At 38.5% G+C, this 243,529-nt stretch overlaps 7 protein-coding genes and 1 pseudogene across 8 annotated transcripts; 5 read left to right on the top strand and 3 right to left on the bottom strand.

Moving 5' to 3' along the window:
* Nucleotides 1–1,003: 1,003 nt before the first annotated feature.
* LOC140236688 (uncharacterized) lies at nucleotides 1,004–2,548 on the top strand. Its single transcript, XM_072316607.1, has one exon. It carries the CDS (start codon nucleotides 1,018–1,020, stop codon nucleotides 2,470–2,472), a length of 1,455 nt encoding a protein of 484 aa, XP_072172708.1. The 5' UTR covers nucleotides 1,004–1,017; the 3' UTR covers nucleotides 2,473–2,548.
* Nucleotides 2,549–11,992: 9,444 nt separating this feature from the next.
* On the bottom strand, nucleotides 11,993–25,422 carry LOC140236838 (ribosome biogenesis protein BRX1 homolog). Its single transcript, XM_072316774.1, has 9 exons — nucleotides 25,264–25,422; nucleotides 22,877–22,988; nucleotides 21,678–21,721; nucleotides 21,004–21,074; nucleotides 20,270–20,319; nucleotides 19,453–19,577; nucleotides 15,880–15,981; nucleotides 14,795–14,923; nucleotides 11,993–13,654 (listed from the first exon to the last, which is right to left on the bottom strand). The coding sequence occupies exons 1-9, from the start codon at nucleotides 25,372–25,374 to the stop codon at nucleotides 13,472–13,474; spliced, it is 927 nt and encodes a 308-aa protein (XP_072172875.1). The 5' UTR covers nucleotides 25,375–25,422; the 3' UTR covers nucleotides 11,993–13,471.
* A 21,732-nt stretch (nucleotides 25,423–47,154) lies between these two features.
* Nucleotides 47,155–89,873, top strand: LOC140237272 (trafficking protein particle complex subunit 13-like). Of its 2 annotated transcripts, XM_072317216.1 has the most exons (13): nucleotides 47,155–47,246; nucleotides 59,499–59,573; nucleotides 59,954–60,050; nucleotides 71,164–71,233; nucleotides 71,547–71,692; nucleotides 72,984–73,056; nucleotides 76,886–76,930; nucleotides 80,086–80,121; nucleotides 86,337–86,470; nucleotides 86,850–87,051; nucleotides 87,624–87,724; nucleotides 88,918–89,065; nucleotides 89,529–89,873. In XM_072317216.1, the coding sequence occupies exons 1-13, from the start codon at nucleotides 47,204–47,206 to the stop codon at nucleotides 89,631–89,633; spliced, it is 1,275 nt and encodes a 424-aa protein (XP_072173317.1). In that variant the 5' UTR covers nucleotides 47,155–47,203; the 3' UTR covers nucleotides 89,634–89,873. The 2 variants fall into 2 exon arrangements, with proteins under 2 accessions (XP_072173317.1, XP_072173318.1); XM_072317217.1 differs by lacking the exon at nucleotides 80,086–80,121.
* Nucleotides 67,591–68,847, bottom strand: LOC140237280 (uncharacterized; annotated as a pseudogene).
* Nucleotides 89,874–97,083: 7,210 nt separating the features above from the next.
* LOC140237101 (leucine-rich repeat-containing protein 40-like) lies at nucleotides 97,084–128,956 on the top strand. The gene is made up of 13 exons (XM_072317040.1): nucleotides 97,084–97,256; nucleotides 108,641–108,822; nucleotides 109,867–109,940; nucleotides 113,468–113,597; nucleotides 115,003–115,126; nucleotides 116,409–116,551; nucleotides 117,109–117,281; nucleotides 121,269–121,359; nucleotides 122,113–122,261; nucleotides 122,529–122,636; nucleotides 123,187–123,297; nucleotides 124,305–124,568; nucleotides 125,038–128,956. The coding sequence occupies exons 1-13, from the start codon at nucleotides 97,103–97,105 to the stop codon at nucleotides 125,141–125,143; spliced, it is 1,809 nt and encodes a 602-aa protein (XP_072173141.1). The 5' UTR covers nucleotides 97,084–97,102; the 3' UTR covers nucleotides 125,144–128,956.
* Nucleotides 128,957–129,036: 80 nt separating this feature from the next.
* On the bottom strand, nucleotides 129,037–138,173 carry LOC140237102 (ATP-dependent Clp protease proteolytic subunit-like; the record flags this gene model as incomplete). Its single annotated transcript, XM_072317041.1, has 6 exons — nucleotides 129,037–132,613; nucleotides 134,091–134,196; nucleotides 134,977–135,164; nucleotides 135,878–135,974; nucleotides 137,504–137,575; nucleotides 138,045–138,173. Coding segments are annotated over 6 exons (720 nt in total), but the record flags the coding sequence as incomplete, so codon positions are not given.
* Nucleotides 138,174–145,726: 7,553 nt separating this feature from the next.
* LOC140236649 (small glutamine-rich tetratricopeptide repeat-containing protein alpha-like) lies at nucleotides 145,727–170,839 on the top strand. The gene is made up of 11 exons (XM_072316569.1): nucleotides 145,727–145,786; nucleotides 148,878–149,047; nucleotides 149,808–149,929; nucleotides 151,015–151,141; nucleotides 155,051–155,255; nucleotides 156,264–156,402; nucleotides 159,917–160,024; nucleotides 161,459–161,496; nucleotides 163,013–163,093; nucleotides 165,613–165,788; nucleotides 169,166–170,839. Exons 2-10 carry the CDS (start codon nucleotides 148,948–148,950, stop codon nucleotides 165,767–165,769), a joined length of 1,077 nt encoding a protein of 358 aa, XP_072172670.1. The 5' UTR covers nucleotides 145,727–145,786; nucleotides 148,878–148,947; the 3' UTR covers nucleotides 165,770–165,788; nucleotides 169,166–170,839.
* A 22,255-nt stretch (nucleotides 170,840–193,094) lies between these two features.
* LOC140237304 (E3 ubiquitin-protein ligase TRIM23-like) lies at nucleotides 193,095–206,584 on the top strand. Its single transcript, XM_072317242.1, has 10 exons — nucleotides 193,095–193,256; nucleotides 194,856–195,143; nucleotides 200,918–201,199; nucleotides 201,516–201,698; nucleotides 201,901–202,116; nucleotides 203,044–203,178; nucleotides 203,844–203,973; nucleotides 204,466–204,576; nucleotides 205,533–205,657; nucleotides 206,093–206,584. Exons 1-10 carry the CDS (start codon nucleotides 193,188–193,190, stop codon nucleotides 206,270–206,272), a joined length of 1,719 nt encoding a protein of 572 aa, XP_072173343.1. The 5' UTR covers nucleotides 193,095–193,187; the 3' UTR covers nucleotides 206,273–206,584.
* Nucleotides 206,585–243,529: the final 36,945 nt, after the last annotated feature.

Genomic DNA, 243,529 nt, shown 5'->3' with positions numbered 1-243,529 from the left:
ATGTTTATTCCACAATTTTAATTCTCATTTCTCTGAAAATGAAGGTGAATGTATGTCAAGTGCAGACTGAACACACAATTTCCAGAACGTTGCCTCAATGAACACCAGGCAGCCCCAATGTGACAAAGTAGTGTGTTATTATAGTCCAGTCAGCAGAAATTGTGTAGAGACCAATGTTTATACGTGTAAAGTCACATGTGAGTTGCAACATTGCATAAATGGGATTATTTTGATGACATGCCTGGTTGGAAGATACAATACTGCAGCTTTAGATCCGTAGCATGTCAGCACAACACATTATCATTCTGACCAAGCTACATATATGTACAAATGAGGCAAAAAACCCAACAAACAACAACACCCCCCCCCAAAAAAAAAAAAAACAGTTGAGGATTCATCAAATTCAATTCCAGTTGTAGCGAATTATTTTGATTGTCCATGTATCAACCTTTTGATGATAATTTCAAGTTTTTGCTATTGTTTTTCTGTTCATACAAATTCATTGAATATCATTAGAGTAAAACTCGTTTTTGTATGTTGTACATTGAATTCTTTCCACATTTCAGTGGTTACGTGTACCAACCAGCTCAGATCTAGGTCTGACATCATTTTTAAGTTGAATGTAACGCTTTAAAGTCAGTGAAGTTTTGAGTTGACGATGTTTGAGCTGACTTTGATCAATTAATGAATGAAGTAGACAAAATTGTAGAAGTAGAATGCAATTTGGGGCTCAACATAAAGATTTAGGACTATTGCTTGATTTTATATCGTAATTTCGTGAGAGATTACGTCATATATGAGATCCCGCTAGTGCGCGCGCCACTCAATTCGTTAGTCGCCGCCATCTTGCTTACACGCGAATTTCTGTGCATCGGAAAATTCGCCGGAATTGCACTTGAAAATTCAAGTTTCGTTCGAGTTGGATTGACATAATAGCTAAAGTTACCTCAACGGGAGGTTTTGCCAGGTTTTTTATGGTTTTAACGATCATTCTTCAGCCGAACAACAACGGTATTTATGTCTTCAACCAACGTTCCAAACGTGGGCGGCGCAGCCGCACCACCGCTGCTGACAGCAGTTGCGTCCCCGGCAGCCACCGGCGGGGGTCGCGGAGACCAACACGCACAAGAGTGCAAGCAGAAAACTGCGACAGCCAAAGGTAAAACGCCTACTAGAGCCGGCAAGGTAGGTACTAGTAATAGTACTACTGCAACTACAAGCAGTGCTAACCCTAGTGGTAGTACCGGTGCAAACAAAACAGTGAAACCACCTGCCAAACTGGCTTCTAAAGTTTCAACTTTGGAAGATAGACTCGGCAAGCTTGAAGGCCAGTTAGCTGTAGTTGTTCAATTTGTGGAGGCACAGTCGGCAAAGCAGACACCAGCCCGTGAAGGCGGTGGCAATGGAAAGAGTATCAGGACTCGTTCTGAATACTCCCCTTCAGACTCGGCAGATACTGACTGCCATTATGATGATGAATATGCGGCACCATTTTTGGGCCGAGATATGGATGAAAACTCAGTGATTATCCAACCAGGTCAAGGGGATCGTTGTCAGGATGACAAATTTGATATTGAAGAAGGCGAAGTTCCCCCTCCTGTAGTGGAAAAAGTTCCAAACATTGCAGCCAAATTTGCTGTGGCTGAGGAAGTTGGTCCCCCCATTGACCCAGAAATTGCTAAGTCTACAGCCTACCTGCTGACCCACCAGCTTGAGCCCAAAGTGGTAGATGATACGATCACTAAATACCCCATTCCCAGCAACTGTGAGCTGGTGGATGTGCCGAAAGTCAACCAAAGAATCTGGAATGGGCTCCCTGCCTTTTCAAAGACACGAGACCTCAAATTTCAGAGACTCCAAAAGAATCTCACGAGAGGCATCAATGCCTACGTACATACAGTGTCGGCACAGAATATTACTGAACAGCAGCAAGATGCACTAGCACTTCTGTGCAGTGCGAACTTTGAGCTAAATTCCTTACGTAAGGAATTCATGAAACCAGACATTGGTTATCAATTCCAACATCTCTGCAAGCCCTCTACACCGGTCTCCAAATTCCTTTTCGGTGACGACCTGGGAAAGCAAATGAAAGACATTAGAGATGAACAAAAAGCAACTGAGGGTGTCCTCAGGAGTGAGCATAGCAGACAGTACAAAAAGCAGCGTTTCAGCCCATATGACTATGGCAGGAGTGCATATGGCAAGGGCAGGAGCAAGATTACATCAGGAAGCTCGAATTTGCCCCAACAGTACCGCGACGCGGGCTGGACTACATCTCGTGCAAGCACAAGTGATGTGACTAGGCCTACAGGTGCAAAAGGACCGTGGACTGGAGCTACCAGCCATGCTTTTTTGGGCCAGCGCCCCAAGGGGAGGGGGAAGCCGCCAGCTCCCCACACCTTCACACATCCCAGCCAGCACCAACCGCACTGCGGCAGCAAGCAAGGCTCAGGGATGAAGAGAGCACGATAACCTCCAGTTCAACTGACGAGGTAAATATAACATCCTTTTCTAGTGATCATGCAAAGCTATGTCATCATGATAATGTAGAACCTGTGGTAGGAGGTCGACTGAAGCAATTCTTCCCAAAGTGGCGCAAAATTACTTCAGACCCACATGTGCTAAATGCTGTAAGTGGTTACAGGCTTGAATTCAGTAAAGAGATGGGTGCACCATCTAGAACTAAACCCCCTTACATTTTTCGATGTGATAAAGCCGAAGAGGCTGATATTGATCTTGAAATTTCTAAACTCCGTGACAAGGGAGTAATTGAACAGTGCCAGAGGGAAACTGGAGAATACGTGTCTAATATTTTTACACGGCCTAAAAAAGATGGGGGTACACGCGTTATCCTAGACCTGTCTGATCTCAACAAATATCTCCAGTACCAGCATTTTAAGATGGAAAATATCCATACTGCTATTGAACTCATTTCAGAAAATAGTTTCTTAGCTTCAGTCGACCTTCGGGACGCGTACTATACAGTACCTGTGCACCCAGCACACAGGAAGTTCTTAAAGTTCTCCTGGAAAAATCAACTTTGGCAATTCAAAGTACTGCCTAATGGCCTGAGCACGGCGCCAAGGTTGTTCACTAAACTACTGAAACCTGCATTCACATTACTGAGAGAGCAAGGGCATGTAGTAATTGGATACCTTGACGATATCCTCATTATTGGAGAAAGTGAGAATCAAACTTTGCAAACGGTTTTGGAAACCACTAGCATCCTTGCACAACTTGGGTTCTTGGTGCACCCAGATAAATCAGTACTATGCCCCACTCAAGAAATACAATTTCTTGGTTTCATTCTCAACACTCAGACCATGACAATTCGACTGCCTGATAACAAATCAGAGGAAATACAGTCCTTGTGCACTGAACTTATGCAAATAGCAAACCCCAGTGTCAGGCAGGTGGCTAGAATTATCGGGAAAATGGTAGCATCATTTCCCGCAGTCCAGTATGGACAGCTCTATTACAGGGCTTTAGAAAGGGACAAAATCAAAGCACTCAAAATGAATAAGGGGCATTTTGACAGAAAAATGAGCCTATCTTTGGAAGCAAAAGAAGAGCTGCAATGGTGGATAGACAATGTGCAGTCTGCTTTCTCACACTTACGACACCCTAAACCTATGCTCGAATTGTGCACGGATGCCAGTGGCAAAGGCTGGGGGGCATCTGATCATACCACCCATACAGGGGGTAGATGGAATGAAGACGAGCTGCAAAAAGCCAGGGAGAATAAGATTAATTATCTGGAGACCCTGGCTGCTGGCATGGGACTCAAGTCCTTCTGTTCTAATTCACAAAACATTCATGTCTTGTTACGGCTAGATAACAGTACTGCTGTTGCGTACATTAATAACATGGGAGGCATTAAATCCCTTGACTGTGATCGGGCAGCCCGAGAGATTTGGCAGTGGTGCGAAACTCATAAAATTTGGGTCACAGCAGCACACTTGCCAGGAAAGCTGAATGTGGAGGCAGACCGCATGTCTAGAAAATTCAATGACCGCACAGAATGGATGCTTGACCGCACAGTTTTCCAAGAAATAACCTCACGTTTTGGGACACCAGAAATAGACCTATTTGCCTCCAGACTTAACAAGCAGGTAGAGAACTATGTCACATGGCTGCCCGACCCACATGCCAAGGCTGTTGATGCCTTTACTCTCGATTGGGGAAAGTGGTACTTTTATGCATTTCCTCCTTTCTGCTTAGTTGCTAAGTGCATTCAAAAAATCAAATCTGATAATGCAGCTGGGATACTAGTAGTCCCAAAATGGCCAAGCCAGCCATGGTTTCCTCTCCTAAACAGGATGATGAATGAGGAACCACTTGTTATTCATAGGAGTGAATCCTTACTAACATTGCCAGTTTCTAACACTCCTCACCCACTTCACACTCAGATTGATCTTCTTGCTTGCAGGTTCTGTGCAACCCCTTCAGAGATGCGGGATTGAATGCACGGATAATTGCTGTAATGGCCTCTTCTTGGAGAAAAGGGACTAAAAAACAGTATGCAGTGTACATAAACAAATGGAAAGCATTTTGTGACAAGAAATGCAGCAACTACTTGTATTCAGATGTTCAAGCTGTCCTGGAATTCCTGAGTGACATTTTCTTCGAAAAAGGGGCAGGTTACAGTGTCATAAACTTAGCACGGAGTGCTCTATCTTCATTTGTGATACTTCGAGATACTATGTTTACAGTTGGAAACCATCCCTTTATCCAGAGGTTTATGAAGGGAGTTTTTCAGCTACGCCCACCCAAGCCTAGATACATGGAAACGTGGGACGTTAACCTTGTTTTCAATTTTCTTCGTTCTTGGTCCCCAGCGCACGTATTGGACCTGAAAAAATTGACGCTTAAATTGTGTGTGATTATTGCATTAATCTCAGCACAAAGGATTCAATCATTACACTACCTAAGCTTGGATGATATGGTGTTAAGAGAGAATGCAGCCACCTTTCACCTTCATGATCTCCTAAAACAGAGCAAGCCTGGAAATTACTCACACAGTGTCAAGCTCCAGGCATACCCACCAGACAGGAGACTTTGTGTGGTCAGGTACTTGCAGGAATACATCAGAAGGACCCACAGGATCAGAGCTAGTGAGCGGTACCTTTTTGTTAGCTACAAGAAACCGTATCACAGGGTATCCTCTCAAACAATCGCTCGCTGGATTAAGGAGGTTTTGGAGGCTGCGGGTATTGATACAGGGATCTACAAGGCGCATTCTACTCGGGCAGCGTCTACCTCCGCAGCCAATAAAGGAAATTTCCCAGTATCTAAGATACTTGCGCAAGCCGGTTGGGCCAACGAAAGAACCTTTCGCAAGTACTACAACAAGCCCTGTCCTGCTGAGAAAAATTTTGTAGAAACAATTATCAAAAAATAGACTGTAAAGCCCTAAGATTTGAGCAGACATGTCTTGAACTGCCTGAACTTGTGAACTCTTGGAGACACAATATCTATGCAGCATTCAGCCTGAATGAGAATGGCAATGGAACCTCTATCTAAGGTATGCTCCCTACCCCTTTTCGGGGGGGTTGCCTCGAGAATGTAACCACTGGCTTCGAAATCTCATATATGACGTAATCTCTCACGAAATTACGATATAAAATGGAAGATTAAACGAGAACTTACCGTTTGAAGTTTAATATTAATTTTATGAGTAATTGGAGGGTGAGATTACGTCCCACCTCACCCTCCCTCAATTTCAAACGGTAACTTAATCTCTCGTTATCTTCCTACATCAGTGGTCACATTCTTGCTTCTAATATTGAGTGGCGCGCGCACTAGCGGGATCTCATATATGACGTAATCTCACCCTCCAATTACTCATAAAATTAATATTAAACTTCAAACGGTAAGTTCTCGTTTAATCTTCCATTAAACAGGAGTTATGTGTAATAGTAAAAAAAAAAAAAAAAAAAAAAAAAAAAAACACACACACACTTGCAACTTTGATGAGATGATGCCAGAAACTCAAAAGAATCTGATTTGCATGCCTACAAATAATAACTTTCAGGGAGAAGAGACTTTAGTTACTAAACTCATCAACCAGAAACATGAGTTGTTTTTTTCGTAAACACTTCAATGTAAAACCCAATTAAAGAGTTAGACCCCTACGAGGTGATGGCGGCATCGTCATCTCTTTGAATTCGTACATTCTTTTTTTTTGTGAGACTGATATCACTGGTGCTTGAAAAAATGTAAAGTTAAAGAAAAAAATATCCTAAGCTGTATCACACTAGGATGTCCAATGTTAATGAAACATCCACCTTTCTGTTTGTCCGATATTTCTCTATGCATTAGAGTCAATGTCAACATGAACTGCATTGCTGCTTCATTGCATATGGTGAAATGCTAGGCATGTGATGTGAAATATGTATTCCTGTACAAGCTTACATAACAATGAAAGACGAGTAACTGTGCACAGAAAAAAAGAAAATCAAATGACATATGTATGTGTGATAAGGTAGTGCAGTGGCACAAGATGATTGTCATTTGGGCTTCTGTAGATTAAAGTGATACAGGTTTTTACTTCACTACATGTTTGTTACCGGTACTTAGCTGTCAAGAAGTACACAACCTGGGTTCATCTTTATTAATGTTGCCAAATGGAAATGTGCTCATTGAATGAGTATTGATTATTGTTGGGAGAAGTTTCCTGTGTCAGAGGTTGATCAGTAGCAATGCAGATACATGCAAACAGATTATGCATTGGTAGAGTCGGATATGATATTGTGAGCTCGTGATATTGTGAAATGTACTTACTGTGAAATCTGTTCAAATGCTACTTGCCTGTACTCAAGAAATGAAGAAAATTGTACTGCATTTTCAGGAGAATAATGTGTTTCTTCCAAAGATAAGGTTCTTCATTTCTGTGCTGATGAGAGAACTTGCTTCACAGTCAAAAGTTGTTTTGGAATATTCAGTGATTGTGACACAAAAGACAGCATGTCTTTGTGAATTTGAGGGAATCTTGACAATGAATATGCCAGGCCTCTTTGTTTCTTTGTCAGCAGTAAGCTTTCTAAGGGCTACTAAGAATGGCTGCCTCTGTCACATGTCTTCATTGTCCCATGCACAACACTTTTATTATCAAACTAGTTCTTTAAGAAGACCAGTGTATGTTACAATTCTTGTGATAACTTGTGTAAATGGATTTGTATTTGATACATCATACATAGCATAATACTATGTAGTCCTAGGAACGCTCCCTCCAAAAAAAACAAACAAACAAACAAACAAACAAACAAACAAAACAACAAAACAACAAAACAAAAAAACCCAAAACAAACCCAGAAGGATCTATACTGACATTCTTGTAGGGAACAGAATAGACACTATGATAAGCAACCTAATAATCACATGACCTAGGAACTCTTGTGGTTCCCAGGACATACAGTCTGCTATCCCACTGATATTCACATAATGTTCATAACTGAGCTCTATCTATAATTGATGTTTACCTATCGTGTGATTCATTCGCTTTCAGTCAACTAACTGTCTCCCTTCATTACAAGGTTATGTCACTCCTTGGACGTAAATTGTCTGAGGGTATTGAAACTCGATATGTAGGTTATCATAATGAACAGAAAATCTTGTCATACTCGGATGATACGGCCTTGTGATAGGTACCAGCTGTATATATGCATATGTGAATTTCAGGTTTAATGTGTGGTAAGAATGATACTTGTACATTTTACTGCAAGTTCCTTGATCTATCAGCTAATATTGACCACATGGGTTGTGATCGATGTTAATCAGATTTATTGTCATATTGTATGTGCAGTGGTGTCCCATTAATGATACAGGTGAATGTAACCCTTCCTTTCACCTGAATTGAAGTAGTGGTGGTATTTTTGTTCTTTTATATTACACAGGATTTCTCTGTGCTTGTTTGTGTTACCATTTATTATTCTCAGTTGATATGAGGTACACTTGTATTTTTTCAAGGACCCACATATGACTTTAACCTATTGCACCAGTACATTTCCGTGCATCCTACAAAGTCACATGATAGTTGACATCACCTGAAATTTGGAATGACTGTGTCTGTCTCATGATGTAATATTTAGAAGACTTGTATATCGTGAGCTGTGAAAAAGAAAATATTAATACATCATAGAAATATGATATTATATATACACTTGTCTCAAGCAGGACTGTCAATTGAGGCTTTGTACATTGTTCGAATTGAGGTATGTATTCTTCATTTGAGACTACAATATTTGTAGTGATGAAAAGAAATTAGATGGTGTCATAAATTTGTATAGATTGTCAATGTACTTTAGAATTAACATAGAATAAAGATCTTCAAGGTTCCTGTTCACAGCCACTCCTGCTAATCAATTTCCATGACATGGTCTTTGTCATTTACCGTGTCAAAAGGCTTAAAAGTTAACGCGTGCAATCACGCACTATTTAGTGTCTGTTTTGCTTTAATGCATAAATATTTCCCAACTTTCATTTCCTCTTGTGCGTTTCAACTAAACATAAGAATTATGCATCAGGAAAGGAGATTTCTCCATTTGTTTTATTTTGTGTGGGTCTTTTGCTCCCAAAGGTGGCCCCAGGCATTGGGCACCAGAAACTAATAAGCCAATGGTCTAGATACCAGTGGAGGCAAATTTTGATGGTGTACAAGTGCCTTAGTGGATCAGGAATGGTTTGCAAGGGCAGGTACCCAATGGCAAAACATGGCTTTTCAGTTGGAAGGGGATGACTTTTATAGAGACATCCACCATGGGTAGTCATCTTTGGATGCCAGTCTTTCTTATATCCAGGCTCGGGACATATACTGTAAAGGTGGAAATTTTTACAATGTTGAAATTTTTTTTGCGCATTTCATGCAACCAGAAACAGGAGCGAAAATAAAAGCATGCAAATTTTTTTGCTTGCCATATGTTTCAATAGTTGATTTCTTGATTCCACAGAATTACAAATATGCGAAACTCTTCTTACCCGGCCGAGAGTGAAAAAATTAGTCGCGTGAAAGTATCCACTTTTACAGTAGCCGATGTAACTAGTAAGGTGAATTTTGTGTCAGTCAAAGTAAATACATTGTATTCAGACCAAAATACGATCAGTTGACATTGCTTCTTGAAAGTCATATATTTGTATATTGCCTGAAGTGGAAGCTTGTTTCCTTCAGTTTCATTCGGTTCGAACCGTACAATAAAAGCTGACTGGAAATTATCTTCCATGAAACTGTGATAGGCCTACCTGTACTTGTATACGTTGTACTAGTATAGTTCACATGTGGTAACTGTATTATAGTGCTTAAGAAGTGATATTGTGCTGCTCAGGTTAGCATTGGATCCTCTGGGCCTCGTGCACTCTGTTGAAAGGGATACACTAGATACTTTGTGAAAAGCATTCGCCCCCTATAAATCACTTCAATTGGATAAATTTACCTTCCCATGACATATTAATTCAAACTTATATTAAATGGGGTCCTCGAAAGGCACTTGCCACAGAGAGCATATTTACTTTCATCACTACTGTGTGTGAAGATGTAGCTTAAATATGTTTGGGTGGTGTTTTTATATCATCATTATTTCACCCCTACTACATGTCCTGGTGACCAAAGTACAAACATGTACTAGTAACACGTTTTGCAGTATGTACTGTACAATACCATTGTGACTGTACGCCTGTTTTACATTCCTATAGCTGTGAAGAGAAGTTTCTTACAAATGGGTTTATGTTAAAGCTTTCTTCTGTTTTTCTTCTTTTTTCCTTATTTAGTTTGGATAGAACACTTTTAGTGCATGTGTGAAACAAGTGTTTAAAACATCAGCCCTTTGTATCGGTATCAAGAAAGGGTATTGAAAGTCATACTTGGCAACAGGAATACATGCATTGTTATATTTTGCCACAGCCCAGCATTGATGCAAGAGGAATATATAGACTTTGGGATATAAAGTTAGGAGAAAATCTTGAGAGAAACATTGATTGCTTTTTCCTGCTACATGTTTTGGCATAAGAGAAATGCTCTGTTCCCCCAGTTTTGGGTTTTTTTTTTTTTCTCCAATTCACCGTTATGGGTTGATCAGTGAAATGATGTTTATGTCAAGGTTCATAGTTTGTACTGACTGAAAGCTCCCACAAAAAAAAACAACACATGTAGCAACTCTGGGTATTAAGCCTTGCCAGTATCAGAATATTCAAAATGGTTACATTTTGGCACGATCTGATTTTTTTTTTTTTTGAATAATTGTTTGGATTGCATTTATACCTTTAAAGGGATGGTACAGTTTTGGTCAAGATGGGAATTCAGGTTCTAACATTTTGTGAGAGAATTAGAAACCACTTAATATATGAACCTTTAAAGAGCATACAATTCTAAGAGGAATTTAAATTTTATTTGATGAAAATTGGTTTTGAAATGGCTGAGATATCCAAAAAGAAAGTGAAACAAAGTGGTCCTAATAAAAGGCAGAAACCACCTTTCATTAGGAACTCTGTTTTTTGGGATATCTCAGCTTTTTTCAAAACTGATTTTCATCATATAAATATCAAGTTCCTCTAACATTTCATAACATGGTTTCTAATTACACGTGGATCTCACAAAAAGTTAAGAGCTGAATCCCCATCTCGACCAAAACTGAACCATCCCTTTAATGCATAATTATGTAAGTCACAGTGCTGCATCAAAATATATGTACATTGTAGTATGATGTACAATACATGTAGTTGATTAAGTCTCTGCCTTCCCCTATTGCTACCGAATGTAGTACACATACATGTACAATATAAAGTGAATTTTTTTTTTATTTTTTTTATTTTTATTTTATTTTTTTTTTTTGGGGGGGGGGGCAATTTCTGTTGTATGGTCCTGCACATGGATTACTAAATTGAGTTGTGGTTATTGTTCATGTTTGCTAATTGTAGCTCGTCGACTGGACGATGATAGAAACTAGCACATTATGTTGTATTTGTATGGTTTAAAATGATGACAGATGTACTTGTAGCATTGGCATTCACCTGTGTTTTAAAAAGCTGTATAATAATTACTTTCATCACATGTGATTGACCTGTATGAATGTTCGTAAATTTCTTCTCGTGGAAAAAAAAAAGATGAATAAACATGAATAGTTAAAAATGAAACATTGTGCTTCATGTGTTGTCCATGAAAATCTATTGGTATCTGTATCTTTGTGCTACAATGTGTGTCTCAATTGCAGTAAGTTATGGGAATGATTACTGGTATACAGGTATTGCAGTTCCATACGCGTAACATATGCAATGCAAACTCACAGCACACCCTTGTGTTAAAAAAAAAAAAAAAAAAAAAAAAAATCAATTCAAGTCTATCTGACAAAATAAACCTTAGGATGTTTTTACATATTTAACATAGAATATTTGGCATTGTGGACAATTCTGCAAGCTCAACTATGTACAGTCAACCTTGCCTATAAAGTCGAATCTATTTTGACAAGAAATAGCTTGGACTAAGAAAAAAATTAGACATGAGGAATTAAAATCAATAGAATATAAAAAGAAGAGGACCTGAAAGATCTTCGACTAAGCGATTATTCAACTTATGTGAGGTTGACTTAATGCTAAGGTTGTCTGTATTTTATCAACAATTAAACAACTACGAAAAAGAGAACATATAAAAGTTATTGGAGGTATAATCAAGATAACTTCATTGAGATTGATCCATGACAAAAAAAAAAAAAATAACAATTTTAATACTAGGTTTCCACTTGTACAGTAAACCATGTACATATATATTAATGCATCATTTCTGTTTTTCCCCTTCACATGAACATCCACACACTACCAGGATAAAAATTATTGTTAAGCCTTCTCCAGTATGGCAACTCAAGAACTACCACTCATCATGACAGAAATATCATCATTCTATCCTCCATGCAGACACACTAACTAACACCACAAATGCTTGGATTTACTTAGCTTACCACTTCTGTTTTCAGTACAGTAGAATGAATAATATGCACTTGCCAATATATCTGTGCACAAGATACACATTTTTATTGAAACATCCTTCCCAAAGCTGAGAACAAGCTGTATACAAATGATGCACAGGACAGTGTGGATCAGTGAGAATTGAATGCCCAAGTTTAACTTTGGAACTGTTTAAAACTGTTTTGGACAGTTTTCTTAAGTTCAACGAGAGTATCCAGTTCTCATTGATCTACACGAAACAGGCCTTTGCATAATTTGTTTTATAAAATGGGCCCATAAATACATGGACATGAAATAAAAGTTTTTGCCTCATCATCTGTACAAGGCTTGAGCCATGTGTTTGGATTTTACTGGACGCATGGCTTAGTGTGGATCAGTAAAAATTGATGCATGAGAATTGACCAATCAGATTGCAGAGATTCTAAATCCCATTTTATAACAGGGTATAATGAGTGGCAGACCCAAACACTGCCTCATACTAATAACTTGAAGCCGAGTCATGATCTTCATGTGGCCCAAGACATTGTGCATGAAACGAAATAATGTATTCACTTTGGGAAAGCTTTTAAACATGTGAAGTCAAGCCATTCATAGTATACCACCTCTTCCAAACCACGCCTAGACTTGTCTTTGGAGCCATTACATGTGTTTCCATATACATTTATGTTGTAATTGGTGGAAATTTTGGATAGACATTTTATTGTAAGTTGCAGAATTAAGCAGCTCATTGCAGGTAATAGGACAAGGTGGGGGCATAGAGTAACACATTCTAAGCTGGCTTTATACATGAGAATGACTACATCACAGGCACCATGCACAAATATGATTTTCTCTTCAGTGAGAATTATGGTTAAAATTCACTCTATGTATGCATACATATATGTACACACACTAATGCATATACAGGGATGATCTTGCAGAAGTGATGAACTTGTCATATACTTACATGTGATGTCATTTAGCTACCATCCCAGACAGTCTACAGGTGGTAAAATATCTTAGATTGATGTATGAGGGATTTTTAAGAGCTGAGTGGCTTGTTGAGCACTAGGGAAGATAATTTAGAAATTACGCTGAGCTTTGGTCCATATTAAGTTCTCATTGACACTCACAGGATTTCCTGTGCACACATCGTCCACTACAGACTTCAAAAAAAAAAAAAAAGTGACTTGTCTTGCTCAAACATTAGCCTATATGAGTGATTCCTGGATGAGGAAAAAAAATTACAAGGTGTATGTCTTATGTCCTATGTGACATGCCCTATCAGGGTAGTAACAGGTCTCAAGTACTTTATACAGGAGAGACTCTCTGATGTCCACAGTCCAGAGGGTAGAGTTGTCTCACTGGTGGGTATGCGACTGTGCCTTCATCCTCATAAGAGGACGAGCTAAGACCACACAACGCTGAATGCCGACTTCACATCCCCCTTCACGCAGTCCTATGATTGTTGACACTGTCCCTTTGAGAATGCAATCGGTCCTTTTCCACAAGCAGCAGGCGAATACGGCTGCATGCTCTTGATTCATTTCCTGAAGAAGGTCATCTTCTCAGCCCCTTGTGCATCTTCTGGTCTGATTGTGTGGAAGACTTCCTCCAGGGTGTCCATCTTGTAGGTCTCTGTCTCACGCCTCTCCTCTCTACCCATCCTGGCCTCCACCCTGTTCTGGTACTTCAGTGATGCTTGCTTCTTCAACAGACTCCGATGCTGTCATTTGTAGACAAATCGCAAAGAGGGACGTGAATGGTGCATCCTTAGAATTGATAGGCATATTACCAAATATGCATAGCTGCATATGCCAAAAAGTAGTAAATAGTCTGAAAGGAAAATTCTATATGATTTTCAGATTTTTGCAATTGAACATCTTTAAATTGTTATACAGTGCACTCCCGTTCTAACCAACATGGTTGTGACGAAGTTCCAGTTACAACGAAGTAAAAATTTAGGCCGCAACATTATCCATTCTATGTATTTTCATTGTTTATTTGTTTGGTTGTAACAAAATTTTGATATAACGAAAAAAGAACTGCCAGTCCCAAAGACTTCGTTATAACGAGAGTTCACTTTACTTGGAACAGAGTTACAAATTTTATAGTGATCAGGATAAGCAATAAGTATGTTGTCAAAATTCATAACAAATCACAGCGATCAATGATGACGACATAGCTTCTCATAAGAATGCATGATTGGGTGCTCACTGAAACAGAACAAGAGGAGAAAGCATGCATAAATTCTACAAAGGTGAACTTGTTACGCAGGTGGTATTGTGATGGAACTACATTGCTACTATACTGGAATATATGAGCCTCCCAAGTCATCCTTGTTCAAAGTCATCTGTTCAAAAACCACAGTAAATCTCACAAATCTATATAATGGCACTATCGATCTATGTACTGCATGATGTGAAATTATGAAAATTGTCTGGGATTCCCCTTTAATTTGCAAAACCCTGTGAGGGAGAATCTTTGACACAAATGATTTAATGCCGCAGTAAAGCACCCATTATTTATTTTGAAGATAACATGACAATAAATTTTTGTTTGACAATCTAATTGTGCATAATGCTATCCTGCCATACACTGAAACAAATTTAGTGAAGATTTGTGTGACTAGCAATGGGAGGCTTGTAATACAATGGCACAATCACGTTCTCTAATTTGTACATGATATGACTGGATGACTGAACCTATACTGCTGTTTTGCAACCAATACAGCTTTACAGCTTTACAGTTTTACCTAATGCTTCATTCCAATAAAATTTCAAGGCTCCCTTTGCCTGATGTGCTCTATTTCCTTAAGTTATACTGAACATGGACTGGTAGATCACTGTAAAATTCTTTATCATACCTGATTGGGTGAGACGTAGTGAGGATTTTCATAGAGTGTAGGACCTACAAAGCTGCCACCAAAGACCTTGATGAGATTGAGAACAAGACGAGGACCAATCTCAGCCAGAGAGCCATCTTCTTCCACTATCTGTAAAACCACAAGCAACAGTAGCAAATAAGCCACATTATCTTCAGAAAAAAGTATTGAGATTATTGGTACAGTTGACTCCTGCTATAATGAAGTCCTCAGGATCAGCAGTTTTCTTTCATTATATCAAAATGTCATTATAACTGAACAAATAAACAATCCAAAAAAAAAAAAAAAAAATAGAGAGGATAATGTTGGGGCCTGAACTTTTACTTTGTTGTAAGTAGAATTTTGTTATAACCGTGTTCATTATAAGGCGAGTGCGCTGTATATGCAATTCTTCAGATACATTGTGCTATACAGGGCTGCACAATAACCCATTTTTTTTTTACTGGTCCAACCTGTCCCTGTCGAACCATTAGATACCCAATTTTTCCTTTCTTTACTGGTCTAAACCTAAAATTTATTGGTCTTGGTTCTTTTTTTTTTGGATTGGCCCCAACAATGCATTTTTTTATTTTTTATTTTTTATTTATTTTTTTTTTTTTACCGGTCATGTCAACCAGTAAATTTGGCAATTCCTAAAAAGTTACTGGCTGGACAGTTATTTTTCCTAGTCAGGGACCGTTGGACCTGCACCAGTTTTAAAAAGCATTGCCTTACAAAACTCAAATCTTTTGATCTATTCAGCTATGTGTGTATCAATGTTGGTATGCAGTCATGCATGACAAAAGCAATGACACAAGTACCATTCCCAATTACCTTAGAAATCTTCTGATGAAAGATGATAGATGAATCCATTGTGGAATCAAGACTTCTGAGGGAAAAACCTAAACAGATTTATTGTGATTGAATGTGCTTTTTTTTGGCTGTCTTCATCATCACATATCAAAGCTTTTGATGTGATGCAACATGAATGCTTTATCATATCTGCTATGATTCAACCAGAACTCTTACTAACTTAGAGTGGCATGATGAAAAAAGGAATACTTCAGCATGAGCTGTCCCATACTTACCTGGTAATTTCTAAACCATATTCTGTTGTCTAGAATGGTGAAGGTGTACACATTGTCAGTGAAGGGTTGGCTCTTTGGGTGTAGGTGAGGTGTGCTGAAAATCTGCAACAAGAGAAACACGAAGCCCCCATTTATTGTCATCTAATCTACATGAAGCTGTCACCTCCATCAAGATTGTCTCTTTGTATACAAATATCTACTGCAGATTGAACTAGAAATATCATTGATGATGATTAATGAACCACCAGCATCATCATATCACATTGTACACTATATGAAGAACAACTAGCATTGCTGATATGACAATGCCTTGCACTACACACATGAAAAGTATGTCTTCCACCACCCACTCGGTGTGTATTACGTTCAATCTCAACTGCTAAAAATAGAAACAAAAGAGAAAAAAAGTTGGAGTAAATTGATCAATAAGATTTAAAGGGAAGGTAAACCCAAAGAGCAATGTGGATTGAGTGAAAGCAGCAACATTAGTAGAACACATCAGTGAAAGTTTGAGAAAAATCGGACAATCGATGCAAAAGTTATGAATTTTTAAAGTTTTGGTGTTGGAACCGCTGGATGAGGAGACTACTAGAGGATATGACGTATGAGTGGACAACAATACAAAGAAAATATAAAGGATATTCAACAAAAATTCACTTTTCTAGAATTATGAAAGAGCAGTGGACCAACCGCTTTCAGAAAGCAGGGGGAATAATTGCTACCCTTAACATATGTCAATATCAAGTTGATGGAATTTGTAATTTTCATGAAAAATGGATTTTTGTAGTATTTTCTTTATATTTTCTTGATATTGTAGTCCACTCATACGTCATAACCTCTAGTAGTCTCCTCATCCAGCGGTTCCAATACCAAAACTTTAAAAATTCATAACTTTTGCATCGATTTTCCGATTTTCTTCAAACTTTCACTGATGTGTTCTACTAATGTTGCTGCTTTCACTCAATCCACATTGCTCTTGGGGTTTATCTTCCCTTTAAAGCAACAAATCATGGTTGACATGGCAAACATCATGTCTAACTTTGATGGAAAATATATTTTGCCAAATCTATACCGCAATGTCATTTTATAAAACCAAGTTCAATCTTGTAAGTAACTGAAAATAAGCTGCCGAAGTAGTTTGTTCTACAAGATTTTTGTAACAAAACATAGAGCAACCAACTAGCCCTACACTGACTCTTACATAAAACTGTACACCCCTTCATTTTTTTGCATGGTGGGAATGCAATATCTAGATGAACAGAACAGATAACAAGGCAAGTGCCATAATGTTTCTCGCCCATTTGCGTACAAGAAATTGTACGCGAATGGGATATAACAGATTAAAAAAGAGAGATGTAAGAGATAACGAGAAATGTCGCTATGGCAACTGATGCCTCTGCCATAATGCATGATTCTCCCAATAGGTGTATAGTATAATGTCTTCACAATGTGTGATGACATTTTCACATAACTGGCAAAATATTGAAATGACAGGTTTGTCAGAAATATCTTTAATGTTCACTTTCCTTGAACTAGGTTTGCTATAATTGTCTATTAAAGAGTTCAGGTACATGTATTTGGGGAATTGAGGATTTTTACTTAACTTCTGACTGACCCTTTTATAAGTTTATGCATTGAGTAATTTTAGAGGTATGAAGAAAGAGGGTAATAACAGTGCAAAATAGATTTTTTTTTTTTGCATTTAAACCTTGCCTTGACCCTTAACCTTTGACCTTTGACCTTCTGGCAGGAAATTTCCAAGAGAATCTCCATTAGGTAATACATGTACATATTGTATATTGAATTTTAAAAATAACAATGCAAGCATTGCATATAGGTATATACTAGTATATGAGGGAAATAGTAAAATATTGAGTTGACCTTGACCTTTGAACCCCCTGACTATTGACCCATGACCCCTAAATTCCCTAGATAATCCCTGCCAGTCAGTACGTGCGTATGTACCAAGTTCCATGAAGATACATTAAACCATTTGCGAGAAAAATGAAATTGTAACATTTTCACCTAACCTTTGACCTTTTGACCTTTGACCTTATGACATGGAAACTCTCTCTGGAGAATCTTAATGCAGTAGTACATGTCTACACTAAGTTTCAAGAAAATACCTTTGGGCATGGCATGGATATGGGGGAAATAGCAACATTTTTAGCATTTGACCTTGACCTTTTGACCTTTGACCGCTTGCAAATGTCACTAAATCTACTCAACAAATTGCCTCATCATACATCATCCTTGGACCAAGTTTGGGGAAAGCTGCCCCATCCAGTTTTGAGTTAAACACATAAACAGATAAATTTTAGGATTTGACCTTGATCTTTGACCTTTGACCTCTGTCCGATTTCACTCAAAAATAAATGAAGTAATTGTCTTACCATACATCATCCTCGGACAAAGTTTGGTGAAATTTGCTTGATCAAGTCTCGAGTTATCGCGTAAAAAGATACAATATCATGATTTCACCTTGACCTTTGGCCTTTGGCCGATTTCACCCAAAATCTATTCAAGTAATTGCCCCATCATACTTCATACTTGGACCAAGTTTGGTAAAATTCTATAATATTATTCAAGTTATCACGTAAACGAATGCTTACGGACGTACGTACGGACAGACGGACAACCCGAAAACATAATGTCTCCGGCACCACTTTGTGGTGGAGGCATAAAAAGAGATATAAAAGGGTAAAAATTTATGGCAAAAAAGAAACGTGCCATATAAACTTAACATTGGGCCCTTAAAGTTTGTTGACCCCTGCCTGTGACATTTGACCTTGTGGTGATCATCCACTCCCCAAGGGACATCTACCATCCAAGTTTCGTCACAAACAGATCTATGGATCAAAAGTTATGACCCATAATAGAAATGCGCCATAAAAACTTAACATTGGGCTCTAAAAGTTCGTTGACCCATGCTTGTGACCATTGACCTTGTTGTGACCATCTACTCCCCAAGGGACATCTACCATCCAAGTTTGGTCACAAATGGAGTTATGGATCAAAAGTTATAACCCATAATAGAAACGCACCATAAAAACTTAACATTGGGCCCTAAAGTTAATTGACCCCTGCCTGTGAGCTTTGACCTTGAGGTGACCTTCATATATGGTAAAATGTGAAACTTTGTATGACCCCTCTTCCCTCGAAGTTTGATTGCAATTGAAGCCCAGAGTAAAGAGTTATTGAAGTTTTTGTAGCGTTACGGACAGACGACGGACGGACGGACGACGGACGGACAGACGCCGCAGGCGATCCTTTTGTCTCCCCTCACCTCCAGTGGGCTCGACAATAAAAGCAGTCACATCTGTTAAGATACATTGTAAGTTTATCCCTTTGGGTACAAAAATGAATACACATGTGTACATAAATACATACTGTAGGTAAATTGATCTAATTCAAAACATACATATTTCTTTCTAAATTTTCACAAAATTGAAGAAAAAGGCAATTCAAGGACTATGGTGTATTGATAACTAAGTAATTATCATAAATGTGATCTCTTTATGTTCTGTAAAACACTTGCTACTTCTATATTATTGTGAGTAAAGCATCACCAACCTGTGTGAAGAGCTCCTTCAAGAGTCTGTGATGAGCTGTCTCATCAAACTTTGGATCAAAGGAGAGAAGGGGTCGTGACCCCTTCAGACAGTTTCCTGTCAGCTTCAGTTCTGCCATGGTGTGAACTATATGCAAGGGGGTGAGAAGAGAGAAAAGTGTAGGACATTGGAAAGCTCTTTGGATGAGGAAAGAGCATCATTCACACATCACTTCATCTTTCATACCCTGTGCAGGAAGCTGAACGGCTGAAGTTGTAGTCAACGCTGGCCAAAGCATTGACATTGCCTGGTTTTCAATATCATATGGTTCTGCTGATGGCAAGCATAAGTGACTTTTTCTTTCTTCTTAAAATCAGAAAGGCCTGATGGCTGGACAAATGAACAAATGCCCAACCAGAGAATCCCAATGCCTCAAGCACATAAGCAGTGGTGGCATAGAACAGTAAAAACAGTGAGTACTTTACCCTGTTGAATTCGCTGTAACACCCATTTTCCATAGACACCTGCCCAAGTATACTCTGGACTCGTCCTCAACGGGTTGAATTCTCAGAAAGGGGGAAAACACTTAAGGAAATCTACTGCCAATGAAATTCACAAATGCCTTTGAAAATCTTACATGGACTTTGAACAGAGAGCAAGGGAAAATCTACATACACGTATAGGGGAGAATGAAATTTATGAAAGTATACATATAACAATTCTATGAAATTTGCAGGTGAAGGTCAACAGAAGACAGTAGCACATTAAGTGATAATTAATATGATCAGAGTTTCCTTGGCAAGAATCAAAGAAGTATAGACAAAATTAATGAAACTTACTGTTTTCTACCAGAAACTTTGCTGATGGTCCATGTGGTATATTTGCAAACCTGTTTGAAAGAAACATGAAGGATCACTTCATTGTAACATAATACACAGAAGATGAGAGATGGCAAGCACCAATACACTAGTGTTTACAACATTTACTCTGACATTTCTTTCCTGAATGGAAAAAAAAAAACATCCCCGGCAAATAGTCTTGCATCATCTTTCATAACTGAAATAAATGCTATTCAATGGGATGAATCAAGCCTTTCTCTTTTTTGCTACCTTACAGAAACTATTTCTCTCATGAGATTAGTATTAAATCTATGCCTGATCATGATAATATATCAACTCCTCTCATGTATAAAATCTTACAGTATTTGACCTATCCAAAGAAAAGAAAGCAATGAAGAATACAGCTGTATTTGTACATTAGCATAAAGCTGTTGGTCAACATCAGGCAAATCATACCACATTGTTTATAGGACCAACGATACATGAACTCTCACAGTGCTGTGCCGAGGTACACACCATCACTACATCCTCATAGTCAACGCTCATTCAAATTGTAAAGGCAAGGCTAAAACTCCCTTGTAGTCACAGGGTACAGCAAATGCAAGATACTCTGTTTATATCACTGATGAAGTTTTTGCTTGCCTGAAATAATAATAACTAATAATAGTAAGGCTTAAAGGTATCCTGCAGTAGGCCCCATCTCACTATCAAAAATGATGAACAATATAACTTACCAGAGATACAGGTCCATCTTCTTCCTTGCTTCAAAGAAGATGCACTTATTGCAGTTCCTCATCTCACAGATCTATTGCAGTAGAGACATTAAAAAGCCTTTTGAAAGAATACGAGAGCATACCACAGGCAGGGGGCTCATAGCCGTCATCTAAAAGATGTTTAATTTGTCTATGTGTCTGAGTTTAGAGGACTATTGCTGCTGAAGTGTTGAACCTAAAGTTGAGCAGAACTATGCTACTCACAGTAAAGAGAGAGAGAGAACAGAGAAAGGACAAAGAAAACATTTTTTTTTTAATATAATGACTGCACAACTGTAGCATTTACACATACAGAAAAAAAAAACTACACCTCAAACATTGTGGAAAAGACTTAAGGACTAATACTGAATTCTGCACAAGTTGTGTCTGAATCAAAAGAGCTACAGAAGAAAACTCAAACCCTTGTTTCACCCTTTATAACAGGAGACATCTTTGAGACTCTAATAGACAATTACACATTGTACTTGTGCTGCAAAAGTTGGTGCCAATCATATCATGATCAGTCTTCTGTTGTTATCAGAGCTATGTCAAGATGACAGTTAGCATTGTCTCATTCATTTTCATGATATCAGTTTATAAAGGGCTACTCATGAGATTACAGAGAAAGAAAGAGAAGCTATAGCAACTTCACTTACCTCATTTATAAGAAAGAAATTGTCTTTCCTATCCATCTTGGAATCTGTAAAAAACAAAAGAATCAATCAGGGTTCGAAATTGGCGATGGTCCGCTGGCCATTGGCCACCCAAAATCACGTCGGACTAGCTAAAAATCATAAAATTCTGAAGTTACTAGTCCGTCTGGCTACCCAAAATATTGCTTCAGTGTTAAGATTGATTCTAAGTAGTCCGCCTGGCTAGTTAAAAAAAAAAGTTAAGTGCGACCCCTGTTCAATTGTATCTGTACATGAAATGAGAAGGGTAGCAAAGTGATTCCTAAATGCTATGATATGTGAGCACTCTTTACACATAAAACTTAATATATTAAAAAGTCAATCATATCTTATGATATGGGCAAATTGATTCTAGGTCATCTAGTACACATGACCAATTTGAGGCACATACTGCCAATATGCAAAGCACCATTATACAGCCCTGTCAAAAATGTGCTCCAAGTTAGCACAGTAGCATAATGTGGTTGCCTAGCCTATAGATGTCTTTGCCCACATATGATGTAATGTAATCAAAGCACTCATTTCATTTATTACTACTCTTTACCCCAGATTGATTTTGGCCTAAAGAAGAGTCAGTACAGTCATGGGTTACCACTGATTGCTGCAATATGCTTGTAACACGATGACAAAGAAATCTTTGAAAATACCCCTGGATGAAAGATGTGACTTGGGTTGGTTGGTTGGCAAGCTTTATCACATGCGCAGAGCTCCTTTCCCAACTCACACCAGTCAAAGGGCTAATTAATGCTGTACTAGCATGTTTCAGCTGCTTTCACAACCAGTGATATATTAAGATCACACTTGTGTACACAAGTTACAAATGGAATCATAGAAATCAAAACAAGCACTGGCAGACAAAACAAATGTTTAAGAAAATGCTATTTGTATTAATATGGTAGCTTACATATTTTGTACATTGCAATCATGACACATGCATAAATACATTTACACCAGACCCAAAGTTCTGCATCAGCATGGTGCTACAGGAGACTGTAGGTAGTATTCAACTGTTCAGTTGTTAGGGTTTGGTGGTAGAGGTGATACAACTGTTCAGTTGTTAAGGTTTGGTGGTAGAGGTGGAAATTAGAAGTTGGAGGTAGTAGGAGTGGAAATAAAGGTTACTTACAAGTAACATAAAATGAGTACAAATGTGGTCCACTTACCTGCTCTTGAATGTGGCATTAGTGTTCGGAGGTCATTCATCAGATGTCGCCCCCTGTATGACACCCCCCTTGAAGCAAATACCAATACCCTCTCCTTGTTGGTCCATTTTGCCTGAAAGAAACAACATCATTCATGAGTTTATTGCCAAGGCCAGAGAGAACAAAACAAATGTGAGGCATAATTGGGTATTTGTTCCAAGTTCATCATATCACTAAATTTACTAAACAATGACTGCAATTTATTCTGTACTGTCCCTCTGCCCAACAGCCCCAAGGCATATTAGAAACCATATAACTGCAATACTGTATGTCCCGAGGTAGCAGGTTAAATCAAAGCTGGTTCTTTCTTTTTGACCTGACCTGTAAGAACATGCAATCTTAAATGTTAGTGAGCATCAAATAAAAAACACCTCATTGCCTAAAATCTCTCTGCATATAGACTATAGGTTCTACATCATAGTCAATACAGTAGTCTACATGGTCTATTGACTTGTAAAGTTGTAGTTGTAATGTCTCAATTGTTTCTGCTGATCAGATCCTCAGATGTGTCTCAAATGGCAATGCTATAGGCCCTAGATCTACTGTTTACTATCCACTAGATTACCCTACTAGTATTCTCGTAACTATACACAGCCCAGTTGCTGTATTGAGCTTCGCATGGCGTCTGGTCAGGCTAGTAAACTAGTAACCGCAGCAGCGACCCCAACATGTACCGAGTAGGGGTCGCATGGAAGCCCTTAACCCGTGATATGGCTTAGCATTTTGGTGACCAGAGACCAAAATACAGGGTTTTACACCGAAAATCATAGTCGTACTGTTAGATAAGATACACTTACAATCAGAGCCGCCGAAATCAATTTACAATACGATCTGTTTTAAGAGCCCGGCCCAGTGAAAGATTTTATCCGAGGTTTTAGTCCTTCCGCACTTCGTATCGCAGTACAACTTACACAGCGCATGCGCCAACAGCCTTGCTCTCGATCGGGTATGGATAAAACATAGCACATATTATAATACACAATGTATGCGTATAGACATGGAAAAAAAAAACAGGATGGCTTGCTGAGAACTGAAATGAATATATTCATTTGCGCATGCGCAGATCATTTTATTTACGTGATATGTTCAAAATGGCGATTCGCATGATGGTCTCAAAGATGATGACGATTAATCTTGTTTTTGGAAGTAAATGGTGAGTGATACATAGTTGCCTAACGACAACGTTACATTTAGGGTAAGGGCACCAGTATTCGGTCAGGCACCGGTATTCGTTCACTTATCACTAGTCACCAGCCAGTAAGTTCAACTGTCACAACACACGCAAATCACACTAATTCACATACTTGCACACTCATTCACAACAGGAAACTCCCTTAACCCCCTCCAAAAATCCATCCAAAATCCCAAATTTTACCGTCAAAAGTGCAGAATCGGCGCTACTTTCCAAAAGCGCGCGCGGATAAGGCCCAGTTTTAAGAGTACAGGTCGCCGAAAAAGCGCTAAAAATCGAGAAATATGCCGTTCTCTCGCGGGATTTTTCGCTTATCGCAAGCTTGGAGTGTAATGGTATCCTCAAAAACGCAAAAGAAAAACAAAATGTCCGTACGTGCCGATACAGTGTCCCAATGTACAAGGGTTGAATGCAAGTGCCGAGGCCCCAGTATTCGGTCACCAACGGTCGCCGCAACATCCCCGATGCAATTTTGCGCCAACAAGGTAGCGCGCGTGCGCGTTTTTCAGCTGCCTTGAACACGCATTGACTTTGAACGCACACATCGCGTGACCGAATACTGGAGACGATGACCGTATACTGGGGAATTTTCAAGGTGAAATATTTCGCGATTTTGTGCAATTCTGTGAGATATTTAACGAAATGAAAGTTGAGATTAAAGAAATTTGATATATTTCACATACATTGCTGTAGATATGATGTATGTATTATTTTAGTTTGAAAAATATTGCAAAAAAGCTTAAGTGACCGAATACTGGGGATGTTACCCTAGACAGTAAATTTACAATATTCAACGATTGCAACATGTGGCTTTTCGCTGCGATTCCAAGTGTCGTTTTGAACAATGGGTTGATTACTGCGATTACTGAATTGCAAGCATCGCAGTGCACTCAATTACTTCACTATTCCCCCGAAAATTGCACACAAGTCTTCGGGGCGCTGTTACTGGCTACAGCTACAGCGCCCCGCGGCCCCGCGCGCCGGGGTTAGTAAACTAACTGTTAGCATTAGCAAGAGTAGCAGGCTATATGCTATGCCACGCTATGGCCAACCCCCTCAACAACATCATTATCAGCCTATGGGACTAGCTAAAAATCAAATAACGTCCGTCTATCTGCCTACACTACAAAGGAAAAATATCAGCAAAGCGTTTTACCGGAACTTTCTTATTCGAGATGTCACCCTCACAGGGTTCATTTCCTTCAGAATCCGCTTCCTTTTTCCTCTTGTTCTCCAAAATTTGTTGCAAGTATTTCCTTTTCCCCATTTTCTTTTCTGTTCGGTGCTCCTCCGGGGCCGACGACTCAAACTTGCAAGTAGGATTTACTCCCCACTGCTGATATGTACTACACGTGGTGTATACGGCCGCGCGCTGTTACGTGCATGCATCAGCATGCACGTGCACGCTCTAGAGCCAACCTCGTACCAAAGAGATTTTCGGGAGGAGAAAAATCTCTTTGCCTCGTACCTACACAGCCACCGATCGGTCCTACTAATTGACGCAAACTAATGCAATACTGTAACTGATGCAAACTGACGCAAACTAACGCAAACTCAATGCAAACTCTATGCAAACTCAATGCAAACTACCAATTAATGCAAACTAACGCAAATTACTAATTAATGCAAACTAATGCAAACCGCTAGCGGTGAAAATTAGGGTTATAATTACAGCACCTGGGGCCCGTTGCATAAAAGTTACAATTATGGTAACTTTGCCATCCAATGGTAACTACCATGGCAACAATACTCTACAGCCAATCAAAATTAAGAATTCCATGGAAGTTACCATTGGATGGCAAAGTTACCGTAATTGTAACTTTTATGCAACGGGCCCCTGTGGCCCGTTGCATAAAAGTTACTATTATGGTAACTTTGCCATACAATGGTAACTTCCATGAAATTCTTGATTTTGATTGGCTGTTGAGTATTGTTGCCATGGTAGTTACCATTGGATAGCAAAGTTGCCATAATGGTAACTTTTATGCAACGGCCCCCTGGACCACGCTCTTCCCAGGCCACTCTAGCCCTCTCGAAACAGATATTGATCAAGTAAATCCATCCTGGCTATATGCATCGAAAAATGTATTATGTTACATCACGTTTACTTCAGTATAAGTATATCAAGCATCTCACCTCAACAGTAAACAATAACTCGAAAAAAAAATTGTATTGAAAAATCATCAAATTCATATCTTTTGACCAAACAGATAGATGTCGTTTAGATTTTAGTTTGCTTTCAAAATTCAGAAAATGTAGAACAGAATGAAGCGTAGAAATACGGACTAGCTGTAATGATCGATCATGGATGGTCGGTCCTACAGTTGACGCAAACTAATGCAAACTGACGCAAACTAATGCAAACTCAATGCAAACTAATAATCAATGCAAACCAACGCAAATTACTAATAATGCAAACTAATACAAACCGCTAGCGGTGAAAATTAGGGTTAATTACAGCACCTGGACCTGGCTCTTCCCAGGCCACTCTAGCCCTAGCTCTCTCGAAATAGATATTGATCAAGTAAATCCATCCTATCGAAGAATGACTAACGTCGATCACGTTTACTTCGGTACCGGTATATCAAGCACTAGTATCACCTCAACAGCGGTCAACAATAACTAAAAAAAAAAAAAAAAAATGTATTGAAAAATCATCAAATTCATATTTTTTTACCAAACAGATGTTGTTTAGATTTTAATTTGATTTCAAAATTCAGAAAATGTAGAACAGAATGAAGCGTAGAAATACGGACTGTAATGATCGATCATTGATGGCCGAACTACTAATTAATGCAAACTCAACGCAAACTCCAAGCATGCAGGAAGGTCTCACCCATAGCTCCCCTGCTCCAAGACACAACGCTATCCTAGGGTCTATCCTATGTGAAAACCAAGTAATATCGATTACAAATATCGGAAAATGACACCCGAAATACTAATTAATGCAAACTCAACGCAAACTGCAAGACACAGCGCTATCCTATGAGAAAACCACATAAATCGATTCTAAATTTCGGAAAATGACACCCCGAAATACTGGCGTAATAAATGCAAACTCCAAGACCCAACAATATCCTATGTGAAACTGACCTAAATCGATTACAAATATCGGAAAATGACACCCCGAAATCTTAATTAGTGCAAGCTCAAAGACACAATGTCACCCTGTGTAAAAACGACCTAATTCGATTACAAATATCAGAGAATAACACCCAAAAATATAAAATAAATGTAGATTATTGACAACCTAGGTCTCACAGAAAGTTGGAACAATCAATTAAAGCATCAAATCTCACTTTAGCAGAAGCAAAAGTTTAGTTAGCGGCAGATTAAATTACATTTATAAGGAAGAGTGGCGCGTAGATGTAGAAGAAATCTTAATTCTCAATGTTTGCACTATCGAATTTTGAACCAGCAGCTTCATTTTATGAAATACCTCAAGCACTTGAATGTTTCGCAAGGACATTTTCATGCAAAGTCCGTTGTGCTAATCACAAATCCCAACTGTTTCTGGAAGATATTTATAATCAATTCACTTCAATTCAATTCAATTCATTTTAATCGTTCAATAAAAATCAAACAAACAAAAACATTACAGGAAATTTAGTGCGGGATTTTAACATATATATAAATACGAAGCATAACATATATATATATATATATACATATATATAGTTGAGACAATGTAGATAACAGAAGATGTCGCATGAAACCGGCAGAGTAGTGAAGCTTTCGACCGTGGTCTTCCTCAGCTTTAATATCTGTTTGTGAAACGAAATATATGTTTTTGAGCATAACAAATCTGAAGTCATAAACACAATGTATTAAATATAAGTTGAGCATGAGTTAATAGTTACATGACATACTTGGCAATATTCTTTGGCACTTTGCAACACATTCAACAATGTATACTGTAGATGAGTGTATAGTAAGTATATGTAGCATACAAACATATCATACAATAAAAATTATCAGACATATATCATAAATAAATAGCAGGTAATTATATTATTCAGTTTATTTATGATATATGTTTGATAATTTTTATTGTATGATATGTTTGTATGCTACATATACTCACTATACACTACAGTTGGCCCCCCCCCCCCCCCCCCCGGCTCTCTCATCTACCAAAATAGCCCGGCCTAGTTAGGGTTAAACCAACTCGCCCTAAAATACAACACAAGCAAATTAACACATACGAAAACAATATCAGTGATTATATCATCATCTACATTTCTTTCTACATTCCACCATTGTATTGCACATAATCACTTTACAATACTGAGATATACAAGATAACAAATATATTGTAATTATACGTCAATTTACACAAAAAAAAATTATAAAGGGAGGATTAACGGTAGAGAAAAGAAAGAAAAATAAGAATGGAAAAGGAAGCGGAGGTATAGCAGCTCAAAAATAACAATCTATATCAAACATCATCAGCTATTACATCATAAATCTAAAAACTGTAAAATCCCAAGATGGTGATCCCAGGTGATGATGATAATGACCCGTCTGTGGCAATGACTGTAAAAATGACAATGATTATGATGGTGAAGCTGATAATGAAGGTGGCAATAATGTTGTGGTTGAGATGATAATGATGGTGATTAAAAACAAGCAAACATGGGATCTTCAGTGCAGTTTCACTGTTTTATAGTCAACGGCATAAATCCGTATTGAGGAGTGGGGGGGGGGGGGGAATGATCGGCGATAGTCACCATCACCACGATTACAAGCCCATTACCGGACCGGCGCAGCCCTGGGGGGGGGGGGGGGGGAGGGGAGAAGCTTGCCCCCCCCCTTACACACGCACACACACTTTACAGGGATCAAAATGTCCCACTCTTTTCCATGCAAAGTGGGAGGGAAGTGGCAGCAAAAATAGGAAGACTTCTTGTTCTTTCTTGTTTTTTTTTTGTTTGTTAGTTTGTTTTTGGGTGTCAGCCGACTTTCGGCGGAAAATCAGACTCTAAAAGTATGAAGACTTTTTTTGTTGTTGATTCTGTTGTCTTTTGATGTTCTTTCTTCTTGACTGACAGGCGATTTTGACACCCGCCCCCCTTTCAAAAACGTAGCGCAGTCTTGAATAATGGCCAAATAAATTCAATAAAATGCTAATATGGATATCCATTTCTTTGTATGTAATAACGTAGTAGATATTTTCCTGTAGCTATTATTGTATTCTTCAATTTTCTTGATTTAAGTCAATAAAGCAATTATCCCAGGGACATCGTTCCGTTTTGATAATGGGGTGGGGGTGGGGGAGGGACTTTTGAGTCTGAATATCTGTGCGAGGGAGCGGAGCGGCCTAGCGGGGGGAGGAAAATTTGGCATTTTCAGACCTGAAATTCAGCGATATGGTGCACACTTTTGGTGAAATTTGGATTTTTTTTTTCCTGTCAAAAAAACAAGTAAGAAAAAGAAAATATTCATAGCTAATTGAATGACTACTACATCGTATTTCAGCTCTTGCTCCGCCTGTGCGACATCACTGTGAAGGCCTACAAAATAGTGGGGCCTATCACCGGCGTAGCCAGGATTTGATCTTAGGGGGAGCGGTTAGATGAGAGGGAGCGATGCGAGCGAGGGGGGAGGGTGTGGGAGGGGGGTTTCTCCCTCCAACAGTGAGAACTTTTTGCATATTGATGTTGTAAATGGTGCAATTTGATGCATTTTTTTTTGCGTGTTTTATTGACTTGAAACAGTCCAACATGTTTAAGGTAGCAGTAAATTTCATGTAGATTATTATTGAACAATTTTACCTGTAATCATTTAGATAAACTTCTTGTATTAATTGATATTTGTGTAAATTCTTCGCTTACACTGAAAATCATGAGCGCGATCATGAATTCTGACATTGCATGTACAGTCCAAAAAAGGCCGTTGGTAGCTATATTTTTTCGCTTAGGAAATTAAGGGGGTGGGGCGCACCGGGCGCAACTGCTGGAAAATGGCTGGCAGCAACATCAGGAGAATGACATAACGATTATGCGAGCGAGCGAAGCGAGGAAGCGAGCTTTCACTAATTTTAACATTTTACGGGTTAAAAACTGCAGTTTGTTGCTTTAATTTTTCGCTTTGAAAATTAAGGGGGGGGGGGGGGGCACCGGGCACAACTGCTGGCAATTATTGGCAGCAACATCAGGGGGGCGTTTCATCAACGAGTTCGTCGGAGGTTTTCACCGACGAATTTGCTATCAGCCAATCAGACGCAAGGATTTACACTGACAACTGTTAAAAGCTAATGAAATCCTTGGTCTGATTGGCTGATAGCAAATTTGTCGGTGAAATCTCCGACGAACTCGTTGATGAAACGCCCCCCAGGAGAATGGCGTGACGATTAAATTATAGTATACCAGCCAAACATCAAAAAAGGCTCTAGAAAAGGATTCGACGGCATTTTTTGTTAATGCTCAGTTCTCATGCTGAAAGTCTTGCAAAAATACTGAGGAATAGCGTACGGCCTGATGTCAGGCGCGTTTTTGCCGAAAATGTCATTTTAGCACAAAATTCAGAAGCATATGTGAAAAATCACGATTTTTATTTTTTGCTTGCATTTAATTGACATTTGAAAGATCATGAGTTTCAATTGTCCCTTTTAATGAAATTGCAATTTTAAATGTGTTTCCTTAGCATTTTAAAAAAGTCATTTTGTACAGCCGTATATGGGGCTCTCAAATGTTTGGGTGTTGTTTTCTCGAAATAATATTCACAGATTAATTAACGTTCTGCAAAGTTTGTTTTTCCAAGCTACTGAGATTATCTTTCAAAAGTAATTTAACGTTTTATAAAACTAGACATGCTTCTTTAATTGAATGTGTCAATATTATTTCTAGTTTTCTTGAAGAAATTTTTACTTTTAATCAAAATTCTGAACATGCAGAAACTCAAAATGACTGACAAAAGTCATTTTGTACAGCCGTATATGGGGCTCTCAAATGTTTGGGTGTTGTTTTCTCGGAGTAATATTCACAGATTGATTAACGTTCTGCAAAGTTTGTTTTTCCAAGCTAATGAGATTATCTTTCAAAAGTAATTTAACGTTTTATAAAACTAGACATGCTTCTTTAATTGAATGTGTCAATATTATTTCTAGTTTTCTTGAAGAAATTTTTACTTTTAATCAAAATTCTGAACATGCAGAAACTCAGAAAATGCATTTTCGAGCATTTTCCAGCAGCCCCGCGCTGCTTGTGTGCGCGCGAATACGTGTGCGTACGTATACAGCACAGGTAAAATCTCTCGAGAGCTGTTTCGGTCGTTGAGTTGGAAACGTAGTGACTGAAATAAGGATGATTTCCATCATAATGTAAGTAAATTAGTAAATAAATATATAATTCTTTATTGCACTGCATAAGGGAACTTTGATATCTGTTTTGATCTAACAGTTTGATATCTAACTTTTGTTATGTTGTCATCCTTGACACAAAGAATCATATTCCTTGAGAGCTTGGCGTGATTCAGCAGTTATGAGACATTTATTTAGGAGCAATACTTGACGTAGCTCTGTGCCTATGAGTGTCTCTGAGCCTCTCCACTCAGTATTACAATTTGGTGTACATCCGAGTATATGTCAATTTAGTACATGACATAACATCCCCTCTCTCAACAAAGAAGATGAGGTCTTTAACCGAGTCAGAAAAACCGCTCAACTTTAGAAAACACATTCTATTCAACGAACGCCAAATTGGTATCTTGATCATATCACCGTGTAACATTTATACAGTATATGCCACTGAATGTGACACATAATGCAAGTTCAATATATTTATACGGAATAGCAACTTGCATGTTGTAAGCAATTTATCTGTGACCAGTTGTTCAAGCAAATATCCTCAGTAATGTAACAATTCCACATTGTCTGAGGTAAATTAATTGCCTAAAATGAATAAACTTGCATGCACATATATCATTAGTATTGTTCTTGTGACTAATACATAGAGATTGATTAAAGACTATATTAATTTTGACTAATTCCAAAATGTGTAGACTGAAAAGCTTTTACTCATTTCTAGTATGTTATAGCATGCCAAAAGTTCAATCAATAACTATTTACGGGTGAAGCTAGAGTGAACTATATATGGTAATTTCATACATTGTACATACATAGCTCATTATCACAATTGAATGCTAATAAGAATTAGCTTTCATAAATTTTGTTAAGTCATGAAGTCAATATGCACTTCTATCAACAGGTCTGACTAAACATGCATATCTCAGCATTGGGTGTTGTATTGTCACGTTATGTCAGTAAGTTTCAAAGTTTACACCACATAACTTCTCCCTTTTTCCATAAATATGAATAATTTGAAGTGCTTTGCCTCATGCATCTCAAAATAAATAATTTTCAATCAAAAATGGAATAGTCACAAGGGCTATTCTTACACATAAAACAGTATTTACAAAGCAGAGTATGTGTTTGCTACTCTGTGATTTGTATAAGCCTCTTTGGTGGTCTTACAGTGCGACCACTTCTAGTGGTGTATACACCTGGTTTGTCAGGGGTGTTCTTACACTGGCTTTTCTAGGGTGTCAAAATTTCAGGGGTGGGAGCAAAGTGGACCCGCATTTTTGTGGTACCGAGATCTCTCAGGTCACTACGGTTTCTGCGCAGTGTGTGCCCATTGGGGGTCTGTACCAGGTAGGAGTTTGGTTCGGCACATACGTCCTTCACGACCACCGGTGTCCAGAGTCCTGTTCTGCTGTCCCTCATAGTAGCTCGTTGCCCTATCTCTAGGCTCTGCAGCTTCCTTGTACCGCGTACGTCATGGTTTTCTTTCTGCTTGGATTGACGGTCACAAAGCATCTGGCGGATCTCATCGTTGTCTGGTATGTTACCACGGTTCAGAGTGTCTTTCACAGGAAGTGCACTGACTTCCTCCTGTACAGTATTTCTGCAGGTGGCGGAAGCCTGCTATCTATGGGGGTATTGCGGATGGTGTTTGATTGTGTCGCTTGAATTCTATGTTAATATGTTTTTGCCTACACGCTGTACTATCCCCAAACTGGGAATTGTTTGTGCTTCATTTACGTCCACATATATCATTCTTTTGCAACCTTGCCAATTGACATGCCTTCATATACTTTATGTTCTGCGTTATGGCTAATCGACTCAACGCAGCATTTGACTCCCTTGATGACGATGAACTCTTTGATTTGTTAAGACGCTCGCCTACAGAATCAAGAAGTCAGATCAATTCACGTTCTTCCGCACTTTTTGAAAACCTCGTTGCCAATAATGTTAATTTTTCTTCTAATGATTTGTTTAATGGATTTGACTTTGAACATGATTCCACTTTAATCTCCTCCAAATATGTTACGGTTGATCAATTTAAAGATTTTGTGAAAGATTTTTCAGAAAGTATATTTTCTATAGTACATTTGAATATTAGGAGTATGAATAAGCATTTTGATGAATTACAGGTATTGTTAGATAATCAAAACAAACAACAAATATCTGTTATAGGTTTAACAGAAACATGGTTATCATCTGATATTAATTTACCGTATGCATTGAATGGTTATGATTTGATTGTAAATAATAGAGTGAATAGGACCGGCGGCGGGGTTGCGATTTATTTATCTAATGAATTTGATTTTGATACTTGTGATGATTTAAATATAATGAATGATATAATAGAGTCTTTGTTTGTTGAAATTTCCATCCCTCAAAGTAAAAATATTATAGTTGGTGTTGTTTATAGAACCCCAAATTCCAGTTCTAAAGATTTCTTAGATAGTATTACAAATTTATTAAAAAGCCCTCGTTTTGTTAATAAATGCATTTATATAATGGGTGACTTTAATATTGATTTGATTAAGAGTGATGATAATACGTCACAAGAATTTCTTGAATTATTTTTGTCATCCTCTTTTTTGCCATTAATTTCCAAACCTACACGTGTTACAAATCATTCTGCCACCCTCCTTGATAATATTTTTACTAATTCTTTACAAGTTTTGAGTTCTTCTATAATTTTGTCCGATATGACCGATCACTTTCCAATTGTAACATGCTGTGATCTTAAACATTCGGTTAATAAGTCTTATTTTCCTTCATTTAGACGTAGAGCCACACCAGAAAATTTAGCTAGTCTTGATGCTTGTTTAGATAGGGTTGATTGGTCAAGTGTTTGTGATACTGATGATGTTAATGTATCATTTGATAATTTTATGGAGATAATCAATAAGCATTTAGATGATTATATTCCTAAATTAAAAGATAAGTCAGTAAATTATAAAACAACACCTAAACTTCCATGGATTTCGAAATCTCTCCTCCGTTCAATTAACAGGAAAAATAGGTTGTATTATAGATTCAAAATGAAAAAAACTGAGGAGTCAAAAAATAAATATACATCATATAAGAATATTTTGATTAAGGTCATACGATCTGAAAAGCGGAAATATTATACCATTCAGATAGAAAAATATAAACATGACGTGAAGAATACATGGAAGATATTAAAGCAGGCCATGAATATATCAAAAAAGAAATATGATATTACAAAAATAAGATTTGATAATAAAATTGTTGAAGATCCTGGTGATATAGCAAATATTTTTAATTCTTATTTTTCAATGATTGGAGAGAATCTGGCAAAAAAAGTACCGCAGTCCGATACGCATTTTGCAAAATTTTTAGGTCAATCCAATCCCAGTTCTATTTTCTTAGCTCCAACTACGAAATATGAAATAATAGACATTGTTACTGCAATGAATGATAAACGAAGTGCCGGTTATGATGATATAAGTAATTTTATCATAAAGGGAATCATATTTTCTATTGCTGATCCACTTTCTCATATTTTTAATAAATCCATAATACATGGTGTTTTTCCTGATTGTATGAAAATTGCTAAGGTGTGTCCTTTATTCAAAAAAGGAGACAGTTTTGATATAAGTAATTATAGACCTATTTCTCTACTTTCATCCCTATCTAAGGTTTTGGAAAAATTGATATTTACAAGAACCATTAAATTTCTTAATTATTATAATGTTTTTACGAATTCTCAATTTGGGTTTCGTCAAAAACATAGCACCATTCATGCTCTTTTGAAGTTTATTGATAACGCCGCACATACTATAGATGACCATTCCCATCTTGTTGGTATCTTCCTGGACTTCTCCAAGGCCTTCGATACAATTAATCACGAAATTTTACTTCATAAATTGTCTCATTATGGTATACGAGGGAAGGCCTTGGAGTGGTTCAGGAGTTACCTGCAAAACCGAAAACAATATGTATCTTTGAACGAGCACAGCTCTAGTCTTGAAGTTATTAAATGTGGCGTCCCTCAGGGTAGTATATTAGGACCTTTACTTTTCATCATTTACATAAATGATTTTTGTAGATCATCTGATATACTTTCTTTTATACTTTTTGCCGATGATACAAATATTTTTTTCTCCCACCAAAATCCAATTACTCTTGTCGATACTGTTAATTCTGAATTAAAAAAAGTGACTCAATGGATAAGAGCCAATAAGCTATCACTGAATCTTCAGAAAACTAACTATATGTTATTCAGTAAGTCTATAGAAGTTTTACGCACAGATATCATCTTTGATGACGTTCACTTAGAGCGTGTATCTCATACAAAGTTTCTCGGTATTACAGTGGACGATAAACTTTCGTGGAAGCCTCATATTATTAATATTAGTAAAATAATTTCGCGTAATATTGGTATTATTAATAGACTTAAATCTCATATCCCGTTGTCTTCTTTGCTGACGTTGTATTTTTCATTAATATTACCTTATTTAAATTATGGAATCTTAGCATGGGGTAGTGCCCATCAAACTTTATTAGATAGATTATTGTTATTACAAAAAAAAGCACTTCGTATCATTTGTGGCGTTTCTCCATGTTCCCATGCAGATCCATTATTTGTTAGATATAAGATATTAAAAATCAAAGATTTGTTTTTCTTTCAGCTGGGACAGTTTATGTTTAATTATAACACAAATGCACTTCCCAGCATTTTTGATTCAATGTTTCCACGGAATCAATCTTTTCATAATTATCCCACCAGGCGATCAAATGAGTTTCATTTACCCCTTCTGAGAACATTATTGGCTCAAAATACATTTATATACACTGGCCCTAGATTTTGGAATTCTTTAAGTTGTGATATAAAAAATTCTTTATCTTTGAATTCGTTTAAGCGTAAGTTAAAATTTTTTTTGTTGAATTCATATTAAGATATATACGATTTATTACTTAGCTGGTCTTTACAGCCTAAGGGTTCATCGTCAATCATTGATTTCATCATTGTGTATTTTTACATTATCTTATTTGTATAAACATTGCTCGGCTGATCGAGCTGAAACACCTCAATTCCTTCTTCTGATCCCGATGTTCAGCGTGTTGGCTTTTCCTTTCATTTCCTTTTTCTTTCTCTCCTTTCTTTCCATTATTCTTTTGTGTTTTATTACTGTCATGGTATACCCTACTGTAAAGTCATGTAATGTCTTGTGTTTCTACTGTCTTGTTCTCTCCTGTCTTTGTTAAAAAAAAAAAAGTTTAATGTATTCACAAGAATCCTTTGAGTGGTTCACAATTTACAAGCATGCTTTTCAGTGAACCTCTCAGTTCTTTCTCTTTTTTTTCCTCCAAACATAACTTTGTATTTTGCCGGTATGCATGTATAATTTCGTATTTGTTAACCATTATCTACCATGTAAAGTCGAATACATGCCTATGTTATATCTTCTGATACATTTCGTGTTATGTTTGACGAAAAAGAAAGAAGGAATGAAATAAATGAAATGAAATGAAATGAAATGGAGAGCATGGCTAGAAACTCGTCTTGGCCGCCTTCTCTAGCTTTGGTCAGGGTTGCTTTCACAGTTTGTAATGCTCTCTCCACTTGACCATTACTTCTGGGATAGTGTGGGCTAGAGGTGACATGTGTGAATCCCCAGGATTGGCTGATCTCTTGTATTCCTCACTAGAGAATCGTGGCACATTGTCACTTATCACTTTCTCTGGGATTCCATGCTCACTGAATATTGCCTTTGTCAGGCGGATTACAGCCACACTTAATTAAGTACCGGGCAGGTAATTTCCTAACGAACGGCATCTTAGAGAAGTAGTCCACGATGATCAAGTATTCGTCGTTACGGAAGTGAAACAGGTCAGTACCGACAACTTTCCAAGGGCCTTGGGGAACCTCATGGTTTGTGAGTGGTTCCGCAGACTGTCTTCTTTGGTGTGCTTGGCATTGAGTGCAGGAGCGAGTCATATTCTCCACATCTTTGTCTATGCCAGGCCAGAATACACACGAACGTGCATATGCCTGCGACTTGACTATGCCTTGATGTCCAATGTGGATTTTCTCTAGGACCTCCTTCCTCATCCGTGGGGGTATGAAGATCCGGTCTCCCTTCATGAGAATGCCATCTTCGAAAGAGAAGGAGTCTCTGCACTTAAAGACCAAAAATTCCTGATCTCCTTGGGTAGATCCCGTGCGTGTTCAGGCCATCCTTCTATCACTTTTGTGACAAGCAAACTCATGGTCTTGTCTTGCAGGATCTGCTCTTTGATTTCTTGGAGCCTTGTGTCAGAGCAGTGTATGACATGGATTGTCTCCTCTATGTCCAGGGTCTGTCCTGAGATTGGGCTCAATCTCGAAAGTGCATCAGCAAGTAGCATCGTGCTTCCTAGTGGACATCATACGGTTGAAGCCATAGCATCATCCTTTGGAGTCTTGGTGGGGTGTCAGCAAGATTCTTGTGTTGGATGTTCTCCAAAGGTTTATGATCTGACTCGACAGTAAACCTAGATCCAAACACATATGTGTGGAAACGTGTGCATCCGAAGACTACTGCTAGTAGTTCACGTTCAATGTTGGCGTACCGTTGCTCGGTGGGGGACAATGCTTTGCTCGTGAAGGCAACAGGCATGTTGTCCTGAAGGAGGGCAGCTCCTAGGCCTTTCTGTGATGCGTCTACTTGGATGACTGTCGGCTTCAATGGGTCGAAGTATGTCAGTTGTAAGCTCTTCAACTTTCTTTTTGAGAGTCTCGAAGGCCATCTGGTGCGAACTTGACCACTGCCATTCTCTGTCTTTGCGGGTGAGATCCCGAAGGTCTGCTGTCAGATCTGCTAAGTGGGGAAAGAATGGTGAAAGGTACTGTACCATTCCGAGGAATTGTTGTAGCTCCTTCACATTCTGAGGGGGAGACAGTGCCTTGATGCTGGCCACTTTCTCAGGATCAGGGTGGATGCCATTTGCATCATAGTAGCACCCAAAGAACTTGACAGAGGCGATCTTGATGTCACACTTGTCACGGTTGAACACTAGTCCGTATTCGCGTGCTCTCTGCATGAGTCTATGCAGGTTGTTGTCGTGCTCCACTTCGGAGGAGCCAAAGACTACACAATGCCATCAGCGATTCCTATGACATCAGGACATCCTTCCAAGATCACGTCCATCTTTGCCTGGAATATATATTGCGTCACATTCAGCCCGAAGGGAAGTCTCTTGAAACAGTATCGTCCAAGTGGAGAGTTGAATGTGGTTAGGAGACTGGATTCATTGTCCAGGACGATACTTCAGTACCCATGACGGGCGTCAAGTTTGCTGAAGACCCTTGCTCCGCTCATCTTGAAGGTGATCTCTTCAAGTGTAGGTGTCTTGTGATGGGTCCTTCTGCATGCCCTGTTTAAGTCATTGGGGTCAAGACAAACACGAAGCTTTCCGTTGGATTTACGGCTCAGGGCTATTGAGGATACCCAATCAGTAGGCTCTGTGACTTTTCTGATAACTCCAAGTTCCTCCATCCTGTTGAGTTCTCCTTGGAGTTCCTCCTTCAAGTGGATGGAGAGTCTTCTTGGGGAGTGAATGACCGGCTGTGCATCGTCTTGTAGATCAATGTGAAATTCACCAGGGAATTTGCTGATGCCTTCAAACCTGTCTGGATACCTTGTCTGTAGGTCCTTGGTATTCCTTACAGGTGCCTGTGTTGATGCCTACACAGCGCAATTTAGTGTTACCAGTTCCATCTCCCTTGAACTGGGTAGACCAAGGAGTGCTGGTCCCGTAGTATCAACCACAAAGAATGTAGTTTTGTGCCACTTCCCATTCTTGTATCTACACGATAGGTTCACTGTCCCGTGCTGGGGAATCTCTGCACCATTGTACGCTAAGAGCAGCGGCGTACCGACGGGGGTGTTTTGGGTGTTCAAACACCCCCCTTTGCCAAAATGGGGGTGTTTGACGTGTTCAAACACCTCCCTTGGGCAAAAGGCTCCCCCTGGGCGTGGCACACTCTAGCTCTGCACCCCACCCCCTGGGCGTGGCACACCTAGTTGATGGGTTGTAAACAAGAGTATCTTGTTTAAACTCCACCCCCTGGATGTGGCACATGATGCTGTGTCTTGTCCTGTCGAGTGTTTGTGTGTTTTAAGAAATCAATATTTTTCAATATCATTTTGTACAGTCTTGTTTACTATGTGATATATATGGGACACGCCACGCAGTCACACCAACACACACTATTTTGATATCATTTTGTATACTGTGATGTATACAGATTGAATTGGATGTCACATTTCACACCTTCACAACACTCCCGAAATTACAAGACTGAATAAATGAATTCTATTTTCCATTTCATTTCGTATGCCAGAGTATATAAGATTAATATGTCAAAAAGTGCAGAGTGTACAGACCCCAGGGGGTGTGCTGTTACAGTGCTGACTGCGTCGGCACTGTGACAGCACACCCCCTGTGGTCTGTACACTCTGCACTTTTGACATTTATCTTACATACTCTGCCTACAAAATGAGATGGATGTCACATTTTAATCTGGGCACTCTGAAAACAAAGACAAAACAGGTTCTGGAAGTAACTTTATTTTCATTTCGTAACTTTATTTCATCTTTATTGCAATCAACTGTACAATATATCTAAAAGAAGTCCATAAAGCAAAATGCATTTCCACTAAAGATTTGATGCTTGACCAGGTCTTGATATCGAGCGATTTTCAAGTCTTTTAAGATGAAGCTGTCGTTATTAGAGGGTAAGTCATGTTATTCAGCTAAATGTCTCGAGGCAATGGGGAATACTGTTATAGGACATGCATCACAAAGCACGCCGCCAGCTATTTTGTTGGTTTCTTGGTAAGAGAATTAAAACCAAAAGAAGGGTCTAAATTCATTTATTGGAGAGCCTCCATTCAGTCTTATGGTTTTAGATATTAGTAGATTTATATCGTCTGTCAGGAAATACCAAAATGGATTGTGTATCTATCTAAATATTATCTAACCTTACTTGATGTACAAATGATTTCAACAGCAGTTCCACCCGAAAGTATATACAATTAAAAGCGAAACTTGTTCGCAGTCATTTCACTTCTAAGATCATTCAGATTTTATCATAAAGGAGTAAAGTTATCTGGGATGAAGCAAAGAAACAGCCAGTCCCCAAAAAGACAGCCAAGTCACTTAATAAAAACTTTAGATGCATTACCCGGGATCGCAAAAGTCGTCCTTACTGTGCTGACCAGTGTGAAGTATATACAGGAGGGAAGACCCCGGCCGTCGAAGATGGCTCTATGGTCAGCTCTAGTAATGGGTTGTTTGACTCTTGAGCGTGGATTAGTCTCGTTGATCGTAGGCCCCACTAAGGCAGTGGGATGCTCGGCATTCTGGGTCGTAGACTGGACAAGTAACCTGTAGAAGTCTTAACTGGAGACATAAAAGCATGATATCGATCATAAACTTTTCCGCAATCTACATCTCACTACACTGATCAAAATCGGTACAGTGTGTATTACTTTTAACTTTTTTTTTTTTAGTTTTAGTTTTTCAAATAAAAAGAAAACCAAACGGAAGTCGAGGATATAGATGATATGGTGGCACATGGCATGTAGTAGCAGCGCAATTTTCTATATTTTCTGTCCCAAATTTGGAATTAAAAAACCAAAGGCAATGAGAGATTAGAGCCAATATATTATCACCGTTTAAAACCGTATTCTGCTATTTAATGTCCACTTGAGCTAACTGCTAAATTCTATAAATGGTTACGGAACCTGTACAAGAGATAAAAGAGATAAAGTGGCATATTGGACACGCCCTTTACCGTAACACAAGACAGTGACACAATACATATTTCAAGCATAGATTTAAAAGGTACAGACTAAACTACTTATGGCCCATTCGTGGCGGGTACGGGTGGACTTGTCTGCTGCCGGGGATGGCTCCGTGGTCGGTCCAGCAGGTGTCCGAGCTTGGATTGGTCTCACTGGCTGCACGTCCCCCGCCATAAAGGCTGTTGGGACACTCGGCATGTTGGGCTTGTCGACTAGCATTCACCTTTGATACGACAGGCATAGAGATATGAGTAACCAGTTAATACAGTTTCCACACAAACAATATTACGTAACATGACAAGTTGTAAACATAAAAAAGCATTGGATGCACGCATTGTGTGTAGTTTTTTCCTCACTAAGACCATAGATCTATAATTATAGTCTACAGATATTTCGTGAAGCAAATAAATAGATAGATAAATAAATAAAGGGCTAAATGTGTTTTACTTATATTTGCTTTGAATACCGGTACAAAGGAGCCAAAGTAGACAGCTGCCCAACTCCCGGGAGAGATGATGTCCACGAAACGGCCGTGTGGTCCTCCCCGCTCTTCACCGGCATGATGTCGGATGCCTTGCTGCAGGGAAAAATGACTCGTTCCTCAGCATGCACGACTCCTCCATGAAGCAAAGACTCTCCTCCAGTGATGATACAGGCTGGTCTCTATCCACGCTGTCCCCTTTAATACTTTTCACCAGAGAGGTGTTCCCACCTTCCTGTTTTCACTGAATCTACCCCCTAGGCCAATGACAGGAGTAAAAACTCTCTTCAACGCCCGTATGAGAAAATCCCTTGTTTTCATTGGTTCTCACAAAATCAGCAGTTTCTCAATATATCATGTCACGCGACCCAAAGTGGGTGCGGTTAACATTCCTAGTCAAGGGATTCCAATCATAAGTCTAATTTTATCCAAATGCATGCGGTTCCTTGCCAACTGATGTTATGTGGGGCAAACTATACTAGGAACAATACAAAAGGAGCAAAATGTCCACTGACTGCCCTATTGACAAAATACCGTGTCTTCATTGGTGCTGCGAACAAAATCAGCTGTTTCTTAGGCTGGGTTCACTTAGAAGTATACGGTATACGGTATTCGCTATTCGTTATTCGCTATTCGCTATACGGTACGCTATTCGAGCATGGCTGGTCACATCTAGGTAGCACGCGTGTCCTACTTTAAAGGGGATGGCTATATAGTAACTGATCAGTGGGAATCAGCGGGAATGATGGGGGGTGATTGTTCCAGTCCTTGTGGGATTCATTTAAGATTACATTATATATCTATTGTTGTGTGAACGTTTGCTTCAGAATGGTCTCATATTCAAGTAATGTGCAGTTTAATGTTAACGGCCAGTTCACGATCGCCCCGTCACTGTACAGGCATGCTAACCTGGAAACATTAAACTGCACATTTTTTTTTTTTTTTGTTATATGAGACCATTCTGAAGCAAACAATTTTCACACAACAATAGATATATAATGTACTCTTAAATGAATCCCACAAGGATAGGAACAATCATCCCCCAGCATTCCCACTGATTCCCACTGATCAGTTACTAGCCATCCGCTTTAATATTCTTTTGGCCCCGTCACGTCGACCCAGTGCACCATCACCCGCAGCATCAACTCCCTATCCCATGCAGAGAGGATTTCTTCCTCCTATAATACACAACCATCCCAGCAATCTTATTAACAGTTTCTAAACTGAGATTACATTGGAACGTACCAGTTTTGTTACAAGAAAGCTATAAATTGAGTATATGAGTAAAAAAAAAAATTATTTTTTAATTTATTTAATAACATTATATTTAATCATGATACACAACACTGCATCAGAATATCAGTCTACATGCTCATCTTTGCTAAAGGGCAAATCCCGACCAAAATTTTCATCATTTCATAAACGAGAGATGGTATACGCTGCACGAAAATCGAACAAGCACGATTCCCACTATACTATACTATACGCAGCTGTGTTTATCAGTTGATGAACAGAGTTTATCGGAAAAACTGTGTTTATCAGTTGATAAACAGAGTTTTTCCGATAAACTCTGTTTTTCTCTGATAAACAGTTTTTCTTGAAAAACAATGTTTATCAGTCGATAAACACAGTTTTTCTTATTAACTGTGTTTATCACTTGATAAACTCAGTTTCAACTGATAAACACAGTTTTTCTGATAAACTCTGTTTATCACTTGATAAACTGAGTTTATCAACTGACAAGCACAGTTTTTCTGATAAACTCTGTTTATCACTTGATAAACTCAGTTTTTCTTGAAAAACAATGTTTATCAGTTGATAAACACAGTTTTTCTGATAAACTGTGTTTATCAGTGAAAAACAGAGTTTATCGACTTTTTACACAAACGGCTTGCCATAGGTGTCATTTTCCAATATTTGTATCAAATCGATATACGTGGTTTTTACATAGGATAGCGTTGTGTCTTGGAGTTTGCGTTAAGTTTGCATTAATTAGTATTTCGGCTTTGAATGATCGATCATCAAAATCCGTATTTCTGTGCCTCATTCTGTTCTACATTTTCTGAATTTTGAAAGCAAAATAAGATACAAACGACATTTGTTTGGTAACATAAAAAAAATGAATTTACCTATTTAATGATATTTACATAAAATGATTTTTCCAAGTTTTTGTTGACTGTTGAGGTGAGATGCTTGAAGTACTAGATACTGAAATAAACGTGATGTTAGTCATTCTTCGATAGGATTTTTTTTTTTTGTTTCAAACAATATTTTATTTCGATTCCATCATCCATCCTTGATTACAATTGAACATTCAGTTGTTGTTGCTAGCTGCGTGACATTTCAAACATATTACAAAATATTACAAAGTAATTCTTAGGACTGTCATTGTGTCAATTTCTGATTATTCTACTATACACAAATAATACACAGTAACTGCTTCACAAATATAATTATCCCCGCAATAATTACAAAGTCAATTTTTGATAATGGGTCAGCAAAACCAATATGTATTTACAATACACAATACAAAATATACTCACGTAACTGCGTTCATATACTAGTACCCGTCAAAGCAGTAATTATTAGATAATGATATGAATTATCGGGTCAACAAAAAGCCTTACATAACCTATGTACACATGGATACATACAAAAGCTTTACAAATGTATACATGATCAATGTCTGTATATAATCCATACCTCTAAAACATTACCCCCTCCATCTTCGCTCACCCGAATCACCTCATCAAAACTTCCTCCTCCAGGCATACTCCAGGTATACCTCACTCCAGCATAAATATTTAAGCACACACACACACGCACACACGCACACACAAACACAGAACCTGTTCACCAATCAACCACACAACAAACATGCAACAAAAAGAGAGAGAGAAAAAACACACACACAAACGGTAGCAATATAATAGGCTAGATGTGGAGTATTAAAGAAGGATGGATTTACTTGATCGCCTCAGTCTGTTTCGAGACGACTACTCGCAAGTGGCCTAGGAAGAGCCAGGTCCAGGTGATGCTGTAATTCAGCCTAATTTTCACCGCTAGCGATTAGTATTAGTTTGCACAAATTAGTAATTTGCGTTGGTTTGCATTAATCAGTCCCACAGTCTTTTTTATGAATACTTAAAGCCAAGTAGTGATAATTCATCCTTGTTTTTTGACCAACTTCTGTATTTGAAATCACTAAATTTGTATCCTCGCTTAAGTCATCGAAGTCAAGTGGGTCGGATGATATTGCCCCTCGGGTTGTCAAGGAATGCATTCATTTTTTTTTTTTTTTTTTTTTTTTGCTGAGCCATTGTGATATTTTCAACAAATCATTGTCGCAAGGAACTGTGCCTAACAAGCCTAAGGTAGCTAAAATAGTTCCTGTGTATAAAAAAGATAATAATAAGAATCTGATTAATTACAGACCTATAGCGCTTTTACCAATTTTTTCTAAGATTTTGGAGAAAATAGTCTACAAGCGTTTAAACGATTTTCTATTGAAAAGAGATGTTCTGATTCCACAACAGTTTGGTTTTCGTACACATTTTTCTACTAGCATGGGCCTTTTCAACTTGTTGGATACTATCATAAAATCATTTGATGATGGACATTATTGCCTTGGAATTTTTCTAGATTTGTCAAAGGCATTTGACACCATAGACCACAACATCCTTTTGAGTATACTTGAACACTATGGAGTACGAGGAACAGCATTATTATGGTTTAAAAGCTACTTGCTTAACCACTCACAACATGTAGTGATTGATGGTGTCAAATCGCAATCTGGTTCCATTCAGTATGGTGTGCCACAGGGGTCAGTGCTTGATCCTTTTTTAATTATTTTTAATATATATATATATATATATATATATATATATATATATATAATTATTTTTAATATATATCAATGATATCATTAACTCATCAAAAATATTTTCATATTCACTATTTGCTGACGACACTAGTTTACTACTCTCTAATAAAAACATTGCTACTCTGATGACGGTTACAAATGCTGAAATGTAAAAATTATTTGCTTGGTTTTGTTGTAATAAGCTATTGCTAAATGTTCAAAAGACTAAATGTATTGTATTTCAATCTAGAGGTAAAATTATTCCGAATGATATTGATACTTTAAACATCGGGGGACACAATGTTGTCCTTAGCGAACATGTTCAATTCCTAATTGGAGTTGTATTATCGATGAGCATCTGACTTGGAAACCCCATCTAGAATCTGTTTGCACCAAGGTTTCTCGAAGTGTTGGTGTGGTATATTGCCAGAGAGGATTTTAAGAACTTTATACAATAGCATTGTTCTTCCTTACCTGACTTATTGCAATGTTGCATGGGGCAATGCGTTTAAGACCCACATTGATAAATTGAAAGTATTACAAAAGAAAGTAATAAGGCTTGTCACCAATTCCAACTTCCGACAGCCGAGTAAGCCATTATTCCTTCAGTTGAAGTTACTACCAAATGATGAATTAGTATCGTTTCATTGTTTGGTTTTTGTGTTTAAACTTCAGTCTTGTCCACAATTCTGCCAGTTGAAAGGATTATTTGCCCTTAACTCACGGATTCATAATTGCAACACACGTCAAGGAAACCTCTTCCATTGTCCTCATGTAAGGACTACTTTGTTTCCTTCTTTCCGGACTATAGATATTGGAACTAACTACCTGTTGACATTAGGAACAGTACAACATTTTCTAGGTTCAAAGTTCAGTGTAAAAAATATCTATTAGACAACATGAAATGAATTTGTTAAACTACATGTTAAACATTTACCGGTATTTGATATGAGATTGGCCAGCCTACTTTAGTTTTGAGTGCTCTGTGTGGTGTGGTTGTGTATGGGGGTGTGAGGGTGTGGGTGTGTGTGTATGTGTTAGTGTGTTTATGGTCTCCTTTATGTAGGTTTATTTGTTGCCATTGTATAATATACATTATGATTGTTCTGATATACATCGTATACTTGCCATGTCGTAGTGTTAGTGTATGTGTGAACTCCCGTGGTACCTTGGTCTGTTGTCGGTGGTTTCAATGACTGATCTGAATGTTCACTCAACTGATTTGGAATGTCACTTAACGTGCTGCTGAGTCCCAACTTATTTGTACCTTGCATAGGGCCCCACTCACAAGCCTTGCTTCTTTCGGGGTCCTAAAAAACCATGTAAATTTTTGTATCAGCCATTTGTGTTATCTTGTTATTTATGTTTGGTTTTTGAATAAAATTGAATTGAATTGAATACTAGTTTGCATGAGTTTGCGTCAGTTTGCACAGTTTGCATTAGTTTGCGTCAATTCACAGTACTAAGTAGGACTGTGACGTCGCTAGTCATTCTAAATACATGGTTCGATAGGATGGATTTACTTGATCGATATCGTTCTACTAGTAGTGCATAATGGGTAGAGACTGGAATTCGAGACATGCTACACAAGCTAGCTGTTACGTACGCTCCGTTACGGTCTTCTGCATGCTGACGAGGAAAAATGGATGTTGCAAGGGAAAAAGAGCAGCTTCTTTCAATTAAAGGTTGGTTAACGTACTGTAACGCAAATGAGTCGTGGCCGAATTGTCATGATTCGAGGGAATCTAAAGAGTGAAGTTGATGCTACGCGCCCCTCGAACCATGTCATGTATGACGTGTGCTGTGCAATGTCTGTGCATGTGCTGTGGGTGGGTGTGTGCGCGCGTCATATGTAACACTACAGTAGTCCCATTCATCTCATTACGCGTTTGTCATTTTGACCATTTTGTATTTCTGAAATACCACACTAAATAAGTGACTAACTTCTTAGACGCACTAGAACGTACACTGTATAGACAAGAATAATTGTAATGTTTTAAAAAGGCTTGTAAAAAAGGCTTGTTAAAGGTAAATTACCCCCTTTTTATATTAAATTTACCCCATGAACATAGAGTCGCTAGTCGGGGCACCAGTTAGCAGTTAGCTTAACTATAGTCGATAGTAATAGCCCGACCAGACACTGTTACGCTATGCGAAAACAGCTTCTGACGAGCACGGCATGCAGCCTCGAAGTGAGGAACCTCAACACAACTACAAAACTTAGGAACATGTATACTTTTCTCCTTTAAACAGAATACTTTACTCACGTTAAATGCATGTTTCTATTGCAGAAGAATAGTTCGCCACACTGGGTCCATGGATATGGAGACGAGACCACTTGCGATAAGTCCGTGGAACAAATAAATGACACTTTCTGGCGCAATTCCTGACCGTCAGGCTTCGTCGTTGCAGGATTCAAAATGGCGCCTTGACTTATGCGCATGCGTGACCGGATGTGCTCCAGAGCGAGCGCGTGTGCGTTGAAAGTGTCGAACAAACCTTGGCGTCTGCTACACAATAACCGTTAACCGTGGTATGGAGCTCAATGTTCCTCGCCCGACCAGACGCCAGCCGCCGCCAAGCCCAGTACAGTTTATAGCTGTATACTAGTAACCGTGCGTACGCTGCTTGAGTGTAGCAGCACGGTCGACAGCGCGACCTTTTGAAAGGGCATTCACATCACGTGACCACCCGATATCTAAGCTTGGCCTGGCGTGAAAGATTGTGTACGGTGTGGACATGCTGGATATGATGATCAATTTGGGTAAGTTTCATTACGTACATTTGAATATATATAGCATCAGATGTAGAGTAAATATTGAAGAGTATACTCGATGAGTTTGAGGTGACAAAAATGATCGTAAGTATCAAAAGTCAAAGATATCGTGATACGATTACGTTGCTCTCCTAGTGTTTGGTGGTCGCGCGCGTACAGCCCTGTCGCGACATACCATGTACAGCGACTGGGCTGTGTATAGTTAAACTATACACAGCCCAGTCGCTGTACATGGTACGTCGCGACAGGGCTGTACGAGTGCGACCACCAACCACTAGGAGAGCGACGTAATCGTATCACGATAGCTTTGACTTTTGATACTTACGATCATTTTTGTCACCTCAAACTCATCGAGTATACTCTTCAATATTTACTCTACATCTGATGCTATCAGTATTCAAATGTACGTAATGAAACTTACCGAAATTGATCATCATATCCAGCATGTCCACACCGTACACAATCTTTCACGCCAGGCCAAGTTTAGATATCGGGTGGTCACGTGATGTGAATGCCCTTTCAAAAGGTCGCGCTGTCGACCGTGCTGCTACACTCAAGCAGCGTACGCACGGTTACTAGTATACAAATGATGCACAGGATAGAGTGTGTTAGTGAAGGTGCGGCGCGCTCGAGAGTATTGACAATGGTGCGACATGCACGAGGCGCAGCCGAGTGCATGTTTACAACCGTTGTCAATACTCGAGAGTGCGCCGCACCTTCACTAACGCCACGAAATAATCCTGTGCATCATTTGTTTTATAAAATGGGTCGAAAACTAACAGCATTATTCACGTACCTTTGTGGGTCAATACCAGTCAGCTACATGTAGCACTCGCTCAAAAGTCAAGATGTCCGAAGATGTTCGTCCCAAACATTTACGCACGTCGCACTCGGAAATCCCGCACATAAGTAATGTACGTACGTATAGAGTTTATACGTACGCCACGTACTGTTATGCACAAGAAAGGCCGCCAGCTGTTGTGGCGGCCCGCGGCCCGAACTAGAAGTTGTTTACAGGATTGACAGCGCGTATAGTAGCGCGTGACGCACTTGTAACAACTGATTGAGTGCGCACTGCTAGTGTAAACATTGTGACGTACGTCAGGCCAGGGAGGTGGAAGAGAGACTCTTCTTAGTGCATACCTGAAGAAATTAATGCACGCACACGTGACTCATCTCAGCGCTTCCAATTGGCTACATTCTTGAACCCATTTTATAATATACAGCTATAAACTGTACTGGGCTTGGCGGCGGCTGGCGTCTGGTCGGGCGAGGAACATTGAGCTCCCTCCATACCACGGTTATTGTGTACCAGACGCCAAGGTTTGTTCGACACTTTCAACGCACACGCGCTCGCTCTGGAGCACATCCGGTCACGCATGCGCATAAGTCAAGGCGCCATTTTGAATCCTGCAACGACGAAGCCCGACGGTCAGGAATTGCGCCAGAAAGTGTCATTTATTTGTTCCACGGATTTATCGCAAGTGGTCTCCATGGACCCAGTGTGGCGAACTATTCTTCTGTAATAGAAACATGCATTTAACGTGAGTAAAGTATTCTGTTTAAAGGAGAAAAGTATACATAATCCTAAGTTTTGTAGTTGTGTTGAGGTTCCTCACTTCGAGGCTGCATGCCGTGCTCGTCAGACGCTGTTTTCGCATAGCGTAACAGTGTCTGGTCGGGCTACAGTTAGCTGAGTGACAGTGTTTGCTGCAGGGGTCCAGTTTGCGGCACCCCTAGGAATATCTAACCATATCTTCAAAAGTAGAAGGTTTTTTTTTTTTTTTTTTCTAAATTGTTTTATTTGAAGAGCAACTGAAGAGCTTTCTTTTGATACCAGAATCATGAAATAACTCGGATGGTGGCCTTCATAATTCTAATTTAAACTGTCTGTGTCACACTGTCTTTAAAAAAGTATGACTTTCAACGTGTCGTTAAGATTTTGTTCTGTTGCTAGGCAACCACCATCATCCCTTGGTTGTATCTTTATACTAAATCTTACTATGAAAAGAGGCCTGGCATGGTAAGGATTCCTCGTGTAACTGTGTGAAATATTCTAAAGTTCATTTCCTTTGTCAGTTGATTTTGAGGATTGCAACAGTGACCAAAATGTCAGGGATGGGTCTGGTTTGCGGCACCCTATGGGATTTACACACATAGCGCTATTTTACATGTCAAAATGGGTGAAAATTGATGAAATACATGTGGTCTTGAAAAACTATGAAATCATGAAGGATAGAGATAACGAATCCAAATAAAGTGTTCTAACAAGCTGAAAACTAGTGGATCATCAAAAATATTTGGGTTTTGCAAAATTTTAATGTTTGAAGAAATCAGGGGACATTTTTGTGTGGGGTGCTGTAACTGGACCCCCCTGCCACAAACCGGGTCCTCTTGGTGGTTGCAAATTTTCTGCATAAAATTGATTATTATGACAAGGCCTACAAGGGTAAATGTCCACCATACAAAATTGTGATGCAGTGTCAATGTCAAGAGGCCTTTGGTACCTCTTCCAATAAAAAAAATAAAAAAAAATTAAAAAAAAAATAATTTCTGTTGCCCGTTTCACCAGAATAATTATACTAAATACACTTTAAAAGGCCTTAACCTGCCGCAAACTGGGTCTGCTACTCTATACTGTATTCGGTCACCTACCGGAATTCGGTCACTTATCACTAATCACCAGCCAGTAAGTTCTTCTGTCACAACACATGCAAATCACATCAATTCACATACTTGCACTCATTCATAACAGGAAAGTCCCTTAGTCCCCTCCGAAAATCCGATTCAAAATCCCAAATTTCACCATCAAAAGTGCAGAATCGGCGTGACTTTCCCAAAGCTCGCACGGATTAAGCCCAGTGTTAAGAGTACAGGTCGCCGAAAAAGCACTAAAAATCAAGAAATACGCCATTCTCTTGTGGGATTTTTTGCTTATTGCAAGCTCAGAGTGTGATGGTATCCTCAAAAACGCAAAAGAAAAACAAAATTTCCGTACGTGCCAATGCAGTGACTCCAAAGTACAAAGGTTGAATGCAAGTGCAGATTCCCCAGACCAGTATCCGGTCACCAACGGGCGCCGCAACGTCGCCAATGCAATTTTGCCCAACAAGGTAGTGCGCAGCGCATTTTTCAGCTGCCTTCAACACGCATTGACTTTGAAAGCGCATATTGTGCGACCGAATTCTGATCGCGGTGACCGTATTCTGGGGGATTTTCAAGGTGATATATTTTGGGATTTTGTGAAATTCTGTGAGATATTTGACGACATGAAAATTGAGATTGAAGAAATTTGATATATTTCACATACATTGCTGTAGCTATGATGTACGTACATGTATTATTTTGTTTAACTCTTTATGTGCCATGGTGGTAACCCCTCTGTGCCACGTTATTCTGAGACACGAAAATAGTCATGCTTTGAGAAGGAATCCTGTTTTTCCAATTTGTATAACTTCTAGAAATTTCTGTTAAGCTGGACATATAGTGTGCAACGTTCAAGATGAATGCCAAAATTTGCTTCAAAATAAATTGTATGACAAATCTATTTTTGATTTTTCTTTTGAATGACCAGTTACTATATTACTGTAAAGGCATGACTTTTTCACATAAAACCGTGAGAGAAACTTACACGTAAATCTTGTTGGGAACACCGCTGGATAGTCAAATACCACATAGAATGCAAGCCGTGTGTGAGAGGAACAAAAGCACGAAAAACGCTTTCATCGTACTGTGGGATTAAGCGATTTATCGATCGGTTTGGCGGCTTTGTGTGTTTGAGCAGAATATGCGTAGTTGGCACGCCGTCGACTGAGTCGGACGTGCAAACATGGCACATAAAGAGTTAAACTAGAAATGTCGCTATGGCGACTGGTATGCCTATGCCATCATGCATGATTCTCCTAATAGGTCTAGATAGTACATGTGGACAATGTGTGATTACATTAATTCACAAAATTGGCAAAATATTAAAATGACAAGTTTGTCACGAATGTGTTGAATGTTCACCTTCCTTGACCTACAATGTAGGTTTAATTGGATGAATAGGAGAGCATGTATTTGGGTATTTAAGGACTTTAACTTGACTTTGACCCATTCATATGTTTATGCATTGAATGATTTTCAAGGTATGGAGAAAAAGGTGCAATTTCTGTATTGAATAGTAAATTGTTACCATTTTCATCTGGCCTTTGACCCGAAAATTCATAAGATAATCAGTGTCAGGCAGAACATGCATAAATATGTAGTAAGTTTCAAGATAACTTGAGCCACTTCCGAGATATGGAGGAAAAAGTTAGTTCAGCACTTTCACTTGATCTTTGACCTTTTGACCTTTGAGGCAAAAAAAAAAAAAAAAAAAAAAAAAACTTTCCAGAGAATCTCTATTAGGTTGTACATGCATATACCAAGTGTAAAAAGAAAAATGATCCTGCTGGCATTGCATAAACATGAGGGAAAGAGTAAAATTTTGAAGCGTTGCCCTTGACCTTTGACCCCTGACCTTTGACCCCATGAACCCTAAATTGTCTAGATAATCACTGCCAGTCAGTACATGTATATGTTCCATGAAGATACCTTGAACAATTTCCAAGGTACGGAGAAAAAAAGTGAAGTTTAAATATTTTTACTTGACCTTTGACCTTTGACTTCATGACCCTAAACTTTCACCAGAGAATCTTAATTGGGTAATACATGTATACACTAAGTTTCAAGAAAATATCTTCAGGCGTTGCATAGATAGGTGGAAATAGTGAAATTTTATGTATTTGACCTTGACCTTTTGACCTTTGACCTTGAGTATGTGCACCCAAAAGTTGATAGGCACAACTTCACCCCCTATAAATACACATACATGCCAAGTTTCATTAGAATACCTCAAAATTCATTACGGACGGATGGAAGGGCGGACGGACAACCCGAAAACATAACGCCTCTGGCACCACTTCGTGGCGGAGGCATAAAAATATTGCAGAAAAGCTTAAATGACCGAATACTGGGGGTTTTACCCTAACTGTAACGAACTTGGTCTCTAACTCAGTTCTAACTCTAACCTCTTAACGTCAATTACTGTATATATTAGACCCTGGAACTAGTTGCCACTTGTGTGTATTTCCTATGCACTCCTGGGTTGGTTAACATGATAGGCACTGAATTACTCCTGGGTTGGCGAATTAATGATGGGCACTGAATTAGTTTGGTAAAATACATTTGAATTTTACAAATATATGTGTTTTAATGGAGGAAAAAGGTGAATTAGGAATGTCTTGAGAGCGATGAAAATCCATCGCCCCAGCTGATCTCTGATCGCAGTGTGCGTTTATTTATATGCGATGTGACTGTCTGGCGACTTTAGGTAGTGGTGACTTAATGGTAATCGACGTCACGTTAGTCTAATAAAAAAGCAGTGTATACACCCACATGCGTGTGTCTTTACCACCAAGCCACACGAGTGTGGTTGTAGCCATGGCCCGAGTCGCTGGATACAGCCACACTCGTGTGTTAAACATACATAATTCCACACATACGGAGCAGAGAAGCTGGATATCGCTGTGCGTGTCAAGCACGTGATCAACCACCACACAACCAGCTTGCTCGCAAGGCGACGGAAGTAACCTCATTTTCATACCTTCTAATATTACATGTATTTTCTTACAAATTTTTTTTTTTTTTGCACCATTCTCATCTTATTTGCTTGATACGATGGGTTTAAAATCAATAGCAAAGTTACAGCTGCTGCTAAATTGGGGGACTTCAGAATCAGATTGACATTGCTAGACTGCTATGGTAGGCTTTGGGTGTGAGTGATCACTCAAGCATGTGCCGCTCTGGAAATAACAGGCCTTATTTTCTTTAACTTCTGAATAGCTTAATTTTCTCTAAATGGTTTTAGAATCATTCTTTTTGTCTTTTCTTGTCATTTTTTCGGTCTTGTCACAAATATTAATCTGTTTTATTTTAAGTTTTTCTCTCAAAGATCTTACCGGTACTTCCATTCTGACTCCACAATCGATGTCCAGCAGTGCAGTTTTGCCTCCTGCCCCAGTGTGGCCCTGCTCGCCGGCTGCCTGTGTACGCGCCAGAGAAAATGCACATGTTGCATGTGCTCTGAGCGCAAGGCTCGCGGAGTAAAAAAAAAAAATCAATTGTAGCTTTGCTATTGATTTTAAATCCATCTTATCAAATAAAGAAAATGGGAATAGAGTTTAAAAATGAAAAATAAAGTTTTCTAGGTGATGAGATAATATTAAATGAGGTTAAAGCCCCCGTTCCACTATCACGATTTGGACCCCGATCTGTCCCGATCTAGCAGATCGGGAGAGAGCGGCAAAAGCGTACGGGGATCGGAAGCATCGTAGCAGCAGCGTGTGGAGGTCGGGGTAGGAGCGGGCAGTTTTTCAGATCGGGAAGAAATTTTGAACCGGTTCAAAATTTCTTCCCGATCTCCCCGATCAAAATTGACATATTTTCAATCGTACGGCAAGCGGGGAGAGCGTAGTGACAGCGTAAACGCAGCGGGGAGAGCGTAATGACGGCGTAAACGCAGCGGGATGAGCGTAACAAGGTCTTTCTGAGCGTAGTAACATCGGCACAAGAACGGGAAGTGATTTTAGCTGTAATTTTCGAAGGAGAAGAAGAGATGAAGAAAAGGAAGAGAAGAAAGCAGCGAAGCAGCTACCCAAAAGGCGAAGAAAGAGAGACTGCACGTGATGCTGAAAGAGGAGGAAGAGGACATAGCAGAATTTTGAAGAATATGAAATCATCTACAACTGGAGGAAGACGGACTATAAAAGCAAGGACATCAAGAAAAATCCTTTGAAAAATCAGCACGTCTTTGTTTATACAATGCATTGCTGCAAAAAAAAACGTCAGTTGAGGAGGCTCTTCAAGTTCAAGTTCAAGTTGATTTATTTCACTTCCAACAAACAAATAATAAAAAATACAAAGAAACGCTCATATACACAGACGTCATGAAATCAGTACCACAATGCGATGAACAGAATAACATTGTAAAAGAGATACAGGCAAATTATCAACAGAGATACAAATAGCAGTTACGTCACTGTGGTAAATGCATACAAAATATTGCTGGAAATGGAGGGGACTGCTAAAAAGCAGAGCTTGTAGTATTAGAATGCAGTCCCCTCATAGAGAAAAATATATAATTGCAAAAAACAACAACAACAAATTTCCCTAAGCGGTAGCAAAAAAAAAAAAAAAAAGATAGACAGAGTAATACACACATACATGCACACATACGGACACACATTAACAAACACATGGCGGCTCTCTTATAAGGAAAAAATTGATGAGAGGATAGAAAGATATAGTAATGAAGAAGGTAGTAAGTCCGAGGTGGACAAGGGGGGGGGGGGGGGGAGGAGGGGAGAGGAGAGGGAAATGGTGGGTCATAACCAGGGCACTGGAGGCACAGAAGCACGGGCTCGCTGATGAAGAAAGAGTAGTGAGAATAACGAAGCAACAACAACTTTGAAAATCAAAAGTAAAAAAAGAAGAATGAATCTTCGAGGTCCACAGTATATTTCTTCGGTTCTGCATGCTAATAAGTTGACTGACTGCTGACCCACAGTCGAATCGGGGTACATCGGGGCACATCGGGTACTTTTCAGCTCTCTGAACGGGGTAACAGCGTGATAAGATCGTATAGATCGTTCAGAGCGTAGATACACCGTGCATTGATCGGATAACATCGGCAACATCGCACTAACAGCGTAGCTACATTGTTCTAAAGCGTACCGGCAGCGGCAGAGATCGCAATGACTAATTCCCGATCATCGTAGTAAGAGCGTAGTAAGCACTTGGTAGTCGTAACTGCAGCGTACTGAGAGCGTTCTAACATCGTACTGTGTCCAGATCGGCTCAGGTTTTACCCGATCCTTCCCGACCTGAGAAAATTGTCAAATCGTAGCGAGAACGGCAAAGTGGAACGGGGGCTTAATCTAGGTTCTTAGGGATTTCAATGGCTTTGCTGTGGTACATGGCGTGTTGATGTGGCCACACACAGCATGTTCCCCATATCTAAAGACCCTTGGCGATATCCAGCTTCTCCGTGTGTGTGGATATGTATATTTACACACAAGTGTGGTTGTATCCAGCTACTCGGGCCATGGCTACAACCACACTCGTGTGGCTGGATGGTAAAGACACATGCATGTGGTTGCATATACACTGCCAATAAAAAAAGATCTAACATTAGGTAAAATACTAATGTAAATTGAGGCCTAACCTAACCCCAGGGCGCACCTTCACAGTTTTACTGTTCGGGCTGGTCGCTGTTAGGCCTAACCGTACTAACTTTAGACAGTTAGAGTATTCAACTCGGTTTGCGGCAGGAGTGCCAGGCCAGGGTGCCTATCTCTGGCAGCTGGGCACTTTCATTCATCAATAAAACAGCTAATAATGAATATCATGTGTGCTTTGTCACACTTTAGAACACAAGCAGGGGTTACTCACAAGTGTTATGGAAAGTGACAACTGATTTGGCCTTTTCATCAATGAATGAAATGGCCTCTGCCGCAAATAGGCATCCTGTACATAACCTGCTGCAAAAAGGGTATTTTACTCAATTGTTTTTTATAAAACTCTTGATTGGGCTCATGAAAAAATCATGGTAACCTCAACACATTGATGTCACTATTCTTGTCAGGCTGTTACTAGTGTTAGTGTTACTGGTTACAGGCTACAGCAGTACCCCAGGTTTCCATTAATTGTTCCTTCTTACTGTAACTTATGCATGGATACATGCAGGCACATTTTGCAAGTGTTAGTGAGGGGACACCGTACATCAGTGCATATACTGTACGAGCTGAAATTTTCGCGGTGGTTTTATTTTCGCGAATTTCGCGAATCGCCTTTGAACCGCGAAAATAACAACATGCGAACAGATAAGCACAGTTAGACCTCGCAACCGCGAAATTAACAACACGTGAAAATGTTCTCCTAGTAGCAATTCGCGAAAATATATGTACGCGAAAATTTCAGCTCGTACAGTAGTAAAGTTAACTAAGAGTATGGTGGTCTAGCTAAGTGTAGAGCACTTGTTTGTATTGCAAAATTAGTTGGGGAAGACATGAGGAAGTCTTTCCGATTTCACTTGTCATAGAGAACGTACAAATTGTAGCTGTTGGTGTCAAGGCTCCAAAATATAGTTCTTGTAATATGTGTGCATGAACTGTTGATTATTGCTCCAACATGTATAAGTATGCATAAGAAATGTTTAAAGGGAAGGTAAACCCAAAGAGCAATGTGGATTGAGTGAAAGCAACAACATTAGCAAAGCACATCAGTGAAAGTTTGAGGAAAATCGGACAATCGATACAAAAGTTATGAATTTTTAAAGTTTTGGTGTTTGAACCGCTGGATGAGGAGACTACTAGAGGTTATGACGTATGAGTGGACAGCAATATAAAGAAAATATAAAGGAAAATCAACAAAAATTCACTTTTCTAGCATCATGAAAAGGCACTTGCCTAACCGCTTTCAGAAAGCAGGGGGAATAATTGCTACCCTTAACATATGTCAGCATCAAGTTGATGGAATTTGTGGTTTTCATGAAAAATGAATTTTTGTGAAAATTTCTTTATATAGCCTTTATATTGTTGTCCTCTCATACGTCATAACCTCTAGTAGTCTCCTCATCCAGCAGTTCCAACACCAAAACTTTAAAAATTCATAACTTTTGCATCGATTGTCCGATTTTCTTCAAACTTTCACTGATGTGTTCTACTGATGTTGCTGCTTTCATTCAATCCACATTGCTCTTTGGGTTTACCTTCCCTTTAATATAATTTCAGTTGTGCAACAACAAAAATGTGAAATATTAACCAAAAAGTCCACAATCTCAGACTTTACGCGATCATGGTTGATACAGCATGTATGTAATTTTTCATAATCGATTATCAATAATCAGCAAATCAGGCCACAGTAGTATCCATCAGTCTTCTGTGCTAGCATGAATTGCATGCATGCAGATTACGATTGCCTGGCAAGATCAATCATCATGTAATATTCTACCTCCCCACGATGCTGAATGGGGATGGCCTGGCCTTCTGGTATAAAAGCTGTTATACTACGATCAAATTATTCTACACTTTTGATCTAAAAAATAATCCAAAACAACTCATTGTCTTTACGCATCGTGCCATCTAGGTTTCTTAGACCCCGTTTACAGTGCGGGGCTGGGCCGCGGCCAAGCCCGCCTTCATTTCAGTGTAAACGCGCAAAAGGCCAAATGCGGGGCCAAAATTGGCCGCGCATTTGGCCACGCTCTGGAGGTGGTCTCGGCCGCGGCCAAGCCCAGCCTTTTCTCAGTGTAAATGCAAACTGGGCCAAATGCGCGGCCAATTTTAGTCTGGCTTCCAGACCCTCTGCCCGTACTATTTCGCTATTCAGGATATTAACCCCCTCAACGTCGAAAACTAGTATAGTTTAATGTGGTTTTGTACTGCAAAGGATTTTTCCTTCGGCAAAGGCCTTTGTCGCCACGGAATCCAGTTGGCAAAGGGTCTGAAAACCAGACTATACCAAACTGCGTTTGTTTACAAGCAGAGCGCCACTACGACAAAATATTGAAAGGTTTGAATTAAAAGCGGGGCCGAGTCCAGCAGTGTAAACGGACAAAATTGCGGGGCTCAACCCCGCAATTGAGGCTGGGCTCGGCCGCGGCTTGGCCGTGGCTCGGCCCAGTCCCGCACTGTAAACGGGGTCTTAGTGGACACTTTCGAGATCCTGTTGGTGGAAATTAAAGTTTGAGGCCTTGGGAGAACTACGTATGTTTTAGCTTTAACAATAAACAGAACTTCCGGTTTCATTCAGAAAGTTGTGTATGTACATTCGTGTACATAAATATACATGTAAACTGTAAGTGACATCCATATTTCTTTTCTCCTTCAAATGGTAGATTTACCAGTCGGTGTTTTTTTTTTTTCTTCTACTTTCCTTGTATTAAAGGGAGAATTAATCTATCATTGAGTAATAGAATTAATCATACACACACACACACACACACAAACATATCCACATACATGTTACCCACAGTATATGTAGGGGTTGTGGTGTACATTCAGTCAGAAAACAAAGATTTGATGAAGATCCAGTATTTATGTACATTTTATAAACAATTTGAGTCCTGTTGTGATTTCAGTGATGAGGCTGACGAAGCCCTCCTTTGTCTCCAATATCCCGATTCTGAGTGAGAGCAAAGATTTGCCTGGAAATGGTGAGTTCCTTCATTTTTCAGTTTCTTACCCAACGTGGCATCATCAACATTTCTGGCTACCAAGTCTGTTAACTGAAGAATTAAATGCCTTCCTTTGAAAGATTTTACCACGTGAGAATAGAATGAATGTTTTACCTTGTTCTTACAACATTTCGCTGTGGAGCTCAGGATTTTGCAAAAGTTGGAAAACGTGGCAAAGTATTGTATCATCTATAAGCCAGCAATGTCTGATGAACTCTTTTTTTTTCCCCTCATGAAGGCATTACTTTGTTACTAACTTTCATGTAATTGATTATCAACATCAAGTAAGAAGGCAGGGATAAAGACATGAGATGCTGAACAGGTCTGATAAAAAAATATATTCTCAAATTATTGAACAGGAGGCAAGCTGAGTGACTTCTACCCCAGTCTAGGAGTTGCACCAAATTTGACTGGCTTCACCATGGGGGAACTGTTGACCCTTCCCCAAAATTTTGGGTAAGTTACTCCGCCTTTATGAACTGTGCAACATCACTTGATTTTCCCATTCATCTGTATGATGAATGGTACATATGATACTCGCCAGGGTATTAGCTTCTCTTTGTATATGTGTGTGTGTGTGTCAGTGTGTTTTCCTTGTTTACTTTTCATTAAATGCATCTACAGTATGTTGGTTAGTGGCATTGAGAAAAAAAAAAGAGAAACAAATTGTTAAAGGGGCTGTGAAATCCACAAATTTGAACTCTGAGAGGGTTAAGATGTGTTAATTCTTTGATAATCTTTCACCAGTTGTTTGTAAAAAGCACCTGTAAGAGATAAAATCCAATTTTGCTGCCCTGATTTTGTATATGTCCAAGTTCCTAAGCTCCGCCCCTTAAAAAAGTGAAATTTCGACAAATGTGAGTCACGTGACCGAATACGTCATCTCAAGAACCGAAGCTTTCGTAGCAGACGACACTGCTACACGTTAATACGCACACGGCCCATACCTACCCACGTATCGCGTATGTGTACCCCGCTGTTGTGTGTTGATTATTCGCAAGACGTCGGGTTGTTAAACGTTTGATTGCAAAAATATAGTTTGAAGAGATCTTAGCTACACCCTGTAAACGAAGCATTCACACCTTTCCCAACGATCAAAATCTACGAAGAATCTGGACCACACGAGTAAAACTGACAAGGGCCGATTGGGACGGGCCCAGCAGCTCAAGTTTGGTGCGGTGTACGTGTGCAGCGCCCACTTCCCCGGTCCCGAGGATGCATTCGAAGAGGGGCTGCATAACCAATTTCAGAAGGCTGAAGCCCGATGCTTTGCCTGTAATTAAACTGCCACTGCAGCATGGCGAATCGTCCGAGTTGAAGAGGAGTGGCAACAACAACCAGCCGCTGAGAAGAGGAGGAAAATGAGAGTGAGTACCATAATGACTATCGGTTACGACTACGTTCGTTCGGCATTACCGTGAAATACTGTAGTCCACCACTGCAATGTGCACTCCATTCACCGCCATTCATTTCGTCATAGCCGGTGACTGCTTTCAACCTCCATAGACTTTGCACATACCAGTAGACCACGTCTAGATCTAGTGAAGACGCACACGCAGAACAAGAGGGGACCGATATTGCGTTTTTGTAGGTTCGGCATTTACTTAAAGAATTAGAAATTCGGTAAAAATGTGGGGTCTTTCTTTGTGTTTTCATTCGTGAATCGAATATGTCACGGTAGCTGGCTATGCTCTGTGACTGTGTGAGTGTGAGTGTGATGTGACTGCAGTCATAAATCAATACACGACACTAGTTGCAGTGACAAATGAAATACCATGGGTACTCAATAGCAATGACAATGATATAGATATACAAATGACAGGGTGGTTAGTACATAATGACAGGCTCAGTTTTTTTTTTTTTTTTTTTCCCCCCAAAAAATAAGAGCATACTGGTTTGGGGTACCTACCTGTATGGTTGTAACTCAAGTCAAAGAAAGCCTTATAGGTCACCTATGTTCTAAAGTCAAGACAAAGTTCAAATTCAAAGTCAAAGTTGTATGGACAAAGAACTTGCTCGTCCTAATTGTGAAGAAAGGCAGTGACATAAACTGTAGTCGCAACTCAGTCGCATCAAGGCAGAAGGGCCAGGACTATAAATGCAGACACATCCATGGGTCAATATCAGTAGGTTTGTGTCTACGTGTAATTTTTTTATATATAATTCAGATGCAGACTTCATTTGCAATTTATCCATATGGGCAATTCCACAGTACCGGTACTGTAACTGATGTTTACTATACAGTGCTTTTACAACATTCTGTTGTCTGTAGTACTGGTAAAATGCAAATAAAATACCTTTGAATTGTAATTGATATAGCTATAGTTTATAGGTACCGGTAGGGTCCTATACAAGGTTTGTAGCCTTACTGTGGCTAAAGGAATTAGAATGATAAATTTTGCACCAAATCTGCATTTCTAAAGAACTGCAAGAAAAAAATGCATCAGTAAACTGATGTTACTGACAATTTTGTCAGTGATCCACTGCCGGGTTTCAAGTTGTACAAGTCCAGGGAGCTTATGGGGGAGGGGGAGGGGGGAGCTACATAATGCATGACACAAAATTTTGGAGGATGAAATTGGGTGGGTAGCTTTGCATAGTCCATGTTCTCCCTCCCATATCGAATATCAGCTGAGAAGCAGAAAAAAAAAATCCTTGTAAAATCGTAGGGGGCAGAAGTGCACAATGCCCCCCCCCCCCCCCAGGTACGGTACAGTTGTGAATGCTTCTACCCACGATCAAGATTGCGTGAGAGTGTTAGATGAGGCATAGCTATTTTGTTAAATGCATAATCTGACATTTTATCGAGCTAAAAAAATTTTAGCTGCATAATATTTTGTCAGGATATATACGGTACCACTGTACGATAGTGTGGAAAATGTGAACCTGTGATTGAATGCTTAAAGGTGCAGATTTAGTGCTTGAGAGAGATAAAACCTACACATTTCATTCCATAGTTTCTTGGCTGTTTAAGTTTATTCATCTGAATATATTATCAGGTGCTTGTCAGTCAGCTTGACAAATAAGAATTTCTTATTATGATTATAGATCATTGCTCAACCACGCTGTGAAACTGCAGGTTGTGAGAATTACAAACATTTTGTAAGGAACTGATTTGACATGTATCCTATGGATTTTTTTTTTTTTTAATGAAGTTGACCATATATTCTATGAATATGCTTTCTTATTACATTTGTGTTTCTTATTTACTAGTATTTGTCAATTTTGAGCATTCATGGCATATGCCATTGACCAAATCAAAGGCACAATCATGAACTTTTCTTGTTTCACATTACAGATGCTGGATGAGCTTCTTGCTAGCCATGAGCATGATTCCCCTCAGGAATCTCTAGAGCCTCAGGAATTCAATACTATATAAGGATTTGTTCAAACCAGAGACTTTTAAAATTGATTTATTGGTTTCATATTCTACTTCAGACTCCAACTAGCTGCACTCCACTACAATGCCAATAGCAACTGTCCGCAGGCAACTACCAAGAGTGGGAAAAAGCGGTACAAAGTCATCAAGCCCAAGTATAAGCCTGAGAAAGCATCAGTTAAGGTATGCAAAGGAAAGGTCTCATTCTGTAAGTGAATATAATTTTGTCATTACCCTCTCTACAGGAAAAAAAATGATCACAGACCAGAAATAATAATGTACACGGATAAAGAAAGTATGGAAATTAAATTTAGATTACTTGAAATTATAACTCTGCCATGTTGTGATGTATCTTTTTGTTCATTTGTTGCAATACAAATTCAACACATTTCTTCAAAATCTGAAAGTTCTTTGTCCTTCAATGGCCTGCTTTTTGTCTATTTATGTGTTTTAATATGCAGGCATGGTTCTTTGGGGTTCTGAGTCACCCTTCCCTCCCCCTCCCCCCCCCCCCCCAAAAAAAAAAGAAAAGAAAAGAAATACGTAATATTTCATATCTAGCTTGTCAACTTCAGTGGGATCACTTGTTGGTTATCACCTACTTTTACCTCTCACTTTAATGTTATTGTTTCTTCTGCTATGCTGAAAGAATCACACCATGTCCCTCCACCAGCCCTACCCCCAACCATAAAAAAAGAAAAAAAAAATCCCACTTTTATTGATATAAGTAATAGCTGAATAGTCTACAGTTTAGTTGAGGTGATTTGAATATGAGAGCATGAATCAGTTGCGTTAAATCAGAGATTAGTTTTAAAGTAAATATCCAGGCTTTGGTCAATTTTAACCCTTTGTACAAAATTGAACTTTACACACAAGAGCCATGTGTATGTGAGTGTGTGCTTTCAATGACCCTGAACAATAGACATGAATACCACGAATACCACCTTTTCAGAGCTCTGCTCACTAGGCTTCCCGACTATTGCTCCAAGGCACATGAATGCTTTATTAATAATTCATGATGGATTGCCCTAGGCACTGTTACTGTTAGTTTGAATTCATGGTAAAGAGTAACATGCATGCACGGATGAACAAAATCAGCACATGTTTTCATGTGCTTGCATACACTACATTTCAGGATGAATAAAGACTACCGGTAGCTGTGAAAGTGGAATTTCTCATGAATATGTAATAGACCATTTCAATCCTGACCATTGTTCAGGACCATTGTCAGGGTGTTAACCACACACTCCCATACACATCTGACCCCTGTGCAAAATTTAAATTTTGTACAGAGGGTTGGAAACAGAGCAGAATCTGAAATCTAACTTCAAAATGAATCTTGAATTTACTGAATCTGATTTATGCTATCATTTCTAAAGCACCTGTAAAAAAATTGTACATTAATCAGCTATTGCACATATCAATGTCAGTGTTATCTGATACATACTTTTGAACTATTAAGGATCCAAAATAGGAAATGCTTTTTTGTAACACCTAGTGTGTGTATATATATATATATATATATATATATATATATATATATATATATATATATATCATATGTGTGTGTATATGTATTTTTTTTTCCTTTTTTAATAGAACCATGCTTGTTGATATGTATTTCTAAAACAAATATATACACATTTTTTATGATATTTTCTTTTCTTATGGCAGCCTATGTTCATGACCTCATGGAAGAGGTATCCCGTTGGAGTGTCAACTACAGCGCAAGTGAACTGGAAAAGAAAGATGCCCCACCATTCCTTAGCAGCCAGTACACATACCAGGCCAAGGATGAGCTCATTCGCCAGCATACTAGCCACTTCTGTCTGGACACCTGATTATCCATCCTATAGGCTTTCTTCCTAGTCCTTTCATCCATATGCAAGAAGTATGCTAGACACATAGTTATAGACGAAGGTATCATGAAAACATGAACACTTTTTCATGGTTTCACTCTGGACCTTGTTTTCTGTGATACATGTACATTTACTGTATCATGTTCATAATCATGTTGTATGCTTTGGGAGGCTGTTCTAGCAATAACTTAGCTTATGACACACATATTATCATCTATATATATATATCATATGGATGTCAAGATTATATACAGTGTATGTCATATGATGTAAAATGCACTCCCGTTAGAACAAACACGGTTATAACGAAATTCCAGTTATAACCAAGTAAAAATTTGGGCCGTAACGTTATCCACTTTATGTGTTTTTATTGTTTATTTGTTCGGTTATAACAAAATTTCAATATAACGAAAGAAAACTGCGGGTCCCAAGTACTTTGATATAATGGGAGTCCACTATGCAGTCATTCAAGCATGAAAGAGGTTAACTTGTGGCTTGGATTGCATAATCTTACATTATTATCATAAAAGTACTCGTAGGTGTACTCAGTTCCTGCCTCTTGCAGATTATCATACACCCGCCAGACATAGTGTGAAGGGGTATGTGATAGGTATCAGTGTGACGTTAGTCGGGCAGGTGATTGACAATTGACATGAAAATTGGTGTTTGTGATGAAATGAAGGTGCAGGTGTGCAGACTTATTTTTTGTGTGTTTTTCAGACAAAGTGATGCCATGTTAACCAAAGTTTTATCAAAACGTTGTACAGCAATAACTTCCACAGCATTTTAGTAGTTAAGGTCAAAGTTGGTGTTTGTGATGGTCTGTAGCTATTTGTGCAAGACACCCTTTGTGTTTGTACCTGACCAAGCATTAGCCATATAGTTTTCTTTTTTATATTTTATTTCAGTTGAGCCAATTACCACACAGTCAAGAGATGATGTATATTGAAGTACTGTGCAGATATCTAATCACCTTCAACTTTTACAACCTTGCACTTTTTGTGGTCACCAAAAAGAATAGCGGTACAATAAAACAAGGAGTACTCCGTATACAAGCTGTATAAAGAGATTTAACAAAGACAATAATGCAGTTAATGCCAATAACATGTAAATGGGAGTTATATTTAGGCAAGGTCAACTGCGATACTGTAAGTCAAAGTCACAGAGAAGCATACTGTCAAACTTCATCAGTGGCGAATCCAGAGGGGGCGCAACACCCCTCTTTATTCTTTTTTTTTTTTTTTAACAAAGGAAATATAACAAAAAGGGGAGGGGGTTAATTTAGAATGGCGCCTCCCCTTTATGGAATTCATGGATCCGCTCCTGTACATTCACATCTATTTCTATTTTTACTTTCATGTAAATTGTGCACAAAGTTCTTGTTAGTATTGGGCACTAATTTCTCAACATTTTATGAAAGCTTCATTGCAAAGAGATCATGTCAGAGAATGTTGCATTTAAGGTAATAGCATTTAGTTGAGTGCTTTAGATAAAACATGTACAGTGTACATGAAAGAATACCAAGCACAGTTTGTGTTATGAAAGTTTTCTTGACCATGAGTTTGTTTTTTGTCCTTTTCAGATACTATATTTGTTTGATATGATTTCTTTAATTACATAAAGTAGCTTTTTTCTTTTTGGATTATTTTTCATATAAATTTCCTTTTGACGTGTTATATGATGAGTACCAACTGTTCTTTGATCATGCAGCTTTTTGAATAATGGAGAAGCTCTTGCCAAACTATGAAGTTGTGTTGTGATTTTTTTTTCCCACTGTTGAATGCACAAAATGAAACTTTTTTGTTGTTGTGTAATATGTGTGTGTGTGTGTGTGTCTATTGGTTGTGCATAATTTTGTTTCATGGAACATGTACTCTCTAAAAAAATAACAAGCAAGAAATATGCACTCTTGGAGGATTGAATAAAAAAAAAATGAATTTACAGTGAAATTTGAGTGACAATTTGTATTTCCACTTTTGTGGAGTGACCTCAGAGATAACTCCGATTTGACTCTAATTTCACTCAGAATTCACTCTTTTCTCATATTCATTCCTTCAAAAGTGAACATTTTCACTTGTTATTTTTAGAAACTATGTTCTATTATGGTGCTATGGATTTTTTTTTTTCAACACAGAAACATATATAAAAATCAAACAGAGGGCTTCAGTTGGGGATAAGATTGTGTGCTTGGGGTAATCACACATTTTATTTATCTTGATTGATTGATGTTTATGCCTCTGCCACGAAGTAGTGCGGAAGCATTGTGTGTTTTCAAGTTGTCCGTTCGTCAGTTCACGTGTCCGTCCGTCTGTAATGAATTTTGTGGACAGCGTAACTAACAGTTTAAGGTATAAATCCTAATGAAACTTGGAATGTATAACTGAGTGCATGGGCAAAGTTTTGCCTATCAACATTCAGGTGCACATGCTCAAGGTCAAACGGTCAAGGTCAAATGTTCAAAATTTCTCTATCCCCCCCCCCCCCCCCCATATCTATGCAATGCCTGGAGGTATTTTCTTGAAACTTAGTGTATGCATGTACTGCCAAATAAAGATTCTCAACAGACAACATGGGTCATGAGATTAAAAGTCAAAGGTCAAGTTGAAATGTAGAAATTTCTAGTTTTTCTCTATTTCTTGCAAATGCTTCAATTAAGGTATCTTCATTGAAGTTAGTATATGTGAATGTATACTGACTGGCAGTGATTATAGAAACTTTGGGGGTCAGTGGTCAAAAGTCAGCAGTCAAAGGTCAAGGTCAAAATCTGTCAATGTCAGTCTCTTTATGGGTTTTACAGCTTAAATCCCTTGTACTCCTTAGATGGAAATGTTTTGCTGATCATGTTAACCGCAGATGAAGGCAGTGGTACCCGCACAGATCTTCCAAGGAATCTCCAACGCCATCTCGCTAGCTGTCGGTAGGCAACATGGCGGTTTCTCCTGTACAGAAAGGAAAGAAAGAGTACATGTACTTAATTTGAAATTTAGAATGGAGAGAATTAAAAAATCAAAGAAGTTAAATTTTCTTTGATAAATGGCTTCCTTTTCTTTCCCAATGTTTCCTTAATATGCATAAGATATTGATTAGCAATAGTGTGAAATATGCCTTTATGTGATTCTAGATGACTGTAGAGATATATAGTGCATGAACATATTACATGTACACCAGGCTTTCATATTGCCACTGTGGTGAATTTTCAACTGGGGTGGGGGTGGGGGGGTTGGGGGCCAAGGCGACCGAGTGGGAGAGGGTGTGAGGGGGGTACACCCCCTATGGTAGGGAGAGTTTTGAATATCAGTTCATGAAATGGCATGCACTGAAAGTCCATATTAGAGGTTTTGTTTGTTTGTTTTTTTCTCCCCGATCAAGGGGGAGGGGGGCACGGTCCTGTGACCCCAGCTATGCCAGTGCAAATTACTCATATGTGTACTCGTGCATACATTTAATCCACACATGTATACTCAGTAGTGAACGTACGCTAGATAATGGCCTAACAACTTCCCCTTAATTCAATAATTTTTTAATTGTTCACATGTTAAGCAAGACACCAATGCTAGATCTGTGTACAGTGTATCCATGAAAATATCAGTCAAAGGCTGCATATGTAACATAGGGCTTATATACACTATGTCTTGTGAATGGGTTTTAAAAGTTTGGCACAAAAAAACACGCACACACACAAACAAACTTGGGTATATGCAAGCGTATTTCAAATCTAAATTACAGTATAACTAAAATTCTTAGAAAACACAAAAAATAATAACAAAAACATAAAAACACTTGTTGTCTGTGGCATCACCTCTGGCATCTTCATCATATTGTTGTTCGTATACAAAATAGTACGCAGTCTCTAAGTGTAGTACATATTCATCCAGGCAAAAATGGTCTTGAACCCTAGGTGCATGGTGATGCAATCCAAGTCGTCGCCAGCAAAAGAGTCCATCTTTTCCACCACTCGTGTGATTTCTTTGCAGCACACAGACTCCTTGACCGTCGGCATGGCAACACATCCTCCACTGCATGAGCACCTGAACAAAGGACAGATATGGGGGATCAAGGAAATGAGGATTATTGCTTGCTTTCTGAAATAAAAAATGTGTGACAAAAATAACTTTTTTGATTCAAAATAACCGTTTTTAGGAACACTTCCAATATCATATTACATATGACCTCTTTCCTGAGTTCCCATCTGCTATTATGCAAGGTTGAAAAAAGTGTGTATAGCTACTGAGTATCCCTCTTGTGTGATATTGTACACGAGATATTATGTCATTGAGGCATGGTTTGCAATATATTACAAGTTTGCCAAAATTCGTTATCATGCACCACGGGCCAGTATTTGCAATCCTCCCCCCCCCCCCCCCATGTATAAATACACTAGTATCAAATACTCGTAGAAGAAAAAGATGTATGTAAATCAATGAATTTAAATGAAGTAAAAACAAAATCATAATACTAGATGATACTAGATGAAACAAAAAATTAACACTTTGCTCTGAAATTGGAATGATCAGAGTTTGTCTCTTTAGTTGACGTAAACATTGATAAAAAAAATATTACAATTGCTGAAGAAAAAGAAAAGAATTTCCACATAGGGGGCCTAGCCCTATGTGAGGTCTAAACTCTAATAACGTTATAGATAGATCTAACAATGTTAGAACCTAGGTAGCCTACATGCAGCTACATGTAGGGCCTATTCTGCTGTAAGATTTTCAGGACAAGCAATAAAATGCAGGGTTGCCAACACTGGAAACTTATCTAGTTGAGAGTGAGACTCCCATAGGCCCATGCTATAATTCAGGAGTCAAAATGAGTGAGATCAATAGAAATGCATGCAAATGAAATAAGAGTGAGAAAGGACCAAAATGAGTGAGTCTATCAAACGGCTCAACGCTCAGTGCATGAGAGTTGGCAGCCCTAAAATGCCTGATCAAAATTCTGTTCATTGTAAGAATGCACATAAATTTCAGATTTAGGTTTTATGATCAGATAAAGAGCATGGATAATTAATGAAATGAAACATCATCATTCATCAGCATGAGCCCAGTGCAGTCACTGCATGTGCAGTCACTGCAGTCACGTCTTGCACGTTGCAAGATTAGGCGCAGCTGTTGTTTGTACATGCATCAGCATCGGGAAACCGCCGGGGCTGAGCTGGTGGGAGCCCGATCAATACATAATTCCCTATATTGGCTATAATGATTAGTCCACAATAAAAAATGTTTTGTTGTTGTTGTTTATTTTTTATACAGAGTCCAGCCCATTACCATAAATCAACATCATAGCTTATGCAAATGTGATTGCTGAGCGAAACAAATCTCAATTCTGCTCATTCAGTTACGAGTTCCTAGGCCAGCTCATGAAAAAAAAAAAAACAGCAACGATAAATCTACGCCAACGCTAAACCCGGTACCCCGAATACATCGATAGTACGGCCATGCATGGCGCGGCCAGCTTGCCGAGCGGCCAGGCTCGGCTGACAGTGACTGTGCACGGCTATGGCAAGCGCGCACAGCTCCCCAGGCCGATTGGGTAATGCAAGTCGAAGCCGCAAAAGTACGGGTAAGGGGCAAATTGGTAACTAGGGAACTACAGAAAAAACAGTAGAATTTCAATTAAATGAAAATCAACAGTTTGACTTACCAATCTCTGTTGCCAAGCCTCCTCTCAATGTCTTCTGGCTCATTCTCGTCTTCACCTCCGACTGCACCTTCATCTTCCACTTCATTTTCGAGCTCGCGGGCTCAAACTGTAGCCGTATAGGGCCTTATTTCTGCACGTTGAGTAGGCAGAATAACTGGAATTTGGTCATAAAATTCAGCAAGACTGTCATGTTCGGAATCTGAACTGGAAGAGTGACTTGCGCTCTCTTCCATACTACTGTCGATTTAAAGCCTCAAGGGTTATTCATAAGAAGAATAGCTAAACAAGTTAGAGGTCTCACTAGTTGTGTTGCTATCCGCTAACAGAACTACGTGCTATAATATAGCTGAGTAGCGTCTGCTCGGCTAGCGCTCGAACTCGCATCGTTCTTGAGATGACGTATGAGGACTTACGCGCGCCGTGGGCGTGTTTTTGACATTTTTTCAGGGGGCGTTCCCAGAGCTGTATCTTCTCTCAAAATAACTCTTTTATTCATCAGAATCATCAAAAAGTAGTTGTAAATGCGAAATCAGCACAAAACATTACATAAAGTTGGCCTAAACCTGAAAAATAGGTTGATTTGGGCTTCACGGCCCCTTTAAGTATTTTCATTTACCTCCAGAACAAAGAACTAAATGTTTCTGAATGTTAAATTGCGTTCTTTTGTTCTTGTTTATCTCTCTTTCAGGAGTATTTATTTAGGAGAAACATTTTCTTGCTTTGTCAGCGTCCACAATGACAGTATTCACAATACACAGGTAATACACTGTTTTTCATTCATTCATTCTTTCATTCACACTGGTTTTCATTTCATGCAATGCAAACCCCGTCTGAATTGTTTCTTGTGAATATTATGCTAAATTAGTTACTTATGATTACAGAAGGTCTGTTTCAAGATCGCTGTGGCACAAAAGAATGTTGAATTTGTGGAATTCAATGTGATGTTCAACAATTTTATTGCTATGATGTTCCTAATATTCATCATGAAACTTTTGCTGTGACTGAACCATTACAGTATGCACAGTGAAGAGAGATTTGAAGTGTGTGTGATGACTGTTTGCTGCCCTCTAGGATATTCATGTGAAGACAGACCTCCAAACCAGCTCTCAGAGGCTGACACTGTCAGGAGGCACCACCCCGCCCTCACCATCCCTTGCCCCTGGGGCATGCATTGACCAGGTCATCCACCATGAGGTCAAGGAGCTAGGCACACACATGTAAGTGATTGGACTCTATCAAGGCAGTATGGTGCTTTCACTTAAATAAGCCAGTTCGGGGTTAGCTCATGGGCACATCGGTACAAATGACCTTTCTTCTTTCTCAGTTGATTAGGCACTCCACGAGTTTTCAAGCGAGAGAAGGTATTTCAGCTTACGCGACGTAACAATTTATGGAATTCATCAGTCATGTTCAAAGAAAGAATGAACTTGCGTAGACCAGGTGACCAGAATGATCCATCAATTAGCACTTTGGAAAGCATCCATTTCATTATTTCGCATTGAATGTATTAACAATCTTTTTCTATTGATATTGTCAAATACCGCATTTGCTGTCAGGTGGATGTGCTAGCAAGCACCACTCATAATGATCACTTGAATAATCATTACATCACAGATGCTTATCTCAGTGAATCTAAAAACCAACATGCTCTGCCGGTACTGATGACCTTTTTCTGCTCATGCTCAAAGTGGAACCCCGAACTGGCTTATTAGTCTGGAGACAAGTGAAGTAACATATGCCATAGATTGACAAGTGGCTGCATTCAGCCTGATGAGGGACATATTTGGAAGGGTCTTACATCTTCTCTGATAATTGGAGGATTGTTTTAGTACAGTTGAACCTCTCGTATCCGGACAAGTCGGGACCGGGGCTCATCCGGATAAGGGATTTGGCCGGATACGGGAGACTCAATGCTTTATACATGTACATGTATACACATGTACTGATGTACTGTAGCCCATTGTAGTACCACATGTAGTAATGTGTACACTGCAACCTTTTCATTGTTACACTCAGTAACAGACCCCAAAATAGAGGTGTATGTTAATGTTGGAAGTAATATGTAATTCATGTGTGTTTGTGTAGGAGTTCTCAAGGAGTTGGGAATCCCACTTTCCTCCCGTATTTATTAAAAAAAAAAAAAAAAAATCACGGCGAGATTGCGTCCGTATAATAGAGAGATCCGGATAAAGGGAGGCCGGATAAGAGAGGTTCAACTGTATTTCTGTTTCTAAAGTGATTTGAATATTCATGAGCAGTCCATGTATTACCTGGGTTTTGATTGCTCAGGACTCAAAAATTCTTCATGTTAATCAGGGCACAGAACAGTTTTGCTGATTTACACAGCACCAGACGACGTTCTTGACATAATACTATTAATAGTTTGTGGAAAAGAAGATATAATGTCCATATTGTGCCAACACTGTACTATTCTATCACTGTCTAATATGCCAAATGTTCCCAATTGCACTGTCATGAATTACACATACAGCCACTCTTCTATTGCAGATTGGTGTGTGCTGTGAGCTACACAACTCCATCAGGAGAGAATTTGAGCTTCAGAAAGTTTTACAAGTTTCAGGTATGTCTGGAAAAGATTCAGACAAAAGAACTGTATGCCCAAACATTTGATGTATACATGTTATATGCTTATAAGTTGTTTTTTTCTCCCAATGAGTATGGCTTGTCTGGGGGGCATTTTGGCCCCTCTTGATGTTTCGCGTGATTATTCTGCAATGCGTGATGCTCTCGCTGCGACATTTTGACTTTTTTATGCCTCCGCCACGAAGTGGTGCCGGAGGCATTATGTTTTCGGGTTGTCCGTCCGTCCGTCCGTCCTTCCGTATGTCCGTCCTTCCGTCCGTCCGTAATGAATTTTGTGGACAACGTAACTAAAAAACCTTTTGAGGTATCCTAATAAAACTTGGCATGTATGTGTATTGGGGGTGAAGTTGTGCTTATCAACTTTTGGGTGCACATGCTCAAGGTCAAAGGTCAAAAGGTCAAGTTCAAATACGTAAAATTTCACTATTTCCACCATATCTATGCAATGCCTAAAGATATTTTCTTGAAACTTAGTGTGTACATGGATTACCCAATTATGATTCTCTGGTGAAAGTTTTGGGTCATGAGGTCAAAGGTCAGAAGGTCAAGTAAGAATATTAAAACTTCACTCTTTTCTCCGTACCTTGGAAATTGTTCAAGGTATCACTGAGTGGCAGTGATTATCTAGAGAATTTAGGGTTCATGGGGTCAAAGGTCAAGGGCAACAATTCAAAATTCCCCTCATATTTATGCAATGCCAGCAGGATTTTTTTTTTTTTTTTTTACACTTGGTGCATGCATGTATAACCTAACAGAGATTCTCTGGAAACTTTCTTCTTTTTTTGCCTCAAAGGTCAAAAGGTCAAAGAAAGAGGGAAAGTGCTGAACTAACTTTTTCCTCCATATCTCGGAAGTGGCTCAAGTTGTCTTGAAACTTACTACAAATTTAAATGCATGTTCTGCCTGACAGTGATTATCCTATGAATTTTAGGGTCAAAGGCCGGATGAAAATGGTAGCAATGTACTTTTCAATACAGAAATTGCACTTTTTCTCCATACCTTGAAAATTACTCAATGCATAAACTTATGAATGGGTCAAAGTCAAGTTAAAGTCCTTAAATCCCCAAATACATGCTCTCCTATTCATCCAATTAAACCTAGGTCAAGGAAGGTGAACATTCAACACATTTGTGACAAACTTGTCATTTTAATACTTTGCCAATTTTGTGAAAATGTAATCACACATTGTCCACATGTACTATAGACCTATTAGGAGAATCATGCATTATGGCGGAGGCATACCAGTCGCCTTAGCAACATTTCTAGTTACTTTCATGTATCGCGCAACTTTTGAAACCAAATTTGTCACTCCCGGGCATACCGTTTTGAAGCCATTCCCCTTTGAAAAAAATTCGTCGACCCAAAAATTGCTCAAAAACTTGATTTTGTGTACAAATCCAATGTAAATTTGTTTTTGCAATCAATTCATATAGAAATAAACATTTTTACTTTCAATGGCTGATAATGATTTATTTTAGCCTGATTATGCTTTAAAAAGTTTCTGTGACAAATTTTGATGAAAAAACAACAAAAACAAGTAAAAAAACAAAGAAATACATAAGGCATTCAATAAACAATAAAATACATAAGAAATAATTATGAAGCCGAATTTTTGCTTCGATATTATTGTTGAAGATATTGAAAAGAATATTGTAGCTGGTAGATGGTCACATCCACCTCAACTGCACTGCATTTCTCCAATCATTCAAGCCAGGCACCAATATGTTGACACCGAGTCGACCACGCAGTATAGCTCACATCAGCAAACTAGTACGCCTGCAATTGGTAACAAGCAGCAACAAGCTGCTAGTGGCAATCCAAGCCGACTGGCAAGAGGTTCAACCTTGATTTAATGACAAAAGAATACAAGGTTCAATGAGTATCATGAACAGTGTACAACAGAATTACTGTTTAAAAACTCAGTAAATTATCACTGGACAACCATCTGACTGTACACTGTATTGTATTCAGATACCCCCATATGTCTATACTTGATGTGTACCTTCACTATATGATTACACATGTACAGTTCGACCTCGATTATCCGGCCTCCTTTTATCCGGAAATCACTATTATCCGGACGCGTTCAAGCAGTGAAGGACTTCTTTTTTTTTATCCAAAAATTGAGAAAAAAAACAGTGACTTTCATGGATCTATTTTACTAATTTCATAAGATGTGCATGATAGGTTTCTCAATATCTAATGAGGTAAAACATGCATGATTGTCACATAAAGATATACTTTATTTTTGTGAAGAAGGGACTACAATTTTGCGCAGGCTAGCATAGATTACACCACCGTTACGGGGTACGCTACCTGCCTAGATGCCAGTGCACTGGGACGGCAGCTTGGACGGCAGCTATATACATAAACATTGTGTCTCCTATATCCGGCCAATTCGCTTATCCGGATGAGCACCAGTCCGACATGGCCGGATAATCGAGGTCGAACTGTACTCTCTACGGATACCTACATGTACATCTGTATATCAGCAATCATTGTTTGCCTGCATGAGCACACCACTGTCTCTTGTGACTCAACTATGCATGTGAATAAACCACTTCTTTCTTACACAACATGACTGTGCTGCTTATTATGTGTCTGGACTCTATATAAACATCTAAACTGTAATGAGACTGACTACTGTAATGACCCTGCGACCTACTTTCATACACAAGGCCTCTACATATTCGATCACTACCCATTGTGCACTGTAAGCGCAACTTCTCTCACTATCAGTCATCTATAACTGTAGCTAAGACCAAAACACTCATTATAGACCTTCTGACCATTAAACTACCGTACATATACGTATTTGTAACTTCTTTCATTACAATGTATCTACAGCTTATTCATGTGTGACTACGAATACGTTGCTTCATTCGACCACTACCATATAACGTGCGTACAATGCAATACACCAACCACGCAATCTTCATACGCATCAACTGATTTTCCAACACAAATTTCTCACTCACGCATAGCTGTCATTTAATGTGCTTTGGCATATCGGATCAGGAATACTTGAATTTCTGGTAATTTACATCATTGGGTTACTTACGACATTGGGCTTGTTGAAACTATTGAGAAACACAGCTGGATGTACGACAAGAAGTCATCTCCAACGACATGTGAATGTAAGCAGTAAAATTACAAAGCCCTCTACGTGTGAAATTATGGAATGCACCTAGGCCCTCGCTTCTGACGTCACTTACAAATATGTTCACCAAAAATTAGAAGTCTTGGAGCTTTATTTTTTGTTTTTAGGCAAAAAAAATGTTTTGCATAAATCAGCATAAATTAATTAATATAAAATACATAAATTAAAATTTGAAAAATCTAACTGTACAGTCTTGTAGATTACATTGGCCTCTACGTTAGCGCAAATTTTCGTGAGGATCGCGCGACGCACGACCGAGATCTGAAGTGGGGGGGGGGGGGGGTGGGCCAAAAAGCCCCGCCGGTGGTTTTAAGTCCCTCAAAAAACCCGGTGGGATTAGGGTTAAAGTGTCTTGTTAAACCGATATAAAATCCATGATATACACATATCAAAATCAATATCGCTTTCAGGTAATGGAAAATCATAGAAATAATGAAAATTACAGTAGAAGTGAACTCAACAGAATACAGAAATTATTCACAAAACAAGAACAAACATTTAACAGGACATTGTATATGCACATATCTGGCTCTGCTTTAGGGGACTTTAAGCATTCACACAATGTGTATGTATTGCAAAGAATTCAATTGATATAATTGGAACTTGTATTTTGTATAAATAGTCATTCTGTCTGTCTTTTCACCAGGTTTTAAAGCCGTTGGATGTCAAGACAAAGTTCTACAATGCTGAGGTGTGTAAGTTATACTCTATGGTTATGCAGTCATGTTTTATTGGAGAATTTCCTTGTCTTTCTATGTCAAATATGTTAAATATTTCTTGTAAAAGTTTTACTCAAGGAATGACACTCTTCATAATGGGTAAGGTTTGCAAGGAATTTTTCCCTTACCTGAACTGTTGTGATACATGAAAGAATTCCACTATTGGATGTGGCTGGATGTCAAGCAGTAAATGTAGCATAAGGTCATACAGTGAAACCCCGTTATAACGAGGTCCGTGGGACCGGCGATATTACCTCGTTATAACCGGTACCTCGTTATAACCGTACGCATCAAAAACAAAGAAAAACATAAGCACGACGTCATAATATACCCAACAATGAAAGTTAAGAACATCCTTTGCGTTGTTATTACACAATTATGGATCATTATCGAGAGAATAAAGGGAAATTATTTGTGAATTAGGCGAAAATGTTGGGGTTGAAATAGGATATTTCTTCCGAAAATCTCTTCGCATAATAGTGCACGTTATGTTCTTGAGAAGAATAGGCCTATATTATATTAAAATCACATTGTATAAAATGCGTTGTTTACCGTAACTTGCGAGGTATTTTTACGCTGTTGGTGTCAAGCGGGAATGCGATAATTTCATGAATCATTTCGGCTGTATTCTTATATGTTATGATCGTTGCGCCCGAAAGGATTAGAATGCGTTGTTTATTTTCTTCCGAAAATCTCTTCGCGTTTTGTACATCCGTTCTTGAAAAATAAGCGACAGGATTGAAGTTAGAAGGTTGCAATCCTTTTTACGCAGATCTGTTCCTCATAGACCATTCTGAAAGAAAGAAAATCTTCATTGTGAAATGCGTTGTTAAAATTGTGATAATGAACAAACCCAGATCTATTCAAATTGTTAAATGCGTTTGTTTCTTTTTCTGAACACCAACTAAGTAGCTTAACATGCGTTATTCAACTATTTTTACGCTACTGTCAACCGGCGAGATCGCGATGATTTCAGAGTAACATTCGTGCGTCGTTTCAGCGTAACTTGCGGGGTATTTTTACGTTGTTGCAGCCCAGCGGGAATGCGATGATTTCATGAATCATTTCGGCTGTAATCTTATATAATGTATGTTCGTTGCACCCGAAGGGATTAAAGATGCGTTGTTCATTTTCTTCCAAAAATCTCTTCGCGTTTTGTACATCGGTGCTTGAAAAATAAGCGAAAGGATTGAATTTAGAAGGTTGTGATCCTTTTTACCCAAATCTGTTACTCGTAGACCATTTTGAAAGAAAGAAAAATCTTCATTGTGAAATGCGTTGTTAAAATTGTGATAATGAACAAACCCAGATCTATTTAAATTGTTAAATACGTTTGTTTCTTCTTCTGAACACCGATTAAGTAGCTAAACATGCGTTATTCAACTATTTTTACGCTACTGTCATCCGGCGAGATCGCGATGATTTCAGAGTAACATTCGTGCGTCGTTTACCGTAACTTGCGAGGTTATTTTACACTGTTGTTGCCCAGCGGGAATGCGATGATTTCATGAATCATTTCGGCTGTAATCTCATACAATGTATTATCGTTTCGCCCGAAAGGATAAAAGATGCGTTCTTTATCATCTGCCGAAAATCCCTTCGCATTGTATACATCCGTTCTTAAAAAAATTGCGACAGGATTGCGTTATTCAACTATTTTTACGCTACTTTCACCAGGCGAGATCGCGATTTCATTAATTATTTCGGCTATAATTATACACTCGTATTTGCTAACCAGCAAAAGAACTGGAAGTCGGGACTACAAATGGAAAGGATATAATGTTGAGTTGCACACGCATTCCAATTTCCATATTTGCCACGACTGTCGCTACATGAAAAGTTTTTGAGTGCGTTATCTTTTTTCCCTTGTTGCGCTGTGGTCTGCAAAACATTACGCACGCGTGTGATCTCGCGTAAAAGAAAATCGAGTGATTATGTTTAATAATTTAGTGGGAACATCGAATGGTATCAATATGTTGTTGTTTTTTTGCGTGGCTTAGAAGAAAACATGGAAGGAACCGTTCTCTGCAAAACGGGAAAAAGACATGGATAGCGTGAATTCGATTTTCAATGTTTCATTTGTCTCGTGTTTGAAAAGCGGCAAGTCAAGAAATGGTACCTCGTTATATCCGATCAAATTTCTTATGTTTTTCTTTATCATGATGCGCCAAAAATGTCCTCGTTATAACCGGAATCTCGTTATAACCGAACTCGTTATAACCGATTCGTTCTGCCATAGGTTTACACGCAAAGGAAAACGGGACCGACGCGATCACCTCGTTATAAGCGGTTCCTCGTTATAACCGAACTCGTTATAACGGGGTTTCACTGTATAACTGGATTCTGGGCTTGAATGTACCTCACACAATTTTTTCTTTCTCTTTTACAAAGTGATATATCTGCTTCTGTTATGATTCCCAAACAGTTGACTTTTAAGTTTCTTTGTTTTTATTTTATTTTTTTCCAGCCACTACTACTTCACTAAGTTTTAGTCTTGTGGAGATGATAGTGGTGAAATTGACTGCCACTAAGATTATCCCCAAAATGTAATTTCAAGTCATTACGTGAGCAAGAAATGTCTACGTGCAATGCGAAATGGTGAACAGGGTAGGCTCTAGAAATATGATTATTTCAGCAGATTTTTTTTTTTTTGTGCAGTCCATGTTCCAAAATAATTTGCCTTCATGATCATTTCATTGCCTTAAGCAACCAAGCAACCACTTTCAGATGCTGCAAATGAATGAAATCATCTCTTAACTTGACAGCACATGTTTGAACCCATTGCTTTATGATTCAGTCTGTCATGGCTTGTTTTTGAACAATTTCAGGTCTGTCACAATTTCCCAGCTACTCTCTGTTGATATGATGTTATCTAAGGTCATTGGAAGTAAGTGGGATACAGCAAGATACATGAATGTTGCCCATAATCTAAGAGGGATTTCATATTTTTTTTTCTGCATTTTAAGATTTTTTTTTTTTAATCTTGAATTCTCTGTCATGGTTATTCCTTCCATTCTCTCTGAGATCATTGGTTGTTTTGACTCATGCAATTGCATAATATTGTATTTACCAGAGCATGTTTTCTTCTTGATATCATCCACTGATATTTCTGTGATTCTGCAAACAGTACTCTCTGAGAATGAGAGCCACTGGAGGCTATCAGGTAAATAAACAAACAAACAAACAAGCAGACCAACAACAACAGCAACAATCAATCAATATTTTTAAAGGTTACTGATTTGTTTGAAGCCTGTCATCTTAGACCACAGCAACTGCTTCTAGTCTTTTTGTGTGTTTTTCTAGTCAAGTGTTTTGTTAGTTCATGAAGTATGTTTATTTTTTTTTTCTAACCACAAATTATTCTTGTGGCTTGCTTGTACTCTGTTGTGGACATTGTGCCTATGCTGTAACATTTTACCAAACCTTATTATATTTAAAAAATACACAACTTTTTTTCCCCTGTCAAGTTGTAAGTGTAATACTTCCTCTAAATAAGTATTTAAGTGTCCACATGATTTTTTTTTCCACAATGGTCATGAGGGTATAGATCCTAATGAATCATATTGCCCCCAAAAGACTGTCAACAAGGACAGTATATGCAGGAAAACTTCACCAAAGTTACAGGATAAGCTTTTATACATGTATAATTTTATTGCCAGCAATTGATGCTTACTTTGATTTCACTTATGTTTTGTCTAGGCAATATGGAATAATGGGAGTTGAAGTGTTTGTTGTCTTACTTTGTTCTGTCTATCTCTCTGTGTTGCAGTTCATGTCTGTGTAAAATTTCGTTTCAGTCATTGAACTTGATGTTAGATCAGGAGCAGATGAAAAAAGGATTCATTAAAGTGATTCACATTTGACAATGTTACAGGGTATATACAATGTAGAGCACATTCTGGCATCAAATCTTTAACAGTAAGTGAATTGATTATATAAATACTGTGGGCGATAAGTACATTTCTGCTGATAACAAGGATAATTTGAACAGTGTCCCATTTTTGTGGTGTGTGTTCATTGTAGCAAAACATAAAATGGTAGCAGTAATTTTCAAATTGTACACATAACGATCATTGTAAATGTTGTAAATAACAGTAAAAAAGAAAAAAGATCTTGCAATTAAAAAAAAAAAGTGAGTCGGTAACACAGGGAGCTGTTTTGTAACAAATTAGCTTCTTGTATTTGCTAAGGACTGACAGCCCCAATATAATTGCCATGCATCCATAACTAAAATGATTGACAATCAGTGACAAATAATTGGATGTATGATTCATATGTGGAACTCAGTGCTAATTGCTAGGTAAAAGAGAGAGAGAGAGAAAAAAAAAAGTAGTTTGAGAATAGAAATGTTGCAGTGGTGTAAAGAGTACATGATTTGTTTTGCTTTGCTTTTCTGAACCATGTTTTGTAAGCTGCTGAGTACCAATGTGCTTCTTATGCATGCTGAATGTGTATTAGGATACCTCCCCAAGTTGACAAATCTATAAGTTTGCTTTAGGACAATAAACAATCTGTTTCTGTGGCTGGGAACATGGCATGTATAGCAGTCCATAGACCATACTCTATGTTTTTAGTTTGCAAAGCTGTTTCCATTTTGTGATTTTATACCCCCTGTGAGACAGCGACCTACTGTTTACCATGTGCTATAATGTAGAGCAATCAAACACACAAAGAAACAAACCAGAATCCCAGAAAACATTTATTTACTATATGATGTCACTTTGTAACAAGGCAAATAGTCAGAAGAAGTGATTCCTATGTCACTGTAAATCTATTCCTCAATGACATTTTAATATTGTAATGATTTCTACGTAGTATCTGAAACATTAATGAATAGACATTCTCAAAGACAAAGGAGTGATATATTCATGGATACTAAAGAAGAATTTGAATTCATTTCTTTTATTACCTTTGCTGAAGGGTCATCTGTACCTGTATAAGCACTAGTAATGTACAGCTTACCAGTAAAGAACTTATGCCAGCTTGTCACAGCCAACATGACCACCATAATCTAAAACTGTTCCTGCTTGATAAACTGTAAAGCTACTTCTACTACTGCTACAACTACCACGTCTACACAGCCCCCACTACTGCAACAACTACCACGTCTACACAGCCCCCACTACTGCAACAAGTACCACTTCTTGTACATTCCCCACTGCTACTTCTACTTTCACTGCTACTCCTACTACAACTGTATGTACTACAATGTACTCCTTATACTATAGTTTTGACATAATTGCTACTGCTGTAACTGATACTTTGTACTACTTGTACTACTTTAAAAGAATGATGTTATCAATAACTGTTACTACTTGTTACTGACATTGCTGTTGCTGTAACTTCTGCAATTGATATCACTTCTACTGCTACTACTATCTATGCTAATGCAATGATTGTTCAGGACTACTTGAGTCATGACCACTTCTTGTACTACTATCAACCCTACTACAATCTCGCAACAAGGACTTGTACTTTTACTAAAAAGGAACTACTACTTTGCTACTACTACAATTGTATGTTTAAACTGAGAATGATCATTACTTTAATACAATCCAAGCACTTTAGTTTTGTTTGTTATAGAGAGGTATATCTACTTGGACCAACTCTGGTACTGCTCAGTTATAAAGTATTAAAAGTGGTGTTTGAAAAAAGAAAAAGGAAAAGATATGACAAAAGGAGCCAGTATACTGAATTCAGACATATTAGAGCCATGTTACATGCAACTTTTGTGCTTGATAGCAAACAGCCATATCTTATTTGATACATGGGCCTACCTCAGACATACACATAACTCTAGATAAACATGATACCAGTGGTGCATCTCCCACACCAGAAGCACTGGATGTCATAATGAGTAATCACAAAATAGTTTTCTTACCACTGAGTAGACCGCTAAGATATCAAGACATAATCAAATGTGTTGTTTTTCTTGTTTGCATGCATCTTCTTTCAACCCAACCAATTTGCCTTCCAACCAGGATTACATTGTAAGTTTCTGCCACTTTACACCCAGTTGCTCCAGTCCTCCCTGATGACTTGCTGCTACACATGCTGCAACCATTTGAATTATTTCTATGATTTGCTGACCTTGTCATTTTATGTTACAGTTTGGTGGCTATGCTGTAATCTTCAATTTATGTCATTGTCATGCGTATAGTATATCATTCCATTTATCTGATATTCTTTGCTTACCCTGTCGGCTTCTGTTCATATGTGCTGTGATTAAACAAAAAGCAACACAGAAATTCTAGGTGGCTCTTCTGTGGAATTACATTTTCTCAAAATAACTCCCTCTCTTTTTGAAACTTTCCAGAATGCTCTCATTTTTAGCCTGGGACAAGTACTAATAACATGGCTTCCTATTGTGCCCCATGTTTGAACTATATGTATGGGAAACTTCACCTGCTAATATCACAATGCCCTCTGTATATTGAAGAATCTATGAACATGAGGGTAACTTAAGGACTGATAGTGTCAGGGTAAATATTGAAACAAAGAGATAATTACACCAGCAAGCAAACAAAAGACAAAACTAAAGTAAAGACTGATCTTCTGCAAAATATTCCACCCCTTCCTTCCATCTTCTCCAGAACTTTCTCTCTCTCTGTCTCCAGAACATTCCTCCCCTCCTTCCTTGTGTCTAGAACTTTCTTTCCACCACTCAAGAACTTTCCTTCCATCCCTGTTTCCTTTATATCTCCTTCTCTTTCTTTTCTCAATAAATAGTATTAACAACTAAACATCTGGAACTCCCCTTAGTCAGCATACAACTTGAATGAGTGTCGCTGTCTGTCATGAAAATCACACACACACACACACACACACACACACACACACACACACATAAACAAACACACCTGCATACATTTATGAATCAGTCCATGCCATTTTATTGTTAAGGACTCACAAGTGACTATAGTTATATGTAGGTTAGACTTAAAAGAATCAAAATGTAACAGGCCTGACTCTCAAAGGATGAGAATGTGAGGACTTTGTTACATGGTATTTTTCAAGCAAGTTGGAAAATATTCACTGCCCCTCCTTATATCTCAGGAAAATTTGATCTCCAAAAATATCACGCTGACATGTCATCAGGAATAGTGCTGTATTGCTGTATACAGTGTGTAGAATGGAAGATACTATGTGATTGTGTTGAGTGTGAGTATGTCAGTCTTTGAGTATTCTAAGACAGACACTTATTTCTGTATCATCTCAAGTAAAAGTAAGAGATATCTGTGTTTCACTTGAATGGAAAATTGCACTTTTGTCACTCATGTCTTAAAAAAAAACACAAAAATTAAATTCTGTCATACAATATTTTACATGTAATTTCTCATTGCATGGCTCTCCGTTTGCAGGTTGTGATCAACATTTTATTTCAACTGCTGAATTTCCATCCAGTCATTTGTACCTCATACCTCTTCCTTGTATTCATTTTCTCAGCTTTTAGCAGGAGCTGATATTATTTTGGCCCTTTTCGCAATTAGTATCTCATATGTCTTTTTTATTTCTTTGTATATATTTTTTGTTCAGTATGTTTGTTTTTTTTTATCCATCATTTTACGCTTTCAAAGATTTGTAGTACTTTTTGAGTTTCAAAGTGCTCTGTTCTGTCTGTTGTCAGCATGATTTTATATTCATACAGATTGAGCAAATTTTTTAGTGTATCAGAATGCAAAATTGACAATCTCAACACTCATTACAATTGCACCATTCTGATGCTAAATGGGCAGAGATTACTATATTTTTGCATGTATGATGTTTGCAAGATACGGAAATTAAGAAAAGAATACAGGTACTCCTTTAAGATTTAACTTGGCTTATAATCACTAGCTTGCAATGGCAAGTATAGGATTTTCTGGAAGGGTAAAGTGATACATATTTTGATTGTCAAGCCTTTAATAGTCAAAACCAAAAAGAATATTATTCAGATGTTTCTTTTTTTCCCATTTACTTAGTTCAGTGTCACCTTATAAATACATTAATGCAATATAATTTGATTGAAAACAGGATGGAAAGATTTCAGGCTTGCAATGATCGGTTTTCAATTAATTTTCAAAGAATGATAAAATGTAAGTTTTTGTTTATGTGTCAGTATCCTTCTGTGCATTTATTGCAAGAAAGCTGATAATAAACATTTTTGTTAGCACTTTTTTTTTTTTGAGTTTTCTGTGCTGGACTGCGTAATGTCTTTGGTAGTGTAAATGTTGTCTTTAAAGCTTTATGTCACATTGTTTTTTCCTCTGATGTTCTGGGCAAGAATAGATGTCAGTATTGAGGCATGCAGCCACTATCCTTTCCTATCACACATTTTACAAAAGCATCCATGAGCATTTAAGACAGTATTTGTGTTTTTGTATATCATGCATAATACTGAAGTACCCCCCTAACTTGTTCATCCAGTGCCTCCTAGACTCATTACAGCAAATTTTGAATTGTGCCGAAAAGGGGAAATGTGAGAAGAATTCCTGTCACTTCTGTGCTAATCACATTTTCTTTATGATATTAAAACATGATGGCAAATTGTTAGTATGAAGTTGGCAAATTTATCCTTGATGTGCCTCATTCATATTAATTTAAGTCATTGGTTAGATGACCATTCAAAGACACCACTGCTTTAAAACCGAATTGTTTAAGTAGTATCCCGGGAGTTTGACACAGTGTAAGCTTGACCCTTACTGAAGCTGACACCTGTAAAATGCTGTAGGATATGAAGTGTGAACAGTAAACTGTGTACCTACATAGCTTTGAGTTTTAGACCATGTTACAAGTTAGTTTGACTCTGGTCATTCTTTGATGCCTGTTATTCTATGTTGTCATGTGATGCTTCTAGTTCTCATATGTGATCAGTGCAAAAGCCAAGGAAACCATTGTATGTCCAGTATCAGAAACAAACAAACATACAAACAAAACAAAATGAAAAACTGAGAGATTGGGGCAGGTGAAATGCGAGTAATCTAGCTTTTGTGTCATTTACACACATGCACACACATAGAGTAAATGCTTGTAAAAACAGTTTCACATCAATTTCAGCACCTTTATCTGTGTGAATTGTGTTTTCTTTTTACTAGTATAATTTATAGCAGATACTAGAATGAGTATCAAAGATAAGATTATTACAATGATGTTATTGATATGACAAAGTTGAGAATGGCCGTGATGATAGCAATGTTGATATGACAATTTAACTTTTTACATCAATCCTATTGTCATTTTTCATTATTGTTGCTGTTTTTGCTACTTCAAAATTACTATCAGCCTTGAACATAATGCAGTTATGGCATTCATCTTTCTTCCAAGACGTGTCAAAAATCCCTGTATTTGATCTGTGACTAATTCATAAAACTGTTTACTTTCCTGGTGTTTGTGCTACAGTCAGATGAAGTGTACCTCGAAGCTCAGATTCAGAACATCACACAGTCTCCTATGTGCATGGAGAAGGTAGCCTTGGAACCAGCAGCAGACTACACAGTGGAGGAACTCAACTCTACACAAGCAGAAGACAAAAAGTAAGGACTTAAAATGTGATTTGCTTGGAAAATGGAAGGAAAACAAAGTGATTCTTTGTATCATTGGTATGTCAAACTGTGACTGCTTTTGTTGATTCTTTCTTACCCATGAGCCTATTCAGATTGAGAGCCAGGTCCCTGTTGCATAACAAGATGCAATCAGACATACAGTGTAAGTCAGAAATCAAATGTAAGTCGAAGTCAGATATCGGCCAATCACAATTGAATATTCAGAGACTTATGTTTGATTTTCTGACCTATGTTTGTTTATTACTTTTATGTGATAGAGCCTAGGATAGATTTGGAAGAGCAATCACATCCATTTCCACTGGAAATCTCTTGTAAATACCTTTTTCTATCTTGTCATGTTTGTGACCAGACATCTTATATTTGGAGGCTTTACGTACCTCAACCCAATGGACACCAGACAGTACCTTTACTGCCTCAAAGCTAAGACACCTGCTGGCGCTGAACGTCCATTTCTCATCAAGGGCGTCTCTAGCATCGGCAAGCTGGACATCGTCTGGAAAACAACGCTGGGGGAAAAGGGCCGACTGCAGACCAGTCAGTTACAGAGAATGGTAGGTGTGATTGTAACCCATAGTGTCTTACTAAGTGAAGTCCAGATTAAAATTACACCAGGCTGTGACATGGACACTATACTAATACAAATCAAATGAAAGTGTTCTATCTTTTTGCCTATGTATGTTTTTGCTTTCTTTTCTCTTCCTTTTGTGAACAGTAAATTTCTTGCAATTTAAACATAATTTGGTATAAATGGTAGTCGAATAATTTGCCATGAATATTTATTTTGATTTCAAGTCAGACTTTGAAAGCACTAATTTTCAATTTCAAAATGACATATATATATATATAGCTCATGAAGATGTGATATTCCGAAGCATTTGAATAAGTAATAGAAACGACAACTTCTTGGCATGCTGTTGTATTGAAGGAGAAGACTTTAAAGTTAGATAGACTAGATAGATAGCAAAAAGAATATTGACTGTGTTGACCAAAAATTACACATTTTCTCGCTAACAGGAAATTTGGCCTCTTTGACCCTTTAATGGATTTCTGTGGACATAGACAGTTTCAAAGTAGAGTACCGTATCAAGAGTTGTCATTTTTGTCCTTCTTTACTGCTAAATAGGCACCAGGTTATGGTGATCTCAAGCTGAGTATTGCTCAAATTCCTGACAGCGTGCCTCTAGAGAAACCATTTCAGCTCACATGTCGTGTCACCAGCTGCTGGTAAGTGACTCTCTCGCTCTCATTGTCCTTGTCTATAAGTCCTTTAAAAGGGATGTTTGCATGTGAATAAGAAGGGTACATGATTTACTAATTGGACTGAGATGCAACAATCCTGAAGAGGGTCTGAAAAAGAGACATTACAGCAGAGCTGTAAAATGCTCAAAGGTGTACCATTGGTAGTCAAGATTGCTGGAGGTCTATTTACTAAAATGTCATCATGTGATATTTGGAGGTACCCAACATTGCATTCACCCCTCGAAAATGATATTAATTCTTTCAACCCCTTTATTTCCTCATTTCAGTCAATATCACTGTGAGTTTGACATGTGTTTGGCAAATACTTATCTTTTTATTGATAAACTGACAGATTTTATGATATTTTGTTGGAATCTATGTAACTTGTATCAGAGTTCTACTGTTGCCAGGGTCAGCCAGAATATTTAAGTTTATAATGTGTCTATATATACACACCTGTATATAGATAAATAGAATGGAAAACAGACATACAGGCCAGCAGACAGAGATTTGACATGTACTGGTGAACACTGTGATAACAAACATGGATATGACGAAATTTTTGTAGTACGAGAGGATTTTATGAATAAAATTGTCAATATTTCATTTGTTTTCTCCGTCTTTTTTTTTTTAATGAGATTTTCTTATCATGAGAAAATTCTTACTAATTAGTTAGGATAGGGTTTTCCTGTATAGGGTTGTATGTATGTAGGCCTATGAGTATTTGCTCTCATCATCTCGATTCTTGAGTGATCGCGCTATCAATAGCTTTCCCAAATATGTCTGGAACGATAGTGACATACAATGCGTGCGCGCGATCAGCTAACTGATTGACATGAAATATCAATATTATTAAATTTGTAAAAATGTATGCGTATAGCTAGAATGCACACACATCAGTACCAGCACTTACGGAGCAGAACTTCGACGCATAGAGCACAAGTGCCAAATGTTATAGAGATATGATCTGATTTATCGAATTGTGGCTGTTTTTTGTGTATTCTAGCTGTACACAAATTTTATTTCCAGAGTATTGGTACACTTTCACATTGAATGAATAGCATGTAAGGAAATATATATTGTGGTGTGATTCAATAAGAGACACTTTCAGTAAAATCATAGCATTATTTGATACTCTATACCACTAACTGCCATCCTTTGACATTTTTTTATTTCAGTGAGAGAACCATGGATCTAAAGCTAGTGTTGAACAATGTAACTGGCCTTGTGTGGTTAGGAATATCAGGCAAGCAGCTTGGTAAACTAGGGCCCAATGCAAGCATGGACATCAAACTACAACTCATACCAACTGTTCCTGGCTTACAGGTATTTATTTTTATTTCAGGAGGCAGGATCATCTTATTTTGTATTTTATACCATCTGTCAAAGCAATCATTTACAACATATAGAATAGAACAAATTGCATTATCAGGTACTCGGGGTTTTACTTAGAAATCAGTAGTCCCTTTCATACAGTCTATCGTACTGTGAAGTTTCATCCATTATTCCCACCTGCTTAATCCAACAATTAGTTTGATATTATTAATTTGAGAGGATTTAGCAGTATCAATGCCTTTTTATTCTACTCCATGTCAGGTCTACCAAGGTTTCTAAGAAATTGAAAGGGTTTCAGTGTGAAGATTTGTAATACAGTGGCACATAATGTTTTAATGGAATATGGAAGATGACATGCACAGAAATCCGTTTGTATATGCATGTACGACCAGGCATATCTTTATGTAGACCTTAGATGGTAGAAGACTGTTTTATCCATTTCACTGATCTGCAGAGTATATCGGGCATGAGGCTGGTGGACCTGTACCTCAAGAGAACATATGAACATGACGACATCGCTCAAGTCTTTGTTTACTCTGATGACGAAGGGGCCCCATGAAGGAAGCATGTGCTGATCACATTTAGCACCTCAATAGCATGATGTCCTAGCTTGGCATCGTTGTTTCCTACCCATTCCTTCTGTAGATTTCCATTCCAGACTAGGAAATTGTGGTGTAACTTCAAGGTTTCAAATGGTGTCTTTGTATCCACTCATTGAAACTGAAGGTGAAGTACAACTGCAATCTGAAGAACTGTAATAATCAATAAAGCAATGCAGTTTTCTGGTTAAAGGGGAAGGCTAGTAACTGATCAGTGGGAATCAGTGGAAATGCTGGGAGATGATTGTTCCAATCCTTATGGGATTCATTCAAGAGTTCATCGTATATCTATTGTTGTGTGAAAATGATTTGCTTCAGAACGGTCTCATATTCAAGTAATGTGCAGATTAATGCTCCGTCACTGACCAGGGACGCTCACCTGGAAGCATTAAACTGCACATTACTTGAATATGAGACCATTCTGAAGCAAATCATTTTCACACAACAATAGATATACAATGAACTCTTGAATGAATCCCATAAGGATTGGAACAATCATCTCCCAGCATTTCCACTGATTCCCACTGATCAGTTACTAGCCTTCCCCTTTAACTGTAAACGAGAAGATACAACCTGCAGCATGTTTTCTTGCTGTTTCTTGCTGGCTAATGGGTCTGATGATAATGAAATGTAAAAGGTTAATGCAGTATTGCGTTCTCTACCTTTCCTCTTTCCATCTATTGAATGTTTTGCAATATTACTTGTCTGTGATGGTAATTTATCATCAAAAGAAAGTAAGATATCCTTTCAGAAATTAAATTAACCATATTACTGTTCTTGCGTATCAAGTGCACAAACCTGCATGACCAAATGTGACCTTGCACCACAAAACCAACAAAAAGTTGCCAGACATGGATTTTTAGTTAAGGTCAGATCCTGAAAGAGTAGACTGTAAGCTTTAAAATGATATATTACTCAATCCAAATGGACTCTAATAACCTATCTAAATATTGGAAATAAAGTACACACTCTGGATAAGTGTGAACTGGGAAAAGAGCCTCTGAAGAACAGGGTCTATTCAAGCGCTTAATCTTACCAAGCTGTGCTAGCTGTGCGAGGAATGGAACAAATAACAGGATGAAAACCACCAGAGCAACAACAATGAAGGGATTATCAGATTAAGCTGAAATTGTGCATGCTCTATTAACACATTCTGCTGATGATCAACACCAACTTTCAAAGCAGTAGCATTATTCTTTCCAAAGTTATTGGAGTTGAAAGTGATGAGCATGGACAAGGTTTTTAAGAAATGAAAAGAGGACTCTGAGAAACACCTAATCACACTATTCTACAAAATAGTGTTCCAGAATAACCTGTTAAAATTCCAATTTCCTTTTTGTTTCATGATCCCAGACTTTAGTATAATGTAGAAGAAGACTTGCTCTTTCAGAAAATATGAAAAAGTCAAGAGTATTGGCTACTAATGGCTAGGTTGACTTATTTCACCTACAGTATTTTCATCTCTCACACAAAATCAGTGCTTGCGACTTTTTGTTCGGTTTGTGATGCACGGTCACAAATAGCTGTTAAAAGAGTGCTTCATGTTAAATGGTTAACATGGCAAATATTCTTCCAGGTAATATATAGAAGAAGTCATCATGACAGAGTTGTCACCTCAGTGTGATTTGCTGGTTATACAATATACTTGCATCAATGAAAAGAGTAACAGCAAAAACATGTAAAAAAAACAAAAAAACAAAATGCATATGATGAAGTCATGTGGTTTATGCATCACATCTATGATTTTAATGAAAGTTCATACTGAAGAACTGAGAGCAAGTGCAATGTAATCGATCGGTGAAATGCATTGTATGAGAGCTTCTACTCCATATCCCATTTCATCAATCTTGAGATTTGTTAATTCACAGTGTAAATGGCTGGATCTCTATAGTCATTCATACATTGTCCTGGAGATCACTGGATCAGAACTGTCCAAGCTATGAGTTCATTGCTTCTAGCAGCAAATTTTAGGCAGGCAACTAAACAGTTACATCAACAGTGACATATACTGGTAGTTCAGATTGTTGCAGCCACCTTGAATAATGCCTTAGTGTACTGGTATCTTTTTGGTGTTGACAAGGACATAAGCACCATGATCACCATGATCATCAGTGTCATACATGACCCGTCACCACAAAACACTTGTAAAGTGGTTGTAGCATCATGCTATAAAGCTTTATAATGATAAGTGTAATGATTTCGAGAGAAGAGGTTTCTAGAGAACTGTCTTTTGAAGATAGAATGCAGTCAAGTATGCAGAAGATAAGGCATATAAACACACTACAATGTACATTGAAACAAAAAATAGAAAAACAAAAAACTTCAATGTAAAATGCAACTCAGTTTTAATTTCCAAATGCTCCTAGACATTGAATTTGAAAGAGGTGTAGATGAGACATCAAACTTGCAATCTGTGCACAATTATCAAAAATTGTAGTGCATGTGTCAGCCATTTCACCATATCTTGCAGTCTTAATTAGCTGTATTGTCTATAGCTTCATGAGGGTAATATGTTAACAGGTCACACATGTTGGGTAAGTGTCACCACTCACTATGAGGGTACAAAGGGCACTGTCACTGTATAATTGTCTTTACTTGCTTTTCTTTGCCAGTATGACATGATTTTAAAGGAAAACTGTGACCCAACATATTTTGTCTAATTATAAAGTGTGATCATCTTTGAGTGGGTTCTGAGAATTCAGTCATTATGACCACACTTTATTATATATATATATATATATATATATATATATATATATATATATATATATATATATATATATATATATATATAACTGTTTATAAAGGAGAGTGTTATGAGTGACATCTATAGGTGGAAAATTAGAACAGCAACATTTCACTTGTAGCATTGGATTTTATATTATTCTAGCTCTGTGATGCTGTTCCGCTGTCTTCATAAACAAATAACATTGCAAGCAATAGCATCTAGTCAAAGATGCACAGTAATACATTGTAAGGAAGGAATACAGAATGACCACCATTATGGCTAATATGCAGATATTGGAACATGAGTTGATAGTCAGAAGTTCAAATCAGCAACATAAGTAAATACTGTCCTTTGCATTGATACTTGACCCATTTTGTGTCAAAAGCTATAATGAATCTGGAATGGTTAAAAAGATGAAACTTTAGTGTCAACAAACATCAATTGTTGAATGCAGCTGTTCATATCGTTTTACAACTCTGTTAATGGACCGTGGTACATCGTAGTGAATGTAGTACCTCAAACTGTAACTAAATCTCTCATTGATTGTGCTTTCTGACCCAAGTCAGATACAGTGTATCAATTTATTTCTTTTACATATCTTCAACATTTTTTTAATCATTGTGCTATGGATATGCTGGAGCTAGAGAGCGAACATGATTATTTGCTCATTAAAGTTATCCAACTTTTTGTCAGGAATGTCATGCTCTTTTCATCTTCATTGTAGTTTGTGAACCACTTGTTATGACAAAATGTTTACTGACTCTCTTGAAACACCGTTTATTATTGCATCATTCTCACATTGCACGAGACAAATACAGTAAACCTCTCATAGATGTCAAAAATTACGCGAGTCAATGCATTCAAAAAGTTCCAATTTTTTTTCTAAATGTTTCTTATGAAAATTTTAATGAAAGAGGACATTTACTATAGTCAGCAAATCGCCTATGGCAATATAATGTATTAATCCTGTGGCAATTGTAGAAATCCTGTGTTGATGTACATTTTTGCTGAGATAATAGTACTACAAATGAGAGAAAAGACAAGAAACATGACAAGAATGCTGTATCATTTGTTTGGCATTGATATACACTTGGCAATTCAACGTGTTTTCGGGCAGGTACTATGAAGGATGTGTGTGATTGTGTTGAATGCGTGCGCGTGTGTGTGTGTGTATGTTTATGTATGTCTTGTGCTCTTTGTCATGCACTGTGTTGTCTGCTGTACTACTAGTCAGACTGTTCAGAAGTCTTTTTTTTTTCTTTCTTTCTTTCTAAGTCTTTATCAAGACCAGTTTATAGGAAGTGACATCAAGATGTTCGTTTGTAAAGTACTGCTTTAAAGGACAAGTTCACCTTCATTAACATAAGGATTGAGAGAATGTAGCAATATTAGTAGAACACATCATTGAAAGTTTGAGGAAAATCGGACAATCCGTTCAAAGGTTATGAATTTGTGAAGTCTTGTGCAGTCACCGCTCGATGAGAAGACTACTGCAGTGTATGATGTCACATGCATACAACAATATAAGGAAAATATAAAGAGAATTTTACAAAATTTCATCTTTTGAAAAAAGTACACATTCCCTTGACTCGTTACCGACATATGTTATGGGTAATATTATTCACCCTGCCTTTAGAAAGAGGCAAGTCAAGTGCTCTTTTATTATGCGAAAAAAGTGAAAATATGTTGAATTTTCTTTACATTTTTTTTTTTTATACTGTTGTACTCATATGACATCACGAGCCTTAGTAGTCTCCTCATCCAGCGGTTCCAACACAAAAATTTTTAAAATTCATAACTTTTGCATCGATTGTCCAATTTTCCTCAAACTTTCACTGATGTGTTCTACTAATATTGCTGCATTCTCTCAATCCTTATGTTTATGAAGGTGAACTTGTCCTTTAATTAGTGATTTCATATTGAACAGGGGTGTATCCAGGATTTTTTATGGGGGGGTCGTAATCATGACCTTGTGGACCTTTATCTTTGCGAGGGAGCGGAGCGACCGAGCGGGGGAGGGTGTGGGAGGGGGTGTCCCCCCTCCCATGGTAGGGAGTTTTTGAATTTTATATCTTAAAATGGGGCCATTTGGTGCATACAAAAGTGACTTTTTAGGCATACTTAAAAAACCCCATTTATGTTAAAATTGGTGATAAAACCTGTGTTGGCCACTTACAAGTTCGTGAATCGGGAGTTGAAAACTGCATTTAGGCCTAAAAAAAGTTCCTGACTATAGCTACACCTTCTTGCAAGTACATAGTAAAAAGTTTTGCGGACCATTCAATACAAGTATTCCAGAGTTGACGATACTTTCAGAGATAGTCAATCCTGCCTAACTTTCAACCTCGCAAAGATAAAGGTCCACATATTGTGATTACGACCCCCCCCGAAAAAATTAGTCAGATAGTCAATCCTGCCTAACTTTGCCTCCGAATGTAGTAAGAAAGGATTCTGGAACCTCTTTGAATTGCAGTGTCCTATAACTAGAAGCAAGTAAGGAGCAGGCGATCGCAAGCAACCGCGCGTTGCTGCGCCGCCCGGCTGGCAGGACACGGCAGTTGTCATAGGGTAAGGCGCGTGTAATAGTAGGCCAGCTGTGTGTAGTCCAGCACTTGTGTAGTCTATAGTCAACCAGTTCGATGAGTTGCTGATGGGAGACAGGAAAATTGGTAAACATGGCAGTGCGGCTTAGGCCTAAGCCTTAGAAATAAGGTATGGCAGATTAAAACTAAGTTACGGAATTTACGAGGTTTTTGACAATTTGTTGGAACACCACCTGGTCACTTTTTTTTTCCTGTTGTATATACGTAGATAGGGTAAAAAGCCCTTGAAAAACAAAAATGTCTTTTACAAAAAGTGGACCTTTTGAAAATTTAGGGGGGTCGTACGAACCTCCCGACCCCCCCCCCCCCCCTTGCATACACCCATGTTGAATGATAAAAAATTCCTGGGACATCTAATGAATAATCGCCAAAACTAACAATCTGAAGATCGTGATATGTATGTGATCATGATTAAAACACATGACTCAAATTTTCAGTTGGTTGACTTTGCATGACAACACGAGCTCATCAACATGGCCACAAAATTTTCATGGGGGGGGGGGGGGCAAGAAAAAGACTTTGTTCAATATTTTGGGGGAACATGCAAGTGAGGGAATACAGCAACTGAGTATGGGGAGTTTATGGGGGAGCTTCTGCATTTTTTAAAATGAAATTCCATGATCTGGTGCATACTTTGTAGGTGGAATATTTGGAAAATTATCAGTCAAAAAAAAAAGAAGAAAAATGAATATTCCAAAACAATGCGACTATGGGCTAAATTGTATCTGTCACTTCTTTTTTTGTGTCTGCATTTCACTACCGGTATGTACGTCTATGGAGATGGACAGAAGGGGGAGTGTGGGGGGGGGGGGGATATCTGCTCTCAAATGAGGGGACTTTTGCATTTTAGAACTGAAATTCAATGATTTGGTGCACATTCTTTGGGGGTACTGTTAAACATGATATATTCGCGGCACAAAATTTTCGCGAATTGGAGCCGACGGCCTTTTTCGCGGCAAGAAATTTTCGCGAATTGCCTCTTGCGTTCAGTGCATATAGTGTAGATAATAAATTTCGCGTGCATTTTAATTTCGCGAATCTTGGCGCTCGCGAAATTAAAATGCACGTGAACATTTCTCGTTTTACAGTATATGTTTGGGATCTTTTCAATCAAAAAGTAAGAAAATATGATATTCAAGGACAATGTAAATGGCTATACAGGGGCGGGTCCATACAGAATTCCGTGCACACCTGGTGGAACTTTTTTTCAATACAAAAAAAGTAAGAAAAATGTCCATTAGTGATAACTGAACTGAGAAAATTAGCAGTTTTCATATAGGCCCCAATTGTGGGCCTGTATCTTTCTGGTCATGCAGTTTCTCTTTGTATGCATTTACCAAAAAATAAACATTGACGGATATTTATTGTATCGTTTAATTGATCTGTAAACACAAGATGTATGGTAATTTTAAGAATAATTTAATTTCATTGTTGCCCCCCTCCTCGATCCTCCCCCCCCCCCCAAAAAAAAAGGTGTACAGGCCCAGTGTTAATTAACGCTGACAAAAGTTTGATTGAAATATGAAATACTGCATCTCAGGTGATAAGAAGGAAATTTGTAAGATAAATAGATCTAAATAGAAGGTCTAGATAACATGATTTACTGGTACTTATATAGGCTACAGCTGAATTTACTTCTTTTTTTTTCAGTGTCAGCCCCCCCCCCCCAAAAAAAAAAGAAAAATCAAAAAAATCAAAAAAATCAAAAAAAATCGTCATGACACGCAAGAGCTAATTCTGTATTATAACGTCAAAACTGAAACGTGGCCCGGAAGTCGTGTATAATAGTGCAGCTAGTGCAGGCAGGTCAGTTTCCTTTTTTAGCATCTTGTGCGACTCATGTCCGTATAGCCCGACCAGACCGTGTAGTAATATACCAAGTACCATGTACCAGCAGGGGTACCATCTCCAGGGGGCAGGCATGGCATGGTGAACAAGCGATGGACTGATATGATGGATGTGGTGATAGCTGAAAAACGCACGCCACATCTACGACACTTGAATGCGCGGCCGGCCGCGGTGTTGCGACGGAAGACGGCGACGCCACTAACTTGTTAACGTTGGACTGTAACTGTCAAACTGTAGCAAGAGCCCCAGAATGTCGAGAAGAGGTGGAAGACCACCTTTCAATACCCGCGCTGGGTTTCAGAATAAAAATACGGAGGAGGGAAAGTCGGGCGTTCCGAATGCCATCCTCAAGCAAGCTCGAGCTAGTGGGCACTTAAATTTATCGAACCGGTCGCTCACCAGTGGTATGTAAATACGCTATGAATGTAATAGTCCCTAAGACTGCGTTTCATGTGGTGAAAATGTGAGGGTCTCGTAGATGTAGAAAGCGTAGAAAAATCTAGATCTAAATTATTCCTTGTTAGTCAAGGCGCTCATTCCTGTAGGAGCTTAATTAAGGAGTTCGTTAAACCCACCCCGCAGAAAAGGTTTGACCACACAGGGTGGTAGCTGGGACCTACAGGAACACCCCCCCAGGTAGATCTAGTAATTTATCATGATTTATGTGGTTCCAAATTGTGGTAGATATGGTAGGCCTATCAATAAAATTTTACAGGCCACTTTTCATCATTATTCGTTGGAACAAACGTAAAAAGTCTGCGCAAGCCAAGACTACACGCACCACTGGCACTTGCAGGAACCCATTTTCTAAGCCTCTTTTTTAGCTTCACCCCAGAGGCCATGGCCTAACCGCAGCAGCAACCCCATACGGACAAATACGTTTACCGTTAGATTACTGTGTTACAGCGCCCCGCCCGCGACGGGGTTACCCATGGCCTAGAAGCTCTGTGGGACGTACAGTGCTACTGGCACGTGTAGCTAGTCTTCACGCAGACTTTTTTTTGACCAAAAAAAAAAAAAAAGGTTTGTGCCTGCAAACTAACAGAGCTGTCGCACCTTTCCGAGTAAGCTACGCCAGCTTGTAACGAGTAGGGATTTTCCAGCAAGCAGGAGAATTTTCTACGGGTGGACAAGGTTACGTTGTTGGCGAGTTCCGTACACAACAAAGTTTGCGTCGATCTTTCTGCTAACGTTAGACGCTTGCTATTACCTGTTACTTGCGTGTATTCCGTGTGACCTGCTCCCCTTACATTTTTTTTTCTTGAATGTTACTCTATTGGTGTACAAGCTTAAAATGATAAATGATGATGCTTTCTTTTGACAGTAATTTCGGGGTCAGACAACTTCTATTTTACCATAGAGTAACTACGGCAGTATGCGGCCTTGCAGCCGTTCGCGGTAGGTAGAGCATACACGGTAATATACCGCTAAACACAGCACTGCACTGAGTATGCACACTACACATATACTAACACACTAGCAATCAACAAAAACCAACCATTAAAATGGGCACGATCTCTGACGAAAGTGACATTTTCTCACCTAAATGACAACATATCGCATCCAAAATGAAATTTTCAGTACTTCTTAACATAACAGTTAAGAAACAATGGTCCAAGAAACTGGATTTTTTGTCATTTTCTCGATGTTCATGGATTTTGAAAACATATCCTCACGTAAAATAGAACTTTCGCGAGCCGATGTGGGCCGCCATTTTTTTCGGAAAGTGGATGTTACCATCGAAAAAAATGAGAAAAACACGAGAAAGACATCAACAACACCGCAAGATTTGCGATCTTGTTTGCGGCTAATGCATGTGCGCCCGCTATTTTCACGTGCTTTCGCAATGGGAATTGGCGCTTACGCAATGTTCGCGAGACATGTGAAGGCGTTCAGCTACAGATCGCGGAGCACGCGCGTATTGCATAGGGATTGTACATCGTGCCGCAAGCAGAAATACTACGTCGCATATCGCCCTTATCGGCGAAAATTGTGCCGGGTTTTGCCCTTGTAAATCATGAAAACTGCGTTGGTCATTGGTAAATTTCTTTTATGAAAACAGTTGCGTTAATTAATAATCTTGTCTATGATATATGAAATGGTTGAAAATAATTTGCCTGATTTGTTTACAAGTTGGAAAAACCCTTAACAATGCTTAAACTGCCGCAAACGGGATATTTTACTCTAGTCGTTTAGAATTTTGCCACAGCAAAGTAGGATAAAGTTAAAAAATTAACTTCATTTAACGTCAATTACCGTATGGTCGCCACTTGTGTGTAATTCTTGTGCACGTCCGTGCTGGCGAACTAATATCGGCACTGAATTAGTTCGCCGCCCCTAGCCGGCCACATATTATTAGCGTGTGTGTTTTAATATGTATACATACGCTTCAATGAAGGAGGCATTGTCAGTCACCGCGTTTGAAAATCTCCCTTAATCTGCCACCTGAAATCCATTCTAAATCAAAAGCATCCTAGCATTAAAAATGGTTTTATCACCTGTTACATATGGTGCAATATATTTTGATTAAAATTATTTGTGTTCCTCTGCTCTTTTCCAAGGTTGTTTCGAATAACCATCACTCTGTAAATACTCAAAAGAGCTAACTTTAGAATATCATTGGCTTTGCTCTCTGTATTCACATATATTTTTAAGGGAAATTTGTGCCCATACATTGCTAAGAAGTACATTTGCCTGTACAGTTGAACCTCTCTTATCCGGCCTCCCTTTATCCGGATCTCTCTATTATACGGACGCAATCTTGTCGTGATTTTTTTTGTTATAATTACGGGAGGAAAGGGGGATTCCCAACTCCTTGAGAACTCCTACACAAACACACATGAATTACATATTACTTCCAACATGATTAACATACATTACATCAAATTTCCTTCCAAATTGCTTACCTTCAGACATTTTAACATCCCCAAACATCCCCAAATGTAACAATGAAAAGGTTGCAGTATACACATTACTACATGTGGTACTACAATGGGCTACATCAGTACATGTGTATGTATATGTACTCCCGTATCTGGCCAAATCCCTTATCCGGATGAGCCCCGGTCCCGACTTGTCCGGATACGAGAGGTTCAACTGTACTTTGAAGTCAAATTTGTGTTGAAAGTACGACAGATGCAACTTTTTCATGCATTTTACTATTCAAAAATGATATCTTCCTTTCAATGGCCGTTTTCTCAAAATGTGTTTTTATATGCCTTTGTTTACAAATTTTGCTGTAACTTGAGAATGCTTCAATATTTTCTTCTCATATGCAGTACCGGTACACTTATGCAGAAGGACATGCTTACTGAGCTTTTTGAAATATGGTGATAAGCACAATCAGGGTATGCAATCATGACTTTCTCACTTTAAAAAATTGTAACTTCTAAAAGAATACACCAACTGACTTAAAAATTCACACGCAGCATGCTAAGACATCAGTAATCACATGTGGTAAGACAATAGCTAATTTCTTCTCATTTACTGTTAATTATTAAAGGTTAATTACCAAAAAGTCCCCCAAAACCCACGTAATGCGTCAAAAAAAGCGTTTTACAACTTACGTAAAATCAAGATTTGAGGTCCATATTTTAAGTCTACCCCTATGTGTTTGGTATCAAATTAATGGATTTTTTCCTGGCATTGCTTGCATGCAATAAAAAACAGTCGTTCTTTCAGCTGGAGAAAGTTATAAGGTCTGAAGTCCCATCCTGGTAGGAGTGTAATGCTGGCTTATTTTTGTGATATTGTGACCTTTTAACCCATGCTGTACAGCTATACATGGAGAAACAGCTTATTTTTCTGCTTTTCCTGAAAGTACTGAAGACACACTACAATATGGTGCGCTGTTTGCCAATAAATGTTCAGCCAGTTTTTAGTTTTGAGCCATTTTCAAATGCTGAGTAAAATAAGTGCAGCCGTTTTTCAGTATTTTCAGTGAGGTATATCCTAATTTGACTACTTTAAAGACTCTTTTCCCCTTATTGAATATCCTTGTTTTTTTAACCATGAATTGTACATATGTAGAAATCTATTGTGTGAAAATTTTAGCAAATTTGAGCAATAGGAACTTATTTTTTTATATTTTTACAAATTGCTGAGCATAAAAAAGTGCGATACACGCCCATGTTATACTGCATGAAGGTCATATGATAAGTGTTCAGTGTTTATATTTCAATGCTTGTTCAATTTCTAAAGATATCATAAGCAAAAACATAGTATTTTGGCTTAATATGTCACTGTTTGACTGTCACAGCTTGGATATCAACTCAAGTCATCATAAATCTCACATTCATTCTTCTATCTGTGTTTACAAATATGAGAATTGATCCAAACACTGTGCGCACATTCAAGGTCAAACTGTACAGATAATTTTTTGATGAAAAATATAATATCTTCCAAAGTACCAGCCCTAATTTCATAAAAATTTGTAATAATGGCCACTATATATCTGTTACCTGTTCCTGAAAGTTTCACCTCTTCACTCTTTGGCAAAAGTGAAATATGATAAAATATGTAAAAGTGGTTTTATTTGAATTCAAAATAATGCCTACAAAATTGATCATCCATTTCGAGAAGTGAAAATATGAAATTCATTCATATTTTGTGATATGTCATGGCTATGTGCTGGTGGTGAATGAAAGAGATATTTATCAGGAATATCTAACAGCATTATCAGATGAAAAAAAACATTCTCCTTTTTTTAAACGAATTTTTCCAATATATTAGTCATTTCAATGTAATTCGACACCTCTAATTTAAATGCTAATTTATGCGCAGTTTAATGCAAATTTTTGACTCGTTCTTTACATGAAATGAAAATTTGAACACTCAGCTACAACAAACAACAAAAAAAGCATTTTCACCAAGTTTTTTCATTTTTGCCCTGTTACACAATTGCATACCCTGATTGTGCTATTGACCATATGGGGTTTAGTTGTTTTTAAGTTATTGACAGCTGAATCCTGATTGGATAATACGTGGTTACCTTAGCAAGTGGAGAAAACTTTTTTTTTTTTTGCAATCAATTTTTTTTTTTCATTGCATCTATCTGAAGAAAAAAAACTGAACAAAAATACCAAAGTTTGCAGCAGTAGGCATTTTTGGGGTTACCAATCACCTGTAGGCATGTGGTTACCATGGTAACCCTGCACAATATCATACCTTACCATGTATCCCATTGTATTGCTGACATCTCTAGCAACATGTACATATATGGTTTTATGGAGTTTTGATGAATTCTTCATGAAATAAATGCAATATTACAAAAAGTGCAGTGACATCCTCCATAGGAAACGAACATTTTTAAATGCACTGCACAGAGCGCACAATCAGGTACATGTATAGGACATTTACATGGACTCTCGACTTTACGAACTCATACCTCCCAGAATATGTCTTTTTGCTTAAATGCACCTGGTTTTTATGAAAATCTAGATTTCAAGCTTGCTCTACATACCTCATTTGTAGAGTTATGTGAAAATTTTACATCGGTACCTTTCGAGTTGAAAATTAGGTGTCATTTCTCACTCAAGCGCAATCAGCTCTACGACAACACGCAATTTTACATTGACGGCACGTTGTGCCAACTGTGAGCCTGAAGGCCATTTTGGGAGGGTTATTTTACTGCCATACCTGTTGTATTTGTACAATGCACCTGCCTGGTAAGTTGCAGCAAATACTCGCGTGTATTCATACTGAGTTTGGAGGAATTTCGTGAAACTTCGCCATCGGTACCTTTTCAATATTCATAAACCATGTCAGTTTAGCCCCGAATGAATAACCCACCAATATGTTCATACACGAGCAATTGCGTGCTTCTCACTTGAGTACGCTATGCTGATTGGCTAAATGTCATTGGCCTTACGAGGTTGCATTGGGTCAACGCGTGATCGTGACTTAGCGTGTATGCAAATTCATGATGTGACAATAGGTGCGCGCGTCTTTATTACTATTTAGATTTCATTAATACATTAGCTCAACATAGCATTTGCGGCGCGTGATTGCATCATGAATATGTATTATTCTTTAACGCTCAACGCACTGTGATAGGTGGTATGCAAATGACAGATCTACGTCATAGCTCATTATCTGTTTGTCACCGTTCGAGTGTAGACTTTTAGTAGTAAAAACTGTGATTATTTTGTCATTTTAAAGCGACAAGCGTCATGGACCCTAGTCTTGTTTCTAGCCATTTTTATTTCGTCTTTATTACTCAGTTGCAGCTTGTGTATGTGCAGAAGCCCGCTGTATTGCGCTAAGCCGAGTGAGGGCGCATACCCAGTGATTGCGAAGCCCGAAAAACAGTTCGGGCATCGCAATCACTGGGTATGCGCCCTCACTCAGCTTGCTGCAACTTGGAGAAATAAAGACGAAATAAAAACGTCTAGAAACTACACTACACCGACCCCAGCTTGGCATGAAAAGTTAGTTTGCAGGCAAAAACCCTTGTTTGTCGAAGAAAAAGTCTGCGTGATCTAAGACTAATACACGCACCACTGGCGTTGGCGCCTGTAGCAGTGCTAGTGGCACGTTTAGTAGTCTTGGCGTGCGCAAACTCTTTTTCGAACAATAAGGTCTTGTCGCAACTAAAGTGGCCTGTAAAGTTTTATTGATACCACAATTTGGAATCACATACCACCTAGGGGTCAAACCTTTTCTGCGGGGTGGGTTGAACAAAGTCATTTTTTTCTGGGTCCCTGCGCCTTGACTATGTGATGTTGCGATGGTGGGTGAGTGGGTGAGACGTGGTCACGTGGGTACGGCCGTAAGGGTCTCTTATAATGCCGTAGAAGACGTGTATCTCGTGTGATGTCACTTTGATGGGTGTGTGCCATCGATGACATATGAGATGAATGATGTTGAAGTTCTATAGACATGTCTAATGATACTAACGTTAGTCTAGAGAGATGATACTTTGCCCGTTTTTAGACTTAAATTTTCACTGTAAAATAGTGGGCGTAAACTAATTTGGGTTCTATCCTTTTGTTGTGTAGAATTCTAGTTCACCAGTAGTACTAGTTTAGGCACCACGATAGTCTAGCTAGGTGCCTATAATTTTCACTTAAAATTTATATTCAGAATATTTGTATGGGGTTACTATACTAATACGCGTAGACCTGATAAACGTCTACATTGTATTAAATTCCTGATTTTTCAGTGTGAAATGATCCACCAGCACCACCAAATTCCATATTTCAATAATACCATTAACAATTACCAATCATGTAGAAGCAAGCTCACTTTGGTTTACTGAACTTTTACTGAAACACAGAATTTAATATAAAATGATATTGAACAATTCAGGGCTGAGGGGGCTCGCTCCCCCACCCCTTTTTTTTGTTCTTTTTTTTTCTTTTTTGCACAGGTCTGTACAATGTCATACATGTAGGAATAAATGTACATTGCATAGGGTGTCACCACTTTGGTCCCCCCACCCCCCCCCCCCCCACTTTTTTTTTTTTTTTTTTTTTACCCCAGAAGTGGCACTAGACAAAAAAAAAAAAAAATGGAATGAGAAGCGCAGTAACGCCTTTGTTTTTGCGCTGAAGACTTTTTTTTTTTTGCTTGTTAGCTCATGAAACCCGGAAGTGCCCCCCCCCCCCCCACTTTTAAAAGCGTGGTGCCGGCCATGCAATTGAATATCAGTGAGATTCAGATTGATAAGCAAAGGTTAATACCTTATGTAGCAGTAACACAGACAGTGTGTATTTTGCTTGATGTATAGATTTATTCCAGATCAAATGAAAATTATATTTTGTGTACAATGATATGTGTGAGGTTACATGAGCCAAGGTTTCATTTATCTGTCGAGACAATTGCAGGTCAAAGAAAATCATGCTATGTGTAGAGGAATTTATAATGTGCTTTCACAAGTGTAGTTTTTTAAAAAACAAAGAAAACAAAACTTTTTTTTAAGGTGACTGTAAATCATATGGATGATTTTGTGTGCAGTATTTTATATGATATCGCACAAGATCTAGAACTGTGGATTCCAGTTCTGACAGTACTGGTGCAATTGTCTACGTGTTTTTGCTGCAAAGGTTTTGAGAGGGCCATTCTCCCAAAAAGTGTGCAAAACTGTGATTTTCGTGTCGCCAGCATGTTCGTACACTTTAAATCGATATTTTGTCCCTCAGAAATCAACATTTTAATAGTTCAATTCATCCGAGAGGTTAGACCTGTAAAATAAATATCACTAAAGCTATTAGGACCCCCGGGATAATATTAGAAATACGATCCAAAGTTTGATGTAACCCTAAAAACCCTGTGTCACCAGAAGAGGACATGTTCATATAACAAGTTCTTACTCATTAACGTATCATTTGAATCAAATCTTTTGTGCTTCATTCCATTGCCCCTCAAGTGCCTGAATGAAAAATAATATTACATAACAATATGATGTTTTGATATTTCTCTAGGAGATCATACATGTCGCCAAATCACTGTCAGATACGTTACCCTTTTTGAGACCCTTAAGAGAAGATCAAAGTAATACCACATAGCACTGTAATTTAATGTGTTAAACAAAGTCAACTTCACGCATATGGAACCATGATTTATTCATGGAATCTCTTGTTACAAAAAAATTATACTGATCCAAAGCCGTGGAATCCTAATGTTACGATGAGCTGATATCAGATACGTTACCTAATATTTGCTACATTTAGAAAAAAGTATGCTGTTATATGAAAGCAAAGCTCCAGTACTTTTGAATACCGTACTTAAGGTAATGATTGATCACACAACAGAAATTGCTCAAGAAAATTATTATTTTTGTAAATAATAGTGTGAGAATGGTAACGGCACATCAGATACGTTACCATCAAATTCGTCAGATATGTTGCCAATAAAATGTATCGTGCAGCAAAGTTAACCGTGACGCCCTTTTGTGCGCGGATTTAACCGGTTGACATTGTGCTCTATACAACTTGATAAGAAAACATGCAGTTATAAAAGGAATTAAGTGTTTTTAATGAAAAATCGGTTTTGAAGTGGCCGAGATATCCAAAATAAAGTAGAAGAAAGAGGTCCTAACAAAATGTGATGGCCGATCTACTCTTATTTGAATGTCTTCCTTTTACTTTATTATGGACATCTCAGCCATTTCTTGTACCAATTTTCATCAAATAAACTTTTCGTAAGTATAAGTGGATTTCAATTATCTTGCAAAAGGTTAAAAACTGAATCCTCATCTAAACCAGAACTATATTATCCCTTAGAATTATGGCATTTACAAAAAGTGCCGTCAGATATACATTAGAAATCCATTTTATTTCTGTTTTGTTGAGGTTTTGTGTGTGTGTGTGTGTGTGTGTGTGTGTGAGCGTTTTGTACCACAATAAATTTTTGTCTGTAAAAATCAACTTAGGACTTAAGGGCTGAAGTCTGGTACCCACCTTATGTTGTCAACTTCACAGCAAACAAGGCTACATGAACGCTCTATTATACCTTTGTTCATTATAATTTTGCATTTAAAGGCATAATTTGCCATTTGCTGATGAAACAAAAACCCAGCTTTTATGCTTCAAAATACTTCTAAAATGTGAGTTTAGAGATAAAAACAACCACTGTAAAAAATTTGAATCCGTATAATCAATGTTAAGTATTGTTAAATACACAAAATAAGAACAACAGTTGTGATAAAAATGGTCCTAGACTAAACCGTCTACAGTTATGGTTTATGGAGAAAAATAGTGATATCTCCTTATGTTTTAGGCTTTATTGCAAAATTTTTCCGTTGTAGGCTGTTTTGTGATACAACTGACCTACACATATGCATCAAATGTGATATCTTGAACATTTTTAAAATCACTGCTCCCAAAGGTAAACTGGACCTTTAATCTATACATAAAATACGCTTAGTATTATGGTTAAAGTCAAGAACACTTCCTTGGTTGCACAATGCTCTTAAAATGACCGGAGGATTTGATGTCTAACGTTTTGCATTGATCAGGTTTTTTTTAATCACATGATTGAGTGATCTGGGTTTGGTGTAAATCGGTAGTTGAATGTGTCAATAAACATAAATGCTTTGTCAGGTACGTTACCATCGTTTTTCGATTCGTGAGACCTAATTTATTACAGACAGGAACAAAGCAAAACTGAATTTGTGTGTATCATGTGCATAGAAATCTATTCCAACTTCATTTTTACCGTCTTTCATATAATTACAAAATTTCGGAACTATATCAGAAAAAAAAGTATTGTGGATTTGTGTTTGTTTGGTTCTCGTATTTCACGTACTTCTCAAAGATTTGTCAAAGGGTTATCTAATCTTCTACCTACGACAAAATCATTCTTTACATTTAGAAGTGCGGTGTTTTAATGAAAATAGTCACATTGTGATGCTCTTACAAGTTGAAATGAATTTATTGGCATGATTGGTGCTGGGTCTGAAACGTACAATTGTATGCTAACGAAACTTTTGATGCGTCAGATACGTTACCACACACCGTTCTTCTTCCGATCCAGAATCGATAATAATCTGGCAGAGATGTTACCTGGCATTTGCTAATCATGAGAAGTGTAATACTTATTCATGATGTTTCATACATAATCAATTAGATTGTTGATATAATTCAAATGCAGGTACAAAGTTAGATTAGGGTAACATATTTTAAGTCGAAATATATGGGTAATTCCGTGAAGTTGGGGCACAAAGTGTGACATTTTAGCATAACTCAATACTAATTATGCTATACATTGTTTATAGGCTTTACATTTGTATTGAGACCATACATTTTTACAAGATATGAATGAGATAGCTAAATATCTCAAATTTCCTGTACACAGTTTTAATTTTAAAAGAAAATTACAAAATGCATCACGATGCTATGCGGCGTCCTTTTTTGTGACATTTGGTGGACACTGCGTAGCATAGTGACACATTGTGTAATTTTCTTGTAAAAGTAAAACTGTGGAAAGGAGAGTTAAGATATTTAGCTATCTGACTAATCTAGTAATTATGCATATTATATCAAATTTTGGTCAAGCTAATTGCATTAATTTGTCTTTTAGGACCAGATTTTAACTATCATGATGCTACATGGACACGTCACGATGCTACAGGACACCATTACATATCGTTTTAATAACTTCATCAAAATTGAGTCTGAATGGCACAAAATTTCCAGGAAAATGTGTGGCCTCAATGCAAATGTAAAGCCTACAAACAATAAATGTATAGCATAATTAATATTGAGTTATGCTGAAATGTATTTTTTAAATATCACGATGCTACATGGACACTGCCCCAACTTCATGGAATTGCCCATATATGTCTTTTCTTGCTTTTTATTTAGCCGTCACTTTATAAATCAGGATCATTATTATTACACATTAGATCACGTCTGACTCCAAAATGTTTCCATGATGTTTGTTTATCAAATGTTTAAGCTTGTAGTTTTACATAAGCAGACAAGTAACGATTTTCTAAGATGTTACCTCTAGTAACGTAGCTGATATATGGTACTACAATGTACCATGTAAAAAGGACTCTGCAGTTGGAAATGTTTCTAGAAAAAATATGAGCTTTCAAAAATCACCCATTGATTGTTTTGTATTCCTAAGGGATCAAACTTTCTGAATTGATAAAACATGAATGAAATCTTTGATGTTGAATTTTTGTCATTTGTGCAACTGTAATTGCAACACACTTTTTCAGAGTATGGCCCGAGAGTCTTTTGGTAGAATCTTGCAGTCAGTGTGTATGTGTTGCATTCTCATGAAATGTGCAGTCACTACATATTCATGATTTCTTCTTTTTTCTTTTTTTTTTATTCAGTCCCCCAATCAGTTTGGAACATCAACATTGATGTCCCACCAGAAGCGCAGAATGTTTCCCTGGACAACAAAGAAGATCGCTGGTGGGAGCAGACTGACCTTGTCAAGCTGATCCTGGCATCAAATAAATTAGAGCAGCTTTCAGATGATATCAAGCAGCTACCAGCTCTCACTGTCCTTGATGTAAGATGTTCAAGTCTAAACTTCCATTTACATTACAAAGAAAACTGAACATTTGTGACCCTGCAACACAAATCCAACAAAAATCGCCAAATGTGAATTTTTTGGTTAAGGGCAGATTCTGAAAGGGCGGACTTTAGTTTTAGTTTTAAAATGATATAAAGCTCAATACATATAGACTTTCTTAACTTATAAATAATGGAAAGATAGTATAACCTCTGAAAAAGTGTCACCTGTACCAGGAAAGGAGGCTTTGAAGTGTTGGGTCTATTCAGCCCAGTGGTGCTCTGTGCAATGAATAAGACAAAAAAAAAACAAACAAACAACAAAAACAACAACAACAAAAAACAACAACAATTTGAACAAAACAGGATAGAGAACTCATTAGCAACTGCAATGAAGTAATTATCAAATTAAACTGGAATCTGTTGCACTCAATAAGTACATTCTTTTAGTGGATAATGCCAACTTTAAATGCAGTAGCATTATCCTTTCAAAAGTTATTAGAGTTGAAAATTAAGTATGTGAAAAAAGGTTTTTAGATAATGAAAAGGGTTTTCTCAGATATACTGTACCTAATCACACTATTCTACCAAAAAGTGTTCTTGAAAACAAAAACAAACAAACCTGCAAACAAACAAAACAAAATGAAGCAAAACACACAATCTCTTATTCATGTTATGAACACAAACTTTGGCATTATGTAGAAGAATACCTCCTTCAGAAAATATAGGAAAACTAATATTCACGAAGTTGACTCATTTCACCTCTTTTAGGTCCTTCTGTAAAACCAAGTAGTGCGACTTTTGTTGATTTTCTGATCGTAGTGATGCACAGTCACATTTGATACTAAAGAGCACAGAAAAACAGAGAAATATTAATAAGATTCAGTAAAGTCACAAGACGAAAAGAAACTTGATGTAAAAACAAACAAGAGCACCTGAATGTAACAAACATCAGGGCATAGAGAAAACTTGAGTAGAAGACTTGAAAGTAAGACATGAGATTGTTTTATACCTGTCTTTTCTTTTTTTTTTCAACCCACAGGTCCATGATAACAAACTGGTATCTCTTCCATCATCCATTGGAGAATTGTCGAACTTACAGAGACTGAATATAAGGTAAGAGCAGGAAGATAAACTGCTTCCTTTCAACTTTGAAGAGTGATGAATGAGGCTAATGCTTTATCAAAGAGGAGCATTGATAAGACCCGGTAGTGAGGGGATTCTTTAGTGGCCCAGTTGAATTGATCTGCATTCACTGCCCATTTAGGGTACATTCGAGAACCACAAACAGTGTTTGTCAGCCAATATGTGCATTGATAGATTATGCTCATCAGTAATGGTCAACTGCAGTCAAGATTCTTCACTGTGTGTATACTTTCAATACATTAAAGGGATGGTACAGTATTGGTGGAGATGAGAATTGGGCTTTTAACTTTTTGCGAGATACCAAGAAAACACTTATGAAAAAGTACAGAGCTAAACCATTTTAAGAGGAATTCAAAGTTTATTTGATGAAAATCGGGTTAGGAAGGACTGAAACATCTAAAAGCAAAGTAAAACAAAGTGGTCATAATAAAGTGTGGGTCCCACACTTATTAGAATTGTTCTGTTTTGGATATCTCGGCCATTTGAAACCCAATTTTCATCAAATAAATGTTGAATTCCTCATGGAATTACATGCTCTTTCATATTTCATAAGATGTTTCTCATTATCTCACAAAAAAAATGTTAGAAACCTGAAATTAGGTCTCAACCAAAACTATACGATCCCTTGAATTGATAGAGATCAGTGATAAAGCTGTACACAATTCATTATTAGGATTCTTGAATACGTGTACCTCTGAGCAGAGCCAGCCTTCCCACTCCATGGTAACCCAAAGCTATCAGTCTTTAAGTTAAAGCTTATTTGTGTAATCAACATGCAACAGGTTTTGTAAGTGGCTCTGCAGGAGACTAGATAGGGTCTAGACAACAATGTATTTCTTACTGTAATACTTGGTACTCAAAACAACACCCGCTTGCCCTCAGGAGGCTTGTCTCTGTCTAAATTTCTTTTGCTTTGATATTCATTCTTTTCATTCCTACACTGGAATAAGAGACAGCAGAGGTAGTAATGTCAATTTAAGAAAGGCAGTAAAATAACACTATGAACAAGCTAACAATAACAGAGTATAGAAAGTCATTCAAAAAGTTGAAAATAGAATAGGTAATGGTGTATGTCAAATGGTAAAGATTTTTGCACAAAAACTGTGCTTGCAGAAATTATCAGGAATACAATTTGTTTCATTCAAGCTTACACATTTTCATTTAAAGTGAAAACAAAGTTCTGGTAAGGGCTTGAGAACCCGTCTGGCACCATTTCATATTTGCTTGCAATATATCGAAAGAGTCTACAAAGAAACTTACCTGGCTGACGCGGTTTGCCGGAATGATGAGTCGTTTTGGAGGATTTTGAGAAAAATAATAAAAGTAGGTAGACCGACTTTTATTCCAGAAGGCTCCAGACTAACTCAGTCTCAGGGAAAACTCGACCCTATTTCAGACAATTTACACACAGTTCGTGATCGCCATGTTCATCAGTTGTACTCTATAATACTACGGGTACCAAACTAGGCCTTACTGAGCAGACAGGAAAGTGCGTGCTAATCCTGTACAAAACAAATGGACAGCGCGCAGTCCTAAAGCCTACTAGTATACGCACATCACCTCAGTTGCTGAGATGCGCGGTCTTTGAAGTTTTTGTTGTTGTTTATCAAGCGTCTTTGATTGTTTTTAGAGGTGCTTGAGAGGCGCACACTAATTTTGCATGCGCGCCAAAGAGGTTTTTGATGCGCGCGTTGTAACAACTCAGACCATTACTGCGAGTAGCCAGAACACTACAATGTAGTTTATACAGGCCGCTCCCATATGCATAGTACAACACTGTACAATCCAGAGGGACAACCAATACAACTCCCGCCGTCAAGCAAAGCGAGGCCGAGTTATCCCCGAGTCCGAGTCTAGCCTGACCCCGTTCGGGTAAGTTCTGAGACTGAACGTTTTTGGTTAATATTTCCCATTTTCGTCATTACCCATCGAATATCTTGTTATTACAGCGTTATTCCGCACATTTCCTAGGCATACGTTCACATTTTGGAGCAAAATTTGACAATTTTTGCAGGTGTACCAGAACTTTGTTTGGGCTTTAAACTCTAAAAGCAACTGCAAATTGAGTGTATTTCTCATTTGTACTGTAATAGTATACCATAACCAGGTACAGTGGACTACCGTTATAAGCAAGTCCTTGGGAGCAGCAGTTTTCTTTCGTTCTATGGAAATTTCATTATATCAGAATGAATGAACAATAAAAAACAGAGCGGACAATGTTGGGGCGTGAATTTTACTCTGTTGTTGTATCAGAATTTCGTTATAACCGTGTTCTTTATAATGGGAGTGCACTGCAGATATGCTACACTCTGTATCATTATCAGTAAATACCGGTAGTCTGTCTGGTGACCAACTTGAAGCTGAACCATACTACATGTACATATCATATTAAAGGTACTAGCCCACATTTGTAAACCTGCAGCAATTGGTCTCATAGTTAGCATGGAGTTTGGGTATGATTGCAGTAACACCTGTGCAAAATTTCGTTCCAATTAGTCCATTACTTTCATAAAAATAAATGAAAATGCACTGTATGCATGCGTATAACGCTCGCTAGCTCCGGTCCATGTACGTACTACTTGCATGCGATACATGTGTAAGTTACATGTACGTACTAGCTTGTAGCTAGCCCCGGAGACCGCGCCACAAGGCGCGGTCCTGGCGGCTACCTCGCAGCTGAGCGGGAGCAAAAATCACTGCCACATTCACGGCGACTTCACAAATAAAGCACGGCTAAATTTCTATCATAAACACAGTGACAATTAATACATTACCTTTTCGACTTGGTTTTTCTCACCCATTTATCTAGAAACTGCAAAATTTTCTACATTTTTTTAGGAGTAATAAGCGGCCTGCCCTAGTGCAACAGTGGAGAGACTTGCTGCTATATCCATTAGTACGCATTACGCATGCTCTCCAATGCACTGCACTGCATGCATGCTGTGCGCCTGTGCAAGTGATTGTGAGTTTCAGTGAGCATCGGTGAGCTGAAGATATTCGCGTTATAAGACAACATTTTCTGCATCATAAGCAATGAAATGCATCAAGCAGTCGCCGAAATTAATCATTTAGGTTTAATCGACCCATGTAAGTATTCCTAGTAGTTTTTGTTGAAAAATTAAGGAAATATAGCGCCGAAACGGCACCCGTTTTGTACAACTCCTCGATCTGAATGCGAAAACGGCACAGCCCCAACGCTGCACGTTGGGGCTGGTCGCAGTTAGTACGTAACTAGCCCGCGCTCGTAATTCGATTTTGGGTCGGGTTGACCCGGTTTGAAAATTGATTTTAAAACGATGATTTTCTCTCTTTTATCGAATGGTATAGACAAAGAGCAACAGGTGAGGTATGTTACTGTTATAACTTGTACTTGAAGTCATATTGGACCTGTTTTATGCAGTTTTGATTTTCGTGGGTTTGCAAATGTGGGCTAGTACCTTTAATGTCAATATTCATGATGAAAAACCACCTGCTCATTATATTTGTCATCCTGGTAGCCACAACTGTCTGACCGAGCTGCCGAGGGAGTTGTTTGGTTTGCCTGACCTCCTCTTCCTTCATATGCAGCACAACAAGATCAGTGCTCTTCATGATGATCTTGGCAACCTCAGTCACTTGGAGAACTTGGTAAGACTTACTCTAACTTATCCTGTTCACTGACTTGTAACCCCGTGGTGTGTTGAAAAAGATACATCTGATCAAGTCTGATGAGTCCAATAATGATGTGCATTGTGACCCATAAGTTTCAGCCTTAGCGCATGCTAGGTACAAAATTGCTAGACAAAAAAACAAAACAACAACAAACAATTAAGCCCCACCCCAAGCAATCCCTATGACAGCTTTCTCTTCATGATGGCATTTCTTTTATAAGTTCATACCTCATACTGCAAAGGGTGCTGGAGTTTTGTTTTGTTTTGTTTTGTTTTTTATTTGTATTTATTTTATTTTTTTTTTAACACATGTCTGTCATTACATCCTTGATCTTGTGAACAAGATTGAAGCCATTGTCTATGGAAACCTGGCAAGATCTGTACAAATTCTTTGGGGGGGGGGGGATTTCAGAATCTTGTCAGATGCAGTCTAAGGCAAATTTTTAAGGCATGATGCCAAGCCTAGGTGTGCTATTTAAAGTGTAACTGCATGAAATTGATTTTAGGCAAAATCCCTTTAGGTCAAAGGTCATATGTCACTAGACTTTGACTGAAGGTATCCCTTACCAGCCAAAGCTTCAGGTAAGCATGTCCAATAAGGATCAAAATGAAAAGGAAATTATAATATGCATGACATGACACAAGGTCAAGGTCAGAGATCAGTGTTAATGAACTAAAAATGTGATTCTCTGACCCTAATTTCTACTAAAAATGTCCAATAGTGATATTTGGTAATAAGGATGAAAATGAATGGACAAGTTGTGCATTAGATAACGGGGATTAAAGTCCACTGCAGTTAACTACACCGGTCAAATTCTAGCCAAAACTCCAGCAGTGAAAGTCCAATTGTCAATACGTACTAAAGACCTACTGGGAGAACCATGGATTGTGGCGGAGGCATACCAGTCGCAATTGGTGACATTTCTAGTTTCTCTTTTGTCACTGTACGTACATTGTAAAGTTCTTTGCATAAGTTGGCAGAAGTTTTACATGCAAAAATTTGTTTTTGTTGCTTTGCATAAGTCAGTGGATACTATCACTTTCCCATTCATACACATACAAAAATGACAAGAATTGTCAACCTTATAGTCCTGTTTTCTGCAGTATCAACTTATTTTGCATACGAGATTATAGCAATATGTTGCCTGAAGGTATAATGATTACAGACTGTATAGAAGCCTGAAGTGAAATTTAAGTCTATGTGGGTGTGTGTGTGTGTGGGGGGGGGGATTATATCAAGCAGTTGTTAGGTTGAAGTGATTTATTTGAAGAACTGTTCAGTATATGAACCATGTTACAGTGCCCTTATTTTTATTGTTTTTTTTTTTTTTATAATGAATAGTGATATCAGACTTGGTTGATATCTTATCTTCCTTGCCCAGGATGTGTCCAATAACCAGCTATCTGAGCTGCCAGATTCCTTTGGAAGCTTACACAAACTGAAAAGTTTAAATGCTTCAGACAATCAACTTGTTTCATTGACCTCCTACATTGGCAACCTGAAAGGTAAGAACGAGCTTGTGAAAAATGAAAGGTACCTTTGATAGTGGTGTATATTGCTATGCTCATTAAATAGCCTTACAGTCTGTGCCACATAGAATATCAAGAATGTAGTGTTAGACTCGAAAGTAGTTTGGTGCATTAACAGTACCACTTGAATCATATTCTCTGGTGCTCAACATTTAGTTTCATGCCCCTGCCCCAAAGGGTCCAAAGGGTTTTATAAAATGGGTTCAAGAATGTAGCCAATAGGAAGCGCTGAAATGAGTCACGTGTGCTTTGGTTATTCTAGTCCTATCGCACTGCGTGTTAAATCCACCGTGGTTAACGCGGCGGCTCCTTTGAATTGCATGCATACATACAGTACGCGCTGTCAATCCTGTAAACAACTTCTAGTTCGGGCTGCCGGCCGCGGCCGGCCTTTCTTCCCTTGTGCCTAACATGGTGTGGCGTACGTATACTCTTATATTCGTACACTTTGTACAGTACAGTAGACCAAGCGTTGTGGGACCAGACGCGTACATGAAGTCACTGTGAAGGGCAAATCCAACAATTTAGCAGGTTAATTCTCACGCCGTTTTCAGAGTACATATGTTGTCTAGTAGGCCTATATGAGGAGTCTATTCAAGTCTTTAAGGTAAAGGGTGCATATTCTATGTAAAATAAGTAAGTTTTCATGCGGGAACGTAAGTGTCCGGAAACCCAACCCCCCATCATACTTATATACTGTATGTGCGGGATTTCTGAGTGCGACGTGCGTAAATGTTTGGGACGAACATCTTCGGACGTCTTGACCAACAAAGGTACGTGAAAAACGCTGGAAAATGCTGTTAGTTTTCGAATTTTCGACCCATTTTATAAAACAAATGATGCACAGGATTATTTTGTGGCGTTAGTGGAGGCGTAGCTCACTCTCGGGTATTTACAATGTAGTGCAACATGCACTCGGCTTCGCCTCGTGCATGTTTCACAATTGTAAATACCCTCGAGTGCACTATACGCCTCCACTAACGCACTCTATCCTGTGCATCATTTGTATAATAGTTACCAGTGTGTACAGAGCAGCATTCATGCATGTCCTCATTAAAGAAAGCAATCCATATCAAGTCTGTCACAGACATCGTGAATTGGTGTTGAAGATTGCAATAAACTTTAACTGAGATGTTGTAGTTTCATGAACAGAGGTGTGTAGATTGGTATTAAAAAAGGAGATGGATGACTGATGTAGATTGGTACATTGAGTGTTTTCTTGTCATGACAAATTGCTGTTTTATCTTCAATCTTGCAGGAATCAGAATGTTGGAACTTAACAACAATAAATTGACCTCACTCCCGATTGAGATTGGTTACATGTCATCGCTGGAACAGCTGCATATCAAGTTTAACAAGATAACTGCATTGCCTCCCTTTACCAAGTGCAAGAACCTCAAGGTGAGATACACTGGAGGACTGACAAACATGTCCTAAGGACATCATTTTCTGTTTTTTCAGTGTAATCATACTAATTTATTTCAATTCCCGGTGGCTGCCAATCTGCCACATTCATGTTTACTTTAGTACCTCCTTTGGAATGCTACATTCATGTTTGTTAGAATGGATATAAAGTCATCATCAAACTGCCAAAGATGAGAATCGGTTGGAGTTAGAATTGTGTTATATTTTGTCAAAGGATTGTTTGTATTACCTGCGGTAATTGTAGACTACCCACGATACTTGCTCCTTTGATGCTCCAATATCCCATTTTTAGTGATGTCTTGATAAGAAATGTTGTGATGGAGCCAGCAGTTGTTATCCATCTTAACCTTCCACATCAAAAAACAAACAAACAAAATAGCAGTTTGGATTATTGCCTTGCCAGTGGCTAAGAAGTAATTGGGTGTTTCAAGTGTTAATATCTTCCTCATCCAAGCAGAACTCGACAAAATGTTCTGTTCACCTGCGTATGTATTTCAAAAGACACTGCCTTTTATGTTGTTGGTGGTGTACAGGAGCTACATGCAGGAAACAACTGCATAAGTGAGCTTGGAGAGGAACTATTGGAAAGCATCACATCCCTCAATGTCTTAGATGTGAGAGACAACAAACTGAGCTGCATTCCAGAGGGCATTGTGCAGATCACCACTCTATCAAGACTCAACATTGCCAACAATAATGTCTCAAGGTACGATATGAATCACCTGTCCTTAATGTCGCCATGCCTCAAGGGATCACAAACATCAATGTCTGCTGTGAAATGAACACCGATGTGTCAGGGATTATTGTCCCCGCCGAACGAGTTCAAGCAGGGGACTACGAAACGGGCTCCGTACGTGTGTTTGTCCGTGTGTGTGTGTGTCCGTGTGTGTGTATGTGTGTGCGTCCGTGTGTGATCAAAATGTTCAATTTGCTACTTCTCTGTCATTTGTGAGCCAATTTTGATTCTGTTTGCTTTATATGATAGCACTACATGGGAGCTTTGAAACTTCTACACAGAATTTCAGTTGTGACCTTTGACTTTGACCTATATTGTACATTTTCCTACAAAATGCTACTCCTTCACCATTTCTAACCCGATTTCGATTCCATTGGCTCTATGTGATGGCACTAGGTGAGGGCTTCAAAACTTCCACACAGAATTTTGACCTTTGACTTCTTTGACCTTTGACCTTGATTTTTGATCTGTATTGTACATTTTGCTACAAAATGCTACTCCTTCGCCATTTTTAACCCGATTTTGATTCCGTTTGCTTTTTGTGATGGCACTAGGTGAGGGCTTCAAAACTTCTACACAGAATTTTGACCTTTGACTTCTTTGACCTTTGACCTTGATTTTTGACCTATATTGTACATTAGCTACAAAATGCTACTCCTTCGCCATTTTTAACCCGATTTTGATTCCGTTTGCTTTTTGTGATGGCACTAGGTGAGGGCTTCAAAACTTCTACACAGAATTTTGACCTTTGACTTCTTTGACCTTTGACCTTGATTTTTTACCGATATTGTACATTTTGCTACTAAATGCTACTTCCGGCGGGGACATATTTTACGCACCGCATAATTTCTACTTTTCCTTGTTTCTGATGGATTTTGACCAATAACAAAGCAATGCACTTGCGTTCAAATTCCGTGCACGTCTGTGTGCAAATATAGTGAAAAAACATGTCTTTGTTTATTTCGCCATAGCTCTTTAAAATGTCCAGCAACCCTATGTTTTTATTGCATATTACAATAGCATACGAATTGTAAATAACATTTCAAGTATCAACATTACCAGGAAAACTCGACGTCATCATATCGTCATCTGAAATCAAAAAAGTGGAATTGAATTTTTTGAGGTACTGTTTCTGCCATTCAGTTGCCTATCTCTCAGTTGTTTTAGCTCAATATTACCCCAAATTTGGATATGTTGTACTTTGAACAATTACCTTTCAAGTCCATATTTTTGTGTTGTAATTTGATGATGTCATCACACTGAAAATTGTGATTAAAGGCAAGGTATCAAAATCAGCTGATTTTACGTGATATGTCTACGAGACTTATTTTTCACCAGTTGCCAGAAATGGCATAGCGCCATCAGTCGTTACAAGGCCACATTGCTTCTGGCAATACATTACATGTTCACGCGGCCACATTTGTTTTGCGGGCATTGACTTTTTTTCCCCTATTATATCTATATACTGTTTTTTTCTCTCTCCATTTCCGTGGATGTTCCGTGGCCGAGTGGTTAGAGTAACGGTTTCACATGCATGCATTTGAGGGATCGATGCTCACAGGACACTTTTGTTTTTAATCATTTGTCTTTAACTCTTTTTAGATAACGTTTCATATTCAATAGCAAGTGTCCTTCAAACAACAAATAATCTCCTATTTTAGTCTTAGTTCAAGGTATTTCTAATGTTTGTTTCTTATTTTTTCGCATTGCTATATAGATGTGTGTATAAACTTTATTAGAATTCAATTTATTTAATATTAAAGTGAAGACAAGCTTTATTTAAAAAAAAAATGCACTATATCAGAATCTGTAGGCCTATTCCTTTTATTGTCTCGCCCACCGGAGGTGAAGGCGAGACTAAGGGATCCAAATGGCGTCTGTCCGTCGTCCGTCTGTCGTCCGTCCGTCGTCCGTCCGTCGTCCGTCCGTCGTCCGTCACAAATGTTAAAGTTTACCTGCAAGACTCTCTTATGATGCATAACTTGGCAACTGTTACAGCAATGGCAGCCACACTTGGGTGATAGAAGCACTAGGGGTATCTTCATGTTATGGTGTTGTCGGAGGTCATGTAATGATGTCAAAGGTCATTTGAGGTCATATATTAAAGAGTATGTCCAAGACTCTCTTTTCTATGTTAAAGTTTACCTGCAAGACTCTCTTTTGACAAATAACTTCACATAAGTTGCTTGGATTACAACCTAACTTGGGTCATAGATGCACTGGGGGTACCTTCATGTTATGGTGCCGTTGGAGGTCATAGGATAAGGTCAAAGGTCATTTGAGGTCATACGTTAAAGTTTACTTGCAAGACTCTCTTATCACACGTAACTCAACACATGTTGCTACAATGGCAATCAAACTTGGGTGATGGATGCACTGGGGGTACCTTGATGTAATGGTGCCGTATTAGAGGTCACATGATAAGGTCAAAGGTCATTTGAGGTCATACGTTTAAGTTTACTTGCAAGACTCTCTTATCACACGTAACTCAGCACATGTTGCTACAATGGCAATCAAACTTGGGTGATGGTAGATGTCTCTTGGGAAGTTGAAGGTTACCACAAGGTCAAAGGTCACAGACAGGGGTCAACGAACTTTTAGGGCCCAATGTTAAGTTTTTAGGGCGCATTTCGTTTATGGCTCATAACTTTTGATCCCTTTGTCCGTTTGTGACCAAACTTGGATGGAAGATGTCCCTTGGGGAGGTGAAGGTCGTCACAAGGTCAAAGGTCACAGACAGGGGTCAACAAACTTTTAGGGCCCAATGTTATGATTTTAGGGCGCGTTTCGATTGTGGCTCATAACTTTTGATCCCTATGTCCGTTTGTGACCAAACTTGAACGGTAGATGTCCCTTGGGGAGTTAAAGGTCATCACAATGTCAAAGGTCATAAGCAGGTCAATTAACTTCTGGGAGTTATAAAAAAATATTAATTCCTTGTACGCGAATGGGCGAGACACAATTTGGCACTTGCCTTGTTTCACAACGCTTCACATTTTGTGAATTAGTGCATTTGTAATTCTTGCTTGCAGAGTTTATGGGAAATTAAAACTGCATGTGAAGCGAAGTAAAAACGGAATGTTTTGGATTTAATATATGTAATAAAATCTGTGGTTTGGGCCGTGTCTTGTACACGAGTATCCTGAATCATTCATGGTTTATTGAATTGCTGCATGAGTGTCCTGAATGCTTGAAAAGACCATTGTTAATGTCAAGATGATCTTTTAAACAGTAATGATTATTGTCATGTTTCAATTTGTTTGTGTCGATGACCACTTGGTTAATGTACTGTAAGTACTCAAAAAGCCTGTAAATCGACTGATTTGCACACGAACAGAATTTCTGATAGGTTTGTCTGACAGAAAAACTATGACTTGAATTATGTAGGTGCAAAAAATTCAACTTCATACAACCTCAAGTAGCTATATCACATTCTTTTCGTTGTCAATCACAGATGACGGGTATCTTATGTCACCCCAGCATATCACCAACTCGTCTTCAGTGACGAGTTTCATGTCTCATTGATCTTTCATACTTTTTGTACAGCATGTGTGAGTAACTGATTGTAGATTTTCTTCTTCACTATTTGATCATTTACTGCTTACCTGCAGTCTTACACGTTTTGTATTTGCTTTCAGTCCAACATGTATTGCTAAGTGAGAAGCCAAGCTATGAACCATGCACACTAGGGCACTGTAGTACTGTAAAAGTGGACATTTTTGCACATTTCATTTGACATGAAACTAGTGCAAAAATAAAAACTTGCAAATTTGTTGTATGGACCTGTTACCTTTTACCGTATAGTACATGCTGCCAAAGTCACCAACCATCTGTGAAATTAAAGATACGCAAATCTTGTCTTACCCTGCAGAGCGTGATCAATTATATCTGCAAAAATTTCTGCTTTTTACATTATCAGACATGTGACTTTTACAAGTTTATGTGATTTGTTGACAGTCTTCCCTTTAAATTGGGCAACCTAGCATCACTCAGGGCCCTGGTACTGGATGGGAATCCTCTGCGCAGTATTCGAAGGGACATTATCAACGTAAGTTGTGATCCCTCCAGGGGACTGAAGGTTGCTAAGTCAATTACAGTTTTGTGTTTTGCTTCAGAAAGAAAGAGAGAGAACAAAAGGGAATTGAGCTAGTCTACCGTGCAATATTTATAGACTGAACATATCTTTGATGTTGTCTTTAGGTGCCATTGAAAAGCTTCATGACAAGTCATAGAAACATACCATTGACCAATGACAGGTAATTTGATGATAAATTGTATCCTGATACATTTAGTTACCTCCTGCTTGTCATGTAATACAGGAAATATCTACAGCCTGGTGCCATATCCCATGAGGTCAAAGACCAAATGGGTTATGGCACCAGAGCATAGATATTTCTTGTATTACATAAGAACAAGCAGGGGGCAACCATTCTATATTTTAGTGTAATGTCAGCGGTAAATTTCAGATAAAAGCATACCTAGGTAAACCCCTCATTCATATTTCGGAAATGGGTCTACCCACCACATGTGCTTTCTTGTCTTTCATATAAACTAACTGCTGCAGTACAGTGCTTCTAGGTGGTAGTAAATTGTAACAATTCAACTGCATGCAGCTGTAATATGCACAAATAAACAACATGAACAATGAAATACAATGGGTGCAATGACCTCATTCATGTAATACGGGATACATTGCATGGTTGATTAACCGATCAAATTACAGAATTGTAATTCACCATCACTAAAAGATGATATATCTATGCCAGATATTTATGATATTTGACCTTACTGGACTGCACAGAGAGGTACCATGGAGTTGATGAAGTACCTGAGGAGTCGGATTGAAGAAGCCCCAGAAGACACTCCAGACAGTGGTGGACCATCGGCATCTGACCCCTCTAGTGTGTTGGGAAGGAGTGTTGCTGTCACTGGCAAAACTCTGGATCACAGGTGAGATGTGCAGAAGATAGCAAGGCTTATTGGTCAAGTGCATTCTGTATTTCATGTTGATTAGGCCATTTTTTATAGTGAAAATGCGATTGATGGCTTTTACATGTTATACACTTACACATATATATTTTTTTTTCAGTTGACAAAAGTTTTTGCACAGTTTTGCTGATCATGAGTTTGTAAAAGTGTATATTGATTGTTAAGTGAACAGTGATTGTAATACCTAGTAGGGTTGACTTGGGAATTTTGTTTCTTTAATCCGTCCAGTAATCAGAAGTCAGCTGCTATCCCTGTGTCAGTCTGGGAGCCAGCCAGAGAGAGTGGAGTCACTGCTGTCAACTTTAGCAAGAATATCTTGACTCAAGTACCAGAGAAGTAAGTCTCATCTCATGACCCTTGGAAAAGGTGATTTGGTATCTTATAATCCTGACCATTATGGAAGAGAATGTTGCTTTCAGCTGTTTGAATATACTTCAATCATATGTTTCTGCTTGTGTAAGTCAAATACTATAGCAAGGCGTTCTTCAAGCCAACTATGTGTTCATGGCTTTCATGTTACTTAATACTGTGATTATCTTGTAAATAGCTTAGAATGTCACAAGAATAATATGTTGCTTTGTTGAGAATAACGCTGAAATTATGAGGATTGTCATGGAACACTGAGAAATATACTGGAAATAAAAAATGTTGTTTGTTGTATTCTGGTGTACAAGTAGAATATACAGACAAGTATTAATTGCGTTACATATTATCTTGTGTTACTACTTATTAAATGTGCTGGGGATGAAGTGAAATGTTTGTGCAGTTCTCTATACACCATTGTTATTACATCGGTTGTAACTGGGAATTCTGCATGATTCTTTTTGTGATATCAGTTTGCCACGACAAATCTGTTAATTTTTTGTTGTTGTTTTCTTTCTTACAGTTTAATACTTCTGCACAAGACAGTGATTGATGTCAATCTAAGTAGTAACAAGATTCAGAGCTTACCTGTTGAGATGCAAATGATGGTTAACATCACCAGACTTGATCTTGGGTAAGTTCTGTGCTCACAAACTGTGTTCCAGGAATTCCGTACTATACCCAATGTTATGAATCTCGAATGTTTGTATACGTGTGATAATCATCAAAGTGTCACAAATGCAAACATCACTGATAGACTTTCCTGAAGTGGTTGAATCCATCCAATTCATTACTAATAATATTAGTGTAGTTGAATGCAGTACAGAAATGTGAACAATGTCACTGTGTAATCAATGGTGTACTCACACACTGTAATGCTAGTTCTACTGTAATGCAAATGGAGACTAAAATAGAAAACATTGGTAGGACTTACAGCTGTAGCTGTATATAAAAAGCAAAACAAACAAAGTTGACAAGTTAATGCTTTACACAGATTAAAGAACAAACAATAACCTAACATATCGATGCCTGCTAAAAGACTAGGGAGGCTGTAAGATTAATGCCTGGTATAGGCCTACATAGTCCTTGGACCTAATATTGCTATTACTTCGGATATCTTTAGTGAACCTTTTGTGATCATGATGGTATATGAGCAGTTCAGACAGGTAGGCATTGATAGTCACGACAGGTCATATCCCTTTTTTACTCAGACCATGTGTACTGTAGGAAAACCCATCAAGACTCTAGATGATTACATGTTGATCATGGTATATATGAGACCAGCCTTCTGCGAATCTTTTTACAGAATTTCAAGAAATATAGACTGCTACAATATGCAAGTCATTGTCCTTATCTACAATTTTCTGATGAATAGGATTCAACAGCTCTAAGATTACTGGAACATGCCTGGTGCACTGGAAATAAAGAATAAAAAGAATCCTTTCATATTTCTATGCCAGTCTGATCCCAGAAACAATTTCAGAGGAAAGTCATAGAAAGTTTGGAAAGCTTTCTAACAAGAGATACTCATTCAATTCATTAAAATTCTTACTGGTGTTAGATACATTGCATTTTTTCTGAGAAAATGATAACAAGTGAATCAGTGATGACGAAGTGAATATTTCTATTGTGTGAATCCAGAAACAATGGACTGAGCGACATTCCAGCTGAGTTTGAAACAATGACCGGAATGAGAGAGCTTGTCATCTCCTACAACCGATTCACAAAGCTGCCCAGTGTGGTCTTCAGCTGGACCAAGCTAGAAATCATCCTGGCCAATGACAATCAAGTGAACAGTATTGATGTGGCCAGTCTGAAGCTACTTTCTCACCTCTCCACGCTTGATCTACAGAACAATAGTATAGGAGAGGTTCCTCCTGAGTTGGGAAATGTCACCAGTCTCAGGTAGGGTCTAATGATGTCAGTATGCTGACATTGTTAGGAGATACTTGCAGTAATATATTATCATTATGATAAACTATACTGAATTGATAAATATGTCAATGTGAGAAAACCCACAAATGTTGCTTTGTCAGAATGAACTTACTCTATCATTGGGTTATAATGTTTGTGATGTCCCTATTACCATGTATAAAATCAAGTTGCTGATTATAAGTATTGAGTAAAAGTATCTTATGTGTAATCTTAAATATTTTCCTCGCTATGTATTACATACATATAGATATATATATATATCATGTACATTGAAATCTATTTTTTTTTTAAAGTATAATTAATATTATAAACAACATGACAACACTGCTGTTGTATGAAATTACAAAGTTTCTGTCTTTTGTAGCTGGTGCTGTTTTTCAAACATCCTTTTGTTTATCTGCCTTCTGACATCATATTCTGTGTTGAATTCCTGACCCAGATCTCTTCAGCTGGCAGGAAATTGTTTCAGAAATCCAAGGCCAGCCATCCTCAACAAGGGAACTGTGGCTCTGCTGGCTTACCTTCGGGACAGGATTCCAACTTGAAACGGAGACAGTCTCAACCACAAGCCCAATTGTAGCCTTGTCTTAGCAACTCTAAGCCGCAGTGATATGAACACAAGGTTACTTGTCTACTCCTGTATGTTTCCTTTTCAAGATACGACAGTCAAAACTATCCATAGACCCTGATCTAGTCTTGGTTCCAGACCTCTTACATAACCCTATCATCAGCAGTACCATCATGAGGTTGCTTTAGAATGAGAAAGGGAGATCATGTCACTAAATGTTCCCAGCAGTCTCTGTCCATTGGAAGGAAAACTTGTTAGTTCCTCACACTCTCATGTACATGATTATGTGTGGTGTGGAAAGAGCAGTCAGATTGTAGTGATACTGAAAGGGAGGATGTCTGAATGATGCATAGTAATTTGATCTATTAAAGGCCCTGTAGCATGGGGATTCATGGAGTGAGAGGGCTGGATATATTTGAGAATACTCATAATAAATTCTGTAGAGCTTTATCACTGATCTCTATGTAAGTACACACACAGCTGCAGAATTTCTACTACTATGTCCAATGTGGGGAAAAACATAATGCAAACACTTTGGTTTTACTCAAATTCATTGGTGGAGTTCAGTATGATTATTACAGAAATGCCATGCTTTATACCAATGATTCATATGTTGAATGTCACACCTGCATCATAGATGATAAGCTTTTCCTTTTGCAATAACATTGTTGTTGTTTTTTGTAGTCCATTGTGTTTATTCCCTTACTTCTCAATCCTACAGCCGTAATTGGCAATGTTTTGATGTCAATTTCTTTGTTATAAAAAACAACAACATAGTAACATGCAAATCTGAACACAGTACAGACTCTGTCATAATGTGGTCCAATAATGAGAAAATTTGTGTATTGTAGTTAGCTTCTAATACATTGTACTTTATTTAGGGGCATTAAGAAAAAAAAAAGTAAGTTGTTTCTTCTACAGTCTTTTACAGTGTTTACTGATATTTTGGCTGTCAGTGTTGAATGCCCATTGGACATGAGTAGAGCCATTTGTTCGACATTTACTATTAATGCTGATGGGTCGGGTGCCATAAATGTTTCTGGAGTGGCACCGAAGAAGATAAATAACCGTTGTTCGCATGTAGATATCAAATTCTCCAGTGGCTGTGATATGTTACATACTAAACCAAACCATGAGACAGGGTATTACTATTTTTTATCCCCATGCGCCTATGCACACTGCTTAGCGCTTCATGCAGCATTACATAATATCACCTCACCTAGGGCGATGATTTAACTAGTTAGAATAGTTGTTATCGATGTTTTCATTTATGTAATTTAGGTTTGTAAGGGATCAGCACCAATAATAAGCTGTGCATTGGCTTGGTTTTCTAAAAATGACATTGATTTTGGTCATAATTACTTTAAATCATTCACCAGCCATTGATGGTTCCCTACCGTAAAGACCCAGTGCACACATAATGAAGCTTTGACTCTTTCCAAAACATTCCTTGAGGTTCAGAACTTACAAATTTAAAAGGGGTATTCCATACGATTTCCATAATTTTACATCGTGCAGTACATAAATCAACAGTTCCATGTATATTTTTGTGAAATTTGTGGTCCTTTAGCAAAGAACCAAATTAACTGAAAATCTTAAACAAATTACACTGAACAGTGTTGATGACATCAGAGCCTCACATATTTCAGAAATGTAGCAGTGTAATCCATTACAATACCACTTGCTCAACAAGTTCACCTGTGAAGAATCTATGCATGCCTTCTTCTTTTGTTCTGCTTCCTTGAGCCCCAACTCATGCATTCTTATGATGAGGCTGCCATGCCATCATCCTTGTTCATTGCAATTTGTTATAAATTTCGAAAACATTCTCATTTCTCATCCCAATCATTATAGATTTTGAAACTCTGTACTCAGTTTAACTAATTTATAGTTCTTCAGATGTAAAAGTCTGAAAATCATCTGGAGGTCCCCTTTTAGTCTAAGTGCATGTCAGGTGCCTCATGTTGGGACAATTGATTGCTCAAAGGTGGTCCCAGGGTGCCCTTCAAGGTCCAAGAGACAGGTGCTTAATGGCCAACAACAGAAATTAATAAAATAAATTTCAATACAATCTAAAATTTGCAATGGGCAAAGAATAAATGCAATATTTTGCACATTCTTCTTTGACTGCATGTCTCACCTCTGTTTGGGATTATCAAGTACAATGTAATCCTCTAGAAAGTCTGTGGTTGGTTAAACATAGCAAGTCTGGTAGTGGCAAAGAGAAACTGATTTGTGAAGTGTGCTCACTCTATATGGTCTCTTGTATTCTTTGCAGGTAGGCTTTGTGTTGTCATTCAACATCATACTGTTCCCTAATGTTTTCAAATTATTCCAAATTTCATTCAGACAGGTTTCATGTTCATTTTCTGGAATGGTCTGCTTGCATAAATTCTTCAAGAAGCAAAGTGTATAATGAATAGAATTACAAAGTTTCTTAATATTCTTGCAACCAATCATATTCCTGTCTGAAAAAATGATAGCATGTCTCATGTATTGATGTAGTAAATAAATGTATACAGTGCATTCTCATTATAATGAACATAGCTAAAACAAAATTCTTGTTTCAAGGAAGTAAAAATTCAGGTCCTAAAATTATCATCTGAAAAGTTATCTTAATGTACTTTACTGTTCGAATATAGCAAAATTTTGTCTTAAAAAAAGAAACTGCCAGTCCCAAGGACTTTGTTATAATGGGAGTCACCTGTATTGTAACAGAGAGATGTGTGACCCGTGCATGTATCATCAAATCAGATGTGTAGATTGGCTTATTAAAAAATGCTATAGGAAGGGCACTGACTAACTTATGCATGATAAGCATGATCAAGTGAAGTCGACTTGTGATTAACAGTCTGACATAATTATAATAATTAAGCAGCCTTTTTAAATGATGCAAATCTGTGGAAGTAACAAGGCTACTTTAAAACAATCAACTTCAGCTATTTGTAAATGGAATTAAAAACAACATTTTGCATGCATTTCAAGACATAAAAGAGGACACCCAGATATGCTAACAGGACATGTATACTGTATTTTATAGAGCTTTCATTAAAACATGCATGCACATTTTATAGAGCTTTCATTCAAACATGAAGAAACTCACACCTGAACCTTCACCCCTCTCAATGATATCTTTCTTTTATTTATCCTATGCCTTGTCTGCCTTGGACTACTTAACATAACAATGTCAGAATTCGGAGCTTGGGTATTTGTTCCATGTTCATCGTGTCACTGCCGGCCACCAGGGACAGCCTGGTGGTAGTATCGCTGCCCAGAAAGCAGTAGATGACAGGTTCGAGTCTCACTGGTTCCTTTTTTTCGACACGTTTGTTAATTTACAGATCAGCAGTTGCGATCTTAACAAATTTAATTTGTAGAGGGAGACAAAGTGACGAAACTCACACCTGATGCATGCACACACTCAGGCATGCCAATATCTTCACCTAGGAAGAATTTTTGTGAAGTCAATTTACCAGAGTGTACTAGTTGCTGTCATATTGATCAATTTGGGGCATTGTTGTGATAAGTAGTAGCCTGCATGTTGAAAAATGCTCTAACTTTTACAGCTTGCAGTACAAGTTTTTCAATGTGCATGTACAGTAGCTATTAACCACAGTGTTATGTTGATGAGAAATGCAAAGGAAATTATCATGGATAATTATTATGCACTATGTAAATCAGTTATCATTGTCATCATCATTTGTACTTATTATCTATTTGTGTATGTGTGTGAATACACTTAAAATGAAAATGAATTTTGAATGAATAAAAATGAGAATGAATTGTACAATTGATTGTAAGTGACACTTGTGGCTTTTCTGTATTCAGTACAATCAGTTAGTACAATGCAACAACTAGATCCTGTTTTCATGATAGCCAGCTGAATGCTCACCTATATGCCACTGTACTTGTATATCACTATACATGTTTTATCACACGCTACATGAACAAGCACGTGGAAAAGAACTTGCACACATTTATGTCTTACAGGCATTCTTTATTTTAAGTTTCATTGTTAGAAATTGGACAAACAAATCTAGGCAAACCAAGCAAAATACATACCTTTTAAGATGTTTAGTATTGTATGATACACTCCAGCCAAACCAAAGACAAGTAATTCAGTCCAAAGGTACTGTTCTTTAAGTCAAATCTATTGAGCTTGAAGAGTGAGCCTGAACTTGGACCATATTTAACTGATGTGATATAATCAAAATATGCTTTTTTTTTACCTGGTACAGTGGTGACTCGATATAAAGAAATCTGATATAACAAAATACCTGATACAAGTGTATAACAAACTAATTTCTCCAGTCCCAATGCATTCATTTCCTTTGTTTTGTATTGTTTATTGATTGCTGATCAGTAATCAATAAACAATACAAAACAAAGGAAATGAATGCATTGGGACTGGAGAAATTAGTTTGTTATATCAGGTATATAACAGAATGACTGATATAAAGAACAAATTGTCTTGGTCCCAAGGATGTCATTATAGATGTACTGAGTTTCCACTCTATATAATGTATGTCCGTCTGAGAAATTACTCGGGTTCGGGAAGAAATTTGGCTTAATACATTACTTCCATTGAAATGTGTGCAGAATTAACTACATCTACACATGCTGAATGATAATGAGCAATTCATGTAACACACTGTTTCTGGAAAACCAGAATGTTCACATGCAGTTTAATTTCACAAATTTTGTGAGAGCCAAAATTTATGAAATTAAAATGCACACGAAAGTTCTCGTCTATGCTATATGCATTGAATGCCAGTGGCGATTTGTGAAAATTTCATGCTGCAAAAATATCTTGCTTTATAGTAGCTTGTTTTTGTAGTACATGTACATGTGTAAGAGATGAAATAAGATTCATTATACCTGATAAAAACGTGAGAAAGTATAAATGTTGTCAGACTATCTGACTACCTAAATTGGATTGATGGCCCCATTTGCCTCTTAGGAGGAAAAAGGTTCTTTGTTTTGGTGGTTTTCAATATTGAGAAGAGGTGCTGAACATGTTAAGTTGGCTATAATGGAAATGCAGCTAAATTTTTAGCCTTACCCAAATCTTACTCAGAGCTAAGCTAAGGAGAGGACATTGACCTGTGGAGAATTTGACTCTTCATGGGATTACAAGTGGCAAATATTCTGGAATTATCCATGCAGTAGTCTTCTGTAAATCAGCGACATCACCAGATAGCGACCAGAAATGAACATCTACAATAATAATAATACATAGAATTACATTTCTGTCATGTAGTCATAGTGTAGATTATACTTTGTACACTATTGTACCATACTATACTGACAGATGGAAATGAATTAGCCGAGTACTGCAATCACCCATTGAGAAAAATAAAAGAACGGGGAAAGTTAATCTGCACACCAGCAACCCATAGGCAGTTTAGTCAGCTAGAAGGGAAAATAACCATCTTGGCCTGAATTCATGAAGGTGGTTTAAATTTAAACCATGGTTTATGTAAATTTCTTCTGCGTAAATACGATTGACAGAATGCGTATGCCAACAGACATCCAGTAACAAACGCACATTTATATGCGCATGTACAAAGGTATGCCTATTTCGTGCTCATTTTAGACCATGGTCTAAGTTGAAACCACCTTCGTGAATTTGGTCCCTTGAAAGCAAAACTTTCACATTATCCAGGCTTTCAAGATAACGGTTCTCTTTTTTAAGCACTCCCAATTTTTATCTAGGAATTTATATCATTAGAGGGCTTTAGTTGTAGCAGAAAGATGTTGAAAAGTACTGGTAGATCACATTGTCCTCTACATTGTACATGTATATCAAGAAGAAATTATTGTGTGTGTGTGTGTGCGTGCGTTTTGTTTTTTGATTTATACGTGCAGTTCTACACCACATTCATATTGAATGTCATAAAGTAAAATTAAGACAAGCAGAATGGTAAAGGTTTCATCAACGTTGGAAATGAAATACAGTTCAAAACTTTTAAAATTTCATATGTCTATACAGAATAGTGATACTGGTGGCAACTACACATGGCAACTCACAATTTGCTCACTGGCTTGTACATAAAAGCATAACCATCATGTTTTCTGGTTGGTAATTTTGCAACTAGTAGCCCTTTCCCCAGGGTCGTTATTAGAAAACTCCAATAATTTGATGTTATGGATATAACTTCTCAATTTTATCCAAAAAAAGTACATTTAGTGAAGGGTCATGTTCAGGTCAAGGAAGACTTGGGAGCAATGACATATTTTGCACAATATGCAGTTACTCTTTACAACTAAGTCATGAAACTATGTAAAACTTTGAATTTCATTTCTTTTCTGTTTGTCTCATTTCAGTCTATACATGATAACCACTGCACTTCAAACATACCCTACTTCTTTTAAAGCTTCATACATCTCACATGTCAGGATTTTTGCAGTTGTTTCCTAATCACCTCGAAGCAGAAAATGATGCATTATCTGCATTTGGATGAACTTTGACCTTGACCTTTGATCCATTTCTACCATTGTCATTACAGGCAATCTACAGAGTCACAAAGTGAAGATGTCACAGTCTTTTGCTATAGTTTGGATTGGAACTAGTTCCATGACGATGAGCTGCTATAACATCATACTTTGGTATTCTATTATTCCTTTATCAATTTTTTTCCTCAAAAGTACTCCTCTTTGACCTTTACGATACCTTTTACCATTATGCATAATAACCTTTTGATTTCCATCCTTCCAATCATATTACCATTTGACATTATAAAATTACAGCTCAAAAATGTTACATTCAGCAAAGTTCAGTGGCCTTTCACCTTGACAAATTTTTGCCTAAAATCTAAACAGCACAATTACACTTCTTGTAGAATGCCTGGGTAAGGTAGTGTACTAGTAAAAATACTGAGCAGTTTTTCATAAATTGCAATAAAGACATGTTGGACAGACGAAAAACAGACAATTAGCTCAAAAAAACATAATACCACCAGCACCAGTAGTGGAGGCACAATAATGTCAGAAGAGCCAAATAGTATGGAGTTTGGGGTTGTCACAGGCTGAGAGTCGTACATCCTGAGGTACACCTGTATGGTACATCCATGTGGGACAGGCGACAAATAGACAAATAACTCAAAAACATAATACCACCAGCTCTCTTTGTAGTGGAGGCATAAAAAAGCCAGAAGAGCCAAATATTATGGAGTTTGGGGTTGTCACAGGTTGAGGGTCATATATCCCAAGGCATGGTACATGTACATCCATCAGAGTGCTGTATCCTTCCAATGTTGATATATCTTGAGACTTGGTCAGGGCTTAGGGTTGACTTCCCTTCCAGAGTTCAGTGTGTGTTATGACTCCTCTGTCTTGTCCTTCTCTGGCTGGCCCACATGGGGAGGATGCTCCACCACAGTGTCAATAAGACCAAAGTCTAAGGCTTCCTGGGGGCTCATGAAGTTATCTCGCTCCATTGCAGCTTCTGGATTATGATCAAATGAACACAGGATGCCATTCAGTTTTACTTCTCTTGTATGCTCTGTATGAAATAACTGAAGAGTTTATCTTTACCAATAATGTATAATTTGTGAGCCACAAAGTAATACATGTACTTCCATACACCTACTCCTAGCATTCACCGCATTACCAAGTCTCTATGCTAGACCCTTTTGCTACATGGAACATTCTGCTCTGTAGGGGGGGGGGGGGGGGGGGGAGGAATGTGATTTTCAACACACATACGTTGTATATATTCATACGTGGAATATTCATTAAATTTTCCATCCAGAGGAAAGAACATTCGTTTCATATTCCATCTGTGGGCTTGCTACTTTCCTGTTTTGCAGGAGAACATGTTCTCAAACTCCCCTCACTATCATTTGGTCAACCTTGGGACTTATGAGGACCCTTATAGTTCAGATGCCATACATTGCTACCAGTGACTCCAATTTCTGAGGTCCCTGCAGTGTGCCTCTAGAAAATACAAATTGAATTTCAGTATTATGCAATCCAATACTCATTCAGAGCCAAAGGGTTCGTTCGAGTGCTCTAAAGCGAACCAAAGTGAACTGAACCAAAGCGCATTTTGTAGCAAGAATATCATCCACCTGGTGTTTGAACAACTTGCACCTGTCCCGAACAAAGAGAATGATGTCTTTGCATTGTGACGTATGCGCATGATACGCGCATGCTTTACAACAAACTTTTGGTACACTTTGGTATGCTTTTGGAGCACATCGGGAAGTGGTCCACTTTTGGCTCGGTACAGTACGGCACGGTACACTTTAGGAGTGTTCGAGCGCTCCTCTGGCGCGGGTACGGTACAGTACAGTTCGCTTTAGGTGAGCGCTTGAACGCACCCATAAATTTAATTGGCAAGTTTGTTAGAAGTTCTGGACCTGCAGATGAATACACATTAATGTTTAATCATAATTCCCATTTATCTGAGAGATGCAAATGCATAGCTATAATTCTCTCCTTCCTCTTCCCTTCAAATAATACCTCTCAGAGAAAACTACTTTGAACAATATAAATGAATAATGGGAAACACACAACAACAAATTCAAGCAATTACAACAATATCAAAGTTAAGCCATGTCAATGTTTTCAACTTATTTACCTGTATATCCTCTCAGCAGCCCAAATGGGTCACATTCCTACCATGTTATTGGGAGGAAAACTGTTGCTTTGTGTCTTATGAATAGGAGACTATATCTCTGGGACCCTGCTGAACACACCTAGGACACAATGTTCTCATACATCCTTCATGCAGTCAAGGAAATTTGTCTCTTAAAAAGGGGGGGGGGGGGAACCATGCATACTATATTTTCTTTTATAAAAAGATACAATTCATGCAGTTACTGTCCTGTAGCTGCAAGACTATATTAGCTACTTTGACGAGTGAAGAGGATTTCTAATTGTATGATTTTGAAAGTTGATGATGGAGATGAGTATCATACCTATGACATCCAGAGTCCTTCCTGTGTGCTTCACATACAGTTTGTTGATCTGAGCCTTTAGTTTGATGATCTCTTCTGCCTGGATCTGGATATCTGTGGCTTGTCCCTGCACATAGCAACATTAGAAGAAATCCTATTCTTTTACACTGACTGTGTAAGGGCATACCAAGAGTGTACTGATAGCATTCTAAATAGCAGTTAACACAAAATATACACCTAAATTTGATCATGACTCCACATACCCAGTCTATTGACAAGGGTTAACCACAAATACTACATACTCCTCACATTTTATGAAACTGGGACTAGTAAGACAATTACACATGTTGTTTACTTTCATGACTGAGAACAACCATGACGGAATGAGAATTTGTGAATGTATTAGCATTATTCATGAAAAAAAAAAGTTAGTCATTTCCCACCTGGATGTCAATATAGAACACATTTATCTCGTGGAAAGCAAGATTTCTGTGACTTGTCAATTACACACATATCAGTCCACTCGCAAAATTCACAAAAATTTAAATACCTGGTATACACTGTATGCCTCATATGCATGTACATTAGTTTATCATAATCAAAATCTATACTTTCCTCCTAAAGTCTACTGATAAGAAATACCAACATAGAGTATCAGGACTTTCCTCACCATCCAAACTGTAAATGTTAATTGGTGGCTGTTGGTTGGTGTTTTGGCAGTAGTAATTCAACTAGTTTCAGGATTTTGAAATGAAATGTAAGTGGTGCAAGGGCATCAATTCAAGCATTATTAATGTAGATCAGGTAAGCTTACCAAGCACAACTATAGGCCTGTGCTGCTTGCATACATGAGACTTTGGTGTTTTGGGAGTTGGAGTACTAATGAGAAATGACTATGATATCATACCACTGCTTGTCCTGAAGGCTGGTGTATCATGATCCTAGAGTTAGGCAGACTGGATCTCATGCCGGGAGTGCCAGCTGTGAGTAGCAGTGAACCCATACTGCAGGCTTGACCAACACACCACGTACAGATAGGGGGCAGCACGTACTGCATGGTGTCGTAGATACCAAGCCCTGCTGTAACAGATCCACCTGTAATGTGTGGTGTACATACAAGGGTGGTGATCAGAGGAAATCAGTAATATGAAGCTTATCTACACAAATTGCCATCAAAATAACTTGTTCAATGAGCATTCAACTCTAGGATTACCAGTACTTGTGGCAAAAGAGAACAGGACTGGCCTTTAAGTGTAGGACAGATATAACACATGTACCATACATCACTACATTACGAGGAACCAACTTTGCATTATTATGAGAACTATGTAGACAGATGATGTTTTACATTTAAGCCAATTCCTGAAGTACATGTATTCTATTCTCTAGGCAGGAACAAACATTCAATGCATACTTATCTGGAATGACTTTAAAGTGTAAGAAACTGGCAAGAATGGCTTGTTTATTAGCAGCACTGCACAGACAAAAGGTACACATCACATACTATGCCTTTGTCAGCTCCTCTTTTATGACAAAGAGTAACATATTTTATCTTCACTGAAATTTTGTACAGAAATACTCATTACTCTGTGATAATGTATGACATAAGAAGAACTAGTACAAGTGATTGATACACATCTTACAACTGTACTTGATCTACAATTAAATATTTGATTCCCAGTTGGTATCACTACAGATCCATTTAAGCATCTTTTCCATTCAAAACAAATATTTCAAACTAAGACTACAATGTATGTGTTGGTGTTGCTATTTCATACTGTCATATGTCAGAATGGTGGAACACTAACCTGGGCTGTTGATGTACATGTGAATGGGTTTTTTGTTGCTCTCTGACTGCAGGTGTAGTAACTGGGCTATCACCACACTGGAGACCATGTCAGTCACCTATCAAAGAATAACCATCAAAGATGATATCAGATTACCGCACTGCTTTCATACCATGAGGGCTTCAAAAAGATACACTGTTCACTTCACAAACTCATTCCAAGGTTTTGATAATGCTCATATAAAGGCGTTTAAATTGAGGAAACATCCTTAACAATTTTATAAAGGTTTACTTCAGAAAATGTTGAGGTTTTTTTTTTTTTGACCAAGTTGTGTGGCCACTGAAGCAATATCATGAAATAGCAAAATGTTTGATGCTCATTTTGAGCATCATGGGCTGATTCATTATTTCATTCATTATATATATATATATATATATATATATATATATATATATATATATTTTTTTTTTTTTATTTATTTATTTATTTTTTTTTTTTGGGGGGGGGGGGGGGGGGTTGTGGCCAAAAGCAGGCAAACCATGTTTTACCAAGATATTTGGACCACAAGAATTCTCTGCAATCATCCACTAACAATAGCTGCATAGCAATCACACCTTCTCCTACAACCATGTGCATAAAGCCTCGGTCACAATCTACCGTGTGTGTTTATAGTCTATATGTTTTTTGGCAGTGACCACGGCATTCGACTTTTTCTGAAAATGCGGGGAGGGAGTAGCAAGAGCAGGGAGGGAGTACGTCAACCTGTACTTAGTATGAATCCATAGCCCCAACGCAGCTAAGTTTTCTGTGTCCTAAAAGTGCTACGGCATGTCTGCGTGCTCCAAAATCTGTACCGAGGCGGTACTTACTATGTACACATCCCCAAATTTTTCCCACGTTTTTGCAAGTAGACAGCATGCACTTGTAAGTACGGTGGGTTGTGACCGAGGCTCTAATTGGTAAGTACAGGTAGTACAGTGTAACCTAGATGCACAAAATCTTACACACACTGCACTATTTGTACGTGTAATGTGTACAAGAAGTGCACAAGGTGTGCACCTGATTGTGAGTCCTCAAGGCGTGTAATAGGAAGTCTAGAATTCCCCATCCCCCCCCCCCCCTCCACAACGTCACTTCTTTCAACCTTGCTGTAAAAAAAACAATGCAAGTAAGAAAAATGACAGTTTTCTGGATAAAATTTTCACATACTAATGAATCTCACCATGTGGTTCCGAAATTTGCTCGCTTTATCGCAGGGAATAATTTTCCTGGTATCGCATCACAATTTGCTATGCATTATCCATTTTTACACCACTGCTACACAAACTAACTTTTGGGTAGCAGTTTTCTTCCATAGAAGTGTACATGATACCATTTTGAAATATTGTTCATCAGCTAAAATTGCTAATCGAATTTGAGTTGGAAAATTATTCCCTGAATCGAGTGAGTTGTGCCATAGACATGGCTGTTAGAAAGGGGGGAAAAATCTGTACTGGGAGAATTTTCTTACAATAATGAAATCCTGTTGGATGGTGTTCATTGCAATACGGTTGACCTGTATTTGAATTTGGAATTGTATATATGATGACTAAACCTGCAATAATGACAGTGTACATCTTGGAAGAACTACTAGTATGAACAACTTACTGGACCCATCAAACATATGATGCGTTCTTTCAGCAACCTGGAGTAGATATCGTATGCCCGCTCACCTCTGCCCTAGAACAGTGAACAGAGAAAAAATAAAAAATAAAAGTGTAGGGTTCAAGCCAGAAAATGTTACTACAAATATTTTCTTCTGCAAGTTCCCTATTCAGTTGTTGATATCATAAGTTTCTCAGACACAACAACAATGTACTGATTGTATCACCATGACTCGCATTATCACTGTATCAGACACACGTTTCTACAAACCAAATTTATCAAAACACTGCAATTCATCAGGCTGTAAACTGATAAAAAGAAAAAAATATGAGGTATTATTATACATAATGCTTCAACTTCACATGTATGCAATACAAATGTATGTATCAGATATACACTACTAAGCTATGAGACATTTGGCCAAAGCTTTGACTAATTTTGATGTACTCAGCTATATGAAAGGGCACATGGATATTCAATTGCTTTGATGACATAAACTGAAATATCCATAAGAGGATGCACTGCCCAGGTACCCTGAACTTACTGTTTGCTCAATGACAATAGGAACAAGTGATGTGTAGAGACTCCCAGCTGTGTGCAGACCCTTGTGCACATGTACCGGTACACTGCCCCACGGCTGCAGGCAGCTACAGGTATAATCTCTGTGCAGACAAGAAAAAACAAAACAAAACAAACAAATTGCACATCATATTGCTTGTTGATGCTGGATCACATACAGCTGTACAGAGTGTAGACATAATTAGATGTATTGAGGTGATAATGTCTGTGCCTCATACACTGTAGGCCTATGTAGTTACCCCTCCCCTTCCCTTCCCCCTCCCCAGTGACTTTCAACGATTTAAAAAAACAAGAGACCCGCGGGTCTAGCGCTCACCTGAGTATCGCAAGTTCACCTTACACGCAGTCACTAACTAAATTATTCACAGCTCTACTAAAATTTGACCAGGCATTCTCAAGTAGAAGATGAAAATGTACAATAAGGGCCCAAATTTTTTTAAGATTCCTTAATTTGGGGGGAGTTTGGGGCCCCCTGGGGCCCTCTGGGTGGGGCATGGTGCCCATTTTGATAAATTGAGATCCTGACCCCATAGGGATGCTACCTGCCAAGTTTGACGAAAATCCATCATGAGGTTTTCAGGAAGAAGATGAAAATGTACAATTCAGGCCCCCATTTGGACCTTTCCAACCCCCCCCCCCCTGCCCCCAAGAGGGGCATCCCTGGATTTGCTATGAACAAACTTGAAACTACAGTCAATAATGTACTCAATCATAGTATTATCTTACATATAGCTCTATAACTTCTGATTCTAGAGAAGATTTTTAAAGATTCCTTCATTTTGGGGGGTTTGGCCCCCCTGGGGCCCATGGGTGGGGCATGGTGCCCATTTTGACAAAGTGAGATCCTAACCCCCTAGGGATGCTACCTGCCAAGTTTGGTGAAAATTGGTCGAGGGGTTCTCAAGAAGAAGATGAAAATGTATAATTTAGGCCCCATTAGGACCCCTCCCCACCCCCTCCCCTGGGTCCTAAGGGGGGCACCCCTGATTCTGCCATGAACAAACTTGAAACTACAGTCATCAATGTACTAACTCATAGTATTAACTTAGCTCTATCACTTCTGGTTCTAGAGAAGAAGATTTTTACAGATTCCTTAATTTTGGGGGTTTGGGCCCCCTGGGGGCCCCCTGGGTGGTGCATGATGCCCATTTTAACAGATTGAGTTCCTAACCCCCTAGGGATGCTACTTGCCAAGTTTGATGAAAATCGGTCTTGGGGTTTTCAAGAAGAAGATGAAAATGTAAAAAGTTTTTATGCACGACGGACGCCGGACGAAGGGCGATCGCAATAGCTCACTTGAGCCTTTGGCTCAGGTGAGCTAAAAAAGTTTGAATTGCAATATTTTCACATCTTGCAAACATTCTGTATAAATATGCATTACCATTCCCAACACTATTTTGTCTTTAGTCCTTCCATAAAGGAAACTAGAAAAGCACTCTGAGAGCGCAGACCTTCTGCCGAGCAGCTAATTTCCACTCATACACACTTATAAATGTTGAAAATCATCCATTTTCCCAATTAAGAAGCCCTTTGTTTACGTCATCAGCTTCCAGCTGTGTGGTGCATCGCAAAAGCAGGGCACACGCTTTAGAACACGTACATTGTACCAGCGCAAGCCTCAAACACGCGCAGCTTGAACTCCGAAGTTCATTGATCCTATCTGCAAAAAGATAAACAAATCCTTCAAAAATCTATTAAATTCCCGGATCACTTCCAAAATTTGTTCATCTGTTCCCAGTGTCACTATCAATTTTTTTTTTTCCATGCCAGTTTCATCCAAATCCATCCACAACTTTTTGAGTTATTTTGCACATAGACAAACAAACAAACCAATGACGATGAAAACATTCTCCTTCCTTGGCAGAGATAATTAAGCATAAATTTGTGTGCAAGGAAATAGGAGGTATATGAGGTTAATGAGATGCATCATGAAGGACAGAGACTTGGTAGATTTTCCAAGAAACCAAGGACACCTAACACACATCTTTTATAGTGAAAAAGACCTCAATGCAGTCGATGATGCTGATGATGCTGATGTTGCTGCTACAGCAGGAACCTTTGCATGGAGTCCAAGCCCTAATAAGATGGAACATACATTGTGGTCTCAGCTTGACAAACCATGCTACAAATCAATGGAGACACCATGGAAAGTCAAAGCCTTCCATCTGGCCAATGGAAAAACAACAAAAATATACCTAAAAGAAGTGTCAAAGGTCATCATGTCCCTTTAATCACCACATATTAGCTCAGCAGAACATGCCAGTGCTTAGGGCCTACATGTAATAGATGTACACATGCACACATACAGGAAAGAGGGTGTGAGCTTAGAATTGCAAAGCATGTTTTTCAGACACAGAGTAGTTGCCGACTGGAACAGAGTGCCTCCTAGTGTCGTTGAAGCTTCCTCAAGTAATAATTTCAAAAATTTATTGGATAGACATTGGAGGGGGAGAAATTCAAAATCTCTGATCCTCAACGCACGTAAAGCAATGAAGTTAAAGGGATTGTATAGTTATGGTTGAGACCTAACTTCAGGTTTCTAACATTTTTTGGTGGGATTATGAGAACCTCTCATGAAATGTGAATTTAAAGAACATGCACTTTCAAGAGTAATTCAACATTTATTTGATAAGAATTGGTTTTGAAATGGCCGAGATATCCAAAACAGAGCAATCCTAATAAAAGGTGGGACCCACCGCCACCTTTAAAATAATTATCCTAAATGTACCCCTCCCCCCACTAAATTTTGCCATACCACTGCCACTCTACACACACCACTCTATGATATAGGTGCCTACCCTTGTTATTTAGCTTGTGCACAGATATGAAATGCACGCACACACACACACACGCTTGGCAGGTGGTAGGGTACGGTATGAGTGGGGGTTACGTACATGACCGAAAGATCGGTCTGTATCTGGTCGTCGGGGATATGTTCCGCAGAGACTGCGTCTGGCTTCACGGATCCCGAGGAGAGAGATTACGTCAAAAAAATAAAAGAAGACTCCTTTCTGTCTAGAGTGGGGGCAGCGCGACGTGGGGGACACAAGCACAAGGACAAGGACGTTCTGCCCAGGACTTTGACTACATTCCACAACTACAGTAGTAAATTTAGATTCTATTTCTGGTACTCGAGAGTTAGTATCTAGCTATATAGTGAGGTGCCCTCCCCCGCACCTCGTCAGGGGCCAGAACAGGGGGGTGCCCTGTAATACTACTTAATTTTAGTTCAATAATTTACTGTCAATTGAACAAGCGCACTAAACAAAAATTTATGCCTGGGATTGTGTTCAGTAAAACTAAAAAGGTAAAATGGGCAAAATGTCATTACAATACTTCGGACACAAGAAGAATCTAGAAATACAAGACGTCTAACCGTTCTATTCTATTCGTAGGATTTTAATAGGAGTAGGACGCGTGTATGATGCTCATTTTAGAGTGTCTAACCCCGTTGGCGTTGCAGCTTACGATATTTACGATGATGCAAGAGCCGAGAAACATATAACGCAAGATTAAACGTATGGGACTGAACATGTCCCCACATTATGCGGCTGATGTAACTTTGTAAGTCTACGTGGATCGTAAAGAAATGAATCGTATAATTCATCTTAAATTGCTACCTACACTTAGCGTCCTCAGCATTTTGCCTTTGTATGTTGACGGATAATATCTGGTTCGGCCAAGCAGCGGTAGTCAGCAGGGTAACGCCAGTCACGTTATTTCGGTAATCAGATTCACTGCACAATGCTGCAGCATACGCTTTATGTATGTACATATTAAAGAGCAATGCCACAGCTTTATGTTTGAAAGCGGGGGGGGGGGGGGGGGGGGGGGGGGGAGAGAGAGGGGGGGGGGAGGGGGAACTATTCGAACTTTGAAGATTGAATGTCGGGGGCGTTTTTTTTTAGGACGGCACAGATTGGGGCATGGCACGTGTTAGATATTGGAAAAACGTTGGGTTAGGGTTTATGGTTAGGGTTAGGGTTACGGTTAGGGTTGGGGTTAGGGTTAGGATAAGGATTAGGGTTAGGTTTAGGGATAGGGTCCCCAATAGATTTTTAGGGTCCCCAATCTGTGCCGTCTAAAAAACAACACGCGTCCGGGGGGTGGGGGGGGATCCCCCTCCCACACGAGGGAGATTTCGCATTTTCACACTGAAATTCAGCGATCTGGGGCCTGTCTTATAAAGACGTGATAGGAATCAATCACAAGTTTTTTTTTGTGTGCTGCAATGCAAGTTGCGATTGATTTGGGGACTTGTGATTGATTTGAAGGCTTTATAAGACCGGGCCCTAGTGCTCATTTTGGACGAAATGTTTGGATTCTTCTCCAGAATTTCCTATAAAAAAAAAAAAGAAAGAAAGAAAGAAAAAAAAAAAGAAAAGTGAGAAGATTAAATATTACGACGGAGTTTTTGTATTCTCAGAATTGAAATATCACTATCTGATGCACACTTTTTTATGGAATACATTTATTTGGAAATAATCCCCAAAGTGTGTCGAATCTATATTTACGTAGGGAAGCCGAGCAAGGGGAGGAAGCTTAGGTGGCATATCCCCCCCCCCCCCTCATTCGAGGGAGCTTTTGCATTTAAAAACTGGGTCAGCGATTTGGCGCACACTAATTTTGGTGGAATATCTGGAAATATGTATCACAGATTATTGTGATAGTAAGTCTGTCATGTATGGGGAGACCAACTTAAAGGCGGGTGAAAGATGCAGGATCGAGGATCGAGGTATCCCCCTCTCACTTGACCGAGCTTTCGCATTGTTATGATTGCAGTTCAACGATCTGATGCACATTTTTGGTGGAAATATATGGAAAATTGTCAATTACTAAAGTGTAGCCATGGCCTAAACAATGCATGGAGGGGAGGCTATATATAGCAGGGGGGGGGGGGTGGAGGATGTGAAAGGGGTGTCCCCCAACCCCTCCCATAATACGATGGAGCTTTGCATTTTATGAATTGAAACGTATATCGTATATATACACATTTATGATGGCATGTTATTTGGGATTTTGTCAAAGAAGCGTACTAAATTTATAGATACGAAAGGGGAAGTCTAAATTATAAAAGAGGATACCCCTCCCACATGAGCGAACTTTTGAAATTTGTTTAAAATGAAGTAACAGATCTGGTGCACACATTTGGCTAAGATATTCGGACATTGGTCAGTCTCAAAAGTGTAGTACTATACGCGTATGGGAGGGGACCCGTTTATAACGGGGAAGGGTGTGGGAGGGAGATTTTGCATTTTCAGAACTGAAATTCAACGATCTGGCGTATAGGTAAAATATTTAGACAATTTTCTATCAAAAGAGCAAGAAAATTTTCCGCAACTCGGGAATTGTTGGGGGAGTTATAATATATATGTTTGGTCCTCTCCAAATATTTTCATGGTGGTTGGGAAAGGGGCAAGCTGCCCCCTTGCCCTCCAGGATGAATTCTCCTGCATACGAGCGAGCTATTGTCTTTTTATAATTCAAAAGAAAATATCTCGTATAACACATTTTTTATGGAATTTGAAAAATTGTCAATTCCCAAGGGATAAAAATAAATCTATGGAGGGGAACCAAGCGAGGAAAGGGTTAGAAAGGAATTAAATTATATCCTCTCCCGCAGCAGGGAACTTTTGCATTTTTGGAGCTGAAGTGACAGACCTGGTGCATTATTTCGGTGAAATATTCGTTTGAGAAGTCTCCGCGACCTAGCGATGGCCATGAAAGGTCGCGGAGATTTCCGGACGAATACATGAATAGATGGTTGAAACGTCTCTGAAGTCGCCCTTGAGTGTCCTTCTTGGTGAGACCGCAAGCCGATTTGTTTGTATCTCGAGTCGCACGAATCGCGACGACTGATTCGAACTCCAGTGATTTTTATGCAGTGCCACGATATGAATCAATTATCTTCCTATCTGCGAGGCAGATCCAGTGAGGCAATACTTCAAATAATTTTGAGTAGCGGTATATAAGTTTGTTCAAAGGGAATCTAATAAGACTGTAAACTTGACTCCTGTCTTTAAGCACCGCGTGATTATTCCAAACGTTATTATTGCGTCGATCTCCCCATGAGTATTTTATTTTTGCTTTCTAATCATTCATAAGGCCTACATTGGTCTTGAAGAGTGTCCCTCAATCAGAAAAGAAAATTTACTGTATAATGAATTAAAATACCTTCTCTAACACTTCGTCTTATTCTTCATTCTTTCATGATGATATTTATTTTTAATGACCTACTGGGAGGGTGCCCAAACGATTGCTTTACAGTCGATCCCATAATATGTAATGGAGAATAAAGGATTGGTGATCTCCTCCTTTTTCTTCTTCTTGAATAAAAACATATGAAATTTTAATTAAGTTAAATAAGAGTTAATTGTTTTCTTAGTATACGGTCTCTCGCAAACTTATAAAGATTGCTCTTTTATTCTACAATAGTGTTTAATCCCCTGAAATGTCATCTACTTCGGTAGGCCCATCATTAACCAATTAAAATGACAGTTTCCACATTTTGAAAATAAGAACTCTTAGATCAAAGATGCGCCATTGATCTTTGCAACCCCGGGCCTATATGTTAGGATGAAGGAGGTCTAGGGGTCGGGGGGGGGGGGGGCTATAGGGCCCTCATTTTTTTGCACCATACAAAGGAATACATTATAGGTGTCACTACTTTGGGCGACGCTCTCCCCCCCCCCCCCCCCCCCCCATTTTTGAAAACGTGGCGCCGGCCATGAGGCCTAGATATATCATAAATAGGAGTCGCTAAGATCTATAAATATAACTTTGATGTCATAAAATCCTGCATGCCCATCACGGCAGTGTATAAGATAATATATGACATAGTGTGATTTTAGGGCCTCACAAACCTATAGCTTTCATGTTTAATACAGTGTATACTGACGGTATCTCCAATACGTCGACACTTGTCAGGATGTCCACTCACCGGTATAGGCGTACATGGGAGAGGCGTTATTACCAACAGGATTCGTTATTCCGAAGGTTCGGGTTAATCTGAAATTGAAATAAGGTTCATTTTTCCGAAGATTCCTTAATCCCATCAGGGCCGGCTCTATGTTTTTAAAAATGAGGGGCCCAGTTTATGGAACAGCTAGGGACTCGATTCATTTCGAGGATTGGGGTGGGGGGGGGGGGGGGAGAGGGGGACATTTTGGTTGACAGTATAGTAGGCCTATGTGTCCAAAAATCGGCTGACAAAAAAGGGGGCTTAACATTATTAAATTTTGGTGCCACTTCCGAGGTTTAAAAAAAAAAAGACAAAAAAAGGTCTTCACACTTCAAATTAGATGACATTTCCCTACCAATAATCGGCTGACAAGATTTATATTCACAGTTTTTGATGCCACTCCTCTAACAACACCCAACATCGGCTGTTGACAAAACGACAAAAAGTCAAACCCTGTCCCCTCATAAAACAACAACAATAACAACAACAACAACAACACACACACAAACGAAAAAACAAATAAACAAACAAAAAATCCTGCTAAACATTGCCTCGGGCCTTGCTACACGTGTATTTAATCATACCACACTGTGAGTAACATCAACGTAGAGGGCGATGGACTTCTCACATAGGCATCACACATAGACACGTACATGCATTACGTACATGTATGTATGTGTAGCTAGCTCATGTCAAGTCAAGGCGATCATACTTTTTACCGGCAGTCTGGCAAATTTGACGAATTTGTAAGTGGCACATATTGTACAAATATGGAACTATCATGGAATTGATACCCTGTATGTATGTATCGAAGGTGTAAGAATTTGATAATATATATAGTAGTTGTTAGATGAGCTTTGGAACAATGAGCGGTAAGTTGTGTCGCCGTAGTCTCGACGAGGCCGAGGCCGGCCTAACGGTTAGGGCAGCTGCAGGGGCTGTGGCCGCAGCTGCGCTGACGTCGCAGGCCGCAACGCCAGGCGTACATTTTGTTAGCGCAGAGCCCTCCCGCCTCAAAAGCTGCCGAACTGCAATCATCAGAAAATAACACAGCAACAACCAAACAGAAGAGAGAATAAAGAATAAGTACTATGTAGGCAAATTCTATAGCATGAAAGAAAAAGAATTATAATGAAAATACTGGTACTGGTAGAACTATGCATAACCAACCAACCATCTAACTACACGCAGCCGCTGTCGCGAAAGACAGCTTTCGCGACAGCGGCTGCGTGTAGCTACCAACCATCATGACCATAGCATAGGCCTATAAATTTACGTGTAACTGTAGCATAATGATGCCCTGATGGCTACCTGAAGGCCTTACCCACCTTTGGCTTTGTCCGAAAGATCGGTCTGTATACTGGTCGTCGGGGAAATGTTCTGCTGAGACTGCGTCTGGCTTCATGGATCCCCTCCTTATACGGAGGAGAGCGATAACGTCAAAAAAAAAAAAATAAAAGACTCCTCCGGACAGACGGATCTTTCTGTCTACATAGTCATAGGCCTATTATAATACCAATAGATCTGCATAATCAAGATGGGGAGAAAGTAGAGCAAAATCGGATGTCGGACATGCCTGCACCAAGTTCAGTAACAAAATTCTGGCATGAGACAACCTCTCTAACACGTGTTACTGTTAGATCTATAGCATTGAGCTTTTTGATAATAAATTTCACATCTCTATACATGGTAAATTTTCAAGAAGGTGCAAGGGCTTGCTTTGCCTCTGGTTTGCAAATCCCGAATACAGTGCATTTTGACGCATGACGTGCTAGATGGATATTAGTACTGCTTCACTTCACAGGGCGCTGAATTAACATGCCTTTATAACAAAATTTCATTATTTAATGAAGTACAAATTCAGGTCCTGGAATTTATATTTTTAGGTCTAGATACATGCAGGATCCAGATTCTATTTTTTGATTGTTTGGTTGTACTGAAATTTTGATATTTATAACGAAAGAGAGGTGCTGGTCTTGAACTGACTTAGTACAAATCAGGACAGTAGTACTACTAAATTGTAACTATGCACAGCCTAGTCGCTGTAAGTAGCGACAGGGCTGTAAAGTCATGACCACCAACCACGAAGAGAGTTCAACTATCGCATGCGATCGCTTTGAATTTTGATACTTTAGATCATTTTTTTGTCACCTCAAACTCCTCTAATACAATCTTCAGTAATGAGACTCCATATCTATGCTATCAATATTCAAATTCACATTATGCAACTTACCGAAAATGATGATTATATGCGGCACTTGGAACGGTACATCTGTTCACTCGACTTGAATGCACTTTTAAAGGTCACGCTGTTGACCGTGCATGCTGCTATCAAAGAGCGCACGCACGCAATAGATCGCTGCACTTAGAGCCACGCACACGCACGCATAATTTGCTGAGTAGTCAACTCGCCATTTTGAATTCTGCAACGATGAACCCCGACTGTCGGGGACTCCTGCGCTGTTCTACTGCGCTAGAAAGTGCCATTTTTTGTTCAATGGACTTATCATGTGGGCTCTCTATGGACTTATGAACCTTCTGTAATACAAGCATGCACTTAACATGAGTAACGTAGACCTTTTTTTTTTTTTTATAAGAAACGTATAAATTTTCATAAGTTTTGTAGTTGTGTTGTGCAACTTGTGGTTCCCCACTTTGAAGGTGCATGCCTGGACTGTCAGACACTGTATTCACACAGCGTACTAACAGCATCTGGTCGGGCTAACTAAATTGTAGTTTGTGTATTGTTCTCCCTTGACTCTCTAAATCTGCTCAGTTGTCCTCTCATTCATCATTCATATGTCTGAATTTCTCTCAGCTTGCAGTGTCCAGATGGAATTAAAAGAGGAAAAAGATGTTTTGAGGTTGAACGTAATCTTTCTTGGAGAAGTTAATAGAATTTCTAGTTTGATTGCTGACGACTTTAAGCAATCAGGATCTAGCAATGACATAGCATCTAACATATTACAGCTGTACGCATGCTCGGTTTACATTTTGTTATTGATCGAACAGCCTTTGATACAGAGGGCCCTGATTTGTGTATCTAAGTCTCATGTTATCCGTTGATATGCAAGTGAAATGCGGTATATCTTGTTGGACATCTGATGCTAGAAAACATGGGATTAAATGTAGAGCTAGAAAATATGTCTTATTACATTTTGTGCTTCAAAAATAATTCCTCTAAGATTATTGCTATGCTGATGCATGCACCTAACAAGAGAGTACTATCATTAAAACTAGCAAACTCTAGAGTAAAGTTGTACTGACATGCTATGGCTTGCTTGAAACTTCAATGTTTCTAGGCCACATTTACCAACCTTCAATAGTTTAGACAGTCATTTTTATTCCCAGCAGCTAAGCATGTAGGATATAGTGTTATATTCTGCAAATCAGGACTTGGGAGATGGCTTCATATGTATGTGAATTTGTAAACGAGAACCAAGGCAATAACATGAGAAACAAGTATTGTCTGTAGACACTATCCTATAGAAAAATTAGTGATCTTCCACATGGAGATGACATACAATACATCACTTTTTTTTTGTCACAGGATCGGAGGTGACTGTTTTATGAGTTTCTACTTCTATGGATATGAGTTGACTTGCAAAATTCAAAATTTTTAAGAAGAACATCATTGCAATATATATGGCATGTGGTATACACCATTCTGTAATAATGTTTTATGGATAAATGTTTCTTACATGCTGCCATGAATAATCTCATTATGTCGTATTGGATGATATAAACTGTTTGCTGGCTTTATATGCAGGATAACTGAAATTTATCTCTGTTGAATGTCATAGCACAATTTTTCTCCGTTCTAATGATTTATAACAGTTGCTTAGAAATAAGGGAAGTTCGCCAGTCGAGGATTGCGGAAAGAACAAACTAACTCAGTCCATCCAGGATGTCACAAGTGAATCGTCTTGTGTTTGCCATAGTGGAGTTTCTGGATCATCAGGTTCGCTCCAATGCAGTGTCAGGAGAAGCTCTCGAGAGCTTAGAAGGTAGACCTATGATTAGTGGAACATGTGTTTTACATACCCTGCCCTTTTATCAATGTGTGTCACTATACCTTGCAAACTATTACAGTCTATCTGTACACCCTGCCCATTTGCCCAAGGTTTACTCATGACCCTACTCAGCTTCATGGATCCCCCACCCACTTTACCACTGTATTGTTACCCTTCATCCAGCTCATTGTTGCCATACTTACCTACACCACACCCACCTTCATAGCATTTCCATACGTCACATCCTCTGTCCTAGAGCTCCTCCAAGCCATATCCTCGTATCATTCATGTTCCTATACAACCCTGTGTGCAGTCATGGTGTGTAACTATACCTTTTTCACTGCCACATTGTTTTTCTGCCATGCCTACTGCATAGAATGACACAAAAATTTGGCTCAATAAGAAAGGATACTTACGAAGCAAAGAAATGCCTATATTACCAAGAGAGTTTTGATATTTAAAAATTAGACTTTGATGAAAAAAGTCCTATTTCTCAGTATAATGGGATTACACTGGAGCAACATATGGTAGGTTAAAAAACAGAAGAAGAAGAAGAAATAGAATCAAGTTGTAACTATTTGTGAAATATCTCCTTTCGACTGTGGATCAGAAGACTAAAATGAAAAGCATTGAATTAACTGAATCTGCTGGTCATTATTACATCTGAAATGTATCAAGTTCATTTTCAAATACCAAGCTAAATATTGAATAGACTTCTGGCCATCATGCACTCTTTTCCCTTTCCCCAAATTAGTTGGGCTGCAGTGCATTCAGACAGCATATGGCATCAACCTAGAAGATGACTTAATTGCTGGCCAGCTTCGAACGGACAGATCTCTTTTGGAAATATTCACAGGAGCTGTTGGAGAATCTCAGGTAAATGCCATGTACAGACATGCGCTGAAATCCCTCAGTGGCTGTGCTCCTGAAGACGTTTTCATTTCTTGTAGGTTTGTTTGTCAATCAATGAGTCATTCATTTTACAGGTTATGAGATGTAATTGGAGTTGAGAACAGAGACAAAAAAAAACTATCTTGATCATTTTCTTTTCTGCCATTGCCATGGGTAGAGGGGTCTCAAGACTGTTACACTTAGTGTTAGGGCAAATTTTGTCACCTCCTGTTAGAATGAAGTCATGTAGACTCGTTCATATGCACCATGATACTATACAGATGATGAATGTTGTGAGAGAGAACCTACAAAACATTCCATCTAAACAGTTTGAAATGCTACTGAGTGAAGATGTATGTACATTGTACATGTAAGTCTGAAGACATTGTCAATTGACACTTGGGAAAGCATCCATTTCATTATTTTGCATTGAATTTATGAATTTCTTATGTATTTCTTTGTTTTTGACTTTTTTTTCGTTGTTTTTCCAATGGAAATTGTCATGGACCACTTTTCTACCTCAATTAACATAAAATTAATCAATCAAATTGATGAATAGTAAAAATAGTCAAGTTTTTATGACTTTCATGGCAGAGCACCATTTTCCATAGGAAGTGTACACAAAATCACAAAATTTTGCCCGTTTTGGGGTGACATGCCCTTACAAAAATGGGTGTGGCTTCATAATGGTACCCGCGGATGTCGCAGATTTGGTTTCAAAATTTGCGCGAGACTTGAAAGAAAAAAATCAAGAAGCCTCATGACAAGGTCTTCTTGCATTGCGCGAAACAGTTAGGGTTTAATAAGTCCCATGGTCGTGAGGTAGGTTACTAATTGTGCCATTTCAGAGGTGAGTGCTTTCTTAACATTTGACCAGGACCTGTTAGAGTACAGGAGGGAGAGGTTGTCTTGGTACTGTAGCTCTACTATAGTACCATAACAGTGTTCTCTGGATGTCTATGATGGGGGCCAGGACCAAGCCTTGCAGAATTATAACTGAATGCCTGAAAGTGACTGCCTGGTTTGCTCTGAAATAATGCAAAGAAATTACGTCCTTCTGCTACGTACAGCCTGATGTGACACAGGGAAGCCACCCATCCTCAGAGCTGCCAGCGACCAGTGTTCCCCAGGGAGCTTGTGCTCAGGCAGAACCCCCACAAGCTGACAAGGATCTTGCCGAGAAACTTAAGAATGAAGGTAGATCGATCATTGTACCTTTTGCTGCATTCCTTAAAAAGTATTACTTATGAAATGTTGTGAAGGTAATTTCCTGTCATGAATTAAAGGGACTGTACAGTACTGGTTGAGATGTTTTGAACATTCCCAAGTGAGATAATGAGAAACCTCTTATTAAATATGAAAGAGCATGTAATTTTAAGAAGGATTCAACGTTTATTTGACGAAAATTGGTTTTCAAATGGCTGAGATATCCAAAAAAAATGATAATAATAAAAGGCAACAGGCCACGCCTTTTATTAGGATCTCTTTTTTGTCCCCGCCGAACGAGTTCGAGCAGGGGACTATGAAACAGGCTCCGTATGTGTGTGTGTCCGTGTGTCCATCCGTGTGTCCGTCCGTGTGTGCGTCCGTGTGTGATCAAAATCTTCAATTTGCTGCTTCTCTGTCATTTATGAGCCAATTTTGATTCTGTTTGCTTTATATGATAGCACTACACGGGAGCTTTGAAACTTGTACACAGAATTTTAGTTGTGACCTTTGACCTTGACCTTTGACTGTGACCTTTGACCTATATTGTACATTTTGCTACAAAATGCTACTCCTTCGCCATTTCTAACCCGATTTCGATTCCGTTTGCTTTATGTGATGGCACTAGGTGAGGGCTTCAAAACTTCTACACAGAATTTTGACCTTTGACTTCTTTGACCTTTGACCTTGATTTTTGTCCTGTATTGTACATTTTGCTACAAAATGCTACTCCTTCGCCATTTCTTACCCGATTTCGATTCCGTTTGCTTTATGTGATGGCACTAGGTGAGGGCTTCAAAACTTTACACAGAATTTTGACCTTTGACTTCTTTGACCTTTGACCTTGATTTTTGACCCATATTGTACATTGGCTACAAAATGCTTCTCCTTCGCCATTTCTAACCCGATTTCGATTCTGTTTGCTTTGTGTGATGGCACTAGGTGAGGGCTTCAAAACTTCTACACAGAATTTTGACCTTTGACTTCTTTGACCTTTGACCTTGATTTTTGGCCTGTATTGTACATTTTGCTACAAAATGCTACTCCTTCGCCATTTCTTACCAGATTTCTATTCTGTTTGATTTATGTGATGGCACTAGGTGAGGGCTTCAAAACTTCTACACAGAAGTTTGACCTTTGACCTTAATTTTTGACCTACATTTTGTTGTACATTTTGCTACAAAATGCTACTCCTTCGCCATTTCTAACCCGATTTTGATTCCGTTTGCTTTATGTGATGGCACTAGGTGAGCGCTTCAAAACTTCTACACAGAATTTTGACCTTTGACTTCTTTGACCTTTGACCTTGATTTTTGACCTATATTGTACATTTTGCTACAAAATGCTACTTCCGGCGGGGACATATATTACGCACCGCGTAATTTCTACTTTTTTATGCCTCCGCCACAAAGTGGTGCCGGAGGCATTATGTTTTCGGGTTGTCCGTCCGTCCGTCCGTCCGTCCTTCCGTCCGTCCGTAATGAATTTTGTGGACAAGGTAACTATCGAAACCTGTTGAGGTATCCTAATGAAACTTGGCGTGTATGTGTATTAGGGGGTGAAGTTGTGCCTATCAACTTTTGGGTGCACATGCTCAAGGTCAAAGGTCAAAAGGTCAAGGTCAAATACATAAAATTTCACTATTTCCACCATATCTATTGAATGCCTGAAGATATTTTCTTGAAACTTAGTGTATACATGTATTACCCAATTAAGATTCTCTGGTGAAAGTTTGGGTCATGAGGTCAAAGGTCAAAAGGTCAGGGTCAAATACATAAAATTTCACTATTTCCACCATATCTATTGAATACCTAAAGATATTTTCTTGAAACTTAGTGTATACATGTACTACCCAATTAAGATTCTCTGGTGAAAGTTTGAGTCATGAGGTCAAAGGTCAAAGGTCAAAAGGTCAGGGTCAAATACATAAAATTTCACTATTTCCACCATATCTATTGAATGCCTGAAGATATTTTCTTGAAACTTAGTGTATACATGTATTACCCAATTGAGATTCTCTGGTGAAAGTTTGGGTCATGAGGTCAAAGGTCAAAGGTCAAAAGGTCAAGTAAAAATATTAAAACTTCTTTTTTTTCTCCGTACCTTGGAAAATTGTTCAAGGTATCTTCATGGAACATAGTATATACATGTACTGACTGGAAGTGATTATCTAGAGAATGTAGGGTTCATGGGGTCAAAGGTCAGGGGTCAAAGGTCAAGTGCAAGACTTCAACATTTTACTATTACCCTCATATTTATGCAGTGCCAGCAGGGTTATTTTTTTACACTTGGTGTATGCGTGTGTAACCTAATAGAAATTCTCTGGAAAGTTTTTTTTTCTCTTTTTGCCTCAAAGGTCAAAAGGTCAAAGATCAAGTGAAAGTGCTGAACTAACTTTTTCCTCCATATCTCGGAAGTGGCTCAAGTTACCTTGAAACTTAGTACATATTATGCATGTTCTACCGGAAAGTAATTATCTTATGAATTTTAGGGTCAAGGGCCAGATGAAAATGGTAACAATTTACTATTCAATTCAGAAATTGCACTTTTTCTCCACACCTGTACCTTGAAAATTACTCAATGCCTAAATGTATGAATGGGTCAAAGTCAAGTTAAATTCCTTAAATCCCTAGATACATGCTCTCTTATTCATCCAATTAAACCTACGTCAAGGAAGGTGAACATTCAACACATTTGTGACAAACTTGTCATTCCAATATTTTGCCAATTTTGTGAAAATGTAATCACACATTGTCCACATGTACTATCTAGACCTATTGGGAAAATCATGCATTATGGCGGAGGCATACCAGTCGCCAGAGCGACATTTCTAGTTTCTTATTTCACCTTGTGTTTGGATATCTCAGCCATTTCAAAGCCGATTTTCATCAAATAAACTTTTGATGCCCCTTAGAATTGGGCATTGTGGCCCCCCCCCCCCCCACGTTTCGTGTGATTATTCCGCAACGTTGATGCTCTCGCCGCTACTTTTTTTGACTTTTTTCTTTCAAGTATCACACAACTTTTGAGACCAAATTTGTCATTCCCGCGCATACCACTTTGAAGCCACGCCCTTTTGAACAAAATTCATCGACCCCAAAATTGCTCCAAAACGTGATTTTATGTACAAATCCAATGTAAATTGTGTTTTTGCGATTAATTCATATAAAAATAAATATTTTTACTTTCAAGGGCTGATAATGATTTATTTTAGCCTGATTATACTTTAAACAGTTTCTGTGACAAATTTTGATGAAAAAAACAAACAAAAACAGAATGTAAAAAAACAACGAAATACATAAGAAATTCAATAAACAATACAATACATAAGAAATAATTATGAAGCCAAATTTTTACTTCAATATTATTGTTGTGGATATTGAAAAGACTATGTTCACCAAAAATTAGAAGTCTTGGAGCTTTGTTTTTTTATTTTATATAGGCAAACAGAAAATTTTTTTTTTTTTTTGCATAAATTAGCATAAATTGATTAATATCAAATACATAAATTAAAATTTGAAAAAATCTAACTATACAGTCTTGTAGATTTCATTGGCCTCTGCTTTAGTGCAAATTTTTGCGAGGATCGCGCGATCCATGACTGAGATCTGAAGGGGGGGGGGGGCAAAAAGGCCCCTCCGGTGGTTTCAAGTCCCTCAAAAAACCTGGTGGGATTAGGGTTAAGGTAGAAATGTTCAGATTGTGACTGCTGACATTACAGAATAAGATGAATCCAGTTATGTATCTCGGCAGATATATACATGCTTAGGCTGATCCCCTGTGCCCAGTTTGTGCAATTGCATGAAGCTTGCGTGGTATTCATCGTTTTGCTTTGTATAATAAAGCAGCATCCAGGTTAGACTGAAGATATGTACTAGTTGTATGTCTTTCATTCCTCAGGAAATGAATTAATGAGAAAAGACCAATACAGTGAAGCCATGGAGTTGTACACCAAAGCTATCAACCTGAACCCCCACAAAGCAGTCTACTACAGCAACCGTGCAGCAGCGTACAGCAAGCTGGAGAACCATGAGAAGGCCTTGGAAGATTGTCAGAAAGCTGTCAGCATAGACCCAACCTACAGCAAGGCATACGGCCGGATGGGGTAAGGGGTTCTCAAATCATTGGTGTCATCTTGTCTGATGAAAAACACAAACAGGCGAAAGAAACACAGATGAATGAATAGCAATGGAAATGAACAGTTGAAGTAAATATTGCAACTTTTCTTATTTTGTGTGAAGTATACATTTAAAGCCTCCAGAGGATAGTGTTCAATTTATTCATTTCACAGAAGCAATTTTAGACCACTGATATGATGGACAGACACTGGAAAAGAAAGAGAGTAAAAAAGACCAACTAGAGTTGTTAGAAATTTCCCAGGCGTAAAACAGCAAGTCACTTCTTTACTTCCACTGACCTCCAGATCAGAATTTTTAGTCAAACATTTACAACATATTTTGCAAATTGTCTTGCAAGAAACATCACATACTCAGCTTCTTTGCTCATTTCTTGTTTACTGGTGCAAAGCAGATTTTCACAGTTGTACTTTCATTCAATCTGCATGCAAGTACTGTCTATCCCAGTTGATCTTATTGAAATGTATAATGTAAGCATCACTGATTCCAATGTTATCAATTTAATAAAGGGAATCCTACGTTTGTCATTGATACACTCGAAAGTGATGAATGTAAAAGTAATGATAATTCATACCATCCTCATTCCATGTTATGTTATGATTATCATTGCATTGCATTCATTCAAAATGCCATATTACTTCTGACGTGTGATTTTCATGCAATTAACCAAGATTATTGCATGAAACTTTTTTTCATAGATGTAATCTTCTGGATTTGAAATCTTCAATGTTTTGCATCAATAAGCATAAAGACTAGCATACACTGTGAAACATCTGTGGTTATGTCAGCATTGTGAATGACATAACATTGAGGCAGTTATTAATAATTTTTACCTGGTAAGTTGCAAACTTGAACCCTTACTTTGCCAGCCTACAAAGGAAGACTGCTTTTGATGGAAAGAACTTCATTGAAGGCTTGCATGATGGAAAGATTGCTGTACACTCATCTGGATAAATTTGCTACAATATGTTTTACAGGTTAGCATATTCCAGTATGAATGAATTTCAAAGGGCATGTGAGGCGTATACACGAGCAGTAGATCTAGAGCCAGGAAATGCCACATATCAAGCAAACTTGGAGATTGCAGAACAGAAGCTACGAGAAGCAAGTCTTGGGGTGAGTTGAATTATCTAATTATGTGCTTGTGACTCTAAATTGATTTACTGCTCTGCAACTGTGACCCTGCATCACAAAACCGACAAACAGTCACACTGCATGATTTTACATGAGGGATCAAGTAAGCAAAATTGGTGAACCAAGTCAATGATTTAAAAAATGTTGTTTGTTTTTTTTTTGACAGAACAATTGCTCTATATTATTCTAAAGTTTAGGATCACAACACCAGTGGTAAAATGTCCTTTTGGCAATTTTTCTAGAACATTTTTTTTTTCCAGATTGTGTGAATGGGTTTTTTGAAGAGGTTCCTTTTCACTGTTCAAGAAGCCTTTACTCACTCTTCCCTCTGGACTATGATATCTCCTGAAAAAAATGATGACATTGCATTGAAAGCTGGTATCAGTCATGAATGTGGCAAATTTCCAGGAAAATCTTGTAATCCCCTCATTATAGTTTCTATGTAGTTTTACATCCTGTCTTATGTCTTATTCATTGCACGGAGCACCGCGCTATTGACTTTGACTGTCTCTTTTCTCAATAAACACTTTTCCAGAGGCTGTACATAGTTTCCATTACTTACATGTTAGGAAAGCCCATTTGTGTTGAGTTATGCATGTACTAGGTGTTTCAAAAAACATTTCCCACTTTTGATCATTAATAGTTCAAAAACTATTCATCCGATAAAACTGTCATTGATATGAGTAATAGCTGAATAGTGTACAATTTTGTTGAAGGTGATTTGAATATGAAAGCATAAATCAGTTTTCATTAAATCTAAGATTGATTTTGAAGTAAGGTTTGAGATTTTGGTCAAATTTTAACCCTCTGTACAAAAATTGAACTTTGCACAGGAACCAATGATGTGTATGTGAGTGTGTGCTGAAAAATGGCCCTGAACAATGGACATGCCTGAACCACCTGTTGACTAGGCGTCAGTCTTGGGCTCCCAGGAACATGAATGCTTAATCAATAATTCATGTGGATTGCCCTGGGCACTGCTAGTTTAAATTCATGCACAGTAAAGGGTAAAATGCATGCGCATGGAAAAAGTAAGCACATGTTTCCATGTGCTTGCAAACACCACATTTCATTTCAGCTGGCAATCAATTTCAAATTTTGCTTCACATATCACTAAATTTGGGATATAGATAAGCATAAATGATCTAAAGTTCTTCATTTTAATACAACTGTCTACTGATAGTCTGACAAATTTGTCGCTTTTTCAATAAAAAGAGATTATTTTTGGTACAGAGTTCAGCAGCATTTTTCATTGGGGCAATTTATTTCACAGAAGATTTATTTAAGGCTCCATATACATAAGTGTATACTCTAATTGATTTTCTTTGCTTCCTGTTACTGTGTTTACAACAGAACAGAAGGTATTCATTGTAATTTTGTTTTTCAGAAGTAGGGAGAGCACTGTCGCGACTCAACGACAGTATCGGCAGGTGATTGACTTTACACAGATACTGCCAGAGGCTGAATAAAGACAAGTTGTGATAGTGGAATTTCTCATGAATAAATAATGAAGCATTCAAACCCTGGCCATTGTTCAGGACTATTGTCAGGGTGTTAACCACACACTCCCATACACACCCATTGACCCCTGGGCAAAGTGAAAGTTTTGTACAGCGGGTTGAAAATAGAGCAAAATCTGGAACCTAACTGTGAAATTAATCATGGATTTCATGAAACTGATTTATGCTTTCATATTTAAACCACCTTCAACAAAATTGTACGCTATTCAGCTATCACTCATATCAATGACAGTATTATCTGATATATAGTTTTTGAATTATTAAGAATCAAAAGTAGGAAATGTTTTTTGAAATACCTAATATATCATTTTAAAGCTTAGAGTCTGCTTGTCTAAAATCTGCTCTGTACCAGGTACTAAAAATCAATGTCTGGCAACTTTTTGGTGGTTTTGTGATGCAAGATCACAAATGATCGTAGTGGTTTACAACGAACTGATATGAGAGCTTGTCTAGTTATTTCTTGACTTATCGATCAGTATCAGCTGTCACTGCATTCTTGTGGTTGTGTCAATGTATGCAACCAGCATTTAAAATTAGGGTGTAAATGAACCCTGTGTCGAGGGATTGATCATGAAATTGCAGAATGATTATGGATGTACAGTACTTTGATAAACTGTAGTGAAGGGATCCAGCAAAACATTAGGAAAGAAAAAGCACCATGAAATTTTCTTGTCATGCTCTATGAGGATTGTAATTATATTTTTTTCTCTCTCTCTGTACTTGATGTCATGAAATATATGTACCTTATAGGTCTACGGCAATTACCTCCTGGGCAATTACCCTGGACCCTTCCCCTGGCCCTAATCCTCATCCTAATCCTGAACCTAATCCTAACCCTAACCCTAATCTTTACTCTAACCTTACTACTAACTAGAATTTAGCTGGGGGGGGGGGGGGGGGGTAATTGCCCTCGGAGGGTAATTGCCCTGATACGCTTTATATTTTGTTAAGATGTGAAAGAGAGAAAGAAAGGAAAATGGAATAGATCAGAGTTGTGCTGATGCAAATGATAAGAGTCTTACAGTATGTGTAGAGTGTATATCATTGACTACAGAATCTTTTCCCAGGTTCTATGTCCTATGAGGATGTTGGCTCTTATGGTTGTCTCAGAAGCTTCTCTGTCCTTAGATGTGTGCAACAGAAGATGGCTGTTGAACAGTTCCTTGCCAGTCTCAATTTTCAGTAATGTCTCCTTGAGAGATATTGTAAATCAAGGAATGTTCGTGTGCATTTTAATTTCGTGAATTTCGCGAGAGCCAAGATTCGCGAAATTAAAATGCACACAAAAGTTCTTGTCTACACTATATGCATTGAATGCCAGTGGCAATTTGCAAAAATGTCATGCCGCCAAAAAGGCCATCGGCTCCAATTTGCGAAAATTTCATGCCGCAACTGCTGTATGTCCCCCCCCCCCAAAAAAAAAAAGAAGAATTACAATGGGACCTTCCACAATGATAACTCTAAAAATAGCGAATCAATCCAAATACAATTTCAAAGTATGAAACTATAACTTATTACCCACATTTTACAGAAAACCCCATCCAATTTGCTTCAGTGGTCAAAGAGAAATGAGGAGTTTTGTAGAGCATGTCAGGAATCCCTTCCCTCCAAGTTCTGCCCACTATGTTCACACATTATGCAGTTCCAAGAGCATCCAAGTGCTAAATTGGAAGATGACATATGTTACTATGATCCACATATATCTCTGTGACCAGTCAACCAAATTGAATGGGGTTTTCTACATAATATAGCTAAGATGTTATATTTTAAGACCCTGAAGTAGCATTTGGATGGTAAAATCATATTGGAAGTTATAAATGCGAAAATCTGATTGTTATTTTTTTTGGGGACATACAGTATATCATGTTTTACAGTATTGACTACTGTATATATTTGTACTAGAATCATTGTGAGCTGCTGTGAGATTCTTTTCCCCGCTATAGGAGAAGAACTGACATGTTGCTTGTTTCTTACAGGGTGGGGTAGGAGGACAGGGAGGAGTGCCAAACCTGGGTGGAATGGGCCCCTCCTTGGGAGGGATGGATGTCTCACAGCTCCTCAACAATCCTGCAATCATGAATGCTGTAAGTGTGAAATTATCAAATACTGCACCCTGACTTGTGCCATCAAAAGCAAGGTAGATTAAACATGCCATGTTGTGACCACTGCACACATACGTGTACATGTATAGCATGCCTAATGTTGGTCTCTCTTCAGGATTACAAGACCTTTCTTTTTCTATAGAAGAGTTTGTTTTCCTATTCTAATGATGTGAATAGATGACAATTATTTTCAAGAGATAATAAAGGTATGTCAAATTATCACCAAATGGTAGCTTTGATCCTGCAAAAAGCTGACTATTTTTGCCGCAGTGTAATTTCCACAAATATTGTGAATCACTACACGACTGTAAACTTGCAAAATGCAAAAATAGTGCCACCTGAATTTATGGATAGGCATTAGTGCACGTACGAAATCGCGAAAACAACATCTTGCGAAAAATGTCTGTGACCTCCTCGGTCATAGTCTTGCGTTTAAATCTTGCTCCATTAAATTCAATTGTGAAAAATACAGTTCAAGTATGTCATAGGTTAAATTTTGGACGGATGAATGTTTCTATTTTCGTATGAAATTGACTTTTCACAAAGATGCTTGTTGAAGAGTCTGTCTGTCCATACTCTGTGACTGTTTTTCTACTCTCTGACGGGGGGCACTATTGCATGAGACACCAAGCATGTTTTGAGTGTCCATGCAATGGTTGAGAAAAAGCGCCAGGTTAGAAAAAACATGAATATTGATAGGAGAATGTAGGATGTGATTCTCATGTGGTTGGTTAAATAAACTTCTTGTTATAAGCATTCACTCTTGTAAGGTACAAAATAATCTCGCACTATGTAAACTGACTCATTGGTTTGTTCCCTGTTTCCAGGAAGGACTTAAGTTTTGCACTTTCAGTCAGTAATGATTTATATATTACATTTTACGATATAGACTTCAATGACAGCAGGAGGAGACAAATGTAATAAAGTACATAAATGATGGTAACTCAAAACAAAAATATATAAATAGACTTGAATTAATCTTGCATTATGAGGAAACATGTATATCAGTAATAACAGCTGAAAAGTGCAGATAGCTGCCACATGCCAGCATAGCTTGAAGGAATGGCCAGGCCTTATATGATATAACATTCACATCCAAGAGGGCTATATGAATCATAAATGCTGTTTGAAGTTCTTAATTTTGGGAAAGTGCATGTGACACTGGATTGTGCGTGCATGTGCTAGTGAGGATGCACTCGAGCATACACAATGAAGTGTAGATTATTATATAACAATGCATAACCAGCATTAGAGTGTGTTATGGTGGCAGCTGTGGCTGGCAATATGGATTACAGAGAAATGGATGAAATAATACTTCATGTGTTATGTTATACTGCATGATCCATTGAAGGAAGAAGACGTAAGGAAGGGAATAATGGAAGACAATGTTCTCTTTGTACCTTGTACACTTCACAGGCAACTCAGTTTCTTCAGAACCCTCAAATGCAGCAAATGTGAGTATCGCATTTTGCACCAAAGTGCACTTGATTTCATGTAATTTGATGAGGAGTTGTTCAACATACAGTATTTACTATGTCTGCAGTGATGAGGGAAATCTCATGATTTACAGTTTGATCTAAAGAACTAGGAAAGAACCAAAAGTAACATGAGTTTTGGGGTTTTTTTTTATTTCCTTATTGGAAAAAAAAAAATGGATACAATTATTGAAGACTGACAGGAAATGTTGACATGTTTCTTGGGATGATGTTGGAATATTGCCGAAAAGGCTTATAATGTGCAGAGCTTCATCAGTTTGTTTTCATTTTAACGAGCTACAACTTGTACAGACAGTCTTACCCACCATTTTTTTTATCTGTCTGTATGTATGCATATACAGTTGACTCCCATTGTAGCAAAGTCCTTGGGACTGCCAGTTTTCTTGCGTTACATCAAAATGCCATTGTGTTTATTGTCATTGTGCTAATTGTCATTGGAGTGCCCTATATGTACCTCACATGTAAAAACTGGTAGTTGGTGAACATATCTACTGAACTTCTTGAAGTGCTGCACGTATCTCAATAGTGTAACAAAGTTCATTGTAGTGCGACATGGCAATCACCTACTGAGCATTGTCAAGTTCAGTGAGAGATCATGGTCCTGGGAGCACATGTCACATGACAGTCATCAATAACATGTTTGTCAGTCTGGTTTGGTCGTATGATACTGCTTTAAAAGCGTTTTAAGGTTGCTTGTGTATGAAGTGACACTGCAGTCCAATACAAGACTCAGAATGTGCGGGGTTTGGGTCAAAGGTTAATAGTCCACTCGATTCTGGCTGGACTTTTAATTTACAGTGTGCCCCGTATGGTGTCTCGGGTGGAATGCCAAATGAGACTGTCTTTTTGGACACAGTTTGAGTCCTCATCCTTATACAGTGGACTCCCGTTATAACAAAGTCCTTGGGACCGGCAGTTTTCTTTCGTTACATCGAAATTTCGTTATAACCGAACAAATAAACAATAGAAATAGAATAGACTGCCAGAGAAAAATGCATGCACTGAGTGTGCGTGTACATAGTCGTTCCCATGCCACTGCATGTTTATGTGTGCATGGCACGCTGTGATACCACTAGCGTGTGCTTTATAGTGCAGTGCAGTGCAGTGGCTAGCGCGCGCTCGCTCCAGCACCAAAATAATTTCCTTTTTTTGGCACCCAGGATACAACCTTTTTAAAAAAATAAATAATTCAACAAAATGGCTGATTTTTGTTTGGTACCCCGGGATACCATTTATGTCATCATGTGTAGAGTGTAGCCATTTTAGTTAATGGTGTTAGTGAGAAGTGTGTACGCACTAAGGTTAACATTACATACATTATGTTTGGGGTGAGAAGAGAGCAAGTAGTATCTTATTCTTTTTACTTTTTATATGCAGCAGGCAGGCTTATTATCATTCATGTCTGTGTGTGCAGTGCATGGGATGTAAAAAAAAAAAAAATATATATCTTTTCTGTGATGTGGTCTGTTTACAGGATGCAGTCATTTATGGGTCAAGCAATGCAGTCTGGAGGCCAATCAGAACAACCATCCAGTATGGCTAACCTCCTCTCAGTGTAAGACTTGCTTTCATCATATTTATATCATTCTACCTCAACCTTGAGTCACGTGACCACAGAGTCATCGTTTTTGCACCTGTCTCCTTTCTTACCATGAACGTCTATTCCCTGGCCCTGTGAGAGGTTGGAAAACCTGTATCAAATAAATTTCCAGCATTTTGGCACATTTTTTAATGTGATATGGATTGTAAAGTTTGAATATGTTTAAGTTTAACTTGTGGTTTAATGGAATTAATGATAATAAGGTGTAGCAGATCATTTGTGCAAACTTAACTGAAGACTTGATGCCTACATATTTTGATCTTTTTGATTTAAAATCTAGATTTGAACATGTCTAAGGTCAGAGGTTGCATACAAGTATAGGCTGAAGGTCACATTCAAACATGAAATGTTAGATGCCTATATGCACATCACAACAACAACAAAAAAACTCTACAAGCTGAGCTCCACAGACATAATCTTCATTTTTTATGCCTCCGCCACAAAGTGATGCCGGAGGCATTATGTTTTCGGGTTGTCCGTCCGTAATGAATTTTGTGGAGAGCATAACTAAAAAACCTTTTGAGCTATCCTAATTGAACTTGGCATGTATGTGCATTAGGGGGTGGAATTGTGCCTATCAACTTTTGGGTGCACATGCTCAAGGTCAAAAGTCAAAAGGTCAAGGTCAAATGCTCAAAATTTCACTATTTCCCCCATATCTATGCAATACCTGAAGATATTCTCTTGAAACTTAGTGTATACATGTATTACCCAATTAAGATTCTCTGGTGAAAGTTTGGGGTTATGAGGTCAAAGGCCGAAGGTCAAAAGGTCAAGTAAAAATGTTAAAATTTCTTTTTTTCTCCATATCGTGGAAATAGTTCAAGGTAAATGTATCTTCATGGAACATAGTATATATTTGCATGTACTGATTGGCAGTGATTATTTGGAGAATTTGAGGTTCATGAGGTCAAAGGTCAGTGGTCAAAGGTCAAGGGCAACACATCAAAATTTTACTAATAATATATCCCTCATATTTATGCACTGCCTGCAGGATTATTATTATTTTTTGAACTTGGTGTATGAATGTGTAACCCAGCAGAGATTCTCTGGGAAGTTATTTCTTTTTTCAAAAAGGTCAAAGGTCGAAAGGTCAAAGATCAAGTGAAAGTGCTGAACTTTACTTCTTCCTCCATATCTTGGAAGTGGCTCAAGTTATCTTGAAACTTAGTACATATCTATGCATGTTCTGCCTGACAGTGATTCTCTTATGAATTTTAGGGTCAAAGGTCAAGGGTCAAAGGCCAGATAAAAATGGTAACAATTTACTAGTCAATACAGAAATTGCACTTTTTCTCCATACCTTGAAAATAGCTCAATGCATAAACTTATGAAAGGGTCAAAGTCCAGTGCAAGTCCTAAAATCCCCCAATACATGCTCTCCCATTCATCCAATTAAACCTTCATGCTGTAGGTGAAGGAAGGTGAACATTCAACACATTTGTGACCAACATGTCATTTTAATATTTTGCCAATTTTGTGAAAATGTAATCACACGTTGTCCACATGTACTACAGACCTATTAGGAGAATCATGCATTATGACGGAGGCATACCAGTCGTCACAGCGACATTTCTAGTTTTTATTTGCCTTGACTGTAACTTTTACATTCTGCAACAGAAGAGAATAATCCTCTATTTACAGGATCAATACATCTTACTGTAATAGGCCCTAGCTATTTTGTGTGACCTTGAAGGGATTGTATAGTTTTGTTTGAAACCTAACTTCAGGTTTCTAACATTTTTTGGTGAGATAATGAGAAACCTCTCATGAAATGTGGAAGAGCATCTAATTCCAAGAGGAATTCAATGTTTATTTGATGAAAATTGGTTTTGAAATGACTGAGATATCCAAAACAGAGAGATCCTATTAAAAGGAGAGACCCACCTTTTCTTACAATCGCTTTGTTATTACATTGTTTCTGGATGTCTCAGCTATTCCAAAACCGATTTTCATCAAATAAGCTTTGAATTCTTCTTAGAATGGTATGCTCTGTACTATTTCATAAGTGGTTTCTTGGTATGTCAGAAAAAAGTTAAAAGCCCAATCCTCTCCATCCTCAAATATAAGCACATCAGTAATACATTATTTGAATAGTTGAATGCAAGTACATTCATGTATGTTGTGATTTCAGTGAATTTCAAAATTCATTTTGATTCTATTTTAATTCTATTTTAGAAGTTGTTACAATGCAAAACACTGAAATCTTTTTTTTGTAGTGCAGATATTTATGTGTAACTAGGTTTAGCAGAACATAAAAACACTGTTCTACACTGTGTCTTTAAATTGTTGATAGCAGGGGAGAGTGGTGAAGTTGCACAGGATAGAAAATCATTTTTGCGTCTTCGCTCCCTTAGTTAAATATGAAGTAGCAAAAGGATGATCTTTGTTTATGTTATCCATTTGTCTTTATCATGTGTTCTGTTTACTGTAAGGGGTATAATGGAGTATTGTCTCCCATATCTTTCCAACAGAGGGCAGCAAATAGCTTCTCAAATGCAGGCTACAAACCCAGAGTTAGTTGAGCAAGTTCGCCAGATGAGGAATCGTGGGAATGACCCGAATGCTTCAAATAACAACCAGGATGGGTCTACAGGTGGGAACCAGGATGGGTCGTCACCTTCACAATGAGATTGACGCCTAGATATCAGTAGGTATCATAGAAGCTATTGTTGCTTGCAATCTATCTGTAGGTATGTTTGTATGTTGTCAGACTTGAGGTACATCTATTTAAAATGATTGCATGCTATCTGGCTGTACAGTATCCCCCCCCCCCCAAAAAAAAAAAAAAAAAAAAAAATATATATATATATATATATATATATATGATCAGATTGCTGCATTGATAACTACCAATATGATTAAACTGTTTGATTGTTATTTCAGGATCTAAAAACATTACATCTTACCTATATTTTGCAGAAACCCCATTCACTTTGGTTAAGTGGTCACAGAGAAATGTGAATCGTTGTAAAGCATGTCATGGGTCTGTTTCGTCCAAGTTTTGCACTTGGATGCTCTTTGACCTGCATTTTAATGTGTGAACACAATATACAGAATTTGGAGGGAAGAGATTCCTGACATGCTCTACAAAGATCCTCATTTCTCTTTGACCACTGAAGCAAATCGGATAGAGTTTTCTGTAAGATGTCGGTAATAAGTTATAGTTTCGTACCTTGAAATTGTATTGGATTGATTCACTATGTTAAAACTTATCGTTGTGGAGGGTCCCGTTTTTAATTTTTTAAGGACATATGGTACAGTCCCTGTATTAAGTGTGATTGCTTGTTGAACTGTAGATTGCTTATTGTTTAGTTATAGCTATGATAGATTATTGTTTAGTTATAGCTATGATAGCTTATTGTTTAGTTATAGCTATGATAGCTTGTCTGACTGTAGTTATGGTTGCTTGTCCAACTGAAGTATGTTTGCTTGTCTTATGTTTGCTTGTCTGACTATAGGTACGATTGCTTGATATATGACTGGAGTATGATTGCTAGTTGTGTAGTTGTGATTGCTCATCTGCCTGGGCATGGTTGATTGATGTCTGACTGCAGTTATGATTACTTGTCTTACTGAAGGTATGATTGCTTGCTATCTAACTAGGTGTGATTGTTTGTCCAACTAAAGCTATGATTTCTTGTTGTGTGACTGTAGTTAAGATTGCTTGTCTTACTATAGGTATTATAGAAATAGCACATGGCATGGAGTGCAATAGTGTAATTGCAGTGCACGCGAGATTTCTTTAGATTGGTGCCGCCTCTGCGTATGAGCCGCTAGGCGAGTACGCAGTGCGCACCATCTGAAGAAACCGAGCGTCCACTAAACTTACATTGTCGCACAACGGAACAAGTGCGCTATTTCTTTTATAAAATAGCGGTTTTTGATGAATAACCCCCCCCCCCCAAAAAAAAAAAAAGAATTAGAAACAGCATGATACACTATGGATGATAGACAAATTTCGGCAAGCGATAACGCCAGGTAATGGCAGTCTAAAGGCCGCCTCACACTGCGATTCTTGCAATACAATGGGATGCACGTAGCATGCATCGCAAGCGTTCGGTACATTACTACGTAAAATGAATGATACACGAACTCGACGCAACTGCACGAGCGTGGTATATCACTTTTTTTGCGCGACATCTGCACTCCCGTGCAGTGCGCAAAAACAGTTGAATGCCACGTGACATGTTTTGACCAATTACCATGCTTGAAATCCGCTAGAATAATTTATATTCTCTCTCGTCAGTTTATTCTGTCTTTATTAGCTATTTTATAAGATAACTTGTCTACATTTAGCTGTGACTGCTTGTTATCTGACTGTGTGTGTGATTGCTTGGTGCATGGCTGTGTTCATGATTGCCTGCAATGTGGCTACAGGATCAATTGCTGGTTGTCTGGCTATAGGAATGATTGGTTGTTTGACAGTAGGTATGACTGCTTGTTACATTGGTGTGGGTTTTCAGTCTTTTCATAAATAGGTTTGAAATGTCATGGGTAGTTCATGAAGTCAGGGGCACATTTTAACATGCAAATAATCCGACTGCCTGTGTTGGAAGCTTGACGCATAGAGCCACTCTGACATATTAGATTCCTGTATAATCAGGACAGCTGGAAGACAGGTTTATTAGATGATTTTTTTTTTTCTCTCTCACTATCAGAATTCAATCTTTGATCGTTTTCCTGAATTTCAATTTTTGTTGAGCCCACCAGAGGTGAGGGGAGACTAAGGGATCGCCTGCGGCGTCTGTCCGTCCGTCGTCCGTCCGTCCGTCGTCTGTCGGTAACGCTACAAAAACTTCAATAACTCTTTACTCTGGGCTTCAATTGCAATCAAACTTCGAGGGAAGGGGGGTCATACAAAGTTTCACATTTTACCATATATGAAGGTCACCTCAAGGTTAAAACTCACAGGCAGGGGTCAATGAACTTTAGGGCCCAATGTTAAGTTTTTATGGCGCATTTCTATTATGGGTCATAACTTTTGATCCATAACTCCATTTGTGACCAAACTTGGATGGTAGATGTCCCTTGGGGAGTAGATGGTCACCACAAGGTCAATGGTCACAAGCATCGGTCAACAAACTTTTAGAGCCCAATGTTAAATTTTTATGGTGCGTTTCTATTATGGGTCATAACTTTTGATCCATAGGTCCGTTTGTGACCAAACTTGGATGGTAGATGTCCCTTGGGGAGTGGATGATCACCACAGGGTCAAAGGTCGCAAGCAGGGGTCAACAAACTTTTAGAGCCCAATGTTAAGTTTTTATGGCACGTTTCTATTATGGGTCATAACTTTTGATCCATAACTCCATTTGTGACTAAACTTGGATGGTAGATGTCCCTTGGGAAGTGGATGGTCACCACAAGGTCAATGGTCACAAGCATGGGTCAACGAACTTTTAGAGCCCAATGTTAAATTTTTATGGTGCGTTTCTATTATGGGTCATAACTTTTGATCCATAGGTCCGTTTGTGACCAAACTTGGATGGTAGATGTCCCTTGGGGAGTGGATGGTCACCACAAGTTCAAAGGTCACAGGCAGGGGTCAACGGACTTTAAGGGCCCAATGTTAAGTTTTTATGGCACGTTTCTTTTTTGCCATAAATTTTTACCCTTTTATATCTCTTTTTATCTGTTATATCCCATTCACGTACAATTTCTTGTATGCGTATCGGCAAGACACATTATGGCACTTGCCTTGTTGTACCTTTCTATTACCAGAATATGTGCAAGTTTGTGTGTGTCAACAATTTGTAACTATTTTATGTCATATCGTAATAATGACTAGATACATTCATATGTCCATTTTAAACTGTACCCTAATACAGTAATGGTTTGTAAGTGTATGCAGGGGTTTAGCATCATGTTCTTTTTGGTTACCATGAAAGGCAGTGTTTTCTATATCTACCCTCTCAAAAGTAAATTAAGGACAGTCTCTGAATTGTGAGACAAGTCTGTCACGTCTTTTGCTTTGAGAGTGACAGTGCCTTGATAGAAATGCTATTATGTTTCTAAATTGTGCAGACTATCTTTGTGGCTCTTGAGTAACAACAGCCAGAGACTTCTATTTCCATCAAGACCACAGTCCTCTGCGCCTTCTCCAGCAAGTATTATGATGACATGGGAAAACCATGGCATGTCCTGGATGTGCTCCCAAGGTCTTGGTGAATAACATGTATATGCCTGCAAAGTTTAAAATATGTGTTAATAGAGTACACAGTGATTACTTTGGTGTTGTTAACTACATAATATAAAATACAATTGTTCAGATGCCACTGAAATCAGAGTATGTGAAGTAGTCATGAAGAGATGGCACATAAAAAGGCATTTTTGGCTCTGCCCCACATGGTACTGGAAGCATTATGTTTTGGGGTTGCCCGTCCACGAGTTTCAGGAAAGTAGCATAAGGCCTTGTGGTACAAGGTCCAAGTATGCTACACTGTTTGTGAGGTGTGCATGCTCCAGTTAGGTTTGGGCCAAATCTGTCAAGGCGAAAGATCACTGAATTTTGGTCGAAATGACGTTTTGCAGTAACATCATATAATAGTACAGCGATGTCCAGTGGTAATCATAGTAGGACAGGTATGGATGAAATCAATATAATACATTTAATTCCTTAAAATGATGGTGGTAAAAGGTAGAAGGTTAAGGTTAAAGGACACTATTTAAAGTCATCTCTAGTCAAAGCTTCAACTAAGATCATCCAGTGGTGTATGCTAGAACACAGGGTAGAAATTGATTAACAAGTATATACATAAATATGATAATAGGGATGGATCACAGGTCAAGGTCAAAGAAATCATTGGCTAAAAATGTCATTCTCCAGCTATGATTTTAGACATTCATCCATTATCAACAGTAACTGGCAATAAGGATAGAAATGAATAAACAATCAGTTGCCTGAAGTGACAAGATGAGATCTGAGGTCAAGGTTAAATGTCACCAAACTGTAGCTGCAATGTCATTTCCTGGTCATAAATTCCACTTGTTGTAGGTCCAATAATGAAAATGGATACATATTGGTTTGAAAAAAATATGGCTAGATTAGGCTGAACATCTTGTTTACAAACAAGTTAGATTTTCCAGGTACCTGGCCCAGGTATCCTCACTTGCGTATTTGAGATGTAGACAGACAAGGTCAAAGGTCAAGATTCACTGATTTTTAACTAAAATTTCATCAAAGAATATCAAGGTGAGTTTGGTAGGAAGGATAAGCACAAAAAGAGGGTTATTCCCATGAAATGTTAATGTTGTAAATGCAAAGGCCACTGTACTTTTGCCAGAAAGGAGGGAAAAAAAATATTTGCAGTCATTAATTCAGCTATGAGTTTCCATGAGGTTAGTCAATGGACACTGTACAAGTAAACTGAAAATTACTAGTGCTTGAATGTGAAAGCAGTGATAGGTAAATATCAAATGTCACTTTAAATCTGTCAAAAATACAATTTCCTAGTTATAGCTTTAGCTAGGAATATTCATTGGTGATATTTGGGAAGAGGGATAGAAATAATACAAATAGTCATTAAAACGACAGAGGTCAAAATGTAAACAAGGTCCATGTCCTGATGGCAAATATGGTGATTGCCTGAGAAGTGGAGGCATACCTGTTGACTCTGTTACAACTGTTTAACTGCTCCAGTTTTCCCAGCAATCAAAAGGGGATATGATTGCAAGTCTTTTGCTCTGTAATTTTGTTGAACATCTTTTCTTATTGTTGAATGGATTTTCCTCCTAGTTTCAATTCTCAAGACTGTAACTACAATATCCAAGTTGCAGGTTATTTTACAAGCTTTGTTAAACTTACAGCTTTGGTATAAATGTGAAGAAGAAGAAGAAGAAGAAAACAAAAGAATCTCGAGGAGTGCAAATCAGTAGAAGAACTCTCACACTATTTTTCAAAAACACAGTATGCATTTCAAATAATTTATGGTAGTGTATGGCTTGAATACCAGACTGTGATAGAAAATTGTGGTTTGATGCTTATTCAAGCATGTGGCTGTCAGGTTGCAGGAAAATGAAATTAGGCATGATGCTGAATGACATGATATTATGATATTGTAATGGAAAACTTTCACTTTAGTTATATGTTCAAGAGCAAAAGATATTGTTGTCATTTTAATGTTTGTTATCTCAAAATTTTCACTTTGCACATCATAATATACAGAAGGGAAATTATCATTAAGGGAAACGTAGTCAAGAAGGGGCATATTGTCCTGTTTGTTTCCATTTAAATTGTCATTTTTCTTCTTTTTTTAATTTACATGTAGGTTGATTTTCTGTAAATGTCATAAATGTTTAGATTACTAAATTATGCATTGTGAATTTATAGATCTATGGATCAGTGATCTCCCCTTGCCAAGACCATTGAAGGATAAACTCTTTGTAGTTTGACCTTGAATTTAAAAGGCTGGAGGCCATTTAACCCTTTACCTGTGGGTGCTTAGTGTTGTGAGGGCAGTAATTTATCAATGTTGCTGGTCATTTTGTCTGTCATGGCATCCAGAAACAGTTGTACACTGTACCTGGGTGGGGACATTTTGTACATGTATGTGTATAGAAATCCTTTTTACAGGAAGTTCAGCATTGCAATATAATAATTACACTGGGTGTCCATAATACATGTACAAGTATGTATGTTGGAAGAGAAAGTCAAGAGTTTTATAAATGTTGTGGTTGCACGCCACAGTTTGTTGGTGCTGGAATTGGACAAGGAACCCCACATGAGTATATTACTTCATGATGACTGGTGTCCTATGGAGTGGTCAATTATATAACTACATGTAGCTGGAAGGCTGCATCATCTACCCTTTGTTCTGTGAAGCAGATATGCACCAACGTTCCGTTTTGAACTGTTATTAAACTTGATGTTTTTTGTATAATTTTTCTTCAAATCTTAAGAAAAAGTGCAGAAAAGCATTCCAGCATTTCATGAAACATCTCAATGTTAGGAATTAAGTGATTAAATTTATATCATTGTTTCAATATCTTTTTTTTTTAATAAATCTAGTTCTAGAAATAGAGAAATTTTATGAGTTGCTGCTCTATGGTAAAGTGTCTCATAATTTGAAAATGCCTTCACTTTCAAAACTAAAAGCATGATGAGTACACCATAAAAAAAAAAAAGAAAATGAAAGATCATATGTTTATTGGGGTTTTTTAATGCTTGGAAATTAGTCTGAAGTTTGCCACTGTGCCTAAGCGAGTCTAAAATAACACAAGCAATGCTGATTGGAGAATGTTGCTTGCTTCATTGGGTTTGAGCACTTTAACATAGACTACTCTTCATAGACATTCAGACATCAATTGTGTCTTCATGCAATGTTGTTATTGTTGTTGTTATGGTTGTGAAGCACACAGGAAATTATGATTGTGTTACAATGTGATACAAGCTTTAGGTATTATGATAAATCAAATAAAATCTAATTTGAGTTCTATAGAATGCACTGTATAAAATCCCAACTTCAATGGGAAACATGTGCAAATGCATTATAGATGTGTTTTTGACAAATGGTGAATATGTTTTTCCCCATATGGCTGCAATGTTCCAGATCTAAAAAACTGCACCAAAAAAAAAGTGCATTATTTATGATATCATTACAAACTATGACATCCTTGATTTTTATGCCTCTGCCGCAAAGAGTCACCAGAGGCATTGTTTTCAGGTTGTCCGTCCGTCCTGTCTGTCCGTCCTGTCCATCCATCCATCCGTAATCAATTTTGTGAACAGTGTAAAGTGTTATATCATCCAACTGAAACTTGGGTATGTATGTTTGAGTGGACGAAGTTGTGCCTATCAACATTTTAGTGTACATACTCAAAGTCAAAGGTCAAGCTCAAATTCTTACAATTTCCAATATCCCCCCCCCCCCTATATAATGCCTGATGGTGTATACATACCAGATAAAGATTCTGTAGGGAAAGTTTGGGGGCATGAGGTCAAAGGATAAAGGTTAAGTGAAAATGCTAAAATTTCACTCTTTTTCTCCATATCTTGAAAATGACCTAAGGTCTTGTCATGAAACTTAGATCATGTGGATTTACTGCCTGACAGTAGTTCTCTTTGGAATTTTTGGATCAGAGTTCAGGTTGGAATGCTAAAATTTTGTTTGATGCTGAAATTACACTATTTTCTCCATACCATGAAGATAACCCGAATACATACACTTAATCAAACGAGGCATCATACATGATTATGCAGGGGAAGATTTGAGGCATTGGGTCAAAGGTCAAGTGAAAATCTTAAAATGTCACCGTTTTCCCACATTTGAAAATACATAGTTCAAAGTATTGTTAGAATTAGGTCTTAGGTCTTACCAGTCAGTGATTATTTGCAGAAAATTGTGGGCCAGGCAAGGGTCAAAGGTCAAGTGTAAAGACCCAAAGTCCAAAATACTTGCTTTTTGAAACAATTTAGTCACCCAAATGAAACTTGGTTCACGGAATGTAAACACTCAACACATTTGTCGTTGTGCCAAACTTTTAAATATGGCATATCATTTTTTTTTTTTTTTTTTTGGCCAGTCATGTGAAATTTGTCTTAAAACGTAAAGATGTGCTATAGACCTATTGGGAGAACCATTGTTATATGGTGGAGGCATACCAGTCGCCATAGTGACATTTCTAGTTTTTCTGTGAATTTGTCATTTTTATCTATCAATATCACATCTGTGTATGATGCGAACATCCTAGCTACAATATCTGGTGTTTATGTATTGCTTTGCATTAATAACTTTGATATCAGGAGTGCATCCACTCATATGTTGGAGAAACTATTTCAGACTGCAACTTGTCGATGTATCTCAACAGTGTCTCAGACATGTTTTCGTAAATAAAATGTGTGTGTACAGTATGCTGTACATAACAAGTATCGAGGACAATTTTAACATGTGTACCTGTGGTCATTATTATCTCGTGATATGCCATCGAATTGATTTAGTAGATAAATGAAAAACAGTTGTTGAATGACAGTGAAACAGGAAGATCCTAACTGGGGGGGGGGGGGGGGGCATGGCGACTGGGAGCCCCCCTCCCAACATTCCGCGCAATAATGTTGTCATCGCGATGTTTCACGACCAGTCTCTTTAGCCTGCCGCATCTTTTGACACCAAATTTGCGACGCCCGGGCGCGCGATTCGGAAGTTTCGCATAAACATGTACATGCATGTCGGACTAAAAATTGCTCGAAAATGTGAAATTCATGCAGGTCTACAATTTCAAACTTCATAAGCATGAATGTTTTTTTTAATCTTTTTATTGATTAAAATCAATTAACATTTTCATGCTCAGAACAGTGTTGCTGACAAATCCTATCGAAAACACAATAAAAAAGAGAGTCGAAAAGTAGAAATACATAGGAAATTTGAAAAACAATAGAATAATTAAGACTTACTTTTGATAGATCATTTATTCACTTACATTTACTAATAACACTAGAGAATCTACATCAAAGAATATGCCTTTTTAAGCTTTATTCAGTGACATTCGGATGAGCGCTATACCACCGATTCTCTGGTTGACTAATCGAAACTCAGTTACAGTACATGTATATAAATATATCTTGAGATGCATCATATGCCTGCAGTGGAAAGGCGCAATTCACTACCTGCATGCCGCCAAATCTAATCATAGACCAAATATTATTCGTTCAGATCCCACTCCGTAAATTCATTCCTGATTCTATGGACCTATACAAAAAGGAAAACAAATAACGAAAACGAAAACGAAAAAAAAAGGAAGAGGAAACCCATGACTTTCGAGGGTTCCTCCCGACATTTTTCCCATCGATTTTCTCAACCCCCCACACACACATACACACATACACGCACGCTCACACACACACACACACACACACACACACAACACACACACACACTAACAAACATTTCGCTGCCCCTGCTTCTGGCATGGGGCCATTAATGCATCGAACCACGATTGTCATTTATTATGTGACTTTTATCCCACTTCCTATTTGTGGTAGTGTATACATGCTTGATCTTCCTGTTAACCATTGAACTTCTGTGGATGATATGAAACTTGATGCTAGCTTGCTTTCGATTCCGTGCTGTCAGACGCAATTCATTCTGCTCTAATGGGCCACAGAATCAAAATGGCACAGAGCAGCGCACAGGAATTTCCGAGATGTCTGTGTTGCCTGCAACCGCACCACGATCTGAAACAACTCTCATGTGGTTGTACTTTCTGCCATGCATGCCTGGAACACTATGATGTTGCAAGTTCATGTATTAAACATCTGGTTTGTCCACTGTGTGAAGAAATGACTACACTAGACCTTCATCGCACTCGAGGCTTGCCGTCTGTAGATATCGTAGATTCTCGATTTGACGACGCACGCGAGTCCGAGGATGAGTACGGCTTTCGACGTCTATTTGAACTTCAAATCAAATGTTCAATGTGTTCTGATTCTGAGAATGCTGTGTCGTTCTGCAGAGACTGCAATGAATACATGTGTGATCTCTGCCTAGCGGGTCACAAACGCATGAGTAAAGTCTTTGCTCGCCATTTCCTCATCGAGTTTGGGGCCAAGACCAGGGTGATGGGTGGGTTGAAAGTTGAAAAGTGCAAAGATCACCGGACGGAAAATAGCGATATGTACTGCTGTACATGTAATATGTTTGTGTGTAGAACATGTGTCTTGAGTAGTCACGAAAGTCCTGACCATGTTTTCATTGGTCGACGCGAGTTCCAGCGAGAACTGATGGAGAAAGTTAACAAACTTCTAACAGAAGCCACTGACAAGAAGCGAGACATCGAAGGTCTAATTAGTCAAATTGAGAAGGAAAGAAATTGTGCACGGGATTTTTACGATAAAATGCGATCCGATATATCTCATGCATACAAAGATTTAATGTCGCGCATTGAGAAGAGAAGAGATACTCTTTTTGATAATCTCCTTCAAGCTCAGAATGACTTTGACTTAAAATTAGACTTTATCAAAGGAGATCTTATTGAAACCTCACATCGTCTCGCCAGTTCCTCGAAGCTCGTCGAACATGGGAAACAAAGTGCCCAGGATGAAGCCAGTTATAGAGTACATTGTTACATGTACAATCAGTTGCAGACGATATTGGAGCACGATACCATTTTGCCCTCAAGAGAGACAGTCACAAGTGTGAGTTGCATTGCGAAGAATGTCGAATTTGAGCGGAGTCTGGATGACGTGGAAATAGGGAAAATCGTCACTGTACGTAGCAAACTGACATCAAATCTTTCAGACCAGTCAGCAGACGGAAAGCAAATCAGTAGATGTGGTGAATCCAAATCAGAATATGTAAGTAAAGGAGAAATGGAGCCGACATCCAACCTGCAAAGTGAACTTGATGTCGAGTGGTCTAAACTTGACATATCTGACTGTAGTGCATACACGATTGCCTTACCTTACCACGACCCAACATCTTTATCTGTACTCTCGTCTGGGTGTATTGTTGTAGGCTTTTGGAGCAACCAGGCCCTTGGAATATATGAGTCATGCGAGTATGTTCCATTCTTACCAGCTATCTCTCGTGCCGGAGTGACGAGACTTTCTGTTATGAATGATGGCAGGGTTATTATTGTAGATAAAGATGGCCAAGTTCGCCTGTACAATTTCGACGGCAATCCCTGTGAAGCTCAATTCGTGATACCTTCCAAGGCTTGGGCTTTAGATGTAGATTCCACGAACAATATCTACGTGGGAGAAATGTTCGGGAACTCAGTTCATGTGTTCAAGCCTGTGGGTGGAAAGCCGATGTATACCATAACAACAAAGTTTCCTCCTCTTCGAATCCATGCAACAGACTCCAACTTCGTCGTTTCATCCTCTCAGCGTGTGTCTGTCCTTACTGGTGACGATTCAGAAATCTGGAGTCTTAAGAAGGGAATTATTCACACCACAGTCGACGTTTATAGCGGTATACTCTATATTTTGGCGTCTAAGCGTGCCTCCCACTATGCTGTGCTTACGCGGTACTTCTTGACCAACGGTAAAGTCTGCGATTCCCAAGAACTTCCGATCACAGGTGATCCTGTCCGCCATATTGCTTTTATGCCTCCACGAAAGATTGTCATCTGTACGGACGCAATGCTATCAGTATTTGAGCTGAAGTTAATGACAACTCCAAGGACGTCATTCACCTTTAATGAATAAAGAATGAGATGCATGTATTAGACTAGATTTCGTAATCATACTGCCGGTGGCGTAACTGGGGGGGGGGGGGGGGGGGGGGGGCACGTGCCCCCTACACCACCATCCCCCCCCCCCCCCCATCCGCTGGGTTTTAAAAAAAAAAATGTGGATTCAAGGGTTAGTAAACTGCTTTTTAAATCGACATGAAAGGGTGATCAAGAAATAAGATATTTTTCTAAGATTTCTTTTAACCATAATTAAAGAGGATGGTGTGAAACATTGTTCCAAAAGCCCGGAGCCGACAAAAGATTGTGATTCAGCGTGATTCTTGGTTGGCATTCTGAATATAAGCAGGATGTGCGCAGTGTACTCAGAACATCCGAACGGCAAAAAGAGTCGCTGCAATGTTGCGCCATGTGTAGATGTAGAATGTACACCTTTGTACCTTACGCTTCGTTATATCAAAGCTAGATCATTGATTTTGCTGTGTTGCTTTACATACTGCAATAGTCTATATCAAAATGCCTTGCATTGCCAATAATAAGACTTGACCTGGGCTATTTCCTAACTTTTCCATGTATATAAAACACACACATACACACACAAACACAAACGATATAGAGGATTTTGGACATCCTTCCCCCGCTTGGTCACTTCGACGCCCCCTCGCTGGTCATATCTCCCCCAATCATGAACATAAACCGACACCCTTGACTACCAGTGGCGGATCGGGGGGGGGGGCGCACCGCTGGCGCCCCCCCCCCTTAATTTCCAAAGCGAAAAAAAAAAATATAGCTACAAACGGCAGTATTTGGACTGTAAAATGACAAAATTTTCAAGCTCGCTCGCTCCGCTCACTCGCATTTAATCGTTATGCCATTCTCCTGATGTTACTGCCAGTAATTACCAGCAGTTGCGCCCAATGCGCCCCCCTTAATTTCCAAAGCGAAAAGATATAGCTACAAACGGCAGTTTTGGGACTGTAAAATGTCAGCATTTTCAAGCTCGCTCGCATTTAATCGTTATGCCATTCTCCTGATGTTGCTGCCAGTAATTGCCAGCAGTTGCGACCGGTGCGCCCCCCTTTAATTTCCAAAGCGAAAAGATATAACTACAAACGGCAGTTTTGGGACTGTAAACTGTCAGCATTTTCAAGCTCGCTCGCATTTAATCGTTATGCCATTCTCCTGATGTTGCTGCCAGTAATTGCCAGCAGTTGCGACCGGTGCGCCCCCCTTAATTTCCAAAGCGAAAAGATATAGCTACAAACGGCAGTTTTGGGACTGTAAAATGTCAACATTTTCAAGCTCGCTCGCTCCGCTCGCTCGCATTTAATCGTTATACCATTCTCCTGATGTTGCTGCCAGTAATTGCCAGCAGTTGCGACCGGTGCGCCCCCCTTAATTTCCAAAGCGAAAAGATATAGCTACAAACGGCAGTTTTGGGACTGTAAAATGTCAACATTTTCAAGCTCGCTCGCATTTAATCGTTATGCCATTCTCCTGATGTTGCTGCCAGTAATTGCCAGCAGTTGCGACCGGTGCGCCCCCCCCCCCTTTAATTTCCAAAGCGAAAAGATATAGCTACAAACGGCAGTTTTGGGACTGTAAAATGTCAACATTTTCAAGCTCGCTCGCATTTAATCGTTATGCCATTCTCCTGATGTTGCTGCCAGTAATTGCCAGCAGTTGCGACCGGTGCGCCCCCCCCCCCCTTTAATTTCCAAAGCGAAAAGATATAGCTACAAACGGCAGTTTTGGGACTGTAAAATGTCAGCATTTTCAAGCTCGCTCGCATTTAATCGTTATGCCATTCTCCTGATGTTGCTGCCAGTAATTGCCAGCAGTTGCGACCGGTGCGCCCCCCTTAATTTCCAAAGCGAAAAGATATAGCTACAAACGGCAGTTTTGGGACTGTAAAATGTCAACATTTTCAAGCTCGCTCGCTCCGCTCGCTCGCATTTAATCGTTATACCATTCTCCTGATGTTGCTGCCAGTAATTGCCAGCAGTTGCGACCGGTGCGCCCCCCTTAATTTCCAAAGCGAAAAGATATAGCTACAAACGGCAGTTTTGGGACTGTAAAATGTCAACATTTTCAAGCTCGCTCGCATTTAATCGTTATGCCATTCTCCTGATGTTGCTGCCAGTAATTGCCAGCAGTTGCGACCGGTGCGCCCCCCCCCTTAATTTCCAAAGCGAAAAGATATAAGCTACAAACGGCAGTTTTGGGACTGTAAAATGTCAACATTTTCAAGTTCGCTCGCTCCGCTCGCTCGCATTTAATCGTTATACCATTCTCCTGATGTTGCTGCCAGTAATTGCCAGCAGTTGTGCCTGGTGCGCCCCCTTAATTTCCAAAGCGAAAAAATATAGCTACAAACGGCAGTTTTTGGATTATATAATGTCAAAATTTTCAAGCTCGCTCGCTCGCATATAATCGTTATGCCATTCTCCTGATGTTGCTGCCAGTAATTGCCAACAGTTGTGCCTTTTTTTTTCATCGTTTTCAAGAAAGACAAAGATTGCTGCTGTTAGATGCAAACTGTTAATGTTGTTTTGCCTTCATTACTCTCAAATGTCATATGTGTGCATACGGGTCTTCTTCTTTTTTCTTTTGTACCGTGTGCTATGCCATTTTCAGGCTGACACAGAGACCGTTAAGCTACTGCGGGATGCAGTGTATAATAAAAGGTGTAGTTTATCAGCTAGCTGAAACCTGACATTACGAGCAATTGACGTGGTTTTCGTTTTGACCATGCCATCAAAACGTGTGTACTTCTGCCACGTCTGCAGATGATACACGCCGATACACTTTGGAATTTGAACATCTACATGTATATCACGTACATGGCGGTGGAATGCAGATCAGTGACGCTAAGAAAAGACATGAAAGAAGTATGCTTTATTGAAGTAGGGCCCTATGTGGTCTAATGATCCCATTGTGAATCCGATAGTTGAACATGTCTGTATATGAAAAAAGCCCTATATGAATATAATATTATCTTTATAACGACCTCAATTCCAATAAAATAGACCATGACTATGAACCTCAATTCCGTATGTGGTTGGGCTAAAGTCAATTAATTGCGATTCCAAGGGGAAATATGATTGTATGAGGGTCAGTTGCGGATATTAATTTTGTGTATTTATAGTTCAAATATCATGCGTTTCACAGAATGCGCTTTGTTGTAAGCAAAAGGTGTAATCCCCAGGTAAGTGTACAGGAGGTTACTTTAGTTTCAGGAGTATTAAGGGCCTCACCGAGCACGGTAACGGCCACGTTCCGATTTTTTATACCCCCGCCAAACGAAGTTTGAAGGGGGTATATAGGAATCAGCGGACGGTCGGGCGGTCGGTCGGGCGGTCGGTCCGTTGCAAATCTTGCGTCGCGAACTACTTCCTCAGTTTTCAACCGATTCCCATAAAACTTGGCACAGATGTGTGCCTTGGGTTGTAGATGTGCAAGACGTATTTTTTGACAGTACCCAAAAGTACGTTGCCATGGTAACGGCATATTATGGGCAAAAATGGGTACAAATCTTGCGTCGCGAAATCCTCCCACAGTTTTTGATCAATTTTTATGAAATTAGGTACAGATGTTCATCTGAATATGTTAATGTGCAAGACACATATTTCCGCAGTGGCAAAAAGTGCGTTGCCATGGTAACGGCATGTTATTGGTAAAATATAGGGCAAAATGCTTCATGGCAAAACTGCTTCATCAGTGTTCTTCCAATTCTCATGGAATTCATATTGAATGTTTGTCTTAGGATATAGGTCAGCATGACACATTTCTTGACAGTGACAAAAAGTATGTTGCCATGGTAACAGCTCACATATTATGAGCCAAAATGATGGAAAATTTTGTGTTGCAAACAACTTCCTCAGTTTTTGCCCAATTTCCATGAAACTTGGTACAGATGTGTGCCTTTGGTTGTAGATGTGCAAGACGCATTTTTTGACAGTACCCGAAAGTACGTTGCCATGGTAACGGCATATTAATGGCAGAAGATCAAGGAAAGATCTTGCGGATTTAACTACTTCCTCAGTTTTTTGACCAAAGCTTATGAAATGTGGCACACAAAGATCTTGGTGGGAAGATGTGGAAGACATATTTTTCGGACGTGTCGGAAGCTGCGTTGCCATGGTAACGGCATATAAATGGCAGAAGATCAAGGAAAGATCTTGTGGATTGAACTACTTCCTCTGTATTTGACTGAAGCTCATGAAATGTGGTACACACATTGGTCTTGGTGGGAAGATGTGCAAGACATATTTTTTGGACGTGTCGGAAGCTGCGTTGCCATGGTAATGGCATATTAATGGCGGAAGATCAAGGAAAGATCTTGTGGATTGAACTACTTCCTCAGTTTTTGACAAAAGCTTATGAAATGTGGCACACACAATAGTCTTGGTGGGAAGATGTGCAAGACATATTTTTCGGACGTGTCGGAAGCTGCGTTGCCGTGGTAACGGCATTTGAATGGCAGAAGATCAAGGAAAGATCATTCCTTGGGTAAGACTGTCGTCACGGGGCGGGGGTATTAATCACCTTCAGTGATATTTCTAGTTTTTTCTGTGGTGCTCCAAAAGGAACCATGTCTGGTTTTGTTACAATATCACTTCCCCGCTGACAATTTAACTTTTTGTACCAAAACAAACAAACAAACAAACACAAGTGTGCAGGAGGTTACTTTAGTTTCAGGAGTATTAAGGGCCTCACCGAGCACGGTAACGGCCACGTTCCGATTTTTTTTTTTTTTTCTGTGGTGCTCCAAAAGGAACCATGTCTGGTTTTGTTACAATATCACTTCCCCGCTGACAATCTAACTTTTTGTACCAAAACAAACAAACACAAGTGGTGATTTTGTTGCTCTCGATTTTGACATAAAACTAAAATTTCTGATGATTCTATACCGAATTATTGATATATATGTATATATATATATATATATATATATATATATAATAAATAAGTAACAAAGCTGGAACAAAGTTCATGCTGTGTTGATACACTTGAGAAAGGGCGGCGAGACGCTCGAAAATTTGTGTGAGGAAATAAACCGTTGGTGAATACAGCATGAACTTTGTTCCAGTTTTGTTACTTAGCTTTTTATCTTGCCAACACGTGAACAACCTAATCAACATATATATATATATATATATATATATATAACACAGAAGCAGATATGCGTTGTTCCTGTTGACGCATCATAGCAACAAAAAAATAAATGAATAAATAGATAAATAAAATTATAAAAAAAAACGGACTGGTGCCGAGGCCTTTACGCGGTGCCGCCGCCACCCCTCGCTTTCTTTAGCTCACCTGAGCCAAAGGCTCAAGTGAGCTATTGCCATCGCCCTTCGTCCGGCGTCCGTCGTGCGTCGTGCGTCGTGCGTCATGCGTCGTCCGTCGTGCGTCGTCCGTCGTCCGTCGTGCGTAAACTTTTTACATTTTCATCTTCTTCTTGAAAACCCCAAGACCGATTTTCATCAAACTTGGCAGGTAGCATCCCTAGGGGGTTAGGAACTTAATTTGATAAAATGGGCACCATGCCCCACCCAGGGGGCCCCCAGGGGGGCCCAAACCCCCAAAATTAAGGAATCTGTAAAAATCTTCTTCTCTAAAACCAGAAGTGATAGAGCTAAATTAATGCTATGAGTTAGTACATTGATGACTGTAGTTTCAAGTTTGTTCATGGCAGAATCAGGGGTGCCCCCTTGGGACCCAGGAGAGGGGGGTGGGGAGGGGTCCTAATGGGGCTTAAATTGTAAATTTTCATCTTTTTCTTGAGAACCCCATGACCCATTTTCACCAAACTTGGCAGGTAGCATTCCAAGGGTGTTAGGATTTCAATTTGTGAAAATGGGCACCATGCCCCACCCAGGGGCCCCCAGGGGGCCCAAACCCCCCATAATGAAGGAATCTTTAAAAATCTTCTCTAGAATCAGAAGTTATAGAGCTAGGATAATACTATGAGTGAGTACATTAATGACTGTAGTTTCAAGTTTGTTCATAGCAGATCCCGGGGCGCCCCTCTTGGGGGCAGGGGGGGGGGGGGGGGTTGGGAAGGTCCAAATGGGGGCCTGAATTGTACATTTTCATCTTCTTCCTGAAAACCTCATGATGGATTTTCGTCAAACTTGGCAGGTAGCATCCCTAGGGGGTCAGCATCTCAATTTATCAAAATGGGCACCATGCCCCACCCAGAGGGCCCCAGGGGGCCCGAATCCCCCCAAAATAAGGAATCTTAAAAAATTTGGGCCCTAATTGTACATTTTCATCTTCTACTTGAGAATGCCTGGTCAAATTTTAGTAGAGCTGCGAATGATCTAGATTGGTGACTGCGTGAAAGGTGAACTTGCGATACTCAGGTGAGCGCTAGACCCGCGGGTCTCTTGTTTGTTTTTTGTTTTTCGCAATACTGGCCGCGTTTCTTTACGGGTTTTGGTCAAATTTGGTGTGGAGGTGTATCATCAAGAAAATCTAGCCGCCTAAAACTTTTAGTGGCAGTGCCCTCGCTTATATACGCAATAGGGTTGATTCCTTAAGGTCTGATTGTGTGTGCTCTGTACTACCCACATTTCTTGCCGATTTTTTTTTTTCTCGGGTTTTGGACATGGGTTTAACATAAACGTCAAATCTGAACCCCTATTATGGGATTGCTTGCCCCCAATGTTGCGTCTACAGGGTCAATGGCAGCCACCATGTTATATACAGTGCATTAAAAAAAAGGTAAATCACCTACTGTATGAATAAACTATAGAGAGCGCAATGTTATCTGCGAGGAGAGGAGAACTCTCCCTCTTTGTCTTGATATAAAATCCAATCGTGTTGACAACTGTCATGCATGGCTGAGCACATTTACTTTGAAGACAACAATGACAAGTTGCGCTTTCTCCAAGTTTGAGCGTTATCATGAAGTAACACTGAGTGTCTCACTGAAATGGATTAGACCTGTCAATGAAAGTGGTCAAATAACAGGTCAGCCTATACACGACTGCAGGTTTGTGTTTATGGGTTTTCTCTTATTTTTTTTTTTTTTTTGTTATGATTCATGACATTCAACATGACTACCTGTTGGATAACCTGGTCACGACTACAAAGCCCACCCCACACAATCCATTTTCTCGCACCAGCATACCTTTCATGAAAATCTGTCGAAATTACTGAACTTAGTTTTTTTGCCGAAAAAAAACAACAAACAAACTTAAAAGATCGGTCGATGAACCAAGTTTTTGTTTTTCCGCGATAAATTAAATTTATCAAGTGAATGCAAAATCTGTCATATCAAGTGAAAGCAAAATCTTTCATGATAAACTTAGCTTTTCGCTCGATAAACGGAGTTTCAATAAACCGAGTTTACTATTATGGTACTCGATAAACAACGTATTCGAATAATGGAAATTTTGGTTCGCCGTAATTATGGCAAAGTATTAAATACTGTCCGCTAGCGCAAGTCATATAACACCTGAATAGATCCTTGTCATTAATTTTTGCCATAAATTTTTACCCTTTTGTATCTCTTTTTATCTGTTATATCTTTTTTTTAATCTGTTATATCCCATTCGCGTACAATTTCTTGTACGCGAATGGGCGAGACACATTATGGCACTTGCCTTGTACTATCATGTCATCATTCGTTCAATCGTGGCTCCATGCGATTTGCTCAATTTGCACGCACGCGGAGAGCCTGCCACATATACGTACATAAAACTACTTAAAAACTTTTTTTTTAAATTGGATCATTTCTTTATTCTAGAAAATGTTTAACATACATAAAAATGTCCATTATCCATTTAGATATTTGCAGGTATACATCGAAAGTTGAAAAATCACAATTTAACGAACATACAATACAGATGACTTCCGCGAAATTATTGCGGCGATATCAACAATAATATTTAACACTAACAATCATTATAACAATTATATTATTCTATAAACCAAGAATTATATATTCATACAAACATGCAAATTTTAGGACATTTCGAGGGAGATTAAACATTATTGATCTCCATCTAAAATTTCCTTTCTCAAGCAGAAATAACTCTGAAAATATATTTGGCAAAAAAGTGGCTCCATCTTTGAATCTTTCCAATATTTTTCAAAATCTTGTCTTCTAATATTTTGTGTATTGTCTTCTTCACTGTAGTCCATGAGCAGATGAGCAATTGATCTGGACTCGAAGCTTACTTACGGCTTTCTCAGGGACACTGTGGCAGACGGTTACAGTGAACTGCTGTCCACTTCGACTCACGTTCCAACGTGGAGTCAAGATCGTGGTTAGTCACCAGCTAGTCTTGATCTGGTACATGTATAAGCTGAACAATTGGCTTTCCACTAAATATTGGAAAACGCGAGGTGGCCATCCCTTTGCGGAAGATGTATACGGTTGCAGTGTTTGATCCTCGGCTTGGCATGATTCTGTCTGTCATAGTGTCTATAATACATCGAGTTTTGATTTATTCAATGTATGAACACTTATCTTGAATCTCATGGCAAGTAACAGATATCGGACATAAATGGAAAATTTGTACTCCGGACGGACCAATAATCGGTCGATGTTCTGCATTTTTTTTTCCACTGATTTGGTTTTATACATAATCAAAGATTTCATTATATAGATTTCCCACTGAAAAATATCTGTGATCGTAAAAACTGATGTCGGCCTTCTTTCAGTGAATCTATTTCTGTAATACCACTACGGAATGGGATATCCCCTGGAGTACAGTACAAATTGACAGACTTCGGCATTTTGCAGGCTTCAGGGAAAGACCCATGCATGTACTGGCAGCTGGAGTTGAGTTCTACGGGACGGATGCTATAATATTATTGTTGTTTCAAAAACTGCCAAAGTCCATTGCTCTCCTCAATATAAATAATTCATCGCTCAGATTTTCCGCGATCGACCGTGTTTTGTTGTGTTGTGTTGTGTTTGTTTTTTGTTCAACTTAGGCAATGAACGACTTCATTGGTACACGTCATCACAATAAAGTCATATATAGGCCTATCCGTGTTACCTGTGTCATCTGATTTGAAGGTTCACTTGAGAGGTTAGCACTCTCGCTGTTCTGTTCATGCATGGTTCATTTAAATTTCAACGCATGATCAGCCTAATATTTCATGAGACAGCCGTGTTGTCATCTTAGTGATATGTAGAATTAGTTCTTTTTCACAAGAGACAGCCCTGTTGCCATTAAAAGAAGACAGAGGAGTATAAATGTATTCCGTCAGAGAAAACCGTAATGCCATCAACGATTATGCAATGTACAGTATTTCACAAGAGACAAGCCAGCAGTGTTGCCTTTACAGATACATAAGAGACAGCCGTGTTGCTATCTCACAATGACAGACTCGATGTATATTGCATATACACAAGACTGCCGTGTTGTCATCTCATAACGACATATAATTAAGTATATTCCACAAGAGACAGTTGTTTCATTTCATAAGAGATAGCCGTGTTGCCATATCATCTTACGCATTGTATTTCATGAGAGACAGCCATGTTATCATTGCATAATGACAGATAAGTATACATATTGCATCAGAGATAGCCGGGTTGCCATCTGAATAACATTTAGAAATACATTGCTGCCATCTCATAATGACAGAAAAGTACATTCCATTAGAGACAGCCATCTTAATAACAAATCTATAGTAATATTGTATTTCACAAGAGAAAGACGTGTTGCCTTTTCAGTGGCAGATAGAAATGCACTACATTCCATACGACTAAGAGACAGGTGTGTTTCCGTTTCAGTGATAAACAGAAATGAATTATTCTATAATAATACAGTCGTTTTGTCATCTCTGTGGCAGATCTCAATCAAAAAAAAAAGTAATATAAACGAAATGGAAATAACAGCTGCACCGTCAAGTATTACTAAAAACGACTGGAGAATAGATCTGAATGTGTGTGTGTGTCACTGGTGTGAGTCCATGAGTGCGTGATGCGTGATCGACGGCGATATCTGCGAATGTGAACCGCAGTCAAAGTGGATATTCAGTTCAGTTTATTTCATTCATCTTAAAATACATAAAGATACAAAGACACATACAACTACAAACTGAAAGAACAGATTAATTCATGTGAATGGAGATCAACAAAGAGAACGTTAAAGTCTAATGACACGTTAACCCCAGAAGTACAAAATAACACATTAAGAAGGACACAAAACACAAACACATCCGTACGAACATAGGAAGTATAGATAACATTACGAAAGTAACATTCAAACAAAATCAATAATCAGTAACGGGAAGAATACAAAGTCATAAGATGACCTATATATCCAGGCTTGTTTAAAGAACGAGCGGTAAACCATTATGCATTATGGACCTTTAAAAAAATAGTGTTTCTATAAGCGTTTGTTCGGACGAAAGGAAGGTGACATGACGGCAGTTTCGCGTATATTGATAATCATGAATAATATTAGTTAACTTAAACTTTCCTAACATAATTACAGGTTAAAGTAAACCTGTGGAACACAAGTACATAAACCTGGCCGTGTTCCACATATTAATTTCATAAAATACGTTTGATAATTGTTGTTCACTGAAAATTGGCAATGTATGCTATGGGCATTAAACGGGACATTCGAAATTAATCGAACTCCCTTTTTTGTAATGCAAATAACTTTTTCATGACACAATCAGAACAATTAGACCAATCTACGTTGCAGTAATTAATATGAGAAAATATCAGAGCATATATATCATAATCAAAATGCTTTTATGAAAATGTCTAAGACGATCCAGCATATGAACACATTTTGCATCGCGGTTGCACTAACGTGTTTTCGCCATGTTATTTTATGATCAATATAAATTATACACCTAAAAACTTTATAGAAACAGCATGTGATATATGAATATCAAAATTAATGGTTATACTATCAATATTTAGCTTTTTGTTAGTGAATAGCATATGCTTCGGTGATTTTTTTTTTTTTTTTTTACTATTCAAAACCAATCTATTATTAACCAACCGTTTATTCAATTTTCTCAATTCCTCATTAAAGGAATCAGTTAAATATATATATATAATGGGACAAATATCGTCGGTTGAGAATGATAAGGGCGTTAAGTTGCAGTAAGGGCGTTAAGTTGCCACTAAACCCATAGTGTTCGAGACAACTTAACGCCCTTCTCATTCTCAACAGACTATATATATATATATATATATATATATATATACGGTGCTTATATAGCGCATATCACTACCGTAGTGTCTCTATGCATAATTTACCATTTGCAGATGAAACAAAAACCCAGCATTAGTGCTTTAAAATAGTTCTAAAATGTGAGTTAGGGATAGAAACAACCACTGTAAAAATCTAAATGAGTGAAATCGATGTTAAGTATTGTTAAATACAACTGTATACAAAATGTGAACAATAGATATAATAAAAATGCTTCCAGACTAAACCGTCTACAATTTATTGAGAAAAATTCAGATCCTTAGTCTTTATCGCGAAAATTTTATATGATAGGATGTTTTGTGGTACAACAGACCTACACATAATGCATCAAATGTCATATCTTGAAAAATTTTTAAATCACTGTTCCCAAAGGTGAACAGGACCTTCAATATTGTTATATCACTACTAGTATTTGACAATACTCATGAACACGCTGTGTCGTCGGCAAAAAGTGTTAAAGGCATATTGCAGATGAAACTAACTTAACTCAGCTTTAGTGCTTCAAAATAGTTCTGAAATGTGAGTTAGGGATAGAAACAACCAATGTTAAAATTTGAATCTATACAATCAGTGTTAAGTATTGTTAGATAATATACAAAATGAAAACAATAGTTAAGATAAAAATGTTTCTAGACTAAACTGTTTAGAGATATGGTTTATTATGGATTTGGTTTTTAATATTCTTTTTTGGTTTTTGATATTTTAATATTTTTGGTAATTTATTACAACTTTTAGATTCTTCTATAATTTTATCCGATATGACTGATCATTTCCCAGTTATGGCTTGGTTTAATCATGCGGTTAATAAGTTTCATGTTCCTTTAACAGCAGAAAATTTAGCTAGCCTTGGTGCCAGCTTAGAAAGAGGTGATTGGTCTGGTGTTTGTGACAATGATGCTGTTAATGTATCATGTGATAATTTTTCAGAGATAATTAATAGAAATTTAGATGAATATGTTCCCCAAATATAAGATAAGTTAGTTAATTATAAAGCATTCCCTAAGCTTCCATGGATTTCTAAATCCCTTTTGCGTTCTGTGAATAGGAAAAATAGGTTATATTATAGTTTTAAAATGAAAAAAACTGAAGAGTCAAAAAGGAAATATACATAGTATGAAAATGTTTTATAAGTGTTTTAAAAGTTATACGATGTGAAAAGAGGATATATTATGCGATTCAGTTAGAAAAATATAAACATGATATGAAGAATACATGGAAGGTATTGAAACAGGCCATGAATGTATCAAAAAAGAAATTAAGTATTACAAAAATTCGATTTGATAAAATTTTTGAAGATTCTGGTGATATGGCAAATATTTTTAATTCTTATTTTTCAATGATTGGAGAGAATTTGGCGAAAGAAGTACCACCGTCTAATACACATTTTTCAAATTTTTTAGGTGAATCTAATTCTAGTTCTATTTTTTTCGCTCCAACTACGAAACGTGAAATAGTGGATATTTCTTGTTACTGGAATGAATAACAAACGCAGTGCGGGTTATGATGACATAAGTAATTTAATTTAAAGGGTACTATATCTTCAATTGTGGACCCACTTGTACATATTTTCAATAAGTCTATGTTATATGGTGTTTTTCCTGATCAAATGAATATTGCTAAGGTTGTCCCTTTATTTAAAAAAAGGAGATGGTCTTGATGTAAGCGATAGACCCATTTCTTTACTTTCATCCTTATCTAAAATTTTAGAAAAATCAATATTCAAAAGAACAATTAATTTTCTTAACTTTCATAATGTTTTTGTAAACTCTCAGTTTGGGTTTCGTCGGAAACACAGCACTATTCACGTTCTATTAAAGTTTATTGATAATGCCGCGCATACAATAGATAATCATTCACATCTTGTTGGTATCTTCCTGGACTCCTCCAAGGCCTTCGATACAATTAACCATGACATTTTTTTTTTCATAAATTGTCACATTATGGCATAAGGGAGAAGGCCTTGGAGTGGTTCAGGAGTTACCTGCAAAACCGAAAACAATATGTATCTCTGAACGAGAATAACTCAAGTTTCAAATTTATTAAATGTGGCGTCCCTCAGAGTAGTATATTAGGTCCTTTACTTTTTATTGTTTACATCAATGATTTTTGCAGTCATCTGACACACTCTCATTTATACTTTTTCCTGATGACTCAAATGTTTTCTTTTCCCATCAAGACCCAGTTACTTTAATTGACACCGTCAACTCTGAATTGAAAAAAGTGACTCAGTGGATAAGAGCTAATAAATTATCACTTAATCTTCAGAAAACTAAGTATATGCTTTTTAATAATCCATAGAAACATTTAGCACAGATCTTATTTTTGATGGTACTCAATTAGAGTGTGTATCCCACATAAAATTTCTTGGTATTACTGTGGATGATAAACTTTCGTGGAGGCCTCATATTATCAACATAAGTAAAATAATTTCACGAAATATTGGTATTATCAGCAGACTTCAGTTTCACTTTCCATCGTCGTCTTTGTTAACGTTGTATTTTTCTTTAATATTACCTTATCTTAATTATGGAATTTTAGCATGGGGTAGCGCCCATCAAACTTTATTACATAAACTATTATTATCATTGCAAAAGAAAGTACTTCGTATTATTTGTGGGGTTTCGCCACGTTCTCATTCAGATTTATTGTTAATTGAATATAAGATTCAAGAAATTAAAGATTTGTTTCTTTTTCAACTGGGTCAGTTCATGTTCAATTATAACACAAATGCTCTTCCCAATATTTTTAATTCAATGTTTCCACGAAATCAATCTTTTCATGATTATCCTACTAGGAGGTCTAATGAGTTTCACTTACCCCTTTTGAGAACTTATTAGCTCAGAACACATTTGTAATATACATCGGCCCTAAATTTTGGAATTCATTAAGTCCTGAAATAAAAATTTCTTCATCGTTATACATTTTAAAGCGTAATTTGAAATCTTTTTTGTTAAAATCTAGCTGAGATATCTATTTTCATTACCTATACAGGTTACAGCAAACATGATGGTCATCATCGGTTATTGAATTCACGCAGTGAAAAACGGCATTACTAGGCAATGAAATACGGCATGTTATTTGCATAATTTTTACACAGCTGCGTGCAGTCACCAGCTGTTCGAAGCACCTCATCAACTCTCTTTCGTTTCTCTTGTTCAGCGTGTGGGCATTCTCTCTGTTTTCTCTCCCTCCTTCTCCTGCCCCACCCCCCCTCTCTCTCTCTCTCTCTCTCTCTCTCTCTCATTTCTCTCTCTCTCTCTCTCTCTTTCTTCCTTTCCCTTTCTTCCTTTAATTTTGTTTTTCTCCTATTCCGTTCAATTTTATCTCCTTAGTTTAGTCATGTCATGTTGTTGTGTCTCTGTTGTTTGTTCCATTTTGTCTAAATCGTTTTTGTGTAATGTATTTGTAATTGTATGTGAAGTAAGTATTTTTGGAAGAAATTCTTGAGTGGTCCACAATTTACAAGCACTGCTTTTTAGTGGACCTCTCAGTTCTCTTTTTTCTCCTCAAAATATAACTTTGTATTTTCCCGTAAGTATGAACATGATTCATCTCTATTAGTTTGTTGTATATCGTTAATCCTTCGCACTATGTACTGTATATATGCTTATGATGGATTTTCTGATTTACCTTGTGTTATGTTTTGTTGGAAAGAAAATGAGAGTGAAATAAATGAATTGAATTGAATTGAACTTAATTACTTAGTAACCAGAATTAGATTCAGTTCAACTCAATTCAATTCAATTCAAATCTTATTAGCTTATTGTTAGTGGGGAAAATATATCTTCATATATTTTAGGCTTTATAACGAAAATCTTATAAGGTAGGATGTTCTCTGATACAACTAACCTACACATACGCATTTTAATATGATAAGTCGAACATTTTTAAAGCACTGCTCTCAATGGACTGAGATGAATCACAATTGTAAATTAAAAATAGTAAAGGCCCCAATACGGAACCTTGAGGCACTCGGCAAATAACAGGTTTATATAAAGAACAGTGATTGTCAATATACAAACTGATATAGATTAGATAAATAAATCTCAAATGAATGCCATGAATTTCCGCGTATTCCATAGTCATATGATTTACTAAACAAAATCGAATGATCTAAATCCAATGAAATATTATTTGTTACCTTAAGCTAAGGAAACTTTGTGAACAAAATCAAGAAGAGCCATAGAAGCGGAGTACCCTTTCATATCTGAGAGAATATTGCACGAAGAAAAAAAAAAACCCATATATGATTTATCATAAAGACATTCTCAAAAATCTTAGAAAACAATGGCAATACAGAAATTGGGCGATGATTTGTTACATCATCAACTTTCTCACCCTTATGTTATACATGTATATAGAGTAAAACCTCCGCAATTTTTAGTCTAATCATGGAGCTAAATTGGTAGCTCCATGGTATGTGATCGATTGTGTGCTTAGGTGCTGGGCAAAAGAGACGCGCGCTCGCGCGCCGCCCGCTCGCGCTACGAAAGTCTACATCCACGATGTAAATAAAGATGTTATGTTATGTGTGCGTACGCGTGTGTAGTGTACCTTTCGTATACTAGTAGTGGTTTCATGCGGTATACGGTGTTGGCCTATCATGAATACAGTTGGAAGGGTTGATGCTGTCATCGTATACCTCGGGATCTTGGTGCTTTTAACACCATGTAAGACCTCTGCTTTGGTAGAAAAATCACTGAAAAAGCGAAGATATGGCTTCAGCAGATGTTAGCCTTCTGAGACGTTTGTCTGGAGCACGTCCAAAACAGAAAAATTCCAACGTAAGTCAATGTCGTCCTTGTCGATTCAATCTATAAAAGCTCGGCTCATGTCCGTAGACTGTCTAGCCAGGGCCTACTGGATTATGAGCTGAGATCACCTGAGCTGTAGCTGAGGGCATTTCATGAAGCGTTTTGGTCAGGTATTTTTCTGATAAACTGTTATAAACCACTGAAATCCTTGCGTCTGATTTGCTAAGAGCAAATTTGACCGACCAATTTGTGCCCCAATTTGTCAGACAAAATGCTTCATGACATGCCCCCGGCTCCCTGAGCTGAGTTGGCTACCACCACCTCGCCTGGCTGGTCATGGTCGCGGTCGTAGAACACTATGTCTAGATTACGTGAGACGTGTTTATGTTTATCGTGTTTATAGTCTATAAAGTAACATAAAACACTGATAAAGATCTAACACGAGCGCGAGCGTTACAGACTTTTCTACACCGCTGCCGCTCAGCTCAGTCAGGCAGGAAAAGTAGGCACTAGGCTCCTATATAGATCTAGTCCATACAAATGCGGGTGCTTTGGGAGCTGGCTGTGAGCTGCTGGCTGTGAGCTGCTGACTGCTAAATTCCATGAATGCTGTAAAGAGCAGGTACCGGTACTGCATTAACTGATCTGATATGGTTGGACCTACTACTCATCGACCGCCTAATGTTTATTTGCTTGATGAGAATATTTAACACTGAAATTCACATAAAAAACTTGACCTACGTGATTGAGAAAATCCAGCATTATCAAATGCCGTTGTTCCCTTTTCGATTCGAAGTTTCAGTGCAAAAATATCGCCGTCGAACTTGCGTGGCCTTGTTTCAGCTCCCCGCGGTAAAGCTCCTTATTGAGATCGACCGCTGTTTTTGCATTGACAATGCACGCAAACCGAGTTGTATTGAACACCGTGTTGTACGAAGCTTTTTAGAAACTTCCATAGACATTACATTACGATTGGGTGAAAATATTCATTCCAAATTTTGTCCTTGATTAAAACCATTAATGAACAGTGAATTTTCGCGTTTTCCCACACCATCCTCATCAACGGTCAAAGCCAATCCATTTTTATGTGGTCTGCGCGCAGTGAAGTGCGTACTAAGCGTTCTGTGCGCCAATATATACGCGGTCGGTTTCAAAAAGGGTGGTCGATATGTAGTAGGGCTACTATACTAACGTTAGAGGTCAGTAGTACCATTAATTATCAGTAGAACCTAGTTTCGCAGTTAAAGTTTTACCTACTGTGCCAGCATGACCAGTAAGTTACGCGGTAAATGAAAACTGAATCAAGTGAACGCAGTCACGTTAAAATTGACTGTGCATGTTCACCTTAAAATGTATTCAAATCCAATTGTCCACCAGGTCCATCACTCCATGCTGTGTTTCCTCTTCAAAATGTCTGGATCATCATGTTCTGGTACAGGGGGAGTCAAAGATCTATAAATTTTATAACAGATTTTATGTGAGACCCTTTTTGTTAAGGCATGATATTTTATGAATGGAATTACATTCCTTTCTAACTTTTACTTTTTTTGTGTGCAGGAGTTGTCTTTATGTATGTGTGTGTTTGTGCTTTATGCGATATCTGATTCTTTCACGATTCCTTGTTTTTAGGTTCTGGAATGCCGTGTTTGTGAAGACATTTTCAGTCTCCAAGGCGACAAGGTGCCCCGCCTCCTTCTGTGTGGCCACACCCTCTGCCATGAATGCTTGTCTCGTTTAACCCTTCAAGGTCGTGCAGTCCTCTGTCCATTTGACCGCCAGCCTACTGAACTGACGGACTCTGGAGTGTGGGGACTGAAAAAGAACTTTGCTCTCCTTGAACTGTTGGAGAGACTGCAGACATCCAAAGACAGCAGTCTGGTGTATTCAGACAGCAGCAAGACTGATGAGAATAAAGTGGTAGGATGCACTGAGTAACATAATGCACTGACATGCCTTCATTCAGCAATCATTCATGATATGCAGGATCCAAACAAAGGGTTTACAATTGTGAAGGTTTTGCTTCATATGCATCTATACTATAGTAACTTAAGTAAGCCAAATATTCTCCTGTAATTAAATGCCATGTGGTATGTATGACAGCTCTTCTACGGGTAACTCTACACAGCCCAGTCGCTGTATAAGTAGCGACAGGGCTGTACCGTCATGACCCACAACACAGAGAGAGCTCAGTGATCGCATTGCGATCGCTTTGAGTTTTGATACTTAAAGGGAAGATAAACCCCAAGAGCAATGTGGATTGAGTGAAAGCAGCAACATTAGTAGAACACATCAGTGAAAGTTTGAAGAAAATCGGACAATCGATGCAAAAGTTATGAATTTTTAAAGTTTTGGTGTTGGAACCGCTGGATGAGGAGACTACTAGAGGTTATGACGTATGAGTGGACAACAATACAAAGAAAATATAAAGAAAATTCTACAAAAATCCATTTTTCATGAAAATTACAAATTCCATCAACTTGATATTGACATATGTTAAGGGTAGCAATTATTCCCCCTGCTTTCTGAAAGAGGTTGGTCCATTGCTCTTTCATGATTCTAGAAAAGTGAATTTTTGTTGAATTTCCTTTATATTTTCTTTGTATTGTTGTCCACTCATACGTCATATCCTCTAGTAGTCTCCTCATCCAGCGGTTCCAACACCAAAACTTTAAAAATTCATAACTTTTGCATTCATTGTCCGATTTTCCTCAAACTTTCACTGATGTGTTCTACTAATGTTGCTGCTTTCACTCAATCCACATTGCTCTTGGGGTTTATCTTCCCTTTAAGGACATTCCTCAGTTGAATTTGTGCGCATCCTAGCTGCGCAGGTTGGCAGTGACGTAACAAAGAGCGTAGAAGCACACGCACGAGTGATGAGCTGAGCTAGCTGAGCTGAGCAGCTGCTAGTAGATCGAGCTAGAGTGTGGTACGTACGGATACCCGACAGCTCCCCACTGCGGAACGCTGGTCGGCCTCGCTCGGCTCGCGTGCTGACTGTATGCGATAATATCTGTACGTACTACGCAAAGTTCAGCGGTCCGAGCACAACACTGATCGACGGATTCGGGAAGCTTGGAAGTGGAACTGAGCTGTTTCCATTTTCAATTCATAGATCTGTTTTGTGACATGCAGTTCATTATCTGTTCATCAACATGGTCAAGTCGAGTGCTAAGGTACCTAGGGCCTATATGCCCTATAGTCGGGGACTACTAGTCTACTAGACTAGGTGTTAAAAACAACAACAACAAAACAAACATAATTATGACACACATTTTATCTTTAGGTCTAACAACTAAAACAATCTGAGTATCTCTGTTAAAATCTAAATTAGATCTAAACTTGTCATTACTAATACAAAATATTGTTTGTTTTTTTAATTTCTGGTTACAAAATACAAGGTCACAAAAGAATTATCAAACAAGTATTTATCACTTTCACCATTCACATATTAGTTTTTGATTACCAAATCTGGTGTAACAAAAGGAGAATCAAAGAATTTTTGGGTTTTTTTCGGGGGAGGGGGGTACTCAAGGTACATCTCCATAGTTTACAACACGCACTTTACCAACCACTGCAACAACCAACACATGCAATCTCATTACAATCAACGTCATTATATTAAGATTTGTTTTTCCTTTCAAGGAGGACCGTCAGACTGATGCCAACACTCCCATTTCCTTATATTTATTCTTCTTCCTCCATTATCACTTTCTGCACATGGTTACAGCAAGTGGGTAAAACAAACAAGCATGTCAATGTGGAGTTTTCCGCTTGTGTCCACATAGTATCATTATGGCTGTGTAAGGGAAATGATAACAAAAACGCACATGGATCTTCCTTTCAGGATATTTTTTTCACCATATCACTGCAATTATGACACGTTTTTTGCTTGTTTTTTTGGAAAAAAATGAGGTTTTGAGTGAGCCGCATGAGATTCATGCATCCTAGCAGGATACATCCATGCATTGGTTCCTGGCCAGATTTGGGGGTCTTACGATGATTTCTGTCGCAAGGAGGCTCTGCTAGCACTAAAACGAGCACATGAACCCCCCCATTTTTAGCTCACCTGAGCCAAAGGCTCAAGTGAGCTATTGCGATCGCCCTTCGTCCGACGTCCGTCGTGCGTCGTGCGTAAACTTTACATTTTCATCTTCTTCTTGAAAACCCCAAGACCGATTTTCATCAAACTTGGCAGGTAGCATCCCTAGGGGGTTAGGAACTCAATTTCTTAAAATGGGCACCATGCCCCCCCACCCAGGGGGCCCCCAGGGGGGCCCAAACCCCCCAAAATTTAGGAATCTGTAAAAATCTTCTTCTCTAGAACCAGAAGTGATAGAGCTAAGTCAATACTATGAGTTAGTACATTGATGACTGTAGTTTCAAGTTTGTTCATGGCAGAATCAGGGGTGCCCCCCTTGGGACCCAGGGGAGGGGGGTGGGGAGGGGTCCTAATGGGGCCTACATTGTACATTTTCATTTTCTTCTTGAGAACCCCATGACCCATTTTCACCAAACTTGGCAGGTAGCATCCCTAGGGGGTAAGGATCTCAATTTCTTAAAATGGGCACCATGCCCCACCCATGGGGCCCCCAGGGGGGCCCAAACCTCCCAAAATGAAGGAATCTTTAAAAATCTTCTCTAGAATCAGAAGTTATAGAGCTGAGATAATACTATGAGTGAGTACATTAATGACTAGTTTCAAGTTTGTTCATAGCAGATCCAGGGGTGCCCCTCTTGGGGGCGGGGGGGGGGGGGGGGGGGGGTTGGGAAGGTGCAAATGGGGGCCTGAATTGTACATTTTCATCTTCTTCCTGAAAACCTCATGATGGATATTTGTCAAACTTGGCAGGTAGCATCCCTAGGGGGTCAGGATCTCAATTTATCAAAATGGGCACCATGCCCCACCCAGAGGGCCCCAGGGGGCCCCAATCCCCCCAAATGAAGGAATCTTTAAAAATTTGGGCCCTTATTGTACATTTTCATCTTCTACTTGAGAATGCCTGGTCAAATTTTAGTAGAGCTGTGAATAATTTAGATTAGTGACTGCATGAAAGGTGAACTTGCGATACTCAGGTGAGCGCTAGACCCGCGGGTCTCTTGTTACAATTGTTCTGCATTAAGTAACCCTTCTTCTACAATTTGATAAAGTTTCGTAAAAATGACATGGGTTTTGAATGTACAGCATGACATTCATGAACCCCATCTAATCAGGGCATCCACGATAGGTTCCTGACCAGATTTTGGGGTCCGAGGATGATTTCTATCATATGGGGGTGCTGACAGCACAAAAACTGGCACATGAACTCCCACTTCTTATTGTTTTTCTGGAATTAGTAAGCCTTCTTCTACAATTTGGTGAAGTTTTGTGAAAATGACATGGGTTTTGACTGTACAGCATGACATTCATGAACCTCGTCTAATCAGGGCACCCATGATAGGTTCCTGACCAGATTTTGGGGTCCGAGGATGATTTCTATCATATGGGGGTGCTGCCAGCACAAAAAGTAGCACATGAACCCCCACTTTTTATGTACCATATCTTTCCTCCCTCTTTCCGTTTTCAGCTGCAGCGGATGTGAGTTGCGAGGATGCCCAGAGGATGCAGAGAGGATACAGTGGACGTTTAACCCTATTCTAACTGGGCTATTTGAGACCAAGTTTTTACTGGGGGGGGTCAATTTGACCCCCCCTTCAGATCTCGGCCGCCGATCGCGCGATCACCGCAAAATTTTGCCTGAACATAGAGCCGGATGTCAACTACAAGATTACATGGTCATACAATAGAAAAATGTTGATTTCATATTTTTTAATAAATTAATTATGCAAATTAACGCATGAAATCATATTTTCACCTATAACTCCATCAAAAAGACTGAAGGATTATTAAATTTTTGTGTAAGAGTTCCTCAAGACACATCAAACAATTTTCTTGTAAAAAAATAGCGCAATCAAAATCATTTTCTTTTGTTTTTTATTGTTTTGTTAATTTCTTATGTATTTTATTGTTTTTTCGATCTATTGTTTTCTATTGTTTTTTTGCCAAAATTTGTTGGAGGCACTTTTTCAAGCTTATCTACATTAGAATTGATTTATTTCAATATTTAAAAGTTGAAATAATCTAATTTATATCAATTAAACAAAAAAACACAGTTTCCATTGGATTTGCACACAAAATCATGAATTTGAGCGGTTTTTGGGTTGACATGCATATGCAAAACATTGCATAACTTCAGAACGGTGTACCCGGACATCGCAAATTTGGTCTCAAAATATGCGGGAGACTTCAATGAAAAAAGTCATGAAACGACGCGGCAAAATCTTCGCGCGTTGCGGAATCGTGGCGTGAAACGTCGGGGGGGGGGGGGGGGGTCAATTTGACCCCCCCCCCCCCCCCCCCAGTTAGAATAGGGTTAAGGGATGATAACGGACATACAACGTTTGTTGCTCGTATGTCGCGGATTTACATCGTACACGGCGGAAAGTTCATCCGTTCTAAAAGTTTTAAGCAGCTTAAAACTTTTTGCGCAGATGAAATCGCAGTGGACGGATGCTCGATGGATAAAGCGTACGAAACATGTATGCGATGAGTACACAGCGGATGCGTAGCGTTTTCCAACGGATGGCAAGATTTTTTTTTTACGTTTTACATCCTCTTTGCATCCGTAAGTGCAGTGGGACCGGGCCTTTACATCATTTTTTGTCACCTCAAACTCATTAAATGTAATCTTCATTAATGACACTACATATCTATGTTATCGATATTGACATACACATGAATTTCACAACTTACTGAAAATGAAGATTTATGCAGCATGTGCGAACGGTACATCTTATAGTCGGCAGTTCGCGCGATCTAAATGCACTTTTAAAGGTCACGCTGTCGACCGTGCTGCTACCAAAGAGCGCATGCACGCAATAGATCGCTGCACTTCTAGCCACGCACGCGCACGCATAATTTGCTGAGTGGTCAACGCGCCATTTTGAATACTGCAACGATGAACCCCGACGGTCAGGGATTGCGCCAGAAAGTGTCATTTTTTTTGTTCCATGGACTTATCACAAGGGCTCTCTATGGACTTATGAACCTTCTGTAATACAAGCACGCACTTAACGTGAGTAACGTATACATTTTTTAAAATAAGAAACATATAAATTTTCATAAGTTTTGTAGTTGTGTTGTGGTTCCCCACTTTGAAGGTGCATGCCTCGACTGTTGGTCGGGCTATTCTATGGGTGACTTCTATTATAACAAAGTCCTTGGGACAGGCAGTTTTCTTTCGTTACCTTATCTATCAAAATTGTGTTATATCTCAACAATATCTAGATGATAATTTGGGGCCCTAAGTTTTACTTCGTTGTATCCGGAATTTCGTCATAACCGTGTTCGTTATAACAGGAGTACACTGTGTTAGATGTGAATGGGACACCAAGAATTGTTATTAAGTACCGGTACCTGATTTAAATGCAGAAATGTAATGTTACAGAAGACGGAATGCATGGACTGTAATGTCATGCATCAATAACCAACATCATTTTACAGTAATGTTACAAACAGAGGCATGAAATATGAGATAAATTGCTTTTTACACAGAAATATTTCACACATGCCTTTGAATTGATTGCTGCTACATTGACCCTCTGTGAGTGCATGCTTAAGGTTCTAGGTTCAATCTCTTGTCCGAGCCCAGGTCTGTGGAGTTCCCTGTGACGAGAATGAACACCACCAAGCAGAAATCTACTGCACCGTGTGCAGCACCAACCTATGCCGTCCCTGTGCCCAGTCTACCCATGCCACCCGCACTCTAGCTAAACACAGGCAGGTTCCTCTTTCCGAGAAGCCCAAAGAGAAGTCCATCTGTCCCGAGCATAGCCCTCATATCATAGAGTTTGCTTGTCTGGAGACAGACTGCCGGGCAACACCCCTCATGTGTTTTGTCTGCAAGGACTACGGTAGTCACCGAGGGCACAAGGTGAGAGCTAGTAGGAGCAGCAGTACAGCAATGAAGTCAAGACTCATTGCATGTTTTACTTAACTTTCATCTAGGTAATAAACTTTGGATGATGAACTTAAATCTGATTGATACGTTCCTCGGATAACTACATTTTAGCTCGCCTGGTGGATTTGGTAAAAAGACTTATGTTTGTTTCTTTGCTGTAGTGAGATGTGATAATTTTGCATTCTGTCCTACATTGTATACCCTGGTGATCAGTTGTGAGTGACATATGTTGTACTGGCATATTATGGTGATTGGTTTGTTTAATGAAGTAATTTCTTATTTATTTCAGCACACATTACTGGAGCAGGAAGCAGACACCACAAGAGGTATGGTGATGGGGGTAGTCCAGCAGGTCCGGGTGTTCAGTGAGGAGATATCAGAGTCTGCTCGCAGACTGAGCGACATCATTCAGCAGATAGAAGGTGGTGTTGGCATTGTGGAGGATCTAGATGGTGTTGCGGAGCCAAGGCATGTAAGTGTCTATCCAAAGCCATGTTTTTATTTCAGTGCATTTGTAGTACTTCTGACCTGGTATCATTAAAGCAGTTTTTTGCAAGTGTATCTTCTAGCATTTCATGTACATGCAAGTTATGATACAGATTGCAAACTCTTTCAAACTAATATAAGATGTCAATATCAGAGACTGACCCAGTTACTCCTGATGTCCACCTTAGGTTCCAGGGACAGCAGAAATGGCTAGGGCCAAGGTGCGGACCTACTTTGAGGAGCTTCATGAGACTCTGCAGCGGCAGGAGGAGGTTGCTGCCAGTGTCTTGGACACTCACATCAGGGAACGTCTCCACCTTCTCAGACAGCAGCAGGAACATTTTGCTCTGATGATGTCCAGCATCACTTCCATCAGCTACGACTGTGAGGGCATCCTCAACAGAGTAAGAAATAAAGTACTGCAGCGCTTGAAATATCCAACAGCCATTGGCAATTTGCTGCCATGCCCCTCCTACTGGCTGGAATGCCCCTTTCGAAATCAAACCATTCCCCGCCACAGCACTTTGTTACTCACTTGCGCCCTTGTGAGTGTATTTGTGCTCTCTCAAAAAAAGTGGCCTTGACCCAAATTTGATGATCTTTGAGGCCTGGTACTGTATGTGTAAGCTATTTTATAGGGCTCTTATTTTCAAGAATTTGTGCGAGTCGGGTGCTATTCGCGAATTCAATAACACAAACAAATATTAACCATGATTCTGACATAAATGTGATGGGCACTCATACATTTCTACATTAATTACTGTACTCCACTATCGCAAATTTAAACACTTGTGAAATTGTTGTGACGTCCTAGTATGTGAAAAATTAGACTCACTAAATATATGGCTTGTGGTAGCTCCACTACGGCCAATAGTGCTGTGGGACGATGACGTACATTTTTACATAATGGATTTATGTGTTCCCAATGCAAAATATGTGGCAATATATAGGTGGTGCTCCAGTAGATGTTTCACCCAGATCTATAGGTCAGCATAAACTCACAAGGTGATATGCATTGAGTTATGGTTATATTCAAGTCAAATTTTTGTGTGGTCAATATGCTGTCTGGTTGGTTACACCATCAAAATTGCAGGTAGCCACTTGAGTTACATTTTTTTTTTTTGAAGCTGGAAATGTGATGAAATGACAAACAAAGAGTATACCTGTTAAGTAGACCTTTAAGCAGTACATAGAAATCATTGTAACATCATTTGTGTGAATAAATGCAATGAAGACAAAAACATAGAAACACCACATATAGTCACCACAAAATGCAAAATTATATTGAGACATGACTAAAGCCAACTTGACTGTAAATCTTTGATTTGTAGGATGATGCCAAGCTGCTACTGTCCAAACAAGAAGTGACATCACTCCAAGACTCTCTACAGTCCCACCAACAACAATTCACAGAGGTCACTGAACACATTCAACTTGATGCCACTATACCAGTGACATTTACGAAGGTCGGAACCTTTATTATCACTCTATCTTGAGGCCATAGATTGATGGGTACCGTTGAGTCAAAATGTCATACCATTAGATATCTTGTGTCTTCAACCTTAATGTGCTTAGTTTGTTGACTGCTTATCAAAAGATGACTTGAAAGTGAATATCAGTGGATAGAGATTACCTGATCCCCCTCATCCCTATTGTGTCACCATGGCCTTCCTGTTGAACTGAAGAACATTGAAACACCTTAATGGGCTTGCTAACTTTACAACTAGGTCAAGTTTTCATTGAGCTTAGCAAGTTCAGCAAAGTGCCTTGGCACATAAAAGGTTAAGTGTCTTTGATTGATATGCTATGGACAGGATCTACCTCAGCTGTAGAGAACCATGCGCTTTGAAATGGCATGCACTAAAGTGTCAATCAAACTGCCAATCAGGAATTGAGATGTTCCTTGCATTATTCCTACATGCCCAAGTATTACCAGTATCTGATATTGCTTTGCTGAATGTATTAAATTTTCACACTTAGAGGGACTATGATAAATATTTCATGCTCCTTTTTGTATGTACATTCCTCAAGTCATCATGTTTGGTGGTGAGAAGCCTATATGAGATGCAGTGTGAGATTTTGTGATGAAGATTTTATTGTTAAAGGAAATCTGTATTGCATTCTCCAACAGGACAATCGAGTGCACATTGGACCCAAGATGGAGATGAGAGTGGTTGTTTTAGGACTGGATAATGCTGGCAAAACCACCATTCTCTTCAAGCTGAAGCAAAATGAGTTCATTCAAACTATTCGAACAATTGGTGAGCTTCAGTCCAATTATTCCTTCCTTACATCCAATACATTGCTACATTTGTGTGGACACTGTTTCCACGTCTGATGCCTCAGATATTCCCATTTCTCTGAGAATCTCTAGGAATTTTTTCTAAAGTTATGAGCTATGTAGTTATTGATTTATCAAAAGATGTATATAAGAATAGCTTGCTCTTTTATGTAGTTTAGTCGACTGATAGTGATTACTGGTGTGGTTCAGTATTCATGATTGCAATGTGGAATCAGTCTTCTTTATGATGGCACACATAATGTTGCAGATAGTGATGTATGTACTCATTGCAAATGATTGTTAGTGTCCATGCTCACAGTTATTTCTACACTTGTCTTGTGTGAGATAACATTTTGTTCTTGTGTGACTCTAGATAGGGATCTGTAGTATTCACAAAGTGTACTTTCTTAGATATGTCACTAAGGCACTGTTTATATCAACATTTTGACCTTGAAAATCTTTGTGATAACAGGTTTCAATGTGGAAACGGTGGAGTACAAGAATCTTAACTTCACCATCTGGGATGTAGGAGGTGACACCAAGCTCAGACCTCTGTGGAAGCATTACTATCTCAATACACAGGGTGAGTCTTTACCAGTCAGTTCTATCTCAATACACAGTAGCAATGCCTAATATATGTGGAGCAAAAAAAGCTTGCCGCTTGTAATGAGATGGTAAAGAGATTGCTGAGCTCCCTCTTGAGTTCTTCTCGCAATGAATGTCGTTGGATCATGGTTTGTATATGTACTGCTTTTGCTGACATAAGTCAGACTAAAGTCCTTTTGATGTTCTGTTTATATTCAGAAGAGAAGTTGTTCTGTTATGAATAAACTCATAATTATTACTGCAAGGGTGTAAAAGTCTTGGTGATGGGTAGGTAGTTTGTGTGTATTAGTGATAATCTACCAAAGGAATGCAAGAAATGAAATCAATTTATTAAAAAAAAATGCCTGGAAACTGACAAGACTAAGTAGATTTTTATATATTTTCTGTACAGAAAGCTAGAGCAATTCCTGATCAACATACCCACATAGAAAACCCTTATTATTTGTATCTGTATGCAAGTGCTCTGAGTGGCATTCCCTTTTATTCACTAAACTCCCATATAACACTGCTTAAGAATACAACATAGCATTTTAACCCATTCTTCCACATCTCTAGTTACAGACCATTTCTGTAATGTATAATACAACTTATGGGTGTTGCTTTTCCTACAGCCTAGTAAGAAATAATTTTATTCACCTGCTCCCTCCAATTAAGTTCTTCAAGCAGAAATTCACTTAGTTGTTGCTATGTAGGGAGAGCCTTCGACAAGCTCTCTGGTTGTCAAGAACCACAAAGCGTGCATAGAATATGAATACATTAAAGAAACAGTCTATTGCTAAAAATCTTTGAATGTATTGAGTGTTTTCATATTGTCAGCCTCATTATCATCCTCATCACTGCCAATCAAGTTATTGGTCTTGCTCTTCATTCACATTTGTGGTGGCAGTGTTAAAAATACTAATGATGATTATCATTATTCCTCTGTCTCCAAAGCTCTCATTTTCGTGGTCGATTCCACTGATGGTGACAGACTGGATGAGGCGTACGACGAGCTTGCGATTCTCATGTCAGAGAAACAACTCAGGGATGCTCTCCTGCTGGTCTTTGCAAATAAGCAGGTACTGTTCTCTTTTCTCCTCATAATTCATATGTAATCTCTGTGTTCTTTGTACATGTAGTTTAGCTAAACACTCCTGTGCATGATTTGCTTTCTTAGATTTGCTAGGGTGAATGATGCTGACTCCTCATGGTTTGCCCCAGATGACTAGCAATAGTGAGCAAACAGTATCAACCAGGCACAATTTGCTATTTGAGAAGAAAACGAAGATGACAAAGAAGATATGCTATTGTAGTCAACCTGTTTACATCATTCAAGCTTCTGTCCACCCTCTTTACAGGTTTTGTGTTTCACATTTTCATTTATCATAATGATTGAAAAAAGAAACATTATTGGTGGTCAGTGCTTGAGTTCACTTCTTTTTCTCTAGTCTGTGCTTGTTGTATTATCTTGAAATGTTTACCATTTTCTTTTCTTTTTTCACCAATCTGCCCAGGATCAAGCTAATGCTCTGAACATAGACACCATCAGCGATCGACTAAGCCTCAATAAACTGTGCTGTGGGCGGAGTTGGTTCATCCAGCCATGTGATGCCTTGAGTGGGGCGGGGCTGTGGGATGGTCTGGAGTGGTTGTCAGCCCAGTTGGTAGCTGCAGGCGTCATGGACCTGGCATGATGGCAGAGTAAACTGGACTAGCAAAGTAAATGCACTCCTCTCTTCAAGCGTTGACAACCCACATGCCACAACGCACATTCTTTGAAGTGAAGAAACTGACATTATAACCTTCATGCTTTATCAGAAAGCTTTTACTGATCGTCTGCTTCAGGATTTCATACTACAAGAACTCAAGAGCATATCTTCGAAGAGCTATGTCAAAGTAGCTATGCAATGTTCATTAGGACTGCTGTAGTGAGGAGCAGGTGATGTCACCAGATATGATGTAGTCAGCAGGGCAAGAAGTGATCTAAAGTGCAGCGACTTTGCATGAACTCTACCACTACTACCACTACCATGGAATTCTTGATTTTGATTGGCTGTTGAGTAGTGTTGCCATGGTAGTTACCATTGGATGGCAAAGTTACCATAATTGTAACTTTTATGCAACGGGCCCCTGGAAACATACATGAGGGCAAAGATCATCGGTAGTTATCCCCACCACTCAGGGCCACCAAACAACTTGAATGGAATATTGTAAAAGGGGATATTTTCGTGTGACTAATTTTTCGCGCTCAGCTGTGCAAAAGGAGTTTTGCATGTTTTTAATTCCGCGGAATCAAGACATAACCTACTGGAACGTATGGCAAGCAGAAATATTCACATGCCTTTATTTTCGCGCTAGTTTCTGGTTGTGCGAAATGCACGAAAATTTCAACACCGCAAAAATTTCCACTTTTACAGTAGCTTTATGAATGACTGTGGTATTGGGAGCAATATTATCAGCAAAAGGTAAACATTTTCAATTGATTATTAGAGAGGGCTGGGTAGATTGGGGAACCTACTCAAAGCAGGATTCCCCATACTTTTTGAGCATTTTATGGCTTGGATAGTTTCTTGATAAGTGTAACACTCAACCCATGTTGATTTAATGATGATTCAGATTATTGCTGTGAAATCTGTTCATGATACATAGCATAGTATTGAGATAACATGTGCCACCAAGGCACTCATCAGGCTCATGGCAAGATGGAATCATGTTTAATGCCTTTTCTTGACAAAGCAGCATTCTTTAATGAGACCAGGGCCCCATTTCATAAAAGATGTTAGGATGGCAATTCTTGTTGGAATGGCAACTTCCAACAGCAACAGCCAGTCAGGAAGCTGGATTCTTGTCATTATATGACAATTGCCATTCCAGCAAGAGTTGCTATCATATCAACTTTTTATGACATGGGGCCCAAAAGACATAAACTCATAATGATAGAAGTTATATAATAACACTAAATCATATGTCCTCATGATGACCACTTGTAACAGGTCATGTCAAAAGTCAAGTTTATGTTACCAAATCCTCAGCTATCATGGAGGGCGTGAACACGACCTATGCATGTAAATGAAGGGATGACCTAACAACTCGGTGTACATTTTATAAAGGCATCTGTGCAGGTGTAGAAACATTTGCAAAGTCACACTGAGTTATCTTTCGAGTTTCATCCTCTTGGGGTTTTTTTTTTTCTTTCAAATTTGTCACATGTAGGGCATTTGTGTGTGTCTATTTTGCATTTTTGGCTGTAGTTTTTAGTGATTTATTGGAAAGCATGGCGGAATAAACCTGTGCAATATCTGTGGACAGCCGTGATGAAATGTATTGAAGAAGAACAACAAGTTATATAGGATGGACATGAGTTTGAAATGAGTGATTAGTATTCAAACAATTTGTTGCTTGTAAACTATGCAATGTTGTATACAACATACATGAAGTTTTTCAGTACAAGTTTTATGGTATTGAAGACGAACCAAGAACACACGGAGGATATGGACTACTGTAAATGATTATTCAGTGTTCATAACAACTTTGACCTTGTACATTTTGTTACGAAACATTGCATATTGTAATGCTGCTGTACATATCGAGCTCATCAAATCAATGTATTTCCTAATATACTAGGTATATGTGAAGTCTTGGCATTGTTTTTGATGCTTATTTTCTATGTTGATATGATACTGTATACGGAAGTATATCTGAAGGGCTGGATAGTAATTCCAAATTATTACAGTGGAAGAAAACACCCTAAGATGTTGCATCATAATGCTATTTGAGTTTACCGTGTAATTAAATGCTGTATACTTAACTACAATAAACAGGTCTGGAACTTAAATAATGTAGGGATAAAATAGTGAAATCTTTAGATGCAGATGTATTTGATTCATGACACAGCTTATTTTGTCTTCAGCACATTAAAAAAAAAAATGGAATGTCATCATGTGAAGCATCTTGTTTCACTTATAAAAGTTTTATTGGCAAAAAGTTAAGAATTCACGATATGATGGAAATTCCCTTCATACATGATTCCTTAGTTTCATTTTTGATAATGCCACTACAAATCTTAGCATATATGAATAAAGGCTTTGTTTCTTCTTCAGAAATTAATGATAAATACATGTGAACTCACTTTGCATGAGTTTTACAAACTCTGCCAGTAAGCAGGGAAGTTATTTTTTCCCACTTTCTCCCTCACAAGTACTAGGCAGTATATCATGTGAGATTGATTTTAAAAAAAATGGTCCATGTCAATGTAACGTTGACTGAAAATAAAACATGTAGATGATCAATAGTCAGAAAAAAAAAAGATAAAGTAAAATATCCCTGAGATACAACCACATAAAGTACACTGTAACTTTACTTTGATGGAACCAAAATGGCTGTCTCCTAGTATGGTCAATCAATCATTTGAGACACACATTGTATAACAGCCAGTCTCGGCATGATTATAGATCTGATCTCTCCCTTGTACAAAATATTCATAAAGTTCGCCCTCTACTGGGAAGTACGCGTGCAGCGCACCATCCTATGATCAAATGTATGTTACATGTGTATGCAGTATTATCCATGTGTAGGATTGAGGGAATTTGCCTTATGACTGTACTGTAATTTGTCACACAGACAGCTGGCATTACTCTGGAGTCTTGTAACTTTCCTCCTATGTACAGTTTGTGAGGCTCAGATATCCAGTCTTATATGAAAGTCATGACAAGATGCAATTTGTGTGCCATAAGAAACAAACCTGGTTTATTCTGATTTGTTCAAAGAGAAAACCTATGTAATAGGACTGTGTGGAAATGTGCAATAGGTAACACAAAGTTTTCTTTACAAGATTTGTCAAGAGGCTGTCGGGGTATGTCTGTTATGGAGAATAGGTAGATTTTCCTTTGATATATTCTATAGAGAGGAGACTTATGTCAATAGCTCACATAGTTCAGTTGTTTTAATTCAAGGAGAAACATGTTACAAAGTGTGTTTGTAATATGCTGCTTGTTGGTTGAATTCAATCTGGCTTGCGAGTAAATTTGATATGTCTCTCGGCAAGTTATCATTGCCCTGTAAAATATGCAAGATAAAGGTTGCTCCAAACTCTTTACCCCTCAAGTCTAAGCTTAGTCATGTGTTCTCATGTTGATTATATATGCACTAATGCAGACAATAGTACTGGAGCAGTGCATGGATAACCCCTAAGCAATTTGACATACTTAAACTTGTACCTAGGTTCTCACTTTCATCATGTCGTCCCTTTGTTTCTAAGCAAGATTGTTCATTATATCTCAATCTTCATTTTGACTGTTTTGTTTTTCTTCTTGTACTTCTGAGATTCTCAAATGTCTCCTTAATTTTCCTCCTTCTGTTCTCTTTTTGTGTGTTTTTCATTTCAGTTTTGCTTCAGTTCAATTTCATTTCAATTCAAATTTCTTTTCCAGTGTCACATAAATTCTTTCAAATAAGATGATTACAACAGTTAATGTAATACAGAATCTGAACATATATTTGGAAGTGAAAAAAATTGGAAATGCACAACATAATTTATTTTAAATTGTTTAATCTTTTGTATCTCCATCCATATCAAACAAATAGAATGACTGAATTTCATTGAATTGGATGTGAGATGAAGTAGTTATGGAATCGTAAAGTAATGATGTGGGGACAGTTGTCACATTTATGTGCAGCTGTATGCAAATAAAATGAGGTAATTATGACATCCTCTGACAAATCTCCACATATGACCTGAGCACAAATCTCTGCTAACACGCCTTTGTTGAAATGTAATTTTAAAAGAATAAATAAAAAAAGAAAATATTGAATCTTACACATCATTTTTGTACAGTTAAATAACTTGGCAACACAATGCTTTTTAAGAAGAGGCAATTGTGGTTGCTAAATTATCGATCTGAAAGCTTTATTTCCCAAAACGATCTAATAGAAGAATTGTGAGGTTGTGATTGCATTGGGTGTTCTCGTGTGCATGTGCATACATTATATTAGTACAATGTATTTTGAATTTCGTGTATTGTTAACAATGATCCTGCCAAATGAGTGAGTCTTGCTTGACTGATTATTATTATCTTTTAGCAAAACTCACTGTAAATTTGTTTGATTTTCGTCTGGTACTCTATCGAAATACCACACTTCTTTTCACTAAAACGGGTAATGATTTAGGTATAGCAGCATTCTTTTTCTGAATAGACAACAGTCTATGTCACTAGCACCTTCTTGGCCCCGAAAATGTCTACAAATGTACATATAAATAAGTGACTATTGCAGCATGATGTGTATTTCAGGAATCAAATGTTTATTTTAAGGGTTATTGGAACAATTTTAAAGACCATACGAGTTAGCAAAAAGCAACTAACTCCAAACTCTCGCACTGCTGCCATCGAAATTACAGTGCAATCAGTCGAAGACATCAGAGCTGCTACGACAACCCGGAATACACCAACATTCACTTCAAAGAGTTTACTTCCATATTCTGCCTACCATACCCAACCTTTCACATACCAACATTCGCCCATCACTACCTCCAACACACCTATGCTTTTATTTACTAATAAACTCTGCTACCGTTATCAACAAAATATATACCCTGCTTATCGACTTTCACAATGAGGACTGAAATAATCGTATACGCTCGGCAAAAAAGAAAAAAGGAACGTAACACTTTCCAGTTCATATATCTTGTGATAGAAGATTTTGATAGGAAATCAATGTATCATGTAACACATTAAAGGTAATTTAAGTGGTTATCAGCCTGGCAGGTTAGTACAAAGGGAAACTTTACGCGTGAGTGAACCGGGGAGTGAACACATTCGTTTTTCTCCTCCAAGGCACAAAAGCAAAAATTGCAAAAACTGTCATTTTGTAATTCATTTGCAAATACCCTTAAAGATAGCAATGATAACAAAAGACCAATTTAACGCAATGAGAGGTATGAATGAAATAGCAAAAATAAGTTTTCGTTCTCTTGTACACGTATCTTTTTATGTTCTCAAACAAAAACAAAGTGGTAAACTGAAGGGGGAAAATAAGAATTATCTGTCAACTCAAACTTTCAATGACATGGGGAGTATGCCGCAAATGTGATAAAATGGGTTACAGCTCGTTATTCCGAAGGTTCGTTATTCCGAAGGCTCTTTATTCCTAAGATTCGTTATTCCGAAGGTTCATTGTTCCGAATTTCATTTTCGGATTAAGCAATCTTCGGAGAAACGAACCTTCGGAATAACGCCACAAATTTTCGGATTAACGAACCCTTTTTCATTTTCGGATTAACGAACCTCTAGGTACATGTATAGGGAATTTGCGTGTTTCGGATTAACGACCCTTCGGAATAACGAACAGCACCCGGTAATGAACAGGCTTTGTTTTATTCTTTCGATTCGGGAATTTAAGAATTCATGAGACAATTCAAAAACCAAAGATTACAATGTATTTTCAATTTTCCTAATTTGAAATAATTCAAATTTCTACCATTTTTGTTAGTATTGCTTCTTTAATGTCATTTGAATTCGGATTTGACAGAAGACTCTTCATTTTTCTCTATTATTTTAGCCTCTCTTTATGTTTGGGGGCTACAAAGACATTACAACAGAGATCATAGGTTTATTTTTGCAAATTAACTTGTGTTTCTTATTTTGTAAAATTTGGCTTTTGTTCTCATTGTAATCTGAAAGAGCACTTACGCATGAATGACAACTTGTTCATTTTTGCAAAAATTTTTACTTTCGTGCCTTGAAAGAGAAAAACGAATGTGTTCACTCAAGCGTAAAGCTTCCCTTCATACTGACCCTCTCCAGATTGATAGCCAATTAAATTACCTGTACCTTTAACATGGTATATAAAACATGATATGTATGTGTGTGTGTTTTAATCCAGTAGGTCAAGATCTAAATTCCCAATGTCATATTCATCATGAATGGAATGTATAGACCTGCCAAGTCTCCATGATTCTACCGTATTAGGCTCCCGTAGAATTAACTACATGTAGGCCTATTACCTCTTGTCCTATTCAAAAAGAAAGAAAAAAGAAAAAGAATTGTTATCAGAGAATCGTTACCCATGCACTATTTGTTTGTTTGTCTTTTTTTTTTCCATCTGAGAAGATGGCTGGATAGCCCATATTCAGCTACACGTAAGCTGGTTTTCCGTAGGGTCCAGTTGGATGTGAGGCGGGACCATTTCACCGGGTTATCACCCTGCTCTTTGCGATGAATAAATGAAGCGGGATCTTTTCCGTGCATGAGTTGTGACTCTCTCATACACGGGACCTCCATTTTATGTCCTATCATCCGAGGGACAGAGTGTTTTGCCTCTTGCTAGAGGGGACGGTGTGATTACACACAACATTGCTCAGTCCAGACTCGGGTATCGAACCCTGGTCGCTTGGGTCGGAGGCAGACGCGCTACCGACCGAGCCAACTCACCACCTTGACCCAGACTTGATGTCTGCGCCACCTCCGACGATATGCCGAGAAAAGATTAACCTAAGCAGGGCTGTATACAGTCTGATACACTTTACATTCATAGATACATTTGAAGTAAATCCAACTATATGTTTTATGTTTGTATGGATGTTATTATCATGTATTATTATTATTATTATTATTGTCATCATCATCATTGTCACTATTATTGTTATCATCATCATTGTTATTATTGTCTCCATCATCACAGAATGTCTTCTGGAGATCAATATCACGTCAAGTTTCATTCTGGAACCTTAGACTTCTAATACTTTTGTGAGGATTGCTGCTTTTTGGAGCGTTTGCACTCGGTCGAGCACACCCACATCGTCCAAGTAACGTCGCAGCTGCTTTGGCGTCAATTATTGTTTCGAGTGCTCCGACTACAATGGGGACCACCGTCGTTCTCGTATTCCACAGGCGGCGAAGTTCTCTGGCCAAGTCCTGGTACTTTTATATATTTTCCCTCTCCTTTTCGATTACTCTGCATGCTGTCTCCCGGTACAGCGACACTGACCATCGTTCACATCTGTCGAGCCTCTTCTACGACGACGGTATCCGGACGGCAATGCTGGACGGCATTGTCAGTTTGGACATGAAAATCCCACAGGATTTTAATTTGGTCATTTTCGGAAACTTCCCGTGGTTCGTACATATATTATTTGCTCTCACATGGTATTTCATGTTTTCTGCAAAGCTCCCAGTGAATGACTTGTGCCAGTTTGTATGTCGTCTTTTGTACTCTTTTTGGGCCAGTTTACTTTAGCCACAAACGATATGTTGTACGTTGTACTGTCTTTCTCGGTATATCCTGCATGTGGCATCTATAATTATGTCTTTTCTGTTATAGCTTGGCTTTTAGAGCATTACAGTGTTTGCTCTCGGGCAGCGATGATCAGTCCTTCTGTCTTCTTCGTCAGTTCTCCTTTCTTCAGCCATAACCATGTGTCATTACTGCTGATGTTCTCCGTCTCTCTGCCCCAGAACTGCCCTTGCAACTGCTTGTCTCTCCACTTTGCTGATCTTTTTGCTCGTTTCTGGGTTTTGAAATCCAGTGGATCAAAGATGCTATCCTTGCCAAATTCCACATGCACGGCTGGAAGGAATTTTTCCTCAGTGCTGTTCTTGTAATCATTGAGGCCGATCCGTTGCTCCATCTCCACGCAGTCTGGCGCGTTCACGAGCCCTCGGCCTCCTTTCCTCGGCAAGTACAACCTGTCGACATCAGCTCTCATTTGGCGGGTTTAGTATATCGAGCTATTTTTCTTACATTTCGATCCATAGCAGCCAGTTCCGCCTTCGTCCATTCCATCACTCCTCCTGTGTATCTCAAGAGTGCTACCGCCCAGGTGTTCAGAGCTGTGACCACGTGGTCGCCATTTAGGTGTGATTTTAGTATACTCTCTGGATCTTCACTCGTAAGAAGTATAGGCCTACTCCTTCGTCACAGACACTTTGATTGCATTGATCCGTATATACATGTAATCATCAGATTCCAATACCCCGAGGAATTTGTAATTCTCTCCTCCTTCTAAACTCTCTAGCTTTCTTCCATCAGGAACTAATTTTCTTTCACTCTTCACTTGCCTCCCTCTTTTCATAACCAGGGTAGCGCACCTGTTAATGCCGAAGTCCATTCCGATTTCTTTGCTGACCAGACGAACAGTTTGAGCAGGGAGGTGAGCTCACCTCCCTGGTTTGAGCTAGCGTGTCGCACTGCTTCTCGTCTTTGCAAAACAGCTTCAGGTCGTCCATAAATAGAAGGTGATTCAAGGAGTCATGATGTCCTCCGAGGTCATAACCGGCCGAGACTTTTCGTAGCACAAGTGTAAGTGGGGTGATGATGATTATGATGATGACTGTTATTACAGTGTATTATTTGTCTTGAAATTGTGTTGATATGATAATTGATATGAATGTTCCAGAACAATCTTTTAACGAGAATCGCATCTGACGAATTTACACTTTACACACTGTGAAGGAAAACGCAACGTCAGTGGCGTAACTACGGGGGGGGGGGGGGCATGGGGGGGCACGTGCCCCCCCAATCCGCTGGTAAAAAAAAAAGAAAAAAAAAGAAGAAAAAAAGAAAAAAAAAAACCCTACCAAAATGGTAATTTAAGGGTTAGTAAACTGCTTTTGAAATCGACATGAAAGGATGATCAAGAAAAAAGATATTTTTCTAAGATTTCTTTTAACCATAAAGAGGTATTATAGTGAAACATTGTTCAAAAAGCCCGGAGACGATAAAAGATTGTGATTCAGTGTGATTCCTGGTTGCCATTTTGAATACAAGCAGGATGTGCGCAGTGTACTCAGAACATCGGAATGGCAAAAAGAGTCGCTGCAATGTTGCGCAATGTGATGTTTGATAGGTTGTACACATTTTGCTATCAAAGCTTGATCATTGATTTTTGCAGTGTTGCTTTACATACTAGTCTATATTAAAATGCCTTGCATTGCCAATAATAAGACTTGACCTTAGCTATTTCCTAACTTTTCCATCTATATGAAACACACACACTCACAAACACAAACAAATTAGGGGATGCTCTATATAAAGTGCAGATTTTAGACATCCTTCTCCCGCTTGGTCACTTCGACGCCCCCTCGCTGGTCATACCTCCCCCAATCATGAACATAAACCGACACCCTTGACTACCAGTGGCGGATCCAGGGGGAGCACCGGGCGCCCCCTCCCTCCAAAGCGAAAAAACATATATGTAACTACAAACGACAGTTTTTGGACTGTAAAATGTCAAAATTTTCAAGCTCGCTCGCTTCGCTCGCTCGCATTTTTGTTATGCAATTCTCCTGATGCTGCTGTCAGTAATTGTCAGTAATTGCCAGCAGCTGCGCCCGGTGCGTCCCCTCCCCTTAATTTCCAAAGCGAAAAAATATACAATGTATACAAACGGCAGTTTGGGGACTGTAAAATGTCAAAATTTTCAAGCTCGCTCGCTCGCATTTAATCGTTATGCAATTCTCTTGATGTTGCTGTAAGTAATTGCCAGCAGTTGCGCCCGGTGCGCCCCCTCCCCTTAATTTCCAAAGCGAAAAAAATATAGCTACAAACGGCAGTTTAGGGACTGTAAAATGTCAAAATTTTCAAGCTCGCTCGCTTCGCTCGCTCGCATTTACTAAGTAACCGTTATGCAATTCTCCTGATGTTGCTGTCAGTAATTGCCAGCAGTTGTGCCCGGTGCGCCCAGGCCCTCTCCTTAATTTCCAAAGCAAAAAAATATAGCTAAAAACGGCAGTTTTGGGACTGTAAAATGTCAAAATTTTCAAGCTCACTCGCTTCGCTCGCTCGCATTTAATCGCTATGCAATTCTCCTGATGTTGCTGTCAGTAATTGCCAGCAGTTGCGCCCGGTGCGTTGGCTCCCCTAAATTTCCAAAGCGAAAAAATATAGCTAAAAACGGCAGTTTTGGGACTGTAAAATGTCAAAATTTTCAAGCTCGCTCGCTTCGCTCGCTCGCATTTAATCGTTATGCAATTCTCCTGATGTTGCTGTCAGTAATTGCCAGCAGTTGCGCCCGATGCGCCCCCTCCCCTTAATTTCCAAAGCGAAAAAATATAGCTACAAACGGCAGTTTTGGGAACATGAAATGTCAAAATTTTCAAGCTCGCTCGCTTCGCTCGCTCGCATTTAACCGTTATATGCCATTCTCCTGATATTACTGCCAGTAATTGCCAGCAGTTGCACCCGGTGCGCCCCCCCCCCCCCTGAATTTCCAAAGCGAAAAATATAGCTACAAACGGCAGTTTGGGGACTGTAAAATGTCAAAATTTTCAAGCTCGCTCGCTTCGCTCGCTCGCATTTAATCGTTATGCCATTCTCGTGATGTTACTGCCAGCAACTGCCAGTAGTTGCGCCCGGTGCAACCCCCTTAATTTCCAAAGCAAATATATACATACATATAGCTACAAACGGCAGTTTGGGGACTTTAAATGTCAAAATTTTCAAGCTCGCTCGCTCCGCTCGCTCGCATTTAATTGTTACGTTATGCAATTCTGATGTTGCTGCCATGAGGTGCCCCCCCCCCCAATGTCTTGACCCACGGTACGCCACTGCGCAACGTCATAACATTACACCACAATTTTTTTTCTCATGTCGAAAACATGGTTGCAGTCGAAGCAACAGCTTCTGAAATAACAAATCTGTCAATGGTGTCATAGACGTGTATCAACTTTGAGTAACTCTAAATAATATTCCCACACAGGCACATCCAAACACAAAACATGTATTTTACGTTCATATAAAAATCTGCACACATTCGCGCTCACTTGCACACATATTCAATACTAGGTTTTTATAAATTACAGAAATTCGTGATACATGATACACGTGATTCGTGGTAACTTCGGAGTTCCCCAAGGGTCTGTCATTGGCCCACTGGCCTTTACACTCTTCTCATCTCCATTAGAGGATGTCATCAAGCACCATGACATAAGGTGTATAACCTATGCAGACGATACTCAAATTTACCTTGTCTTCAAGAAGAAGCATCAGTCTACTGCTATACAAAGACTCAGTGCACGTGTCTCGGATATTAAGAGTTGGTCAATACAGAATGGTTTGAAGCTAAATGAAAGCAAAACAGAATGTATACATTTCACAAGCAGGAACAGGATTTCGAGCCCGATTAGTACGATTTCTTTAGATTATATTATTATACAATGCTGCACAGATGCAAGGAACTTGGGTGTCATATTTGATCACAATCTGTCTTTGAAGACTCATGTGAACAATGTGTACAGATTAGCCTCATTTGCCCTACACAAAATTGGCAGCATCCGCCAATTTCTGACGAAAAAGACAACCCAGAGACTCGCTCAGGCACTAGTTATGTCTCGCATTGACTTTTGCAACAGTCTCTTGTATGGTCTGCCTGATGCGCAAATCAACAAACTGCAGAGAGTTCAAAATTCAGTTGCCAGGCTTATTACTAAACGTTCACGTGAGTCGGTTAACCCACTACTGAGAGAACTGTATATGTTAAGAATCCGCGAACGAATTAACTTCAAGATTCTTTTGTTAACTTTTAAATGTTTGCGAAATATTGCACCGGTTTATCTTCAACAGTTGATAACTGAATACCTACGCTCCCGAAACTTGCGGTCTAACAACAAATCACTTTTGATACCTCCTCCTGTCAATACACAATCTTATGGTTCTAGAGCTTTTCAGTCAGCATCACCTCAACTCTGGAACAGTTTACCTGAATGCTTGAAACAAACAGACTCAGTGGACAAATTTAAATCCATGTTAAAAACGTATTTGTTTATTGACTGGTATTATGACTGTGTCTCATATCTTATACCGTTTCTGAAACTGTACCTTCTTCTTCTTTCTCTCTTTTCTTTCCTCTTCTTCCCTTTCTATTGTTTTCTTTTTCCCATATAGCGCTTAGAGACATTAGACGCGTTATATAAATGTTGTGAATTATTATTATTATTATTATTATTATTATTATTATTATTATTATTATTATTATTATTATTATTACATGTATTTCTTAATCTCACATTTTGAAATAATGTCAAGATTTCAGCCGTCAGCTGAAATATACAGCAAGAAAAACATTCAGGAACAAGTATATACACAATCATCATCACCAGGTTATCATTTCTTTTCTTCTCCCTTTTTTTTTTGAATGACCTACATGCTCATGTATCACGATAAAAATCTTGAGTTGGATTATTATAACAATCATTATCATAGTTTTTTTCATCGCATCGTTGCATTCCTATTCGGCTGTAAGGATACATGTATTATAGAAGATCTGAGGAATGAAACGGGGAAACCACCGTTATTTGCTTCTCCAGGATCGAGGGCTTGCGGGACAGTTACAGTGCGTTATTCCGAAGATTCGTTAATCCGCAAATAAGAAATAAAGTTCGTTATTCCGAAGGTTAGTTAATCCGAAACCAATAAGGTTCATGACTTCGAAGGCTCGGTAATGCGCATCCTTTTTCATATTCGGATGAAACATAACAAACCTTATTTCATTTCCGGATGAACGTATACCTTCGAAATAACGAACCTTATTTCACTTTCGGATTAACGAATCTTCGGACTAATGAACCTTATTTCGTTTTCGGATAGACAAGCATTAGGAATAACGAATCTTATTTCATTTTTGGATCAATGAACCATGGAAATAATGAACATACCCATCGCGGAACATGGTCATACCGCAATCGCTGTAAATCCTCGCGCGCTTATAGCTGTGTTCGGCTTAATTGACGCAGTGGTTTGTTCGATTCATTTCATCGCCTTCTATCAGCCAAATAACCCCGTGAATAAAATGCTACAACAAATCACAATACAAAAGCTAAAAAGCTAAGTGAAGAACCGACTTAATAATATAATCAAGCTAGTTTGCACTTACTAAACGCATTGGCATAACTATTCTTTATTCCATTTCATTTGCAATATTAATCGTTGATATTCTTACCTTCACTCAACCACGCACCAACTATCCAGCTGGCGATGCAGCTTTCTCCTGGCACCCAGGCTGTGGAATAGGCTCCCTTCTCTTCTGAAATTATCACCAACACTGCAGCACTTCAAACAGAATTTGACGACCTGTTTATTCTGAAACCCCTATGTATGCACTGGGCTTACATATTCATTGCCTGTTAATTTGTATGTATATTATCCTATGGCAATTAACCAGGGATGACATCTCCTAGCGCTTTGTATCCAGTGGAAAAGGTGCTCTGAAAATATCAGCTATTATTATTATTATTATTATTTTTATTATTATTATTATTATTATTATTATTAGTAGTAGTAGTAGTAGTAGTAGTAGTAGTATCATTATTATCATTAATATCATTATCATTATTATTATTATTATTATTATCATTATTATTATTATTACTATTATTATTATTATTGTTGTTATTATTATTATCATCAATATCATTATCATTATATTGGCAGTTTTGTAAACATAAATCATCTGTATTTCAGAATCCACATTGTTATGGAATACATTTTGCAGAAACATACCCTTACCTGTGTAAATGCTTGAAAATATAAAACTGTTGCAGATTCCAGGATTAATGCTGTGCTAAATTGAATTCTTTTATCTAATGAGTACAACACTCATAATATATATATAGGCCTATATATATATATATATATATATACATGTTTATATATATATATATATATATATATATATATATATATATATATATATATATATATATACTTCTAACACGGGCTTTACTGGTCACATAATTAACTTAATCATACAGGCTATGCATACTCCAGGAAATCAAAAGACAATATGATGCGTTTTAGAAGATATCAGAGATTAGATATCACTTATTTCGAAGCTGTAAAATATCTTACGTGCGGGGAAAGTTGGATTTTCATTAGCATTACCGGAAATTCCCAAAATTATCTCAAACCCTAACAAATATGTCTTCAAACAGCTTAGTCAAGGCAGATTATTTATGTACTTTTATCAAAATATCGTTCAAGACAAGGACTGGAAATCCATGTTGGAGAAAGGATGGAAATATGTCATAAGTTGAAATGTTCCTTTAATGCAGAGGTGCTGTCGAACATTCTCAAAGCTGCAAGTGAGCTAAAGTTCACTATATTTCACTATATTTCCCTGTCTCTCCCCATCTCTCTCTTCGTGGCCTCTTCAATTATCTCACCTCGACTTGTGATCCAAACCACTGTAACGTCAATGTGAGCGTCAAGCGTTAATCATTTGTCATAGTTTTATTTATTTTCTCTCTCTACCACTTCTCTCTTTCTTCCTCTCGGAACAAGAAAGCGAAAAAAAAAAAAAAAATCTCCGCACTCAAGATTTAAAGTGAGCCGCATTCAAAGTCGTTATTTCTTCCGATAATTAAGCAGCACTGGGCCTTAAATGCTTCCGTAGTACAAAGTTCTTGAACTGCCTTCATTTAATGTGAGGTTGAGTAAGAGTCGAGAAGTCTAAAGTGTGCAAGAAATAGACTACAAATTAACAGAAAATAAGAATGTCGATACCTTTTTATATCACCTTTCTATCGAGCTGGAGACGTGTTTTTATGTGATGGACGCGTTCATGCAGGATAACAAATGACTTTTTCTCGTTTTTGTACAGTGTAAAGTGAAAAAAGTGAAAACACTGGAAAATGAAAAGGAAAATCGAAGGTGACTGCTTCGGTGTGGAGTTTACAAGGTTACCGATTGCTGCACGACATGTTAAATTGAGCGTAATAATAACCGAATGCGAAAATATTTGACTCTGGTTTTTAGCTGTTGACGTCAGAGGCGCCCAAACAATTGACGTTAATAGTTTGGGAATAAGCCGTTGCATTCCCCTCACTGTCATTTTAGCCAAATTCATCGTTTCATTCTCAAGTGTCTGTGCTGACGGCCTGTAATGTTCATATCGACTTCACAGCTACAGGTTTTTATGGTTTTTTTTTAATATTGTTTTCACCGCCATCGGCCTCCAGAATAGGCAGGAAACATGAATTTGTGGTGTTTGTTATTTCACACATACACACACAGGTATGCACGCACACACACATATCTCTCTCCCTCTATATAAAATACTTGTTATTTAAATGCATTATGTGCATTTTTTTCATATATAAATAATTATATTATATGTGTCTGTGCCTGTGTCTGTGTGCGTACACGACGTGTGGGCTAAATGTCCACGATGGTGCATGACATATAAAGGAGAAAGGAAACCAAGAGTCAGGAGCGCTTCAAACGCTGCATTACCCCATACCATAATTCTTGTACAAATTAATTATATATAAAAAAAAAAGATATGTCGATATGCACATAGTCAGAATATCAACCAGAATGCGTGGTATACTTATAAAAATCTGAAAAAACACCCTGTAGACGACGTACACATTTGCGGTTTATTTGAAAGCTGTTAACTGAACTAGCTGACTTATGATAAATGAGGGCTACATGTATTTTCCATCTCTGCCGGATTCGGTAGTCCTATCTTCTATCAGGGTAATCTAGAATATCATTATGTATTCTTATAGACACACACACACACACACACACACACACACACACACACACACACATATATATATATATATATATATATATATATATATATATATACAATGTTTATGAGATCAAAACCTAAAATGGCATTAAAATGCTTTATCCTGGCGAGGAAAGCGCATGTTTTAGAAACAAGACACCAAACAGGTTAGTCATCGCATTCTTCATCAGCGACCAGGATGCGATGTGATGTTGATTAAAAATCCGTTTCTGAAGCAGAACATACACACAAGGGTATACGTCTGCTTTTATGTATATATGTATATATATATATATATATATATATATATATATATATATATACATAATACAACCCCACACCACCGATAGCTTTGCAAAAGTGAATGTCAAGACTTTTTTTTTTCTGATGTTACCCATGCATCCCTTGTTGTTAATTTAAAAACGCAATTCAAATCTCAGACCATTCTTATGGGATGATGATACGACATATAAGGTGTGTTTCCAGCACCGTCCTCCTGACTTTATTGTGCTGCCTGCAAATTTGATTTTTTTTTTCAAATCATAGAAATCATACAAGCCAAAGCTTTACAAAAGGACAAAATAACAGACTTCAACAGTTTATCATTTCCACTCCCTATGTTGACTTCTATGATATTTCTGCATATCAGTATATACCCAGTCATTAAGATCTCTCTTTCCTCTTCCAATAAATTCCTCTTCGCTATCTCCATCCCCTCACCCTTCTCTCTCCTTATACATATATTTCTCTCTCCCTTCGTTGTCCAATCTCTCCCCCTCTCTTTCTTCCCTGCCTGCCCAGGGTAATTGACCTTTTGACAGCCATACTAAAGTACTGCAATAGTACTTTGGTCACGCCGAGGGGTACATCTGAAATTTCATGGTGTATGATTTGATTTCCCTTGTAAATAGATATAGAGCCATTTTTATATATTTTTTTCTTCATAAGTTTCATAACTTCTTGACGTAAGATGTTATCCTCCTGACCTGTTTAGGATGCATTCCCGAGTAGGCCTGGGGAGTGAGGTTCATTAATATAGTTACAAGCAAACATGGTGACTAAGGGCAGAACCACCAAGACCAGCAATGTAGGTCGTGTTCTTGATGGCCGATTGTTGTACGCCAATTTGATAATTGTCTGTGATTTAGCGTGGCGGTACTTTGTTTGGCTGTCGCATTGCCGTCAGCTTCAATATGAATGGAACGCCTTAATTTGATAACAGTTCGGTAATTCTCACGTCACAATTATCTCTATTCATTTATTCTACAGTCCAATTTTTTGAGAATGAAACTGGTGGTAGCCTGGTGGCTATCCACGAAGTAAATGTAATGACCTACTATCAGCATGTAATTGGAAAGGGTTTGATGGGAGAGGATGTCTTCATAAAGAGAAGATGAAGGCTTGGCGTTCAGACATGACATGAATGACAAGGAGGTAAAGTGAAGAAAACGCTTTAAAATGTGACAAGGGGAACAAAGAAAACGAGACACTGACAGAGTCAGCGTCCCGCCTACTCTCTGCAGCTCACCAAGTTCGTCTGAATTGACGGCTGAATACTGCAGAAAAATACACAAATATAAGGCTCCGTCGTGGTAGAGAGACAAATGCACTACAACAAGTGCAACTAATCTGTGTCAGCCTGTAATGTCTAAACGCTTGCGTATATGTTTGAGTGATAGTGTACTTGTGTGTGTGAGTGTGTGTGCACGCCATGTTAACAGCTTAGAGAAGAGGAGGAATGTTTAGATCTATACAAGGGATTTTATTCTGATGAATCATACGATGTTTTGATCTGAAACTCAGGTATTGGAGTAGGTCTTTTTAATCTTCTTTAGTTACATACCTACTTGTTATTGTATACATCTAGGAGGCCACATCATGGTTGTTTTACGTTGTGATAGTTTTTGTATTGGAATGATATCCACAATGAGTTCACCTACTAATGTGCTTGGCAGTAGATATTCATGACTCGTAGCACATCATATGCCCTACAAAATAGGCCGTCTGAAACTTCACACTTTGTCTTTACCATGTCAAGTGAAGAGAGAATACAACAACAAGATCACTATCTTTCAATCTAATGCCATAGGTATGTGAAGAAAGATGAAAACTTTCGCCTTGTGTTTTTCTTGTGAGACAGATTGATTTCGGAAATTGGGCGTGCCATACCCCGTCGTGTTTGTGGGGTAAAAGTAGGCTTGAGTCGGGGGGAAGACTAGTTTCAAGTCGTCCAGCCGTTTTTTCGAAAGTTCCATTCCTCCCTCTCATTCCAACACGAGAGGCAGATCTATTTTGAAAATTACTTTTCGTGCCACCTTCTGGATCGCGACATTCACGGCGCCGAAGAGAAAACAATTACAGGGTATTTTGCAGCAATATAATGACCTAGGTCATTGATATTTTATCGTTGTCTCTCTCGTATTTCGTGAACCAGCGCTACTGGGACCACCTAGACATTATTGCTGCTGGGAGGAAACCTATACCAGACCTCGAGGCGTAGAGGGAGAGAAAAAATACATTTGTGACGTATCAATCAGCAGACAAGTGACAAGTTCATGTTTCCTAGCAACCAGTTAACACCCATGGCAACATTTCGCAGAGAAGAGATGTAGCCACCATATGATCCATTTTAACATCTCCCTCTGTTTCCACTGATAGTCTGCAGTGCTGTAACCAATATCATGAATTGCTCTGAGAAACCAGTCAAAGCTAGTCATCAATTAAAAGGAAAGTATCAAAGTTTTCAACATATATGAGAGCTATGAATTTGTAGCAAGTAATGACCATGTTGTAGAAGTAAAGCATAGCAATGCCGTAGCATAAAATTGTACTCATGTTACTAGTTGACCTTCATTGTTGCGAGTATGTTCAGGCCTCCAGAAGGTTATACTTCATTGTTCAGTCTGCAGAATCAAAACCTGAAGCGTTAAAACAGTGGTAGTTTGCACGGTGGGAAATCATTGCCCTTGTCACAATAATGTTCACTGCCGGGATGGATCTGGAGCTTCCATGGTGCTTTCTTGGGGTCGTTTGCACAGATCCGCCTGTCTGTATATGGATGAGTTGTCGCTGCATCCAATGTAAACGCTTCTTATAAAATCAGTTAAGATATAAAACGAGATGCTTATCGGGATGTGAACAATCGCTGTGTATCATGATTATAATTGTGTGCATTGCCGTGTGCATCAACAAGGCACACGGTAAGAACGCATATAGGTTCAAGGTTTATTGTGTGCTTCGCTGTAATCATTGAAGAAACTACAGGTTTACATCACCATTTTTGTATGTCTATTTAGGATCACTTTGTCATACTTTGTTTGGGTATTTCCGTAGGTTTTGTAGTTGCTTTCTTTCTGTAAAGATGACACATTGACGAAGTATGCAAAAAATCTAGGTGAAAACTATAAAGCAACTTTCTTTACACCTTTGATATCGGGAAAAAACGCGCGGATTACTCGGCTGTCTTAATTATAGCGTATGTGTTTAATAATACTAAACGTGGTCAAGCTAGCCCTAGACCTGTGCTGGTGAATGGTTGTCATAAGTTTCATGAATTTGGTCAATATTTTGTCATTGTGTTCTAGTTCTATCAACTTTTCTCCTTATTCTGTGCTGATGAAGTGCAACCGCTTTCTGTTAGGATAGGGTCAGTTCACCCGCACACCCATAGCCCCGAGTAAAGGGGTCATCGCCATTGGTATGCATCGAGGGAATCATACGTGATTTCCTTCTTTCCCATAGGTAATTAGTGATCCATGTTATCTGCATCTCACAACTAAATACAGAAATCACCAAATTCAAAATTGTGATTCGCTTCTTCTTGATCTATGCCTCGACGTAGATACTAAATACGAATTTAAATATATATACGTCTCAAAGAGATACGCGCATAATTATTTACACAAAAGTATAAAGATTTCGTATTGGTGGATCTGTCTCATGTGAAATATGTCGTGTGACTGAAAAACAAGTCGAAATTGAGATAAAAATTTCCAAGATACCTCAAGCCGATCAGTTCTTTTATGGCGAAATATGTTCATTCTTCCAAGTCCTGCTTTAAGAAGCACCAATATATGGGAATATCTTGTGTCGCAGTAGAACAGTGGTGCGTCAGCTGATATCACGTCTGGTCTTGCGGTAAAGCACATGACTGGATTCCTGGGGTTTAGGGTTCAAGTCTCCTATAAACTACCCTACCTTCCTCCAAAGTGATCAAGATATATTTACATACAGGAAGACAATTCATCAGTATTTCTGATGAGCAAGAACTGGTTTATTAAAAGAAACAATAAAATTATCCAGCGAGAGAAGCGCTGAAATAGTAATCTCAACATGCAGAATCAGAATAAAGAAGAGTATTAGACTTTGGGTTCCTAGAGCGACGAGGTTGGTTGTAAGCCTTTTAATTTAAGAAGTTATGATCTGTTTTAAGTAGCATGGAAACTTTTTATGATTCGAAACATAAACCTGTGCTAATTTAAAGCGTCTTTAGTTTACTGGTTCTTTTTCGGTTTTAATCATTTTTTTTTTCTCCTTATCATCTGTCCGTTGGACAAGAATGCATCTTTTTTTATCTTATTGTATGAGCAATCTTAAACAGATGCCAATTGTTCAAAAGGACTAAAATTTGAACAAAGTCATGATGCAACGTATCTTGTGAGTCGTCGCCTCTTCAGCTGTCAGTGCGAACACATTCTCACACCTCTGACCTCTGACCCCGAATAGATTAATCTCGGATTGAATTGAGGCATCAACTAGAGAAGGAGAAAACATATTCAATAATTGGCTGATTGATGCCAAGGAAAACTGTTTCCAGTCAACTCCAAGCATGCCAAGAGGGTAAAGCTATACTCATTTTTTTTTTTTTTTGTTCCAGACGTGTCAGTGGAAAAGAGTGCAATGACTGCCCGACGAGTTCTTCGAGAAGCCCAAATGGGTAATTTGTCAAAATTTTATTGCGATCGTTTCACAACTATTTCCCGTCAAAATATGTTGCCTGCATCCCACTCACACTACGCGTGGACAATTCTTGGTTGAGGGCAGCTCGTTCGCCCCATCACGCGTAGAATTATTCCCCTTTTGAGTTAGGGTGTCGCCCGCAATTACGCACATCCAATCGCAACATCTTTGACATTTTCCAGAAGGACTGACTAAAATCATGCTAGAATTTGTAAACGCCATACTCGTCATACCTCCATGACATGTTCCATTTGATTTTGATGGACAGAAAGCCGCGGGGGAGCAGGCAGTGTGACAAATTGCTCCGCGCTGGAGCAGCGGGCAGCCGCGTCACCAGTCCACGGCAGAGCTCAACGGCTTGCTTGGTGGTCGCTACTAACTTAACTCTGGCATAGAGAGTTACAGTTTAAAGTTGCCACACAAGCAGAGGTAAGAAAACCCGCGGTAGTCGGACCAACTGGGTGTTTGTTTAGTGAGTTCTATTCAGCTAGAGCCGAGCCAAACGTAATCATTTCATATCGCCAGTCATATTGGTTGCACGTCTTAGCTAAATTGGATAGCAGCTCCGAGCGGAGAGGAGCGGCGGGTATGCTTCGCCGCATGCCGGGGTCTCTGCAGTCTGCTATCGTAGGGAGACAGCACATAGACTTAAGCGGACAGCAGTTCCAACAAATTTGACAACTTGTGGTGGACTACATAATCCATTTTCGTTCAGTTATTTTGTCTAGTGTACCTCGTGGAATCGTCATGATCGGTTGATATTGTTTTGTTGTTTAAAATTAAATTCTTCGCTTATAATGGGACATGCGTATGCCTTGAAACAAAATGTGGAAACATTTTGTTGTGCATTGATGTTGTTTCCATCCGACATAGCCATGATGGATAATGAATAAAATCTCACATGGTGAAATGAAATAGGCTCTACCAAACTGCCTCAACATTTGTTTTTCATAGCATCGTGCTTCAAGACACGATGTGACACAGAAAACTGCGACTTATCAAAGGACTCATTGCAGAGACTTATTGTTAGACCTTAGAGAGTCTGCAAACCTGTCTGACGATGACTACCTTCTGTCTATAATTAAAAATAGTTCAAAATTTGTGATGATACCAGCTTCTAAAACACGGATCTTCCATCCGTCTGACGTATTGTACAAAATGCCGCGTTTTCCTATCCTGTGAGTATCTCTGGTACACACAGCGACTGTCGCTACACATCTCATCGCACTTCGCTCAGCGCCTCGAATTTTGCCCAGAGAATGAAGGGGACAATACAAGTAAATCCACCAGTCAGAATGACTGGTAGACGACTATGCATTAAACTAATTACGTTTTGACACAGGGGGAAAAAGTCTTGGGTTTTCTTCTTCGGATAAAGCTACCCCGACCCCGGCTCTGGAAGCTAGAGACTGGTAGTCATTTTTGACAGTGACTCCCTCCTTTGTGATGTAGGGAATGAAAGGTTGTGGCATGCCCTCAGCCAGAGCTCCGATGGCCTACTATTAACATAAATACTACACCCACCGGTCATGGGTATGGGGCCAAATTGGATTTTGTGACGCGACTCGACAGGGGTGAACCGACCAGCTGGTATCGCCTCGCTCGCACAATTTGATTGGGTCCGCCAAGACATGTGATTAATTACGTCAATGGGATTATTACTCCCTTTTAGTTATGTCTTGCTCTGCTTTTTGTCACATGCCTTTCTGTAATTGTATTTCATTTTGATTTGGTTATCATGTATCAAATTGATCGGCGTATTATTTCATTAGGCACTGAACGACCCAACTTCTCTGACCGCGCATGATCTTCGTTTAATGTCGAGTGTGTTTGTTTTGTGCTGGTGAAAATATTTGAGCAAACTTAGACGCCAAATATTATTCTTAAGTGTATAAAAAAAAAAGAAAAAAAAAGTCAATTCACCTAGTAGGGTAATTCTAGTATTGACTGGCATGTCTTGATATCATATAGCGCATCAGTTAGATTAGCTCTTCACGTTTTGAGGTAATGTTCTCAGTCATGTTGAACGGAAGAGGGACGTACTTCAGCCCGAAATGACCTTTTTCATTGAGACTCGTGTCAACGCACACACAACCCAACCGGTTACATAGTACTTTTCCATATCGAATTAAAACTGCATGTATACGAGACCTATGAGGTTTAAAAAAAGAAGAAAGGATCGAAGTTCGAATTATGGCTGCTGCAATTTCAGATTGTTGTTTTGATATTTCCATCTGACAATGGAGTAAAACTAAAATCAATAAGATACCCCGATGCCGACGGTCGCTGAAACAGTGGGATTTTGTATATGTATTTTTTTAGTTTTATTTAGTTTTTTGTTCTTGTTTGTTTTTTGTGTTTTTTTTTTGCTTGTGTTTGTGTGTGTGTGTGCGTGTGTGTGTGTGTGTGCGTGTGTGTGTGTGTGCTACAGCGTTGACTTTCAGTTCACCATTTGGCAGACCGGAAGATGTCTTCTTTCAGTATGATGAGATTTGATTAGATTGTTTTTGTTTTGATATAAGTGTACCCATATCTGATCGCTTCGCTAAGATTATAATACATACAATGTCTGGTCAGTCTGCCTTTCAAACATCTTTAATCCAGGCAGCTACCGTAATGCCGTACAGCCAGCGATGGGCAGACATAAAGAACTGTTCTGTAGCACAAGGCATGGTGCATGGACACTGGCGTCATCTCACACGACACCGTGACATCCCACACCGTATGGGATGTCTTTGTGATCCTGATAGGCTATAAACTAGGCTTGTCTTATTAGAACGCCTTTATTGTTTGTTATGTACCTTTGAGTATAAGCCTCAAACTGCTGACGAACAGGGCAATAAGATTAGCGACACATGCTCTTAAATCAGGTTATATCTAATTTCGGCCACACACTGTTTCCTTAAATCACCTGCATGTGTCAAGAAAAAATTCTAGTCAAGCTCACTTGTGGCTTACGTTTCAAGAGATGAACCCAAAGACAGGTACATTATATTGGAGTGCCGCAATGACAGATGCTGCAGAACCTGACCACCCACCACATCATTTTGGTCATGAGGACATGGTTATAACGCGTCAACAAGCAAACGGTCACATAAACGGAGAGGGTGAGGCCGCAGGCCTTTTAATGTTAACAGTGCTACCTGGGAAGAACAAGAGCACACTCCGAGGAAAGCTGATATATGGTATTTTGTGTAGGCCAAACCCTGCTTCCAAAGAAATCCTGCAGCCTTTGATGCTCCCAGTGAAGAGCGGAGATCGAAGTGTCTTGCAACGACAGGCAAGATCAAAAGGGACCTGGAACGTCCAGGGAATGACTGCGGGAAAGCTACTCATTATTATTAAGAAGATGATTATCCTAGGACTGGCAGAAACCTGGTGCCTAGGAAAATTGATATTAATCTCTGAAGGGAACCTTCGTATGTAGGGCCCTACTCAGGGAAAGATGACGACAAAAGGAGGAGTGTTGGTGTTAATTTATACTGAACATAAAGGAACAACCAAAATGGTCAAGGGATAAAATTGTACAACCCTATCAGTAAAAGGATTACAACACTGTCTTCTAATCGATGCCAGACCAGGTAATATCACACTCATTCAGGCTTATGTACCAGTTGCTGAAAAAGATTTTTAAGACCAGTTATGCAGGAGGTAATAGATAGGACCAGTCGTAGGGTCGCCACTCTCATCGTGGGAGACTTGAATGCTAAGCTAGGACAAATGCGCGCAAGACAGAGCACATAGACGTCTTTGGTCACGGTAGCAGTATTGGCAGGGGAGATGTGCTGGAGGAGTTTTTGTGTCCACAAATGACTATGTGGTTTGTAACACTGTCTTCAAACAACACCCCTAGAAGACCGCACACATGGAAGAGTCCAGGAGATGTAGGCTCCTCAATCAAGACTACATCATGATAGGAAGAGATTGCGCTCAGTACTTAATGCTAAGACTAGGCCAAATGCAGGTTGTGGCAGCAATCACCGGTTACTGGTAGTACGTCAGAATCTCAGAATTCATACAACACCAAATACTGAAACACCACCTAATGGGGCATGGTGTAGAATCCTTTCAAGAGTTATGAGTTTTATGCTCCTCTACGGGAGGCGGATGAAGAGTATGCACCAAATGAACTGTGGGGGTAGAAAAGAAGCTATCACTATACAATTTGAGATACAATAGGCAAAAGGGAATTATAAGACATGGATATCGGATAAGACATTACACGTGGCTGAAAAAACGGAGGCCAACTAAGAAGAAAGGAGGCAATGCTCAATTGAAAGAACGAAATCTAAAATTGTACACGAAGGACAAAAACAAACAGTAAAAAAGAAAAGAAAAGGTGCCTGGGAATGGACAATGTACACCGAAATCCCAAGAAAGGTTGTAACATTCTGAAGGAAATAACGAGGACAATAACTTCCGAGTTTGGTGTCATAAACGAGTAGCGTGGAAATGCATTGACAGTTAGAAGCCAAGGGTACACGGCAAAGATGGGCAGAGTATTGTTTCAAACTTTATAAGGACAAAGAAATGATAGAATATACTGAGATAACTCCAGCAGATCATGCAGACCATTGTGGTAAAAGAATCTCCTTCACTGTGATCAGAGATAGAAAAGAGAGTCTCGAGGAAATTAGCGACGTGAGTCACCTGGGGTTGAGATGACATACCAACTGAACTTTGGCAAGCATTAGGATAATAGGAGATAACTTTCCTCTGGAAACTGTTGGCTGTAGATTGATGCTGGCAACAAGAAACTGGCCAACAAACTGATGTGGAGCAGCATATCTGCCACTTCCAAAGAAAATGAGATCTCAAAGAGTGCTCCTACTACAGAACAATCAGCTTAATCTCACCTGCTTGCAAAGTATAAATTGCTATAGGTCATTTTGAATATGATCATACAGAAATATAAGTAAGAGATGGCAGAAGAACAAGCTGGGTTTGTAGATGGCAAGGGCACCAGACAGCAGATCCAAAATCTCAGGAATCCCATCGAGAAATGTGGTGAGAACAACCTTCCAATGTAGGCCCTGCATCAGGTTTATAGACGATCCACAGACGTTTCACTGCATACATTATTACTGAGCTCTGGTTCATAATGCAGGAAATGGACGTCCCTATATTAACATCAATCAACTAATCAGATGCCTTTATGACGACCAAGAATCATCTGTAAGAACTTCAAAAGGAGATTCTTATTGGTTCAAGATTGGTCGCGGAGTATGCTATTGTGTGATGTCAGGTTTATACAATATTCACTCTGAACAGAACACATCATCAGAGAATTTTCGTAATATGGAGAACGGTTTACAAATACCAGGTTTGCTGCTGTTAGGTAAAGAGGAAGCATTCTAATAGAGCTTTTTAAATGAACCAGGGAAACAAGCACGAAGTGCAATCTACTCCTTAACATGAAGAAAACAAAAACGATGGTAATTGAGAGGGATAGAATGAGAGAAGAGGACTTTATTCTAAAATTTTAGTTGTAGAGAAAATTGAGAAAGTGCAGAACCTTATATACTTAAGGTCACAGGTAAACAATGAGAGCTCCAGCAGTCCTGAAATCAGGAGGAGAGTATAGCTGTGGCAAGGGATGCACTGCAGAAAATACAAACCATTTGCAGAAGCCAAGCCATTAGCACACAATAATGCGCAAATTTTGCGGGCCATACCATTTCCCGTTGCAACATGATGGAAGTTAGACTTCGGCAATGAAACAAGCTGATACCAAGATGTTGGACGTACTTGAAGTGTGACGTTATACCGTAGAATGTTTAGAATTTCACGGAAAAAAAAAAACACAAGTCAAATGATTGGGTACTAGAGAAGAATGGATCAGGCTAGTCATACGTAAGCTCCATTTTCAATACATCATAAGAGAAAAAAGATTGTGAGGAAAAGGCTCTTATTCAAGGGAAAGTGGAAGGCAAAAGGAGGCGAGGGATGTCGACAACAACGTGGACTGAAAGTATTGAGAAATACACAGGATTTGGTTGTTCGGCTGCTTTACATCGGGCAACAGACAAGGAAGGCTGGTGTGAGCTCATCCAGGTCACCACACCGCATTCGTTCCAACTGAAATGATGATGACGATGAATAATTACGTCACTCCGGAAAATGGCGGGTGGTTAACCATATTATTTACGACTGTCGACTTTACTCTTAAGACATTCTTACTTAGAAGCATTTGGTACGCTCTCCATAGTAACCATATCACAGCCTTTACACAAAATAGTAAAACAACAAAAATGATAATTAGATAGCAAAGGAGAGGCTCAAAAAGATAACCACATTATATGAGTAACTATGAAGTTGAAAAATGCAGGAGACTATACCATCCTATAGGCATTGGCTTGAAATGTAGTTGCTTCGGCAAAAAGTTACGTCGTAGCGTAAACGCAATACACAAGAGGTACTTAAAGGGGCTGTACAGTACTGGTTGAGGTGGGGATTCATGTTTTTTACATTCCTAAGTGAGATAATGAGAAACCTCTTATGAAATATGAAAGAACATGTAATTTTAAGAAGGATTCAACGTTTATTTGATGAAAATTGATTTTCAAATGGCTGAGATATCCAAAAAGGTGATAATAATAAAAGACTACATGCCACAACTTTATTAGGATCTCTTTGTTTCATCTTCTTTTTGGATATCCCGGCCACTTCAAAACCGATTTTCATCAAATAAACTTTTGATACCCCTTAGAATGGCATGCTCTTTGACATCTCATAGAGTGCTTTCTGAATATCTCGCAAGATGTTAAAAACTAAATCCTCACCTTGACCAGAACTGTACACACCCTTTAAGAATAGAAATTAAGCACAGCCATTCAGTAAGAGGAGAGAGAGGGGGGGGGGGGGGGGAGATGGAGAGGGACTGAGTGAGTGCACTGCATGACAGTGCGACCATGCAAGTTTGTATAACGTAGTGTTTTTGTGTTTGCGTGTACTTACATGTTCTTATCTTTATTATTTATGTGTGTGTGTTATCCCGAAATTACCTAGATTTACCAAGATCAACAACTCTTCCATAAGATTACTTTTCCCCTCCCACTCCTTCTCCCCCCCCCCCTCTACCCTCCCTCTCTCCCTCTCCGTCCCTCCCCCTCCTTCCCTCTCCTCCCACCCCCACCCTCCAATCCCCTCCCTTTTCGGCACACTCGACATGTCAGCCTTTCATCCCGAGGCTCCAGTCCCACACTCCGCCATAATTACAAATCGTGGCAAGCCAAGTATCTTATTATTGACACGTAAGTGTCTCACTTAGGCGTCCCCTCACACGTTTTAACTAATTGTTGATATAACGATTCCGCCCTCCCTCCGCTCTCTTTGAAGTGCGCGGTGGCGCTTTTCGCTGCGAGGATTTTGGCGTTGAAGCACGCGATTTAATTTCTTTGTTTTGTTTTGGAAGGGAGGGGTGTATTCTTCGGAGGTTCTCTTTCGGCCGCTTCCTTTGATTACAAGAAAAACAATGTGACAAACGCAACATTTATTTGTCTGTATGCTGACTGCCACGCTGCATTAGAGGACGTCAAATTCAAGGAGGTGGAAAAGAGCAAATTTTCGCTGCACTTTGTTCAGACGTGTTGTGCAGACGAGTATGAACAATGCGATCATGTTTTTGCAGCTTGGTGTTTGGTTTGCTGCTGAGATGGACTGGGTATAGTCTCTGATGATTGCACAGGTTCATTTTTGTGTTCAGAGCCAGATTATCATTGTGGCACAATATAGACATGACCGATTTTCCATTTGGCTGATTAGTAAACTGGGTATATATGAATTGGAAAGCTGATAGAGATATTAGTATGCTGGCCATAGGCGTGGGTTGGGAATGCTGGAAGGTATATCCCTCCCCCCCCCCCTGCCAACAATATACAGACACACAGACACAGACACACACGCACACACACACACACACAAACACAAACACACTGTATCTAGAAAGTGCATTCGCTTCTAATAATGGCAATATTTATGGAGGAAATTGATGTTGGATCATCAATTATCAATATAATTTTTATCATTACCATTACTATCATTATTCTCATTATTATCAACATTATCATCATTATCATTTACACTATCGTTATCGTTACTTTTATTATAAAATTCATCATTGTCATCATCTTTATCATTGTAAATGCTACTACGATGACTACTTGAATTACATTGATACACATTGTTCAAGCTGTACTCACTATATTTCCTCTCCCGTTCTTGGTCGCTTTCACCTTTTCGTAGGCAAACCTATCCGCTGCATATCAAGAACGATGGGGTACTTGTGTCACGTCTGTTTACATTTTGCATCCATATTTTTAGAAACACATACGTTGGACTGGAATTATCAGCGCATAATGACACATCGTGTAAAGTTTCATCAGATTTCATAGCATTCATACATTAGTGTAGTCGAAAAGAATATCATTATCGGAGACATAATCGACGTTCGCACACACGAAAAAAAAAAAGAAAGGAAGGGAAACTTGCAAATTACCAACACTAATTGGATAACGTGCACCTTATCAAATGGAACAAAAGTAAAAGCAACCTCTGGGGCAAATTATTTGTTGTATAGGGCCCCATTTTTTTCTCTCTCTCTTCTTTCTTTAAAACACAACAACAACCTCTGAAGAATTAAACAGGCGATGTAAGTATCAGAAAATATGTGTGTATATACAATTGATATATATGATGTCTACATGTTAATGTATATATATATATATATATATATATATATATATATATGGCAAAGCAATAGCTAAAATGGTTACTTTGTAAGAAGGCAAAAACAATACAAATATGATGTGCGTGTGCGTAGATTAACATACATTAAGTGTTATCTTCAGTTTATATATATCCACTTATTCATTATTGATTTCTTTTGTTCGCTGCCCTAATTCAATAAGAAAATCTACTCCAGTGATGTTGGCACATATATCGTACCGATTTGTGTTAAAGACTGCTATTACTGTGGGGTTTGTGACACTGCAGAAGAGCTTCTATTTTTCTTTTGCAAGAGAGAAAGAGGGGAGGGGCGTGAAATAGCTAAAAAGCTCCGCTCTGTGCATGATATCTTCCGCTGATGTCGGTTTGTAGACTGTTTCAAGAAATTTACCGTAGAATGCCATCACTGGAATCAATCACGAGACCACAAAATTTCTCGTCTCTCCTTCTCGTAATTCAATCCTCTCCTTCTTCATTTTCTCTCTCTCTCGACAAGCCATCGGTCATATGTAAATATCATCGGAAATGATAACAAAGGATGAATGATAGCCAATCCACGGAGAATGGTCGTATGTCTATTCTCACTGATTTTGATAAAACTGGATCAAGGGAAGGTATCACACTTGTTCCTATAACTGCGCCAAGGAGGTTTATAGGGACAATAATCATTCTGGTATTACTTTCTGCAAACAGTGCGCTTGTAAAAACATCTTGCTACTTGTCATGAGCTCCAAGGTATGTGCTCTGGATTGAAATTGTAAGCATGGTGTAAATACACATCCTGTCATCTCATTGAGTTCAAAGGTAAGATGAAAGTGGGTTCATTAATTTTACTGAGAATAAAGACCTACGTTTTCTCCTCGTTGTACTTACTGCCGAATTCGTTTGCTAAGGTGCCAAAATGCCTGGCATAGTCAGGTCTGGTGGAATTTTGACAGTGTTTGAGAGGGCTGTTTATTGTGATGACCCCATCCGTCTATTTACCGTCACGCGGCCCGGAGAGCGTATCTCCGCCAGCTCGGTTACTATTTCACTTCCACCTACAAAAATCATTCGACAGAAGTGATCGATCAGCGACCGTCTGCAGATGACAGATTATTTGACATTCGGAGCGCCCAGTTATTCTGACTCAGCCATCATCACTGACTATCGATACACTTGTTTTGATTTTTGTCTGGAATTCACTTGAATGATGTACATCCCCAACTTTTTAAGGGAACATTGAAACATGTCACCATAATTTTTAAGCACAGAAACAATATGCGCTGACGTCAAAAACAAGATTTTTTCAGACAGCTTGGACTAAGACAGTTTAGAAAGTGTCAAGAGAAATAAAGGAAAACAGCCTCCAAACCCTCATCTATCATTTTCTTGTTTTCCCCAGGATTCCCCAGGATATTAAAATAACATTTTAGCAGCTCTTGTGAGCATGCCTTAACTATAAAAAAAAAGAAAAAAAAAACGCGTTTTCGGGGACGTTCTGTCTTTTCAGTTCAATTCAAATTTTCAATACATTTTTTTAAAGACAAAAACATAACATACACTTCACTCTCTTTTGTGAATTTCTTTTCTCTATGTACTAGTAGTTACCAATAGAGTGATCAATGATACTGACTATTTTTGGCGCGGCAACACCACTAGTTCTACACACAGAGACGGAGAGGTCATGCAATGCTATTGAATACTGGGATAGGGCTATACCCTGGCTGAGTAAAGAATACTGAATGAATAACATAAATGAATGCTTCACTGCGCTTTGTTCCATTTGTTCTTTTTCTCCATCACGAGAAATATGGCATAAAGGCATAAAAATCGTACAGGAATATCAATTCAACAGCAGGAAAGAAAGAGATGAAATATCACAAGAACAGGTTGGACAGGTTGGATTAATCCAGTAAAATAGAACAGACAAAGCTGACATACATTAAAATTAACATGGGGATGATCAGCACTATAACATCACATGCATTGTCTTCATGTTTTCTCACGGCTTTCCATACAATGTTATAAGAATTAAAGATGTACTGGTTTAAGAGTCGTGTATTGGTACTTTTATGTGGAGGGTTTCATTCGAATGAAGTATATGTCTATATCTGTCTCATTAAAAAAAGTGGATGAGAAACAACTTAGTAAAAGTTTTGTTGAGACGGCGTTTTCACGCGACTGTGAAAGGCAAAAAAACAAACAAAAAAACAAATCTGCATAACAGAGCCCGGCTACTTTTATTTTCCCGAAAATAATGTTGTTTGCTTTGTTTTATTCTACTTTGTTTTGTTTCTGAATAACGGGCTCTTATACAAAGAGAGGTTCCGGCTTCACGGAACTTCAGATCAGTGAATCAACAACCGATAACGTTGTCATGAAATGATCAAGTGATATCATATATTACGCCTCACTGTCAGCGACCACCGAAGACGTGTAATTGAATTTGGAGAAATTGGTAATAAATATATATTTTTTTTCACCATGTCTTCAGGAACGCAGGGACATAGCAATTCATTTTTATGTGAATAATTTCTCTAATTCTTCATGAATTTTGGTACCAAAATTTTTGTTCTAGTTAAAGCCTAGAATGATATAGTCTGAAAATGATATTAATGGCGCTATGGTATATTGAAGTGAACAGACAGCCAAACTCTAGGCCATTTCCCACCACCATTTGGAGAGTGTTATGATTGTATGTCCTCTCTTACACTAGCCGTGAGAGGAGCAAGTCGAACCGGCCGTGACAAATCGGAGCAGCTGATGTGAGTCCCCCGCCACCTGGCTCTCCCTGTGCCCTGTGTGGCGGCCTGACGAGACAGACGATTGCAGGCGCCATCCACCGTGGGTGCTCGCGCAACACCTTTCCTAGCGAGTGTTTTCGTCCTCATCTGTGACAGTCAAGCCGTTGAAATAATATATCAAGTACTGCTTATGAATTTCATCCTCGCCCAGCAACTCTTTTTACGACTTCTTCATATTTATTAATCGGGTTGCTTGTTGGATGAAAATGTCGGGACAAAATATTGTAAACTTCATAAAAAGTGAGCCATGTAATTTTTCACTCCCTTATCATCATTTATCCATGTCGCCTTTACATAATAAGAACCTAGTGTTCTTGGATAATAAGGTCGAATTGGTTTAGCAATTACGCGTGAACATGTATTTCGTTGATTTTAACAACAAATATATTACAGTATGCAAATTCATGTCAGTCTCATTGCAGCAGAAGACATAATTTCACCAAAGAAATAAAAAGCAAAACAAAACATCGCCTTACCTCAGCTCCCATATATCAAGCAGTCGTGATTGTAGAAAGTGAGCACAAGGCAGTTCGTTTGTACACAGTCGAAGAAAGCGGTGGTCTTCGAAAAAAAAAATACTCTAAACTTTCTTTCGGCGATCTTATGAATGACAAGTGTATTTTCATGAATACTTTTGCAAGCATAAATGTAACATACATGCTGCATCATGCATGTATGGTATACTTGCATCCGTGGTTGTGTGTGTGTGTGTGTGTGTGTGTGTGTGTGTGTATGAGTGTGTGTGCGTGTATGTGTATGTGTTTGTGTGTATGGGCTCAGTCATGACAGTTGTTTTGTCTGCATGGTGGAAGTTTGCCTCTGCAGTATCATGCTGCAGAGAGAGAATAAGAATGGACTTTTTACTCCTCCATGGAAGGACTGTCTCAAGAACGGAATATCAAATTAAGTTAGAGAGACAGAAAGATGGCGGGCACTCATAAAAAGACGAGGTATAAAGAGAGGGAGACCGAGGGAAAGAGACGGTTGTGTGACAGTGGGTGATGGCTGAGGTATTTAGGGGGTGGGAATCAATTTGTCTGCGCAGCGAGGTGCTGTCAGGGTGCGCTGAGATTTCTCCAAGGGTTAATATTGGCGAGGAGCGTTGACCATGCTCGCAGGGGAAAACTAGACCTCAGCGCACATCCGGTGAGCCTGAAGGGGTGCTAGATCAACACATTGTCTTGACACGACGGTCATGTCCAATTATCATTACATGCTGCTAAAACATTTCAGCCTGCAATAATTAGGTGTTTGAACTTCAAATGTATTTTGCTAAAAGGCAGGAATTTGTAGTAATTTACGGACCGTTGCATGAAATGGAGAGTCACATTGAAAAACTGCAGTGTTCCTACAATATTGCATGCACGATACACAGATATGATACGCTTAATCGCGATATCCTCCATAAGTAAATAGATTATATAACACGTTTTTATATGTGGGATATGAGGAAAGAAAAACGGTGTGTAGCTTTGAAACCATTGTTTCTCTCACGGTTCCTCCATGTTTGGAGAAAGTGCAAGACTTTAGAAAATTGGTCTCCGAAGGGAGTCGAATCCGAGTCTTTGGTACATAAATATATTCACCTCTCTCCTTCTCTTTCTCTTCATGTATCCATTCTATAGGTTTTTTTGTCTCCCTATTCATTTCATTTCTCAGCTCTGCTCTCCCCAGTAATATTTCTGAGATATTACATATGGACAGATGGACAGAACTGTTAAAGTTTCATCAAAGTCGGACATAAATTAGGAAAGTTATGGAATTCAGTGGTTTAACATGTTCTCACGAAACAGTAATGAATTATGCAGATTGGAGGCAGTGGTAATGTCATCATACTGATAATCTCACTCTGAATTTCTTTGATGAAAGGAAATAAAACGACAAGATAGGTTTTACTCTTCGCAACAAGTTATTGCAATCTTTCTCCGATCCATTTTCGATGACCAAAAACATCATTATATAATCCTTGTGTGTAAAAAAAAAAAAAAATGGGAGAGTTGTGAGGTAATCGCATCTTACGTTCTTAAGTTTTACGTGTGGAAATTTAGCATTCAATAACTTTCTTGTTTCCCGTCAATGCCTGATGTGGATAAAACTTCTACCATTGTAGACATCTTTATATCCAAATGCCAGCATATATTTTTACAGCTGAACTTATCTTCTTTCTTAAAGCTCTAGGTGGGACGAAGCCCAAATGGAAAGTCCTGGGTCTGACGTAAATAGTTGGTTAGTATTTTTTATTTATTTTTTATCTCTTAGATTTAAACTTTTTCTGTCATATTGTTTTGAGAGCCAAAATCTATTTGCAAAGTATACATCCCATCCCCCTCCTGTTCCGAGCCGTCAGAAATATTATCCACATCCTATTAAGATCCATGCAGTTCCAAGTTTGAAGATAAATTGGCGGTATCAACGGACAATACATTTCAAAAACTTCTAATTTTGTCACTCTTGTCTCAAATGTTATATGTATTCTCTAATGTTATGAGACATTTTTGTGCTTTCATTGAAATGAATATGAACAAAAAGAGCTCGAAAGGTTTTTTATCAAATGCAAGTACAGATGTATTACGAGTATTCAATTCACGGTACTGCTACTTAATACTATGTATAGTATGTCTATCATATTGGCTCCAAACCTCACGTGTGCCACTTATGCATGTGTTAGTGTGTGTCCTTCCTATTTTCATTCCATTTTCGTGTAATGTATTTCATTTCCAACAAAAATATAATTGCAGTTTAACATTTACATATATATAATATAATTATGTGAAATGAGTACAGCTCACATTTTACATATAATAAACAAAAGTATTGTGTATATAAGGAAATGCAATCATAATTATGCTGTGACTCTTAAAGGCATAATTTACCATTTGCAGATGAAACAAATACCCAGCATTAGTGCTTTAAAGTAGTTCTAAAATGCGAGTTAGAGATAGGAACAACCACTGTAAGAATTTGAATCCGTATCATTGATGTAAGTATTGTTAAATACACAAAATGTGAACAATAGTTATAATAAGAATGCTTCCGGACTAAACCGTCTACAGTTACGGTTTATTGAGAAAAACACTGATATCTCCTTATATTTTAGGCTTTTTTGCGAAAATTTTATATGGCAGGATGTTTTGTGACACAACAGACCTACACATATGCATCAAATGTGATATCTTGAACATTTTTTAAATCACTGCTCCCAAAGGTAAACAGGACCTTTAACTGTGTCAATATTTCTGTGTGTTTGTGTGTCTGTGTCCTCTCTGGATTTATAATCTAATCACAATCTATAATAATTGATAGTGTTTTCTTAATACGTTAAATAATGCACACATACATACACACACATACATATACATATATGTGCGTATGTTTGTATGTATGTATATATATATATATATATATATATATATATATATATATATAATCAAATATAACCAAATTTTTTGGCTTCTGCGGTGTTCATACGACTGTTTTTACTCTTGATATATATATATATATATATATATATATATATATATATATATATATATATATATATTTATTTATTTATTTATTTATGAGAAGAACATAGACATCCTGTAAGTTTTTAAAGAGCCATTTCGTTTGGTTTTCTTAAAGAAATTTAGAAAGAGTCACTGATTGCCTGGCCCGCCGAGTACAGTTCTTATACACAACAAGTATGATACCAGTTATCATTGTTGCTTTTTTTAATGCTTTTTTGTATGCGCATGCAGATTGTTTGGACATAATAATCTATGTTTGTATACATATTTGTGTCTGTATATTGTGAGTATGTGTCTATGTGTCTATACGTAAAAGAGAGTATCCGTCCTTTCACAATGTTGTCTTGTCTGGGGTTGTGGATAGTCTGAGATAAAAGTTTTCTTTGCTTCACATGCCAGCCAGACAGCACTCGGACGAGACTGGTCGCAGTAACAGTATGGAGTCATGGTACGCACGTCTCTGTGTGGGGGACATTGGAGGGGGAGAGCTGTTTGCTGGATAGCATAGCGATGAAACCTCCAGGTTGAGGAAAAAATTTAAACTAAAAGAGGTCAAATTATTGAACGCGATTAAAGACACTATGTCGAGAAAGTGCTTATTTATCGCTATCTGCATCTCTTTGCAAGAATGCTGTCTCTTTCTGAGTTAGAATAATTTAGTACAGCGATGTTCATTCTGAATATTGCTCTAACCTGTTTGTTGTTTCATGTTGGAGTAATTGTCAAAAATTAAAACCAAGCTAAGAATAAAGATTTATATCGGTATATCACCTCTACTTTCTCACCTATTGTTGTTTTTATTGTTTTATTTGATCTTTATATTACTGATAAATAATTCTACGAATCTGCAATGAGTGAAGGATCTGGAACGATCAGTTGAAACGAAGCCTAGATGATTGAAATGGATCTGTAATTATTATAAGTCTATAAGATATAGGTCTACGAGCATTGATGTAATGGGGCAAATGTACAAGGTGGTTAGACTTGGACTCTTGTTGCCGGCTACGACAGTAACCGTACCAAACTAGAAGCCCTTTTTAGGTGGCTGTGGTTATTCGATACAGCATCCATTCACTTATATTTTAATACAGACAAGAGAACAAGTCACAAACACATGTGTACGCGTATACTGCCACCACATTGTACTAAAATCATTACACGTGTATTGTCCTAATGTTGTCCTGATTTCAACAAAAGTTGTTCAATTAACCAAGATGCTTATTGGAGAATCGAATTCTTGCAGTGTAGCGGGGAAATTCGAAATAAAATGCAACCAAAGTGAATTCAGATGTGTTGCATATTAAACTGCAGACACTATATCAGCAGAAGACAAAATTCACTGCCTCTTATACGTAGCCGGGACGATCTACATGCGTGCAAGGAGATGCAGTATCTCTTCCCACGTCACACCTCACACCGTCTTTACACCTTCTTTACTCTTTCACTCTCATCTACATCCACTCTCTC

Source organism: Diadema setosum, chromosome 13 (assembly GCF_964275005.1).
Source record: "Diadema setosum chromosome 13, eeDiaSeto1, whole genome shotgun sequence".
Lineage (NCBI taxonomy): Eukaryota > Metazoa > Echinodermata > Echinoidea > Diadematoida > Diadematidae > Diadema > Diadema setosum.
This window is presented reverse-complemented; position numbering and strand designations above follow the sequence as displayed.

Excerpts from the sequence above, each read along its gene's own strand:
- LOC140236688 (XM_072316607.1), top strand. The coding sequence starts at position 1,018 with ATGTCTTCAACCAACGTTCCAAACGTGGGCGGCGCAGCCGCACCACCG.
- LOC140236838 (XM_072316774.1), bottom strand. The coding sequence starts at position 25,374 with ATGGGGAAAAGGAAATACTTGCAACAAATTTTGGAGAACAAGAGGAAA. Across the intron at positions 19,578-20,269 it reads AAAGTTTCTGGTAGAAAACA|TTCACACCATGGCAGAACTG; the intron begins GTAAGTTTCATT and ends CCTTGCATATAG. Across the intron at positions 13,655-14,794 it reads ACTACGTCTCACCCAATCAG|CATCGGAGTCTGTTGAAGAA; the intron begins GTATGATAAAGA and ends TACAAATGACAG.
- LOC140237272 (XM_072317216.1), top strand. The coding sequence starts at position 47,204 with ATGGATGTTGCAAGGGAAAAAGAGCAGCTTCTTTCAATTAAAG. Across the intron at positions 47,247-59,498 it reads GCAGCTTCTTTCAATTAAAG|TGATGAGGCTGACGAAGCCC; the intron begins GTTGGTTAACGT and ends TTGTGATTTCAG. Across the intron at positions 86,471-86,849 it reads ACACAAGCAGAAGACAAAAA|ACATCTTATATTTGGAGGCT; the intron begins GTAAGGACTTAA and ends GTTTGTGACCAG.
- LOC140237101 (XM_072317040.1), top strand. The coding sequence starts at position 97,103 with ATGTCGAGAAGAGGTGGAAGACCACCTTTCAATACCCGCGCTGGGTTT. Across the intron at positions 115,127-116,408 it reads CTACATTGGCAACCTGAAAG|GAATCAGAATGTTGGAACTT; the intron begins GTAAGAACGAGC and ends TCAATCTTGCAG. Across the intron at positions 122,637-123,186 it reads TTGACTCAAGTACCAGAGAA|TTTAATACTTCTGCACAAGA; the intron begins GTAAGTCTCATC and ends TCTTTCTTACAG.
- LOC140236649 (XM_072316569.1), top strand. The coding sequence starts at position 148,948 with ATGTCACAAGTGAATCGTCTTGTGTTTGCCATAGTGGAGTTTCTGGAT. Across the intron at positions 156,403-159,916 it reads TACGAGAAGCAAGTCTTGGG|GGTGGGGTAGGAGGACAGGG; the intron begins GTGAGTTGAATT and ends TGTTTCTTACAG. Across the intron at positions 161,497-163,012 it reads AACCCTCAAATGCAGCAAAT|GATGCAGTCATTTATGGGTC; the intron begins GTGAGTATCGCA and ends GTCTGTTTACAG.
- LOC140237304 (XM_072317242.1), top strand. The coding sequence starts at position 193,188 with ATGGCTTCAGCAGATGTTAGCCTTCTGAGACGTTTGTCTGGAGCACGT. Across the intron at positions 201,699-201,900 it reads GTGTTGCGGAGCCAAGGCAT|GTTCCAGGGACAGCAGAAAT; the intron begins GTAAGTGTCTAT and ends TGTCCACCTTAG. Across the intron at positions 205,658-206,092 it reads TGGTCTTTGCAAATAAGCAG|GATCAAGCTAATGCTCTGAA; the intron begins GTACTGTTCTCT and ends CAATCTGCCCAG.